Source organism: Mytilus californianus, unplaced genomic scaffold, assembly GCF_021869535.1.
Source record: "Mytilus californianus isolate M0D057914Y unplaced genomic scaffold, xbMytCali1.0.p SCAF_5, whole genome shotgun sequence".
Taxonomy (NCBI): Eukaryota; Metazoa; Mollusca; class Bivalvia; order Mytilida; family Mytilidae; genus Mytilus; species Mytilus californianus.
Genome location: NW_026262701.1, coordinates 46,940,347 through 47,195,248, shown reverse-complemented (window position 1 = coordinate 47,195,248; position 254,902 = coordinate 46,940,347). Strand labels below are relative to the sequence as shown.

Here is a 254,902-nt window from a genome sequence, read left to right as displayed (position 1 = left end):
CAATATTCTTGATTAGACGGTTTGTCTTTTTATGATACAACGAAAAGAGCGGCAAAAGAAACCCAAAGAGAAATTTAAACTCATTAGTCGAAAAAACAATCTGACAATGTCATGACAAGAATAGAAAAAACGATCAAGACAAACAACATTATATACAACACACAGAACCCCAAAGACTGAGCAACACAAAACCCACTAAAAACCAGGGGTGATCTCGGGTGCTCAGATCCTGCTCTACTTGTGGCATCCGTCGTGTTGCTGATGTAAGTACAAACCCGGTGATTAATTCGGCAGGTCACATTCGAGGAAGAGAGGACGTGATTGTGGTTACGACAATTGGAATTTTTGTCGTAATTTGTAAAAAAGATATTCCATAAGGGTCAACTAACTCTTGAGAGCATCTGTAAAATTTTTGAGGGGATGAATTAAACCTCGCCACTTGGAATTCTTGATTTATAGCTTCCTTGTGAGCAACAATTCTCTATCAAGAAAATTATGATGCGAAATGCAAGCTCTGGAATATTGTCACAACTGGGATTGATATTCTCCATACGCAGGCGCTGCTAAAATGTTGCTACATAGAAATGTAAAGTTTACAATTGTGAAGCTGAAATGATCTCTTCTGTCGTAATTTTTTTTCTAGTGAATCGATCCTCATTGTCAATTTCTAGATGTAAGGCAAGATATGAGACCGACTTTACTGTATTTGTTGTATCCTTTATTTCATGTTCAATGGGATAGATGCGTTGAACATATTCACTAATTCTTGAATTATTTAGTGAGAGTACATCATCTATATAGAGAATCTTGAAGTTAAAGGATAATGCTAGCTTCTTTTCATTCTTCCCAAGATATTTCTGAATTAAGTCGTCGGCCTGATATGAATAAAGGAACAAGTCGGCAAGAAGAGGAGCACAATTAGTTCCCTTGGGAATGCCGAAAGTTCAGGGTACATCAATATCAAATCTTTTTGAAATTGCAGAGAAAAACTTGGGAAGATTGTGCACAGCTTTTAGATGATACTTTTACCCTGAAAAAAAAAACGATTTTATTAGGGTAGATAACATCTTACTTAGAATATTTGATATTTAGAAATAGTTGTATTGTGTTCAAATATATGAATAGAACACAAAAGTTTTACACATATAGTATTTTATGTACTTTTATTCCATTTCAGATGTCCTAAATGGGAGCTTCCTGAAGTTTGTCACTGGAACCCAGCACCAGCGGGAAAATGCTGTCTTCGACCAGAATGTCCTGCACCTTATGTTATCACTGGTTACCCAGACCTTTAGATGTTTCAACTGATATATGTGACTGTCAATTTTGGAATAATTTTTATTAAAAAGTATTGTAGTCTATCATATTTTTTTTATATAAACTTTATTTTTGAAGTGTATTAGTAAATTAATCCAATTTTTTTAGTTCATCGTTGTTACAAGGTCGTTTCCGAGGTTATCACCAGTCTAGTAGTCAGCACTTTTATGTTGACTTGAAATATCATCGATATAAAAAAAGTACTGTTTATGAAATTTTTAAATATTTGAACACTAGGGTTTTTCTATCCCCAGGCATAGGTAGCCGTGGCCGTTTTTGATATAATTTTTTCAGAACTTTTGGTTTTCAACGCTGTTCAGCTTTGTACTTAAAAAAAGTGGCCATTCAACTTTTCTGATTCAACTAAATTTTTACATCAAGCAACAGTCCGTGTATGGCTATAAGAGTGCATTGTTTTTATGTGAAGCTTCATATAACTTTGGGATTTGTTTTCAATTTTACCTGCGTCGCCGAAGGCGGAATCATGTCTAGTTACCGACTCCGTCCGTCCGTCTGTCCGAAAGAATTTGTAAAAGTTTTCTTGGCTTCTATTAAAAAGAAGGATTTGATATTTGGTCTGCAGATTTGTATTGTTGAATTGTAGCGATTAAGCAATTTTTACATAGTCCGTGTAGCCACTCCCTGTTTGTCGATAGTTTTAATTTTACAGCACTCATTATACATGTTGTACAAGGAAAATTTTCTTCAGGCTTAAGGGAATTACGAAAAACGTGATAAAACAGTAATTATTGTTGTATTACACATTGCATAAAATTAACCACATTAAGAATGATAACTTTAATGTGAAATTTTCATTGTTCTAGACATAGGAAAAACAATGGTTTTTAAAGAATAAAATCTATCGTTCGGGAAAACACAAAAGGACAAATTTTAGAAAATTCCCATGTTTTTACACCATTTTCCATAAACATATAACATGTATAAGCTATGCTTGAGTAAGTTACCGTATGTGTAAAATATTCAACAATTGTTTTAATATCCCTGGTAAATGCATACCAACTTAAAAGCTGAATTTTAGAGGCAAATTTTAATTCAGTGATATGTATTGATACATTTTCATTGACGTTAAATACTACTTCTGCATCCCAGAAGTCAGCACTTTGACTTGAAATATCATTGATTCGTCCATTTTCTGTTAAAATAGTGTTGGTAAAATGTTCGAAACACTAAGTTTGTTCTGTTCCCAGACAATGATAGCCTAAGTCGTGTTTGGCACAACGTATCGTTATTTTTGGTTTTCACTGCTCTTCAACTTCGTATTTGATTTGACCGTCTAAATGTTTTGATTCAAGTGCCTACGATGAGTCTGATGTAGATAAAACGTGCTTCTGGTTTACCAAATTGTAAGCCTGGTATAATTGAAAAGATTTAACAAGGAAACAGTGAAAAGGAAGCACTTGTGGTCTCTCACTTTCAGATAAATAGACAGAAAAGGAGGGGGAAGAAGGCAAACGAACAAATACAAAACCAGAAGAGTAGAGTTCATGTAGATATGGACTTATGGACAAACAAAGATTTGTAGAACATGGAGACGTATACAGGAAACAAAATCTCTTGCAAAAAAATACTATTTCTATAACACTAAGTACAAAGGGCTGACAATGTGTACAAGTTCAACCTGTAGAACAAGATAAGGACGACATCAATGTTATACATGTACTATCTATTAATAGAGAAATGTATATTAACATGATTAAATGCAAGTAGGCATGCGATCTTTATAGAACAATGCAAATGTATAACATTTACATGAATAATTTCTAGCTCAAAAATAGAGGATACCAAGGGGTAATGAAAAACCAAATGTGGAAAAACGACAATTCCAAAAGAAAAAACACGACAAACAACCGTACTCACAAAACACTACAAAGAACACCGAAAGTTAAACAACTCGAAGCCATCCTAAGCTTAGAACAAACTCGAGGTGTTCCGGAATGGTAGTAGTTCCAGTTTCACTGATAGGACCTTTCGTAAAAATCGCTGATTCATCAGTTACAATCGGGGATGCCATTAGGAAGAGAAGACGGATTGTTTTGAGGAATGTCGACTATGCTGAAAAACAAGTCCACAAAATGTAACATAATATGTTTTTTGATAAAAAAAATCAAGTATTTGTCTCAATCTTAAAAACCTCTTTTTATTACAAATTAGGATTTGTCTCTGCTAAAACGAGTTATTTGGATCTACGTTGGCTATTCAATTTTATGAAACAAAGTTGTGTTCTTTCTTTTAACGTGTCAAAAAGGTTAAAATGAGAAATAGTTGTGTAAAGGATAATAAACGTCATACTGGTGCTCTTCGGTTGTTTGAAATCTTAACAGATCATTGGATTTTTTGGTTACACATCTGATTCACATCGCCCATATTTACTCTGAAACATCTTTGTACTTTTTTAAGTATCCACATCTGATTCACACCACCAGTAGGGTGGGTAGATTGCAGATAAATTTAAGTCACAGTAGTTTCTTGCTTGATGCTCAAAACTCAGAAATCTATTAAGAAGATACAAACAAACACTTAGGGAATAGCCTCTAGATGAGCGATATCGGGTGTGCCGCAACAATGCGCAAGGACAAGTGTCTTCTGCTATGCAGGCTTCACCCGCAACGCGAATCCGCACTCCGTCAAATTGTCAAAACCGTAAAATAAAAGATCAGACGACTCTTCTTGTATTTGAAGGTGCACGACCGTAACTACCGTAAATTATTTGAGTTATTTTAACGCCATACGAAGGGACAGAGGGTATGTAACTGCTGAAAAATGGGTAGTTGACAATCAGAAAGTTGAATTCTTCTCGATTGTCATTCATTCTAGGTTGAAATCGTCCATCTGTAAATATCGAAGTAAAGATAAAGACATGAAGCAGACCTTCTCGATTTTTAGGTATCTTTACTCTGCCTTTCACAGGGGTATATGAGATGTAATCAGTCACTTTATTAAACGTTGGTTATTTAGTGACAGAACATCATCAAAATATCTAAAATTGAAATTAAAGAAAGTTGTAAGATGGCATTTCTTTTTGTATTTAATAACGTTCTGTATGAATTCTAGAAGTACAAAAACAAGTTGGTCAGTCGGTCAGCATTATGACGGCATCATCTTCGGTGTATTTTGATGTTGAACTCAGTGTTTTTTGTTCACAATATTTTTTTCATGACCTTAAACCAGAATTTTTTTTAGAAAAGCTCTTTTTAATGAGACAGTTTATAATAGTTTTTCAATAGAGATTGCGGAATACTAGTTTAAAGTGTAAAACATTTTTTTTTTATATTACTGCGAAATTGTAAAAATTGTAATTGAAATTTTGAAACAGATCTAATGAATTTTAAGAATCTAAATATGATTACACTGTTGGTTGAATATATCGTCGCAACAACTTCTGTTGAAAGAATAGTGGTTAGAACTTTAATAAGGTGTTTAATCGAACATTTTGACAATCGGCTATTTATCGTGCTTGTGATGATTTTTGGAAATTTTAGGTACCCAGTATAAAGACGGAAGATTTCTATTGTCCTTTTATATGTTATTAGAAAAGGGGAGAAGGACAGATTTTAATTTTTCCGTAAATGATGTATGGCTATTTTTGAGATTTCAAGTCTTGCAGTGAATTCCAAGTTCTTCCGTTAGACATTTCAAATAATGATTTTATCATATGGAAACAATATTTTTAAAGCTTTGTTTGCTGGAACAACAACATATTTGTTGTTAAGAGAGGAGAAAGAATCCATAACCTATGGCTTAGTGAATATTGTACATAGTAGATTTTAAATGCGTTTAGGAAAATAGACGTTTATTAATTTAGAAAATGTTTACTTTAGGAAATTTGCAGATTTTACACTTTCACTATTTCTTAGCCGAATTACACCTTTCACGACCGGTCAATCATTTTTTATAGCCAACGTTCTTTTGATCTAAGTTGTTCATTGGTCAACATTCAATTATGACGTTGGATGTATTGCCTTCTGGTGAATTTCGTATTGTGACGTCACGAAAAAAGACGACCATGAAACAAAAGTTCTCTACATGCATATAGTCTAGAAATCATAAGAGAGACAGATACCACAACAAAAGAGCGTGCAATACGGTTTTTCTCCAATCACTATTAAAATCTAAAAGTTTCTAGTGGAAAATATCGTATCACACTTGATGCAGTGATATAATATATATATGACGTTGTTTGTAACGACACTTGTGTAATGAGTTTACCCAGTATAGTGACGCATGATCCAATTCTTCGTCTTTGGTTGAATTTCCAAAGTGAACATAAAGCAGACATTTGATTGCTGTAGCTTTCCGCGTTAGTAAGTATCTTCATCATGAATTATATATTTAGTTTCCAAGATATTTTGGGAAAACACATTCCCTTATTAGCAGTTTATATAATATGATAAACACACATTTGTGAAAATGAAGATACATGCATAATGAATATCAAAAGAACCCTTAAGTTGTTTTCATTTCTGATTTGCATCAAGGTACTCAGTCTTAACCCATTCGGGAAGAGCTTCTGTGTATTAACATATTTTGTTGTGTGTCGTACATATTTCTCAACATAATACATTAGTATTTTAAAGTTGTATTTCAAGTGTTTAGATCAAAGGTTGTCATATTTGGATCCTGCAACACGAAGTTTAAGGAAGGCATATTTCTCAATGTCATCATTTTAAATGCCAACAGGTCCAAAATTTCTGTGATTGGCAATTTCTAACTTAATAGTTGTATGATTGTATTGGTTAACGTCGAGATTTGTAAGAGAGGTATCAAGATATTATTATCTTAAAGAAATAAGTTCCGATAGGGGAAATAAATGAGATTTTTATTCGGATTAGATGTATAACAAGATTTGTATAAATTGGAAAATTGAAGCCTTAGCAAGTGTATGTGATTTACAATTACGATGAACATGGCTGCTTCAATGCCGCAGACGGATATGCAACACACAAACAGACCTGAAGGAGACACATGTGAGCATACCATAACCATCAATGTTGTCATTATATGTGTTGCTAATTCCCGAATACAGTATTTTTAATCTACGGAAAGCAGGTGCGGGCTGTAGATTGTTCTTTTTATCTGCATAGAAAGGATTGTATGATCAAACAGATAAAAAAATAGAGCCAGAAGATACCAAAGGGGCAATACAAAATTATTAGTCAAAGTAAAAGAGACGAATCCAGTGCAAAACAGAAAAATGACGACGAAAGACAAACTTTACACGGAAAACTAAAGCTTGCACAACACAAAACCCACCAAACGAAAGGGTCTTTGCGTTGGAAATAAACACATTTATTCTAAAACCGGTTGTTGGCATGATACGGGTTATGTTCTTCTCGTATATGTTAGGATTGTATGATACTAAACCACTAACGGGAGGGATTGTACCAGATTTTCATATGATGAAGACATAATCTTTCAACCAGTTTAATTGAGGTCTGGAGCTGCCATGTAAATAACTGTCAGTAGTCCTTTGTTAATTTACGCATCATTGTCATTTTGCTTAGTTTCTTCTGTATCCTATTCTAACATCGGACTCGGACTTCTTTTAAACTAAGTTTTACTGTGCGTATTGCTGTGTGTTTATTTATTCTACATTGGCTAGATGTATAGGGAGAGGGTTCAGATCTCAGAAAACATGTTAAACCCCGCCGCATTTTTGCGCCTGTCCCTAGACAGGAGCCTTTGGCCTTTCTTAGTCTTTTATTTTTTTAAATTTTGGTTCATCTATATGTTTCGGAGTTTAGTGTGAAGTCCATTTTGGCTGAACAAGTACACAATTTTGTTAAGGGGCCAGTTGAAGACCAATTGGTGCCCTTGGACTGTTTTCTGCTCTTTGGTTGGGTTGTTATCTCTTTTACACATTCGCCGTTTCCATTCTCAATTTTATCATTGTCATTTTCTAGATGTAAGTCAAGATAAAAAGCAAACTTAACGGTATGTGCTATCTTGTATTTCAAAATTCGATGAATAGATTCGCTGAACATACTAGTACTTTGTTTATACCAAACTTTGAAATATTTAGTGAGATGACATCATCTATATATCGGAATGTGAAGCTAAAGGGTAATGCTAGCTTTTTTTCTTTCTTCCTGGGAAAGTCCTGTATGAAATCAGTACCTTATTGTAAAAGGAACAGGAACAGGTCTACAAGAATAGGAGCACAGTTGGTCCCCAAAGGAATGCTAATTATACCCCACGCAACGAGTTGCGGAGGGTATAATGTTTTTGACCCGTCCGTCTGTCCGTCCGTCTGTCCGTCCGTCTGTCCGTCCGTCCGTCCGTCCGTCTGTCTGTCCGTCCGTCAGTCCGTCAGTCCTGTTTCTTGTCATCGCAACTCCTCTGAAACCACACTACAGAATTTCATGAAACTTTGTAGATAATAAGGACATACTATGTAGATGTGCATATCGACAGGAAATTATGATTCAATTTTTTTTTTCTTACAGTTATTTTATTTCTCCAGTGACAATGTGGGGACGTGGGGTATGTGAGCGCGCTCACTAAGGTTCTTTAATTGTTGCTGAAACACACGTCCTCTAAACGTAACAAGAAATATGTTTATAAAAAATCAAGCATCTTGATAATAGAACGGAAAGGATATTGGGTATCCATCCATTACTTAAAATCAGTTCTTCATCTCAAAATCACACGGAGGCTTTCAACACGGAGCAAAAACCTTCTCACTGCAAGTTTAAGACGGCCCCTAGCACCGGTTTGAGCGGAATTCTTTGCAAACTGACGATCACGACACAACTGTGAATTGAATAAAAAAGCCATGGAAGAATATCAATAAAAGGAATCTAACATTTACTGTCATAATTTAGCCCAACAATCACACTGAAGCGTGCCAAAACAATACAAACATTTAAACAACCACTGATAATGTCAGTTTCACAGAACCTTTTGTTTAGATAAGAGTGTTTTTTACGAAGTACGACTTATCTCTTATTTCAACAAGATATGTGTACCTCGTTGGCCATTTTTCTTTATGAAACAAAGTTGGACTATTTCTGTCATTATTTATTTATGTCTGAAATGAGGAATACATTTGAAAATGGTAGAGAAGTCAACTATTTTATACTATTGCGCGAGGAAAGAGACATAGATTGCACGTACTCTGACAAATGTTTGGACATTTCAGATATCCGCATCATATTCACACCGCCCCTATAGTAGATAGTTCTTTATTAACTCTCAAACCCGCTTTTCATTGGTTGATTGAATAAATGAATAATTTTGAAAAAAAACTGGAAAAATTTTACGGACCCAGCAATACATTCATTTGAAATGAAATTTGTAATTTGGCTATTTTGTACATGGAAGGAATGACCAGTTCTTCATATTTGGTTGAAATTCATTAGTAGCAATGAACATCCCCATTATTGATCCGGTTTAAATTTTAGTGAATATCGTCGGAGTATATGTTATCATGTTAATTATCAATACCAAAATGTTGATAAACAATAACCTTTGAACTTTTTGCTAATGCCTTATTTGTGGCCGCACATTCGATTGTTTAGCCTGTCTTTCGTTTCACCGACATATCCCCTGGCACAGACGGCCTACGCTTTATTTGAGAATATTTTGGAGTTTTGATCCGAGTGCCACTCTATATGTTCTAGTAGTTTCAGATTGAAGTCATGGTCTGGTGAATTAGAAGTAATATGTTTAAGATTCGATAACCGGGGAACTGTGTTTCGGATAATTCGCATGTTTGGTGATGCTTGCATAGCGGGATACGTTTACCTTATCGACGCACTCGGTCTCGCTTCTTTTGGAGTTCATGCGATTCCCTCAGTTTGTGTTTGTTACATTGATTTGTATCTTTGTAATCTTTTTATGAGTTTTTGAGCATCGATAAACTCCTGTTGTCTAAATTTTTAAAATATTTTCAGAAAAAAAGTAAGTCAAAATCCAAAATATTTTGAAGCTGAATCGTACATCGCCGCATGCGAACATTAACATCATTTTCCTTGAATGATGTTCGAAGTGTGAAATAATTGTTAACTTATCATGTACAAAACTCATCAATAATATACTTTTGGCACACCATACGCGCGTATTGTCTATTTAAGACTCATGTAACGGAGAAGACGTTCTAAGTTGAAAAACTTGTGTCTGATGCTAATGTCATTTTTTGGACACTAAACTTTGTTTAAAGTAACATATTCCACTTCATTCAATAAATGTGGATTGACGTTATGTTGACTGGTATGTTTGTTTGCTTGCTACTATTGAATCCTAACAATCAATGGTTGTATCCCTTATTAGAAAACAAATAACTTTATTTACATCAATATACACTCCACCATCATACCTATACATTCTTTGCTACTGCATGTCTATTTTTCGAGATTTCTTTATGTTAATATTTAAATTTGTTAGATATTTGTAAATGAGAAATTTAGTGGAAGAATTCGGTGAGTTTACCTCAAGATACCTGTTTTATATTTGTTGAACGTTGTTTAATTGGTCGTCTTTTTTTCTTTGTACCATAATGATGTCTTTCTCTCTTCAACTAATGGTCTATATAAAGATTGTTTTAATGAGAATGTATAGAAATTGTTTATATACTTTTCTCTAAAATAGGATTTGACATAAAAAATGCATTATATTAATTTTGAATTAATTGCAACAACCAATATTCTCCATTTAAAGCTGATACTGATTTTGAATTTTTGTTTTTGTTACAGATACAGCCTAAATATGTTACACTCCTAGACAATGAAGATGGTTTCAAGGTAGATCGATCATACATGCGGATGCGTAGCATGTAGGTATTTGGTATTTCTAATTGTACTTTAAACTATGTTTATATGTTTTGCAGGTAGCAAAAATCAGTTTTCCCTTGAACAACATCTTAAATTAGATTTGATGACAAATTGGTTTAGAATTTCTTTTATTCAAATTTATACACTTTAATATGAAGATTATCTTAATGAGAACGTATTGAAATTGTTTTAATTTTTTTGTGTCCAAATAAGGATTTGACATAAAAAATGCATCATATTAATTTTGAATTAATTGCAACAACCAATATTATCTATTTAAAGCTGATACTGATTTATAATTTTTGTTTTTGTTACAGATATAGCCTAAATATGTTCCACTCCCATACAATGAAGATGGTTTTATGGTAGATAGCACATTAGAATGATGAACATGTAGGTATTTGGTCATTACAAATGTACTTTAGACTGTTTATATGTGTTGGGTAATACAATCAGTTTTCCTTGGGAAAAAAGCTCAAATAAGATTTTATTTCAAATTAGTCTAAATATTTCTTTTTGTTCAAATTTATAATCTAATGAAGTAACTTTTAACAAGAATGCGTAGTAATTGTAAAATATAATAAATATACTTGTGTCCAATTTAGGATTTAACATAAAATATGAGTGACATTTATTTTATAATTGATTGCAACAGCCAATAGTCTCTATTTGAAGCTGATACTAATTCATGATTTGTTTTTGTTACAGATACAGCCTAAATATTGTAAGGGACCTGGGGTAGGCTTCAATATAATTATATCATTTGGGTAAGTCTCTATAAAGGTTGCAGCAATAACCAATTTTAAACGTGTATATATATATATATGTCTCTGGATGGTCAGCCATTATGGACCAATTGTGCCTGCCTGTAACAGAGAAATATCTGCCCAGCCACAAGACAACTGCCCAAAACGTATAATCTTAATCTTATGAAGTTTAGTGCACCAGCACTAAGATGATTAGTGAACAGAAGGATCCATTTCTAGTCAAGAAAACAGTCTTTGCTCATTTTGGAAGTTGTAAGTTGATTTACCATTTACTTGACATTCATATTTCACTAACTATAATGCATAATCCACAGGACTAAATATTTATTAGCACATAAATATAATAATATGGTAAAATACAGGAATGAAATATATTCTTCTTATATTGTTTCTATAACTATGTCACCCTTGACTAAGCCTGGTGATGAAGCATGTATAATTTAGGGTAAGAAAAATCTATATTTAAGATTGTGATGGCACATCCAAATACCAAACAATTGGCACAATCATATAACTAATTATGTCAGGCCGGAAATAACAGTTTATCTTTAGTGAAATCCTAATTAATGGTCCCTTGTTAATTATCTGTGGTTAAAAAGGTCGATGTGATGGGGAATAACTGCATGATTACTTTGTTAACACTCTGGGGCAACTGGACAAGGTAGGAACTGACAGCCGTTTCTTATCCTTATTTCCCATTTAAATTCTGTACGTTCATGTGCTGAGTAAAAATTGGTATAAAAATTGTATAATAAATATTCATACCTCTACTGTGTTGTTTTGTTCTTGCAAATATTTATACTTCTATATTTTGGTATTTCAAGTTACCCGCCACGGCAGCTATTCGCCATATTATGAAAGCGGCGCTCCTTATATAATAAAATTTATATGTCACGTGACATGTATTGGCCAACCGTAACAATGAAAACAAAAATGGTGGGACAAGTTGAGCCGGGCAATTGCCTGAACTTTCATGAATTTGGAGTTACTTAAGAGTTGACAGCTTGCCCGGGTGTGGCGCTTTATTAGCTATGACTTTAAGGAAAGCGGGACTATAGGTTAGAACGTCGTACATTATGTAAATTTTAATCGGGCAAGCAAAACATGATTTGGGGTAAAGCGCTTTGATACAAAAAATGGCGTAATCACATTGTAAACAGGCTTAGTGCAGAAATAACCCAAGGGCGGCACATTCATATCATTTAGATACATAATTATAATAAGAAATTGTTAATTGAAATTTATGTTTCCACGTTTACTGATCTTGCAAAATACTAATCTCAAAGAAAATAAATAGCAGACGAATTCATAGACGTCTAGACGGTCATGTGACTTTGTTTACATGGTGATCGATTACGATCAGCTGAGAATCAATATTCTGTTTACTTCTTATTTTAAACATGTAATGATTACTTTACAAAAATATAAAGCAGCAGTTAAACGTGGAAGTTCTACGGCCTTTACTTTTATATGATTTAAAGCCCTGTGAAATTTATGAAAAGAAAACAACAAACATGATTAACTTTGAACTTATGAACAAGTTAACAAATAATGAAATACTCCATTGAAACTATTTCCTGGCTCGCAACAAGCAAAATTACCAAATATTTTAATATAACAAAGGTCCTTAGCCAAACATTATCAACAAGAACTTGTAAATTGGCAAAACATGAAAAATAAAAGGAAATGTGGATTTCCAATAATTTAAAAAATATGTCAGGGGGGGGTACACCCTGCACATTACACCCTCCCCACCTTAAAGTGGTGGAATTCTCCCGAATTCAATAAATATTTCACTCATTTCTTGTACAACACAACTCAATGCATATCATAACAAATTTCAATATCAAGTAAAATCCACCCCCCATTGTCACATTGATGATTTCATACACTCAAGTGTTCATAATCTGTAATCTTTTGTATCTGCAGTAACGGACGGTATTTGTTTGTTAAAGTCCAAAATAATTGATATAGTGTTTTCATATAATGTCCAGCAATATTTTATGAATTAAATTTAAGCGTCTAATCTCAAAGGAATGCCAGCCTTATCCAAAGCATGGCAAATATGGTCTGTGGTTTTATCGCGACTAGCGCTTGCTTTCTCCAGCATGTCCAGCATGAAAGTAGTGGAAAGATCCGGCTTAATCCCTTCGGTGGCAATTAATCCTAAATTCTCATACATATAGTATCTGTTCTTCATTATGGTTCTGCTAAGATCTTTAATCTTATTATGCGGTGACGTTCCCGGTAAAGCAAACATATTATATTTGTCTAGGAGTCCGGCTCGACTAGGTATAGTTGTATTATTGGAGACCTGCTCATATTGGAAAGCAATATATTCCCAGTTTAACTTCCTGGTGTCGGGGGTCATGTCCTTCCAGCCCTGAGGAGGCCAGTCCTTGGTGAGAACATCTCCTGGAAGTTTCACCTGGACCTCCCCAGTCCAGTCCCGCCGTGCTGGAGGGAACAATGGCATTCCACCAAGACGTAGCAGCGAGGTTGCCCGCTCAGCAGGTGTCCTTAGCTCTACACTAGGTATATTTTCTGTAGTTATCGTCGCCAGCAACTGTTTTGGTGTCGGTATATATGTCGGTCCGGGTTGAGTGGGTTTTTCAGGTGTGTATGGTATGGTCTTTGTCGAAATCTTTGGCTTCTTTGCTGGGGGAGATACAGGTGGCATAGCTGGTGAGAAGGATCCGGTAGAAATTGGAGATAATGCTAAGGTAACGGCCGGCGTTGTAGGTGGTGTTGATGGTTTAGGTGAAGAGGTCTTTGGAATTGATGGTACAACTGTCACTGGTGCAGAGGATGGTGTGTTGCTGGAAGATGATTTGATGGATGGTTTTTCTGGTTTCTTACTGACTGTTAATGAAATTTTTGAAGTTTTCTTGGCCGAAATAGTTGGTTTCAAAATGCTTTTCTTTTTGAGTATTTCTGGATTTTTAGTGGGAGGAGCAAAAAGTTCTGTTGATGGTAAGGTATAAAAATCACTCTCTAAACGATGAATATTGGTAATGTATTTTTCTGGAAGTCCTAGTAATTTCACGGCCAGCGTTACTCTGTCACTGTATGCTTTCCCAAGCAACTTGTGTTTCCTTCCAGCGGATTGTTTACCTCCCTGCGGTATGGCCAGCATTCTCCTTGTCAATGCAGATACATATTTGACATCTGTCAGCAATGTATCTGCAATGGCAAATCGATATGTTTCCCTTCCAAAAACGGCTTCTACCATGATACTCTGTGGCACCAGTGCCACATAAGTTATGCGCCAGGCATCAGGTTTTGTTATGTCCATATCCATGGAAGAGGATGAGGCCGCCCGTGTCTCATCCCCGGAGTATACTGGTTGGAAAAGTTCCTCACCTGGAGGCCCATCAAATTTTGTTCCTTCCTTCCATCCCTGCTCCCACTCTTCTGGCGTCCTGTAAGTGTCTTTCGACTTCTTCATCCATGCCTGCATGGCTTTCTTTAGGTCTCTTGCTGGTGGTGAATAAAAGGCAGTGGGCCTAACTACCTTCCTGTAACATGCCGGATGCACAGCAAGGTAGTAAGCATTCCCTTCCGAAAGAACGTCCGGTCTCATGTCTTGCATGGATTCTTTGTGGAACCGGTTACAATGGTCCTTCAACTCCTAGACTCTTTTATACTTAGTTGGCCTGTCCAGACAAAAGGGACACACCACTTCCATCTTAGAATGTATGCTGCTTGCTAAATGTGATTTCAGCTGTTTGGTGGTGTCAAACTTTTCCGGACATATCCAGCATTCTTTTTCCATCTGAAAACAGAACATCTCTGTAAGTGTGCGGTCACATTTGATATATATATATATATATATATATATATTGTATAACTTGTATATAGATAATTATTAGAAATATATTTAACATTGTTCTTTTAATTTGTTTTGTAGGTATGAAGATTATTTGAATGGTGCTGTAGCTGAAAGGTCAGGTTACTCCAGTCTTGTATCCTTGAAACACTTTAGAGATGCACAGAAAAACTTGGTACTCTGGACAGGTGACCATAATATATAGTACATGGACAGTTTGCGTATGGACGATATATGCACATTAACTCATTTCATTTAATCAAATGAATGTCTTTGTTGAAGTAAAACATCTTGACTTGGTTTTCTTTGTTGGGTTTTTTTTTTAAATTTTTTTTTTATAGTAAATATATATATTATGTAACATCTATATATTATATTATGATAGTACTCAGCACATGAACACTAATTTATTGAATTATTGGGTAAATAATAGGAATCCCCAGTCTTGACAGGACACTGACCACATCATCTTAGTTCTTAACAAGCTAGTGAATTATTTTATACAGGGTTAAACAGCCTTGACACATTTTATAATTTCCAATACCAAATCCAGTTGGCGTATCAGTACAAGTCCTTTGCCCGCAAAGGACGTGGCTCACCACTGTGAAACCACAGAGCGACTACCAATTTCATGGATGGCCAGTCCAGTCCCTTGTAGCCCTTTCTAGTTGACGGATCCGCCTCTCGACAATGCGTCCATCACCAAGATTGTTAAAATAACACACCTGTTATATATCAAAACATCAATGCGTCCATTGAAGAACCAAAATAAAAACTGAAATACGTCCGCACCTGGTTGGTCTAACTTCCTTTTTACACCTCATCATAGGCATAAAATTTACAAGGCACCAGTTCATGAGTAACAATAAAATAAAATCAACAATTTATTTATCATATCACATAAGTCAAATATTCACAATATACATCTTCATTTCATAAAAATAATTCACTAACTCATTTGATCTGTTGTATTTTCTTCATCCACACATGCAGCTTTTGTCCTTCATATGGCATTAGTCTATTTACATGGTAGGCCTTTGCCATCTGCTTAGCAGTCTTTTTTACAATATAGGTAGTGTCATCCATACATCTAATAATAATGTATGGTCCTTTCCATTTAGCACTTAGTTTAGAACATACACCAATTTTCCGGGTTGGGTCATTCAGCCACACTCGTTGTCCCACTGTAAACATCCTTTTCTTTGATTTTACATCATAATACTTCTTTTGATACTGGACCTTATTTTTCAAATTCTTGCGGGCTAATTCATGAACTGTTTGTAATCTATTTTGCAGGTCTATAACAAAGTCTTCTTTACATGTAGTATAATCTTGGGCTGGGGAAGGCATTGGAATTACAGCTTGTAATGGAAGAGTTACTTCCCTTCCAAAGGTTAGGAAATTTGGTGTAAATCCAGTGGTTGAATGAACTGATGATCTGTAGGCAAGTAAAACTTGAGGCAAATATTCATCCCAAACAGCTTGGTCTTTTGCACAGTACATACTTAACATATTCGTTAAAGTACGGTTAAACCTTTCAACACAGCCATTAGACTGTGGATGAAAAGAAGTTGATCTGGTTTTGTCAATACATAACAATTCACACATTTCCTTGAAAATTTTGGATTCGAAATTTGCTCCTTGGTCTGTATGGATCTGCAAGGGGGTACCAAATTTACAAACAAATTCATTAACAAATATCTTGGCCACTGTTGCTGCTTCTTGGTCTGGAATTCCATAAGCGTCTGTCCATTTAGAAAAACAATCTGTCAAAACCAGACAAAATCTGTTACCTAGTCGTGTCTTTGGCAAGGGTCCCAAGATGTCAATTGCAATTCTTTCCATTGGAGCACCAACATTATAATTCCCTAGTGGAGCTCTAGAACTTTGTTTCAACACTGGTTTTCTTGAGGCACAACTATCACACTTTCTAATATAATCTTGAATGCAGACTTTCATTCTGGGCCAGTAAAAGTGCTGTTTAATCTTCTCCACGGTTTTCTCTACACCTAGGTGTCCAGCAGAGGGTATATCATGGTTATATTTTAAAACAGTATCTTTGTAAGACTCAGGTACTACAAGTCTCAAGTGAGTTTGTTCCAAATTATCAATCCAATTTACATATAATACGCCATTGTAAATTTCAAATCTGTCCCACATGTTCCATAAGGTTTTTAAATCTGTTGATTCCTCAGATAGTGAATTCCATTCCGGTTTTGTCTCTTTGTCTTCAAATTTTATGAATAACTGACCAATAATTTTGTCTTGTAACTGCTGTTGTCTTAAAGTATTGACATCCCACCCTAAAAGTACAAACTGGTTCCTTGTTGGACTGGTATCTGCTTTACTACGTGTTACTGTTCTAACTGATAAATGTTCTTTTCCTTCAGAGTCTTCATCACAACTGTCTTGGGCGTTGTTAACACTCTCTTGTCTGGAACATGAAGCACAAGGATTTCTGGAAAGTGCATCTGCATTCCTATGTTTTAGACCAGGCCGGTGTACAACTGTAAGATCATAAGTTCCAAGTTCTTGCAGCCACCTTGCAACTTGGCCAGTTGGTGCCTTTAAGTTCCTCATCCAGCTGACAGCAGAATTATCAGTCCTTATTAAAATGGGTTGTCCATAGAGATAGGAATGGAAGTGGCGAAGAGCACAAACAACAGCCAATAATTCTTTGCGAGTCACACAGTAGCTCTGCTCAGGTTTGGTCATGGCTTTGCTCATGTAAGCAATAACTCTTTCTTGTCCGTCCTGCTCTTGGGAAAGTACTGCTCCCAATGCCTTATCACTAGCATCAGTATCAAGGATAAATTTAGATCCAATTATAGGATATCCTAGGATTGGGGGTGAGGTTGAAACTTCTTTAAGCCTAGTGAAAGCTTCTTCACAGTTATCTGTCCAGTTGAATGCAGCATATTTTTCACAAAGTTTATGTAAGGGTCTGGCTATTTCAGCAAATTTGGGAACGAATCTTCTGTAGTAGGAACATAGTCCTAGGAAACTGCGCATCTGTTTCTGGTTCTTGGGCCTGGGCCATTTTTGTACAGCTTCTGTTTTCTCTGGATCTGTTTGAATACCATTTTCAGAGACAATGTGACCTAAAAATTTGACCTTTTTCTGAAAAAATATGCATTTTGAGGGTTTCAATTTCAATCCTGAGTCTAACAATCTTTGGAACACATGCTCAAGTCTTTCGATTGATTCTTGTACTGTAGAGGCAGGGACAATAATATCATCTAGATATAATAAACATTCCTCCCACTGTAACCCACGTAATACACTCTCCATTAATCTCTGAAAACTGTTGGGGGCATTGGCTAACCCAAATGGCATTACAATAAATTGGTATAATCCTTGGCTAGTTGCAAAGGCTGTCTTTTCTTTATCAGATTCTTTCATCTCCAGCTGCCAAAGTCCACTATTTAAGTCCATACATCCGTAGAAACTGGCTGTAGAAAGAGCATCAAGGCAGTCATCTATTCTTGGAATTGGGTAGGCTATTTTTTCCGTCATTAGTCCGTTTACGCCACGAAAATCAACACAAAAACGAGTTCCACCTTGGCCTCCTTTCTTGGCAATTAAAACAACAGGTGAAGACCAGCTACTGGTAGAGGGTTCTATTACTCCTAACTTCAACATTCTCTGGATCTCATCTTTTTCAATCTGCCTCTTGCCAAAAGGAAGTCTTCTTGGTGGCTGTCTAATTGGTACTGCATTTCCAGTATTTATTTCATGTTGGATTAAATGGGTCCTTCCTATGTCGTCTGAAGACTTTGAGAATACAATTTTGTATCTTTTAAGTAGATTGGCAAAATCTATACTTTCGTTTTCATTCAAATGAATGCAACTTCTTTCCCATAACTCTTTCAAATATTCTGGTAAATTAGATTCTTCTGGATTTTCATCTAAAGAAACCTCTGTACAACAAACAGCAATACTGTTCTTCTCATAATATGATTCACAATCTCCTAACTTCATTTTTGGATATATCTTGATATCAGTATCATTAAAATTATGCAGACTAACAACTTTGTTTTCAGCAGAAGTTTGTAGTATGGCAGGCAAAATGGCTATATTTTTCTCGTCAAACAGTCGTACAGATGGTTCAATCATACAGCTCTCACTCAATTTTTCACAGAAGGGGATATCCACAGGTATAAACATTCTTGAATTTGCAGGTATGGTAATTTCTTCTTTGACTTCTACACGGCACACCATCTGAGTTTCTCCAGCAACCCAACATTGAATGTCTGTCAAACTGGTCTGTAACACCATACGCTGATAATCAATTTTGTTGACATAATGTAACAGGAAGTCTTGTCCAATAATAGCATCTGGACTGATATCACACACTATGATAGTTTGGGGAAATAGTTTACCATTAAAATTCAGGTTCATTATGCTCTGACCATAAGCTGTAATTGTATTTCCATTTACATCCTTTATATTTAATCTTGAAGGTTCTAAATTGGGCTTGCTTCTTTCTAAAATTTGGTCAAACATTTTGCAAGCTAACAGTGTAGTAGTAGAGCCAGTGTCTACTAGAAATTCAACATGAAGTCCACAAATCTCCCCAACGGCATAAAATCCGTTATCGAATTTCCCACAAGTTTTCCCCAATTGCCCAATTCTTTTATTACAATTATCATTAATTCCATAAATTTCTTTTATAGGCCCATTAGATGAGTCATCCGTCAAATAGGGGCCCTCTACATTGACGGTTTGTAGTTTTCCTGCTGCTTTCCAGTGTTATTGGATCCATAGTATGGTCTTGATTGATTGGTTGCATAACTCATCACTTTCTTCAGCATTGGACAGTCTTTGATTATATGCCTAGGTGATTCACAAATAAAACATTTACGTTCAAACTTCCCTTGGGATGGTACATTTGCTTTATACATGGTCTGGGGGGTAGCTGTCGGGGTATTATAACTTGTCTGTTCAAGCTTTGCTACTCTGGCATTCAGCTGGTCAAAACTGTAGTCTTGGTCATCATCTGTAGAAATTTGTCTTACAGCTGTTTTCTTCTTCTCTGTAACTGGTGGTTCTCCTAAAATAGCCTCATATCTTTCTATTACTTGGACTGCATCAGATATGGCAGCACATTCTTTGTCAATACATCTACATTTCATTTCAAGTGACACTGATTTGTACAGTTGGTTTAGGGCAAGAGCTTCTTGGGCACTGGGGTCAAGGTTGGTATAAGCTTTTTGGGAAAGTTGTCTCAATTCATCTCCTAGCATGGCAATTGATTCACATGGCAAACGTTTTCTGGATTCAAACCTTGAAAGCCATCTACTCTGTTGTCTGGTACATCCAAACCGTTGCTGCAATTTTGATACAAGTATATCATAATTTCTTCTCTCTTCAAAAGTCAGGCTTATGTAAAAAGTACGTGCTGGACCACGTAAACTAGCTGCCAAAGTTAAACATTTGTCTTTGTCAGATAATCCTCCTAACTCCACACAGTCTTCAAAATGAGAAAAGTACTCATCCCAATCACTGCTACCACTATATGAATCTGGTTTGATATAAAAACTCCGATTATTTCCTTTGGGCCTACCAATTGCATCACCGTTTCCAAAATCTCTGCTATATCTTCTTTCTTCTTCATATTCATGGTCATTTTGATCATCTCCTTGGCCAAATTCTGGTGGGGGTGCATGAAACTGGATTTCTGGGTCGGGACTGTCAGCCATATCTTTACAAAAATACGATTTTAAATAAAAACATCACGAAACGAATCAACACTAACATATTTACAAATTTTTAAAAGTTGTGGCGGGCGGTTACCATCACATCGAGCTATGTAACATCTAGGTTCGTATCTCTGGATTGCTTGGGAAAATTAAAGCAACCCCAATTCTGACACCATTGTAAGGGACCTGGGGTAGGCTTCAATATAATTATATCATTTGGGTAAGTCTCTATAAAGGTTGCAGCAATAACCAATTTTAAACGTGTATATATATATATATATGTCTCTGGATGGTCAGCCATTATGGACCAATTGTGCCTGCCTGTAACAGAGAAATATCTGCCCAGCCACAAGACAACTGCCCAAAACGTATAATCTTAATCTTATGAAGTTTAGTGCACCAGCACTAAGATGATTAGTGAACAGAAGGATCCATTTCTAGTCAAGAAAACAGTCTTTGCTCATTTTGGAAGTTGTAAGTTGATTTACCATTTACTTGACATTCATATTTCACTAACTATAATGCATAATCCACAGGACTAAATATTTATTAGCACATAAATATAATAATATGGTAAAATACAGGAATGAAATATATTCTTCTTATATTGTTTCTATAACTATGTCACCCTTGACTAAGCCTGGTGATGAAGCATGTATAATTTAGGGTAAGAAAAATCTATATTTAAGATTGTGATGGCACATCCAAATACCAAACAATTGGCACAATCATATAACTAATTATGTCAGGCCGGAAATAACAGTTTATCTTTAGTGAAATCCTAATTAATGGTCCCTTGTTAATTATCTGTGGTTAAAAAGGTCGATGTGATGGGGAATAACTGCATGATTACATTGTTAACACTCTGGGGCAACTGGACAAGGTAGGAACTGACAGCCGTTTCTTATCCTTATTTCCCATTTAAATTCTGTACGTTCATGTGCTGAGTAAAAATTGGTATAAAAATTGTATAATAAATATTCATACCTCTACTGTGTTGTTTTGTTCTTGCAAATATTTATACTTCTATATTTTGGTATTTCAAGTTACCCGCCACGGCAGCTATTCGCCATATTATGAAAGCGGCGCTCCTTATATAATAAAATTTATATGTCACGTGACATGTATTGGCCAACCGTAACAATGAAAACAAAAATGGTGGGACAAGTTGAGCCGGGCAATTGCCTGAACTTTCATGAATTTGGAGTTACTTAAGAGTTGACAGCTTGCCCGGGTGTGGCGCTTTATTAGCTATGACTTTAAGGAAAGCGGGACTATAGGTTAGAACGTCGTACATTATGTAAATTTTAATCGGGCAAGCAAAACATGATTTGGGGTAAAGCGCTTTGATACAAAAAATGGCGTAATCACATTGTAAACAGGCTTAGTGCAGAAATAACCCAAGGGCGGCACATTCATATCATTTAGATACATAATTATAATAAGAAATTGTTAATTGAAATTTATGTTTCCACGTTTACTGATCTTGCAAAATACTAATCTCAAAGAAAATAAATAGCAGACGAATTCATAGACGTCTAGACGGTCATGTGACTTTGTTTACATGGTGATCGATTACGATCAGCTGAGAATCAATATTCTGTTTACTTCTTATTTTAAACATGTAATGATTACTTTACAAAAATATAAAGCAGCAGTTAAACGTGGAAGTTCTACGGCCTTTACTTTTATATGATTTAAAGCCCTGTGAAATTTATGAAAAGAAAACAACAAACATGATTAACTTTGAACTTATGAACAAGTTAACAAATAATGAAATACTCCATTGAAACTATTTCCTGGCTTGCAATAAGCAAAATTACCAAATATTTTAATATAACAAAGGTCCTTAGCCAAACATTATCAACAAGAACTTGTAAATTGGCAAAACATGAAAAATAAAAGGAAATGTGGATTTCCAATAATTTAAAAAATATGTCAGGGGGGGGGTACACCCTGCACATTACAATATGTTACACTCCTAGATAATGAAGATGGTTTCATGGTACATCGATCACACATGCGGATGCGTAGCATGTAGGTATTTGGTATTTCTAATTGTACTTTAAACTATGTTTATATGTTTTGCAGGTAACAAACATCAGTATTCTCTGGACCAACATCTTAAATTATATAGGATTACAAATTGGTTTAAAATTTCTCTTATTCCAATTTATACTCTTATGAAGATTATTTAAAAGAGAATGTATAAAAATTGTTTATATTCTTGTCTCCAAATTAGGATTTGAAATAAAAAAATGCATCATATCAATTTTGAATTACTTGCAACAACCAATATTCTCTTTTTATAGTTGATACTGATTTATAATTTTTGTTTTTGTTACAGATACAGCCTAAATATGATACACTCGTAGACAATGAAGATGGTTTCCAGGTAGATAGCACATTAGAATGATGAACATGTAGGTATTTGGTCATTACAAATGTACTTTAGACTGTTTATATATGTTGGGTAATAAAAATCAGTTTTCCCTGGGAAAAAAGCTTAAATAAGATTTTATTTCAAATTAGTCTAAATATTTCTTTTTGTTCAAATTTATAATCTAATGAAGTTAATTTTAACAAGAATGCGTAGTAATTGTAAAATATAATAAATATACCTGTGTCCAATTTAGGATTTAACATAAATATGAGTGACATTTATTTTATAATTGATTGCAACAGCCAACAGTCCCTATTTAAAGCTGATACTATTTTTATGATTTGTTTTTGTTACAGATACAGCCTAAATATGTTACACTCCTAGATAATGAAGATGGTTTCATGGTACATCGATCACACATGCGGATGCGTAGCATGTAGGTATTTGGTATTTCTAATTGTACTTTAAACTATGTTTATATGTTTTGAAGGTAACAAACATCAGTATTCTCTGGAACAACATCTTAAATTTCAATTTGATTACAAATTGGTTTAAAATTTCTTTTATTCCAATTTATACTCTTATGAAGATTATTTTAAAGAGAATGTATAAATATTGTTTATATTCTTGTCTCCAAATTAGGATTTGAAATAAAAAATGCATCATAGTAATTTTGAATTACTTGCAACAACCAATATTCTCTATTTATAGTTGATACTGATTTAGAATTTTTGTTTTTGTTACAGATACAGCCTAAATATGTTACACTCGTAGACAATGAAGATGGTTTCATGGTATATACCACACGAAGATGCGTATCGTGTAGGTATTTGGTCATTATAATTATTATTTTAACTCTTTTTATATGTGTTAGGTAACAAAAATCAGTTTTTCCCTTGTACAACAGCTTGAAATTTTAATACTAATTTGTTTAACATTTCTTTTATTCAAATATTTACTGTAATGAGGTATATTTTTAATAAGAGTGTAAATATACTAGTCTGTATATTAGGATTTGACATAAAACATGCATCACATTAATTTCTGAATTGATTGCAAATAGTCTAGATTAAAAGCTGAAATGTAGGTATCTTTTTTTGTTTTTGTTACAGATACAGCCTAAATATGTAACACTCCTATACCATGAAAGATGATCCCATTGTAGATAGCACATTATGATGAATCCTAGTAGGTATTTGGTTATTACAATTGTTCTTAAAACTATGTTTATAATTTTTAGGTAATTAAAATCAGTTTTTCCTGAACAGTTCGACAAAAAGATGCTTTCTGTCAAAATGGGTCTCGTAAAAGCAGACCTCTGCAGAGAGCAAGCTTTAGATTTTGATTTAATATTGATGAATTTAATGGGCGCTAATCTCGTAAAAGCAGATCCCCCAGTAGACCTGGGTACATAGTATGATGAAAACTTGTGTTTATAGTAAAATGTATTTAGTTTTTTGTCTGGCTCTATTTCATTATCAACCAATTTGAAACTTTATTACAAATTGGTCTAAAAAAAATTTCTTCAAGTTATACACTAATGATATATATTCTGATGGGAATGTATAGTAATTATAAATATTCTTGTCCAACATGCTAAACATTAAATTATAAAAAAAATGCAACAGCTAATAGTCTCTATTTTAAGCTGATATTAATTTATAGTTTTTTTTGTTAAAAGATACAGCCTAAATATGTTGCACTCCTAGACAGAGAAGATGGATTCATGGCAGAAAGGAAGAGTCACATGTAGGTACATTGTACATAAAACTATGTTAATATTTGGAAGTCAATAAAAATCTGTTTTCACTGAAACAATAGATTAAAATTTTATTACAAATTGGTTTAAATTTTCTTTTATTCGAATTTCAAATGCGGTTTATTTTAATAAGAATGTATAATAATTGTAAATTAATTGTCCCTAATTTAAGATTTGACATAAAACATACATCACCTCTTTTTTAAATTTTTTCAACAGCCATTAAATATTCTCTAAAGCTGATGCATATTTAATTGTTTTTCAAGCATAAATTCTGCCGAAAACATCCACAGAAAGATGAAAGATTGGACTTTTTAAAGCATTATTTAGCATCTCTACCCCCGGCAACAGTTTGAAAAAATCAAAAACATGGGCAATAATTTCATCGAAAAGTATAAGTCGAGTGCACGTTTTTATGTTCGGGCATGTTTCATCTGTCTTGAAAACGTATAAAGTAAAAACTTCTGATTCATCATCTCGCTTCAGATTCAATTATTTTTTTATATATTTAGACTATAGGTTGATTTGATAACATTAAAAATTCACAGTATCAAAAAATGAAATATATAGGTCAAGTGAAGTACCTTTCTAATGAGTCATAACAACAGGGTAGGTGTGTTCGAATAGCAAATTTTTACTAAAATTACTTGACGACATACTTTACAATTGGATCTTAAAAATGCATTACTTAAAATAAACTTAATGTTTTGTGTGTAATCTAGGGTTGTTAGTCTTCAATCTCTGAAATGTTTTAGTCTGCCCTTCCACGAAATATTTAATTAGATTTTTTTAATGTTTTTGAACTTTCAAAAATTTCACCTGACAACCGATCAGACAACAGTTTTAATAAAATTGAGAATGGAAATGGGGAATGTGTCAAAGAGACAACAACCCGACCATAGAACAGACAACAGCAGAAGGTCACCAACAGGTCTTCAATGCAGCGAGAAATTCCCACACCCGGAGGCGTCCTTCAGCTGGCCCCTAAACAAATATATATACTAGTTCAGTGATAATGAACGCCATACTAAACTCCAAATTGTACACAAGAAACTAAAATTAAAAATAATACAAGACTAACAAAGGCTAGAGGCTCCTGACTTGGGACAGGCGCAAAAATGCGGCGGGGTTAAACATGTTTATGAGATCTCAACCCTCCCCCTATACCTCTAGCCAATGTAGAAAAGTAAACGCATAAGAATACGCACATTAAAATTCAGTTCAAGAGAAGTCCGAGTCTGATGTCAGAAGATGTAACCAAAAAAAAAATAAACAAAATGACAATAATACATAAATAACAACAGACTACTAGCAGTTAACTGACATGCCAGCTCCAGACTTCAATTAAACTGATTGAAAGATTATGTCTTCATCATATGAATATCAGGCACAATCCTTCCCGTTAGGGGTTTAGTATCATACCATCATAACATATATGAGAAGAACATAACCCGTGTCATGCCAACAACTGGTTTTTAAATAAATGTGTTTAGTGCCGATGCAAAGACCCTATAAGTGAATCAATATTAACGCCAAAATATGCAATCTTTAATGACCTGACAACAGTATCGTAACTATATCCCTTCTTGATAAGTCTATTTAAAGGTTTTGTTAGTTTCAGAGGTGAATACTGACATTTTTGTGCTTTATAAAGAATATTTCCATAAAAAATTGGATGTGAAATACCTGAACGTATAAGAAGTCTGCATGTTGAGCTATATTTACGAATGATGTCCTTATACCGATGATAAAATTTAGTAAATGTTTTGACTAGTTTGTGATATCGAAAACCCTGGTGTAATAATTTTTCAGTAATACATAAATTTCTCTCGTTAAAATCTAAAACATTGTTACATACACGAGCGAATCGTACAAGTTGAGATATATAAACACCGTAAGATGGTGACAAGGGAACGTCACCATCTAAAAATGGATAATTAACGATAGGAAATGAAAAATCATCTCTTTTATCATATATTTTAGTATTAAGCTTTCCGTTAATGATATAGATATCAAGATCGAGGAAAGGGCAGTGGTCATTTTTAGTATTAGCTTTATTTAAAGTAAGTTCAACAGGATAAATTTCTTTAGTATACATACTGAAGTCGTCATTATTGAGAGCCAAAATATCATCCAAATATCTAAACGTATTATTAAATTTGTGTATCAGATGTTGTTTCGATGGGTCTTTACTGATTTTTGTCATAAATTGTAACTCATAGCAATACAAAAAAAGGTCCGCAATAAGTGGTGCACAGTTAGTCCCCATTGGAATTCCGATAACCTGACGATATACGGAATCTCCAAAGCGAACAAAAATGTTATCTAGTAAAAATTCAAGGGCATATATAGTATCAAAGCATGTCCAATTGACATAGTTTTTTTGTTTATTGCTACTAAAAAATGACCTAAAAGAGTTTGAACATATATATTCACATTCTGACTTTTTAAATGCCCATTTAATTAGGTGTGTGAATTTTTTCTTAATGAGAATGTGAGGCAATGTGGTATATAGGGTAGAAAAATCAAAACTTTGAACAGATTCAAAATCACCAATATATGCATGCAATTTATCAAGTACTTCCAACGAGTTCTTGACACTCCAAAAGTAATTAAGAAGACACCTGGCATATAAATTGTAATAGTGGTATGTGGACAAATCTATCGGTTTTCAAGAGCTAAATTGGCAGCGCGTCATTCCTACAATAGCTTCCATTTTTACGATTGTATAATTGGTGCTAATAGTATTGCATTTTTGCGTTTTTTGTTTGATTTCTCTTCATTTGAAACACTCTGTACCCGATTTAATGTATATACTTGAAAAGTTTAGTCCAAACTGTCATTTAACATGTATAAGAAGTCATTTAGCACTATTGTTTACAGCTTCTACTCTATTACTTTTCAAGATAAGTTGATAATAGTTTATAAGCCTGGCACCATTGAAAAGTTTTAACAAGGAAACTCTTAATTTATACACCAAGCAACAAGCACTGTATGGTAATAGAATGAATTGTTTTAATTTTTCCCGATTGTGACATACTGTGCCGGTGATGCATAGCAGGAGACGCTTACCATTTTCACGGTCCTGATATCGATCCATTTCGGAGTTCATGCGATTCCCTCAGTTATTGTTTGTTACAGTGACTTGTTACGAGATTTGAACACGTGTAGTCTCATATAACTATGGTATCTGTTTTCATTTTTTGTTCCTTAGTACCCATACTATTGACACCAAGGCGAATAGAGTGCTGACCTTTCTAATGCATTATAGTTTGTTCCTACTATTGACACACTATGATGCACTTGTGTTCTCTTAGTTTCAGAGGAAAAGACATAAGAATAAAGAAAAATACCCAGGGACCATAATTTCACCCATTTGAATAAACAAGAAATTTTTAAAATATAGTTTCCTGATAACATTTTTACCATGTCGAGTATATATTGGTCATAATGTCTCGGAAAGGATCAAAATGAAAGTGACTGTATAGATAGGTGGTACCTTGTTGACATGTATGACACATGAAAAGAACGAATTGGAAATTATTTCTCCCTTTATTGTAAAGGACATAATGAGACTATTGAAATAAATTCTATGCGTTTGTCATACAAGTGAGAGGTATGGCTAGCTATTAAACCAGGGTTTAATCCACCATTTTCTACATACGGAAATCCCTATACCAAGTCAGGAATATGACAGCTGTTTTTCATTCGTTAGATGTCTTTGAGCTTTTGATTTTGCTATTTTATAAAGGACTTTGCGTTTTGAATTTCCCTTGGAGTTCGGTATTTTTGATATTTTACTTGAATGTCAAGTGATGGAAAATGTTCACATTGGCCTATTATTAGGTCAGGTGAAGACAGTTCTCTTTTTACTACAGTTTCCAAATACATAATTATTCAACATTTGTAATACATGTTATTGACTTTGATGAGCCTTCAGAAGAGATACCTAATTTTGTTACTGAGTACAAGCTTTATGCAAGAATCGGTCATTAACAATGTGGAAAATTATTATTTGATTAAGAGATAACTAATTCTGGATAAATTTTGCTCATATTTCTTTTCATTAGTACCAGAACAAAATAAAACAGAATCAGAGGGGATGGGAAGTAGACAAACGAACAAAAACAGAATCAGAGGGGGTGGGAAGTAGACAAACGAGCAAAAACAGAATCAGATGGGGTGGGGAGTAGACAAACGAACAAAAACAGAATCAGAGGGGGTGGGGAGTAGACAAACGAACAAAAACAAAATCAGAAGAGTAAAGTTCTTGTAAATATGGACTTATTGATGAACGAATGTATACAAGAAGCAATATCTTTTGAAAACATATAACTATTTGTATATCACTGATTAGTACACAGGCTAAACAATTTGTATCAGTTCAACCTATAGGATAAGATAAGAACATCAATGTTATACATGTACAATCTCTATAGATAGAGAAATGTATATATAAACTGATTAGATGGAAGTACACATACGATCTACATAGAGCAATACATATGTGTAATGGTTATAGATATAATTTTTAATTCAAAAATGGAAAAAGGTACAAAGGAGTGTGGAAAAACGACAACTATACTAAAACAAAAACAAACAAAAATAATATAACTAAAATCTAAAACAATACGAAGCCTACCTTAAATCAAGATAACATTGGGTGATCCGGAAGGGTATTTATTCATGTTCCACTTATAACATGTGTCGTACAAATCGTTGGTTCATCAACAACATTTGGTATGTCTTGAGAATAAAAAAGACGCATTGTGTAAATAGCAAGTGGAAAATATCTTGTTCATCTGTAACAAATCATGATAGTGCCGGTAAACTTTGGAAAAGACGAATTAACCCTACTATTAAGAACTTCTTGATAGCAACAATCCTCTACCAAAGAAATCGAGATAGGAAACTCTTGTCCTTCAAACCGAAAAGGTGCTGCTTCAATGTTGCTACACAAAAATGGGAAATTCACAATTTGATAATTACCGTATGTCTTAAAGTTCAGTTCCCAATCATCCATCAGTTCCAATTTGCAGGTGCAAAACCCACAACAGACCTAGCTGTATCTGCAGTATTCTAACGTCAATGATACAAATGCGACCACAAGTGAAATTAAAGAACCTTGCAAGATGATTTTTGTATTTGATAAAGTTCTTTCTGAATTCTGCTTCAAAGGGGCACAGCAACACGTTGGCCAGAAGGGGTGCACAAGGAATACCCATCGTACATTTTGAAAGAACTTATGAATGCATGCCCGAACAGTTTTATCAATTCAGATAAAGTGCCCAGGTTTGGTTTACTGCTCCAGTTGATGGGTTGGGGAATTCGATATTTCGGAAGTTTGGCTAAATGAGAGAAGTCAACTATTCTATACTTTTGTACGAGGAAAGAGACATAAATTGTACGTACTCTTACAAATGTTTGGAAATTGTAGATATCCACATCAGATTCACACCGCCCCTGAGTAGATAGTTTCTCAGTAACTCTCAATCCCGGTTTATTGTTGATAAACTAAGTGTATAATTTGGGGAAAAAATTCCTGGAGTATTTGACGGACCCAGAATATATAAGGTTGTTTTGAATGGACACTTTAAATTTTGTAAATTGGCTATTTCGTTTATGAAAGGAAGGATCAGTTCTTCATCATTGGTTGAAATTCAATAGTAGCAATGAACATAGCCATTATTGTTCAGATTTCATTTTTGGTGAGAGGCTTTGGAATATATGCTATCATGTTAACTATCAAAACCAAATTGCTAAAAAAACAATGCCCTTTGGACTTTTGCCCAAGCCTTATTGAGGACCGCACATTCGAATTTTTACCTTTATTTCGTTTCACTGACATATCCCCTGGCATAGATGGCCTACGATTTATTTGGGAATATTTTGGAATTGATAGTTTTAAGTAATTAATTTTCTTTAACTCCGTAATTGAATTCGCCATCGAAGTGTTTTGATTCAAGACCCAACTTGTGTATTTTAAGTAGACAATATGAGCGTTTTGCGTACAAAGACTGGTATCTTTAATGGATTTTAAAATACAAAGCTGCAAAGGTAACACACATTTATCCAAATTTATTATATTGTAGCTGATTTACCTTTCAATCTGAGAATACTAGAACACATATATGTTTTAGTAGTCTCAGTCTGGTGAATTCGAAGTAAAATGTGTAAGTTTTGATAACCAGTGAACTGATTATGTTATCGAACTCTACTAGATACCAGTATAGTCATTCGATCTGTAATTCAGTTTACCGACTCCGTCCTATTCCCGATTGTAACACTTTTACTCAGTGATGATTCACATGGGGGATGGTGCATGCCTAGCAGGAGACGCTTAGGGAGCTACCATTTGATTTTTATGGAATTTTTTTTAGTTGTAATCTCTGTCCTGGAAAAGGCTAGGATGAAATTTGAAAAAAATAGGCAGGACAGGAGTTTTGAGTGAAAAAAAAAGGCAGGATGAGACACTTTGCAAAATAAAAGGCAGGATGACAATTTATGTAAAAAAGAGTCAGGATAAACTAAAAAAAAGGCAGGACCGAATAGGGTGAAAAATAAAAAGGCAGACAGGCTAGCCCCCCCCCCCCCCCCCCATAAAAATCAAATGGCAGCTCCCGAACGCCCTATTATAAATAAACAGTGATGTACAGAGTGATTAAAATCTTAAATATTTTGTTACATATTTTGTTTTGTTTTGTTTTGTTTGGATAATGTTATTAGTGTGACATGATTGATAACTCATCATGTAAAAACTCATAAAAGATTACAGGTTTATATTTTAGACTGGCGTCTCGTCTACATAGGACACATCAGTAACGCTTGGGATGTAATACCACAAAATCACAGTACGTCACATCCGGTTGCATACGAAAAAGGGTCGACAAAAATATTACCTTGAATTTGACAGCTGTATGAAATTAATCCTACATTTCATTGCAGTAAACAATTTCTGAGTCATAAACATATATCTTAGGTGTTTCAAAGCACCAATCTTTTTTTATTTGGTGTTTCTACAAAAATAATTGGAAACTTGAGGTTACTTAGTTACTAAAGCTTGTAAACGGGAAAATAAGGGGTGGAAATTTGATTGGTTAACTTCCAGTGATGGTTATTATCTTATATGCAATGAAATGTCATGTGAAATTTTGTCTGTAGTACTGGACAGGATAAATCTTTACTCCTGCCAAGTATTTCTTTATTTGAAACAAAGATAAATTCTGAACAATTTTTTGAAAAGTGCAAATTTAAAAAAAGACTAATATGGGAAAAACAATGGTGGTTACAGGTATTACACCTTGAAATAAACAGTTGAAAGGTCAAAATCAAATACTACGTGGAAGAGCATTTTAAACCTAAATTCCGATGAATTGTGCCAAATACTGCTAAGACAATCTATGTCTGGCGGTAGAAAAAAAAGTAAAATAACAAAAATACCGAACTCCAACGAAAATTCAAAACGAAGAGTCCCTTATCAAATGGCAAAATCAAAAGCTCAAACACATCAAACGAATAGAAAACAACTGTCCTATTCCTGACTTGGTACAGGCATTATCTTTTGTAGAAAATGATGGATTAAACCTGGTTTTATAGCTAGCTAATTATAACCTCTCACTTGTATGACATTTTTAGAAGTGAATACATTCTGATATTGAGAACCGACTTTTCTCTACAATCATTATTATAAATAAACTGTTTACAAAACTTTGAATTTTTCAAAATACTAAAGATTTTCTACCCAGGAATAGATAGCCTTAGCTGTATTTTGCAAAACCTTTCGGAATGGTTGGTCGTCAATGCTCTTCAACTTCTAACTTTATATTATTATAGCCTTTTTAACTTTTTTGATTCGAACGTCACTGGTGAGTCTTTTGTAGACTAAACGCGCGTCTGGCGTATTAAATGTTATAAGCCTGGTATCTATAATGAGTTGATTTGGAATCATAATGGTGACTATCTGCCTTATTAGAAAAGAATCAACTAGGAAAATGTTTTGAATCTATAATATACACTCCACCGTCATATCTGCAGATTCGATTATACTACATATCTGTTTTCGAGATTGCTTTACGTTGATATAAAAATGTAGATGACAAATGTGGTGATTCGTTTTGCTTAATCTAAAGATATCTGTTTACTGTGTTGTTATCTTTTTTGTTTGTTATTTTTTTTCTTTGGATCAAAATGATTTCATTGTTTCTTGAACTAATTGTTTTTATTGCGCAGGACTGTGGTATCTACGTACCTTTTTAATATGCTTTTGACATATCTAAAAAAAAATGTTATTGAGCACTCAGATATTTGAATTTTTAGATATGGTTTAATGTGATATTCTTCTACAACATCTCTGGAGCATTACTGTTAGAATAAATTAAAATAACTCTAATCATTCTGACGTCATCGATGTATATTGAAGGCATATGATGGTTTCTACACAGTTTCAAGTAAACGGTAGGTAGATATAAGAAGATGTGGTATGAGTGCCAAGGTAACAACTCTCCATCCAAGTCACAATTTGTAAAAGTAAACCATTATAGGTCAAAGTACGGTCTTCAACACGGAGCCTTGGTTCACACCGCACTGCAAGCTATAAAGGGCCCCAAAAATTACTAGTGTAAAACCATTCAAAGGGGAAAACCAACGGTCTAATCTATATAAAAACCGAGAAACGAGAAAGTGTACAGATATTTATCGATTATACTGTGAATTTTGGTAAGGATTGATGGAGTTTCAGAAAATATCTCTGTGAAACAAATTAAGGAGAAATTGATCTTTTGGCTACCTCATTGATTTACTGTTTGCAAATTCTGTATCCGTTTACAATAAAGGCACTCGTAAAATATACATGGACGTTATCTATTTCTGATTACATATATCATTAAATCGGTTCGTATGTGCATGTGCATGTCCAGACTATATTAACAAATGTCGTCAGATGTTGATTTTTGTTATACACATATAATAACCTTACATGGCCTTTTTTTAATTTTTCATCAAAATCCGTAATGTTCTTTTGCTGATCACAATCGTGATACACTCCAATAGTAAATGTTAAAAGCGAATGCGTAGAGACAACAATTTTATCAGATTTCTCAGATTGTCTGTTAGCAATGACTATGATTTCCTGTGGCAATATAAAACAAGAGTGCACACGCTGAAATGTCTCGCCTTCTTTACCAACCTTTGATTTTATGTTGATAGTCCTAAAAACAAAGCTTTACTACAAGTAACACATAAACTTAACATGATCCAAGAAAATGAGGTCAAGGTCAGATAAACCAAACGAGAAATACATGTACACCTTACAATCATTCAATAAACCAAACATAGTTGACCTATTGCTTATTGTTTCTAAGAAACAGTCTTAAACAACAAAACTTAACATTAACCAATGAACAATGAAAATGAGGTCAAGGTCAGATGAAACATGCCAGACAGACATGTACACCTTACAATCAATTTAGGCCTAAAATATAGTTGACCTATTGCTTATAGTATCTAAGAAACAAACTAAACCATGAAAACTTAACATTGACCAATGAACCATGAAAATGAGGTCAAGGTCAGATGATACCTGCCAGACAGACATATACACCTTACAATCCCTTCATACATCAAATATAGTTGATCTATTGCTTATAGTTGAAGAAAAACAGAGCAAAACACAAAAACTTAACACTGAGAAATGAACCGTGAAAATGAGGTCAAGGTCAAATAAAACCTGTGAGACTGACATGTACATCATAAAATATTTCCATACACCATTTATAGTTGACCTATTGCATATAGTATTAGAAAAAAAGACCAAAACTCAAAAACTTAACTTTGACCACTGAACCATGAAAATGAGGTCAAGGTCAGATGACACCTACCAGTTGGACATGTATACCTTACAATCATTCCATATACCAAATATAGTAGACCTACTGCTTATAGTATCTGATATATGGACTTGACCACGAAAACTTAACCTTGTTCACTGATCCATGAAATAAGGTCGAGGTCAAATGAAAATTGTCTGACGGGCATGAGGACCTTGCAAGGTACGCACATACTAAATATAGTTATCCTATTACTCATAATAAGAAAGAAATTAACATTACAAAAAATGTTGACTTTTTTTCAATTAGTCACTGTACCATGAAAATGAGGTCAAGGACAATGGACATATGACAGACGGAAACTTCGTAACATAAGGCATCTATATATAAAGTAAGAAGCATCCAGGTCTTCTAGCTTCTAAAGTATAAAGCTTTTAAGAAGTTAGCTAACGCCGCCGCCGCCGCCGCCGCCGCCGCCGCCGCCGCCGCCGCCGCCGCTGGATCACTATCCCTATGTCGAGCTTTCTGCGACAAAAGTCGCAGGCTCGACAAAAACTACTGGCAGACTTTTAACCGCGAAACATGTAGCTAAACTTTGGACTACTCCCCCGATTAGCGGAAACTGCAAATTGTGTGGACACTTTGTCCAAGATACCCTGAACCATCAAATAAGTCTGTGCAGAGAACTTCAAACACACAGACTCTTGCTATATAATGTATTAACAGAATTGACTGGTGACAATTTCGTATACACACTGGTTTCAAAACCAGACGAGACCATTTCAGGTTTTCTGCTTGGAAGTCCTTAAGGAAGTATTTTTCTTTCTAAAATACTAAATGTAGACTGTAAATACTTTTCCATCCAAAGTATTAAGTAACATTTCTAATTTTATGATTTCAAAACTTTATGATTGTACATATATGCCTGTTGTCTTTTGTCAATCTCTATAGGAGGAAATCAAGTATGATGATGATGATGATGTACAAAATACAACAGCTATATGACTGCATGTGCTATACATGACAAGATTAAAACAGTCCATAGAAAAACAACCGAAAAGCTTGATAATACAACTCTCAATTTCATGGTTATAGCATAAAAATGTAATTATAAGAATTGATAATTCCTTTATATAGTTTTATAGGTGATCGTGCGCACATTTTTAGTGTGAAGCGCTTCGAAGTCCACGCTTCATACAAAATGTGCTTCGGTCAACGTTTTTACACCCAAATAAAATGATAAAAAGGAGCTATCAATTGTTTAGTTATATATTTTTGCTATTTATAGAATTCAGCGTGGCGACGCATTCGGCATAACTTCTGTTTTATGCTGAGCTTTTTTTAATAGACTCAATTTTTTAGTTTCCCATATCTTTTTTAGATACCTATTTGTTGGTTTATAGATAGCTGTTTGAGAACCGCTTTTTATTAGCTCACCTGGCCCAATGGGCCAATTGAGCTTTTCTCATCACTTGGCGTCCGTCGTCCATCGTCCGTTAACTTTTACAATAATCTTCTCCTCTGAAACTACTGGGCCAAATTTAACCAAACTTGGCCACAATCATAGTTAGGGTAACTAGTTTTAAAATGTGTTTGATGACCCCGCCTGCCAACCAACATGGCCGACATGGCTTAAAATAAAACATACGGGTAAAATGCAGTTTTTGGCTTAAATTTCTGACACTAAAGCATTTAGAGCAAATCTGACGGGATTAAAGTGTTCATCAGGTTAAGATCTATCTGCCCTGAATTTTTTAGACGAATCAGATAACCCGTTGTTGGGTTGCTGTCCCTGAATTGGTAATTTTAAGGAAATTTTGCAGTTTTTGGTTATTATCTTAAATATAATTATAGATAGAGTTGTACGACTTTGCCCCCAGCAGAGCTATAGAAAAACAGTACATTAACGGGTGTTACACGGACACTTTTTAGATGATACACGGACACTTTTTAGTTGTTACACGGACACTTTTTATGAATAGAATCACTCGTGCATGATCAGTGAGTTCAAGGGCACTTTAAATTTCAATAAGATTTGAAGTTTTTGTTTCACCGACATATTTCCTGTCTTTTTTTTTATTAAAATATTTACGTTAGCATCAATATTTTTTTTTCAGACAATTCCAGTAAATTACTTTTCATATCAGTACACTAAGGGGTTGACCATTTACTGACTTCAAAAGGGGGGTTATGGTTTTTTCCTAAAAAAAGATATTTTGATCCCCAATTTTATGAGAAAAAATATATTGTGGTCAAGCAGATGACAAAATAGTGTTTTGATTCCTGATTTTCCGAATACCGTATATAATAGTGCTAATTTCGAAAAAAAAATATTTGGGTGATAGCGTTGAAAAACTAAATAATTTTCTTACTCAGAAAAGAACAAACCCCCCTTTTGAAGCTAAATGGTCGGTCCGTAAATGTATTTGTTTTCACTATATGGACATAAATAGTATTCTGGACAATGCTGAAAGTAAAGAAATGATGATACCGACGTTTTTATTTCAATAAAAAAGACAGGAAATATATATAAAAAAATCAAATCTTATCAAAAGATAAAATCCTTATCAACTCACTAATGCACGATTGATCCTATAGTTAAAAAGTGTCCGTGTAATACATGTTCAAATAGGCAGCAAATCTTGAAAAAAATCATTCAACTTATGTCATCAATTTTGGACGGTAAGCTGCGATTGGATCATATAGTAACGCGTGTTTAATCCTGATCAACACTATCAGAGACATATAAAAACCTATAAGCATGACATTTAAAAAAAAAATCCAAAATATATGCCTATATATATCTAATAACAAGACACTATCCATTTTTTCATAACATTTCATTCACTAATGAAATAGGAAATTCATTCTTTTGATACATTTATATTGTTATTGAATTCATATATAAGTTGAATTCGTATGTATTGAATTCATATATTTGGCAGCAAACATACGATTTTTACGATTTTTTTAAAGGGGGGGATGGAATGGGACATCCTGCATTTTTTCAATAAAAAAAGGATCAAGCCTGTTTATTTTAAATTTATTTTACCCCCCCCCCCTTTCCGTTTTCCCCCAATAAAAATCAAATGTTAGCTTGCTCACCTCTGAAATCTTATTTATACTTTACTTACTTGCGAAGTTGCATTTTAAAAAGTCTCAAATATGTACAACATTCATCTTTTACTTGAAATAGTTTTTTTTTATAAAATTATTAGATTCTTGAATTTTTTGAGAAAAAAACTCTCGGCTGAAGGGAAGTGAAAAAAAAAGTGTTTAAACTGTAACTTACATTAACTGGTATATGGCCGTTTAAGTTTCTAAAATGTTAAGTTTTGATACCTCTTCTAAATGCAAAATGTACTGCTTCTTTCTTGAAACGTCGTACAAGTCAGATACAAAACAAAGATAACAAAGAAACAGGCCGGAAACAACCTGCCATATAGTTTTTCTGCACTTGTAGTCAGGTCAAGGTCCTCGGCTATCGCCTCGGACCTTGACCTGACTACTCGTGCAGAAAAACTATCCGGCAACGGTTGTTACCGGCCTGTTTCTTTGTTACCTTTGTTTTGTATCTAATACATAAACTGTAAACAGCAATAATGTTCAGCAAAGTACAATCTACAAATAAGTCTATATGACCAAAATTGGCAATTGACCCCTTAAGGAGTTATTGCACTTTATAGTCAATTTTTAACAATTTTTCTTAAATTTTTGTAATCTTTTACAAAATCTTCTCCACTTAATCTACTGCGCCAAATAGAATTAAACTTAGCCACAATTTGCAATAAGGGTAAAACTATCTTATTTGAAAAATGTATCCGATGACCCTGCCATCCAACCAACTTGGCCGCCATGCCTAAAACTAGAACATAGGGGTTTACTATAGACGTCTATGGGAAAATTGTAAAAAAAATTCAAATGGTCAGAATTTGAAAACTAATTTAAATAATGATAAGGGGTCTTCAGTAATTATTGTAAGACTACAATGAGATGACCTGCTTTTAATTTAACTACTGGGCCAAATTAAACCAAACTTGGTCTCAATCATTATTGGGGTATCTAATACTATTTATTATGAATTTAACCTTATTTTACATGATTTCAAAAACCACAGTAGATACAGGTGAGCGACACAGGCTCTTGAGAGACTCTAGTTTATATTTAGCAATTGTTTGCACATTTATTATGCATATGCAATTTGAAATTGTTAAAATAAAAAACAAGAGGAACTAACCTGTTACGTTCAAATGCCAACATGTAAAAAGTAATTTCTGTTCTAAGAAAACGAAATGTAGATTTGAACGTAAATGTTCGATATTAAGGTATATGTAACAATTAGGATTAGGGGGTCCTTCATTTCTGTTTTCTTTAATATTTTAATCCATCTGTCTCAATCCTTTATATTTTTTGCCCATTATTCTCTATTCTTAATATTTTAACACCCTGTTTTTCTCTATTTTTTTCCATTTTTCTCTATTCTTTATTTTTTTGCCCTTCATTCTGCACTTTTTATTCCCTATTCTGTAAATCCCAACCAGGCCCTCATTAAACTGTCCAATGACAAGATGACAATAAGGTAACGACTAGGAAAGGTCATACATGTTTGTGAATGAATAACTTGATCATTACAAATACTCCAGTGACCATTCCCAAATAGTTTATATCATGCTATATTTGGTAATTCAAGTTCAAAGATCAAAGATAACCAAAACTACTTGAACACTTTTCCGGATATCTTTGAATGTCTTAATTTGTCTTGAACCCTTAACAATTTCAAACGGAACAACATATACATAATCTGAGATAAATGATCGAGATAAGAGAGAAAACAAGATCACTCGATTGGAAAAATTTGTGTTAACGTGAAAACTGACTAAGAACTTGGTCAAATAATCCTTAAACTAGAGGCTCTAAAGAGCCTGTGTCGCTCACCTTGGTCTATTTGCATATTCAAAAAGGACACTCTCCAACATTGTAGACGAGAACAGAATTCATGGCAAAAATCTCTGTTTTGTTGGTCTTGTATTGCTGATCATTTAGTCTGTTTAGTGTCCCTTTTTCTTCTTTAGATTTTGCTCAAAACACAAAAGAGGGTAAAAATAAATTCCCAATTTTAAGTGCAATCACTCCTACAATGAGTGACAGTCTACTAACTATATCAGCAAAATTTGACTTGTAAGTAGAACTTGCTTTGTTGGTCATTTTTGTGATTTAAGTGTCTATTAATCTATTATAATTTTGAACATATAAGGCAAAACGCAAAAAAAAAAATGGTAAAATTCGTCATCAAAGGGCAATAATTCCAATTAAGAGTCGTTGAATGATTTCCTCCATATTGTCTTAATTATAGATCTTGTCTTGTGGATCATTTTTGTTTATTTAAGTTTCTATCTATCTATTATAATTTTCAAGATATAAAGCAAAAACGCAAAAAAATGGTAAACATTGTCATCATAGGGCTATAACTCTAATGAGAAGTCGACTGCCGATTTCCACCATGCAGACTTATTCGTAGAACTTGTCATGCTGTTCATTTTTGTAATTTAAAGTTTCTCTCTATCTATTATAGTTTTCAAGATAATAGGCGAAAATGAACAAAAATGATAAAAATTTGTCATTTAAGGGAAATAACTCCTATAAGAAGTCGTCTGATAGTTTGACGTATATAGACAAATGGTAAATATCATCATTCTGAACATTTTTGCCCTCGTCAGATTTTCTCTATTTATAACGGTTTTCAAAATAATAGACAAAAAGATCTGAAAATACCAGGTGTCCTTTATTAACACAGCTGAAAACCTAAAATGTCAACAACATAAATATATTGTTAAATCACACATGTAAAAATAAGAAGAAGTGTATGATTGAAAATGAGACAATTCTCCACAAGAGACCAAATGACACAGAAATTAACAACTATAATAGGTCACCGTACGGCCTTCAACAATGAGCAAAACCCATACCGCATAGTCAGCTGTAAAAGGCCCCGAAATGACAAATGTAAAACAATTCAAACGAGAAAACTAACGGCCTGATGTATGTGCAAAATAATGAATGAAAACAAATATGATATACAGCAACAAACGACAACCACTGAATTATAGGCTCCTGACTTGGGACAAGCACATACAGAATGTGGCGGGGTTAAACTAGACTGAAGGCGCACAAACCCTGTCCCTAAGCTGGGACAGTGGTGTTACAGTTCAATATAAGAACAATCTATAAAAATCATTTGAAAAGGGCTTAACTCATCAGATCGATACAAAGCAGAAACACATCTAACAAAATCACAGAGTGGACGTGGCAGGGTACTTATACATCTCCACAACAAAATGACACTAAGAACAGATCTGACTGTACTAGCATGTCTGGAATATTCACTAGGGTCAGGAGTATACATGTAACATGTATCTTTCAAAAATTAAATTTCATGTGATGCATGTTTCCATAGAACCCGTAATTGTGATTTGCTGACAACAATCACTAGGCACTCTATTTTCATAACAGCGATGACTGCCCGTCATATCTGTGACGGTGTTAAAATAATGCAAAGAAAGACAGACAAGGAAAAGCTTGATATAACTCTTAATTTCATGGTTGTAGAATTAAAATGTAATCATGATTTTTATCATTTTATTGAAAAAGCGTTGTTCGGGCGCACATTTTTTTGTATGAAGCGCGTTTGCATCTCAATAAGATTGTAAAATGAAGCATTCAATCTTAATATCAAAGGTACTTGGGGACAGGACAATTTTTTTTGCCCTCCCCCTTTTTCAAAAATCCGCTATTTTTTTGTTTTCTATTAATTTCAATTATTTTTCGCGTTTTTCTGTATTATACGAACATAAATATGCTACAAATAACTTGTATTTGCTATTTACTATCAATTCCAAATTTACAATCCACAGCGGTCACCGATATATATCATATAGAGAGATATATCAGGGGGAGGGCAAATAAAAAATTGTCCAGTCCCCAAGTACCTATGTTTAATATAGGAAAGTAGTCTTTCACAGTAATTGAAATGTTTAAGATTTTTTTTAAAATACGGGCAATTCACATAAAACCTGACTGAATGCAAAAGTTGCAGCATAACTATTCAACATGTCTGATGTAGAAGACTGCATGTTGTCCTCTATGTGTTTTTCGGATACTTTTTTGTCTCATGGATGTTAACTAAAGTTCTCCTTTTATTAGTATTCGAATTGTGTTAATAAGGAAATGGTTGAAAGAGAGCCACAAATTTTATACTAAAGTTAGTTTCAAATCCACAGAGTTTTCAGTGATCTTTGGTGACTCATAAACATATACACATATAGAACAAGAAGAAGACAAAATAATTAACCACTTAATTCTGATTTTTCAACACGTACCTTTCAGATGAAATAAAACATGATAATTTATGTCACTTAAATAAGATTTTATTATTGAGTAGAATCGGGCACATAATTTAATTTTAAAAACAGGCGCAGAGCCAGCTATTTTGAAAAGGGGGGGGGGGGGGGGGTTCCAACCCCCAGAACACAATATGAAACGTTCACATATAATAAAAAAAAAATCGAAAAAGGGAGCTTGTTTACACATTGTATAGACACTTGACTTGTTGGACACAGTTTGTATACCTCCAAATGTCTTTTGGTTTTGTGTCGGTTGGTTGTTGTTCCATGGACATATACCCCACAATAATAAAAAGTGCCATTAAAGAATCCAAGTAAAATGAATATTTTCTTCCATAAGCAAATTGTTTATTTGTGGATAAACTGTTCTTAATTATCCCTGACAACATGGGCTATACGGAAATGTATTACGCATTTATGGACAGAGTGAAAATGAAATAAACATTGAACTTTTTTAAAGTCGAATTTGTTGCTGAATGTAGTATTTGCCACTGGGCGATACACAGTGGCAACGAACAATCAGTGATTTTTTTTAAATACCATAGATTGCAAGGCTTGGTCAAGCCAAAGACTATGAAATTGCACTTTCTCTGCTTAGAATACAAAATTGAGGGAGGAGATGAAAACTGGTCGGTTCAGAGTCAGAATGTTTCAGAGTATGGTGACCGTTCAAGCTCCTCCAGACTGTTACCGTGTGGGATTGTGCATAAAAAAGTTACATCATTCATCAATATAGCTTCCGTCTATAACGCGTTCTATACTGATATTTATTTTCATATCTTTACTTATGCAGTGGGGTTTTCCTTTGTCCCATAAAAGCAATGTATGTACAAAATCAAAGTCCATTCTTGTAACTGGCTTCTTTTATGGAAAATGGCATCAAATCTAGGGAAATTTTAGCGCTCACAAACATTTGAAGTGTAGCCAATTTGTGCCTGTCTTAAATCAGGAGCCTGTAATTCGATTGTTGTCCTTGGTTGTGTCACTCGTTTATTGTTTATAAAAAAATAGGCCGTTGTTTTTCTCGTTAGAATTGTTTCACTTTTTTGCATACCGGTGTCTTTTGCAGCTTACTCAGTATACGGTATGGGTTGTGTTTATTGTTAAATGCCGTACGTAACCAACTCTGGGAGATAGTTGTCTCATTGGCAATCAAATCGTATCTTCTTATTTGTATACTTATGAGAATGATTTGTAATTGACTGGTACAAACACTTTCAATACCATAAATAGAAGCATTCGAGATGCATCTATCAATTGCAGTTCAAATTTTCTCAAAATTTGCTCGTGGTATTAAAAGAAATATTTCTGAATGGAATTTTACAACTCATACACGAATTGTGAATGTAGGTAAATTGTTTCTTCGTCAATGAAACGAAGGAATAAGTTAGGACGATATAGAACTGTCTATATGTGAAGAGCCACTCTTATAAACTGTACCCCGACATAATAAACCTTCTCTCTAAACCTTTGGCACTCATACCACATCTTCTTATATCTATCTTCTCTCTAATGTCATTTATCTGCTCTGCTTGGACGTCTTTTTTTCTTAGTTATTCGGAATTCCATTAATACTTGATACAAACACGATTTTTTTCTGACTTAATATCAAGCTGGATTTTTATAAGAAAAAAAACCCATCTAAAGGTAATTAAAGACAATATATACAAAAATAGTTTTGTTGATTCAACCAGAGACCTATAATGTGTTATATGGCTCTGCTCCCACAATCATTTTAAGCAGTAGTAATTTGACTAATTATGTTTACCTGTTACTGAATTATGTAAAAGTTTATTTATTGCCAAAGTCAGAATTATTCCGTTACTTAAGACGAGATTACCAAACTTCTCTCAGGCCTTATAGCTATGCATATGTTTCCGGGTTTATCATTCAACAGATATCTTGGGATGGTCAATCCTATTTATACAATTTTCAACAATTATATTGTATCGTAGGTGTTCATTCATTAAACTTTCTGACCTTCCTGTTCTTATCGCCTATACTTCAACTCCGTATTTAGAACTACTGTCCAATGGGAATATTTACGTAAGCAAGACTATAAAAGTCACTGGTATATTCCGTCCTATCAGTATTTCGTTTTTCGTATAGCAAAGGATGTACAGCGCTAAGGCTCTGATTCTTTGCGCCGTCGCCGTCTATCAGACGGTGACACTTTCGAATGCAGCAGGTCAGTGCTTATGTTTGTTATAGGGTTTTCCCGCTTTTTTCTAATTTCTTTTGGTTCTTTTCTCGGTTTCATTTTTTTTACAAATAAATTTCGGTCCTCAATTAAAGAGAATACTTCAATACATCAAAGACTTTAGAAAACCAAAGACACAATCTTCAATTAGACTATATATATATATATTTTTTTTTTCTAATATAATTCAACTTATGTTATCATTTCTAAAATGAATGAATGCATTATTTTGCTAAGAAAAGTGAGAAAAAGTTAATGTTAATGTTTCATCAGAATAAAAAATATATGCCTTCAGGTTTTTTCATCACTCTCGTTGCTTTATTCGATGTTGAAATGGAATCTGAAGGATAAGAGACAAAAGAAACTACTTTATGTATTCATGTAATTTTTTTGAATTCTTTCATGTTTTATATCTCTGCTAGTGTCGTACAATTATTTATTTATAATTTTTTCTCTTTGTATTGTGTTTAAAGGAAAACGGTACATGTACTTTAAAAGAGCTATAAAGTATACAACCTTGCGTTGAACTTTTCGTCTTTTCGTACCATTCAAAATTCAAGGACCCTCTCCTAAAAAGATACAAATAGATAGCACTTATTGTCACAATACTGGTAACTATTCCGAACGTGTTTACAAGACAAGGTAACAGCTGACCAATTCAGTCTTACCTAACATAAGCACGAAAGAGATGTGATTATCAGTAACCATACGTGACTCTAGCTGTTCTTGCCAAATGATAAGACTTCATGGACTATTCATCTCCTCTTAACTCAGTTTACGATTTAGCAAACATTTTAAGTAATTCAAAATCATTATCATAAAAATTCTACTTTCTGTACATAAACTGTGTTACTTTTTGAATTTTTCATTCAATTTAAACGACTTTATAATTATGCTTTACAAAGGATATATACGATGACATACCATTAAAAAAAACTATAACGCCAATATGATCTGCAAGTCCGAAAGTCTGATGTACATGTCTGACATTCCATGTAGAAATATCATCACACAGTGCATATCTGAGGGACTTAGCGGAAGACCATTTGATATTCTTGGGGGAGGCGATTTTTTCCGGAATGATAATTTATTTTCATCTGTTGCCACGCATGCTAATTTTTATTTGTTTCTGGCATTTCGTGTTGCAGAATATTCATTTTCATCCTGTCTTGTGCAAAATTATTTATTTTCAGTTATAACCAGGCCAAGTTATTCATTTTCATAATTCTCATGCACCCCTCAGAAATTAAAATGGTCGTTCACTAAGTAAATGAATAAGAATGCACAACAACAATCAAGAGGTCAAGAAAACCGCAATATGTGACAGGTGTTTTTGTTTATTGTGTCGTTGTGTTGTTATGTATCGACTTATATACCGCATCTCCTTGTCTTCATTATTATATACCATATGATATCGTTTGAAGACCGAACGTATATAAAGTACTTTACCTGCTGATATAGTAGGGTCGGGGTGGGCGTCTTCTGTATCCTTTATTTTTTCATAAGATTTTTCTCTATTTTTTTCATGATATTTTAACCCCCTCCTTTTCATCTATTCAACTTCATTTTTTGTATTGTTTTATCTGTTAATGGTAATTTTTCTCTATTCTTATATTTTGTTCATTATTCTCTATACTTAATAATTTAACACCCATTATTATCTATTCTTTTTTTTTAAACTATTTTTCTCTATTCTTTTTTATTTATTTTTTTGCCCTTTATTCTGCACTTTCTGCTTTGTTTTCAATATTCTGCAAACCCCTTCCTGACCAAGCTCAATTACCAGTGGACTACCCTCTTCGAAATGTATCTTAACTTTGACGCTACACTGTTTATATGTATCAACCTATCAATTCTTCTGCTTATAACGTTGTTTTGTCGTTAAAATAGAATTCAGAATGGAACGGGGAATGTGTCAAAGATACAAAAATCCAACCAAAGAGCATAAAACAGCACAAGGCCACCAATGGGTCTTCAAAGCAGCTAGAAAATCCCGCACTTGGGGGGGGGGGGGAGGGGGCTTCAGCTGGCCCCTAAACAATAACGTATAATAGTCCAGTGAAATGGACGCCACACTAAACTCCGAAACATGTTAATAATGAACCAAAATAAAAGAAAAACACACACACAAGACTAACAAAGGCTAGACGTTCCTAACGTTGGACAGGCGCAAACATGCAGCGGGGTTAAACATGTTTTGTGAGATATCAACCCTCCGCCTATACCTCTGGCCAATGTGGAATAAAAAAAACACATACAGCAATACACACAGTAAAACTGTATATCGTATACACGGTAGATACCTCTGCTGGTGGACTATCAGTCCCTGATGGTATCATCAGTCCAGTAGTCATTACTTCGGTACTGATATGATTTATAACAAACATTTTTAAAATTGTCCGTTAATAAATTTTGAAATTATTAGAAAGTAAGGTTTCAACTCCCTCAGGCAAAGTTGACCTTAGATGGATTTGGCTATTTTTAAGGTCCTTTTTGGTATTATAGCTATTCAACTGTTTCGGTTCTTGTACATCATTGTCTTTCAAATATTAGGCTTTGAGCGTTCCTGATGAAGGTAAATCCAGAAAAGCGTTTCGGACGCATACAATTTATAACGTATTGTTTACGCATTTATAACGCATGTTTTAGTGAAAGACATTATTGTAAGTTTTTCCTCTCTCTGCGATGTACGTTTAGTGCTGCCAGTCTCAGATCATAGTTTCATCTTTTTTCATACATCGAGAAACAATACTCATTGTTTTAAGGATATGCATACATCGGTATGATAGAGTTATGAAAATTAATTCTGTGTAACGTTAGCTGGCAAATGCTGCCTATATTATAAACAGCAAGGTTTTGTCATAAAGAAAATAAGGAAACTGGGTGTCTTAAACTAAACTAAACGTTTAAGTGGTGGAGGTTGGGTGGTGGCAAACCATTTTAACTCGCACTCATAGTATATTATCTGTACTAACTATCTTTTTACAGGATGTTCAACAAAAGCAGATGTAACATTCGTTTTAGATTCCTCAGATACAGTCGGACAAACAAACTTTGCAAAACAGTTAAACTTTGTTAAAAATACAGTGAACAATTTAGATGTAGGTGGAGACAAAGTGCGCGTTAGTACTGTGACGTTTAGTTCAGGTGTGCATAATCAGTTTTTCTTGAACAATTATGCCACTAAAGCAGACGTTATGAATGCCATTTCTGGCATCAAGTATCTACCAGGAAACACAGATACTGGTGATGCTATCAAATACGTCACACAAACAACATATACTCCACAACACGGCTCCAGGAGCGGAGTACCACATATCATGGTTCTCGTCACCGATGGACCGTCAGTAACTAAGGATATAACAAAGTTAAGAGCGCAAACCGCCAAAGATAACGGCGTTATCGTCTATACTGTTGGTGTTGGAGGTGGATTTGATAGAGATGAATTGAAATCAGTCTCCAGCAATCCAGACTCCCGTTATTTCCTAACGGCCGATAACTTCGATTCCCTTAACAGCTTGTCAGAGCTTCTGGCAACTAAAGTATGCAACGGTAAGTTGGCAATAATGGTCGTAAATGGGAAACAATAACTCGAAAAACTATGAATTTACCATAAGTGTACGTTTGATTATCTTCTTTTCTTATCAAAAGCTAAATTCAGATTTTATATTTTCAAGTCTTTAAGTCTGGGCTTGTACAGTTATTGGCACTGTTGTTCACTATCTATATATCTGCTATAATTGTGTTTATTACTTCTAATAACTAGTATTGAATAATTAAATTAGATTATGTTATGTTGCTTCTAATATATATATTTATTCAGTTCCCATTTTTTATTTTCTCCATCCCTTTCAGTCTTGCTGTTTCTACTTATCATTTGTGTGACTATGTAAACGTTTCTATCCCGTTATTATTTCAACAAAATCGAAATGATAAGTCACATTATCTCTTTCAGAGGTACCAGATCGTAGTATGCTGCCAACATCAACAGGTAAGTTTTAATAAGCTTAGTGTCAACCATAATAAAATGCGTCTCGGTATGCTGTTTTTGTTTTTTTTTTCTCATTGACTTCAATAATTAACTTGGAGAAACGTTTCGAACAGACTGTTAAGTCAGATGTTTGTAATTTTAAATCGTAGTAAATGTACAATCCATGAAGTGAAAACATATTTGTATATACTCAAAGGGGCATTAGCTACAGTGTTTTGTCTCAAACATTAATAAAAGCGGAATATTGAAAAAATAATTTCCGTTAAGCAGCAATTTTGGCTCAATGTTTTTAAAGTAAGCTACAAAACATAGCTCCGTGATATATTGTTGGCTTGCAAGACAATAATTCGATCTCATTTTGGGTCCGTATGCATGCAAACTTTAATTTGACACTAAGGAGGCGACAGTTTTCGCACGTGTTCAGCATGTTCAGTTGTTAAAAAGAATGTTAAATTAAAAATGTGAAACAAGGAAACCAATAGCTAGACCCATTCCTTTATATGCTTTGGCCCACAGTTAAAACATGATTAACATTTTAAATAAAATATGACATGAAATGAAACAGACTTAGAAAAATCGTCATTATACCAAAAAAACGTCCATGTCTGTCTATCTATATTTATATCAAATGACCTTCGGTAGTCTTCAGGATTCATCTCGATGGTTAATTAGAAGGGGTTTTGTCCTAAAATACGGACGAAATGGGATAATTCTATTATGATTTCATGCATTTCTTGTTGTTTCTATAATCTGTTTTTAATTAATATTTAGTTGGTTATGAATTAATGTTGCCTCCATGCCTTTTCTAATCTTTTCATAGTTACAATTGTTATAGCCATGCACATTTGATAAAAGGATTACCTATGTTGTTTCCATATGTACCATAAATTCATTTTTCTCCCAACACATAAGCAAATAACTGAAATTCTTTATACTCACAACATACTCTACTGATTTACATGTAACTGTAAATTAATCTCTACAAGCTAACATGTCACGTTATGTTTTTCAGGTTGCTTACAAAAAGCTGACCTCGTCTTTATGATAGATTCGTCAAATACAGTTGGTGCACTCAATCTAGAGAAAACAGAAAACTTTATTAAAAACTTCGTCACGAAATTAAATGTTAGCAAGGATGGTGTTCATGTAGGCATTGAGCAATATGGCAGCCGTCCTTCGGCTGAGTTCCCTCTGCGCATGTACAACAATAGATACGATGTATTAAAAGCAATCCACGGAATGCAGATAATGGGAGGTGGAACCAACACCGGCGATGCTATTGAATTTGCTAAAACCACGATGTTCTCTCCAGCAGCAGGTGCTAGATCAAACGTTCCAAGAATCGCCATTATGGTAACTGATGGTGGTACTTCAGAAACAGCCGCGGCCATCGCTGAAGCTGACAAAGCAAGGGCTGCTAATATCGGCTTAATTGGAGTCGGTGTCGGTGGTCTTGTCAACATGCAGGAACTAAACGGGGTTGCCAATCAGCCATCAGCAAGTCACGTGATCACAGTCAGCAACTATGACCAGTTAGAAACAATTTCTAATCAGCTCATGACAATGGCATGTGGTGGTAAGGTTAAATAATTGTCAAACACATTCAAAAAGTAGTTTTTTCAGTTTCTTTTCTGATAGCAGTTTTAAATTGTATATTTTTTAATAACATAGGATAAGCAACATTTTGAATTTGATAAAAAAAAAATATACGTCAAGAGGATAGAATTTATACAGTTTGAAAATACTATGTTTTTCTTTTTCAGTTCGAACAAATATTAACTTTTCAACAAGTAAGTAAAATTAGAATTATTATATATCATGTTCCTTGTGTCTTACATTTTATTTAAAACCAAACTTAAAGTAGCTCTAAAGAATTTTTTTTGTTAGAAGAGAACGATGTACTTCACTTCACAGGTTAAAATCTCCCTTAGGCAAAGTTGTCTTTAGACTGATTTATTTATTTTATCGTTTTAGGTCCCTTTTTGGTAATATTTATAAATCCCCTGGCTTTCATTTTTGGGGTTTTAGCGTTCCAGATGACGGTAGATCCATAAAAGCTCTTCAGACGCATCAAATTTCTTAATTATATTTTTCTTTTTCATATTAAAAAGTAAGAAGATACCAATAGGCAAGCAAAATACATAAGTCAAAGAGTCACCACCATCGCCAAAAGACCGTGAACCCCCATCCCCATCCCCACAAAAAAGAAAAAAAAGAACGAGCAATATTCCACATACACTACATACAAAAACAAATAGTGTGCAATATTCCATAAAAATCGACAAAATTAAAACGGCATTGGTATAACAGTTATGGATACCTTTTCTGTTTTCTTGGAATGGATACTGTGACTAGGCTAAGGATAAATTGAAAAACTCATCGGAAGTGATTATACAGTTTACCGTTCATTTTTCCCATGCACGTGCATATGTTTTGCTTCATTCTGAAATGAGCTATACAAATAAACCGCTCAAACCGGTGCTAGGGGCCGTTTTTAACTTGCAGTGAGGTGAGAGTTTTTTTGCTCCGTGTTGAAGGCCTCACTGTAAGTTTGAGATGAAGACGCTGTTCCTTTGCGTTTTGTATTTTTTTTGATGTGCATCTACTGATCTTGTGTCAAGGATGGCTACCCAATATCTTTTCTTATCAAGTTTGTATACAATAACAGTCATGATACGAATGTCATGAGCTCGTTTTCTCCTACTTTATGCGTGAAATGTAATATTCTAAATTGTGGGTTTGTTTGGGGGGGGGGGGGTCAACTTTGCATCTAAGCAATGCCGATTCTTAAAAAAAAAATGTAGACAACTGATGAGATAAGTAGTTTAAATTTCACAATAATAACTTCATATTATAAGTACACTGTGGAAAACATACGATTTAATTTGGGGAATAAATGAAAGAGGAAAGATACCAAATCATGTTCTCTTAAAAAAAATGAATAAAAATATTTTCTTTAAATCGTAAAAATATATCCAATCAAATGTATCTGAGCAAAGTAGCAAAGCATTAACATCAATCTAAATGTTTTCTCCAGACCAAACTGAATGCAGAGATAAAGTAAACAATTGTCACGAGTATGGATCCAACGTGTGCAGTCAGTACAAAGTATGGGCATCAGAAAATTGCCAGGCATATTGTCAGACATGTAAATGTAAGTAATTGTAAATAGCTTATGACTTTAAAAAAAATACGGCTTTATGTTAAGAAAGATGGCGTGATTTTTGTGTAAACAATTTCAGCTGGATTGTCAGATATTTTCATGTTTTCAATTGTTCATTTATTTTTTGTCACCATGCTAAGAATTATTAACGTCTTGAGTTGTTGACATTTATTACAAATTAATTTTAAATCAACTCACTACAGGGAATAATGAGAATTGATTTTTATAGGGTTTGTTTGGATATCATTTTGAATAAATATAAAAAAAAATCGAAAAAAAACCCACTTTTTCATTATAGTATTGCGGATTTAGAAATCTACATACAAATTTTTGTATTGTAATATTGCGGATTTAGAATTATATAATATAATAACATGGTTTGCCTAAAAACATCAGACTTCTGAGATTAAAAAAATTCCAATTCCTTTGTGGTAAAAGTCAGATATATATATATATGCTCTTGAACTTGAACCATTATTTCATACACTTGAAACAAATCAAGGACATTATTAACATATAAGTTCTCTAGTTTATTAAAAACAAAATATGACATATGTTTCACTCATATGAGAAAAGATTGCTTGTCTTTTGTCTCGTAAACAATTCCTGAACAACGAATATTACAATTCAAGGCAAATAATAAATGAAATCAAAGATTTTGTAACTACGGAATTAAAATTAACATCTAAATCTAAATTAAATGGTCCCCCCCCCGCAAGAGGTTATATTAATAATCTTTTTGATGACTACCGTATCCATAAATCATTCTTTATATAAAGTATTGAAATGTTGAAGATTATAGCTATTTAATAATGTATATTGTTCTCTACCTTCAGTCCAATACACTGTAACGGAAACATGCACAGATGCTGTAGGAAATTGCGCCAGCTATGGAAAAAGCGCGTGTACGCAATTCAAACAATGGGCCCAAGACAACTGCAAACAATCTTGTGGATTTTGCAGTAAGTGCATATTAATTGTTTCGAAAAAAAAAAAAAAAAACTTTTTAATAATAGTATTGCGGATTTAAAAATCTACATATATACATATTTTTGTATAATAATATTGAGGATTTAGAATTATATAAATAGTAAAAAAATTTGCCTAAAAACATCAGACTTCTGAGAGTAAGAAATTTCCAATTCCTTTGTGGTAAAAGTTAGATATGTATGCTCTTGAACTTGAACAATTATTTCATACACTTGAGGCAAACGTGCAGTGGAATTTTTGAAGGTTCATACTGGCAAGTTCGTTATTTAAATTATCTATAATATGTACTGCTTTCCAATTTTATTGTAATTATAACTCATCTGAAAAACTTTATTTAGGCTGTAGTTACTGTATAGGATGTCATGAGATGACGTTTCTTCTCCGAACATGAAACACATGGATTATTTAAGTAATGTTGAACGACTGCTATCTAAATTTTTGTTTTTGTTTTCTTTCAGCTGCTTCAGCAGTGACAGGTGGATTCTGTAAGTGTAGAAAATATGACTTTTATCTTGGTGTATGTAAAAATTTATACCAGTGTTTTCACTTGGTCCATCTAGGAGATTATAAAAATCCTTATAAGAAATTGAAACATTGTCCGTAGTTCTGTGAAAATAGATTCTAACATATCAATTACTGTAAATGTTGTTTGAAATTATAGTATGTATAAGTGCTAAGGAGTTTACGTGTCTGTCATATTGGTCTGGGAGAACATGATTTATTTATAATTTGTTGATGGCTTTGACCTATAGCTTTCATTAACTGAAAGTAATCTTACATCGGTACATTGTGTCTTTTGTCCTTTTGTTATATTTTTGTGTGTGCTTCGATCTTGCAAATCTAACGAGTCTAGCCATTTTCAACTGCATGATGTTTACAGTTTGTTCTTATGTTATGCTGTTGTCACATTCTTTATATGCCTTTCTCAAGTCAGGAGCCTTTAATTCAGCCTTTTAATTTTTGCAATATGGTAGTAATTCTGCATGGTGGAGTTTTATAATGAAACATGTCATGAATTTTTTTTGTAATTTGGCGTACCTCCAACCCTGTTTCATACAATCAACGTTTATATATATAGATGAAAGTTCTGTCTTACCGCTTCGGCTTTTAGATTATAAAGGATAATCCTTACATAGTTTGAAAAATTATCCCAAACACGTGATCCCAAATAATTTTTGTATATACCAACAAAGGTCGGATAAAACTAAGAGGGTGGTAAAGGGTTATTTTCGTGCAACGTGTTTTGCCATTTTTATTTCACGTGCAGCCGTGAAAAAGGTTCGTTATTCACGTGTTTCGTGAAATCTGTAAAAAGATCAACATGCAAGACATTTTTAATTGTTCGTTCATCGTGAAATGGCACTTTTATTTCGCGTTCTTCCGTGCAGATACTGATTGGTAGTGCAGATGAACAAATTAACTACAAGAGGGTAATTTTTTTGGAATGTCAAAAATATCAATTGGATGCAATATCGCGGAGGTAATATAACAATGGTAGAAATTATTTGTCAATGGGTTCAGTATAAATACTTATACTGTTAAGTTGTCTGTAAAAACTGTGTACTGATCTTTCTTGACCAATAATATGAATGATCCCATTTGGTTTACGTCTAAAGATGTCATAGATTGTATTTCTGATAGCTGGAAACATACAGCAATTGGTTATGATTTTCCTAGATAAGATATTTTATTGGTATAAAATCCAAAATTATAGGATTGTTACCAAGACATATACATAAAGAGGGTGGTAAAGGGGGGGTGCTTGCACGGAAAAAACGTGAAATAAGACATAATTTCACGTTGAATGTGAAATAATTTCTGTCATGAACGTTGCACGAAAAATAAAGACTGTTGTGAACCTTTTGTGAGGCTGAGTCACTGTCTTCTTGTATATATAAACTCTCTGATTTACTTGTTATTCCCGATTTAGTATACACATTTATGATGTAAATGGTTTACGGCTTTTAAAAAAAGTATTTCTTGACGATCCCTGCCAAGTATTTGAATTTTATTTGAAAATACCGAGCACGCAAAATAAGCATTTGAAAATCACGATGCACGTAAAATTAAATAAGCAGAACACGTTGAAAGAGGCACCTGTCTTGCACGACTGAACGTTAAATAAAAAAGTAAAAACACGTTGAACGTGAAATAAAAAACGGCGATCACGTTGCACGAAAATAACCCTTTACCACCCTCCATGATAAACAACTAAACATATATCTGACCACATTTATAAACATTGTATATATATATTTGTATATCCCCTCCATTGTTAAAAGAAAATATTGTTACATTAATAAATGTATATAATCTCTGTTGAGGAGGTGGTACCACAAAGTTATTTAGTACTCAATAAAGCATTTCTAGAATGCGAAATTATAGAAATTAAAGAACATTTCCTATGAAATATATGAATGGGAAGAGATTATAGCATACAGCACTGAAATCCGACTGGTGGTTGTGTAAACAGGGGGATGTAAACAAAGAAGTATGAAATTTTCATTATAATTCTATATGTCATACTTATATAAGCTGGGTCTTTTGTAAATTTATGCGTAATCATGGTCATTAATTATATAAATGAAAACGAGGCGATAAGGATAAATTGTTTTTTGCTCGGTTTCTTTCCCCTTTCACTGAAGCCTCCATTTACCCAAACATTGGAAACATTTGTGAGTAAAGATTCGTTGGTGTTATCTGGGACTAATACTTAATATATAAGTACCAGGTGTTTTCTAAGAAATTGGATATTTTAAATATACAGTTCCTTGATGTTTTCAAGGAATTTTAAAATCTGTGGTCCTTTAGTAGGCATTACATACATTATTATAAGATCTTATCACATGAAATTCGTGAGAGAACTTAGAAGAGCCCAGAGGGTGGTAAAGTGGGGGTCTGAACACGGAAACACGTGAAATAAAAATCGCAAAATACGTTGCACGGAAAATAAAAATCGGGAAAAACGAAACACGAGAAATAAAATCGTAGGATGGTATTAGGGGGGTCTGAACACGGAAACACATGAAATAAAAATCTCAAAACGTTGCACGGAAAATAAAAATCGTGATAAACGAAGCACGAGAAATTAAAAGTACCAACACGAAACACGGAAAATAAATAAGGGGAATCACAAAGCACGCACATCGAACCAAACATGAGAAAACGAGAAATGAAACGTCAAAACACGAAAACACGTAAAATAAAAAGGCCAAAAACGTTGCACGAAAATAACCCTTTACCACCCTCTTAGAATTATGGAATTTTCATTTGAAAATTAAATGTGAATAAACCACTTTCGAGTATGTCCTTCTTCACAGGAAAACTTTGTCAATTATGCGTGCCTTTGCGTCATTTACCAGATAAAGGGGATCCCCTGGGTGTATCCCTGCACTATTAAAGATCTTCAAGCGTCTTTTCATGATTGTCATTATGGAGGATGAACTAGATATAATATTTGTTTCGTAGGTACTTTTACTCACAATTCCCTAATAACAGCAAAGCTGATTACCAATTATAAGAATTTAATTTGCCGAATAATTGGTGCAATATAGCATCATATTTTTTCAACCGCTCGCTCAACATTGGAAGGAAGTGACGATGCCCCTAAACTCACAAATGATATGTTCACTAAGTTAATGACGAAAATGTAAAAAAGTGGTCTATCCTGATTGACATCACAGATATATTTATGAACCTCAAAATTCTCTAAGTTGTCAAAAAGCAGAGATTTAAACTACCATGGTTTTTGTCTGTTATTTGTCTCTTCAATAAGAAACAAATTGAAGGTTCAAGTGGACCTTTTGACCAAAAATGGTTGTCTCTACACCTCAGAATTAACACTGAGTATATACATATAAACTTGTGCATATGGAATAGTTTTATAAAAAAAGGCATACATGTAGCATGACCTAGATCAATAAAATTCAAATGCATTTTATGTTTTAGAAAATTTAAAACTAACTTTATTTTGCTGTGCACCTCTTCCCCCAACTGTGTTTATTTTGGCATCTTCTGTAGGTTCAAAAAACAGGTGCTATGTCTTGAAACTATTCCAGATTCACAGGTGTATCTCTTCTTAGATTCAATTTTGAGGTATTAACACTTACATTTTGGCCAAAAGGTCCACATGAACCTTAAAGAAAGTTGAGACCTGTTTTTCCCACTTAATTTCCAACTAGCACCATGCCGTATGCTAAAATCAGTCTGTAAAGCTTTTGTACTTGAATATGCAAATTGATGAATAATGACATATATGTACAATGTAAGCTGATATATCTGCATTATACAGGAGCTAATGTCAATAAAAATTATACCTTTTAGTAACAATATTGTAAAGTAAAAGTACAGTGTAAAAATGACTTTTTTACTATATATTTTAACAAACACAAGTACTTCAGACCTGTGCTTTGATCATTATTAAGTGTGGATCCAGGATTTTAAAGAAGGGGTCCCCCTGGCAAGACAATGTTAGAAGTGGGACTTGTAAAAGGTCTATGAATTAACCATATTGTAGCTCCATGTGACGAACCCAGGCCCCTTCCCTCTAAATCTGCCTTTTATTGATACTATAATAGCATTACAAAATGTATATGCAGGAAATGTAGTTGCATATATACAAAATATTTCTTAATTTGCAGAAATTTCCAAAAATTTACATTGTCCATGGTTGATGAAATAATACTAAATGAAATGATTTCTATTGTCATTAAAGATAACAGATGTGCATACAAAGGAAAATCGTACAGTCCCGGACAGAAATGGAATGATGGCTGTGATTATGAATGTGTATGTCAAGATGGAGCCACTGGACGTTACCAATGTTATAATAGGTTCGTAAAATTGTTTTTGAAACAAATTTTACCTGATCACTTACACAATTACTTGCTATTTAAACATATAAAATAAAAATGCAAGATACAATGTATGCTTGAACGTTGGTCTAGGACAAATTTATCATTTTTTTTTGTATTTCTTTCAATTCAATCAACTTCATCATGAAGATAAATAAATTTATGATGGGTTGAAAAAATTTATGGTTGCAGTCAATGCAGTGCAGTATTTTTCCCAAAGTGTTTATGAAAGTACCACAGTTACTTGCTATTTATGGCAACTTGAATTTCAAAAAAAAAATAAATTTAGCAAACATTGCTTACTTTTTTTTACAAATGTTTGCCCCATAATAATGTGATGTAGCCAAACTTTAGGACCTCCTCATCTAAACATTGCAAGGGACCACAAAGTACAAGCCAAGTTCTAATTTGACTAATTTATATGTTATTCCACAGTTATATGCTCCTAAACGCAGAAAAAAAATCTTTGAAGTTGTACTATACAGTTATGATGCGTAATAATGAATAAAATAGACAAATTTAATAATGGTTTTCACCTCAAAATAAAAGGTACAATGCATACTTGAAGGATATATTACGACAAATTTAAGCACAAAAAAAATCTTTTTAAAATTCAACATTTTTGTCATATTTTCACTTAAAAATTGCCATAGCCTAGTCTGTTTTTGTTTGGTTTCTTTCACATTATTAACATATTTACCCCCATTCTCCTTTCATTCATGATTTGCTGAACTCAGTTATTTTTTGAAGATTGTGCATACATGTACATGTACATGGACATATTCTTTTATATTTTAATGGTTATTGCTGCTTTCTGAAGAGATCCAACCACATTCAAGAGTTAATGATTATCATTTTCTAATTGTCCAGTAGCAAATATTTTAAGCATATTCTGAACAACACTGATGACTAATTTTTTTTTATTATACCTTAAAATATTTCTAATTCATTTGAGAAAGTGTAATGCTATTTACATTTTTACAGGTGCCCTGTGTACTACAACCTACCATCATTGTGTACCCTTGTTAGAAAGCCAGGAGAATGTTGTTTACAACCTGTCTGTAATTTTAATCCATCTATTCAGAAATTTGAATCAGCAGGGAAAGGACAAAACCAGCAAGGAATTGGTATGTGTTTTCATTCAAATGCACACTTATATTTTATTAAGGATGTTCACTGCTCTGATTTGAAAATAACAAGCTTTTTAAAAGACTGCTTAAAAATTGATAGTACAAATGTATATAAATTAACGGAACTTAAAAAACAGAAAATAATGAAAGATTGTGTTCTCCTTTTTTGAGATATAGGCCTATGAAAATTTGGCTGGATATGATTCTCTCTAGATTTTCCATATATTTAACATTGACACCCATTTTTTTTCAAAAAATATGAAAAATAATAAAAGAAAATGTATAAGATTTAAAAAAAATGGGTGTTAAATCTATATGTGATAAAATTATGAAAAGAAAAGAAGGGGTTAGCGGGCAAAATTTTTAATGGCACCACATGGACAAAACCAGAGGATTCTGAATATCTGACAAAAAGTCAAAACAAGATTAGCAGACATCTTTTAAAGAAGAAAGGAAAAAGGACAAATAATTCAAGCACTGTATACATTCAGATGAGATATGAAGAAGTGATAACACTGTTGAAATGCAGTAGTCTGGACTTCTTTTGTATGAAATTATGTTTGAAATTTGTATTTGGAAGATCTGTTGCCAGTTGGATTTGAAGAAAGTCTGTATTCTTCTAAATGTTGAAACTTGTTCTACATAAATGTGCGCAAGTTTATTTCTACTCAGCAACACAAAATTATTATATGTTATTTTTTAGACTTGTTATTTAAATTTCATTGATATTTTGCAGATGTCTGTGTATACAAGGGAAAACAATATTACCAAGACCAGAGTTGGACTGATGGATGTGACTACCAGTGCACATGTACTAATTCTAAAACAGGTCTCTACCAGTGTGAACAATTGTAAGTCTTTAAATATTTCAGTATTAAAGATTGCTAGATTTTCCAAAAAAGAGAGTTCATACATTTCTTAAAATAAAAAAATGGATCGAAATTAAATTCTATGGAAGTTTTATAATTTAGCTTTACAATAGTTTACTATGATGGATCACTGAAAGATATTTCTGTTTATGAAATCTTAGAGTTAATTGACTCATCTTTCTTTGGAAGTACCATTAGTTGTAGAGCCAGGTGAGCTATCGCTCTTGGCTTCCATTATCGTGTCTGACATCATCATTGTCTGTCATAGTCAACATTGAAAAAAATCGTCGCCCTTGAAACTGGAGGGCAAGTTGCAATCAAACTTCGACTAAATGATCCTAAAGATATTTAGATTAAAATTTGTTATTTTGATCCTGCAAATCTTCCAACATGGCTGTCATGGCTAAAAGTAGAATATAGAGAAAAATGCAAGTAATAGACAGGCAGAAACTGTACAGTGCAAATATGACTGACCGAAAGTGTCAGACAACTTTTCTAGGGGTCATAGGGTATGTTGTTTAAATCGTCATAGATTGTAAACTAACTTAAAATTGAACTATGTTTTCAGATGTCCATCATATTCTGTTCTCCCCCAGATCTGTCATTTAGAACAGACACCAGGACAATGTTGTAAGAAACCAGTATGTGAATTTACACAACAGGCTGGTACCTTCTCTGGTAACGGAATGATCAGTGGAAATGGAACCAGTAAGTTTAAAAGTTGTAGAACTATTTTCCTGGTAACATAATTTACCAGCTTCCCCATTCCCTAAACATTTGCTAAAATCTTAAAAAATTTAAATATCAAAATGCTGTGGCCTAATTGTCTGTAGGTATGTCCCAAAATTAGTTTCAGTTCTCTTTCTTTAGTTTGCCTCAACTAAATGTTATGAGACTTATACACAATGCTTATTACTACAAAACACACATCAAGTTTGAATTTGGGTTGCGTCACTTTTACCGTTCTTGAGTTATGACCCTTTATACATGAACAAAATTGCTGAATTTCCATTCACTAATTTAGTTTGCCTCAACCAAACATTTTGAAACTAATACTTAATGCTTATTACCACAAAACTCGATCCAGTTTGAATTTGGGTGCTCTAGTTATGTCCCTTTATAACGTTATATGCAAGTGAGGGCATCATCTGTTTCCCATGGACATGATGGACACATTTCGCCATTTATTTTATGTTGAATTCCACGCAAGGATGATTAGCCGGTTGCTTTTATCTTAATATCTATCTACTTACTTGTGAAGAGATACTGCATGGTTCTTCATTCTATGATGAAAACTTTAAACATTTAAACTTTTTTACTGATATGTCATGTATGTATATTTCTAGGAGTTCCCATACCATATTTCACTAGAATTTGTATTGTCTATGTACATTTATTTTATTTGGAAAAATCCTTTATAGGCATGCAGGCACCATTCTCTACTGGACCCTGTGTTGATTTGGTAACTTGCTCTACATATGGAAATAATGTGTGTACACAGTATAAAGATTGGGCCATGAAAAACTGCAGGAAGACATGTAACTTATGTAAGTAATCTGCATTTAAAACAAGACAAGGCCTTGGTATATTTTGAATTTGTCCAAAAAACTTTGTATAAAATGGCCTCTTAGGTCAAATATGTCATGTACATGTACCGGGTATGTCAATTTCATCATGTTTATGCATCCTGCAATTTTCATTAAAATTAAGACAATAATGAAAGGCTTGAAAAATTTACCATTTCATTAATTTTTTTAATTTCAACTTGTGACCAACAAACCCCTTAAGAGATTTATGACATGGTTTTTTTTTATGTGCAAAGGGTATGGTGCTTTCTCAACACGAGGAATCATATGTATTGTCCCCAATCCAACCAGATCTAATTGTGTATTTATACGTCCAGCACAGTTTAAATCAGAGGTCCTTTCACCATTTGTTCTTATATCTGAAGATTCCTTTCTCTTAATTCTTACACGATTTATCCTTTTCCTGGCCTGTTGATTATTTTTATTAAATCAACGTGTGGTTCATTTGATCTCAGTTCTTCATTGGTCAAAATTGCATTATGACGTCCAATTTTCTTGCTTTCCTCTGAATTTCCTATTGTGACGTCATGAAAAGAGGCGACCATGCCTGATGACGTCACATAGAAAGAACACATCTTTTTGCAGATCATTCGAAAGAAAGGATTGAATTTGTCTGCATATCGTTTAAAAATCATTAGAGAAACAGATTCCACCACAAAATCTTGTGCAATACGATATTTATCCACTCGCGACAGTGAAATTTTAGTTGTCTCGAGTGGATAAATATCGTATCACACTTGATACAGTGGTAGAATCTATATTTACACCAGTCAACCTTAGGGTTAAGATTGTGATTAACAAAAGATATTAAAATGTGATAATTGCAAAGATAAAGATGACCTAAATAGATTAGTTGTTGTTGTAGTACTACAATATATGTACTTAAATTAAACTGTAAATTCAGAAATTATTGCAAATAATATTGTGACTGGGTGAGGATCACAGTAATAAGAACTCACATTCTGATACATATATATTTATGCAGATTTTCCTAACATCACAATAATTAATCTCATAAGGAGTTCTTGCTCTTTCGTGATGTCTTTTACCAATATTTTACGTTTTTGCCTATTATCTTGAAAAACTTTAAGTGATAGATGAGATAGACACTTTGAATAGCAAAAATGATCAACAAAATAAGTCAAATGTTGCCAAATCGTTAGGATGGCCTTTAAAGGAGTGATTGCTCTTAAATGGCAATTTGTTTGTGTTTTTGGCAAAAACTAAAGAAGATAGAGAGAAACTGTAAACAGAAAAAATGATCAGCAATACAAGATCAACTAAAAAGAGATTTTTGTCATGAATTCTATTCTAGTCCACAATGTTGGAGAGTGTCCATTGTTGAAGATGCACATAGACCTAGGTGAGCTACACAGGCTCTTAAGAGCTTCTAGTTTTTCCAGATTTTTTATAATATTCATTTGGATATACAAAACGTTTCTGTACCTCTGAAAAATAAATATGATATACAGCAACAAATGACAACCACTGAATTACAGGCTCCAGAGTGACTTGGGACAGGCAGTCAACATTTGATGATCAGTGTTATATAACAATGCATCTGTATCTAAATAAACTTTAATTTTTTTTTTCATGTTTTAGGTCCAAGCACACAAACTTCAGGAACAAACGGTAAGAAATTTTTATTTTGGAGACATATCATATCTGTCAATATTAGCCTTGATAAACTCCATCTTGTTTTCAGAACTATAGATAATCTCTCAATATATATGTATGTTACAAGATTTATTGTAGTAATGATTATTATTGTCATTATCATTATGTTCATTATTATTATATTTATGATGCTGTTATTTTTATACGACGGCAAAAAAATTTTTGTGGTCGTATATTGGTATGACGTTGGCGTCGTCGTCGTCCGGCGTCGTCGTCGTCCGGCGTCGTCGTCCGAAGACGCATTAGTTTTCTCACTCTAACTTTAGTTTAAGTGAATGGATCTCTATGAAATTTTACCATAAGGTTCAATACCACAAAAGGAAGGTGGGGATTGATTTTGGGGGTTATGGTACCAACAGTTAAGGAATTAGGGGCCAAAAAGGGGCCAAAAATAAGCATTTTCTAGTTTCCAGACAATAACTGTGGAACGGTGTATGGATCTCTCTGAAATTATACTACAAGTTTCCATACCACAAAGGGATGGTTAGGATTTGCTTTGGGGGGTTATTGCTCAAACCGTTTAAGAATTTGGGGCAAAAAAGGGGGGAAAACAAGGTTGTCCTCATTAATGGACAAATACTTTAGTACAAAACATAATTTAAAACACAAAGCAGTGTAAGGGAGATAAATCAAATACATCATTGAAATTATCCCCCTTACACTGCTTTTAAATTATGTATAAAGTAATGGTTAATGAACAATTAAGATAATTTAAAACAGTGTAAGGGAGGTAATCCAAATACAACGTTTTGGTTACTTCCCTTACACTGCTTTTAAATTATGTTTAAAGAAATGCATATTTATAAAGGAAGACCAGTATGGCACATTAGATTTGTAAAATCTTTGACCACATTTATTTATTTGTTATGTCAAATCTAACCGTGTATTTAGATTTTTAATTTTGGGTCCAGTTTTCAAATTGGTCTACATTAAGGTCCAAAGGGTCCAAAATTAAACTTTGTTTGATTTTAACAAAAATTGAATATATGGGGTTCTTTGATATGCTGAATCTAAACATGTATTTAGATTTTTGATTTTTGGCCCAGTTTTCAAGTTGGTCCAAATTGGGGTCCAAAATTAAACTTTGTTTGATTTCAACAAAAATTGAGTTATTTGGGTTCTTTGATATGCCAAATCTAACCGTGTAATTAGATTTTTAATTTTGGGTCCCGTTTTTTAGATTGGTCTACATTAAGGTCCAAAATAAAACTTTGTTTGATTTCAACAAAAATTGAATATATGGGGTTCTTTGATATGCTGAATCTTACCATGTATTTAGATTTTTTATTTGTGGGCCTGCTATCAAATTGGTTCATATTGTGGTCAAAAGGGTCCAAAATTAAACTTTGTTTGATTTCATCAAAAATTGAATTATTGGGGTTCTTTGATATGCCAAATCTAACCGTGTTTTTAGATTTTTAATTTTGGGTCCCATTTTTTAAATTGGTCTACATTAAGGTCCAAAGGGTCCAAAATTAAACTTAGTTTGATTTTAACAAAAATTGAATTCTTGGGGTACTTTGATATGCTGAATCTAAACATGTGTTTAGATTTTTGATTATGGGACCAGTTTTTAAGTTTGTCCAAGTTGGGGTCCAAAATTAAACTTTGTTTGATTTCAACAAAAATTGAATATATGGGGTTCTTTGATATGCTGAATCTAACCATGTATTTTGATTTTGGACATTGGACCATAATATGTAAATTAAAAAAATTGAAGTTCTTAGACCACATTCTTTCTGTGTCAGAAACCTATGCTGTGTCAAATATTTAATCACAATCCAAATTCAGAGCTGTATCAAGCTTGAATGTTGTGTCCATACTTGCCCCAACTGTTCAGGGTTCGACCTCTGCGGTCGTATCAAGCTGCGCCCAGCGAAGTATTTTATTGTATTTTGGAAAAGATCAGAAAACAAATTAAAGTGATAACTTCTAAATGAAATAATAAATAGGTAGGTTTGGAACACTTTTATAATTGAAATTTTTAAATTTCAACATTAGAGTAGAATGCATTGAGTGTGTAGATAAAGGTAGAATATTAGGTTGGATATAGGAAGATGTGGTATGAGTGCCAATGAGACAACTCTCCATCCAAGTAACAATTTATAAAAGTAAACAATTATAGGTCAAGGTACAGCTTGCTTGTTAGCTAAACCGTGAAGTCATTATTAGGTTAGGTATACTAGTCCTACAGACATATAGATTGGTTATCTGTCAGACTAGTCTACTCTTAAAGGAGGGTAGTTTACCTCACCTAATAATGACTTCACGGTTCAGCTTGCAAGCAAGTTAACCAAAGATATTACCTTTACCTACACACTCAATGCATTCTGCTGTAAAATAGAGTTCAATGATGCAGCCAGATTCTATCTGCGAGTGTATTCTTCATCATTGCATCATCATCAAAATCTAAAAGAATTTTGATACCTAGCCTGATATGGTAAAATAAGGCAGTGATTGCTTTAAAAAAAATATTTTTAATTACTATAGTCAAAAATGACAGATCACTGGACTCTCATGAAAATATCTATTGAGAAAACCTACCATGTATACATTTTTGCATTTTTTTTTCTAAAGGAAAATAATTCACAACATCAAAAATAACATTTTTTAACGATATTGATAAAAGTTACAAGTTAAGTGGATTTCTCTTTGAAATTTGCAAAATACAGGATAGATGAATGAAAGACACTTGACACTTTTGAAATATAATTGAATTTCCATGCAGTCTGCTTACAAAATTTGATGTATCAGTTATCATGTGTTTCAGATCGTTGTGTATACAAAGGAACATCATATAAACAGGGACAAGTTTGGTCCCCAAAATGTGACGAGAGATGTTCCTGTGAAAATGCCAGATATGGTTATTATAGATGTGTCAACACGTAAGTTTGTAAAACATGATAATTTTCAAAAATTTCAAGTATATGTGTAAATATTGCTGATAAAAAAATTTGGGATTGTGAAATATGAAACCCACACTTATAAAATTACCAAATGCAACTTATCACAATTCCCAAATTTTTACTTGAGAGGAATAACATGACACATGCCACTAGTTGGGCAGGAACTGCTTACCCTTTTGGTGCACCTGCTGAGTTCATTATGTGTTATTGCAGGGGTTTGTGTTGTTGAATCTTAAGTTTTCTCTGTCGTTCTCTGTGGACTGTTGTTTATCTGTTTGTCTTATTTCTTTAGGCCATGTTTACGTTTGTTAAAAAAAACATCTAGAGATCAACTTATTGTATTCAACAGTAGACAGATGTCTATACAATAATGTATATCAGAGGAAGGAATTTATTTTTATATCATATGTTGATAATTTTAAAAATCCTCATGAAGGTCCTGTAGAACTATAAAGAGCCTGTCCATGAGGAAACCATGCAAAACAGTCAGGAAGCCGGATTAGCTAATCTTCATAAAATCTTGTTTATAGTTTAACCTTAGTCCTAATACCACTTCTATTGTAAATACATATGCCTGTTTTTATTCTATTTATATATCTTGGTGGTAGGGAGTGCCACTTCAATTCCTTCAACTTTCATGTGAAAATCAATAGAAAATACAAAAAATAATCATTTCAATAAATTTTACCATTTTTCCATTTCTTTAGGTGTCCCACATACACAAATTTACCATCAGGATGTAATCGTATAACACCAAACGGTGCATGTTGTCAAAAGATACAGTGTACAAATGGAGTGTTTCTGACGTCTGCTACAAACAGCTTTTCTCTTGGAGGTGGAGGTGGAATTCAAATCATCAATCAAAATCCAAATTTGTTCCCCATACCCACAATACCTGGACAGCAACAAGGAGGTTCAGGAACAGGAATTATGCCACCAACAATTGGTAAACTTTACATCAGTGATACAATAATAAAACTACAGTATTACACTTCTGATTCATAGAATAATGGAATATAATGATTGTTTTGAGTTTTGGCGAACATTTCACAGACACTTCCACTTTAGTATCTAATGGCATTGTGCATCTCTTTTTTAACCTGTATGTTTTTTGGGTTTCCCGTAGCAAACATCGATGTTCCTAAGTTGTAAAAGAGAGGCAAAAGATACTAAAGATACTATACTTTGAAAACAAACTGACAACATAATGGCAAAAAACTAAAAACAAACAAGATACAAACAACAGTTTACAAAACACAACATAGAAAACTAAAGACCAAACAATATGAATGAAAAAAGGGTGATCATCTATTATCAGCAACTTCTCTTAAAATAGATAACCTTATTTCATTGAAACTTTCTTGTATCATGCCATTTTGCATCATCTTATCTATATTTATTGATCCAAATAATTATGAGGGTTTTACTTGGCAAATATGGACAATGCCATATCTTTACAATTTTTTTGGATATATTGTACACATTTATTATTTATTTTACAGCAGGATGTCTTTATGATGGACAATGCCATATCTATACAATTTTTATATGACCGCAAAAAAATTTTTGTGGTCGTATATTGGTATGACGTTGGCGTCGTCGTCGTCGTCGTCCGAAGACACATTAGTTTTCGCACTCTAACTTTAGTTTAAGTGAATGGATCTCAATGAAATTTTACCATAAGGTTCAATACCACAAAAGGAAGGTGGGGATTGATTTTGGGGGTTATGGTACCCACAGTTAAGGAATTAATGGCCAAAAAGGGGCCAAAAATAAGCATTTTTGTAACTTACAGACATAACTTGTGTGTAAGTGTATGGATCTCTCTGACATTGTACCACAAGGTTCCATATCACAAAGGGAATGCTGGGATTGATTTTGGGGGTAATTGCCTCCAAATTTTAGGAATTAGGGGCCAAAAAGGGGCAAATAAACAAGCATTTTTCTAGTTTCGTGACAATAACTTGTGTGTAACTGTATGGATCTCTCTGACATTGTATCACAAGGTTCCATATCACAAAGGGAATGCTGGGATTGATTTTGGGGGTAATTGCCTCAAAATTTTAGGAATTAGGGGCCAAAAAGGGGCAAAAAACAAGCATTTTTCTAGTTTAATGACAACAACTTGTGTGTAAGTGTATGGATCTTTATGAAATTGTACTACAAGGTTCCATATCACAAAGGGAAAGCTGGAATTGAGTTTGGGGGTAATTGCCCAAAAAGTGTAGGAATAAGGGGCCAAAAAGGGGCCAAAAATAAGTATTTTAGTTTCCAGACAATAACTTGTGTTCAAATGTATGGATCTCTCTGAAATTGTACTGCAAGGTACCATACCACAAAAGGAAGGCTGGGATTGATTTTGGGGGTAATTCCCTCAAAATTTTAGTAATTAGGGGCCATAAAAGGGCAAAAAAACAAGCATTTTTCTAGTTTCAGGACAATAACTTGTGTGTAAGTGTATGGATCTTTATGAAATTGTACTGCAAGGTTTCATATCACAAAGGGAAAGCTGGGTTTGAGTTTGGGGGTTATTGCCCTAAACGTTTAGGAATTTGGGGCCAAAAAGGGGCCAAAAAACAAGCATTTTTCTAGTTTCCAGACAATAACTTGTGTTCAAGTGTATGGATACTTCTGAAATTGTACTGCAAGGTACCATACCACAAAGGGAAAGCTGGGATTAAGTTTGGGGGTGATGAATCATAAGGGGTTTAAAAAATTGGGGAGATTTTTTTTCCTTTTTTTTCTTTAAAATTTTCCATTTTAAATTGGTTATTTCTGATTTATATATAAAAGCAAATAATAATGATATGGTTTGAATAGGTAAATTAAAAAATTTTAAGTTCTTAGACCACTTTCATTCTGTGTGAGAAACCTATGCTGTGTCAAATATTTAATTACAATCCAAATTCAGTGCTGTATCAAGCTTGAATGTTGTGTCCATACTTGCCCCAACTGTTCAGGGTTCGACCTCTGCGGTCGTATCAAGCTGCGCCCTAGCGGAGCATTTTATTTTGGATATATTGTACACATTTATTATTTATTTTACAGCGGGATGTCTTTATGATGGACAAGTCTATTCACAAAATCAGGCATGGATGGTTGGATGTTCCAAATACTGTGTTTGTGTAGATGCTTCCAAAGGCCAATTGTCATGCAGGGAAAGGCAAGTCTTTTCTGTTAAGAGTAAATGTAAATCATGAAGAAATGGGTATGTGAATTTTTTAAGATATAATATAGATAGCTATTATTTCTTGAAAGATTTAGACCTATTTATAATAGTTTGTTGTTAATCTCAAATTTAGTTTTAAAAAAAAACTATTGAACATCACTTTTGAATTATATTGAATCATGCATCTTTCTATAAACATCCCAACCATACTCTAAAGAGGATGACTACATTTGAAAATGTCTATTTCTTCAGTCAATAATCAAATAATGAGGTCTAGAAATATTTTTTTTACACAAGAATATGCAAAATGTCAGAAAAATTTTGGGATAATTGTTATTAATGGTGATGAAACAAAAAAATATAGTGTTAACAACACAAATGTTAAATTTCAGATGTCCAAAATACACAAACATGTCACCAACCTGTGTAATGAGCACCGACCTAAATGATCCTTGCTGTACTGCTCCAAAATGTACCTACGATGCAAATCTTGGTAAAGTACCTCAACCATTACCAACGTTTGGAAAGTCTTCACTGACATACTCAGTTGTCTCCCCTAAGACTGGAGCAACCCAAAACATGGGATATACTAATGCACATATTCCCTTGATAAACACAGTTCCCACACCTCAACCGCCCACTGTTGATCCTGGAAAATTGTCTGCTGGAGGTTAGTTTAGCACTTTATATAATGTACTGTGGATTCATTTATTGTTGTGAAAACCAATTTTTGTGGATTGGGAATTTTCTTTTATCACAGATATTTAATTAGTGGATATGCCATTTAAGTCTGCATACAAATCTTTTCGCTTATTTGAACTACGTTGAACATTTAAATTTGTGGTTAATTTATACCAACAAAATCCTCAAACATTAGTATCCCACGAATAACATGAATCCACAGTCTTCAAACAAAGTACATATTTTGTATTCTCATATGTCTCATAATTGTTGGTAAGCGGTAAGCCATTTTAATCATATTACAGTTGAACTAAGACTGTGTAATTTACTAAGACTGTGTAATTTCTGCATAATATTTAAGTTTGCTTGAATTTTAGTTGAACCATGAATTCTTGACATATCATTATGTTTTTAATATTTATTTACAAAAATCTCCATCCATTGATGATCAGGTGAGTTTCCCCTGAAACTCATTTTGCATTTATTTCCTATCTTATAAGATCATGTTGAATCAGTTTTTATGTAAAAAAATATAATATTCAACCTCTTTCACAGGAAACACCTGCCGTATATTACATGTTGGAAATCAGATATACAAAATTGCAGGAAATCATATTCCTTTTTATGATGTTTCATGGAAAATTAATACCACAAAAAACACGAAAAACAAGAAAAAACGGAATGAGTTTCTGTGCAAATGAACTTAAATTGAAAGTTTGGATTCATTTTTATATTGATTATTTTTATTATTGGTTTTGTTATTGTTATTGAAGACTTTGTCCTCATATAAGCTGTAATAAATATACATGTATATATAAATATAGAAACTAATTTTTATCTTGAGTTATGTCCCTTTATAATGTTATATGCAAGCAGGGGCATCATTTGTGTCCATTTACTTTAGTCAATTTATATTTACTTACCTGTTCCACTGATTAACCATCTGTAATTACAGGCTTCTATTAAACTTTATACATTTCTTGTACATTTTATTTAATTCAAGAAAGTAAATGTAATTTCTCAACTTTAATTTTGTGATACATTTCAGGATTCTGTGATTATAATGGTAAACGTTACAACGTAGGAGAGACTTGGGAGGTTGGCTGTCAGTATAACTGTATATGTGATGACGGTATAACAGGTCATTACAAATGTGTAGAAAAGTATGTACCCTGACATTTTCAATATTCATATGGAATGTTTTGTTCTTTCTGTTAGAATACACGGTTTTGCTTTTGATTTTAAATTTACATCAAGTTGTCAAATGTTGACATTTATTTATACCCCCTCTTCAAAAATGAAAGTGGTATATTGATTTACGTCTGATCGTCCATTCTTCAATTCTTCTTTTTGAAGGTTGGTACTACCTTTCTCGTAAACTACAAATCAGATCTACCTGAAATTTGATATCAAGCTTTATGTGAGCATTCTATAATGTTTGATGCATTTTCAGATTCAATACTTATCCACTCCGGTTTACCAAATACTTATATGTTCTTACACATAACAACATATGTATAAAATTTGGTCTTATTTTTGGATAAAGATTGCATGAAATGCAATCAAAACCCTATGATCCTGACTTAATATCTAAATCTTCCAAACTTTGTCACTACTTTTGAGATACACAAAATATAGTGCATTGGTCATAATATTCTAAACATCCTATCCATGAACATTTCAAGAAATTTATCAATGAAATATATACTCAGATATTCAAGTTATAAAAGGATGTTATACTTTGTCAAGAAAATTACACAACTTTTCCAAGGTGCAGGAATCTAATATCTGTTCTAAAAATATCAATGATGTTATTGTTTAAGTAATCTTTAAAATTGGAGTTATCTTCCTTTGTCCATAATTGTAGTTGTATCAACTACAACCAATGCTTTATACAATGCAATGCTTAATTTTACTTTCCACTCATAAATTAAAGCAATCTTTACCCTTTAGTGCCCACAGGCACTTAGATTCTCAGGAACTGAAAATAAGAGATACCTTTAATATATATTTGATAACAAGCTTTATGTATAAAGCATGCTTTACTGTGAGATGCTTTTCTAGATGCGTACCTCATTCATTTCTTATTAACTGAATACTTATACATTCTTACACATAATGGACATGTATCAAATATTGGTCACATTTTCTCAAAGAACAACAAATCAAGGCTATCTAAAATATGAAATCAAACTTCATGTAAGCTTGCTTTACTGGGGGTTGAGTTTTAACATCTTTCACTTATCAACTTCCTGTTTGATGAAAACTTATAACAGGGGTATCATTTGTGAGTAATTGCTCACAGTTAAATTTGTTTTTCTTTGTCTTGATGTTATACAGCTACATATTTATCATATGAAAATGAATTTAAGTTATTATTTTATCCTGAAACATATCAGAGACACCATTATTAGGTTGCCTGAGTGGAAAGGGGTATGATATTCCTCATCATGTTGAATCATTTATCTATCACACTTTATAATTTAGTGAGATAAATCGCTGTAAATGTCACATCGCTCTTTTTATTTTTTTTAGGTGTGTCCACTATACAAATTTGCCACCAAAATGCTATCTTCTTCAAGATCCATTAAATCCATGTTGTAAAAAACCTGAATGTCCAGTTGATCCACAATATGAAATTATCACAGGAGTAAGGACAACACCATCATCCAAACAGGGTAAGAATTTTGGGATTAAGATTATATTCATGCAATCAAAAACCATATGTGGCTAGCTTGATAGTTATCTAGTTATCTATATTCCAGACTTTATTACTACGTTTGAGATAAACAAAAACATAGTGCATGGAGCACAACATTCTATACATAAACATTTCAATAAGTTTATTAGACATAGACATAATTTGTATGATGAATCTAATTATCAATGATGTCATATCTAAATTTGGAGTTATCTATCATTTCAAAATAAGGAGATGTTGTATGATTGCCAATGGGACTACTATCAACCAAAGTTCAGATGAAGTGTATGGAAGCAATTATAGGCAACCGTACGGCCTTCAACAATGAGAAAAAACATAAATTGCTAATAACTGTAGTTGAACCAAATACAAGTATGGATAAATAGTATTGGCCTTTCAAAGCTTTTCAATGCAATGTTTAATTTTTAGTTCCAACTGCAAAATGAATACAATTTTTACCCTGCAGTGCCTGCAAGCACTTTGATTACATTAATTGATGTCATCTTATATCCAATTATATCATCTTTTGATTGAGTCTTAGTTTTATGTATTACCCATTCAATTTTGATAGAACTGTAGTGTAAAGTTTGATATGTAATTCATTTATTTTCGTTGATTCCAATTTTTGTGAATTGAACAAAAATTGTATTTTCGTGGATATTTGAATTCCTGGTTTTGTGGAAGTCTGCATACAAGCCTATAGAATATTTGCACTTAGTTGAACCTTCAAATTCGTGGTTTACCTATACCCACAAAATCCTGGAAAACTTTTATCCCATGAATAAGAATGAATTCACAGTACTCCAAAGTATTAAAATACATACGAGGAACAGCATATGTAAAATGGTATCATTCCTTGACCTGCTCTTAGATGTCATCAAGGGATGGTTGATTGATTGATTGTTGGTGTTTGACACATGTTAGGACTATTTGCTATCTTTAGTGGAGGAAGCCGGATTGCCTGGAGAGAACCACTGACCTTCAGAAAAACTAACAATCCTATTCATTTAAGATAAGAATTGAATGCACCTGCCATGTGCGAGGTTGGAAATAACAATTCAGTGTTGACAAGCTAGTGATTGCTGTAGATGAACTACTTAGACCACTTGGCCACAGAGGCCCCTGGCTGGTATTGAAGTCTCAGTGTGATAAATGATAAGGCCTCTATAGAAAAAAAATCTCATAATCTGTAAAAGTGAAAATGTGATATTGACTCGCACCATGTTATTATTTTTACTGCTATATTATTTATGCCTCAGATGTTAATTCTATGTAATTTATTTCTCTATTATTCTCAAAATCTTTACTTTGGATAAAATATACAAGAATTGTATCTGTTGCATAAACTTATGTTGAAAAGTGTGAAACTTGAGTCATGTGTAAAATCTATGAGAATTAGATTACAACCTCATTATAACATTTATTTTTCTGTAGGAGTATGTACTTACAAAGAACAATACTACCAACAAGGACAAACTTGGTATGATGGTTGTAGTTACAGATGTACCTGTGAAGATGCTGAGAACGGCATTTACAGATGTCTAAGTCGGTATGCATCCTAACATTTTGCATTTTCACAAATGATGTAAAAAGATTTTTAGGGCTTGAATGGTGTATTACTCAGGGATCATTATTGAGTAATTTCCAAGGGTTGAGCTTAAAAAATAAATACAGTTTATGAAAAAATATTTATAGAATTTTCACATTTTGCAATATATGTGTCTTCAAAGTGTATGTAACTTATTGTATAACAAAAAAAATAGAAGTTAATTATAATCTAAAAAATTATAGTGATTACGAAATTATTTTCCAAACTTATCTCAAATAATCTAAAAATTGATGGTTAATACTATGAACAAAAAGAGTTGTGCTAAAAATTCAAGGGATATCTGTTACCTATTCTATTTAGATGTATTTACACTTGTATGCAAATTTGTCTGCCATTACTGAAAATCCTGCACATTCCCATAAAATTTGCATCACAATTTAAAAAATTTGACTTCATAAAAATTTTAAAGTGATAATTGCATGAATGTAAGTAAATGTACAATTTGCTTTAAGCGATTGTATAAGTTTATAGTAAAATTGATTTTTTTGTAAAATGAAATGTGTGTAGGGAAATTGTTCTTTTAATCTTTGAAATGAACTTTGGTAAGCTGTTTCCATGTTTTTATATGCAATCAGCTTAAATGAAAACTGTTTCCATGTTCTAATATTCTATATGCATCTAAATATATATCATATAACTATTTAATAGATGTCCAGAGTATCCATTTAGTTCTGATTCGAAATGTAATCTGATCGCCGATCCTCGTGACCCAACATGCTGTCAAATGAGAGTCTGTTTAAATGAGACTTCAGGAACGCAGTCACCAAATCCAACTCCTGCTATAGTACCACCTGCAAAATATCAGGGAATAGAGACTGGTATCAATGGTAAATAATCCTGTTATACTAATTCACTGCTTCAGAACCTATGGACTATGGGTTGATTTCATTGGTTGAACACCAAAATGAAAATGCCATGGTTGATTTCATTGGTTGAACACCAAAATGAAAATGTCATGGTTGATTTCATTGGTTGAACACCAAAATGAAAATGCCATGGTTGATTTCATTGGTTGAACACCAAAATGAAAATGTCACATCATTCAATGGTTGCATGTTTATTGTTTAGAACATTTTTAACCAATCACCTTGTTTTGGTGTTAACTTTTAAAAATATTTCTCATAATGCTTTAGATTCTGAAAGGTGTGCTTTGCCCTAGAATAACATTGGAGAATAATTTTATTACTGAAAAAAAATGTATAAGAAAAGGGTGTTGGGGATTGAAAGGTCCTAGAAATTTAGCATTAAGGTGGTACCAAACACCTTGACTAAAATTAATTTGGCTCGTTTAATTTTCATAAAATTTTGACAAAATATTTACTTTGAATCTTTGACAAAAATATAAAAATTTCAAAATACTTGAACAACACCCTTTATCGGAAAAATTTCATTTGATATACAGCATTTTGACAAACACTAATTTTAATCATTGAGAAGCTTAATATTTCCTTAACAATAGAACGTGATTAAAATGTTCAGTTGATTTTTACAGAGTTATCTCCCTGTAGTGTTATGTACCACCTTAACCGGGTGATTCTATTACAATAAAGGCATACATAAAGTAAGACATGAATGGAAAAAATAAGTTACAAGGAACCTTTTGTGAATTGTTTATACAACAACTAATGTGAGAATCATTTTCTGATATTGCAAAAAAATGTTATGGAAATGACCAATTGTTGTATAAAGCAATGCTTCTGAATTAAATTGCATTTTCACATTAAATAAACATTACAATGATTTAATCGAATCAACAGTACATTCCATCTGAAGAAAAGGGGATATTGGGGATTGTTATGATAATTTTACTTGAAAACAATATTAATATGTTTGTAGGTAAAAGTAATGTATGTATATACAAAGGTCAGGCATACAAACAAGGGGCTATCTGGGAAGATGGTTGTGATTATACATGTACATGTGAAGATGAATTAAAGGGAGTGTACTCTTGTACAGACAGGTAACAATCTCCTTATAGTTATAAAACTCCAAATGTGTCCAACAATCTATGAGAAATCGTATTTTATGAAAATTTCAGCTCTAACATACAGACTAGATCAAACAGTTTTACCATACCTTCTGATTTTCTATGGAGTCATAAAAAATAAGCATTTTGATAGCACAGAACTCTTCTTTGTAGTATGTTTATTTTGATGTCGTTGTGAAAACAAATAGTGTCAGCACCAGAATAGATGACACTACTACAAAAGAGCGTTGTTTCAAAATTTGATTATCTGAAGAAAAAACCCAGCAATTTCTAAAAATAATTGTAGCCATATAATAAATAGTTACTTTTCATAAAAATTTCTATCAAATGGAAACAAAAATACTGTATTAATATATCTTTGATTGTTATTCATTTAAAAATAATTCTCTGTATTTTGTTGGATGATTTTGTCTTCTGTTTCTATCAGAACTCTTGAAAATTTGTATTTTATGAGGTATATTTAAACCAGATATGTCTGAACCATTTATTCTTGGAAGTGGTCCATTCTATTTGGATATTTTATGAAGGGTTACTTAGGTAAAACAAATTGGTCATACAAAACACATTTTAATCTGACCTCACTTCACCTGAAGCCTGCAGTTTCACAATGAGCAGTGATTTTCACATCTAACAATTGTTAAAAAAAGATGTTGATAAAATTTGAATTGAACTGACCATGGACAAAATGGTTAATACATCACTAATTTCTACTGTAAATATGTGGATTCCTATTTCTACAAAGTCTACAAAAATCCACAGTGTATTGAAAAGCTGTTGTGACTTAAGCTTTTTTTACTTGTTTCCTTACCGTTTTGAACTTTGTGAGGGAGAAACAAAGTTTTATTATGCTAATTTATCCTTTATTTATCGTTAGGTGTCCAGTTTACATCAATCTACAACCTGGTTGTGAGATGGTCAGAGACTTCAGTAATCCATGTTGTAAGAAACCCCAGTGTACAGTTACTGGACCCCCACCTACACGTATCTACTATAATGTAACAAATCTTCCACCAACACTGGCACCTCAATTACGTAAGTTGATATTCAAATGAGTTTTTTCAAATCTAGAGCACAAATTCAAAAGATGACAATGATTTTATATTGATCACAAAGTTGTTCTCTATACTCACCATCAATATTAAATAATTGTAGACAAGACATTATATAAATCAAAGTTAACCCTTCCAACTTCTACTGTAAAGTTCATAAAGTTAGAAATATTCGTGAGAGGGTTTAATTTTCTCTCATTTTGCAATCAAGATAAAAATCATGAAAATATCCCATGTGCACAAATTCGATGTATAAGGCAATTGAGAAATATGAACTTGAAAAAATGCAAAAAAAAATATGTCTGTAACAGGTATGGCATTACAAAATGTGGAATTTAAATCCCACAAAAAATTAATACACTTTACATTTTGACTGTGGATTCATTTATTTTCGTGGGTACCAATTTTCATTTTCTTGGAATGAGAAAAAAAAATAAATTTCATGGATATTTGATTTCGTGATTTTGCAAAAGTTAGCATACATGCTATATAGAAAATATATACTTCATTGAATATTTGAACTCGTGGTTCAACTTTACCAACAAATTCAATGAAAATTGGTATCCCTCAAATAATAATTAATCAACAGTATCTCAAACATCTCGTATTTGAATTACTTCTTGCATGTATGAGATTATTTGAGAATTCTCATAAAAAACATTTAACTCTTGCAAGTTTTCTTTATCAATTAAATTCGAATGATTTTTTTATCTTGAACATTGCAATACTCTTGTATTATCTTATTTCTTCTAACCCATCAAATCAAGTTGCAAGAACTATTGTTAAAAACGATAGATGATGAAATCAAAAGTGTTTCAATTGAAAAAAACATAAATACAATTTTAGGATTAGAACTTTTTATGAAGTATATTGTGAAAGATGCTTCAATGAATTTTGTTTTGAATATAGACTTTTGTGACTGGATAAAGTTGAAGATAAAAATTTTTTGTTCATTGATGTAAAAGTTTATTTTATTAATAAATAAATAATTTTTTTTTTCTTACAGAGTTTTGTGTATACAAGGGAGTACGCTACTTACAAGGCCAGGAATGGGACGATGGATGTAGTTTCAAATGTAGATGTGATGACTCAAGCAGAGGAATATACACTTGTAATCAAAGGTGTGTTAGAGAATCATTTAGGAAATGAATGCTTCTTTTTGTAATTTTATTGGGGTGTAAAGTGTTGTCCGAAGCACATTTTGTATGAAGCGCGGAAGCGCTTCATTCTAAAAATGTGTGCAAGATCAACACTTTTACAGCCCACTTAAATTACAAAAAGAATCATTCATTTCTTGTAATTATATTTTTATGCTTATAAGACCATGAAAAAAAAGTTTTATCAAGTTTTTCTTTTATTTACCTGTGCACTTTTTTGTGGAAGCATGTGTCATCATGAATGTAACATTTTGATTTGATAAGGTTAATTTTTGAATGACATGTGATTGTTGTTGGCTAATCAAACTAATGAATTCTCTTGAAAAATACATGTAATGTAATTATTTAAACATGAAAGCAACTGTGAATTAGCCTTAAAATTATTTGTAAGAAGTGCATTAGTGTCTATTTTGTTTGTTACTGTAATCTCATCTGGCTGATGAGAAAGGGAGAAAGAGAATTATGAATTTTTTGTAAAGGAACAACTGCTACAGGTACCGGAAGGAAAGTGTGGTTGCTGCATGATATCACAAAAAAACTAGACTTAAAAAAAATTCCAAAAGTTGGTTTAAGCAAGTTGTTACTAAAATTTAGGAAGATAAGAAGTTTGAAAGCATAATTTTTCTTAACCATACACAGATTCTGTCTGACCAATGCAGTGTCTTTGGAGTCTTTATGACATAAGTTTTGACCTGTATTTTTCAGTTTGTATAAATAAAAGTCCTATTATTTTTTACATCATCTGATTAATTATTTTGTATTGGGATAGAAGAGCCTTATAAATTTTAAATGATATCAATATTTCAGAGAACAGAAATAGCTGTCCTGGTTTATAAATGTATTATTGAATCTGAATTGTCAGTTGTTAGAATTGAAGTATTTTGATGCACTTTTTATTTGATATTGAGGGATGAAGAAAGAGCTTAAAGCAAAGGGAGAAAGGAATTATTGAATACTTTCAACCCCTGAGATATTATTGTATATATGTGATAATGTTTTGTTAGATGTGCTGCAATTGAAGCAAATATTCAACCTGGATGTACCCTGAAAACAGATCCTAGAGATGCTTGTTGTCTGGCCCAGGTCTGTACAGAAGTTACTCCAACACCAGCTCCAGGATCAACCAATGGACCAACACAGGTGCCAACACTGAAGCCAAATCTGTTCACTGGACAGGTCTATATACCAACCCCATCACGTATACCTGGACAACCAATACCAACTCCTGCTAAACTAGGTAATGTTTTTAGTATTAAGAGTTTGATACTAGCTTACATTGACCCCTTTAGCTTGTCTTTTTGTCTGTTATCCATTTGTCATGAATAATTAATTATAAAATCTCATTTGAAATCACTGGTTCAGTTAAGAAGTACAAATTTCAGTTTTTAGTTTTGTTTTTAATGTTTTTAATGTTTTTTTTCTTCATTGAATGTTCTAGTATCTATAAACTTCACACAAAAGCAGGGGCCTCTGTGGCCAAGTGGTCCAAGTAGTTCATTTATAGCGATCACTAACCAGTGAACAAAGAGGTTGTGAGATTAAACCCCTATCTTTGCAGGTGCGTTTGACTCCCATCTTAATTGACAAGGAATTCCAGTTTTGATGCTGAAGGTTGGTGGTTCTCTTCAGGTTCTCCTGTTCCTCCACCAATAAAAACTGGCCACCACGATATTTCAAGCATGCTGAAAGTGGTCTTAAGCACCAACAATCAATCAATCAATCAAACAAAAACAGTTTTTTTCTTGAGCTTTTAGTTAACAGGCTGATTTTGCAAAAGAAAAAGAATGTACATCTTTAGTGAAAATTTATAATTGACGAAAAGGCAGACGGCAAAAATTGTGAAGTAGAATATGATAAAGCTACATGTAGCTTTGTAACTGGCTTTGTAGTAAAAAGTAAAATCACAAAAATACTGAACTCTGAGGGAAATTCAAAAAAGTAAAACACTGCAAATTTACACTCTCCACATGTTGAGATTCATGAATTTATTTGATGTAATTGATATATAGTAAAGACAAAATTCAATTTATATTGATGGCATAATTATATTGAATATTTTGTAGGTGTCTGCATATACAAAGGTCGTCAGTATTCTCAAGGTCAAAAATTTGATGATGGATGTGACTTTGATTGTGTTTGTTTCAATGCAAATGAAGGAAAATACAGATGTTCTCCAAAGTAAGATTGTTAATTATTCATCTAGAAATTAGAGAAATTAAGAAAGTATTCTTTTGGTGAATCATTAATGTTACAATTATATCCTTTTTTCTTTTTTATGGTTTGTTTTATTGCACCATTACACGTGAGGGTCAAGTGTGATTTCCTTTCATAACCATGTCAGAGATGTTCTGATAGGAAGTCCAGTGTAACTGTAGAATATTTTACAAAAATATTTACTTGTTTTATTTCAATTTTCATCAATTTAGAATTCTATAAAGATTTGACTACATTTACCAAAAAAGCTAAGATAAAAGCCTTATGATGAATCTTTAGATTGCACAAATTATTAATTAGAAGTAATGTAAATGTATGAGTGTGTGTGTGCATGTGTTTTCGAGGGAAGTGAAAAGGAGCGAGAAAGATCAATACATTTTTATGATGTCTTGATATTTATTTCTCAGGCCATAATCTTGTCGGCGAAATGACGATTTAAGAATTTTGAAAATCGCTAAATCTCGATGGCCTACTGACTTCATAGCGAAGTCAAATCACTATCAAAATCGGTAAAAGGGAGACAACTTGTGATTGACAAGTCTCACAGGTAAAAAAAATGGTGGCTGACAAGGAAAATCGAGATTTTCGAAATGACCCAGGACTAATACTGTAAACGATCAAATTAAATAAATACAACAGCGACTTTGAACATCCTCGGATATAACTTTAAAACTGTTCAAACGGAAAACTGACCGTCTGTTTAAGTTATCGTTTTACGATGATTTTCATCTGAGGATGTTGCGTAATCACTCAGCTGATTTGTTTTATTTTTATTATCTACACGAGTCGATCAATTTTACTATTTGGTAGGTAAAGGATGGGAATTAACGGTAGATTTATTATATTCATTGAATAAAAATTGAAATATAAAAGGTAGAAAGACAGCTGATGGATAATGTGATTGCAAACGTACGACACTCGACCAGATTGTGATCAGCAGTGGATTTTTTCTCATGACCACTTCGTTGATATGGATGATATTTTTAAAAAATGATAGAAAGTAGCTCTTTATCGGATAATTAACTTGATATTGAAAGATATTTTCATTTATAGACTTACAATCTTTAACGATAATCTCAATTTACTACAACTAACATAAATGTCCTGGTTATTCAATAATGTTTTACAAAACAATGACAAGTGGTGATATAAATTAAATTCTCAGTCATGTGAAATTCGTCATATTTTTCTGGAGTTTTAAAAATAAATTGAGGCAGATGTACATGAATTTAATGCATCATAATCTTGATAATATTACTAGGCTACTCCCTCATGTCCCAATCAACAAATTTTATTTAGAACACATTATGGTATCAATAAATAAATAACAACTATATATTGTCTAAACCTTTTTACTTAGAACTTTCTATATATACATTGTGTACAATAACATATGTAAAAACTGCAAGTACATCTTTTATTGAATATAAAACAATTTCCTTAGTGATAAGCTTGAAAACACGATGCAATCGAAATTGTAATGGAATCTCACTTCTCCAAGAAGTTTACCACTTCTCCCTTCTCTCTCATGGAAGGATAAGTCACTTCTCCCTCTTCAAAATCCTAGATTAGGCCCTGATTTCTTATTATTATATAGGGGGCCTTGGTAAACAAGTGGTCTAAGTAGATCAACAATTGTATTACTAGCCTATCAAAACTGAGATTGTGGGCTTGACTCCAATCTTAATTCACAAGGACTGTCAGTTTTCTTGCCGAAGGTTGTGGTTCTTTCTGACACTCTAGGTTCCTCCACCAATAAAAACTGACTGCCATGAAATAGCCAATTGTGCTAAAAGTGGTGTAAAACACCAATCAATCAATCAGTATTATTATGTAATCTTGATTTCCAATTTGCATCATTGATATCCAATAATACAAAGCCAGTTAAATGTTGCTGCTTTTAATTTGATTTTATAATGGTTTTAACTGTAATTTGTAAGTTTGATTGCATTTCAGATGCCCAGTCTATACAGATATCCCCACAAGCTGCAGATTAGTCAAAAACCCAAGAAAACCATGTTGTCAAATACCTGAATGTTATAGTATAGCAACGCAAACTCCAACTCCTGGTGTTGTCACACTAAGTCCAAAACCATACACTGGCCCAGTAACACCAACCCCAACACCAAGTGGGACACCAACACCACAACCAAAACCAACACAGCCAACAAGTGAGTAGATTTTCTGGATGTTTTTTCTGTTCACTATATACATTGTGTGGCATAAGGAGTTTAAGTCTTGGGATTTTGGGGTTGAAAGCACTTTTTACTATATTTCATCATGCAAAAGTTTTTATTTATATTATTTCCTCTATATGCCTAAGGCTACTTCAAAAACGACCACCACTAATACAGTTTTTGTCCTCTGAACAGAAATTTTTTGAACAGTTTTTAAAATAAGGACAAACAAATTGTATTTCAAACCGTTTAAAAAAATCAATTTTTAATGGACCATTCCAGTCACTGACTGTAAAAAAGTCTGCTTCAAAAGGACATCTCATTGCTATAGTTATTTATATATATATATTTGTAGATGTGTGTGTTTACAAAGGTGTTCCCTATACACAAGGTCAGAAATGGTTTGATGGATGTGATTTCTCTTGTGTATGTGAAGATGGATCAACTGGAGTATATAGATGCAATAATAGGTATAAACTATTTACTATGTATAAAGTATAATCTTGTTTTACTGCATTTAAGTATGTTCAGAAAAATTTTCAAGTTTTTATGCCCCACCTAGGGGCATTATGTTTTTCCATTCGTCCGTCCGTCCATCTATATTTTAGAGCAGAAGGTACATTCTTATTCTAAATTCAAAGAATCATTATTTGAGGTGCAGAATGCCTTTTTCTGGACATCAGGATATGGCCTATATTTTTGCAGGAATTTGGAATTGGGCCTATATTTTCATGGTAATTTTGGATTTACCCTTATAGGGACTCAGGAATTAATGAATAATTTTTAGGCCCCACATAGGGGCATTATGTTTTTCAGTCTGTGCGTCCATTTGTTCGTCTGTCCGTTCATTCGTCCGTCTGTCCCGCTTCAGTTTAAGTTTTTGATCAAGGTAGTTTTTGATGAAGTTGAAGTCCAATCAACTTGAAACTTAGTACACATGTTCCCTATGATATGATCTTTCTAATTTTAATGCCAAATTAGAGTTTTGAACCCAATTTCACTGTCCACTGAACATAGAAAATGATAGTGCGTGTACTATGGACACAACCTTGCTTGGGATCTGGGAAAAAATGCTTTATTTTTTCAGGAATTCAGGATGACACCCCCTCCTACTGTCCCTCTTATTTGAGATTTGGTGTGTGTATGACTGTTTGAAATAGGGAACCTTGTTGGTTATATGAACCAGTTTGATAAAATCTTACATTATATACAATATTTATTTTAGATGTCCCCAATACATGCAGTCTGACTCAAGCTGTTCTATGCAGCCTGATCCAAAGGACCCACTATGTTGTAAAGTACCAGTTTGTACCCCAAGACCAGATCAGACCACACCTCAATACCAGACAATTCCAACCAGGGTAATTGATGGTGGTCTTGGAACTGTGACACCATCACCCAGACCTAATGTGAAACCAAAACCTGATGTAAATGTCACACCTGTAAAGGAATTTACACCTTACCCATTACCTACGCTACAAACTCCATCAACAGAGATGATGACAGATCCAACACCTTCCCAGAAACCATTATATCTACGTAAGTATATGAATGCATTAAGTATCTTATCAATACCATGCATAGATATAACCAATGGTACCAATCCATACTTAAAGGTCTTTATGGGTTTCTTGAATATAGAAAACTGAACCAAAAATTAAAGAATAGAGAAAAATGTGCCAAAAAAAGAATAGAGAATAACGTGGTGCTTAAATACATAGAATAGACAGTAGCGGGGAAAATAAAGATTTTAAAAAAGGCTTAAAAATTAAAGAATACAGAAATGGAAACATCTCATAATCTAAAAAGATTTTTTGAAAATCAGGCCATCATGACCTACATTTATGCTTGGAAAAGTGATATTTTTCAAAAAGGTTTTTATATTAATTAAATTTGTGTTTTGTTAATTTAAGCCAATAAGTGTGTATACAAGGGTAAAGCCTACAGTCCAGGACAGAAATGGCAAGATGGCTGCCAGTATGATTGTGTCTGTCTAGATGATCAAGGAAACTACAGATGCACAGAAAAGTAATTTCATTATAATTGAAACATTGAGGAATTTACAGCTTTCCATGTTCCATTGTTCAAAACTATAATCATGGTGACAGTTAGATGTCTTTTTTTAATGAACATGTGTAGTTGTGATGCTGCCTCATTGATTCTTATACTCAACATCTCTTTTTCTTATTCACATAAAAAATTCTGTAAACAAATGTAGATGTGGGGTATATGTCAATGAGAAATCAACCAAACAACAAAAATAACAAAAGCTAGGACATCAAGATGGCAGCATACATCTTCAACAATAAGCAAGTGACAACAATATGTCATTATGAAATTATTATCTGTTTAATTTAAAAAATTATTACTATTATTGTGTAAAGACTTTCAGGCAAATTGCCTTTCAAGAATCTAAAGAATTCTGGGTAACTTTTTTTCAAATGTGTATACCAAAAGGTTGTGATTGGTTAAAATATCCTTACCAAATGATATTCAACTAATGATGTGATGTTATTTTTATTTTGGGGTACAAACAATAAATTTACCCATAGTCCTATTGATTCTGAAATGGTAAATTCTAACATTGATCACCCCAATGACTTCCTTTCATTCTGTGATAATGCAGAAATTAAGTTTTGATTTTATTTTATTATAAGTATTTTAACAGGATTATTTGAATATACCAAATCAAGATTGATTAACAAAGTTTTTCTAATTAGTGTTCTTTTTTCAAGACATTAAGTTACATGCAAAATTTTAATTGTATTACTTTTTTTCACCATATTTTGTTTACATATTGGAAAAGTCATTCACAATGACATAAAAACAATTTTTATTTTTGTTTTCTTTTGTTTCAGATGCCCAGCCTACACTAATTTGTCACCAGGATGTCGTCTGGTTATGGATGCTTCAAATCCCTGTTGTCAGAAACCATATTGTCCACCTACACCAACTCCAAATCCATTTACCATAACTCCACCAAAACCACAGACTGTTCTACCAACAAGTAAGTATTGACCTTTGGTCTATAAACATCCAATGTTGATCCATTTTGTTACCTACCTCTACTTAAACTAAGGACAGCCCATGAAATATCATTTGCAATCTTTCAATATATAGGCCATATTTTCATATGTTTGCACCTAAATTGATTGTTGGAAACCTTACAAAAATATAAGACACACTTTTTGTAATATCATAAATAAACCACTGATTAATGAAATACCGTAAAATTTGATAAACAACTGACAGTTAGGATTGATTGATTGATTTTTGGTGATTAACGCTACTTTCAGTACTATTGACAATTTTGTGTCAGTCAGTTGTTATTGGTTTAGGAAGTCAGAATTCCAGGAGGGAACCACGACCATTGGCTGGCAATCCTAGTCAATTAAGATTGGAGTCAAGCGCACCTGCCGGGTTCTAACTCACAACCTCATTGTCGACAGTAGTTACTAAGACAACTCCGCCACCAAGACCCCAATAATGACAGTTAGGCATTTGTTTTTTTTTTGTAGAAAAAAAATATCCTTAAATATATATATATATATATCATTGCAGCATACTGTCTTTACAATGGAGTACAGTTTAAACAAGGTCAAACTTGGAATGATGGTTGTGATCTGCGTTGTATCTGTGAAAATTCCAAGACAGGCTTCTACAGATGTGACGACAGGTAATAATTATCCATTTTTAAATTGGTAATATCAGGTAAAAAGTCATATTTACAAAAAAAGTGCTATCTATGGATTTATTATTATTCAGGGAGTACCAATTTTTATGGATTTCATGGGTACAGGTGAACCATAAATTTAAATGTTCAACAAAGTAGATATTTTCTGTAGGCTTGAATGCAGATGTGCGCTAAACTACGAAAACAAATATCCATGAAAACACAAGTTTTCCATAATCCACGAAAATTAGTATGCACAAAAAATTGGTATGCAGAAAAATTTGTATGCAGGAAAATTTGTATGCAGGAAAATAAATGAATCCACAGTATCAATTTTATATTTCATTGGCAAATTTTATTAGTAATGTTTTGTTAAACTTTCAGTTTGAAAGATAAAGTAGAAAAAGTCAAATTTTGAAAACCTGAATTTTTCTAACAAAGCAGAAGTTATGTTTTCTGATACTTTGAATTGCAAGGGGAGATAAACTTAGGTTGACAATTGTGGATCCTTGTTTCTATTGAATGTAAACATCAAACTATGTATACACTAAAATTTTAGATGTCCACAATGGCCCCAGTTACCACAAGGATGCAGTCTTCAAACAGATCCCAATGATGTTTGTTGTAAGAAACCAATTTGTGTGCCAGATGTCATGACACCACCGTCAACATATGTACCAACTGTAGCTCCAACATTATTTCCAAACCAACCAACACCATCACCACAACCTACACAACCACCAACACCATATACATTTACACTACCTCAGCCAGTCAGAACAGGATACTCAGGTATGCTAGAATAAGATATGGAAACAGCAAATTTTACCCCACTTCATCAGTACTTCAAAGGTCCAATTCAATGGAAAAACTTGGAAATGGAAAAACAAGAACAATTACAATAACAAATGGACATTTTCATGACATTTTACAGATAATTTAAAAAAAAAAAATGGTGCTCATCATGTTTTCTTTGTTTCAAAGTAAGCAGCTTTTTAAAAGACTGTTACAAATTGATAGTACTTATATAATGGAATTAAAAAAGCCAAAACAAATTCAAGTTCCATGTCCTTGTTTTTGTATCTCTGTATTTTTCGTAAAATTAGCATTGGCACCTTTTTATGCTTCCGCCATAGGCGATGGGGGGTATCAAGTGTTACCCTTGACCGTCTGTCTTACCGTCCGTCCGTCCGTTCATCCCATTTTCATTTGTTTGAAGCTTGAGTTTGGACATTTGTGTCCTCGGACACATTCTTCTTTTACTTGTTTCAAAAACTATGAAAAATAACAAATATTTTTGAAGATTTTCAAAAATGGCCTTTTAAACTATACATGATAAAATTATGAAAAGGTAAGTCGGGGCAGTGGGCAAATTTTTTTTATGGCACCACATGGATATAACCAGAGGATTCCAAACATCTGACAAATTAATTGTGGCAAACTTTCCTTGACAGTTTATAAAAATTCCAATTCTTTAGATTAAATTTGTGTCAAGCTGAGAATCATCAAATCTTAATGAAACATTTTTTTCACTTGTTTATCGTATTTATTATTTTTTGAATTTGTTAAAATTGTGAATTTTCCTTTCTGTGGAATCATTCCAAGAATATAATTTCAGGTTTTATGTCTTGAACTTACCATTGTTTATTTTATGCTAGATAATTGTATGTACAAGGGAGTCGCTCATACTCAGGGACAGAAATGGGACGATGGATGTTCACTGGCGTGTGAATGTCTGGATCAAAAGACAGGAAGATATCGCTGTCAGAGCAAGTATGTATACCAGGTTTATTGTGAATCAAATATTTTTTATTTGAATTTATTTAAGAATGTTACCTCCTTTCTCAATTTCATATGATAGGTGTATTGTGCAAGGGAACATCAATCCTGTTGTGTTAATTGTTTGAGGTTGTTACCTTTTTTTCCCCCTTGAATTATTTAAATTTGAATTATAATAAGTATTTAAAATAATTTTTAGACAATAAGGAATTAATAACTGATTAGATTAAACCATGTGTCAGATGGGTGGTGGATATTTGAGGGATAATATTGTAAGATAATATTTGACAACTTAGCACTGACAAAGTACTCACTTTAGTCTGAGTTTAGTAATTTTCATGTATGTACCATGGAATATTATCAGAAATTTACCATAGTATTCCTGTAGGTACCTAAGAATAAGAAATTTTCCTGAAAATGATATTAGTTTCTCTAATTTTTTCACTATTTTCACATTTCCCAACCGATTGTGAAAAAATTGTTCTCCTCTCTAGTGAAATATCTGTTCTCGGCAAAAGATTGGTAGAAATTTAATTATGAGGTCAAATTTTCTTGGTTTCTTCTGAATTTCCTAATGTGACGTCATGAAAAAAGGCAACCATGCCTGATGACGTCACATATAAAGAACACAACTTTTTGCAAATCTTTGAAAAAGAAGGATAAAAATCATTAGAGAAACAGATTCCACCACTATAACTCGTGTATTATGCTATTTCTCCACTCTCAACAGTTAAATTTTAATTATTTAAAAAGCTCGGCAATCCTCGCGCTTTAAATATCAAAATTTAACTGTTTTTGAGTGGAGAAATATTGTAACATACTTGTTGCAGTGGTGGAATCTATATATCCATTAGTTATCACTCCTGAAATGAACTGCATATATACTTTGTGTCATTTTAAAGCTTAGTTAACTTGCATGATTAATTTGGACTGGAAATTATTTCTTATTGTTTGGCTATTTGGCATGCCAGAAAATTGGTTCAACTCACCTATTTCATTTGCTAGTCAGAATTTGACATTCAATTATCATCGACAATTCTTCCAATCATATTTTTTTTCAATATCTAGAATTGGCAATTGACCTGCCAAGTATCCTTCCTATGTTTTACTGTAAATTCAGAAATTATTGCGTGCATTTATTATTGCGATTTTGTCATTTTACACTACAATGCGATTTTAATTTTTGCGATATTGAGAAAAATCCTGTTTAATTCATATTAAATATTTCAAAATGCGAGTTTGAATTATTGCGATTATAACCCTATCGCATTTTTCGCAATAATAAAAACATCGCAATAATTTCTGAATTTACAGTACTTTGATACCCTAGATTTGCGGAGTATATTTAGGGATAATATCACACTAGGTTAATTTATTGTAAGGATTTCTTTTATTGCTTTCAGGTGTCAAGATTACTCCAACTTTCCTAGACCGTCTTACTGTAATTTGGTCGCTGATCCACGTAATCCATGTTGTAAAGTAGTACAGTGTAATCCAACAGCTCAGCCAAGCATATCACCAAGACCAGGAACAACATTACCTACAGTATCTCCTGGTGTCAACCCATCACAATCATCAACACCAAACCCACCACTCTTTTCACCTACCCCATCTCCACAGCAAAGTAAGTATTATATTTACATATTGATCTGAAAGAGTTACCTGCCCTTGTTGATTTGCAAGATTTGTCTTTCTTCTGAGAAGTTAGTCTCAATCAAAAAACCAACACCAAACCCACTGATCTCATCACCTTATTCATCACTACAACCAAATAAGTATATTTACAAGTTCATTTGAAAGAGTTACTTGCCCTTGTTCATTCCAAAGAGTTGTCTCTGTGAGCAGAATCCAAATGGTAAAATTTTGAACTTTGTACATGTATAGAAAAAATATTTCTATGCAGTCAATAAAAAAATTATAAGATAATTATTAATAACACAGAAAGATTACTTTTGCAGATCTGCAGAGCATTTTAACACAGTGTTATGTTTTATTTTGTTCTATATGAACCAATTCTTTTTTGTTCTATATGTACCAATTCTGGAATTTTTAGATAAAAATCTATCTGTCTCCTCATCATCAACCCCACACAAGAAACCAGAGGTCAATAAAAAAAAGTTCAGATGTGCTGTTCCATCAGCATTTTCTAAGACAGCGGGTAGTTAATAAAATGTTGCAGACTTGCGTCTATTTTTAAGACCAAAAAAACCCCAAAGACTGACAAATTGAATAATTAATTAAAGAAAATTGTTAATTTATTTGGTTTTGATAATGCAATATTTGAATAGAAAAATTTAAAAGAAAATCTATCTTAACTTTCTAAAAACATGGTACAATATATTAGTTTTGAATTTGCAGATATATGTGTATATAAGGGTGTGCCATACACACAAGGACAACAATGGTACGATGGCTGTGACAAAGTATGTACTTGTGAGAATGGTATGACAGGTTATATACGATGTCGGCAGAGATGTACAACTTACGACAGTATTGCTGCAGGATGTACAATGGTACCAGATCCTAAAGATCCAGTCTGTTGTCAGGTAGGACATACTGCAAAACCTTAGCTCATATTTAAAGGAATAGAAGCGATATGGTGTATTAATTCATGTCGGACATAAATTCTCTACATGCACTTGAAAAGGATGAAAATAATGGAACAGTTCTTTTATTATTGTTCTTCATCATCATCACATTGGAGGCTATTAACTATTTGTGGTGTGGTACATCTTATTTTTTAACACAGCTCTTCATAAAATGAAAATAGAAATGTTTACATTTTACTGGTTCTCTGAAAGGGGATAAAAGTTTACTTCAAAAAGATTTATTTTTACTCATCAGGAGCCTTTAAAAAACATTGATGTTATCCTGGGGGAGGGGGATACTTCAATCCTGTTGTGGTACTGTAGCTGAGATATCCAACACCCCACCCTTTTTATATATTTTGAATAAAAATATATATATAGCTGTCATGATTAAGTTATTTTATGAAAAGATAAATAAATATGACACAATCTGATGCATTTATGACTGAGATTTTAATCACATCTGTAAAATAGATTGACATTTGATTAGTACTCAGGATTCATCAGCAACCTTTTCATATATTTCTGTTTAACTTCTCGACCTTATCATATATCAGGAAGCTTGAAATAGTGACCTATTCAAGCAGCTCATCCCTACCCTTCATTACATACCCTCCCTTTTCCTGAGATGTTATCATATCCTCGCCTTTGGAAACCTAGTATGAATCATATGCGTCACTTTATAGAGGCAGTTTATGAGTAATGAAATGAAATATCATTTATTTAAGGTAGGTGGGGTTCTCTAAATGTTTGACGATAGATTTTTCTTTAACTTCTGCAAAAGGCTTCTGGGTCAATGTACTTTCAAATTTCAATATAAAAACTGAAGGTCACAGACCTTTGTTTTTTGTTAAAATACATTGAAATTAATGAAATCACAGTTATTTTACATGTTTATATGAGTAATTTAGGGGAAACTTAATTTTTCCTTATTGAGGAAACATTAAAAGAAAGAATTGGTTAAAATTCAATGAGAAAAGTACTTTTCATAAATACTTCTGAAATATTAAATAATGGTATTAAAGTGGGTCACAGGCCTTTTTTCTTGAATAATAAAAAAAACCCATAAAACAACACTTAATTTTTAGCTCACGGGACCCCGAAGGGCCCCATGTGAGCTTATGCCATCACTTGGCGTCCGTCGTCTGTCGTCGTCGTGTGTCGTCGTCATCTGTTGTCATCTGTTGTCGTCTGTCGTCGTAAACTATTTCAAAAATCTTCTCCTCTGAAACTACTGGGCCAAATACCTTCAAACTTTAAATAAATGTTCCTTAGGGTATTTAGTTTATAAATTGTATCCGAAGTTTTGATCCATCAACAAACATGGCCGCCATGGCTAAAAATAGAACATAGGGGTCAAATGCAGTTTTTGGCTTATATCTCAAAAACTAAAGCTTTTAGAGCAAATCTGACGTGGGTAAAATTGTTCAATTGGTCAAGATCTATCAGCTCTGAAATTTTCAGACGAATCGAACAACCCATTGTTGGGTTGCTGCCACCGAATTGGTAGTTTTAACAAAATTTTGCAGTTTTTTGTTATTATTTTGAATATTATTATAGATATATATAAACTGTAAGCAGCAATAATGTTCAGCAAAGTAAGATCTACAAAATTTAATATGACCATAATTGTCAATTGACCCCTTAAGGAGTTATTGCCCTTTAAAGACAATTTTACACAATTTGTTCATCAAGTTTGCTAACATTTAAAAATCTTCTCCTCTGAAACTACTGGGCCAATTACCTTCAAACTTTAATTAAATGTTCCTTAGGGTATCTTGTTTATAAATTGTATCCGAAGTTTGTATCCATCGACAAACATGGCTGCCATGGCTAAAAATAGAACATAAGGGTCAAATGCAGTTTTTGGCATATATCTCAAAAACTAAATCTTTTAGAGCAAATGTGACATGGGGGTAAAATTGTTTAATTGGTCAAGATCTATCGGCCCTGAAATTATCAGACGAATCGGTCAACCCATTGTTGGGTTGCTGCCACCGAATTGGTAGTTTTAACAAAATTTTGCAGTTTTTTTTGTTATTACTTTGAATATTATTATAGATATATATAAACTGTAAGCAGCAATAATGTTCAGCAAAGTAAGATCTACAAAAAAGTTAATATGACCAAAATTGTCAATTGACCCCTTAAGGAGTTATTGCCCTTTAAAAATCTTCTCCTCTGAAATACAAGTGAGCGATTCAGGCTCTTGAGAGCCTCTTGTTTGAAAGTTTAATCTTTACATTTCAAGTTTTAGATGTTTTTGTTGTATATTGAATGAAAATTTTAAACGAAATAATATTTTTGCAACATGCTCAGAAATAGTCACCCCATCTACGTATACCTTAAGTTTATTTATTTTTTGCTTTAGATCCCATCCTGCATACCTCAGGTCCAAACAGTTGGACCCTCCGGATCAACAATATTTTTCACTGGACCAACAGGTAAAGTGACAGGCTTTGGTACTGTTACTCCACAACCAACAACAAGGAGACCAACACCAGGAAATGGACCAACTGTATCACCACCATACAATGTTACTCCTACTCCTAAACCAAAACCAAGTAAGTATATTGATTGACCGTTGGTGATTAACATCCCAGCAGTGCAAAAAGAATAATTCAAAGTGGTGAAATTGAAATGGGTGAAATTTTTATGTGCCTGAGTCTAAATTCCTGAGGAGAGACATAGTTATGCTACAATCAATTGGGGAGGGGGGTCCGCTTCAATGTTAAGGTTGGTTAAAGTTTTCGAACCCAAATTGTAAATAATTTGGTCAAACTTCATGCAGTTTTACAAATTTAGACAGAAACTTTCTTATGATAAAAAGACAGTATCAAGCGTAAAATTTAAAAAAATCTTTTTTTTTCTTTTTCTGTATTTTACTGATATTTTTATGCAGTTTACATTAAAATACAGTCTAAGGTTAAAGTTTTTCAGACATCAGTTACCTTTGTCAAATCTTTATGAATTTTATGACAGAAGATTTTTTATGATCAAATGGTAGTAATAAGTATCCAGAACAATATTTTTTACGTACGTATTTTACTGATAAAACCACTAAGTTTTTTTGCTGTTAATGTGTATTTTACTGATATATTTACTTGGGTTTTTTTTTGGTAGTTAACATTAAGATACAGTCTAAGATTAAATTTTTTTGGATTCAAATAAATTTGTCAAACTTTCATAGAATTTTATTTATCTTTGGAAGAAGCTTTTTTTTTAAATTAAGAAATAATAAAAATTATATAGATTTTTTATTTTAGTTTTTTTATGTAGTTAACAATTACATACAGTCTTGTATTACCCTTTGTATTTTAGACATCACTTTCAAGTGACTTTGTTAAACTTTCATGGAATGTTTTGAAACTTGGAAATAAGCATTTTCATTACCAAGAAATAGCATCTGTAGAAAATGTTTTAATACCTTAGTATTTTTTCTGTATTTCTACTGAAAAATAGACTTAGTTTTGGTGAATCAATATTACACTTGTACACTGACAACAGCCATCCCAAGTCAGACACAGTGTTCTCTGGAACCCTTTACAAAATGTATTACAATAGGTATAATAAAGATCCCATGGTTCACTTACACACAAGCAAACTTATCTTTAATGTGTCAAGTACATAAATTAAATGAAACAAATATATTTTAGATTACTGTGTTTACAATGGTGTTCAGTACAAGACTGGACAGAAATGGCAAGATGGCTGTAAATACAACTGTGTGTGTGAAAATGGTATGACTGGATTTTACTCATGCAAAGAAAGGTGTGTACACTAGGTGGAAATTAATTAGGAAATATACATTTGCAACTAACCATCAAAAGCCTCTAGGATAACCTTGTTAACTGTTACGACCAAAACCATACATATGTGAACCTATTTTTCAACTGGTGATACTAATTTGAATTTTATCAAAAGCTACTCAAAGAATGTTCAATTAACTCAAGAAATTCAACTTCTGTCCAAGTATTTACTAAAAAAGGACATCTGATATAGAAATAAGGAAATATAAAAATGGGGAGATGTGGTATGATTGCCAATGAGACAACTGTCCACCAGAGTTAAAATGAAGTGGTAGTAAGCAATTATAGGCTACCAGAGCCAATTACAACTTTTAATAATGATTTTCCCACAATGCAACACCATTTATGACTATTTCAACTGTTTTATGTTTTGAAGCACACTTAGATTTCCACTAGAGCAATTTTGGACATTTGTCCCTTATGTTAAAGTTTTAGTTTAAGGTAGTTCACCATGAAGATGTGGTCACATCAACTTCAAAGTTAGTACAGACATTCATTCTGATTTGAACTTTGAAAAATGTACGCCAAAATAAGGTTTGACCCTGATTTTACTGAACATACCCATGTGATAGTGTGAGATGGTCATTGTGTCCTATCCAACACCTATTCTTGTTTAGTTTTGAAAGAAGAGTACACTTTTCTGTGAAGCATTTAATTAAGTCTCACACACTATTTCGTATTTGAAATTGGTCATGATTTTTGTTTCAGATGTCCATCTTTCCCAGCAGCTTTGCCGCCAACCTGCTCATTGACACAAGATCCTAGCGATTTCTGTTGTAAAACTGTTGTGTGTGGCCAGAAGACAACACCATCTGTTCCCTTCATCCCACCAACCTTAGTACCAACATACAATCCACTAGAACCAAAGACAACACCTCAGCCATATACAACAAAATATCCTGGACAAAAAATAACCTTTACACCTGCACCAACACCACCAGGTAAAAATTAAATGTTAACTGTAAGTCTGTTGGCAAAGATTTAACAATATTTTTTGCATAGATATTATAATAGTTTTTAAGCAATAGTGGACTACTGTCACCGACACATTGTCTGATCAGCCTAATACTGTATCCAGGAAATTACTATGTCCAAACTATTTCTAATAAACACTTTTTTCAATTCTTCTGTATTGACAAGTTGCAGTCATACAATGTGGATTCATTTATTTTCGTGGATATCAAATTTCATGGATTGAGGAAAAATTTGGACTTCGATCGATGAACATTTAGATTTGTGGCTAACCTTCATTCACCAAATCAACAAAAAATGGTATCCCATGAATAACAATGAATTCACAGTAGTGCTCTGCTAATCATAGTGCTTTATTTAGAGAAATCATCCTTTTTAACTCTCACATGAAAAGATGGGAGACATTTTTTGTGTGTCTATAACAAATTTTACTCACAATTTTATTTTCAGCTTTCTGCGTATACTATGGTGTTCCATACAAACAGGGACAGACATGGGACCAGGGATGTGAGAAGAGATGTCGATGTGACGATGCTACAAATAATTATTACACATGTTTTGACAGGTACTTAATATATCAGAGAAGCTTTATCATTTTTTAAAAAAGAAAGATTACATCTTGGGGATACATTATTTGTAAGGGGTATTTGTTTTTTAAAAGTCAACAAATTGGTTTAATAGACTTGTGAAAATAAAGCATCTAATTAACATGGATCAAAATTCTTAAAGCAGACGACATCTCCTTCATATAGTGGGACAATTTTTATAAAATTTTGTAGTTTCATTTGGTTGAATTGGCATGTTTTATTAAATGCAGAGTAGAAACTTAGATAATAAGACTATTGTTTAACGAAAGTGTTGGCTGTATCCCCTTTAAGTGATAATGTTTTTGAAATACAAAATGATATCAAAGAAATGTTTAGAAAACAAATTCGGATTTAGGACCTATAGTTTTTTATGAAACAACTATATGTTTGATAGTAATTTTTTCTATGAATTTTGCCAGCTAGAAATGTGTAATGTCTGTAAACATTTATTGTGATAAGAATAAAATTGTTTAATGAAACTAATGTCTGTTGTTTAAAGAATAAAAATCAAAATTGTTTTTAAGACTTGTGCCTATTATGAATAATAATGCAATACCCTAAATGAACAATTCTTAGAAGTTTGTCTTGGACAAGGACTTGATACTTGAATAGAATGAATAATTCCCCCCTTTGTATACATTATTGAAAATTTTCAGATGTCCAACATTCCCCAACCTTCCTCCAGGCTGTTCTAAAACAACTGATCCAAATGATGTCTGCTGTCAGATTCCAGTTTGCCCAACTGCAGCACCAACACCACAGCCAACTCCTTATACAGGAGTTCCAACTCCTTCTCCAAGCCCAACACCTTACCATGGTCCTCCAACACCAGAACCAACACCTTACCAAGGTCCTGCCACACCAAAACCAACACCATATACAGGAACACCAACTATGTCACCAAACCCAACAACTTCCAGATATCCAGTACCAACATTACCAAACGGTGTCATCCAAGGTGGTCGACCAACTCCAAATCCATACAGCCAATATACTCCAGCACCATCTAGTGAGTATATAAACAACTTGTACATCATCTTGTTTCAAATCAACCATGTGAGCTTTGCTGTTCATTCGACATCCAATTAAGAGATAACTGTATTGTATTTGAAGCTTTGCGGACGTCCATCGGTAGTTTTACTGTAGCAAATTTAGGTAAACTGATATTTGCGACAGTAAAACTACCGAAGGACGTCCGCAAAGCTTCAAATACAATACAGTTATCTCAGAAGAAACAAATCATTCAATTTTAATCATTATTACATCATAAAATTTTCATTAAACGTAAATTCCACGAAATGATGTTATCTTATTTGGCCCCTAAACTAGGTGACGTCATAGGTATGCTTCCCACGTCAAACGTAAACACCGGGCTTTTTCCGGCTTCTTGTCTGCCTCAAAATGTAATAAAATTTGATAAAAAGAAGATTTCTAGTTGCAAATTGTAAGTTTTTTTGCTTATTATTTGAGAAATTACATGTCAATACATTCCAGAATTCAAAATTTACAGACAGAGAGATAGAGAATTTTACGCTTATTGTCATCCAATCGAAACCATTGATACAAAATAATTGCATTAGAATATCTATTTAAAGTGTTTTGATTGGAGGTAGTAAATATTTGCCTGCAAAGTTCTTTTAACGTCCAATTCTGTGATGATTAGTAGATGTTTCGATAAAAGCAATTATACAATGGCGATGAACATTTCCTGATTAATAGCATTATGTATTAATACATATACACTTAAGACAAATGATACTTTAGGGTTTACTGTTATACAGTATTATAAATTATGGGATATTAATTTTTATGGATTTGTTTTCTTTGTTATACAGGTGAACAACAAACTTAAATGTTCAACAAAATACAAATTGTCTAAAGGATTTTTTGTAGAATTTATTGCAAAAAAAAATAAATTTTCAAAAGTACCCAATTTTTCTACAATCCATGAAAATTTGGACTATTGAAAGTAGCCTTTGTTAGTCTTTGTTAGTCTTGTATCATTTTTAATTTTAGTTTCTTGTGTATAATTTGGAGTTTAGTATGACGTCCATTATCACTGAACTAGTATACATATTTGTTTAGGGGCCAGCTGAAGGACGCCTCCGGGTGCGGGAGTTTCTCGCTGCATTGAAGACCCATTGGTGGCCTTTGGCTGTTGTCTGCTCTATGGTCGGGTTGTTGTCTCTTTGACACATTGCCTATTTCCATTCTCAATTTTACAGTTTATACCTTGAATAACAAATCATGGTTTTATGTTTTTGTGGACTAATATATCATGGTTTCATGTTTTTGTGGAGTTATATATCATGGTTTCATGTTTTTGTGGACTAATATATCATGGTTTCATGTTTTTGTGGACTAATATATCATGGTTTTATGTTTTTGTGGACTTACATATTATGGTTTCATGTTTTTGTGTTGAACCTAAGGGATAGTAGTGTATATTTGTATGTGTAAGTTATTTTTTTTTTTGCAGAATACTGTGAATACAAAGGAGTGCGGTATTCCACTGAACAGAGATGGCGGGATGGCTGTGATTACAACTGTGTTTGTGTTGATGGAATGTCTGGTCTTTATCAGTGTACTCAAAGGTAATGTTGATGAATGTCATGTGTAAATTATGGTTTACTTGCAGCAGAATTAATGATGTACTGTAAGTTCAGAAATTATTGGGAGGTTTTTATTAATGTGAATAATGTGACTCCTTGAGTATCGCAATAATAAGAACTCACATTTTGATATCTTGTACATACATCCGAATGTAGCTTTTCCTAAAATCGCAATAATTAAATTTGCATTTTTGTTCATTCTTCAAAAATCGCAATTATAAATGCACGCAATAATTTCTGATTTTACAGTATTTATTGATCAGTTTTCTTAGCAAAGGGTTAATCCTTTCAGATTATAACAAGAGCTCCGAAAAAAAAAGTTAAAGCTGTTGAAATCAGAACTCCTCTCATTGAACCTGTTGCTTACTGTGGATTCATTTATTTTTGTGGGTACCAGTTTTCGGGGATAAAGGAAAACTTGCGTTTTTGTGGATATTTAATTTTGCAGTTTTAACATAAAAACTGCATACAAGCTTATAGGAAATTTGAACTTCGTTGAACATTTAAATTCGTGGTACCCCTATACCCACGAAATCCACAAAAATTGGTATCCCACGAATAATAGTGAATCCACAGCATATGCCGATTTCAACTGTATTAGTTACTGTAAATTCAGAAATTATTGCGTGCATTTATTATTGCGATTGTTGAAGAATGGACAAAAATGCGAGTTTAATTATTGCGATATCAGGAAAATCTGCATATGGATATATGTATCTGATATTATAATGCGAGTTCTTATTATTGCGATACTCACCCAAACGCATTATTCGCATTAATAAAAACCTCACAATAATTTCTGAATTTACAGTATTGCAGCCTAATATTCCACTCATTTTTTCTTAGAATTATGTAGTGAACCAATTGATTTTTTTTTATCATTTGGTTTGTTACTGAAATCAAGACTATCAAAGAAGCTAGTTTGATTGGGTAACCACATTCCATAAGATATTTTTTGTTTTTAAAAAATTATGTTTGTTTGGCAAATGTATTATTATTTAAAAGATAACTAAGTAGATAATGCTATTTTGAACCAATACAATTTGACAGATTAAAAGGAGCAAATTGGAACTTTTTTGATGGTGAAAATTTAGGATAGTTTTATCCTTCAGGCCTGTAGCCAGAATGTCCCTGAGGGTGGGGGGGGGGGGGTCTTTGGGGTAATGATGCTCTGAATTTAATAGTCAAACTTCAATATGAAACTCATCTATAGTAGTCTTTGATAGTACTTTTGTTTTCATAGGGGTTAGGTGGAACCCCACGGGGGGGGGGGGGTCTATTCCTATATGAAGGTATATACATATGTGCCGCTGGAATGGGTGGGTCCTTTTTTTGATACATCAAATATATCAATGGGGTGCAATTTTACCAAGGAAATATATCAATAGGTAGTAATTGACCAATTGTGATATATCAATGGGTCATAATTTTTCAGTTTGTTTGCAACGATCTTCACTGAATGGGTTATGATTTCGCTGTGAAATATATGTATAGGTAGGGATTTCACAAATATTAAATAAATGAATGGGGGTGTTTTTTAAATACCAGCTGCACAACTGTACGCAAAATCCCATGTTGAGACCCCCCTTGTGGAACCCCCAAATGAACCCCTGAATCCTCAGTCCTTTCTGGACACAAGGAAGTATTTAACAAGACCATTTTTTGTTTTCAGATGTCCAAAATTCCCACAACTACCAGCAGGCTGCACCATGGTAACTGACCAGAACGATCCATGTTGTCGGGTACCAGATTGTCCAAAAACACCTGCTCCAACATATGTTCCAATACCTGGTGGTAACTCTAATCCTTCACCAACAGGGGGAGTAACTCCAACACCACAGACTTATCCATTCCTGCCAAATCCTAAAGGTATGATATATCATACATAAATACCAAATATACTAAGTAAAAAAGTTTAGCAACATATTTTAATGACAAAACTTTAAATTCAGATTTTCCAAAGTTGTGGAAGCACCTTTTTAATAATTTTTGGTGGGGTAATCATTACTTTTTATGGTTTATATTCTATGTAACCGTAATCTTTTTATTGATTGTGTTTAGAAGAAGATTTAAAATAGTAAATATTCATTGCTAAACTTTTTTTATTCAGTATATGTTATAAAAGATCATCAAAATCCCTATAAGCACTGGCTAACTATATTTCAACCATGTTTTGTGTGAGTACACACAACATAGAGGTCAGTATTTTTTATAGAAAGTTTATGTATAGTTTTGGTTCCAGTGCAGTAATTAAGACTGCCATCCCTTAAAATGTGTACCCAATTATTCTGTGTTGTGAACATATCCATGATTATGTCAAGATAAGTTATATATTTTGTGTTTTTTAACGCTCACTCTCATTGGGATACTATGGATTCATCATGATTTGTTGGATACCAATTTTCGTTGATTTCCTGGGTATACGGAAACCACAAATTTAAATGCTCAACAAAGTATGCATTTTCTATTGTCTTGTATACAAACTTTGGCAAAACCACAAATTCAAATTTCCATGAAAATACCATTTCCCCTGATTCATGAAAATTGGTACTTGCGAAAATAAATGAATCCACGGTATATACACCACATCCCCCTTTATTTGTATCTTATAGCATATCCATATGTTAAATTTTCCATTTATAACTTTTGTAGAAGTATGTGTATACCAGGGTAAAACATACACACAAGGACAGACATGGTATGATGGCTGTGACATGAAATGTGTTTGTGTCAATCAAAAAACAGGTGTATACAGTTGCTCTCAGAGGTAGGCTTTTTTTCATGAAAACTAATGGCTTGTAAATTGCTTAAGGCCTTGACTAGGAGAAATAATTCTTAAAATTCATAATGAGTCTGTAATAGTCAGTTTATCTTGCTTTTTTAGCATTTGATCCTGGCCCAACCTCCTCTTCCTCTTTGCGTCAGTAAGACTAGGTGTGATAAAATCCACGTGACAATTTTCAAGGGCTGAACCGCACTGATTTACTGTGTATGTGTCACATGGACATTTCTTGCCAGATTTTTATTAAACTTATATCAAAGGTTTAATGGCAATTGATTATTGTTTAAAGAGTTAGAAATATTAATTATATGGAAATTTTCATTGTAAGTACTTTGAAGCCTACATTCCTTTTAAAATATTTACCAAAAAGTTTTAAAGAACTAAAAAAAAAAAAACCCAAAAGTTGACAGATAAATATAATCAAAGCAGGGGACATTGGAAATCTGTTCTTTTAATTTGTTTAAACTAAAAACTTGTCTTTCTTTCAGATGTCCACAGTATGATCAGAATCCTAACTGCATTTTGATTCCTGATCCCTCAGATCCACAGTGTTGCAAAAAACCACAATGTCCATCCCAGAACACAAACCCACCTGTAATTGTTGGAACAAATCCACCTGTATACATAAGTTTTGGCCCAGGTGGTTCATTTACAGGTGGAACCAGACCAACAGCCACACCTCCTCCTAGTAAGTAATGAGCAAATAGTTAGATGCAGTTTCAACTCAAGATATCCTTTAGTTTTACCGTTTTATCAAATACTTACATGCAATTTGAACTCGAGTTATCCTTTAGTTTGATCAAACTCAAGTTATGTTTTAGTTTGATCAACCTCGAGTTATCTTTTAGTTTGATCATTTAACACAACTTCTGAGTTTGTCAGCCATTGCATCGAAGACCAGTAAATTTTTCAGTTCACACAAGATGATTCTGTCAAAATCACTCCTGCACATTCAGGTTTTGAATGAATCACAATCTTGATTTTTTTTTTTTTTTTTTATATTTTTGAAAATTCTATTACAGATTGAATAGTATTGGTTGATTGATAGAGTGATTGATTGTTGTTTGCTTAATGTTCCATTGAAAACGTAGAACTGCTCTTTTTATGCTTTCTGCAAAAGTAGAATTGTCTTTCAATATGGGCATTTTATGTTTAAAAGATACTCCCACAGTGTAATTTTAAATTTACCTCATAGTTAAATGTTATGATATGCTTTGTAGAAGTGTGTATTTACAATGGTAAATCTTACACACAAGGACAAAGATGGCAGGATGGCTGTAAATACACATGTGAATGTGTTAATGCAGATATAGGAATGCATAAATGTATTCAGAGGTAAGTTAGTGCTTAAAAAGAAATAATGTGGAATGATTTATTTAATTTTTGCTTTTGTAAAATCATATTCTATTAATTCAGAAATCGATGCAGAGATTGTATTGGGGAAAATTTTCTACAGAGTATAAATAACATTAAAAAAAAAACAATTGCTTTTCATTTAAACTAAAGATTGGGTGGATCCTGTCTGTGGTAAACGAAAAATATAATTTTCTCTAATTGTCTTGCATTACATTTCAAATTATGTGTATGCATATTAATTGAGTTTAAACAATAAGTATTTTTGTTTTTATTGATATTTATTTCATTTTTGGTACAAGTTTATAAATGTTAGAATTGATTGAAATAAATGTATACAGTATTTTTCATTTTTTTATATTGATGTCTTTATTGGTTTTATCCCTCATTCTCTACATTGAATATTTTTACCAACTTCTACTTAGTCATACTTAGATAAACACAGATCTATTTCATTTTTTAGATGTGCTGATTTGAGCAAGATCCCACCAACGTGTACTCTGAAGTATAATCCTCAGGACCCATGTTGTCCATTACCAAACTGCCCTCAGATATATGTAACACCCATTCCTGGAACCAACAGAACCATCCAACCACCAACATACAATCCTAACATGCCACAGCCTAGTAAGTACCAAATATCTGACAACCAACCTATATATATCTTACATGCCACAACCTAGTAACTATACATTAATCCTAATATGTCACATATAGTAAGTTCCAATAACCTAGCCATCAACAATCATTTAAAACATGCTGATCTAGTTTCTGCAAACAATCAAAAGACTAACCACTAGTCCTATCACACATCCATGTAAATACCAATATATGGTTTGACACAAGTAACAACAAACAAGTAATACCAAACCATCTGCCAATTGTTTATCCTAACAAGCCTGAACTCATTAGTTCAAAAAATCAAACCACTTACCATCACTTCTTGCATGCTATGTACAAATAGTTACTCATCAATTTTTTTATTCTAACTATAGCATGACTCAACATTAAGCACAACCATCAACCTTAAATCACCAAAATAGTCCCAAGAATATGCCATTAGGCATAGGCCTTGAATGTTCCAAAACAGTATATTATAAATTGAAAAGGAACATCTAATTGCCAACTCTTAGACGGTGCAATTCCTCATTAATAGACGAGTATTATCATATCTGCAATAATACTTCCATGAATATGTCATTAAAACTACCAAAATCCTCACTGCAAGAAAATTGGTTCAAGTTGTTTATTAAAATCAGATGAACAAATTTTGACAACTCAAACATGTTTTTCTGCATAAATGATACAAAAATGTATTTCATGGATGTATATGGAAGGAAACAAAAAGTGTTTATTTTTACAATTCTTTACAGAATATTGTGTATATAATGGTATACCATATACACAAGGACAAACATTCAATGTCGGTTGTGAAAAGAAATGTCGCTGTGATGATGCTTCTATGGGTCTGATTAACTGTGATGACAGGTAAGTTACCCTTATTCTAAGCCGATTTATACCTTCCCTGACATTTTGATTATTTTTTATAATCAAGATGAGGTTCTTTTCATCTCAGTTCATCATTGGTCAAAATTCAATTATGGAGTCAAATTTTCCTGCTTTTCTGAAATTTCACATTGAAAGAACACACTGTTTTGTAGAACATTGAAAAAGAAAGATAAAGTTAGTCAACAGATAGTATAAAAATCAATACAGAAACACATTTCACCACCAAATCTTATGCAATACAATATTTTTCCACTTTTGACAGTTAAATGAATATTCAAAATGCTCAGCAAGCCTCATGTTTTAAATTAAAAAAATTAACTGTCTCCTCCAAATTATTCTCCACATACAGATAACTTGCATTACATGCTGTTTTTTTATTTCTGTTGTAGATGCCCTACTTATCCAGCACTACAAGATGGTTGTCAGCTTTTGACTGATCCAAATGACCAGTGTTGCCAGGCTCCATTATGTGTTGGCAAAAACCCCAATAATCCATACCAAGTTATTACAGCTCCTACGGGATCATTTACTGGAGGCAATAAACCACCAGTCGGACCAAATGGTCAAGTTCCACAGACATCAAATGGAAGTAAGGAAGAAGTTTATTTTCTACTTTTTGATATCGGTCTTTCTTTTTGTATCCATCTCCAAACTTGTCCCCCCCCCCCCCCCCCCCCCCCCCCCCAAAAAAAAAAAAGAAGAAAAAACACAGCAACAAAAAAGAAAAACATCAGCTCGTATTATTTTACTATAATTTTATCAAATTAAATAGTATTAAAGCAAACTATGAATGAATAAATGTATAAATGTATAACACCCACACAAAAGCAGTTAATCTTTATTTTGTTTGACATTTAGGACCTTACCTACATGTCTATTCACCATTGCAAAATCTATGGGACTATGATTAATTTTGTTGTGAAAAAAGATGACCTCATTGGTCATATATTTCAGTAATTACAATTTCAATGTTTATTTTAATTCATACCACTGGTTGCAATGAAAAACTGATTTCCCATTAAATAAAAACCGATAATTTCACATGTGAAATAAATCCTATAATTTTACTCATCTGATCATGATATCATGCAAGTTCCTTGCAGTTTTAACTTTATTTCGATCAATGAAAGTCCATGGTCAATGTAAAAGAAGAGTAATGTTTATTTTGATATCTTTGACAATGTTTTTTTACAGAGGCATGTGTCTACAATGGACAGTCATACAGACAAGGACAAAAATGGAAAGACAGCTGTTTATTTGAATGTGAATGTTTTGATGAATCGACTGGACGTTACAGATGTTCTGAAATGTGAGTTTAAATCTTATTCATGGGAGTAATAAATTCTGTTTTTCCTCTTTGAAAATTCTTAAAATGAAAAAAAAAAAAAAAAGGCAAAAAAATGTTCTAACAATGTTACAGAAATCATGGATAACAGAGTACTCAGCCAAAATTAAAGATCAGAATCATGCACTTTTAAAAGGATATTGAGAGTTTGTTTCTTATGCCCAAAAATTGACAAAAGGTAAAAAAGAACAAACAAATACCATTCCAAAAAAAATACATGTAAATCCAAAGATTGAGCAAATCGAACCCAATCTAACACAGGGTGTTAACTACTGAATAAGATATCACAGCTAGAAATATTGTCTTACGTGAGAACCTCATGCAAACATGTCCTTAAAAGTCTTTTATTTTATAAATTTTGAAATTAAGAAAATAAGCGGGTTTTCTTCTTTTCAGATGTCCAAAATTCCCACAAGTTCCTTCTTACTGTACCCTTGTACAAGATCCAAAAAATACTTGCTGCCAGACAGTTTACTGTCCAGTACAACCAACTCCAGGTCCAAGTCAACAACCACCAAGTCCAGGAACATATATTACCCCAAAACCAACACGTAAGTTTTACAAAATAATGAATACTTTCAAATTTTAATGCTGTCGTCGTAGTAAATAGTTAGGATTTCTGTTTCTACTTTTTATGCCAAGCATACAATTGTAGAGGCATATTTCGTTTTCAATTCTGGTTGTGCTTGTGTCCCTCCATCCATCAGGTTTGTATCAGGTTTAAGTTTTGGTTTAAGGTTAAAGTTTACACCCCTGATTTTGTTGTTCACTAAATATGGAAATGAACACATATTGTTGTGTTATTTTGTATTGCATATTCTCATGAATTGCCTAAATGGTGTATATTTCAAATCAGTTTTAGTTTTAAAATATTTTTCTAAAATTAAGGGAGATAAATTCATTTGTGTGAGAAACGAGCGGGAAAAATTCCTACAAAAACAGTAGAACACTAAAGTTTTTGGACTGCAAATACCTTTAACACAACACTTTCCATTGTTTTCCAAACAAGATTTCAATCATATAAATCAATAATTATGAATCTTTGTGTTTGAGCTTTTGATTTTGCCATTTGATAAAGGACTTTCTGTTTTGAATTTTCCTTGGAGCTCGGTATTTTTGTTATATTTACTTTTTTCTGAACAAAATCATTTTATTTTTGCAATAGATAGTTTTTATTGATTTAGCCCCATACAAAAATAAAGAAAAAAATGAAACTGATTATGTTTAAGAAAGGAATGAATAAATGAAAACTGTAATTTCAGAAATTATTGTGTGCATTTATTATTGAGATTTTTGAGGAATGGACAAACATGTGAGATTATTTATTGTGATTTCAGGATAATTGCATATAGATATATGTATCAGTTATCATAATGCAAGTTCTTATTATTGCGATACTCAACCAGTGGCATTATTTGCACGAATAAAAACCTTGCAATAATTTCTAAATTTAGAGAATGTAAAAATTCTTAAACTTATTTTAAATTTCAGCAATCTGTTTGTACAATGGCGTAGCATACAGACAGGGACAACAATGGTATGACGGATGTGATTTGGTCTGCAGATGTGAAGATGCAATGGCAGGATTCTATCGTTGTCAACAAAGGTAAAATACTATTCATTGTTATTACATTTTACATAAAGCAATTTTTTGCAAGGAATAACATTTTGCTGTGGGAAATACAGATGATTGAATGAATCAACACATATATGAATACTGTACACCAACTTATTTTCATGAATACTTTGTTTCGTTTTAATTTCTTTCTAGCCAACCTCACAGTGATTTATTGTCGCTATTTTATTATTTTCTTGATATATTTCTATAAGGGGAGATCCAAGTTTCACATATTCACATTATTTTCTACTCAAAATTCGCAAAAATAAATCGCTCACGAAAATTAGTTTGTTAACAGTAGGTCTCAAAATATTTACTCGCCAAATATTATTCAGGTATCACATTACACAGACTTTGACTTGATATGATAGAACAGATATGTGTTGGATGAGCACCTTGTTAATTTGGCTGTGCAGGGCACACATAAGTTTTTATGAAATTGCTTGGCAGATGAGACCAATAGATGAAAGATTTTCATGTTTTAATCCCAGTTGGCAGCAAATAGAGAACAGTATAACCATACTCAATTCCAAAAAGTTAAATATTTATTGCTAGTGTGTTTATCCATGATGATTTGAAATAATAAGATGTCAATGAATACTTGAGTATTGCTCATTAGTATAGAGTATCGAATACCAAAATAATACTCAATTAATCAGTTTCCTGTGAACATTGCCCCTTTCTCTCTCAAAAAAAGATTTTTCCGGAAAACGCTCCTCGGAGAATAAAATAAAATCACTTAATAAAAAAATGGTTAAAAAACGTTTTGTATGTTTGCTCGAAATAGTACATGTAATAATTGAGCAATTAGTTATGTCTAACATAAATTCCTTGATTTCAGATGTAAGAGTTACAGCAATACACCTTCATATTGTACTTTGGTGCCTGATCCAAAAGACCCTCAATGTTGTACAGTTCCACAATGCCAACTGATACCAGATAATGCCACACCTACTCCTGGAATCTTCACTCCCCCAGTACCAGTCTATGGGTCATTTACTGGCAGTGCTCCAAACCCAACACCGCAACCCACTCCAGCACCAACCATGAGACTACCTAATGGACAGATTGTCACAGTAACTCCTCGACCAGGACTGCCGACACAACCAGCACCAACTCCTCAGCCAGGTAAATAGTTTAAATAAAAAGGGAACAGTTTTTTGTGATACAAATTGTTATGTTTTTAATTTTCACAATCAGGTTAGCAATAGTATTAGCCCAATGTAAGTTGTTACAAGATATAAATACCACACCCACTCCTCAACTGAAATCTTTCAAGTACTGATTAATTTTTTTACATGGATTCAGGCAAAATTATGATTTAAGTGGTTATTTGATTTTGTGGTTTTGCCAAAATATGCAAACATACTCAAGTTCCTAACTGTGACTTTGAAATGAAATACAGCAATAAAAGTACTGTTCCTTTGCTTTTTGTGTTTTTTTACTCTACACATACTGATTTTGTGTCATGGATGGATACCCTATATCCTTTCTTTTCCACTATAGTAAATTTGTACTTCATTAAACATTTAAAATCGTGTTTTACCTATAAACCCGAAATCCACGAAATTTGGAATCCCAGGAATAATAATGAATCCACAGTATTCAGAGTGTTGTTGCAGTCTTTTAAAAACTTGTTGGCATTTTATATCAAAGTTGTTCAAGTGAAACAACCTGCTTCTGATGACTTTACCAACACATGTCTTACCTAAGCAATTCACACAGCTATCACCTTTTGAAAAAGCTGTTGCAACAATATTAAATAGATTGAACAACTTTCTGAAAAATGATCAACCTAAAAATGGCTCCTGTTGTAATGGCAGGACTGTATTCTGATGAGAGGTTATTTAATGTTCATTTGGAACTATTACATGCCTTCGAAGGATGAGAACATGTTAATATCATTTGATTATCAACACTCTTGAGCTTGGTTATAATGATGCTAGTTCACAATCTATAAGTATGCAGGATGACATGTCACCCTTATCAGACACATTACTCTGACTTTAAGCTAGCCAGTATTTGCACGTATTTCAATGTGTTGCATGCATCGTGGAGAAGCAGCTTTTTCTAGTTTTAAAGTCTTAGATTTAACCTGTTAGGGAATCAAACAAATCAACTCTCACGATTGTTGCAAGCTCTCTAAGACGAGTGTGGGAGGTCATGGATTCAATCCCCAGCTGAGTCAAACCAAAGACTTTAAAATTGGTATTTGCTGCTTCTTGGCTAAGCATGCACAATTTAGGAGTAAGAGCAGATGGGTCAGCCCTGAGTTAGAAAATGTGACTGGGTAGGATGACATGTCCCCTGTGGACTGTTACCTTGAGAACTAGCACTTAAAATCCTGCTCAGCATATCAGTCTAGCACAAAGCAGGGTTCATATTCATATCACATCAACATGTTCTTGCCCTGAATATGCATTTGATTTGCCACTAGAGGTTTAACAACCATCCATCCATCTATCTAAGAGGACACTTCCCAGAGAGTAGAATAAATTCTGTATCAGGCTTTTAATGTATATAACTCACTTTTTTCATACCTTTTATATCACCCCTTTGAGATATAAATCTTACTGTAATCAGTATCAAGAAAGATTTTTCATTTAAATGTGTGAAATTTTGTTGTTATATTGAAAAAGAGTGATGTCAACATTGATTGATTGATTTGTGTTAAAGCCACTTTTAGTGCTATTGGCTATTTAGCATGTTTAGTGGAGATCAGTTTTTATTGGTGGAGGAAGCTGGAGAAAACCACAACCTTTTGCAGGAAAATTGATAATCGTAGTCAGTTAAGATTGGAGTTGAATGCACCTGCCACATGCAGGGTTGAAACTCACAATATCATGTTGACAGGCTAGTGATACAGTAGTTGGACTACTAAAACTACTCGGCCACAAAGGCCCCTGATGTAAATATGAAGACGACCATAAAATCTACACTAAAAAGTCATGGGCTGCGATAGTGGTACAATACTGAAGGCATCAAAGGTTTATACATGTATGTTTTATTTCAGGTTGTTTCTACAAAAATAAATCCTACAAACAGGGACATACTTGGGATGATGGCTGCCAATACAGATGTGAATGTGTTAATGAGATGATTGGACAATACAAATGTACTGAAAGGTGAAGGCAATTGTTTCTCCCCCCCCCCTCCCCCCCCCCCCCCCCCCCCAAAAAAAAAAAAGCACTCCAAATAACTCAAAAAACAAAACTTTTCTGACCTCATCTAACAAACAAACTAACAAACTAGGCAATTTTTTAAAGAGAAATTTTGAGATAATTTCATTGTTGGATTTTAGCAATGTCCTTTTTGTTGCTGTCTGATCTTAAATCAATTAAAGTGTTACCACTTTTGTAAGGCTTGTTGATGGAACATTTAGCTGTAATATGTCATTTGGTATCATCTGCCTCTCTTTTTAAATGACTTATCATTATTCAATTAAGAATGAAGTTGTCAGATTTAAGATTTTAAACATAAATGTCTTTTGATACAAGTGTCAAATGCCTCTAACTTAAAGCACCTGAGATCACCCCAAGTTTTTGATGGGGTTTGTGTTGCTTAGTCTTTAGTTTTCTATGTTGTGTCATCTGTGTTATTTATTATTATTATATTATTTATATTATTATTTGTCTGTTTGTCTTTTTATTTTTTGCCATGGCATTGTCAGTTTGTTTTCGATCTATGAGTTTGACTGTCCCTCTGGTATCTTTCGTCCCTCTTTTAAAACCTCAGTTGTGTAATTATTTACCTTTTCTTATTTTATAGATGCCAGACTTATCCTAACCTACCACAATTCTGTACATTGATTCAGAATCCCAAGGACAGCTGTTGTCCAGTGCCTTACTGTGACAAAGTTAACCCAACTCCATCTCTACCAGCAACCTATCAACCATATCTCCCAAGTACAAACAATCCATTGTTTGTGAACCCAGAAACCAATCCTCCAAAGACAGGCCAGAATACTCCATCACCATTTGGAAAGTCTGGTGAGTATAAATGTTGTTGTAAAATGTTATAAAACACTATAACATCATCTTCCTATGTTACCATCTTATATTAGTACCGTTGTGCAAATCTTTTGATTTATATAATTTTTTCCTTATCTGTGCAGTATTGTCTATTCTAGATGATCCATTACATATTAAATCTGCTGGTTGGTCCTTTTTATAGACTTCTATATAGATATATTAATTATCCACCAGAAATTATTGCTTCTTACATAATTCTTTTAAAAGTTTTAATTGAGGAGAGTAATCATTTGGTAATTACATCAACAATATGTATTTTGAAGTGACTCACCTGGGCCAAAGTTGGGAAGTGGGAATCAGGGATCTTCCTGCCCACTATGATTGTTGATAAGGGATAGGGATGGTGATGGGGAGATAACCGGGTTGTATGGACTGATTCCTCACATCAATAAACTAATGGAAAATTATGCTAAGAAAAATGCTGCAAAACTTATAACAATAACCACCATCAACATGTTGTCAACTTTTACAAATAATAGAAGAGAAAAGTTGGAGAAGTTGGTTATGACCAGAAAGTTGTTTTTTAATTTATTTAGGATATTGTGTATACCAAGGAGTATACTACAGGCAAGGACAGACTTGGAATGATGGCTGTGAAAAACGTTGTAGATGTGATGATGTAACCACAGGCCTCTACAGCTGTACACAGAGGTAAGATATTAAAGTATGAAGTACATTCATATGGAAAAATTACTTCATGATAAAATTCCAAGCATTCAAGAAAATGTGGAAGTACAATTATTACAAGTAGTTCTTTAAACACAAGTTCTCTTGTAAATATCAAATTAGTTTGAATTTACAATTGATTTTAAATTCTGTAGTTGTAAGATTGACAAAGCCAAAGCTATGAAGAACAAAGATCAGTAAAAACATCACTAAAAAGATGGGGGGGGGGGGGGGGAGGGGGTTGGAAGGCACTTTATATTAATAATACATGGGTGTCAGAGCAACTTTTCTCACTTTAATGCACTATGATTCTTAATTGCAATTGCCCCTACATATTTTTCTGGAATAGCCCTTGAGGGATCTATAGCCGGAAAAATAATATAGACACCTGTCTTTTGAAGGCACATATTGGCTTCTTGATTCTTTTCCTTTTTTCTGTGTTTATTGGTTACTGTCTCATTGATGTTAACCCTATTTTTCTTATTCAACAAATAAAAGTACTTTTTATGGTGATCCATATTTTTCTACGGAACACATCTACTATATTTTATTTTACAGATGTCCAGTATTCAACAATATACCCTCATCATGCACTTTGGTTGCTGACAAAAGTGATCCATGCTGTACCGTACCTCAATGTAATCTTTTCCCAAGCACTGCAGTATACACCGGAACAGGCACACCACCAACAACTGCCAGACCAAACATCATTGTACCTACTCCAATTCAGGGTGCTATTACTGGTCAAGGAACTATTGCTCCTAACAATCCCCTTGTGCCTAACTACAACCAGTTTGCTGGAAATGGAACAGGTAAATTTATTTATATCTTTGGTTTAATGCATTAAAAACACATTCTTGAAAAAGTTTGCCCAAAGAATCAATAACTGATTATAATTTTTTATTTTTTGAATGTTGACCATATGAATAAAAGGAGGCAATTGTCCAGGTGCCAATAGGTAAAAAAACTATAGTTAAGATCACCTGAAGTAAGCTTTTTCACCTTGTGTAATATCAAATTTAAATACCTTACAGTTGTTTTAAAAGCTTGAAAAAGATTTTTCAAATTGAACTGACCAGATATAGGAAAATAATTTAAACACAGGGTGTTTTTTTTTTGTCATAGGATAATTTAAATCAGATGTAGTACAATTTAACTTGCCATTTCCCATTAAAGGTGAGCTTTGAGACTAAATAGTTAAGGTTTCATACACATTACCTCTTAGTTACAAAAATCAGTAAATAAATTATTTTATGTTTTAGAACAATATTTTGTAAGAAATTATAATGTTTATTTATACTTTAAAAGACCTTATGAATTTTTGGTACAGGCAAAGTATATATGAAATAAACAAATTCATTTTCTTACCAGGTTATTGTGCGTACAAGAGTAAGACCTACACTCAGGGACAGAGATGGGACGATGGATGTAATTATAGATGTCAGTGTATTGATGCCCTTAGAGGTCGTTACAAGTGTGATTACAGGTAAGGCCGTACAAAAGGTGAAAGGTCATGATAGAAGATACCATATGTTCAATTCACCGTTTCAGAATGTAATGCAGTCTGGGTAATATTTTAAAAGCATACACCAAAACTTTGTGATTGGTTTAAAACCTACTAAACAATGGAAATTCAACCAATGACATAACGTTATTTTCATTTTGGTGTACGAACAATGAGATTACCCAGAGTCCTTTAGATTCTGAGTAGGCGAATGGCAGCTGAAGTCTGTATTAATCATATGACTCTCATTGCAAAAACTCTTCTATCTATTGGAACTTGATCAGAAAAATAATGGTTACACAAATATAGATACATGCCAATGGGATGTTCATTAAAATTAAATTTAATATTTTCTATGATGGTTAACCCTTTTTTAGGAGTAAAGATTGCACTTACTGCAGTCAAATCCCTATATTTACTGGCTGGTTAGCTATATTTCTGCCATTTTATACCTGTTTTTTGTGATAAAGCAGAGCATTTTTTTAGATCCTTCCCAGTTCATTTGAAGCAATTTATGAATAATGTATGCCCAGAAATTAAATATTCAAAAAGAATGATTGTTTAATATTACAGATGTCCACAATACTACAATCTGCCTGCTTATTGTACCTACCAACAGGATCCAAATGATGCATGCTGTCGTAAACCCAGATGTGATCCAAGTCAAACTGTAACACCATATCCAACTACAAATGGACCTTCAATTACTCAAGGACCAATAACACCAAAACCATTTAGTAAGATTGTAATAAGATAGAAAATAAGATGTGATGAAATTTTTTATAGTTTAAGCCACATAGAACTAATGTTTAGATTCTCATCCATTTTTCCAACAATAAAAAATTCAGTAAAGTACGGAGTATTTTTACTTTTCATTTTTTGCTGATTTTGATGATACTGACATTAGTTTTTGAAATTGAAAATGATCAAAGATATACAGGTAAAAAAACTGAGGCTCGCCTATCTATTAATTCCAGATGTCAATCATGATTACAATGCTTGAGCAAACATTTATACAAACAAAGCAAGCAAGTCAACCAAACCTTTAAACTACAAGCTTTAGGAACAGAGCTCTAACAGTCAAGTCAGGACAATACAATCGTTTGGAAGCCCTGGTTGGATGAGTGAATATTCTGTAAAAAATGTTGACTTAATGATATAAAAGGGAGATAACCTAAGTCATGCATTAAATTGCCATATATACCATTATTCAAACTAATAAAGACCTCATGGTCCCTTATTCTCTCTGCTTAATGATGGAGTGAGTGTAGAGAGCAGAACGTAATTCCTGGATAGTTCTGAATATAAATCACACTAATTTTGCCAATAATCAAAAGTCAACATTATGCAATAAATGTTTTGTTGGAAAAATAAATTATAATTTAGTCCTGCCTGAAACAATGTTTAGGACAAATGTATTACCCTAATGAAATGTCTTTTTAATAAAAGTTTTTTTATACTAGTGTGCTGAAAAAGCTGTGATTCCATATATGTGCCTGATAGTAAGGTGTTTGATTTCTCCACACTATTTTAATGAAACAGAAAGTTATTCACTGTTGTTGGATGGTAAGAATATTTTGATTACATTGCATTTGCTTTATACTAAAAACAACCAAAAGTCAAATTATCATGAATTATTTTTACAATTTTTTTTTTACAGATATGTGTGTCTACAAGGACAGGACCACACATGCACAAGGATCAAGCTGGGATGATGGTTGTAACCTCCACTGTACATGTGAAAATGCTACCATGAACATCTACCAATGTCAAGCCAAGTAAGATTACTTACTGCTTTTTACCTTTTGTTTTATATCTATACAAAGATATCTACAAATTCTGGTGACATAGATTCTTTATTGTTAGGAAGAACAAATCAATTTGAAAACAATAACAAAAAGATCAACTAAGATTACATTCACCAAAAAAAATATAAATGCACATATATGAGACAACATTCCAATATAATATCTAATACTGTCAATTCAGAAATTTTGTTGATGCTTTTATTAATACAAAAAATGCAACAGTATCATGTTCACAATAATAAAACCTCTGTTCATAATTTCAGTGGTGATTTTCCTTCATAAAATTTTTGCAGTCCCACATTTTTACCAGTAATCAGTGATTCAAATAATAATTGCATCAATTTCTGAATTTACTGTAAATCAAAGAAGAAAATTTTGTATTATTGATCTTGACAACTGCAGGAAGCTTTTTAAAGATGAACTAAAAAGCTGATATCTGACAGTGAGGTCTAGACAGCTCCTATGATTTACTTCTAGTGGTAATCTTTGCTATGAATTTAGTGATAATTTCTACGTACTGTGGATTCATTTAATTTCATTGATACCAATTTTCGAGGGAAAATTGTATTATTGTTGATATTTGATATCCTGGTTTTGCTAAAGTCTGCATACAATTATATAGAAAATTTGTGCTTGGTTGAATATTCAAATTCGTGGTTTACAAATACCAATGAAAACCACAAAAATTTGTATCTCACGAATTATAACGAATTCACAGTAATAATTTTAATGAAGACGTCAACAAAGCATATAAAATGGTGAAGTTGTCTTACAAATTGAATGAAAAATCACCAAATTAACAAAATACACATATGACAATATTTTGATTATATATATACTTTTTAGATGTAAATTGTTCCAGTCGTTACCAGCTCAATGTAGTTTGGTAACAGATCCCAGTGATGGATGTTGTAAGATTCCAAGATGTGTCGCCACGGGAACCAACATTCCATTGAACCCAATCTACAACACATTCAATGGGTCATCTAATGTAAAACCAAAACCAGGCCAACTGAACCTTGTTCCAGTGGGACAATACGGTGTGATATCTGGCACTAACTGGCAAAGACCAAACGGAACTACTTATACTGGAGTTGGAGGAGGAGGTATTTATATAGATTCTACCATTCCATTGAGTGTGATACCATATTTCACCACTCGAGACAGTTAAACTTTCAAATTTAAAACGCGAGGCTTGCCTAGAGTTTTAAATATTTAAAATTTAACTGTCGAAAGCGGAAGTATATCTTAAGATTTGGCGATAGAATCTGTTTCTCTGATAACATTCAGAAGAAATGCAGACAAATTTAATCCTTCTTTTCCAATGATCTGCTAAAAGATGTGTTCTTTCTATGTAACGTCATCAGGCATGGTCACAATAGGAAATTCAGAGAAAAGCAAGAAAATTTTACCACACATTGACTATTAAAATAAGAATAATCAACAGGAAAATTATAAATCAGCTAAGAATTAGAGAAACTATCTTATCAACACATTATGTTTAAGAAAAGGGAGAATCCAAATGTAGGTAGGGTGAGGAAAGACGAAAGGGATGCAGAGTTTTGATAAATGTTTTATACCCTGTCTAATGAAATAGGGGGCTTTATGATTTCTGGTCCGGTCCTCTGTCCATACCATATCAGGTTAAGGTTTGGGGTTTAGGTAGTTTATCATTAAGTTGTGGTAAAATCAACTTGAAAGTTCATTATGATGCGAGATTTTAAATGATAAGCTAAATTACTGTTTTAAACCCTGATTGCATGGTTCAAAGAACATGAAAATTTGCAAGGCATATTGTTCTTTTGACACATACTGTTGTTCCTTTCCTGTTTTTTTCACCCCTTCTAGCTATAGAATTTATAAAAAACAACTCAACACCAAGCATATGAAAATTTTAAACCCTCTTCCAAAAGAGTGTTGTCTTGTCTGTCCATCCATCCCATTAAATTGCTATTGGATTTCTCACACGAACTTCAAATTATACATTTCTGAAATTTGTTATCACACTTTATGTCAGCATGATATACAATGTGTCACGGTTTCAGATTTAAAAAAAAGTTTTTTATCATTTCATTGTCATTTTTATCATCGTCATCAGAGAAGAGAACAGGTCTAATGAGTGCTTGATTCTGTTCGTCCTAAGCACATAAAAGGTAACCCCTTTACCGGACTTGTCAAACAGCTTTTTGTTTTTGCCAATAAAACTAGTACTGTATTGAAATTGTACGATTGTAGAGAAGGATGTTATACATCTGCCAATAAAATAAAACTAACACCGCTGAAATTGTACAACTGACTAGAGAAAAGTGCATAAAACTCATAGTGTCTTATATGTTTGACTTTTTACAGGATTTGGAGCCTGTGTATACAAGAATAAGGTGTATAATCAAGGACAGTCCTGGGATGATGGATGTGATTACGTCTGTACCTGTGAAGATGCAACTAATGGACAGTATAGATGTGTAGCAAAGTAAAGATTTATTCACATTTAAGGATGTTTGCTCCTGTTTCAAAATAACAACCTTTTTGAGAAACTGTTATGAACTGATAGTATGTGAATAACGGAACTTAAAAAGCAGAAAAAAATGAAAGGTCCATGTACTTTTATTTGAGATATATTCAATTAAAGAATTTGAGGGAAATGATTCTCATTAGGCTTTTCCTACATTTAACATTGGTATCTTTTTTTTTCAAAAGCTATGAAAAAAACAAGAATTTCATAAGATTTTAGAAAATGGCATTTTAAACTATATGTTATAAAATTATGAGAAATAAAGTATGGGTTAGCTGGCAAAATTTTCATTGGCATTATGTGGATAAAACTAGAGGAATCTGAATATCTACCAAAAGTTAAAAAAAACCAACAAGAGTAGCAAATAGAATATTTTTTTTAGTATATATATTTACCATGTATATACCATATAGTTATGCAAAAATATTAGTACAGTTAAATCTACTGAAAAAAACTTGATGGCCATATTTGTGTCTGTGGCCCTTTATCTCAGTAAATAGGCCTTTTAAAATATTTGTAATTAATTTAATGTAAGATGTGTTCCTTTCCAAGATATGGCTGAAATATTTGCCCTGAATATTGGGCAAACAACATCAATGTATTTGTTGAGCATATGATTTTGATGTTTTTTAGTACCCGTTTAATTTATTCCATTTCTCCTTTTCAGATGTCCTCAGCTTCCTGATTCACTGCCTAGCTACTGTACCAAAATATCAATCCCGGGTCAATGTTGTGCTAAGCTTAAATGTGATATCCCAGGGGTATCATATAAACCACCAGGTGAAGTCATTGCTACATCAGCCCCCTTCATTAAGGTCACAGGTACACCAAGTGGTATAATTAATGTAGGAACACCTAAACCAACTGATGCTCCAACTTTACCAGGAGGAGGCTTCCCAATCCTCCCTCAACAGTTTTCGGAAATCAGAAGTAAGTCTCTCTTATATACTGTGGATTCATTTTTTTTTTTCGTGGATATCAATTTTCGTGGTTTTAAGAAAAATTGTAGTTTCATGGATATTTGATTAAACAACATCTGCATACAAACCTATAGTAAATTTATACTTCGTTGAACCTTTAAATTAATGAATTTGGTATCAACAGTAGAATACAAATTTACAGCAGTATTGACAAATCTATAAATGTAGAATTTATTATGATATCGTTGAACTATGAACAGAAATGCAAGATTTATTATTTTGATTTCAATAAATGCTGAACACGTATAATGAGATCATAAATTACAATGCAAGTTCATATTGATATGATACTAATCAAGCTGCAAAGTTAGAAAATCATGAAAATGAATCGTCACAAAATGGCTAGAAACGGATAAATAAGAAGATAAGTTGGTTTTCAGTACACATACTATTTATCTTTAGCATTTCTTAAACCAGTGAACATAATTTAAATTTTCTACTTTATTTCCAATAGAAATTCCATGGTTCAATGTAATAAAATAACTAATCCAAGAATTAAGATATCGACAAGTATTCAACTCGTGAACAAACAACACTGGTAATTAACTCATGCCCTACATGCATTCGTGAATTAATGTGTTGTTCGGTCACTCATTGAATATTTTTTTATTATTTGAATTCTTGGATTAGTTATTCTATAAAGATTCGTCTGTAGAATCGAAGAATTCATTGTATAAATGGGCCATTTATTATTACATTTTAATTTCCCCAGGTCAATGTGTATTCCATCGTAAAGCTGCTAATGGTCAACCAGAAAAATATCTGGTGTACAACCAAGGAGAAAAATGGAATGATGGGTGTGATTTCAGCTGTCAGTGTATGGATGGAAAAACCGGATATTATTACTGTGACCCACTGTAAGTATAAATAAATATTACTATTTTAAATACTTTTGTCCGGTTTCCACAACACTATCAAAAATGCAAAATTAGTATCCTGCAAAAAATGTATATATTGTACATTTCATGTAATAATATTGTACTGATGAAAAGTAGATAGCAGTATCATGCTGTGGGTAACATGATGAAAAGTAGATAGCAGTATCATGCTGTGGGTAACAAAAACATTCACTGTGTACAGTATTTACAACTTCACATTTTCCACATTTTATCTTCAATAGTATTGTACAAGCTGATGAAAAAAATACATTTACAAATAACAACTTTTCCATATTTAAAAAATAAAGAACTGCTGAACTAATGCCTCCTAAATTTTGTGCTGGTAGAGTTCCATTAAGTTCCCTTAAGTGTTGAAATTTTCACCAGTATTTTTTTATGATACAATTTATAATTTTGCTTTATAAATCTTAGTTTTCAAGAATTAAATTTTTTTTTGTATTTTGAATTCACTTTATTTCATAACAGATGATTTATAATTACTTTTAGCTGCCAAGGGAAGCTTGGTTATGGACCCACTTATAGTAGACCCAAGTTTTCAGGAATTAGTGACTTAAGCATGAACCTATTTTTTTCTTTTATGTGACAATTTGCTATATTTTGATGGATAGAATTAAATTTTGAAATTGAATAATGATTTCCTGATAGTCAAAATTTTGAACAAAATTATATAACAGTAACCATAGGAAACTAAAACTAATCTGAGATTATGGTAAAATTTCATGGAAATTCAGTAAAGAATGAGGTAAAAATATTGTTTTGAAAATTGATTTGATTTTCATAAACTACTGTGGATTCAGTATTGTTCACAGGATATCAATCCTTGTGGATTTAATGGGTAAAGGTCAACCATGAATTTAAATGATAAAGTACAAATGTTTTATAGGCTAGCATGCAGACTTTGTTTTTAAAACTAAAAAATTCAAGTATCCACTAAAAGACAATTTCTCCTCAATCCATGAAAATGATCAAATTAATGGATTTTGTTAACCTACTATTCATGTGTTGTATTAAAATATATTTCAGATGTCCTGTTTACAACAACTTACCTTCCAACAAATGTTACCTTCTGAAGGTCGCAGGAAAATGTTGCAACGAGCCAAGATGTCAGTTGGAGAATGGTCAAACGGTTAATCCACTAAAAGAACAGACAAAATATACCATCATTGGGAAACTGCCCAATGGTTACACAGGCTTTGGACCAAACTATAATTTCTCTACAACATTAGTTGGTGGAGGAAGTTATCAAAATTCATCAAACACTACTCCGAGAAATGGTAGGTTTAAAGATATTTGCTTAATATTGATGGTATTGATGTTTCAACCGAAACCAAACTTGTGTTAACCAATGTTTTTGCAATTGGTCATCTTTATTTTTATTGCATCGAAATATGTTTTCAGAACTTTATGAAATTCATACTAGAATTGTCCCAGGTGAAATTTGGCTGAATCTATTTTTAAAGTCATCTAAAGCAATGTTTCACCTGAACAATATATATATTCACACCTGAGCAATATACATATTTACACCTGAGCAATATACATATTTACACCTGAACAACATACATTTCACACCTGAGCAATATACATATTTACACCTGAGCAATATACATATCCACACCTGAGCAATATACATTTTTAGCTCTCAAAATATTTTTTAACCAGCTGTGCATAAGATTCCAGTTGACCTGACTAATAACCAGAAAATGGTTCTGCATCAAGATATACACTTATTACAGACCTCCTGTTATATTCTTTTATTTGAACTGATCAATTTGCTATAATCAAATAAAAAATGGAAATAAGTCATCATTGGCACTCATACCAAATCTTCTTATTTCTACCTGAGACTACTATAACACAGAGATTGGTCACTATAGATTTATTGGATTATCTGAGTCTCCGGTAGTTAGCTACGTTATTTTAACCTAGTTTCGTATTCGACCGTAGCAGACGACATATATCACCTATCACTGAGAATACTATAACAGTATCGGATATTATTATTTTTCTTTTAAAAATAATTTAAAAACAAAATTGAATTAATCAAAAAAAAAAAAGAATATAGTTTTTATCTTTCAAATGCAGTTATCTCTATTCATATTTAAATTTTTGTTTTTAATCATTAATAATTTGTTAATAGTTTGTTATTATGCGGCCACTCTTGAAAATGTGAATGTGATTAATCTTATCAATCTTACAGTTACATTGTTTTGCTACACGTCCGTTAATTGTATCTAATATAAAATATTTTGCCTGTAAAGACAGGTAGTCTCTAAAGCATGGGAGATGAATTTTGTTTCACAGCTGGGTGCCCAAGGTACACGAGGCTCCGTTTATTGCAGTAAACTTTTGTTCTATACTTGTAAGGTATTTCACTGCTGAGTGCCCAATATACATGTTTATTGTAGTAAACCTTGTCAAATATCGTCGGTGCACTTGTGGTAGGATTCAGGAGGGTGTGGATGGGGTTTTATAGAATGGAGAAATAGGGGCACATAAGTATAGAATGGAGAAAAATGGACCGACAAATAAAGAAAAGAGAACAGAAAATAATAAGTTATTAAGATTTAAAGAATAGAGAAAAATGGCATAGAAATTATAGGAAATAAAGAACCCCCATCCAGACCCTCATTCAGATTATCCAACGTAAATTTTTTTTTTCAAACAAGTTTCAACCCCCCCCCCCCCCCCACTTTTTTAAAAATTCCGTCTGATAATTAGGTCAAGTTTTTGCAAACAATGTAATAAGCGGTGATCACAGAAAAGAGAAAAAAATTCATTAAAGGTAAATGAGTAATTTCCTTGCGTAACAGATCAGCAAAGAGGTTATAACTGCAATGGATACATAAAGCAAACATAAGCCCTACAAATTATATATATGTTCCCAAAATATCGCCGGCATTTTCATTTTTCAATTCACAATGTCCAGTAACATTGATTTTTTATCTTGGGATGATAGTGATCTCAATCTTGATCTTTTACGTGGTGAATATACTGCATCAGATTTTGAATCTGAGGATGACTATACGTCCCTGCTGCAAAGACTGCAAAAACTACAAAAACTCCAAAAGAAGCATCAACCGCAAGTGCATGTAAATCAGAACGAAGAAGCTTCAAAATTACGTGACTGAATAATCAAATTATCTCCATGTTAACATAAATAGAACCACATTAGTGTAAATTACGATGACATTTTTTCAACACCAGAAATATGTGCCCGCTTTCAAAATCCCAGACAAGAAATTTTGTGCTTCAATACAGAGCCGTAAAGTTCTTGAAAATTTGAATATTGTCTATTGTTAAAGTGTCGTATGTTTTAGTTATATCGCTATGCTTTTTGTAACCCTAATAATTGAGCAACTCAGATGAAAAGAGTTGTGATTTGCTTTAGTTTTTTTAGCCACAGCAAATATAAATGTGCTTGTTCAATGTTTGGTGACAAACCATGTTAATTGTTGTCGGCATGCTGCTTTGTAAATAGGTTCCCTATGACATTTTTTTGTTGGGTAATTGCTGACAGTTTACCATGTGAAAATTCTGAGAAGCCAAAAATAATGCGGAATGTATAAATACGTAGCAATGTCAGATCTAAACAAGAATGTTAAATATGATAGCATATATTGATGTCACCTTTCTGTAAATTCAACTTCGATTCACAACTGCTTGTCAATGGCAACCCATATTTCATGTACAGTCAGCCTGATTAAACCGAAATGAACTATTTTCAAATTATGTTTAAAGTTTGTTTTTATGTTATGTCGTTACACCAATGTCCCATGCTAGTGGTGGTGATGAGCGCCTAAAAATATTTAACATTGTCACATTCTTTATGTGCCCCTCTCAAGTCAGGAGCCTGTAATTCAGTGGTTGCTGTTGGTTCATGTCCGTCATATTTGAATTTTCGTAAATTGCTTTGTTATTGTAGACACTTCATTTTCTCTAGTGAATTGTTATATATTTTCCATGTCGGGGACTTTTGAAGCTGACTGCACGGTATAGGTTTTCTCATTGTTGAAGGTAATTACGGTGCATTCCAATAACTTACATCCACTTCATTGAACTTCATTTGGACTAAAGGAGTTGTCTGATGATCATTAGCAAAAATATATAAAAATCTCCTTAAAGTTTGCTTCAAGTGGCTATTCCTTTAATATATAAAGATGTGTGGTTACTTGTTTTTTTTCTTTCATTGAACTGTTGTCCAAACTGAGCGTGTTAGTGAATTTCTGCATTCCTGTCTTAGTTTTAATGTATATAATAATAAAAATGTATATTCAAAGACTTAAATATTTATTTCTCCATGTAAGACAAGCATGACAAATTCAATGAAATTAAAAAAAATACTAAAAAAAGTCATTTTCTCCAGTAGTACTTCTCCCTTCTTCTAATGCGTGATTTCTTTCTGGGGGTATTCCTACAATAAAGAATATATTATAAATAAAAAGAAGTAATCTTTGTCAAGTTTATAGCATAGGCAATTCATTAATTTTTAAGACAGTAATCTGAGACTTGAGACTCAGCAGTAATTGACCAATCATGTCAATATGGATCAAAATAGTTAAACTGATAAAGGATGCAGACCAAAGATGCATGTACTTTTTACATCATGTTTGGGTCAATTATTTAAAAAAAATACGTCTATTTAGGAACTCATGATGTACTGGTATTTCACATGGTGACACATTTTCATTGCATAATATTATTATACTAGCATGTATAGACTGCATATATATTATCAAGGGAACCAAATATAAATCAAAATTTCTTTCACTAACAATACAAATTCACCTATCAGACCTCATGTTGTGTGTGTGCAACTTGTCTCGTGTGTTTCTCAGTTCTGCAGCGGGAACTTACTGATACAGAAAAATTGGAATTTCATATAATTACAAATTTTACATCATTACATGGGTTAATTACTAAGGCTTGCACATACATTATCCGGAAAACAGATTGTTCATCTGAATGTAAGTTATGGGTGAGTTGCTCATTGACCCTGTCCCACGGACTGGTAATAACTCGAGGTTACTTTCCGGTTTGGTCGGTAAATTCAAGTCTATAACTGCACTTATTTTATCTAAAGTGCTTATAAACCAACATTTATGAACATGTCAAATCTTATATTCACACTTACCGGAACATAACACTCTTTATAAATCCACATTTGTTAATTATTATTTTCTCTTTCGCTGTCAAAAATGGCAGTCGAATCCTTCTTGTCAATCATTGCGAGTCACGTGCTCGAAGACTTACAATTAATTACTATTTGACTGGTCAGTACGGGAAGTGACCAATCTCTGTGTTATAGTAGTCTCAGTTTCTACTTAAGAGCACAATAATTTTTGCATGGATATTTCATTTCCAAATTAGGTAACAAACCAGACAAAACTGTAGTCTTGTATCATATATCTTATTAATTTTGATGGCTCAGTGGTTGGATAGACATGGGTGTGCCTTAGAAATAAAAGAGTATTAACTTTGCTCTGAAATGTACATGAAAGCACAAAAATACATCAAAATTGCAATCTATATAAACTATTTGGTATAAAAATGCTCTGTAACTTTGATGGAAGTTTTAACAGTGCACTGGATTTACTATATTTGCTGCTTTAGGATGATGAGAAATAATGAATAATTGCTATTATAATTCATTTTCATAGTGTGCATATACAAAGGAAAAATTTACAAACAAGGTCAGCAATGGAGTGACGGATGCGACTTTGATTGCAGTTGTGACAATGCACAAAAAGGTGCTTTCAGTTGCACTCCTAGGTAATTATTGAATTATTGGCATAAGTGTAAGATGTAAAATGTCATGGCCAAACAACATTTAAGTAATTAAAAAACTCTCAACTGATAAAAAAATCAAAAATTACAATTCTGCAGATGACTGCACATTTTAACAACTGAAAATTATCATTGGCAGTTAGAATAAAGGTTTATATCAGGTGCTCTAGAAGGATACTGTGGATTCATTTATTTTTGTGGGTACCAATTGTCGTGGATTGCGGAAAACTTGCCTTTTCGTGGATATGTGATTTCGTGGTGTTGCCATATTCTGCATACAGCCTGATAGAAAATTTGTAATTCGTTGAACATTTAAATCTTGGTTCACCTGTATCCTTGAAAACCACGAAAATTGGTATCCAACGAATAATACTGAATCCACAGTAAGCCTAATTAACTTGCTCTGTTTGAGGAACTTTCAACTCTGGATTCTTAGTGATATTGTTTGTAATATTTGCCTTTTTTGAAACAACTGAAGCTAATTATTTTTAGTGAGGACTTGAATTCGTTGCTACCCCTGGTTTGTTTTTTTTATTTTGTGACATAGGGGTGCTGTGTCAATGACATGTACCCCACATTTCCTTTTATTTATTTGATTTCTAAATAAAGGACTTTTACTTTTTTTTTCCTTCAAAATTTATTTAAGCTTAAAACTGTTTACATATTTTACCATTAATTTTTCAATGGTGTAAATTGTTTTGAAGAAATGTAGAAGAATTGTAGAAAAACTGCATTGTAGAGGCTCTCTTTTCAAAGGTAGAAACTTTTGAATATCCTTGTATGATAAAATGTACATTTTCTTTATGACGATAAAATAATCGACTGATTTTGACGAATAAAGTTTTATTTTTTCCAAAAATAACGGTAACTGTTAATTATTTGTGACCTTTCACGAATCACGATAAAATTTTAACCAATTTGACAAAAGTAGCCGAAAATGACAGTTTGACACCTGACGATAAAGGGCATTCCTACCTTCTTGTATACTGTGGATTCATTAAGGATGTTTGCTCCTCTTGTTTTTGAATTTTTGTCACATATTCGGAATCCTTTGGTTTTTCCATGTAGTGCCATTACAAATTTTGGCCGCTAACCCCAACTTTTGTTTTCATAATTTTATTACATATAATTTAAAAAGACATTTTTGAAAATCTTATACAATCCTTGTTATTTTTTCAGTTTTTGAAAGAAAAAATGTGCCAATGTTAAATATATGAAAAATATAGAGAAAATCATTTCCCGCCAATTTTTTAATGGCTTATATCTCAAAAACAAAGACACAGACCCTTCATTTTTATTTGCTTTTTTGGTTCCCTTATTTGTTATAAACTATCAATTTATAACAGTCTTTTCAAAAGCTTGTTATTTTGAAACAGAGTAGCAAACATCCTTAACACTTGTGGGATACCAAGTTTTCCGGGATATTGTGGGTATAGGTCAACCTTGAATTTAAATGTTCAATGAAGTCCAAATTTTCTATGTGTTTTTTAACCAGCCAATTGACAAAGCCAGGAAATAAAATATCCACTAAAATGTCAATTTTTTCCTAACCCCATAAAAGTGGTAACCATGAAAATAAATGAATAGACAGTAGTGGAATAATTATGAGGATGAGAAAAACAGGGAAGTAAATTCCATCAAATATGTTTTAACACATGATTTAAGTGCATTCAGGTAGATCGGGTGTCTTTTTCTGAAAATCCCTTCTATTCATGTTGCAAAAATACTTTTTTGGTTTAAAAATAGTTTACCAAGTATCATTCTTACAAAAGAAACACTAAAACTTGAAAGTTAGATTTAAGTATGAAAAAAATAAATGTTAAGAAGTGTATTTAAATTTCCAGAAAAAAAAAAACTTTTTCAAATCAAGGGCAGATAATAATATTGAATTTGATAGGACAATTTGTTTTTTTTTTTATTTTTCAAGAAAATATGGTCTGTGATCCCCTATTTTTATTTGATATTTTGGATGTATTTATGAAAAGTAATTATCTCATTTAATTTTACCCAATTCTATCTTTTAAATGACACCTTAATAAAGAAAAATTAAGTTTCCCCTGTATAACCCATATGAAATATCTGTGATTGCATTAATTTCACTGTATTTTAATGAAAAAACTAGATATGTGACCACCCAGTTTTTATATTGAAATTTGAAAGAACATTGACCCAGAAGTCTTTCACTGAAGTTTAAAGAAAAATCTATCGTCAAACATATAGACACCCTAGCTACCTTTTTAATAAAACCATTACATCATTTTTATTTTAATCTTTGCATAGGTGCCCAACCTATACATCTCTACCATCATTTTGCAAACTGGTAAAATTAGAAAACGAATGCTGTAGCCGACCTAAATGTAATCAAATGAACGGCACACCTGGACCCATAATTACAACCACCACTTTACCTACACGTCCAACATGTGCATGGTGCAAGGATACACTAGATAATTGTAAAGCTTATGGACAAGCAGCTTGTCAAGCTCCATATATTCCATGGGCCAAACGTAACTGTGCTCACCATTGTAACTTCTGTGGTAAGTCTTTAAATTATTTTTTACAAATATTAATTTTGGAAGTATGAGTTTACTAGCAGGAATTTAATAAAAAGTGGTATTTTGCATCCAGCTTTTAACGTTAGTAATATTTATAAGGCTAACATGTCTAGGAATTGTCCTTCAAATCTCTCTGTTTGGCTTAACAAACCTATTGATGAAGGCTTCAATTTTATTGTTGTTGTTCAACTGGTGCCTTTGATATTTGCGGGGATTAACATTTATATTCCTTATTTATAGTTTTAGGCGACACTAAAAATGTTTTTTTTTTTTTTTTTCTGTAAAGTTTGCTCTTGGCATTAAAGTACAAGATGGTGCATTCCACAGAACTGTTTACTGTAAATCAACTTATTTTCATGGATACTTTGTTTCGTGTTTCGCCCTTTCTAGCGCACTTTGCAGCGATTTAAATTCGTAATTTTTATAAATTGACTTGATGTAGTTAAATATGGAAAGATATAACTTTTACATATATGCAACATTTATATTCACGTTAATTTTCTACTTGCGAAAGTAAAAAATAAAATCTCTTGTGAAAATTAGTTGGTTTACAGTATTATTCTTCATATAAAAGCTTCAAGGAAGTATGTCTTTATAATGTTGGTGGCATTGCCATTACACTACATCTATTGTTAAGAAATTCGATATGAGCGTTGATGATATTTTATAACAAAGCATTTGGCTTGGTTTTTGATTAGAAATCTAAGTATATCAAAGTAAACAACAACAAAAAAAAAAAAAATTATGTAAAGGAATTAAAAATTACCAAAACTGCTAGATTAATTTTTAAATAGAAATTGAAAAAAAAAGAGGAAATATATGTGGAAATTTCAATTTTGATATATTTGTGCCAGAAAATCATGTGAAAAAATTAAATTATGCAGAATAAGCGGCCCATTTAGAAGTGTTTTGCACAACACATTAAAATGTTGAAAAACTGAAAAATAAACCACAGTGACAATATTTGTATTAGTAATGAAATATGAAAACACTAAGATTCTTGATAAACAGTAATGTAAAACGCAATTAAAGGCCTTCTTAACTTTATCTTTCTGTGATTTTTTTCCAGACTGTTCAAGCAGTCCAACATTTACAAGTCCAGTAATCACAACTGTTGCATGTGATGATCCTAAATGTGTTGACAAGTTAGATAACTGTGATGACTTTGGAGATGATGCATGTACTGGTATATTCCACAGTTGGGCACTGGATAATTGTCCCAGACACTGTGGATTATGTAAGTTATTGTTTGTTTTATTTGTTCTTTGAAGTTCACCCTTTTCTAGAATGAAAGGTCTTTTTACCTGCGTCGCCAAAGCTCGAGTAACTCCTTCCATCCTTCCCTCCGTCCAAAAGAGTTAAAGAACAAAACATTCGTCAAACTTTTCTTGGCATCTATAAAAAGGATAATTTTATGTTTGGTCTGCAGCTTCATAATGTTGAGGTGTAGCGGGTAAGCAAATTTTACATCCGCTGTGCAGCCACTTCTTGTTTGCCGATAGTTTGAAATCTTACAACACTCATTGTTCAAGGAAAACTTTCTTCAAGATTTTCTTGGCTTCTATGACTGGGAATGATTTTATATTTGGTCTGCAGCTTCAAATGTTGAGTTGTAGCAGTTGAACTTTACATTTTCCATGCAGCCACTTCCTGTTTTCTGATAGTTTTAAAATTTTACAACACTCACTGTGCAAGGAAAGTTTGTTGTCAAAGTTTTCTTGGCTATAATGAAAGGGAATGATCATTTTTACTGCAGTATACATGTCACCTCAGTCAATTGCATTCAGTGACGCAGGTCCGGACCTGGTATTGGTTTTTTTTTTACTTTGTTGGAAAGAGGAGGAGGTTAACACAAATTCTCCAGTCAGTGTTTCATTAGATATCACTTAGAAACACTACGTGATGTATTGCAGAAATTGTTCTAAAGAGACCGAAATTGCAATTTGCATTTCTAAATACATTCAATTATTTCAACCCCCATTATTTTGTATATGATTTACTTCAGAAGTTTTGTTACCCAGTGATACCAAATTGATATAAATTTTTCAAGATTTAAAAAATCTTAAAGGGGATATTGTGGTCTTTCTTTAAGGATTGTCCTGGTTAATTGTGAATGGGTAATACATTTATTGTAATTAGCTCTTATACAGGTTTGGATTCTGTTGGTTAATGTTGAAAAATTACTCCTCATCTTTTACAAAAGTTGTCTTTCTTAGAGACTAGTACTCTATGTGCAGATTTTCAACCAGTATTAGTCCTAGGGTAAAAATGTTAGTTAAGAGCTAATACAGTGAAAATAATCATTAGATTTTGGGTTTTTGTCTCCCCTTGACAGAGTCAAAATGCGAGACTTACCAGTATGTTTGCTGTTTCTGATGGAAGCGGCAACAATTTGTTAAAGTTTGTGATCAAAGGTCAGTTCAAGCGGAACCACTAATGATAAATCAAAGATAATTTGGTATATTTAGTATACAATATGAGTTTTATTCATTGTGAAAACTGAAATTACCTGTAATTGTTCACATCTTTATTCTATGGTCTTTATGGACAGTTATTTAATTGACACATATCACATCTCCTTATTTTTATATATTCTGAAACAGTGGACAACTTACAAAATTCTTATGATATTGAAAGATCCAATAACCCTTGTACTAAGATATGAAAGTAGAAAAAAAAACAGTGTTACTCTATCTTATAGAAATAAAAATAGAAATAGAAATTCTTTATTTGACCAATTATGGACCCTTGCAGCCGTTGCAGGTTTTAAATTTCATACAATGATTACAATGATTTTTTTTTTAGACAATGTGATAATAGATTAAAACATAATAGAACAATGAATAGCTAGTGCATGCACAATGAAAGAGAAAAGGTAATAGGGGAGACAATCAATTAATAGGTAAGGATTATTTCCCTTTGAACAGTATCTTATAAACTTTCAAGATTATGAATTTGACAGGTTGTGAATTACAAACAACTGTACAAAGTGGATGTAGAGACATACAGCCTCAGATTTGTGGGTCTCAGAGAGATATCATATGTGGAAACGAAGCATACAAATCATGGGCTACAGTCAATTGTGAGAAGACATGTGGACTTGGAGGAACTTGCACAGGTAACACTTTATTTACAATTTTGTTTGTCATAAATTATTAACATTAAATAAACCAAATCTCTTTATTTTTATATCAATTAAAGGGAGGGGGATTGGGGTTGTTATGAAATATAAGCAAAAAACAATTAAAGACATCTAAAGACATGTATATTTATATGTTTGATATATGTATGATATACTTGAAATAGTAACTTTGAAATGACAGCTAATTTAAAATGCATTGCAGTATTTTGTTAAAGGAGAAAAATTGGTTTATCACTTAAAAAAAGCTATAACTTGTATGTTTTTGATTCTGAAGTAACTGACCAGCACTAGATGCAGTAAGAAGTAAAGTAATTCATTTATCTTTGCAGATCAATTTACAACATCAAAACGTAAGTTTTTTTCATTTTTTATGACAATACATTTTATAACACTTTTCAGAAGTTCATAACTAGGAGAAATGAGCAACTCACTATATAGGAGGGATTCTCTGTCCCCATACTAATAACTGTGAATTTAACAAGATTTGATTAAAATTCCTAATATTGTAAAGGCAACAAAGAAAGTCACAAAAGCGAGATATAGCAACTCTTAGATTCTGTAGTTGGCTCTGGTGTTGTCAACATTACGTTTCAGTCTGTGGTTGAAAGTTTTTTAAGACATCAATAACTTTGTCAAACCTTCATGGCATTCTATGAAACTCAGACAGAAGCTTTTATTATAAATTCAATTTCTGTCAAATTTCCCACTACAGCAAAACTGATGAATAAAATTATATAGTTTCCTACCATCTAAATACTGTAGATTCAGAATATATTGTGTGCATTTATAATTGCGTTTGTTGAGAAATGGACTGTTTGAAGAGCTCGTTTGTTTTTGTGATTTCATGAAATGCTAAATACAAATAATAACGAATTTAAAATGCAGGTTTTCATTTTTTGCAAAACCTATATCATCACAATTTTAAGCGCAATAATAAAAAACATTTAAATATTTGCTGAAATTACAGTAATGAAAAATAGATTAGAATTTTGATGGTTTATACTGCATATTTTACAGCAAGATCTTGCTCATTTAATGGTATAACTTATACAAATGGAGAAACATGGAAGGATGGCTGTGACAAGAACTGTACCTGTAATAATGGTATCTACAATTGTGTTAATGTGTAAGTATTTGGGAGACTTTTATGAAAGGGGGTCAACTAAGGTTAAGGGGAGTTAACTCAGATTAAGGGAATCAACTCTGTTTAAGGGGAGTTAACTCTTGATATAATTTTAGATGTTGATCATCCTTTTGTTACCATATTCTATTAAAATGATATTGTAAAAGGCAAATCTGAACAAGAGAATGCAGAATATGTATGCTACTACAGACATATTTAGCCATCTTTATATGAACTAGGTGAAAAATATTCAATTTTCGTAAACTTCAGCTTGACCTAAAATCAGTAATGGTGTTAACTGGCTTGATATTTAATAGAAATACAAAAACTTGTTTTGTAAAATATGCCAATATTTTAATCTGATAAAGGTGTAATTTTGCTTTAACTCTTTGTATCATTATGAACTAATTTTTGTTATAGATGCCCTGTATATGAAAACATTCCATCAAACTGGCAGTTAGTGAAAAAACCAGGAGAGTGCTGTGCTATTGTTAATATAATTTTAGAAAGTAAGTTTTGAAGATAAACATACATGTGACATAAAATAGTTGATATGCCAAGTGATTTTCCATAGAAAAAATTTTCCTTACAGGTCTAGAATGTTGAAGGCAGAAAAAAGTTAGTTTAAGGGACATCAAGGCCTTAAATAATTGACCAAAGTGGCAGAGGTATTACATTTCAGTATTGAACTTTTTAATATACTACTCAAAAAAAGTTGAGCGACACAACTTCTGACTGAAAATAAAGTAAAACAAAATCTTGAAGTTTGTGTTTTCTTAATCTTCAAATGTCAAATGACAAATGTAAAACAATTCAAACAAGAAAACTGATAGCCTGATTTATGTACAAAACAATGAACGAAAAACAATAAGGATATTATTTAAATTTTGTTTATTCCATTCAAAGGTATGAGAATAAAAACTCTAGTTCTACACATAGTCAAAGAGCTCTCCATTACTGTCCATAACATTTTGGTAATCTTAAAAGGTCATAGCTAATTTTGTCAGAGACTTTTTCATTAAGATCATTTCAACGCTGAATTCTCAAAATGCCAAAAAACCTCAAGATATACCAAGAACAACTAGTGTATGTTGATAAATATTGTCTACTTAATATTATATATTTATAGATGTTTGCCATTATGGTGGAAAGGTCTACCATCAAAATGAGACCTGGTCTGATGGCTGTAAATTTAGCTGTACTTGTACCAAAGCCACAGATGGAATCTATCAATGTAAAGAAAAGTAAGTAGTTACAGCATAGATTTATCTCCCCTTTTAGTGAGGAATGTGTTTTAGGTATTCATAAGGGTCCTCTGTGGGCAATTGCTCAAAGTTGTTCTGCCGCAGGTCGGTGCTTCTCTCTGGGCCTCTAACTTCCTCCAATAAAAATTTACCGTCACAAAATAGCCAATAGTGCTGAATGTGGTGTTAAACACCAATCAATTAATCAATCAATCAGGTAAAGGTTACAATATATTGAAATGAATTGGATGTACTATATGCAATTTCAAAAAAGATAATTCTTGGTCAAAGTGCTGAAAACCAAACATTGGAAATCTAAAAGTGTCTTTTGTTGCAGAGCAATCAATTCAAAATAAAAACAAATAGGAAAGCCAGAACAAAATTTTAAAGGATCTCCTGTGCATGCATCAGGACAATACATTTAGAATTGAACATAGTTTATGTTTTCATATAACCTGAGAATTTCTCAAAGTGACAGTATCAAGGAAATATCCCAAAAAAACACAAACACTGACAGCAGGGATAGTGATCCTTGTGTATCTGTCACCTATATATCTGCAGATAAAGAACAAGTGCAGATAGAATTTATTTCTTTTGGATTAGATTTAGAAATTCATTTCTTAAAAAACAATCTATGTAAATATTTTTATATAATTTCTCCTATTTATACCCTAACCCCTATATAAGGAGGGTGGTGTATAGCATTTTTTGTTGTTGTGATTTTTTTTTTTGGTGCTTTTTCCTCAGTCTATAAGTGTGTCCATAATCACCTTGTGTCCACACCACATCTAAGGCAATGACTTCTGTGTATCTTCTATTTCACCTTTAGATCTAAATCAGTGTTTGGGTTTATTTAATAGCAAAACATTGACTTCCAGATCTATTTATTGATTGATTGTTGCTTGTTTAATTTCCAGTGGAAATTCAGATCCAAGATGTATATGTGTTTCTTATCAGAAAGCATGGACCTTGCTTGAAACAAGGGATATCATTTTGTTCAGGTCTTCTCTCAGTTTTTTTTTTTATGAAATTTCTGATTTCGACATCGCAGAAATTATTTTACAATGTCTGTATCACTGATGTGATATAATATATTGTGTTTTGACTACTTCAAAATAGCTTCATCACATAACTTCATTTTATTTCAGGTGTCCTATATGGAAGTTGCCTGATGTCTGTACATGGGATGAACCTAAACCAGGAAAATGTTGTAGACAGCCAAAATGTCCACCACCATATGTCATTAGTGGATATCCAGATGAATAAATAAAATATTTTTTTGCTTCAATAATTAATAAATAATAAAATAATTTAAAATTGAATTCTTTCTTATACATGATTTATCATTGTCTGAATTGATCTCATAGCAGAGGGGAGGCAAAATGATGAGGATATCTGCTTTTTCATTCCCAAAATCCTCTTTAACCAGAGATATTCAGTCAGGAAACCAAAGAATCAGTTGAAATGATTGAAAGCATAATAATGACCTTACTTTCTACAAATCCCTGGGCTAACTGGATCACATGGAAGTTGCAAAGGCGAAAGCTAACCACAGGTGCATATCCAAAATTCTATGTTAGTGGGGGCGCAAACCTAATGTTTTTATGCCATTTTTTTTCTTCAGATTTTAGGGGGAAAGGGTGAATCTACCCCTGAACCAACATAGCCGCCTTAATAAATAGAAAATACTGCCAAAACACTTATTCTGACCACTTTCTTTGCAAGTAAGTGCATGTGGCTTATGAGAACATAAATGGGTGCATTATTCTTTTAATTGTTGTTCTTTCAAAATTGTGTGGACTTGCTCAGTGGCATAGATGCAGGTAATCCCTAACATGCTGCCTTTTAACGAAACAGTACAGCCTTTGTGGTCTTGATCTTGCCTATAGTGTAAGAGGTCATGTGTTTGATTTGCAGCTTCTCTTCCAATCATAATGGAATTTACAAGAAAGACCTAAGACTAATTGGCTCAACAAATATTGTGTCTGGATAGGATAGCTTCCTTTCCTGTTGATTGTAACCTTGTTAGTCAGCAGATTATGAAATCTGTCTTTGGATGTCAGTTTAGTACAATGAATGGTATATTCATATCCCATTGATGTGTTTATCTTCATTACAGCTCTTTTCATAATGCTAGCAAGACAATGGTTTGTTTGGCTTGCTTGCTTTGTTTGTATCAATGTTTGCTCCAGCATTGTAATTAAGATTGACATCTGCAAACAGAATAAGTAGGCGGAGTTAAACCTGTGTAAAGGTAAATCTTATTATTTGATAATGTCCAATCAAATTTAAATATAATGTATACAAGATTAAATCCACCTTTTTATGTTGTTTTCAGATGCCAATCTTAATTACAAAACTTGAGCAAACATTGATACAAACAAAGCAAGCAAGCCAAACAAACATTTGCCTTGCTAGCATTATGAAAAGAGCTGTAATATGCATTAAATATTTGCTGATTGTCTTTTGGCAGCCATCAATCAGTCACTTCAGAGATGTTTAGTGTGGCAGAAAATGAAAGTATGAATATGGTACAAATACCTTTTATCCCTTTTTCAAAAATAGCTGTTGGAGGAAACCTCCATCATACAAAATGAATGCACAAAACAAATCAGTTGGTTGTTCACAATGAAATCTCATTCACACTCTTTTCTCAATAACTTGATCGTGAATACAAGGAGATTTTGGAAATGAATCGTGACACAAACCCAATTAAAAAATCTAGAGGTCAACAAACAGGTTTAAACAAATTCTTTACAATATGTCAAATATTTTTATCAATGAGATGGCAAACCTACATAACAAAATAGTGAAAGACATTTAGAGGTCAATTTATGGTCTTCAACAATAGGCGGATATTAATATAAATATCAAGCTCTAAATAACTTGGATTCTAGAAATATGAATATTCAACAGTGAACACAGTCTATGAAATATCTACCAACAACACAGAAAAACATAGCACAAGTCTGGATTACCATTGATAGGGTTACTGACATTCTAACGGACACATGAGCACCCTCCCAATTTAATCTAACTCAGTGGAATAACTGTACTTTCTTACTTCTTTAACTGCTTATTTGTTGTGATGAGGGCATTGTTTTATTTTTTTTAATTAAATCTAACCAATTACAGGGTATTTTTTTCAATGACATACAGCCAGAAGAATTGTTTTCTTTAAAATCTATGTTCTTATTTTTTTTTTTCATTTCCCTTTTGAAATAGGTTTTTTAAAGAAATTTAGAATCAAACAATTATCTAAAAAAGACATGCTCCCAACAAAAAAAAATGAATAGTTGGTGCTATACAGAAGGATGGACAATAACATCATGTAATCTTTACTTTAATATCAGCAGCTGAACTTGTTCTTGAAATAAGTACTTTCATAATTAATAATTGCAAAAAGTCATATCAAACCAACTGAGTTATGTACTATACGAAGGAGTCCATGGAACATCAAGGTAAGGAAAATTAACAATACGAAATTAATAGTTGTCCTGTTTGTCCAACTTTTGGTATGAAGACTATCATGGAAAAATCTGAAATTGTTAATCGATATAATTTAGCAATGCAATTGTGTCCTCGTTGATTTTAACCTGTTTCCTCTGTTTTCTGTTTTGAACATCCACCAGTATATAAAGTGTCATTCCACTGATCAAAAATCCTAAACACAGTCCTAGTTTGACATTCGTGACTAGATAGCCACTCCAAGCAAAAGCTATAATAAATCCGACTGATTCCCACAATCCCCTGTTAGAAAAGGCAGCTACTTTGTCTTTAAAAAATAGATAACCATAAAACGCTGAAATTCAAAACAATTTTATTTTTAACTTTTGTAGTTAAAACTGCATGCCTTAATTTTCACTAAATTAAATACTAGAAAGAAATATTTCTATTTCAAATGCATATTAAACAATTTTAGACATAATGAAATGTCTCACCTGCTAAAGTAATTTTAACTGAATAATATCAGAGACATATATACACATATATGTATATATGTCTCTGATAATATGTTCAAATGCATCTGATCAAATTCTATGTGGTCAAGAGAACAATATTATGATGAAAACAATCTATCCAGTATTGTTCAAAGCATTTGGGCAAACAAGCTCCAACTATGAATGTGTAATTAGTGATGGACGAAAACTATAGCCGTTTCATTATCAGTGATGCACAAACTTGAAAATTGATACTTTTACAAGGAGTAACACAGCGAATGTCACTAGTGGAGCAAGAACGGCTGACCCGCACGAAGTACCTAATTTCAGCCCAGGATTTTGATAGGGTTCGTGTTGTTCAATCTTTATGTTTATGTTTAGTGTTTGTAGATTTTTGGTTATCTGTTCACCTGGGTTTGTTTTTGGCGAAGTTTTTTCTTTGACTTATTTTTTTTTTATTTCCCCCTTGAAATCTTCTACACATTTTCTTTTATAACTTACCATTAAATTGGGACTGCATTACAGCATCTCCAATAGCCCACAATGCTGCGAATATATAAAACCATATATGATGGTCAGGATGTGGTTTCCAAAAAAGTAATGCAATCTGAGTGGCTCCATGAGTAATGAAAGCTACAACATAGATCATGCGTAAACTTTAAGCATGATTTGATCAGCTCTGCAACGTATGAATTATGTTTTGAAATTTCAGATATTTTGGCCCCAGGCATCAATGAAGAGAGATTAATTGCCGAAATATGCATCTAGTGCAGTTAAATTGGTACCGTTAAGGTTATTGATATAATATATTTACAAAAGTAAAATAACAAAAATACCGAACTCCAAGGAAACTTCAAATCGGAAAGTCCCTTATCAAATGGCAAAATCAAAAGCTCAAACACATCAAACGAATGGAAAACAACTGTCACATTCCTGACTTGGTACAGACATTTCCTTATGTATTGATTGATTGATTGTTGGTTGCTTAACGTCCAGTGGCAAATATTTCATGCATATTCAGGACGAGAACAAGTTCACAATAAATACAATAGGTAGGTTCTGTAATAATTTAAGGGATTAAGGTCGGAGAAATTTAGACTGACACGGGAAATGAGGGTATATTGGATAGGGACAGAAATTTAGCCTTGCAACAGGTCACCTACGGACCCCTCAGAGTTGTTGCAAGGGTTCTTAACGTGCATAGAGCGTGGCAACCTCTTTACACGAGGCTTCGGATTTAACGTCCCCATTCTGACCGGACGTGGCTGCAAATTTGTACATCCCGCACAGCCAAACGGACGCCCCACTTTGACGAGGGTTTTACCGCCGGTCGGAGGAAGACCAATGGTGACCATACTTCTATTCCCCAGTCACCCTTGGGGATTTCCTTATGTTAAATATGTAAATGTACAAATATCTGCAATGAACATTTTTGTAATTAAGTATTTTTTGTAGAAAAATTACACTTTTTTTCGTCGTGCTTGAAGATATTGATTTGATATTTGTTATATAGTTTACACCATGACAAATTATAGATCAAGTTAGCATTTTGTTCAGTACAATGAATTTTTAACCGGCCATGCAATACTTTCAGAATGCTTGTTAGTGTTAACTTTATTATTTATCTAATGTGTTTCTTACCTAGTACAAACAATGGAGTATGTCCTGTGACTCGTACTAAGCGTCCAAATACAAACGAACATACAGCATTTACAGTTCCAAAGCAAATCATTACATTACCTACATTCCATATACCCAATGCACAGCTAACGTATGACTAGGATATAAAAAAATACTGATATAAAAAACAAGTACGAATTTATCAACAACATTTGCGTCATTCTAATTATTGTTTCGTAGTACACTGTACAAATTGTATCAATGATTTTACAATTGAAATTTTATTTGATAATATTTTATATTTGAATATGAAAATCTTTTTTTTTCTCAATGAAATGAAGATCACTCGTGCAATACATGCGTGTATTTCCTAAAACCTGGGACATAATATATTGTTAGTATAATAGTCCCAGCTCAAACTAATGAACTTGAAATGAAACTGTTGTGAAGTTATTTATGGTACTGCAAATTCATGTTTGTCTTATTTCTCAATATTCAAATTAGTATATAAAGTGTGTATGGTTATGGTTGTCTTAAGAGACTTAACTTTAGTTTCAGTCTTAAAACTTCTCTCAGAGTTCAAAATGTGTGCTCGAAACACCAAATCCAATATTTTGATTACTAGTAGTTGATTCTGAGTCTCCGTTCGATAATCGTACTCGAGAAATTTTTATGACTGTACGATTCCTTTTAGCCATGACACATGTTACGTACGTTGCAAATGAAATGGTAGATGAACATTTTTTATACAAGAGTCTTTCTTTTACAGGAAAAAAATACTGGTCTATAGTCCTTAAGACGTTAATTAAGCTCTTATCTCTCTAATAAGATTTTTAATTTCAAAAAGTTCTGTCTTCAAAAGTTAAATGATACGTTGAATATGGTTGTTCAATTTTGAAGTAAGTAAAGCATAACTGACTTTTGAAAATTTGTTTACCGATAAGTACAGAATTAAGGTGGTACCCAACACCTTGACTAATATTAATTTGGCTCGTTTAATTTTCATAAAATTTTGACAAAATGTTTACTTTGACCCTTTGACAAAAATATAAAAATTTCAAAAAATTTGAACCAACCACTTTATCAGAAAAATTTCATTGGTTATATAGCAGTTTGACAAACACTAATTTTGATCATTGAGAAGCTTAATATATCCTTAACAATACAACGTGATTAAAACGTTTAGCTGATTTTTACAGAGTTATCTCCCTGTAGTGTTAGGTACCACCTTAAGGTACAAAAATATACTTATCTTGGTCAGTGGAAAATCGCCCTCTTTTAGCATCCCCGTGATCCAGTGCATTATATTCACATTAGTCATTGGAAGAATTTATTTTACACAAAGGTAAAATGCCAAAATATCAATATTCATGACAATCTATTTAATATACACTTACTTTTGTATAATCCCCAGTTATAAAAGCTACCTCAATGCCACTATAGATAGTCAGTATAGTTAGCATTTTCTGTGGTCTAGAATACCACCAATGTCTAAATGTAGACATCACTACTGAGAGTGATATTTTTCTTTTTGTGTAATTGTTGCGAACGTCTAGATTTATGTTATCCAAAAATGTTGCTATAACAAAAAACGCCAGGAATGCACAACCCAAATAAATACTACAGAGCATATAAACCTGCAGAAAATGAATATGAAAATTAATTCAATGAAAATTTCCTACATCTAGATCAGGTAAAGGTAAAAGAATTTGCGACAACATACAATTAGTTTCATGCACATAAAAGCATCAACGATAGGTATAGAGAAAAAGTCAGTTCAATCAAGCTTGGAGTTTCAAGTTAATTCATATATATTTGTTGTAATTATGTATGTGTTAAACATTGCCTACTTACGCTTTTTCTGTTAGCTTTCACAAATTTTCCAAAATCTTTATTATATTGATCAAGTCACGTAAGGATGCAATTTGATTTTCTATTCATGTGAAACATTATACGAGTGTAATTGTAATTTATGTGTTTTCTAATCATTTTATTAAATTGTTATTTTGTGTTATATATGTGGGGAATACGACAACAAGACAGCAACCCAACGACATATGCAGCTATGTATAGGTTCCACTGTATACACTAGCGTTTTTCACTGATTGATATCTTTTAAAAATTTCCTGTTGTAATATAAAATATTAAATCTTTGCGTGCCACGTTTCTACAGATATATCGCTCCTATAATATCCAATAAATCATATACCTTCCACTTACGAAATGGAACGTTTAGTTAACTTAATATCCTCCTGGCAATGATAAGAGGATGAACGTTTAGTTGCTAGTAACGTCTATGCCATGATCATATCGGAGAGTCGTCAATATTTGTTTTTAATTTACAAAAGTCTCTAATGAGCACAAGAGACTTGAAAAGGAGACACCTTTCATTATTATTTAATAAAGTTTTATTTGTCACTTGTTTTTTTTCCAGGAAGCAGGATGCTACATGCAACATAATTACAGGTCTTCCATCTACACTCAAGGTAAAGAAATGAACAACAAGGAATACATTCCGACCTATCTACCCTATTTCTCTTATGTAGGAAACCATAAAAACACATACAATTTTATTTGGCCTGACATACTTGCAGATATCAAATACAGTTACCTTTGTATCACTAGGTCTGGCCAAATTAGAGCTATTTGTTGGCAATTTCGGATCGAAATTAGCTCCACATAAATGCAAATTAATTTGAGTATCATTACTGGATTTTGTTTTAAAAACAGTTGATGAAATCAAATTTCCCCAAATCTGACCTAGAATTGAGAAATCAACATTATAAAATCACTTCATTATTGATACATCTCGAGAAAATAGAGCTTGAAGATTCTAGTTTTTACATATTATGTGGTAAGAACTGTAAAACAATTTACATTAATTTGGTTGATCTGTCGGCAAGAATCATCACTTTTTGTACATATTGTCGCACGAAGTTGGCAAAAGACCTGCTTTCATCAATTTATATTACAATATGAAGTAGTTGTTATCTTTTGTTTTACATATCATTATGATAAATAACGAATTCAGATTAATTATTTAAAATCTCTTAAATCAAAAACTTTAAAATCTCGTACCCCAAGGATTAACTGAAATGTAGCAATCCCGCTCCAGCAGGAACACTCTTGATAAATTGGAGCGTCCGCTTGATGTATGGGAAGTATGAATTCGCAGCCACGTTCTGTCGGAACGAGAACGTCAAATCCGGTGCCTCGTGAAGGGAGAGTACCATGCTCTCTGCATGCTAAAAAAATCCTTGCAACAACCCTCTAAGGTGGCCTATTAAAAGCCAAAATGTCTGCCTCTATATCCAGCATACCCGCAATTTCCAGTGGCAGTCCAAATTTCGCACTCGGCTTCATCCCGGTCGTCCTCCCATGCAAAAAATTGTTGGTTTGTTCTTGTCCTGAATATGCATGATATAATTGCCACTGGACATTAAGCAAGACACCATCAATCAAGCAATCCAAAATATCATGAAAATTATAAACATCAAGTTTTCGTGTGAAAAAACCCAACTTTATACTGTGCTTCGTATTACACAGTCATGTATTTGTAAATAAAATCATTTAATCAAAAATATCTTTTAAGTACTCACTAGTTTGGAAAAACATATAGAAAAAGCCAAAAAAGGTATTTGTGACTTCATCAGTTGTTCTTTGAGTCAATTCAGCATACCATACCGCTATCTGAGTTAAGTATGTACTCGTAGCCGACCACAATGTTGAAGCACCAATGCCGATTATTATTGATGCTGGTACTAATGTTCCCCATACGGCATGGAAATTAGCTCCCATGTATACTACATAACACACCATAGATAAAGCTATCGTCCACTTACAGCCGAGATTTCCAATCACAAATGAAGGAAGAAATAAACAAGAAAGAACACCGGCGCAATAAATCACTGACAATCCAACCGTTCCTAAGGCTTCCTCTTTATTTAAGGTACTTTGGAGATTAGATAATGAATTAAAAGACGTAAAAAGAAGTAAGAACCCTGTGCTTATTATCGCTAAATTTTTAGATATGGTGAAAGTTGACATATGAGACTTCGAGGAAAGCATATCTTCTTTGTTATCAGGATTGATACTTTGAGTATTCATGTCATTGTGGAAATGCTCTGAAATCCAAAATGTTAAACAAAAGTGCATTAATATAGCTACATGTATGTAAACAATAATCGAAGCAAACATACAATTCTGCATCCGTGTAATTGTAATTGTAATTCTTCATAATGACAACATTATCATAAAGATTTACTGGTGGGACCAAAAGATAAAGATACTTTAGCACTAACCTTAGATTAGTTTTTCATTATCGTTGTCTCACCTAATGTTCTAGTGTAAATGGTTGTATTTCGGAGGCATTTCTCTGTTCAGTCATACAGGTCTATTTCTTTCTGACTTCCCTTAATAATGCTTATTAATTACCCTTGAAGGGGGAAGATTAAAATAAACAACATTGGGTTCATGTATTACCTTCCTTTAAATGTCATATTTCAAACATGCAGCAAAGTAACTGATAAATATATTGTCTGAGAAGTACACAAATGGAGATTCTTGTCCCTGGATTATCGTTTTAAACTATCGCGGCTTCTATGCTTGTTTTTAAAAACAAACAAGCAGTTCTTTTTTTCAAAGGATTAAATTATATTCGGATATTTCATATTGTACATATAATCTTAAAAGTTGTTTTCACTTGTTGAGCAACATTTTTTGATTTATCAGAATACACGTAGTGCAAAATTCCAATGTCCAACACACCTGTTGTGAAATATATAAACATTTTTGTCTTAGAGGTAAGATGATGATGATGGATGGCTGTTTAACGTCCAGCGTCGAATTTAATACATATACAGGGCGAAAGCATGTTAATGCAATATGAATATTAATCCTGTTTTGTATAAGACCGACACGCTGAGCCGAATTTTTAACATGCTAGTCCCCAAGGTAACAATCTGCAGGAAAACATGTCACCCTAACCAGAAGTCATGTCACCCTACCCGGACATATTATTCTGATTCCGAGTCGACAGTCTATGTTCTTACTCCTGAATGACGCGTGCTTAGCTGAGAAGTAGCAAATACCAATTATAACGTCTTCGGTTTTACCCGACCGGGGTTTTTTACCCAAATCCTCCAACAATCGAGGCGAACACGCTACCACAAGATCACCGAGGTTTCATAGATGTAAGACAAAGAAAATTAACAAAATAACAAATAATGTAGCACAACCAACTTACTGCAAACATTCTCGTGTTCTTGCGAAATATCAATATCATCAAAGTACTGTCCACACAGTCCACATTTGTACTGTGTACTAATATCAGTATATTCTTTCTACATATCACGTTATTATACTTACATCATATTACTTTGATGTTTACTAATACCTAGAAACAAAAAGTATTTCCAATGTTAGGATTCTTTTGAAGGTAAAAAAGATGATGAGCCTTTGAAGAATAAAATAGTACAGAGAGTCTAAGACAAAGGCTGGAAGAGAAAAAAAACTGTAAGCGACGACCATTAAACTTTTGGGGTGGTATGTTTCTTTTTGTAATTTTTACCAATTTTTAGTACATTCTTTCTCCATATCACCTTATTATACATTTACCCTTTACCTACAACGTACCATTTTAATGTTTACTAATACCTAAAGCAAACAAAATAATCAAATATTTTTTTTTATTTCTAATGTTAGTATTCCTTGAAAAGTATAAAAGATAATGAGCCTTTGAAGAAAAAAAAGTACAGAGAGTCTAAGACAAATACTGGAAGAAGAAAAAACACGGAACCGAGGCGATCATTTACACAGGGAGGGTTTTTTTTCTAGTGACAAACAAAGTATAAAAAAACAAGCATCCCACAAAAGATAAATGGTCGAAGTTTAAACACATCTGTTACTGCGGAAACCCAATTTAAAAATACATGGCACTGGAAAATATACCTACAAAATTAATGATGCTATAATAGACATAAGAGGGGTAAAGAATTTAAATACGGTCACCTGCATTTCATTTATAATCATTTTATTCAAATTTCCCGCTTTAATTTATCATGGTTGATTAAACAACTTCCCGGGGCCTCGGTGGCCGAGTGGTTTAAGTAGTTACTACTGTAATCACTAGCCAGTCAACACTGAGGTTGTGAGTTCGAACCCCGCTCGTGCGGGTGCACTCGACTCCAATTTTAATTGACTAGGATTGTATATTTTCCTATCGAAGGTCGGAGGTTTTCTCCGGGCACTCCGACTTCCTCCACCAATAAAAACTGGCCGCCACGAAATACCCCAAAAGCGGTGCTTAAAAGTGGCGTTAAAACACCAAAAATCAAAAATCAAGTAAACAACTTCCCGGTCATAAACTTAGTGTTGACAATGTATTTACTTTTGTTCATTGAAAACAGTATGTTGACTTCTGGATTTTTGTTCATAATGAAGCAACATGCTTTATTTTGTTGTTTTATTTCGCGTCTCGTTGATTTGTCTTCCTTGGTCATGTATCAGTTTAAATATCAAAATACAAATTTTAGAGATAAGATGGTATTGTGTTTTTTGTGTAACTATGTGTTTCGTGGTAAACACAATGAATCTAGATATTTTTATTTAAATAGGTTCTATGGTTTGAAAAAAGTTTATATAAAGCAATCTGTTAACAGTACTCACGATAACACTAGCGGTATCGTGTCATTGGAAAGCCACAGGAATGCATTCCATAAATAGCCCAATCTCGAATGTACAGGTAAGTTGTTTGTAAACATCAACGGTTACCTGATACATACATATATGACACAATCTGGTTTTAAAGTTCCGTTTTATTGGCAAATAATACACTTGTGTTGTCTTTTAATCTACTTAAAATCTCAGTGAGCACTAAAAGGTTTTTCAACCGAAAAGCAAAAATGGAAGGTGGAAAAATGCTGCAGAACTGCTCGATTCATTATATACGAAAATTATTGATTGTTGGTTGCTTAAAACGTTCAATGGCAAATATTTCCTGCATGTTCAGGACGAGAACAAATTAACGATTTATACAATAGGTATATGTCCTGTAATAGAGGCCTTCCGGGATGAAGGTCGGAGAAATTTATTACTGACACTGGAAAATGAGGGTATATTGGATAAGGACAGAAAGTGTGCCTTGCAACAGGCTATCTACTGACCACTCATAGAGTTGTTGCAAAGGTTCTTAATGTGCAGAGAGCGTGGCACACTCTTTAAAAGAGGTATCGGATTCGACGTCCCCAAGCTCTCCATTCTGACCGGACGTGGCTGCGTACTTGTACATCCCGCATAGCCAAATGGACGCCCATATTGGCAAGGGTTGTACAGCCGGTCGGAAGAAGACCACAGTTACCATATTTCTATTGCCCAGTCATCTTTGGTGGGTTTCATGCCAAAACTCATCAAAGATACCGGGCTTACAATAGAAAGACAGTTATGATCATTAATATTATACACCTCGGTTATCAAAAACAGCCCAAGCGAGTTCCTCATTAAGACAGAGTGAATAACTTAGTCGAACTTTGTTTTCATAAAAATGACAAGCGCCGCTACAAAGATCTTGTTTTAGAAACAGACAAATTATACTTTGTAAAAAAAAACCTCTGATATAAATGAGAGGTTATAATTGTGAAATACATGATGCTTAATTATTGACAAAATATTTATTTCGTTTGGTAGACGTGGTTTTTCAACGGAGGTCGGCATTTCTGTGTGAACTAACTGTTCCTCTTCTTACCAACATCATCCTTTATTTATACGTGTCAGACTTTTCAGAGCTCATCCAGTTATAATCTATTCATGAACATTAATAAACCCTCAAAAGATAAGGTATACGTAACAAGACATAGCGGATCATAAACTTTTATATCACTGAATCTGTATAAAACATTTTTAAAGAGTGATGAACATGATTATGCCAGTAAGTTTTGTTTTGATCAGGACCCGTCTTCATTTAAATACCACAAATTAAATTTTAACCAACAAAGCAACATTCAAATGTATTGATTTAATGTGCATTTGAAAATAACAGTATTTCATGATAACAACTTTACAAATCTTGATTTTTCATGGCTAAGAATTTTGCCAGCTTTATGCCCATCACCCTACCTTCCCTATCACACACAAAAAAGAGAGAAAAAACACTGCACAAAATTGATTAAAGATTGAAAACATGATTCCAACTATATATAGTAGAAATTTGTGTAAATAGTTATACACGAATTATATAAAAGATGTCTAAGTAGTCACTTGGTTGAGCCGACCGTGCGAGGGCTGTATAGCCAGTCAAGGTCGTTAAAAACTCCCATCATCTTGGCTTGAGCGAAATTTGAAATCACAACTTAGAAAAATGGTACAGTTTACATCCGCCAACAAGGACATATTTATTCCGGCTACATTTCGAATTCACAAAACATGTTAGTAAAATAATCATAACAGTTAGATGAAGATATTTGTTATTCGAGCGTCAATGATGGATTTTTTCTTGTAGACAAAACGCGCGTCTGACTTGTACAACTTTAAGCCCGGTATCTTTGATGATATAAATAAGAAGATGTGGTATGAGTTCCAATGAGACAAATCTCCAACCAAATTTACTCCCTTAGCTTCTTTTATACTATTAATACACATCATACATTTAAAAGGGTGTATATTGTCTATATCTAAGTTCACGAACCACTGAACGAGTGGTATCCACCGATCTTTAACTTTGAACAGGGCTGGACATTTTTTACAATTTTTTTATTTCTTTGATTACTTTGACTTTCATTCAAATCAATCTAAATATTGCCATAATTGTGGTAGAGGATTTTGTCATCAGTACCAGTATGATTTATTTTCTTTTAAATTGTTTACAGTAAGTTGAACTACCGATCAGTTTCATTTTTTGGTTTGCCTGTTTTAAATTTCTTATTGTTATATTGCTGTCGTACGTTAAGAAATAATTTAATAGGTTATCGACATACATCAAATATGTCGATTTTTATCGAAGGAACTTATAGTCAAACATTTGTCTTTGTCCTTTTGTGCGTGCGATTACGCCTGTTCTTGTGTGGTGTGTTAATGATTACGATGGTTTCTTCATTTGAATAATTTGATTGATGTTTGATAAAAAAAAAGTATGACAAAAATACAGAATACCAAGGTAAATTCAAAAAGGGGGAAGTCCATAAAAACTGACAAAATCAAGCGTTTGACTTTATCAACCAACGGAACGAATGGAAAGCAGCTGTCAAATTCCCGACCTGGAACAGGCATTTTCCTAAAAAAAATGGTGGGTTAAACCTGGTTTTATAGCCAGCTAAACCTCCCACTTGTATGACAGTTTTTAAACCCCACTAAATTCCTCACACTAATATTAAGCTGTTCACCTTCACCTTCTATATAGACAATGCAGAGCACTTCTTTTTATCATTAACATTTACAAAATAATTTAAGAAACTGTTTCTCTGCGAAAAAAAATCGATGTATGCTTTCTTCAATTTAATAGTAAAATTATTATAATTTGACTAAACATTCTAAATGTTAAATGTCTGGTAACATCTGGGACAAAGAATAATATGTTTTAATGTTACATGCCATGTGACAAAATTTGCCTAGGTTACTGCTCAAAGAGAGATCGCCAAAGTTTTTGACACAACTTTTGTTGATGAAAATTGTATTATCTCTCTCTCTCTCTCTCTCTCTCTCTCTCTCTCTCTCTCTATATATATATATATATATTCACAATATATATTGTCTGTCTGTTATGTTCATTAATTGATGTACTGTATATAATCATACCCACAATTAGCCCATATAAAATTATATGGTTTACAGCACATGATCTTGAGTGTGTAGGTAAAGGCAGTGTTTTTGGTTAGCTTGTTTGCTAGGTGAACCATGAACTCATCATCAGCTAAGGTACTTTAATTTTGATTGGTTTTCTGCTTGACTGTAATTGACTCTGCCTAAGGAAGGTATTATCTTAGCTAAAACTGATATCATCGTTCAGCCAACCGACAAACAAGCTGACCAATAATACTTCATTTACCTACACACTCAAGTGCATGTGCTGTAATACAGATTGTGTGTTATATTGTTTTCGTTCCGTTGGTTGATAGAGTCTCACGCTTGAATTTGTCAGTTTTAACGGACTTCCCCGTTCTTGAATTTACCTTGGAGTTGGTATGTTTTTTATATAGTTATTATGAATATCTATTTGGCAGTTACATTATTTCGATACATCATGAAAAAGATCATATATTACAGCATATTCTTCTAAATATGTACAAAGGACAATGATGATACATTTGCTTGTTTGCTATATTAGCCATGACATCAAAATTATCTTTGTGTACTACCTATTGGAAGAGTAGCAGTTTATATTAGCTAACTAAAATTTCGAACAGCTAAAAAAGAGGGACTTAACAATCTGAATGAGAAGTTTATTTCTTTATGTACAATAACAAATAATAGAATTCGTGATTAACAAATCAGACACACAAACGTCCACCTATTTTGAATTTCGAAAGACCTCTCCAGTTCAAAAAGGTGATGCATGTATTTTGATGTATATAATCTATATAAAAAAGGAACTGAAAACGTTACTCAATGGTAAAGTAAATATAACACAATCACTATGTTTAGTCAATTAAACAATGTTACAAAATAAGATCAACTTTCACAGTCTTGAACTATATTTTTTGCAAAAGAGGTTTTTTATCCTCATCTTTTTTAAATCGACATTGTTTTTTACGTCGATCCTGGATTTCTACGAATGTATAAAATAACATCCCTAAAGTCAAGAAACCTAGGCAAAGTCCAAGTTTGACTTTCGTTACCAAAATTCCACTCCATGCAAAAGCCAAAATGAACCCGATTGATTCCCACAATCTGTAATTGGCGAATGCTGCTTCTGTGTTGTTAGTAAATAGATATCCATATAGGGCTGAAAAGTTACAATATAATCATTTTGTTTACATTAATATTTTTCAGTTACTATGAAAAACCCATTCATGTATATACTACTGATATCCATCCTGCACCAAAATTATGTAACTGAAGCACAAGTTTGTAGGCAAATGTAACTTTATACAAGTATTAAAGTGTTGGAATGCCAAATTAAAAGTGTGCCTTACCTTGTCCGGATTTATCTATACTTTAGGTCCAATTTGGTTTGATACGCCCTTAAACAATTGTATTAATTTTTGAATATTCAAATATTCTGGCCTCGAGCACCACTGAAGAGAAATTAATTGTCGAAATGCGCATCTGGTGCATTGAAACTAGTACCGTTTATGTTATTACCCCATGCTTGAGTTACAAACAGTTTCATAGTAAACCTAAATCTCTTTTAAATCCCCCGAAGTATACATCATAGTCCTAAATTTTAACCTTTCGCAACAACACGGAATATCGGGTTATATATGTGTGAATAAAAAAAAACAATCAGACTAAGGCTTCTTACAGCTGCAGAGGACAAGTTGTTGTCGCGGAATGAAGAAGGCGAACAACACTGTTCCATAATTTTCTTTCGGGAGACTTGGCTCCTTTTCGGCTCTTTATAAGTTGTTTTTACTTGAATTTTATTTCGTTGTTACAGTTAAAGGAAAAAGTTGTCTTTTTACAACCGACTATTGCTTAATATGTAATGTTTATGAAAATACTGAAAATTTGATCAATTCGAAGGTTTACTCCCTGGTGTATATGTGGTGTATATGTGATCCTTAAATTTGAGTGTCGCTAATGATTCTTATGTAAACGAAAGTCGTGTCTGGTTTTTAAAATTATAAGCCTGTTTTTATGAGATGATTTAGCTTGTTTTTGTGTCAATTTGGTGCTATTATAGGTTTATTCCGTTTCTACATTGCAATATAGTAGGTCCTGACTTGGTTTCGAGCAACACTGACGAAAAACTAACCGTCGAAATGCACATAACGCCCATCAAATTTAATTCGATATGGTGTAGCTTTGTACAAATCTAATTCATTTTGCATTTTATTCAAAATCGATAGTAAAATTTTGGTTGTATCAGCAAACAATTACTAAAAAACCCTTTTCCGTAGAACATATAGACCTTTTACCATTTATCTGTGTTTGTATAATTGCATCACCCATTCCCCACAATGCAGCAAATACGTAAAACAGGATCTGGTTGTCTGGATTTGGTTGCCATAGAAACAAAGCTACTTGTGTGCCTCCATGCAATAAAAAAGCTGACACAAGATATTTCATGCCCTTTAAATAAGAAAGATTACTGAACAATGAATTCTGTTTTTATTTGTCTTTAGCCAGCTCTCTAAGTAATTTGAATGTCAAGAGGGATTAAAAAAAAGGAATATTTTCATCTTCAACGAACAAAACATTAGAATTATTATTACAGTAAATGAGTTATTTTGTATCGTCCAGATGATAAGAATACAATCAAATGTGTTTCACACTCCGATCAATATACTTTGATAAACCATATTTAGTAAATAAAAATTAATTATTTTTATCGTCACATAAATATTATTTTCGAGAGTGGTACGTTTTTTATAAGTAGTACATCTGAGTAATGCTTTAATTCTCTTCTTCTTTTGTAATAAAAAAACGGATAGTACTGATTACCAAATGCACGTTACTTCAATTTTTCCGGTACAGTAGCCTTAGAAATGCCATCTTTTTGGTCGTTTTATGGCATAAACAATGATGAAAATGTGAAGATTCTTATTGAAATTAATGAAATAATGAACATAGAAATCGAAAATTCTGTAAGTTGCTGATCTATTTGAGAAAAATGGAAACAGCATTATTTTTATTTTGTACCAGCTACCACTAGTAGCAAGATTTCAGTCTGAAACGGTCATTTTGGTCTGATCAAGTCTGAATCAACTGAATTTACCGCTAGGGAAAAACGTTAAGACTTTTTAAGACTTTCAGACGCTGTTCAGATATGTCGTGTTCAGTCCGTTCATTCATGTCAAGATAAACAAGACAGAAGGCTCTAGCTGTTAAACAAGATATGTTAAGACGGTTTTAGACGAATTCAGACCAAATATAAAAAGTAATGTTCAAAATTTTCAGATCGGGTTAAGATCCGTTTAGTGTGTCAGAATGATATTAGGAGTTACGCCCCTTCATGTGGATGATACATTTTAATTATAAAAAAATTACAATATAAGTTTTCTCGTTTGAATTGTTTCTCACACTTTTCACGTCGGGCCTTTTGACAGTATCGGGTTTTGTCATTGTTGAAGGCCTTAATTACGGTTGTCTATAATTGCTTACATCCACTTCATATCTGAACTCCGGTGGATAGTTGCCTCATTAGCAATCATACATTTCTTCGTTTTTATTTATTTACCTGACTTTTAAACTCGTGTTTTGAACCGAGTCCTGAACATGCATGACATATTTGTCACTGGGCGTTAATAATTAGCAACAATCAATCAACCAATTAAACTTGTGTTAAATAAGAAGAAAATCCATTTGATATTCATTCATTTAGTGGGGTGGGCTGGTAATTAAGAGCTGAAAAATATGCATAATAAGCGACAGATTAAAAATGTTAATAATGCCCTCTATAAATTTAAACTGACCACCACGGAATAGCCCAACTTAGTGTTGAAAGTAGCGTTAAACACCAATCAATCAAAATCCCTTCCCTAGAATATCAAATAGTCGTCCCTTAACTTTTATTGTCCGTGTAGTTCTTATATTTATCCAGCTTATCGTCATACAGGGATGTCCTATTAAGACTGTCATACCATAAAAACGTTAATAACACAGCTCACATTCCAATATATCTGCATTCATAAATTTATTAATGTCACTTAGACTAAACGACGCCATGTTTGTTATGTGCCTCTGCCGTCTAAACTACCTATCAAAAACGAAGAGGTGGAAGAGGGTCAGAAGATCTTCCCTATGCAAAAAAACAGAAATGGACCTCTTCTGGCTCTCTACCGAAGAACAAAAAAACACGCCCCTGTTTCTTGTTGAAGACTGATTTACCCGGTACGTCTAAACACCACCTAGGCCGCCTTGGTGCACTAAGCTCTGAAAACTGCACTAAGCCCATGATGGAACAGTCATATAAGTACCAAGGTCATTCAGTATGATAATGTTGTAAATAAAGAGCATATATTTAAATTTTGGTGTAAATGTATTTAGAAATGAAAGAGTTATTAACATTTTACATGGCACGCGCCGACTTTTGTATAATGTGTCCAGTTATCATAGTGTTGATTGAATCCACCGAAGCTTGACGAGTTCATATAAACCAATACCAATATCTTTATTCCCATAACCATTGCAGATACATAGGTACAGAGAGAGTGCAAAATATGTACATGAATATGCATCTATTTACAAAACATATATACAATACAGTGGTTTCCAAATAATATACATTTTAGCTAGGAAGACCCACATGTTTATTTATACACTTTATAAACTTACATAATCTTTTTAGCTCTATATTTTTGTTTAATTTGCTCATCAATTTTCTAAACTTTAGTGTATTAACATAAGCCAAATAGTACTTATCAAGGTATAATTTTCTACTGTCGTTAAAAAATGGACATTCTAGCAGATAATGAAATTCGTCTCCAATGCTACCAATATTACAAAGATGACATTTTCTCTCATTTCTATTAACATTATTCCACCTCCCTGTCTCTATTGAGAGTCTGTAGTTTGTGGTTCTATATCTACATAAAATAATACTTTCGTGCATATCCAACATATCAAAATATTTTTTTTCAAAATTTAATTCTAACTTAAAAATTCTATAATTTACTGATTATGTAGACTCTTGAAATTGTGTATTCCACAACTGTTTGTATTGGTCTTGTAATCGCAACTTTAGTGCATTTTTTAATCATATATCATTACCAAAACATTGAGAAATCCAAATATTTGAAAAACCACATTCATCCAATATATTTTTATCTTCACTCACAAAAAATGTACATACATTATTAACAGTAAATAGTGTTTTTAATAGTGTATATGCGATAGAAGATAACTTAGTCTCTTTAGCAGATACTAATTTACACCAATAAGATACTATTTTTAATTTAAAGGATATCTACCAAGTTCTCCGTATACCATATAGCTAGGTGTGGAATTTTCAGTTTCAAAAGAAGTTTACAGAATTTCTGATGGATTCTTTCTATAATTTCAACATCATAATGCCCCCAAATTTCACATCATAACAAAAGTATGGGTTTCACAACTTTATAGAAAAGATCTAAGTGACACTGAGTGGAAAGATTATGTATGCGGCCTGATTTCAACACCTTAAACATAGCTTGTGTGGCTTTTTCTGCTAGGTGTTTCTGTGCTATTTTAGTATTACCAGTTCTAGATAATAATATGCCCAAATAGTTAAATTCTTTTAATATTTTCAATGTCAGTGCCGTCTATAGCTATATAAAAATGTAAATTTGACGGCATTCTGCCTCTACAAAAAATCATCACTTTAGTTAACTTTAAGCTTCCAAATATTACAGTATTCACTGAAAGAATCCAGCTGTTTCTGTAAATCATCAGCACTTTCTGCCAATAGTACCATGTCGTCTGAACTAAGGATATGAATGGAAAGGTTAAATATGCACCAAGATTGTAAATTAAGATTGATTATTATAATGTAAAAAAATATGTTCAAAGTTGGTTCGAAAATCTTAAGAGATTTAAAAGTTATCATAAAAAAGAAGATGTGGTATGATTGCCAATGAGACAACTCTCCACAAGAGACCAAATGACACAGAAATTAACAACTATAGGTCACCGTACGGCCTTCAACAATGAGCAAAGTCCATACTGCACAGTCAGCTATAAAAGGCCCGGAAATGACAATGTAAAACAATTCAAACGAGAAAACTAACGGCCTAATTTATGTACAAAAAATGAACAAAAAACAAATATGTAACACATAAACAAACGACAACCACTGAATTACAGGTTCCTGACTTGGGACAGGCACATACATACAGAATGTGGAGTTAAACATGTTAGCGGGATCCCAACCCTCCCCCTAACCTGGGACAGTGGTGTAACTACAACATAAGAACGAACTATAAAAATCAGTTAAAAGAGGCTTAACTCATCAGATGGATAAAAATACAATTACTACAAATACAAGTTAATATTTTTACGGGGCACGCGCTCTTCTTGTGTAATGTCTGATCACCTTGAAAATTGATCCAACCAATCTTTAACTGGTAAATTATGTTTCCTTGTTGCTAAGTAGTAATGATAAAAGGGCTGTTGATCTTTTCTTTGATGCTTTGTTAGAAAAAATATATTTGGAAAAAGTGATTGTTTAATTGCGCTATTTGAAATAAAAACAGTGAAACAATAGAAATTGGCTTTTACTCAAAGACATATCTGATTTACCTATGGCGTTTTTGTCGTTTGGTTGCTGTCAAATTGAAGTTTATTCCACATCTCCTATAGTTTGAGTTCTGTTTGATTACTTTTTATTACCGTCTCCTCGGAGACGGTATTAAGAGTTGAACGATGGACAGTCTGCGGGCTGAAGGCTTTCTTACTACCTAATTGGAAGATATTACTGACGCTGTCATAATTAAATTTCGTTCATTGGTTGGGACAATTCAAACCTAGTAAATGTCTTTTAATCCCGTAGAGTGTCGGATCTGAACTCTTTATTTTAGTAAATAGATTTGCCTGGTTACCAATCATGCATATCGGTACACAGGTAACACTTATCTATCAATAGCCAAATCTCCTGAAGATTTGTAAACACACACGTGATTATTTCATGTTACGTACATTTTATACGTGAAAACATAAGAAAACTTTTAGGAAAATGCCTTTTTCTTAGGTTATATTTATTTATACTCAGTAAGATTTGATTTTTGGTGTTTTAACGCCACTTTTAAGCACCGCTTTTGGGCTATTTCGTGTCGGCCAGTTTTTATTGGTGGAGGAAGCCGGAGCGCCCGGAGAAAACCACCGACCTTCGATAGGAAAACTGACAATCCTAGTCAATTAAGATTGGAGTCGAGTGCACCTGCACGAGCGGGGTTCGAACTCACAACCTCAGTGTTGACTGGCTAGTTATTACAGTAGTAACTACTTAGACCACTCGGCCACCGAGGCCCCCTACTCAGTAAGATAATCTAAAGGCAACACAAACATTTTAAAACGGAGATATCAAATAATTTCTGTTCGATTAATATTAATTTACACAAGAATTTTTATCTCAGGGGGCGGGGGCGGCGGCGGCGGCACTTCGACCTTTCTATGGCAGAGGTGAGCAGCTGAGACATCCAATACCCCACCCTTTATATATATATATATATTTAGACCCCTCTACAAAGAAATTTGTTTTGCATGCACACGTATAAAACCGCAATTTTTATACGTGTGCATGCAAAACAAATTTCTTTGTAGAGGGGTCTAAATACAGCACAAACAACATTTTCCAAAAGACCAAATGAGTGAAAAAGTATATTTTAACAAAACGCATTTGACTAGCAGGTCGTACAACTGATATGCTTAAACCCTGCTGACTGCCATTGGCGATTGACAAATAAACGGATCACAAGATGTAACAATTAGATCTTATCATTAATTTATTACCAAACAGAAAACAATAAACTTGCGGAAAAGATGGTATACCGCAAACATGAGGTGCAAACATTTGTACACCATATCCGGATTTCGACAATTAATGTCTCTTCAGTGATGTTAGGAATCGAAACGGTATTTGGAAGGCCATATAATTTACCTCAATTTAGGATAGACTCTTGAATTTTGAAAGAGTCAAAATAGGATGAACGGATCATATAAGTCCGAAGGCAAATATAATACAAGCCCAAACGAAAAAATATAAACAAGTCTAAATTGAAAACAACGTTCAAACCTATGATTGCGTTGGATAAAAACCGCAATTTTTATACGTGTGCATGCAAAACAAATTCCTTGGTAGAGGGGTCTAAATACAGCACAAACAACATTTTTCCAAAAGACCAAATGAGTGAAAAAGTATATTTTAACAAAACGCATTTGACTATATATATTGAATGATAAAAGAACATACATGCAGTTACCCTAGCTATCATATATTTTTTACAATAAGTATATATACCTGCACATAGCTATCATTGTTACGCTATTTCATGGGGAGATACTAGTAAATAGATTTGACAAATATCTTAAACATTTACGAAAGTGATTTTAGAGACATATATACACAATCTCTGGTGATTTTAATTGCATCTGTAAAAAAATATCGACATCTGATTAGTTTCAGATTCAATCATCAACCTTGTCTTATATTTCACCTAAATTTCTCGACCTCATGCAATTTCATGAAGCTTCAAATAGTGACCTATCCCAGCGACTCATCCTTTCCACTCATTACATAATAAGTGCCCCCACACACACCCCAAGATCGTTTGGCTGAGTTGGATGTTGTCTAGATCTACCTAGCTAGCTCTTCCTAGCAAGATATAGCAGAGGTTGAAGAACAGAAGACTAAAAATATATCTAAAAGGGAATATAAGAAGAGCAAAAAACTACTCTCAGACGATGTATGCTAACATATTTTAAGCAATGTTTAATTTCTATGAATGATTTTAAAGGAGATGTGAAGTATACATAATTAATTTAGACAGCAACCCAATTAAGCAACAAACAAAACGTGACAATTTACTTCTAAAGTTCAATCTACGGTCTTCTTCAATGGACATGTCATTACAACATTTTAAAGTTTTTTATCCTCCCAAGTCTAACTATAATATATAGAATAGTTGTGAATATGTGAGCCAAAATTAGTTCCTGTGAAAAAAGTTCCAGTGGAACAAATATCACAGGAAATATATTCTGGGAGAACTTTTTTCACAGATAATTTCTATATGATTTGTTCCATCTCTATAAAATAAGTTCCACAATTTACCTGGTGAAATAAGTTCTGGGTTTGTGAAATTTGTTCCTTACCTAGTGAAATAAGTTCCAGGTTTGTGAGATTTGTTCCTTACCTGGTGAAATAAGTTCCTTGTCTGTGAAATATGTTCCACTGGTTATACAAGTTATCTTTTATACTGAGCATTGTTATCAGTGAGCTTAAAGTTATAATTCAAGTACATTATAAAAACATGTATTATATTGATAATGTTAAAAAGGTGTAAACATCCAATATGGATTCTGTGGAGTAGAGCAAAATGTTTAATTACATTATCCATACAAAAATATCCAAATGACAATAATTTAATGAGGCAGATAAGCGAAGAATAAGAAAAATCCGTCAGAAATTTTTTATAGATCAATCATTTATTTATGAATATTGCAATTCAACATATGTTACTTCATATCAGAATTTGTAGATAAACTGTTATCACAGAAATATGTCTCATCCTTTTGTAATTTTGATTATGCAAATGTTGAAATTAAAATAGCAATACTTTAACATGTTTCATAAGTTATGCAAATATTCAAAGTCAATGAACCATGACTGAGGTACATGGCTAAACAATTTCCATGTAAATGAGATGTGCCAAAGCTAATACAACTGCATACCAAATACCATTTAATTATTATAAGTCGTTCCCTTTAAACAAACCTAAACACAAACATTAACTTATAAACTATGTAAAAGTTTCAAAGTCAATACCATGAAGAGGGGGTGAGGCTATATAATATCCATGGAAACGATATTTGCAAATGCCAATAAATTTGCATACCAAATATCGTTTACTTAACATTAGCAGTTCATCTTAAACTGATCTAATCACAAACTAATACATGTAAACTAAGCAAAAGTTTCTAAGTCGATAGACAATGACTGAGGGAGCGGGGCCAAATATTCTCCATGGTAATGAGATGTGCTAATGCTTATACAACTGAATACCAATTAACATTTGCCTACCCTAAATGGTTCCCCTTGAACTGACCTAATCACAAACTAATACATGTTAACTTAGCAAAATTCTCAAAGTCAATAGACCATGACTAAGGGAGCCAAATAATCTCCATGGAAATAAGATATGCCAATGCTTATACAACTGCATACCAAATATCATTGACCTACCACTAGTGGTTCCCCATAAACTGACCTAATCACAAACTAATACATGTAAAATAAGCAAAAGTTTCAAAGTCAATAGACCATGACTGAGGGGGCAGGGCCAAATAATCTCCATGGAAATGAGATGTGCCAATGCTAATACAACTGCATACCAAATATGATTGACCTACCACTTGTGGTTCGCCATAAACTAGACCTAATCACAAACTAATACATTGTTGACGCCGCCGCCGCCGCCGACGCCGGAAACAGCATACCTTTGTCTCGCTTTTTGACTCCGTCAAGTCGAGACAAAAAATTAAATATTGTGTTTTAAATATTTATCGCAGTTGTTAATCATAGTTGTGCATTTGTTTTTTAATCATATTATCTACGTACAATATATATGCTGACTTAATTTGAATTTCTCAAAGATTTACCTTATTTTGAACGTTGTCGTGCTGTTTAAAGACTTCAATGTTGAATATAAAACTTGTCAGGTACAACTATAGAATGTTTTGCTTGATATAAAGTTAATGCATCATGTAAATCTATAACACCCGGAACTTATTTAACATTTAGTAAAAAAATTAGTTCCGGAACAAATTTTACAGTGCTGGAACATATTTTCTTAAAATATATATTCCGGGTAAAAATTTTCTGTGATATAAATTCCGGTGGAACATATTTCCTATGAAATAAGTTCCAGCGGAACAAATGTCACGCCGGAACATTTTTTTTGTTACAAAAAAAAATCTTAATAGCAAAAAATAATTCAGATATTACTTGGAACTATGAGCAGGGTCAGGAACAAACTTCTTATGTTTGTTTTGAGGTTTATTGACTATTTATACTAGACATGCTAAATGAGAGAAAGAGAAATAAAAGAAAATTATAAATTTAAAAGACGAAAATACTGTTGGCACTTTAAAAGATTATTCTTAATTGTATGTTTTCTACAAGAATTGTAAAAACAAGTATAAACATACATATACTATGATCATAAAACAAAAAGACATTTATATGTCAACATACGAACGGTCTCCCACAAAAGATTATGTCAATCCAGTATGTCAAGCTTTTAAGGGTAAGTATGATAAGGGCCTTATTCGTCATCCAACATTAAATGGTATCATAGTAAATAAATATGAAGATATGTACAAGTAAAACAATAACAAAAGATACAGTATCAAGCTGTATGCTTGATTAAGTTTTGGTCAAATTTGTTGATTCTCTTATGTTGATGGCCTCATAGTGAACTTAAAGTAGCTTTGCAGAACTTATCACCTTCTTTATAACCAACGACGTCTATTATGATTTGAAAAAAAAATGGCGGCGAAACTACTTTGTTTTCAGGCGCTTACAATAGGTCTTATATAACAAATTACCCGTCTCACGACTCTTGAGTATTTTTCATCAAAAAATAAAATCAAGAAGTCCAATAAAACCAAATAATCTGAAAAAAGAAACATTTAATTGTTAAGGATACTCATTATTCAAATATAGAAAAAGAGGCGTGGGGCATTCCACATTGCAGTCCAACTACAATGAATACAATCTAATTAAAATTAAATCTCCGCACTTGCTCCTCGTTGTTTATATGTCGCGCACGCGCGACATATAAACAACGAGGAGCAAGTGCGGAGATTTAATTTTAATTAGATTGCAATGAATAGACAAAATCTTCATCGACAACAAAAATAACCATACATATATGTGAAGCTTTACATTTTAAGGATCATTTTTGAAAAGATGTGAGATACCGTTGGAAATATATTAATTGTGTTCTTATATGTTTAAATTTTACTACGTTTCACTCTCTAGTCTCTACACTTTTCGATGCCTATTATGAACGAAAAACTTTCAGGTGGAAGCGGCCATACTTTTCTAACACAAAAAACAACCAAACAACCAAAGAAAAAGCCAACGATCAACTCCGATATCTGTTTGAAAAAAAATAATCGATAAAACGACATTACCCCCAATTTCCAGTTTTAATACTCCCCCCCCCCCCCCCAAATAAAAAATTGGTAAATCTAAAAAAAGGTATAAGCCTTTTATAATTTTTGTTATCTACTACAATTTACATACAATTTTGAACGAATTGAACTACAAAACATTTTCCACTTTCATCAGCTATGAGACGGCTAGCTTTTTAGAAAAGCTATTACTTGTTCAGTTTATAAGAATTCATAATTGAAAGGGTTATTTGCATGAGTATAGATCAATTGCTTTTCTTTCACCCAAGCCATGCATATACTCAGAGGACAAAAAGGATAAAAAACTTGAACACAAGTACAGTATAAGTAAACTTTTTGAAAATAAAATAGTTCCCTACTTTACCATCTTACTATTTTATGACGTATTAGGACCTAAATTAAATAAAAAATTTTGCAAAGTTTTAAAATATCCAGTTACCTTTAAAGAATAATGATAAGATCCGAAATAAGGTAACTTTAAACTGTGAAGGAAAACATGTATATATGATGAATCGTTCTAAACCCCAACCCTTTTACATAAGTCTTATAAAATAACCTTCTCATTATAAATTCTGATGTACGTATAGCACCTTTAACTAACAATTATAAGAAAGTTTAATTTAAGACCACTTAAATTCTAAATTCTTATTTGTAAATATATCCAGTTCTTACTTAACTTATTCTTACACTTCAGCACATTATGAATATTATTTTTAAAATTTTATGATGACAATCCTATGAATTAGTTATAATATTAATTATTTAGTAATTATTATTGCCTAAATTCAGTCATCTGTACATAATTAAATGTTTCCTTATGTTCTAAGGTGTATATAGTTGCTACAATTATACCCTATGGGTAGTGCTCCACAATTAATGGAGGAATATACAAGAAACTGAACTGAACTGAACTGATTAATCGTAGAGAGATGTACCTAAATTTATGGTACATAGTTAACAGAAAAAAGTTTCATTCTCAGTCTTATTTCAACTGTATTAATTTTAAAGACATGTCACATCCAAACGAAGTCTTCGTATATGTACATGTATACGTCTTGTCTTGTCTATAGTCGGGAAATTTTCAATTCAATTCATTTCATTTGAAAACGTTAAAAATAATATAGATCTTATTCATTGCAAAACGTGACGTCCTTTTTGGATAAAACCCCTGTTTCATCTACGAGGAAAGTCCTATAATATAAGAATGCATATATAGGTGTGGTTGAACATTGATAGTAAAAAAAGGAAAATCTGGCATCAATAGAGCGCATAATAAATTAAAAAATAATTCCCGAAATAAATGTATATAAAATATGTGTGTGACTATTGAAAGTGTATCCACATATTTACAAGACACTGTCGCTTTTTTCACTCGTTCTTGTCCAGTAACACCGTGTATCATCGGTACAGCGGATATAGGTACTAACCTGATCGATTTTTCTTCTGACACGGTAAGAAAGTCTTTGTTTTGTTTACATAATATCAATGTGTACTCAATCTAAACATAATTGTTGTTTTAAGAAATGATTTGGTCGTAGGTTGATGATTAGAGAAGTCTCATTATTTTCCTAAAACAAGAATGCTTACTAAAACATGTGCAAATACTTGTCAAAGAAGTTGGCGCTCGTCTCATCCGATATGATTCTATATTCAATATTGCAACTCTTTTTCTGATAGAAGGCCATGCACTGTGTGTACGTAATAAGTATAGCTGTTTCAATAATTGGCATTGAAATCTTTCATACATATGTTATTTTTCGATATTTTATTCCGAAAAGAAGCGTTGTGTACAGTGTATAGCTGACCACATAAATCCTTCCGTACGGTTCATAGTTAAATGAATGTACGGTATATAGCTTTTCACCCTTCGAAGTACCTATTAAGCTATATCCGCTGTACCGATGAGTGAGTAATAAATTCCTCAAACGAGTTTGAATAGGGAAATAAAATCTGAAGAAGGAATTTGTCATCAACATTTTAATAAGGCAATATTTGGTTTTGAATGAAGCCCGTTCTTATCTGTATTTGTTGCCGTACTTATCAAAATACGATTTTCAAATAATCAAACTCAAACAGTAAAGTTTTGTTTCTCCTTAAAATCGTTCTTCTCCAGTATTACCATGATTACAAGCCTGAACGAATTTCAATGAGAAAATAAATTCTGAATAATGAATTTGACTCCATTTTTCTGTCAGTTTTCTGTCCCAATCAAGACCGACCCCACTTTCACAAACGGGCTAAAATAATGCGTACATTGAACTCCCGTCATTTATCATATTTGGTTTTTTTTCTTAACATTTTCAGGTAGTAAGATTTGGTTTTAAATCGAGCTCATGAGAAATTATGAACTTTTTGGTCTTACAGAAAACATGTTATTTCATATCAATTTAATGTTGTTTTTGCAAGACTCATAATCAAGAACAGCGAGAAAAACTATTTTGCAGACTGTTGAAAGATACTCAGTCCGTTCTTACAACGAATAAGTCCTTATGCACAGATGTTAAATAAAGATAAAACAAAAACTTGCCCATAAGCCAAACCAAAGAAAGAAACCAATAAAAGCACGTACTCTACCCAGATATTAGACTTATCAAAACAAAACAAAAAACACTTTGTATGTTTATATTAAATAAAATATGATATTCGTTTATTTAATTGATGTTGGAAAGGAGAAAAAATTCACGAAGAAAAACAAAAAAACGAACTGATAATAGACAAACTATAAAACAATATCAATTGTTATTTCTTTTACTTTAGAACTGCAGAACGTATAATAACAAAATTAATTTAGCTGACTCATTACACATAAACTGTATAAAAATACATTAAATGGGACTTTTGAGGTTTTTTTCTCCATTATCGTTAAAGTCAATACACAAAGTATTTAATTACATAAATCAATTTCGAAAAAACTTTAAAATTTCGCATTATTAAATTTTAATAAAAAACACTGTTTTAATAACATAATATTCATAAGATAGATTAATAAAATATTGAATCTGAATATTCATAAGCCATTAGGATAATCCAATCAATTTTGTTGATTGGATTATTAACGGCTGAGTAGTTGTGAATCAGTGACACGTGCCCTCATTATTTTATGAAAATATTGAATATCTATTTAAGTTCGTTTTCAAAATATTCCAAAAGTTTCCACTAAAATAGACAACGTGAAAAGAATGTAAACATTTTTCCTGTGTGCATATACGATGACTTTACAAGAGTCCTGGGTGCACTTTGTATGTCCTGAGTGCACTCAGGAGGTCCTGGGCAGTGTTTAGACGTACCCGTTGATTTGCAACTGTATTTTTTATGTTTTGGCACATACTTATATATGAACCTCATTAAATTCGATCTCAAAATAGCGAATATAAAGGAACAGATATTTTAAAGTCTTAATAAATTCCATTGAGCACAAAACTAATCCAAATTCGATTTCAATTATTTCGTGATTCTAAAATACGTTTTTTTTTGTGGCAGAAATTGCAATTATTTTTTTTTATCTGATATGACTTTGAAACACTGATTTAAGATTTATATTGTCCACAAAATATCATAAAATATAAGGGATAAAAAAGACGCTTTTCTATTATTTTTTTTACAAGGTTGTTAATTGTTTAATTATGTCGTAATTTGCTTGGTCAGTGGCGGATTCAGGAGCCGACATATCGCTTCCCCTTTGATTGGATAATATATCATTTTTAGCATAATTAAAATCATCATTTTTTTTATCCTGGCTACACGTGGCGTTATTTCTCCGTCTGTATAACACAGCTAGTGAATTAGTCTAAATATCCATCCAATGCATAGTAATATTTCTTTTTCATCACTTTTTTTATTCTTAAATATAAGCGTTGTCTATTTCTATCTGACAAGCACACACATGGACTTTTTCATTAGTATAGAAAGTCCCTGGCCAACAATAGCAACAACGTCCTTTTTGATGATCAATTCATTATAAAAAAAACAACTAAACTCTCTAAACTAAACTATGTGGACAGTGGGTCATCGCACACAGGTTTGTTTAACAAGACAGCTGATTGGATAAATGTGATAGATTGTCACTCCTACATTAAACTGTTGTCCAATCAAATGCCAGCAGAAACCTGTCAATAAAAAGGTTATTGCAAGCGTGGATAAGTTAGAGATTTGATTGTGTATTCGATATTTGAACAAAAAGTTAGATAATCACTATTCGTTTAGAATTAAATTGCGAAGAAAGTGTTCGTGTAACAACCCTCCCCTTTTCCCGTTTTCGCCTTCTTATTTTTACACTTTCTTTTTTAACAGAAAAGTATTAAATATGAGCGTACTGCAAGTTTCTGAATTTTACAAGCATTCTATATAGCGACTTGTGATTTCCGGGAACGTCATATTTTCAAGATTTCACAGACCTAGAACATACAAGTTTCTTCTACCATTTGCAGAAAAAACAATACCAAATTATATTTGTAAATTGGAAGAGATTAAGAATTATAGTTTAATATCCGTACTAAAAATCGTCTTAAATATAACAAAACATATTTCTCTCTGCCTGAATGCAATCGAAAGCAAATTTTCATTTTATTCTTCATCTATTTGCAAAAGACGAAGAATTCTCCTTAAAACTGTAAATTACTAAACAGGCATACTAACTTTAAAGGATAAAATACAAGTTTGTACTACCATCCAAGGAAATAAGTGTTCCATAAAGTAACTAATCCTTAATTCACAACCGTCAAAACTCAGGACTCATTTTTGATATTTACCTGAGAGATCATAAAGGACATACATCTACCAAGAACTTATTATAACCAAAATGGCAAAAATGAAACAATATCTATTTTTTTTTTTTGGTAGACGAGTAGCAAATTGAATAAGGAAATGTTATTGAAAGAGAATTAAGATATATGATAATTTTTCCAAGCAAAGTGGCAAAAACATGCATATATAGAGTTACGTAGGTGCAAAACAAAACTATATATTAATAGTCAATTTCGACTATTTAATAAAGGATTATAGGTCGAACACGACACACGATTCTTGATTTCCAATGTACATGATTTAAAACCGTGTTTTTTCTTCTACAGATTGCATTTTGAAGAACACATGCTTAGCCATGATCGTTGAATGTTCAGCGTACAATATTACATAATATTCAGGATGATTTCAACGAAAAGCAAACGAAAAAGATTTTTTTTTTTAAATCCGAGCATTCCTTAAATTCAACATTTAAAACCGTTTTGTTTTACGCAAAACATATAAAATTGAGAATGACTGATGTACTTTTTATTCTCTCTAACACTTAGGATTGGTAGTCCCGACAGCTTTCTCTCCATTAGTAAGGGAGGTCCTGGGTAAGAGAGGTCCTATTCTTAACAGTAAGCGAACACTGAAAAGTCACAGGACAAAAAGTCACAGGACAGGAAGTGACAATTGTTTAAGTATGTAAGAGAAATATCTTGAAAAATTACTTTGTATTACATATATTCTTTTTACAGTTTATGAAATTGTTCATTAGCCTTGGTAAATGAAGATTTATTAAATTTTAATCATGCAAATGATATAATATTTCTTAGCACCATGAAGCTGTTTAGGTACCAATCCACTTTGATAGTCTGTTTACTAAACAATTATTTGTTCATTTAATACATTTGTTTACAGAGTTGGTTTATATATACAATAGTTCAAGATACATACAAAATATATTTTTTTAAATAAGTATTTTCTCTTTTTCAAAGAAAATAGTCTCAGAAACTGAATTGTGACCTTTCGTCTGTGACCTTTTGTCCACAAGCACGCATTATTTATGAGTAAAGTTGGAACAAAGGTCAATTTGGCTCTGATTCACAACAATTGTTCTCTTGTTAACATGACCTTTTTTGTCGACACGCGCTCGCCGTATCAGGCTAGCACAAACCAATGCATATCAATGTCACATGTGTCTTTTCCTCGACTGAATGTTATTAGCAATATTAATATTGGATACAATTGTAACGTAATGAATTGCATTTGATCCTAGTCCTAAGTTTAATTTTTGGTTGAATCAGTTGAACATCTAAGTGATCATCGATGTGTAATATTTGACACTGGACATTATTTTAGGAGCGATGCAATACAAATAATGTATTTCTATCAATCATTTACTTCAGTTAAAGACTTTTGAATGTAACAATATGGTACAAATCGATTTGATTTACTGAATTGCATATTTCTTTTTATCGAAATGAAAATATTATAAACTGCTCCCGGTTAATATAAATAAGAAGATGTGGTATGTGTGCCAAATAATCATCTCCATCCAAGTTACAAAGTATAAAACAATTATAGATTAAAAATACGGCCTCAACACGGAGCTTTGGCTCACACCGAACAGCAAGCTATAAGGGTCCCCAAAATGACTAGTGTAAAACAATTCAAAATGGAAAAACAAAGGTATAATCTTTAAGTATGTAGTCATTTCGCTACGTTATTCTATAGCTTTTTGGTCAATTTCGAAAAAGCAAGTAAGCATCTCACTGTTTTTTAAATGAGAAGTAACGCTGGTGTTATAAAAAAAATCTGATACGAAACAGAAATATAAACCGTACACAAGATTTTATCAATCGTTGTTTGATATTTTTCTATATGATTTATTCTTGTATTAGTTCTTGCTAAAAAAAACTTGATGATAAAAAAAAAAATCAAGAGAGGTATCGAAATCGGTCTTTATAGGTACCTAATGGTAAATATAAACTGTCAACTAAATTCTTAAAATATTCTTTATTCTTGTTGCATTTTTTTTGAAAAAATAATGTTTTATTTGTCAATGTAATAATTTTACCCGGTAAATCCTTATATAAGATAAAACATGGAACTTTATTCATTTTACGTCCATAGATAAAACATCATAAGCGTTGCATGGGTAATTATTTAGATAGTTTATGACAACCCGTTTCGGTTGACTGCTTAGATAATCCGTTTATTGAAATGTAAATAACTTTCACCAAGCAACTGTCATCTGTATAATATTTAAAAATTTAAAGTAAATTAGATACTAAGAATATATTTTTCTTGACAAATTTTATATGGATCAGAACTATTATTTTACATTAGAAACAAAAAATGTATAAGAAAATTTCAGAACATCTTTGGGATATATTACTTATCATTATATCTTTACGGGCGGAATGAATAAATACAGGACTACTTTATGTCAGAAAGCACGTGACGACTGCAAAGTTTTAATGACTAACACATTTCCCGGTTAAGACAATTAATCTTTTCTTATATAACCAATTAAATGTTAAAAATTCTATCGGGAAAAAAATGAATTGTACGTTTGCATACGTTATTTAATGAAATAGATATACAGTATTACATTAAAAGACCACAAAAGAATATCCTCCTAGCTATGCCGATTTTATTCATAAGGGGGAGTAACCCCTGATAAACACAGATAAAGTGTCGCTCGTTTTATTTAAAATATTTAAAATCTTAACACGACTGAACACGATCTTACAGCAACTAAACAGATTTTTTACCTTTGGTCTTATTTTATCTGAACGTGATAGAATCAAGTCTTATTTGAACCCTAGAAGAATCTGTCTTGTTTATCTTGACCCGACTGATCTGACTGAACACGATATATCGGAACAGAGTCTGAAAGTCTAAACCGGTCTTAACGTTTTTCCCTAGCAGTAAATCAAGGCGATTAAGACTTGATCAGACCAAAATGACCGTTTCGGACTTAAATCTTGCTACTGGTGTACGTTCAAAAAATATTCATCCTGAGTTTTCCTTTCCTCGTACATGGCTAACTATTGTATCATAAAGCATCTGAATAAAAGTTAACCACGATACGATAAATATTAAAACAGACAAATTTGTTAATGATAAAAAAAATAATGAAACATTCATGTTCATACGTTCATTTAGAAGTTTGCAATGGCTAGGGAAAACCATTTCGTCTATACAAACCAGTTACACTTTTGGAAAACACAATACCTATGAGGAAGAACGGAGCATGTCCAACAATCTGAACCAATCTTCCAAAAGCAAAGGAACAAACAGCATCCACAACACCATAGCATATCATCACGTAGCCAACGTTCCATATTCCTATTACACAACTAATGTAGGACTGCAAAGATTAAAACAAATAGAGAAAACAAAATAATAAAAATCAGAATATATTCAATACCTATTGTAACGCAGTTGTTTTTCATCACTTCAGGTTTTCCTTATCTTCAATTGCATTTAGCTTATTTTTAGTACTCTTTGAGTTTGATGTGACGAACTGTTTGTGTTTGATTGCTAAATAGATATAATAATTTTAACTATATAAAACTTGTAAAACAACTAATTGATAAAACCTTTGAAACTGACAAGCTTTATATTAAGATTACCTTTGTAAAGTCCCCTGTTATGAAAGCTTGCTCAATACCACTGTATATTGTTAAGAATGTTAGTAGTTTCTGTGGTGTGGACTGCCACCAATGTTTCAATGTCGATAGGAACAATTTTACTGATATTTTGGCATCACCAGCCTGCTTTTTGTCGAGTGTAATATTGTCCAAAAGTAAGGCAATAGTAAAAACGCCATTACAGCACAACCGACGTAAATACCGCATAATGTGTACACCTGTGAATTGATAAAATAAAAATAATAATCATAACCATGATAATCATAATAAATGTCGTAGTAGTGCAACCAAAATGTCTATTGCACTTACTTTGAAAGTATTATCTTGTCCAAATGTTTCATTTCAACCTTTTCAAATGTTTCTATCTTTTTATTCACTCGTTAGCACTTTTAGTGTTTGTTCTCACAAATGTTTTACATTTTTTTCTTACCCATTTTTTAAGCCTAAAGCTTCCAGTAACATGTGTCTTGCGTAAGGCAATCGATATCAAAAGTTTTTATAAGCATTTTTATGTGCAAAAGTAACACAATGTTCTTCTGGTGTATAATCATATTCTAAGGCCAAATCTAAATTTGCCTTTAACTGACTACTGGTAATAAGTCCCCTGTTGATTTAACAAGCGAAGAAAAGTCATGTTTCTACATTGTTTTATAAGCTTTTTAATTATGGCACTGAGCCGAATCAACGGTACAATTCCAGATTATATCAATATTATAGAAATGCTAATTCGGACTAAGTTTAGCCTTACCTTGTCGACGTTATGTAATAGTTATTGTATCTACCGACTTTATTTTGTTTACGTGTTACAAATTTATTTAATCGATATACATTCAAACTATTTTGAGCCATAATTTATCAAAATGTGGTAATATTTATTGAACTACTAACTTTGTTTATATGCAACTCTAAACGATATATTTTGTCTACGTATTTCAAGTCTCGAGAACCTGACAAAATAACTGCCAAACCATAACGGTTAGTTTTGCACAGTCATTTATACGGTCCCCTATAAAAATTTTGACATTTTTTGAAGATGCGCGTTTTGTCTACATAAGACATAAAATGAAAACAAAACTCTATAAATTTCGTACATGAGACTCACCATTCGAATCAAAACAGATGGAAAACCAAAGTAATTGCCAACATATCCATCAGCATTACATCGACCGATTGGATGAATGAACTCATCATGATCACATATACCGTGCTCATACTTTAGTTCACCAGACGCGCGTTTCGACTAGAGACTTAACATCCAATACTCGATTCAAAGCAGTTTGAAAACGAAATCAATTCCAAAGATTGAAAGCATTGAAGAACTAAAATTCCAAATTGTTGTGTTAAATTTGGTCATATCTATTCCTGAGCAAAAAAATTATTGTTTCAAACTTTTTTAATACATTACTAAGCTATTAAACATATTTCCTTCAAATACAATAACTACTTTTTAGACGATACTAATAAACGACTTACCTTTTCGTCTTCTGGTCGATCTAAATTTGAATTATTTGCTACTGGTGCAGTTGGATCAAAATTTGCCCCACACGAATCCAGATCTTCTGTAGTATTCCCTGGTGTCACGGCAAATACAGTAGAAGAAATCAAATTCCCCCAAATCTGACCTGAATATAATTGAATCGAAATGAGAGTTTCATTTATTTATATAACAAATGCTGTAATATACAATTTGTTTCTTTTATTTATCGGGATATTCTGACATGATTTAGATTGGCATGATGTTGATGTGTATAGTATATATATTGAAATTCACCGCGGGAGATGCTTGCCCTGTCGACGCATCCAGTCTCGCTACGTTTTTAGTTCAAACAATTCCTTCATTGTTTGTCTTGATTTGTATATTAAAATGGATTTACGGTTTTGTACATCAACAAACAACATCGAAATTCGAATGAGTTACCTTGATTTATTTATCATTTATTTTAGTTTGATTTTTGAACGTTTTGCAATAAACTGATTTTGTGAACAACCCATTGATTAATAAAGTTTCATATTTCAATAGTGTTTTTCTAGTTAAATTGACATTCTTCACTATGTAAGTATTGAATCTCGAAATTAATTTTGTTCATATCAACTGGTTTTCTGATCATTAACGTTGTAACGTTATATAACTTTAGGATATTATTATCAACATTACATGTATGTTTGGGCTTTTTTGTGCATAAATTGCTATGTAATAAAATTTAGTTTTTAGCGAAGTAGGTGCACAAATATAATATCTTTCTTTTGATCAGAAGACATGAGATACATTATCCTTGAATTACATTAATTTGCACCACATTGTTGTTAATTGGCAACTACCATACTTTATACGTTTTACACGTATTAAAATTGCGTCCTTTTGTTCATATGGAAATGTAATAATATTTGCAATTGAATTGCAAACTAAAACAATTCTTTACTTTTTATTTCAAAATTTGTAATGATGCAACATCAATTTGTGTATGTCTGCTTTTACACGTATTAAAATTGCGTCCTTTTGTTCATATGGAAATGTAATAATATTTGCAATTGAATTGCAAACTGAAACAATTCTTTACTTTTTATTTCAAAATTTGTAATGATGCAACATCAATTTGTGTATATCTGATAATTATTGCCTCTTTTTCAGCTAACGCAAGGTAACTTACTTGTTTGAAATATCATGAAGAAGAAACCGAAAAATCTATTTATGACGTCATCTTCCGTTGCACATGTCAATCTAGCATACCACACTGCAAGTTGTGTAAGATACGAACACTTAGCCGACCATAAAGTGGCTGCACCTAATCCAACAATTATTGAAGCTGGTATAATTGTCTCCCATATGGCATAAAAATTTAATGCCATATAGACAATATAACACCACATTGATAGTGCCACCGTCCATTTGCATCCAAGGTGTGCGATAACAAAAGATGGGAAAAACATACATGAAACTACAAGGGCGCCATATACGATAGACAATCCACCTGTTCCAAGTCCTTCGTCTTTGTTTAATGTACTTTGGAGATTTGATAGAGACTGGAATGAAGTAAATAGAAACATAAACCCAATACTGACAACAAGAACATTTTTAAGAATCTTCGTCTTCCCGATTGGTGCAGTGGCGGTATTTTTAGGCTCATCTGTTTTAAACGGTGGTTGTGGATATTTAGGCGATTCCACACTTCCATAGTCCACGGAAAGTGATGAGGTTTTATTATTTTCCAGTCCAAGTATCTTTTCTTCCATATTCGACTTTAAGATAAAGACGCACCAATTCAACATCCAAGTATTCAAAACGACTAAATCGTCTTCATAGTAATAAGTTGTGACATAAAAAACAGAATTCTACAGGTATCCACCGCTATGCAATCGTTCAGATAAAATCTGCGTAATGTATATGATATGCCAGAAAATGATCTGATATTTACTAACGATCCACGGCAATATACTTACAAAAATTATTTCTAGAATGTAGTTAGATAAGAATGGACATATATGTTACAAATAGAACAACCATCTTATAAAAAAGTATCAGTCCTTATTCAACTTCGACAACCGCTGCCACAAGTATCTTCACAATATTGTCTGTGAAATCTGTAAAATAAAGTCAAACAATATCGCCAAGTTTTATTACTAGATACACGCACTCCAAAAACGTTTTCGCGGACATGGAAATTGAAGTATTGTTTTTTTCAATAAATAAAATATAAGCAGTAAAAAGACTGATTCTATAATAGTTATGAAGATTACAATATTTACTACCTTTGTGTATTTAAATGAAAGGGAACATTCTCTTTTCCATTTTGCAAGGTTTGTTGCATTGTTTGGATATCCGTGTAAATTCTTTGAGAGGGTAATGGTAACCATAAAACAACCCGTGTTTTACTTTCATATGAAATGAAAGTTACATCAATTACATCCATACTACATCAAATATTACCGGGATGTCCCGTTTTAGATGATCATTTTTGCCACACATATCGTAACGTTATTCAGCAAGTATTACAAAATGGAGAGAACCAGAAAGTGCATAAATCGTTTCGTCTTGTCACATTCATAAATTTTGCTGAAATTGGCCAATATTATTTGCTGTAAATTTTATTGAGAATCTTATTTTCATTATCAGACCGTAGGATACATTCGAGACATTTGTATTCTATCGGTATATTCAAGTTTATCTTGTAAAATAAGTGGTAATTTGTCATTCGGTTATATTTGCATATAATTTATGGAAAGAATTTTTAGGGGGGGGGGGGGAAATTCGAAATACTGCAATTCGCTTTAGATTAACCAACGCCTCTACTTTTGTTACAGTTATATAATAAAGTCATGACAGTTTACATGCCTAGATCAAAATTAAGTTTATTGTTTCAACGACCAAAACAAATTTGTGTGTATACTAAACTTGAAATTGCACTACATTGAAACTATAATTTACATATTGCTTTATTTCTGATATTTGTAATTCGGCAATAGTCCAGAAATTAGAATATGCCGCTTGCACATTTTTATGTGAGGCAAAGAGACTGATGCAAAACGCTCGAATTCAAGCTTAAATATGAAAAATCTATCAATTATGCTATAAAACGTCGCTTTTCAGATGGCTTTTGTCTAAAATAGAAATGACCGCACTTGTGTGCAGTCTTAGTACTTAAATAGTTGTTGTAATGATAATACATAACATATGTAAAGGTTGAGACTGAACACGAATGCGCCCACTTATCTTTTAGACAAAAACCATCTGAAAAGCGATGTTTCATGGCATATTTGATAGATATTTCACATTAAGCTTAAATTCGAGCGTTTTTAATGACCAAACCAGTTTAAACCTTTTACGTCAACTAATTGAATTGATTGAAGTAGACACTTAAGTGTTTGTAAATTGTCAAAAATCTGTCATCAGATGAATTCCACATTTTAGACCAAAATCAACCCCTACCGAACTTTCTCGTTTCACCCAAAATGAAATATGCACATCTAAATATTATGCACAACAACTGTGCAAAACTGCATTGGACTCCTACCCTCCCGTTTGAGTTTTTGCGATTAGAAAAGATATTTCTCAAAAATTTGTTTTTTTAAAAGAAAACGAAAGATTTTTCCTAATATAATGAGCCAAAATTCACCAAAATATAATATGCACATCTGGTAGGATACAGTGTATACTGTTGGTGTATCTTGTCTCAGGACTTCATATTTACGTTACTTTACAAATTATTAAAGATGTATTGATAGAGAATGTCGAAACAGACTCAAAGAGTGTATCTAATTCCATGTATTAAATGATAGTTTCATATATGTCCTCTTACACACGTATGTTAAGCATTCTTAGTAGCTCTAACATTTTCTGGGTAAAAATAGACACTAGAAAAGGGACGAAAGATACCAGAGGGACAGTCAAACTCACAGATTTACTAATGGTTAGTAAATTTAATTCAAAATATATATCATTAGAAAACATTTATACATTTTAACTGGGTTTGTAAACATATTTCATCGAAATAGATATATAATTGATGATGAACCTACCTTTAAATGATTCAAAGTCTAAAAATAAATTTGTCCATGGCTCATTGAGATATAGAAAAGTGTCATCACGTGATACAGTTAAAAGATAAAATACCTAACTATTAATAAAATTAGATATGGACATACGTTAATAAGACAATCTAACAAAAACAAAAATAAAACACAAACAAAACAAAAACGATATTGGGCTTATTGTGTTGGTTGTTGTCATAAGATTTCACTTGACTATGATTCATTTAAAAATGCATACAGTATCAAATGCATATAAACGAAAGCATTTAATGTCATTTGCAGCGTTTTCCGAATGCTTTTGTGTCGAGCCAATACGTGAGATTCCGCTGTGAGACATAGCGATTCTACATTTCGTCGTCGTCGGCAGTTTCAATTTTCAGGTTCCGTCTGTGGTTACAGTGGGTTTTTTTTTATATCAATAACTTTGTCAAACCTTCATGGAATTAAATGAAACTCGTTTTTTTATATTAATACAAGCCATTATCAACAGCAAAAGTTTTAAAACCATTGTGTTTTTGTCCTTTTCCCATATTTTGCTGATAGATAGACATAGTTTGTTGGCAGTTAAAATTAAGATACAGTCTGAAGTTTTAGTTTTTCAAACATTAATAACTTTGTCAAACTCGGAGATTTTTTAACTTTGGACATATTTATGATCAAAAGACAGTATCCACAGCAAAATTGAATTATGTTTTCATTTTTCTGCATTTCAATGATAAAAAAGTAAGTTTTGTTGCAGTTAAAATTTACATAGATTGTGGTATTACACATTTAGACACTAATAACTTTGTTTAACATTCATATAATGTTTCGAAACTTAGAAATACTCGTCTTGAAGAACAAGTTAGGTTGTCGTTGGTTTCATGTCTGTCATATTTGTTTTTCGTAAATTGTTTTGTTATAAATTAGGCCGTTAGTTTTTTCAATTGAATTGTTTCATATTTTTCATGTCAGGGCCTTTTCTATCCGACTATACGGTATGTGTTTTTCTCATTGTTGAAGGCCGTACGGTTGCCTACAATTGCTTACATCCACTTTATTTGAACTTTGGTGGATAGTTGTCTAATTGGCAATCATACCTCATCTTATTTTAAAAAGAAAAAGCATCTGAAAAAAAATTGGATTTTCCCCCGTATTTTACTGTAAATGGAAAAAAAGTTATTTTTTATTGGCAATCGGCACTACACTTTTACACTGACAGCAGCAATAGAAGGTGAGAGAGACTCAGGATTCCAATGAAACCTTCATAGGTTTTCTTTTCTATTGTTCATTTAATGAAGATTACCAAATGTTTCTATACGGCGTTCGGTTGCATTTACTGCAACTATATGATCACAAGTTATAGTCCATAATGGCATTGCTCTACAGTAATCAAACGAGATTTAAATAATGTACAAATGTACTTATATTATCGCACACTTTTGTTGGAAATATATAGGTAGCACCCTGTCTGTCCATCCGTCTGTATTTTTGTGTGCTATTATGCCTTGAGAGCGCAATTCCTTCTTAAATGCTGGATGGATATTGATGAAATGTCAACAATTGTAGAATTACTACTGACGATGCGCATTAAGTAATATGCATATGGTCTTGCTTCTATATGTTGAATGGAAGATAATAGAACTTACCTACTTACTTCAATATAGCAATATATAGTAAAAGTATTTTGGAGCGGCGTATTGATTTGTGAGTTCACTCACCGTTCTAGTTTAATTGTGTTTATATTTTATAAATTCATAATTATCTATCATAAGTTTGTCTTAGCAACAAGTGTTTACAAAATTGTATTGGACATTAGGAGAGGCCAAAGTAAACCCCTATTTTAACAGTTATATATTAAATACGGTGCGATCGTTAATTATCATGTAAAGGTCATCTCGCAAAACGTTATGCTAATTGATTATTAAGTATATGTTTCTCGCGATACGACACAAAGCATGTTAAGTAACTGCAACACTTTCCAGTTGAAATATGTGTAAATTGATAGTATTTAAAAGTTTTTAAATCACATGTATGCATCTAAAATAGAGAAATAGTTATAATGCATATGATAGCGAAAAAGTTGTCTAATTGTTGATGAACCTACCTTGTGTGAATCAGAATCTGAAACAAAATCTAGCGATAGCTCAAATAAATATAGAGAAAGCATCATCATGTGATATAGATAAGAGATAAAATACTTACATATTGATAAACGAGCATTTGGACACACGAAAACATTCCAACAAAAATTATTACCAAAACTTATTTAGAAGTCAACATTCAATTCTACAATAGGCAAGCGTTCATATCATATATCAAAATAAAACACACTTGTACAGATAATTCCGTTTTCGATATTACAGAGTTTTGTGTTACCATTCGCAAAAGCTCAAGCATTACGCGTAGTCAATGACGTCATAGTTGTCTAATTAAAAATAAGTGTTACAAAGTCGAGGAAATAGGCTTATAAAACTATTGACCAGGGAAATAGTCTTAGAAACTATTGACTTGCAAATAGTCTGTAGAATGGAATAGCGCAAAAACTATTTCACAATTTTTGATATAGAAAAAGCATTCTGAGATAAAATATTTGGATGTATTGTCACAATGTTTTAAAGGGTTAATACATGTACATGGACATGTATCAATGAGAGAGCAATTTAACAATACCATAAAACAAAACCAAAAATCTAAAAGTCAATATAAAATTTCTACCGAAACTAGATGATCTAGGTCATGTTTGGATCTTTTTTTATGAAATTAAGGAACTATGGCAAACATGACGGCTTTATTAATTTCTTTCCCTAGTTATGAAATATCAATTAAGATATCAGATATGATTACATACCCTCTGTCAATTGTATGCAATTTGTATACCCATGTTGAAATTGACCGCTTGTGCCGTATTCAGTGTCTTTAACTTTTGACGGAGTCTGCATGTTCTTGCATTGCGATATTGTAAGATATTGTATTATCTGATGTATAAAAGAAATGAATGTGTGTCATCAAACATGCAAATGCGGAAGCAGCTTTTTATTTTACGCGAGCATTCAATATGATTTACAATTTTATCATTTTGTAAAATCCTCTCTCTATACGACACAAAACTGGCTAGATATCTGAACACATTATAGGATAACAAAGTTGATAATGTATGGTAATGTAAAATACGAAGCGTTAAAACACATCCATGAGCTTTAATTGGCCACCGGAAAGCCAATATAAAACAACGAATGTGTTTACTGCTGATTAATCTTCCTTGTAATGAATCAGGATCTAAAATAATCCGTCGAAACCTCACAGAGATATAGTAAAAGTTATTCCGATAAGAGATAAAATGCATTTTGATAACATAATGGAGATATTAACATATTTTGATGAGACTGTAACTGAACGAAACAATAAAACAAAACAAAAAATCTAGAAGTCAACAAAAACAGTAAGTCAGAGTAAATTAATATTGTTCCTTTGACTGTAAATTCGTGAATTCGTCCTTGAGGGTACCATAAATCCAGTACTCTGCTTGATGTTCTAAAATCTACTCTGTATAAAATGTTGAATATTTCGGAACACAAAGGTTCTTCTACCCCCACACCTTCTGCAGGCATATATTGCTTAACCATGATTTGTCAATCTATGTAGGAATTTTGTTTTTCACTGCTCTTCTTCTTCCTATTTGATTTGACCTTTAAAATGTTATGATTCGAGCGCCACTGACGAGTCTTATAAGGATGAAACGCACGCCTGGTGTACTAAATTTCAAGCCTTTTCTTATATTCAAAATGTTAAACTGTTCTAAATACATTGATTACAAGTATGCTTTTCATAAAATTACGTTAATGATTACAATTAAGTAGTGTGTGTACTCATGCAAAGCTCAGATTCCTTGCCCGACTTTGGCTCTACTTTTTCTACTTTTTGGTTTTCTGTAAATTCAGAAATTATTGGGAGGTTTTTATTAATGCGAATAATGCGACTAGGTGAGTATCGCAATAATAAGAACTCGCATTTTGATAACAAAAACATAGATCTATATGTAGATTTTTCAGAAATCGCAATAATTAAACTCGCATTCTTGTCCATTTTTGAAAAATCGCAATAATAACTGCACGCAATAATTTCTGAATTTACAGTATCAAGTTTTGGATTTTCAAAATGTTTGCCCGATCATCACTGGAGAGTCATTTATTGTCGAAATGCCCATCTGGTGCTGAAAAATTGGTACCGTTAATGTTACTACACAAATTACCCCCGAGTATAGATTACTAATGCCAGATTGGTCAATACATTTTGAAATTTTGCTATTTTGTGATTGATTAGGCTTTTTAACTGTTTTGATTTGAGCACGACTGATGAGTCTTATGTGAACAAAATGCGCACTTGGTGTATCTAATCATAAGTCCTGTTTCTTTGAAGAGATTAATATATATACAAAATGGTAAACTGTTCCAAATAAATTGATAACAACTATGCATTTTTATAAAATAACCTTATTCAATTATAACAATTAATTAGAATGTTTTACATAGATTACATTTTGCATGAAAAATCGAAAATTGATCAAAATTGAATGAGAACAAAATATGTTTTACATGGAAATGATTAAAAAATAAATAGCACAACAACCATTATGTACCGACCCTAAAAAGAACAGACATCATTGATCTATTTCAACGTTTACTTTTTGGAATTCACCTTTCTTGTTACGTCGGTCCTGAATTTCTACGATTGTAAAAAGGAACATTCCAACAGTTAAGAAGCCAAGACAAAGTCCAAGTTTTACTTTTGTAACTAAATATCCACTCCACGCAAAGGCAATTATATACCCAAACGATTCCCAAAGTTTGTAATTTGAGAATGCTGCTTCAATATTAGTTGTGAAGAGATATCCGTATAAAGCTGAAACAAAAGTAAGACAGCTTATTGTGGGTTTAAAATTGTGGTAAATGAGAGTAGCCTGTTTTTTGAAATTCAAAGCTAATTGTACCTGAAAAAAAAACATGAAAACAAGGGGAATTTAAAAGTTATCAGAAACGTAAACATTACAAGTAGTACAAACCTTGACGTAAGACGGGGTTTGTCGTGTTTGTTTAGCAATTTCATTTGATGTGTGGTACTCTTAATGTTTCAAGACGCCAGTCGGTTATTTTTGTCGTTGGGTTGCTATCTCTCATCTCTTTATATACATGTTTGGCTTTTCAATTGTTTTGTCTCGATTATATCTTATGGAGATTTTTACAAAGAGTCATGTAAAAGGAAATATTTATGAAACGTTTTTAACAGTCTCGCAAACTGAAATGGGACATCGTTTTCCAAAATCCTAATATTTTTACTCAACAGTTCATTACGATAGACAAAATTATAAAAAAAAGGTTGACATTATTTACAACATTAGTTTTTTATTAATTTTTGGTGTGAATTTTGGTGTGAAGCTTGATATCTTTTATTCAATGTGTTGTTGTTTTCTTTGAATAATTGAAGTTTGTTTACAAACGCTTCTAGCTGTAAACATGTCTTTAGTAATCACATGTGCACGTGCGATTTCGAAATATTTTCCTTTTCTTTTAGCTCTTATCCAAGTTGGTAATGTCAGAAGTTATATGTGCCCTTGATGAAATGCTATTTATGACAATGTTTTAACACCAAAAGTACACGCAAGTAACGTTATTATTGTAATGAGGGTTACATAAATAGAGCTCATAGATTTGAGTATCAAGAATGAACATGCTTTTAGATTACATTGCTTGCTTGCTCAACAATGATATCAATATTTCCTATCGATGGGAGGAGCAGAGTGCAAGTGAATCACCTGCTGATTGTTTTCATGTATGTTTCTTGAAAAGCTGTGGCTACCGAGTAATTTATTTTTTCAATATCTAACAATACTTCTGACATTTCATTTCAAACAATTTAAAAAAGTATTACTATCTTTTTGATTACGAAAAAAATATAATCAAAATGACTTTTTTTATTTTTGTTTTGATGAGGTAAGTTTATGCTTCCTTCACATATTACAAAATATTTACAATTCCGTCTTTCCACCTGCCTTTCGCTCTGTTATATATGTATAGCATTGAGTGTACTCAATATCTCCTTTAGTTGACAAAAAATGTTTGCAAAAATAACTCCATACCATGCATTGGAATATAGTTTCTGAACTAACAATGACTTCATGAATCAGAAAGCAAGCAATGCAACCTAAACCAACACCATGTTAGTTCTAAATTATTTTCTTTGTTGTATTGTGTACTCATTTGTAACTGTTGCATAAAGTGACTTTTGTCGGCAAAGTTATCACACTATTAACAAACAATCTTTGCTGGTTGTTTCATATAATGTAGTAATAACTGTCACATCTGTATCTTAATAATCGTATGTAGCTATTATTTATGATCATCAAAGAGTACTTTTAAGTGTGCGCTACTTTTAACTTTGCTGTTCGTTTTGATCTTGTTTGTAAGGCGTGAAGAATATTAATGCTGTTCATCGCTGTCGTCCTCTAAACTAAGGCGACAGTTTACCGATGTTTACAGCTCGTAAATCGATTAAGAGCCTGAGGTGTCAAATTAAGATAAGCAAGAAATCAACAAGATTTTCCATGAGCTTTCGTAGTCAGTAAAACAGGAAATAATAAGCGATTAGGTAAAACACATCAAATGGTGAAAAGGGGTCTCGGTGGCCGAGTGCTCTAAGTAGTTCTACTACTGTCATCACTAGCCAGTCAACACTGAGGTTGTGAGTTCGAACCCCGCTCGTGTGGGTGCACTCGACTACAATCTTAATTGACTAGGATTGTCAGTTTTCCTATCGAAGGTCGGTGGTTTTCTCCGGGCACTCCAGCTTCCTCCACCAATAAAAACTGGCCGCCACGAAATAGCCCAAATGTGGCGCTTATCAGTGGCGTTAAAACACCAACAATCAATCAATCAATCAATCAAATTGTGAAGTACTCTCAAGTGAAGCTTGATACCAAATATCTCTACAGAACTTTCTCTAACTCCCGCTATAATAACAGCTCGTACGAGGAGCAAATTGTTGCGCATCTGATTCTCCGTTGTATTACAAGGTTAAAGCTGTTTTCTAACTGTTTACCCTTCCGGATCACCTGAGATCATTCCCGGTTTTTCGGTGGATTTGTGTTACTCAGTCTTAAGTTTTCTATGTCTACCTTTTGTCTTTCTATCGTTTTTTTGTTTTTCTACGACGTTATCAGTTTCCCATCGAATTATTAGTATGATATTCCTTGGGTATCTTCTGCCTTCCTTTTTAATCTACTTATATGCAATATTTTAAGACTCCATTCATATAAATGTCCTGTGTATTTTCGAGTCGTTAGGTCACTTTCAAATTGACTATTAGGGACCTCTAATCTCCTTTATCAATATGATATGATTTAATCTAATAATTAGAATATTTTACCATTTATTTGTGTTTGCATAACTGCATCCCCTATTCCCCACAATCCTGCAAATACGTAAATCAGGAGCTGGTTGTCTCGATTTGGTTGCCACAGTAACAACGCTATTTGTGTTCCTCCATGTGATAGAAATGCTGAAACATAATATTTATATTTAAGAATTGTAAATTGATCCATGAAAAAAACTTATTATATATTCTGATTGTATACAATGGCTTTCAAAATTCAGATTACCGAAGAATATATATTATAAACCTCTTTCTTTGCATGTCTTTTACATGTGGAGAAGAATCTGCTTACCCAAACGGAGCACATGAGATAACCCCGCTTTTGGCGGGGTTCGTGTTGCTTAGTCTCTAGTTTTCAATGTTGTATCTTGTATAACGCTGTTTGTATTTTGATCGCTTTGTTTTTGTCATGCCGTTGTCAGTTCGTCATCGACTTATGAGTTTGAATATCCCGTTGGTATCTTTCGCCTCTTTTGTACATTAACAAATGAAGGTAAAATCGTTATTGTGGTGTATTTTATCTCTTCTTAAATTATCAGATTTCCTCTACCTTTTTATACAACATATTTATACTTTCAAAAGATAACAAGCACCCAAAAACTAATTTCAATGTAACAAAAAATAATTAATCTAATATAATATATCTAACCTATTAAGAAGAAAGGAACATGACCAACAAACTGAACCAGTCGGCCAAAACCCCATGAACAAATTGCACACACCGTACCAAAACAGATCATTACATAACCAACGTTCCATATCCCGATTGCGCAGCTAACGTAGGACTGAAAGTATTTCAAAATAATTTAGGTAGACCAATAGTTGGGTAATTATGGTGAGTTAGTATAGGGATTTCAAAAAACTGGTAATCACTTCTTAAACTTTTCTGTGGCTTTATAAATGATGAAAGGGTAAACAATTAACTATTTATAGATTTGACACTTTTCGGTTATCTCATTACTAATCTAGTGGAAGTTTTAAACTGTAATCATATTTTCAATGTCACAATTGCTCTATAAAAATGTTTTACATAGTACTATCTTGAAGGAATTGCCTCGTTCTCATGCTTAAACGTTAAATTCGTATCCATGAGAATCAATCGTTCAAAAAGTTGTCTATGCTTGAGAGGTAGCCGTACAACATTAAACATTATGGTGATATTAGAAAAATATGTAATTCAAATCTAACATAGATATATGCATATATTTTTATATATTTTACGATATTTGTACGTTTTATCTGAAGGTTGCCGAGAAAATTGAAAATGATGAACTTGCATCTTGGTTGATGAGCAGATAAGATGACCAATTATGTAGGATTCGGTAACGGGGTAGACCTGGGTCTAGGGAAATAACCCTTGAAATCAATTCTACGTGTATAATCGTCACTTTCATCCTTGCTTTTTGATGAGAAACAGAATTAATAAAATTTTTGATGAAAATGGTCGACAGAAACTTAACTTTAAATTGTTAGAAGAAATGTCACTTAAAATGAAATTAACACTTTATAAGTTTGGTGCTTCCGAAGCGATTTTCAAGATTTACAATCATCAGTAACGAATAAGCACAAAAATGTGTTAGCCAAGGATGTATAAATAGATTATAACACGAGGAGCTATATGATCAAAAGGGACATCAAAGAATAGTCAAATACTCATATGGTAAATTTTGTCTGTTAAATCAATCTAGGACTTATTTCCAGAAATACTACATTTTGATGCGTTTACAACAGAGAGTTAATACCTTAGTATAGTCGCCTGTTATGAATGCTTGTTCAATACCACTATAGATGGTTAAGATTGTTAGGAGCTTCTGTGGCGTTGAGCCCCACCAATGTTTGAATGTTGACAGGAACAATTTAAAGGATATTTTCGAATCTCCCCCTTGTGGAGTTTTATCCAGTGTTATGTTGTCAAGAAATATTGCAGTAATAATAAACGCTATTACAGCACAGCCAACATAAATACCACATAGTGTATATACCTGTAATAAATAATAAGTAACGCTTAAAACACAAAAAACGTAACAGCTCACGGTGTGTATTCCGGTCTCCGATTTCAAACAACATCACAATTTTGATATACATATCTTACATGTCTTGGGAATTTGCTTTTCCAAAATTCAAACATACTTTACCGATGTTCAAGTATCACAATCGATTAAGAGATACAAATTAAGGTAACAAACACAAAACGAGAGAATCGCATAAAGCAAACAAGAAGACCGAGTACTTCGAAAAGGTAAGCATCTTCTGCAATGCATGCATCACTCTTAATGCAAATCTCAACCTAGCTCTGGAGGGGTGATCATGGAACAGCTATTTAATTAGAACTTATCCGAAATCGCAAGAGACACACTGGGAACAACTGTTGAGTGTTTTGCACCGGAGGCACATGCATCATAAATTTGGCTAGGTCTTACTATTTTTTCTATATTAAGCTTATTCCTTTTGTTTTGTTTTTTTTTTGCAGTTAGCGGATTTCATTTTGTTATTATATCTAAAGTGGAGTTTGCTAGAGTTATTTTTACATTATGTCAACTAACTAATACTTTTGGGAGATATAATTTGACTGCCCGACGAAAGCAATAAATGTGGCACTTTTGTGATAACATCAACGTCATTTAAATAGCAGTCCGGCTATATGCATGTACAGCATATAAAATTTGATAAATTTCCATGACAAACCAGTCCAGAAATTAAATTTCCATCATCGTAAATTACTGTACGAGGTTTTGTCTTCTTAAAAAAAAAAATAGACCGACCAGATTGACAGAAATTGAAATGTTCCCATAAAATAAAGCTTTCCTGTTGAAGAACGGTAACTAATAAAATTAAAGAATTCCAATTTGTCTGCTTTGGTAGTACGGCATTTACCATACCCTGTGAAAATTCTAGACAGAAGTGGAAACACAAAAAAGTTTAAAAAGAAATAGCAAAATGTTCTAAATGGGATCAAGAAAACCCCGTAGTTTATAAATACATATTATGTACCTATATCTAAATTGATGCTTATGAGCAACATATTCGAAAATATAATGAAAGAAAAGCCTTTACTGACCTTTGTATCATCCGGTCTATCCAAATTAGAATTATTTCCTGTTGGTGCAGTTGGATCAAAATTGGCTCCGCATGAATCAATATCATTTGTTGTATTCCCTGGCGTTACCGCAAACACGGTTGATGAAATTATATTTCCCCAAATGTCGCCTAAATACATGTATATTAATATATCCATCATCATGATCAATTAAGATGTCTTCAAGCATATTTTGGACACAGTTCCTGCCTTCAAAAATATTTGCAGCGTTTATTTGAGTCTAAAAAGAACTTACTTAAATTTTTAACAAATATGTGTCGTGTCAAGATATAAAGTATTTAAAGTACTTAAGGTATATTTGTCCTTAATGATAAATTTGTTGAAACTCGAATTAAACATAAAAACATAATCTTTAGGGACAAATGGTTCATACAACCGGTCCTTAAATGTAAAAAAATAAATTATATTTGTCTCTTCTTACATTTATGTTTTATTTTTGATATAGAGATAGAGCAAGTTCTTATATATATAAACTGTATAAACTTTATAAACTACCATTTTGCAAGCTGACACTGACTTCCCATCATTTATCCCATCAACAATTAAACTTTGGAATAATTTGAACATATCAGTTCGAAATGTAGACTCATTATCAAAATTCAAAGTAGAATTTAAAAACCACGACATTCGAAATGAGAATCAATCTAAACATTATTTATATGGTTCAAGAAAATTGAATATAATATTAACCCAATTTAGATGTTCGGCATCCTTCTTGAATTGTGACTTGTTTAGAGCTAACATTATATCTGATCCAACATGTAAATGTGGTTTGGATATTGAGGACATGCACCATTTTTTCTTTGATTGTCCTTTCTATCTAAATGAAAGGGCTATTCTTTTTAATGGTCTCAGCTGGCTTCCCGAAGGCTGCGAGTTGGACTTAAAACTATTGGTTTTTGGAAAAGAAACTTTTTCCTATGATCAAAATGTGCAAATTGTTAAACAAGTAATCAATTTTATAAAGAGATCAAAACGATTCCTCGTAGTATAGTATCAGTATAGGTAAAACACACATCATCATCATTATCATCATCATCATCCTAATCTCTGTCGTTCTTTTCTCATTCCCTCTCCTTTTTTCAGTATAGTTTAGTAATATTTGTGTTGTTTATATTATATGATGCATGCTCATGTTCAATTTGTATTGTTATATATATTGTATTGTGGAGAAGACTTTATAAGTATGTTTTACTTGTGTCTGATCCTTTTTTGCTTTGAGCAAATAAAATATGTTTAAACTAAACTGTGAAATATCTATCTTGTTAATCTTTATTTTTTTATAAAAAAAAATCAATTATCATCGAGTTGATATTAAGACCTTTTCAAAATACAATTTTCTACTCTGTGATTCTGGAAATTTTTATTCTGTAATTGTTCATGAAATATATCATCAACTCTGAATTCATAATAATGCACGAATTGAACATAAAATTTATTTGTTTTAATTTATGAAATCGATTTTATTTACTTAAACAAATTGGAACTTTCCGAAAAAAGTAAAAAAGAACAAATTTCAAATGCTTAAGAGTTTAAAATGTTATATTGCAAATTTTCTTTGTAAAACTAAAACTTTCAGAGAATTTTGATTTTCAAAGTCATAGGAAACAAATTTAAAAAAAGTTGAATATGTTTTAAATACTTGAATAGCTAAGTTTTACTATAAAACAAGTGTACTTCAACTTTCCTGTAAAACATGTAAAAGAAAGTCCTTTATATTATCAAAGTCTTCATAAATGTATTGCTATTGAAATCTTGTCTTCATGATAATTTCCCGTATGCAGTGACCTCTTGTTAGAACTTCGGCCACCCCACAGCGCAAGTGCGAGAATGTAAACATACGTGCACTGGAAGGTAAACAGTAATAACTGATTCTTAGAGAACAAATTAAATACAACAAATCATTTAATAACTGTTAAGTTTAAAGTTTAATAAACAACTTGGAACGCACGGAAAATATTAAAAACAGTATTAAAGCTCTTTCTATTCACTTACTGTTTACCAGTTCCACGTACTCTGTGCTGATTGTTTATCAATATCACGATCCGGTAAACTTCGGCAACAAACTCGGAAATTAATATGCTTGCGATCAACAATCACTGAATGAAATATTATTTATCGATAACACGTTATAGATTCGAAATAAATATATTTATTCATTTTTATTTTTGGTGTTTTAACGCCACTTTTATGCACCGCTTTTGGGCTATTTCGTCGCAGCCAGTTTTTATTGGTGGAGGAAGCCGGAGTGCCCGGAGAAAACCACCGAACTTCGATAGAAATACTGACAATCCTAATCAATTAAGATTGGAGTCGAGTGCACCCGCACGAGCGGGGTTCGAACTCACAGCCTCAGTGTTGACTGGCTAGTGATTACAGTAGTAACTACTTAGACCACTCGGCCACCGAGCCCCTCGAAATAAATATAAAAAACGTGCATGCATTGGTTCAATAATTTCGATAACTTTAAAATTACAAGAAACTCCTTTCATATGACTTTAAAAAATAATACAACAATTATCAATGGTGAAATATTGGGTTATGATCATCACTTCAGCACAACAAAAATATAGTGTACAACATTATTATTGAAACAAAATGGATTACCAAATTAAAAGTTTTAAAACTGACAATATACGATATGTAATGTAATATGACATTTTCAGTGGTCTTGTGATGTTTGTGAATTTAATTTTATATATGTATTTTATTTTTTGAAATAAAAGTTACTTAAAAAAATATAAATAATCTATTGTGAAACCATTGCTATAAAAATAATAAAAGTCAGAAAATAAATAATAAAAAGATAGCAGTTAAATCTTTTAATAAATTGTTTGATTGATTGATTAATTGTTGGTTGCTTAACGTCCAGTGGCAACTATTTCATGCATATTCAGGACGAGAACAAATTAACAATAAACACAATAGGTAGGTTCTGTAATAGGGGCGTCCGGGATCAAGGTCGGAGAAATTTAGACTGCCACGGGAAATGATGGTATATTGGATAGGGACAGAAATTAAGCCTTGCAATAGGTCACCTACGGACCCCTCAAAGAGTTGTTGCAAGGGTTCTTAACGTGCAAAGAGCGTGGCACTCTCTTTACACGAGGCATCGGATTTAACGTCCCCATTCTGACCGTACGTGGCTGCAAATTTGTACATCCCGCACAGCCAAACGGACGCCCCACTTTAGCAAGGGTTTTACTGCCGGTCGGTGACCATACTTCTATTCTCCAGTCACCCTTGGGAATTACTTAATTGAAGTGTTAGTGTTTATTGTATAGAAACTGGTCTCTTTATATAATGTGAATTATCTTTACATTATTATGCAAATTTAGTCCGGGTAGATTTCCCGCTAGTCGTGCACGCTTGATTATAGTTTTCGTTTTACGGGTAGATAGTTATCTAGTTAGTTCGCTGCTGAAAGTTGAAGGGGTTGGATGTTCTTTTGTATTGAAGATTTGTCCAAAGTCATGTGGTTGTTATAGTTGGAAATATCAGGTATGTGTAGGATAATTTCTATTGTCGAGTTTCTGTATTTTTCGGTTTGATATAGTTCATATAGCGCGCATTTGTCAAATTAGTTCTAGTAATGCGGGATTCGCTATTCTTGTTAAACTAACACTTTATTGCATGCATGTTCCTTATTTTTACAGTGAATGCACATCCTTGACGCACAAGTATGAGTTGTCAGTGAGCCTAAAATCCATAATTTTGGTATGTGTATATGAATGTTTTATAAAAACATAATACTTTAGAGTGAGCGCATTTTTTCCATATTTCCGGTGAAATGTGTATGTTAATGTAGAAAATATTTTCTATGTTCTATTTTTATTTTATTGCATTGAAAAGTATTAACAAATTAAGAAGGATTGTCTTTTTGACCGTTTTACGATTAACAAAATACATTCAGTTTAACATGAGCGTGAAGAAATAATTCATTGTAAACATACAGTGATTGCCGACACCTTTTTGTCGAGAAGACTGAGATAATAATATTTTACTTAGTTTGATACAAGTGTGCAAATTATAAGTGCACGACGAGGTATATTTTTGTAGAGTTACATATAATAGTTTTCATGTATATTGCGTGATAACAGTAATATCGATCGTATGTATTTATTGATCATATTCAGGGGAGAATTCGACTGAGTATATTATCAATGATACTTGAAAGTTCCGAGAACATTTTCGTAAAGTTAAAAAGTTATTTTCTTTTGATAATTCATACAGATAAAGAAAAGATGAGAAATACAAATATTATGTTTTATTGTGCATTGTGTTATGTAAATGCGTTTATATATGTTGAATGTTATATTTAGAATTTTAATACAGATATTGGCATATAATTATAAATGAATTTATTATGTTTTGTAGGGCGTTTATTTCATTATATTGAATACGTCTAGTGCCAATAATAAATTTATCATCTTTTAATGGATTGGTTTTGTTAGCCACACGAACCCCCGTTACAGTAGTACACTGCACGACCCACATCTACATCTTGATTATATCTATGTTTTGATCAATTTTGATTTCAAATTTGTTTTCTTCGGTCAATAATGCAACTTGACTTACTTGTTTGGCATGTCATAAAAAAGAATCCAAAGAATCTATTCATGACGTCATCTTTCTTTGCACCTGTCAACTTAGCATACCACACAGAAATTTGTGTAAGATATGCACACTTAGCCGCCCATAATGTTCCTCCTCCTAATCCCACGATTATTGAAGCAGGTATAATAGTTCCCCATATGGCATGAAAATTTAATGCCATATAGGCAATATAGCACAACATTGATAGTGTCACAGTCCATTTACATCCAAGGTGCGCGATAACAAAAGATGGGAACAACATGCATGATACTACAAGAGCACCATATACAACGGACAATCCACCTGTTCCAAGTCCTTCGTCTTTGTTTAAAGTACTTTGTAGATTCGACAGGGACTGGAATGACGTAAAAAGAAACATAAATCCAACGCTGACAACAAAGACATTTTTCAGAATCCTCATTCTACCCATTGGCGGTGGTCCAGTGTTTCCAGGAGTTGGCTCAGCGCTGTATGTGGTAGAAGGGTCTATCTGATTACCACCGTTCAGTTGTTCCATCTGCATGTTTTCCTCCTTAGATTGTTCTTCCATATTCAAATCTAAAATGACAAAACTCATCAAAGATACCTGGCTTATATCAAAATCCGAACATACTTTTACCTATAATGGTTTACTTTATAAATTGTAAATTGGATGGAGAGTTGTCTAATTGGCATTCATGCCACATCTTCTTATATCTATTAAAAAGTTTTTCTAGCAAAATAAAGAAAGGTTAAACTTTCCGACAAATGCAAAATCTACCATATTAGATGACAGTATTGATGTCATTATCATGATTATCATGTGAAGAAAATCATTTATATTTTTATGATCTTATAGGTGCTGTAAACGACATTGGTATTTTCTGTGGACAAACATCCTTTTTCATAGATGTATATCCAAACCATATGCATTGACGTTACAATATAATGTTGGGCAGTTGGCATGCTTGGTGTGTCAATGTTGTGTTAGAGGGAAATAGACATTAAAAAAGGTTAGAAACAGGAAATATGGCTATAAACTAGGGTTATTATCATACTTGTAAAGTTATCATGATTAATAAATATTATATCTATATCTGTATCTTTTCGCGATAGAAATGTGTTTTTCGATATGATTGTATACTATAAATTTCACTGTTTGGGAACATAACCTTTTTGCATATATATAAATTCTTACCTTTTGTGTGCTTGATGGTGCAAAATATTTCCAGAAATATCAAAAAGTATAAATGATATAATAATTTACAATACCATCCGAGATATCGATGACCTATTTCTTTTTTTAAAAATACTTTCCCATACTTCCCAAGATCCTTCACTTTCAGAGAAAGGAATATAAAATAAATTATCAAACCGAAAGTTGTAAAATTTATATTATCCGGAACTTTTGGTCCGTCAAATTTTACGAAGTTCGGTTTGAAAATTTATTTGATACTCTCCGAAAGAGAAGGATTCTTGGAAATCACCAACAAGCACACAAAAGGTAAGACTTTGTATATATGCAAATATTTCTACCTGTCAGTGAAGATTTCATGGCAAAATTGGGTCTCAAAGTTGAGAGAAATATTCTCTTTAAAAGTATTACGAAACCTTGGCTTCGGCAATATGACGTCGCAGGAAGGTGTCGCAGCAAAAACAAAATTAAATAGCATATTATGACGTCATAGCTATTTGGACTACCATTTCAACAGAACTTCAAGAAGTATCTCCGTATTTATATAATACATCTCTCACTAGGGTATTTCAAAATGAGATTTCTCTGAAATAAAATTGAGAATGGAAACGCGGAATATGTAAAAGAGACAACAACCGGCCAAAGAGCAGAAAACAGCCGAAGGCCACCAATGGGTCTTAAACACAGCGAGAAAATCCCACACCCGATGGCGGACTTCAGCTGGCCCCTAAACAAAAATGTGTTCTAGTTCAATGAAAATGGACGTCACACTAAACTCCAAAACATATAAATGACCTAACAGGCCAGAGGCTCCTGACTTGGGACTTGGGACTTGGGACAGGCGCAAAAATGTGGCGGGGTTAAACATGTTTTGTGAGATCTCAACCCTCCTCTAATATCTCTAGCCAATGTAGAATAAACAAACACACAGCAATACGCACAGTAAAACTCAAAAGAAGTCCGAGTCTGATGTCAGAATTAGGTAACAAAAGAAACTAAGCAAAATGACAATGATACATAAATTAACAAAGGACTACTAACAGTTACTGACATGCCAGCTCCAGACCTTAATTAAACTAATTGAAAGATTATGTCTTCATCATATGAAAATCAAGCACAATCCCTCCCATTAGGGGTTTAGTATCATATCATCATAAAATATATGAGAAGAACATAACCCGTATCATGCCAACATCTGGTTTTAGAATAAATGTGTTTATTTCCGATGCAAAGACCCTATGAGTGAATCAATATTAATACCAAAATATGATATCTTTAATGACCTGACAACAGTATCGTAACTATATCCCTTCTGAATAAGTCTGAGCTGAATGTCGACATTTTTGTGCTTTGTATAGAATATTACCATAACAGATTGGATATGAAATACCTGAACGTATAAGATGTCTGCATGTTGATTAATATTTACGAATGATGTCCTTGTACCGATGATAAAATTTAGTAAATGTTTTGACTAGTTTGTGATATCGAAAACCGTGGTGTAATAACTTTTCAGTAATACAGAGGTTTCTTTCTTTAAAATCAAATACGTTGTTACATACACGAGCGAATCGAACAAGTTGAGATATATAAACACCATAAGATGGCGACAAGGGAATGTCACCATCTAAAAATGGATAATTAACAATAGGAAATGAACAATCATCTCTCTTATCATAAATTGTGGTATTAAGCTTTCCGTTAAAGATATAGATATCAAGATCCAGGAAAGGACAGTGTTCATTGGTGCTTCGCATCACAGTGCGGAGCTATTAGTTTCAGTCGATATACACGCCATGTTGAAATAATTACTAATCACATATAGATTCTGATTGGTTGCTTTATGATGCGGCTGAGATACAGCAACAGCTATTGGTTTAAATGAGATAAAGAATTACAGACTTTTCTGGTCTCAGGTTAAGACATCAAATGCCGGAAAATTAACTATGTGTATTTCAGTTCCGATCAACTGTCATTAATTCATGTTCGTTTTATTATGCATATATTGCATACTGTAAATATCAATTATTAATACGTGTTTATTTACTTTGTTAATCTGCAATATGCACGATTTTTTTTGCTAAACAATGTTCCTATACAATGTTTACAAAAATGCATTATCTGTATTTTATAACTTCTGCCAATCTAGGCACACCTCCAGAGAGGAACACCTTCAGAATACTAATTTAACAACCACATGTACACATATTACCTTAAATAAGAATAGAGCGAAGCAGTCCACAGATTTTTAGAAAGCTCAAACTTATTAGTATTAGCTTTATCCAAAATATATTAGCTACTATTTACATATATCGTTCACTACTCTGCTAAACTTGAATGAATTTATGTGCAAAGTCTTTAATCTAGCATATTGATTCCAACACGTTAAAAGAGAATTGAGAATTCGTGAACCGGCACATATTTCAGTGATTGTTTTATGTGGGGCGTGTAAAATCTTTCAATGATTGTAGTTTCACACAAGAAGTAAATTAATAGATAGGTTACTTACTAGATAGTTGAATATGAAAAACTTGAAAATTTGAGAGTGTCAATAAATGTTTAACTTAACTCTAACGCTCAGGAACAGCAATCAATTCTTTTATAAATACACAAACAATATCTCTTGAGACAATAATCCAAACTTCAGGTCAGCCCAATAACCGCTCTATCCTAATGACTCAAGGGATGCTATAACGTACCAAATAACATTCATCTGTCTAATTAGATAAGTAAACGGATCTTTATGCAAAAATGCAAAATAAAACATCTATTAGTTTATTTGTGAGAATACAATCGCGAGATTACAATTATCATTATTCCATTAAACGGACATAATTATGTACATAAGAAGTGACGTAAAGATATTGTTTATACGTAATGCAAATCTAGTTGTCTTTCTTTTCACAGATAATGGATTAAATTAAAACTGTTATGTATAGAAAACGTATAACAAAACGAATGAAAGAATACAAGATTTCTCATAACTTGTTATTTCTTTTAAAATACACGAGAATGCAAAACATAAGGAATAGATTACGAAAAGGATATTTATAACACAGTATTCACTCTTCCTACAGTCCTCTCTTAAAATCCCACGAGCCTTAAGCACGTTCTTTGAATTTGATTGTAAATGTACGATAACCCTGTAGTACAACATCCGATGGTCACGATTCATTTGCAGTGTGAAAATTATATCACTTCTGGCGGCTATATTATCAGCTTCGCACAATCTTCGTAAATATCATGAATATTTTGTTTTCATTTAACATTTCAGCCCCCTTTCAAATCGTTTTGCAATTTCAGCACGGTTATAAGGACGACTGAAATCGACACTGCACAAGTTTCACGGTTACTATTACGAAGTGGTGGACCGATACGATGCGTCTGTGTCAAATCTCACAAGAGAGTCATATCTGATAGTGTTTTATCTTTAACTTCCAATAGTCCAGTCAATTTAAAGGTAAAAATACTTAAACCTCAAAGAAATAGCCACATATTTAATTTATGTGCTTTTAGCATTGTGTATGTATACTTTGTGCTTATAAAAAGTCTTCTTTTGTATGGGTAAAAATGGTGAAATGTATGACCCCTGTCTTCATTTTCGGCTAATTTCAAAAATAAGATTGTTTTAAGTTTAGACAATTGTAATAAAGATTAAAAAGCATACAGTCTTACAAAGTTCAAGTTATAGTTTATAACATATGCAAAACAATTCTAAAAAACGTGTAATAGGATAACAAAAAATGATAAACTGTGAGAAAAAGATACAAAAATCTTACTTTATCCTATAAAATATATTGTCACAACATTTGTTTTTCAAGTATTTAACGTTTTATCAATTCATTTTATTAATCTAAAAACATGAAAAAGGATTCCATTTCTATTCATCAAATAATGAAACAAATAGGTTTGGGAGCTTTAAAATAAATTTTTGTAGCAAAATATAAAGAAGAACAAATGGGTGATTTATCATATGCAAATTTTTCAATGAATGTATGTTTGTGTTGTTACCATAGTATATGGTTATGGTAAGCATTTTTTTCTTTTAAAAAGGAAACATAGAGGAAAATTCTGTAATTTGATTAATTTCTTTTAAGTCAGAACAATTTCAATTCACAGTTATAGTTCATAAGATATCAAATTTCAAATTCTCGTTTGATCTGTTGAAGCTAAATCTCATCATTTAGATCCGCATCTGTTACAGAAGGTGAGTTTGAACAGTTTACTCGTCGACATTCTCCACAACTAATTGAACAGTCCATGTTTTGAGACATGTGCGACGTTTTGAGTCACAATTTTGCTTACAATTACATCTAATGTTATTTAGAAGTACTTCTGGTGCTGATGGTACAACTGATTTTGTTGGAAGAAGTTTATAATTACTTATAAACCATCTATATTCCTGAGCATTTAAATCTTAACTTTTGTTAAGCCATGTCTGGCTTTGCATATTAACCCCTAAGCTGTGAAATATTGCTGCATCTGATGTTGGAGGTAGTGTTTGCCCCTGTAAACATGCTGTTCCTGTTGAAACTTTGTTCAAACACTTTCTAAATCGAAGGATATCTAGTCCTTTGTATGGCAGTCCTCCAAATGAACAAACAAGAGCTTCCTCGCCAGCTTTTATGACTTCCTCACTGCTTTTATTCTCGCTCATGAAAACTACTGCTTACTCCTTGAAATGATCATTGTTCATGATCATCACATTCAGCATATTCCCTTACCGATTCCACATCCTAAAATTGCATGTATAAATAGTAGAAAATTACATGTCTCTTCGCCTAAGGCTTTTTTTGTCATTTTAACATCACATTCTAAATTTCTTTGCTGTCTTCTTTTGGATATCAGACTTGAAATAAATATTTCGGGCTCTCATATCTGCATGGTTTCAAAGGAGAACAAAAAGATCTGTATCTTCCCCAACCAAAACAACATCTTGGCCACCATTAGCTGCACATGCAATAGCAGGTTGGATTATTAGTGAATCGGCATCACTAGAAGCATGAAATGTATTGCATCTTTTTTTTCACTAAGCTTGCTACTTAGAAGAATGATGAACTGTTGTTTGTTTTCTATGTTTGATAGAAATATTTCCTGCTTTGTTTTGCATAGCATAAGCTCTGTAAAGTTTACTTTTTGGAAGACTGCACCTTTCGTACGTCGTAAATGGGTAATATCTTTTGCTGAGGGACCATCTAAATACCCCTCAAATACAACGACAGGGTTCTTGAAAGTAAAATCTATGATATTCTTAATAGATTCTATTATCGTCATGCCGATTTCTTTTGCCTCGTCCACATTAACATTTGATTCAGCATTGACACTAGTTTCAATATTTCGTAGAGACTCGTAAAGGACAGATTCATTAGGGTGTCCTTTTTTCTTGAATAAATAAAGGCAACAGTAGTATACCGCTGTTCAATAGTCATAATTCGATAAAGCAAAAACAAATCCGGGTAACAAACTAAAACCGAGGGAAACACATCAACTATATAAGAGGAAAAAACCGGAACAACAGAAACACTGAACTGCAAGAAAAGCAAACGCCAACATATATAGAAACGGACTGTAGATAACAACTGCCATATTCCTGACTTGGTACAGGACATTTCAAGAATAAATGGTGGGTTGAACCTGGTTTTATGGCTAGCCAAACCTCCCACTTATATGGCAATGTTAAAAATAAGACATTTCTTTGTTGATCACTGGTATAAAAACCAAAACCAGAAAGGTTCTGCATTACAGTGTAGACATCTGCACATGACGGCATAAAAGGAAGCCATTGTGCTCTTTGAGTTTCTGACATACCAAGGCCCCTAATTAATCCACCAGATATCTTTACACTTCTCATTTACACGTGTTCTATGACATTTCAGTTTTATAACGGTCACTTCTCCTGGGGACCTGCTATCCTTCCAAAAAGATTCTATACATATCTTGATAGTCTTGTTAAAGAGTTTGCATTATAGAAATGTAAACATAAGTGTAGCATACACATTATGACTAGCTGCATCAAAATATGGTAACATGTCTTGTAGAGTCTGTAAATGTTCCCAATTTCCAGTCCTCTCAGCTTTCATAAATCTTTAGAGAATATTCACCGTATTTCGGAAAACCTCATCCATAGTGAAGCCGAGCGAGATACTTCTAGTGCCTTTCTTTTACTTGCAATGCTTGCATCAAGGACGCAACTCTGACACATTTTGTCAACAGAAATATATACATTTATCAACTGATTGAACAGATTAAGAGCCCCAGATAAGATATCTCGAGATGAATTTGAAACAGGTTCATGTTTTTCTGTTGATGCTTCTGCTATTTGACTTGATTCGAAACTTTGATTCCTATCTTGAAGATGTTCTTCATTTGTCAAATACTGTCCATCATCCGGTAGAGGAATATCAAATGTCATTGAAACGAATAAAGCATTCAATTCAGTGTCTACCAGCAGATGTCCCCTTACTGCACTAGCTAACGCTTTTCCTGTCATCTAACAGCATTTGCTAAAACTTCATTTAGACCAGATTCACTCATCAACTGACCAATATTACCATGAAAATTCATTTCATAATCAAATTCACCTAGTCGAAGAAAAATAGATTGGAATTCACTTGTTGTTGATTCGTTGGTAATTATTGTTAATGCTTTCCAGTAAAGAGGTTGATCAAATTTTACTATTGCCTTTACTCCGTAACTTTTTGCTTGATTGCAAATGAATTTAAGAGTTCAATAATACACGAAAGATCACTTGGATTCATGTCCATCATTGGAAGAAATGTACATGCTGACTGTCCTAGATATTCTTTTTTCTGTACCATTTGCATGAAACCTGACCAACCATGAATATGTGACATCATTACAGGCCACACTACCTTAAATAAAAGATCAAGTTTCCATGTTTATTCCAACTTTTAAAGATTATTCAGCTCTGCAAATGTCATTGTTGACATCTTATTTGTTAGTGGTGGTTTATAGTTATCAATGCTGATTGTACATAAAGGCTTCAGATAATAAAGGCTTCGCTAGTTGCAGTAATTCTTGGTATTGAAATACTTTGTTTTCTATTCCATGAATGTGTTGTACCAATCAAGAGTTCTTATATTATGATCAACATTATCTGCTATAAATTGAACAGAATTTCGCTCGCTATAACCATTGATGTCAATACCTTGGGCTGCTGCTGCACTTAAATCACTGTACCTCTGAATATGACGAGCAAAAGCCAAGCAGTTCAAAACAACAATTAAGAAATTAGAGACAATAAAATGCTCCGCAGGGCGCAGCTTGATACGACCGCAGAGGTCGAACCCTGAACAGTTGGGGCAAGTATGGACACAACATTCAAGCTTGATACAGCTTTGCATTTGGATTGTGATTAAATATTTGACACAGCATAGGTTTCTGACACAGAATGAATGTGGTCTAAGAACTTAAAAATTTTAAATTGGACATTCACCTATTATGGTCAAATATCCAAAATCTAAATACATGGTTAGATTCAGCATATCAAAGAACCCCAAGAATTCAATTTTTGATGAAATCAAACAAAAGTAAAATTTTGGACCCTTTTGACCTCAATGTGGACAAAGTTGATAACGGGGCCCATAAATCAAAAATCTAAATACATGGTTAGATTCAGCATATCAAAGAACCCCATATATTCAATTTTTGTTGAAATCAAACAAAGTTTAATTTTGGACCCCGATTTGGACCAACTTGAAAACTGGGCTCATAATCAAAAATCTAAATGTTTAGATTCAGCATATCAAAGAACCCTAAGAATTCAATTTTTGTTAAAATCAAACTAAGTTTAGTTTTGGACCCTTTGGACCTTAATGTAGACCAATTTGAAAACGGAACCAAAAATTAAGAATCTAAATACACGGTTAGATTCGGCATATCAAAGAACCCCAAAATTCAATTTTTGATGAAATCAAACAAAGTTTAATTTTTGACCCTTTGGACCTCAATGTGGACCAATTTAAAAACGGGGCCCAAAATCCAAAAACTAAATACACGGTTAGATTCAGCATATTAAAGAACCCTAAGAATTCAAGAATAAAACCCCATTGAAATTGGTCAAGAAATAAGCAATTTATACGAAGTATCTTCTTTTGCACAATACTGTGCAATTAAATATTTCTTGCTATTGCGTAATACTGTACAATTGACAATTTCTTGCTATTGCGCAATATTGTGCTATTGGATATTTCTTACTATTGCGCAATACTGTGCAATTGAAGATTTCTTGCTATTGCGCAATACTGTGCAATTGAAGATTTCTTGCTATTGTGCAATACTGTGCAATTGAAAATTTCTTGCTATTGCACAATACTTATTATATAATAATTTACACATCCTGTTTGGTGTGTATCTCCTACCATATCATTATTATTTGCTTTTAAATATAAATCAGAAATAACCTACTAAAAATGGAAAATTTTAAAAGAAAAAAAAAAGGAAAAAAAGAAAAAAAAAGGAAAAAAAAAAATCCCCCCCCCAATTTTTTGAACCCCCTTACGATTCATCACCCCCAAACTCAATCCCAGCCTTCCCTTTAAGGTATGGTACCTTGCAGTACAATTTCAGAGAGATCCATACACTTGAACACAAGTTATTGTCTAGAAACTAGAAAAATGTGTTTTTTGGACCCTTTTTGGCCCCAAATTCCTAAAATATTGAGGCAATTACCCCCATCATCAATCCCAGCCTTCCCTTTGTGGTATGGTACCTTGCAGTACAATTTCAGAGAGATCCATACACTTACACACAAGTTATTGTCCTGAAACTAGAAAAATGCTTGTTTTTTGCCCCTTTTTGGCCCCTAATTCCTAAAATATTGAGGCAATTACCCCCATCATCAATTCCAGCCTTCCCTTTGTGGTATGGTACCTTGCAGTACAATTTCAGAGAGATCCATACACTTGAACACAAGTTATTGTCTGGAAACTAGAAAAATGCTTATTTTTGGCCCCTTTTTGGCCCCCAATTCCTAAACGTTTCGGCAGTTACCCCCAAACTCAATTCCAGCTTTCCCTTTGTGATATGGAACCTTGTAGTACAATTTCAGAAAGATCCATACACTTACACACAAGTTATTGTCATTAAACTAGAAAAATGCTTGTTTTTTGCCCCTTTTTTGCCCCCTAATTCCTAAAATTTGAGGCAATTACCCCCAAAATCAATCCCAGCATTCCTTTTGTGATATGGAACCTTGTGGTACAATGTCAGAGAGATCCATACACTAACACACAAGTTATGTCTGGAAGTTGCTTATTTTTGGCCCCTAATTCCTTTACTCTTGGTACCATAACCCCCAAAATCAATCCCAACCTTCCTTTTGTGGTATTGAACCTTGTGGTAAAATTTCATAGAGATCCATTCACTTAAACTAAAGTTAGAGTGCGAAAACCAATGTGTCTTCGGACGACGTCGGACGACGACGACGACGACGACGACGACGACGACGCCAACGTCATACCAATATACGACCACAAAAATTTTTTTGCGGTCGTATAAAATTATGGTGCATTTGTATTCCAGGACTAATCTGCACTGGACACATATTAACGCGAGGCCTTGCTGCTTAAAAAGTGCTTGACCAACTGCAGATATCTTAAAATTTACATCTTTCTCGCTCAATGTTGCTTTGAGAAAAAGTCTCAAACTTTCTGGAATGTACGACAAGTTACACTCTGCTAAATAAACATCAGATGAAGATGCATAAAACAGTTCAGAAGATTCTATTGACTGGATATCACTCTTAATAAGTCTGGCTGCAGTTGAGATGATGGTTTTTTTTTCAGCTTCTGTGTCTTGTTCAGTTGGAGTTGCAGAATTTTTTTTAGCTGTGCTTCCAAATGTGACAACATTAGTTTTTTCCATTTAACTCAGTATCACAATAGTCAACCAAAATTTTCCTTTAATTTATTTGTCATGTGGACACTACTACATGTTCCATTGCCACATATATCAGACATTTTAGAAACAAGATCAGAAACAATAATTTGCTCATTATCATTTTCTTGTTAATATTTTGCAACTTCAAGAAAATATTCATCAAATGCATTAGGTCGTCCGCGAATGGCATATTTCCGTTTTTTGCTGGCGGTGAAATTGCCTGTGGGACATGTGTGTTTGTCCTGAAATTGACATTGCATGTCTGGTGGTAAATGACATCAGCAGCATGCAAATCACGAGCAAGTTCACACCTTCCATTAATCTGTGTAGCCCATTTATCACCCTATCCATTACACATGGTCTCAACGGTTGTTTGAAAGTCTTCTGTTCTGACTTAAACATAATTAGACCTTTTTTCTCCTAAAAAATCTTAGCTTCTTGTCCACAGAAAAGACAGTGGTCTGCAAATCTGAATAATGCTTGAATTCGTTAATTTTGTGGACCTGTGCTGTTTTCTATGTCTGTCTTCTTTTTACCACTGTCAATGGCTTTTAAATTGCAGTACACTCTCCTGCATTCCTGATAAAATATTGTCTTGGTTGTACCAAAATGGTTACACCATGTTCTCTGCTTGCTTTATTTATTCTACTGCTGCCTTTATCCCGAAGTAAGACGGTCGGTTTGTCATTGTCTAAGTTATCATTGCATATTATGCATCTGCCCATCACTGGAAATTACGATCTGAAAAATTGTATCTAACATTATTTGAGCAAACAATCATTATCATGCAAAAACGCTAAACTAGAATTCTAGCATATGCAGGTTAATATAGGTTCCAAAAATAGGATGCTAGGACTTTCAGGTAAATATAAGTAAAATATTAGCATGCTATCATCTACAAGTATATATACTGTAGGTATACTTAACGTTTTAACTATATTAATAAGGTATTTGTATAACTAATCTTAAAATATTGGATATGTTTCTTTTAAAATGTTTAAAAATATAACATAAAATTAACTTAGCTGAATATGAGTTTCTTGTTAATCCATCTTTACTGTCGTTGTCATGCGTCAGGTAAGGAGGAAATTCATGCTTCCATGCCGCCAATTTTGCCGACGTAAAAATGTTACGATGAAAAAAAAAACATTATTAAATATATGTAATGAATATTATATTTTGGTATTCTCCTTTTTTTTTAAAGATTTTATATGTATTTGTATGTATTTACAGTTATAGCAATAGTGTTATCATTTACTTTGCCCTTTTAACGTGGGGTTAACAAGTTTCATCATTCATATATAAGTTTGTCAGTTATAATTAGTCAGCCCACTGTTTTTAAAGGTTGTTCTTTGTTTCATAAATGTAATTTAACTATCAATGACAGACATTTCCTGTTTTGTTGACCTAGTTTGCAGAGCCCTACCAGGTGCCCTACCAGCCCTACCACTGGAGCTGTAGTGCCCTACCAGGTGCCCTACTAGCCCTACCAGTTTATGTGTCACTTTTTCATTGGTTAAGGGAGTTAAGTGTTTTATGATTATTCAGGTTAATTGGGGGAGTATAAATAGGGGGGTTAGGCATTATTTTAGTCAGTAAGAAGTCAAGAGTTTTGTAGTCTGTAGGGTGAATTTATTGTAATACCGTCCGTTTACTATGCATTGTTAAATTGCGTATATTCCACATGTCTTTTTAATACAAGTTGAACTTATCAGTGACTTCGAGTATCTTTTAGTTATACACTACTCAAGGATCCACTTATAATTTATGTGACCAGGAACATTCGCAGTATAACGCTACCTGATTCATGAAACTTAACAATACTTGGAAGATCAACCTGAGAGAAAGCGGAGTACCACAGGAGTATTAGGAAATTGCCATCACTTTCATTCGTCGTCGTCAGGTTCAGGCATTTCTAGTTCCCCCAGTTACTCGACCGTCCTCTCTTTTTCGTCACATTGGTGGCAGCGGTGGGATTTTTATTGAGTGACTTTGATAACTTTAATGACATTCAGTTGTGATATTTTTCTCTTGGATTTATTGTTATGGAAACTCCAAGGATTATACGTAGGTCATCTACTCGGGCTCCAAGGTCCGTTGAGGTAAGACAAGATAACTGTAGATCTAGATTATTTTCACCTGCAGACTCGGGAGTTGAGGTTTCACCATTCCCCATGACTCCTCTGGATGCACACTCTGGGAAGAAGGCAGGCGACCCGATTATTCGGAAGTTTATGCATTCATCACCCAGGAGCTACCAGAGTACGGAAGTTGTTGGTGCGGTCAATGGTTTGGAGACCAAATGTAGTTGGGGTTGGTTTTGGTCCGTATGGATTTGCCTTCTTGTTGTATGCAGTGGCTGTGTAGTTTTTGTGTGGGTGTATTTTCCGGAGAATAAGGTTGTCCGACGGTCCCAGGAATATGTAATGACTGGTCTTTTTATGATTATTGGGCTCCTTGTTTCGACGGTAGGCATCAAGATTTTTTGGCGCTCTTGTAAAAACGGTGAACGCCATATGTCCGACTTGATGTATGCTGAGGATGGTATTTTCCCTGATTTAAATGGGGATCAATGCGTTAGTGAAAACCGTGATCAACCATGCGACAGAGAAGATTGTACTATTGGTGCCTCGATTCCTTTATTTAGGCAGTCGAAGCCCTCACAATGTGCAGATGGAGCTGAAATGGTGGTGAATGCGAACGATGTGGCAGAGCGTGAGCGGTGTGTTCCTTCGCTGGTGTCACACCGGGATGTTTCGGCTCCATCTTATATGGCAGCTAGTATCCCACGTTCCGGATCATCATATCAACCAGAATACCCTGTTCGTAGAACATTCTCTGGAGTCAACGAAGACGTCTGGAATGAATTTCTGCAGTATTTCGAGAACATCGCCGAGCTCAATTCTTGGGATCCTGAAAAATCAGGACGGGTACTTCTCAGCACTCTTAGAGGACAAGCCGAAACTATTGCATACGGGTTGCCATTGGTACTTCAGCGAGATTATACGAGGTTGAGGCAAAAGATGGAGGAAAGGTTTGGCCATACAGCCATGAAGGAGAAGTATATAGCCGAAGCTAAGATGAGGAGAAGGCGGAATAAAGAGTCCTTGCGAGATTTTGGACAGGCGCTTGAAGATCTATGCAGGAGAGCTTACCCGGGGAATCCTGATATAGTTGAAGAAAATGCTGTGAAAGCTTTTCTGGACAAGTTTGGTCAGTCTGAGGACTTTCGCCTGGCCGTTAAAAGGACAAGGCCTAAAAATTTGCAAGAAGCAGTTATAAATGCAATGCAAGAGGAATGTCTAAGAGTAGGAGAAAAGGATTTAGTTAAAGATAAGCCTGTTAATAGGCCTATATATGAAGTGAGACATAGAGATAATATGATGATAGATGCCAGTGAACCTCCAAGGGCGGGTTCTACTGAGCAAACAAATGATTATGAATATAATAGAGGTGTCAGCCGAGGAAGATATCATTGGAATAATACTGGTAGGGGGTCCCGAGGGAAACCCTTTAATCGAGGCTTTATGAGAGGTAGGGGAGGTGCCCCACAGTTTGGTAGAAGCCAAACAGACAATGGAGGCGGAAAACAAGAGCCGGCACCATTGTCCGTTGGAGCCGAGCCGAGTCCGTTAAACTAGATGTGACAGATACTGAGGGCCAAATATCGGTAACCCAAAGGAGGCCTAATAAAGAAGTTGATGTAAAAGTAAAGAAAAGATGGAGGAAGAGGAGAAAGGTGAAGTTTAAAGAAGATTCGGAGGTTATTGTAAAAGAAACGAGTAGCAGTGACGGTCATGCAGTTGAGACGTCGAGGGAAACTGGAACTCCTATTGATAGTCCTACCCCAAAAGTTAAAGTAAGAGGAATTGCTAATATGGTTGTGAAAGGACAGATCGAGGGCACGACAGTCGAATGGAAAATAGATACTGGTGCCATGAGTACTTTCATTACCAATGAAACGTTTGACTTAATATTGGACAAACCCATGTTAAGCCCAGTTGATAGTCATTTTGTAGCTGCTAATGGACAACTACTGAGGTGTCTTGGTAAAGCGGAGATGATGATAACGTTTGGGGAGAATGTTTTCGAACATGAGGTTATTGTTGGAGGAGTGAGAAACAACTTAATAGGAGAGGATTTCATCTCGACTCATCGTTGTACCTGGGATCATGACGAGTCCAATTTTGTTATTAAAGGTAAGAGAATACCTTTGGAAGGGTCGAAAGAGGCAAGGTCTAGGAGAGTTATAGCATTGGAGACTGTTATGGTACCGCCGAGACATGAAGCTGTAATCAAGTCGGGATTAACGAACAAGGCTGCTAAATATCGTAGTGCATCCAGTTCCTTGGGTATCTTGACGCCCGATCGCCCTTTTCTGGAGCGGCTTGGTCTGGCGTTGGCAAAAACTTTAGTTGATTCAGCGGATGGAGTGGTTTATACCCGAGTGTATAACCCTGGTTCTTCAGATGTTATTGTATATAGGCATACACACCTGGCATTTTTTACGCCCGTGTGTCGAGTCGGGCCGGTTATAGATATGAATGAAATGTCGAACATTTGTGAGGTTGAAGTGGATGCTTCAAGGAGCACAGGCAATATACCTGAGCACCTGCGTCCAATGTTTGAGATTGGTTGTAGGAATTTAGATGAAAAACAAGTGGAATTGTTTAAGAATTTTCTAGGTGCCAATCAGGAATGTTTTGCCCAACCGGGTGAGGTTGGTCGGACCAATATGGGCACTTACAAAATAAAACTTAGAGACGATAAGCCCATTAGAGAACCACCTAGGAGGATCCCCATGTACAAGAGGCAGGCATTGGAGGATGAAGTAAAGACGTTAGAACAGAAAGGTCTTATTGAAAAATCCGAAAGCCCGTGGTCATCACAAGTTGTGATGGTACAGAAGAAAGATGGGTGTTGGCGGATGTGCGTAGATTACCGAAAACTGAATGAAAAGACCATAAAGGACGCCTATCCCCTAACACGGATAGACGAAAATTTAGATACTCTAGGAGGGGCTGAGTGGTTTTCCTCGCTGGATCTAGACATGGCCTACCATCAAGTGCCAATGGTAGAGGAAGATAAACAGAAGACTACCTTTGCTACCCCTAGAGGAGGGCTGTACCAGTTTACGACTATGCCGTTTGGTCTCTGTAATGCGGCTAGTACTTTTGAAAGAATTATAGAAAATACCTTGTATAAGTTACAATGGCGAGTTGCCGTATTATATCTCGATGATATAGTAGTATTTGGCCAATCGTTCCAAGAACACCTTTCCAATCATCAGAAAGTTTTTGGTCGACTAACAGAAGCAGGTCTGAAGTTAAAGCCGACGAAGTGTCACATGTTGCAAAAAGAAATATCCTTTTTGGGGCATATTGTATCCACTGAAGGGGTTAAGACAGACCCAGCTAAAGTAGTTGCAGTTAAGAATATGAAACGACCTGCGACAGTGACACAAGTTCGTAGTTTCCTTTGTTTAGCTTCCTACTATAGGAAATATGTGAAGGACTTTTCGAAAATTGCGAAGCCTCTGTTTGACCTTACAAAGAAAAACCAGAAATTTGCTTGGAACAAAGATGCAGAAGCTGCTTTCCTAGCACTGAAAAGTAGGTTAATTTCGGCACCTATATTGGGATTTCCGCAGGCTGACGGGTCCGATTTTATACTGGATACTGACGCCAGCGCCTATGCCATTGGAGCCGTTTTATCCCAAATTCAGGACGGGAAAGAGAGAGTAATTGCGTACGGTAGTAGGTGCTTGGATAAGTCGGAACGCAACTATTGCGTGACAAGGAGGGAAATGCTCGCTGTTGTTTATTTTACCAAGTATTTTAAACATTATCTTTTAGGACGTCCGTTCCGTATAAGAACCGATTATGGGTCCCTGACGTGGCTTCAGAATTTTCGGGAGCCCGATCGGCAGATACATCGGTGGATTCAGCAACTGAGCCAGTTTCACATGAAAATTGAGCACAGGCCAGGAGTGCGCCATGGGAACGCAGATGCGATGTCGCGGCTAGTAACTGATAATGGAGAATTTTGTAAACAATGTGAGATGCCTTGGGGTTATGGCTACGAGGGTCCGATCGAAACAGAAATTAAATATATGAAAGAGGGCGATAAGAAAAGCATAGACGTAGTTTCTGAAAACTCAGATAGTCATGACGATCACACGAGACCAAGCTTTGACCGTGTAGGAAATAACAATACAGATGTAGTAGTCGATCCTGATTCAGGAGAATCTCCTTTAGTTAGGAGGGGACGAAAGAGCAACAGACCAAAAATCGCCGAGCAAAAGCCGATGCCAAATATAGATCTGAGTTTAGAGGCAGTAAGAGCCCGATAAGAAGCTGATGTTATTTTAGGGAAAATTTTGAACTTTAAGTTAGATAAAATCGAGAAGCCCACCTGGGAAGAAATTTGCGGTTATGGTTTGAATTTAAAATTTTGGTTAGCCAAATGGGAGCTTTTGGAAATTAGAAATAATGTATTGTGTTTGAAATGGGTTGAAATGGCCAAACAGGCCCGATGGAAGATTTGCGTGCCCGAGTCGTTAGTAGATCCTATTCTCTGGTATTTACACGATGCTCGAACGGGTGCACTTTTAGGAATAAAGAAAACTTACGAAAAGGCGAAGCTATCTCCCTTCTAAGGGCGAGATATGCAGGGATCCATTAAGTTATATATACAGCAGAGCTGAATTATGCGGAGATCGCAATAGCCCGATGGCCAAGAAACGTCATCAGATGAAGTCGTACGTAGTTGGTGCCCCATTCGAACGGATAGCGAGTGACATTGCTGGCCCTTTTCCTACATCGATTAATAAGAATAAGTACATTTTGGTAATAGGGGATTATTTTTCGAAATTAACAGAAATTTATGCCATGCCTGATATGCGAGCAGAAACCGTTGCGGATATTTTATTTAGGGCATGGGTAAAGAGATACGGTTGCCCGGTTGAAATTCACTCTGACCAAGGTCGACAATATGAGAGTGCTGTTTTCAGAGAGTTATGTCAGTTATTAGAAATAAATAAAACTAGAACGACACCCCTTCACCCAAGATCCGATTGAAAGAATGAATAAACCGTCAATGATATACTTTCGAAGTATATTAAGAAACACCAAAAAGATTGGGATGAACATTTAGACTATATTGTTATGGCTTATAACGCAACACCCCACGAAAGCACTGGTATTACACCTCACCGCATGATCTACGGTCGGGAGATGTCGTTTCCATTAAATTTAATGACTGAGACTGTCTCGGATGACAATGAAGAAGGAAACTTTATTTCTGAGTATGTTAATAAACTTGAACATAAATTAAGGGAAGCACATGAGTTAGCCCGTAATAATTTAAAGTCTGCTGCTGAGAGGCAGAAAAATATTTTTGATGCTAAGGTTCGACCAGTCGTCTATAACGTCGGAGACTACGTGTGGAGAAACCAAAAGAAAAATGTTCCAGGAATTAAGCTCAAAATTGCTCGTCATTGGACTGGACCTTGGATAATAACTGAAAGCTTAGTGACATTACGTTTAAAGTGAACTGTTCATGGTGATATTTTAAAACCGTATTTGGGATCTAAAAAAATGGTTTGGTTTAATCAACAAAACGCCCGTCCTGATATGCCCGATGTTCCCGAGCAACACCCTGTTGGATTCCCGGATTTAGCCAAATTTACAGCTGATGTCGATGATGAAAATAGTTCTGTGAGTGAAAATCTACCAAGAATTATTGGAGGAGAAAAAATATGTCCGCCTGAAATAATACCGGTTTCGACAAGCGATGGCGAAAACTGTTCAGATACATGCCCGACTAATTTGGGAATCCCGGAATCAGGTACCCGACCAGCCCGACCAAGCGCGCGAATTAGAAACCACATGACCATTTCCGCATCAACAAACAACACGAGAACCAGAACGATTACCAGACCTAAAAGATGTTTGGATATTGATACTTTAGACGAAATGCCAGAAGTTATTTGTAGCTTTTGTGACACAAAGTATGCTAGTCGGAGGAACTTAAAAAGGCATATAAATGCCGTACATAACAGTTATGTGAGATATGTTGGGTGCAACGAACCAAATTGCGATCGTATATTTTTTCGAAGGGAATATCTACTTATTCACCTCCAGAGTACTCATTAAAAAACAATGGACGAAGCTAGGGATCTGTCCAGAGAAGCTTACCTGGGTTATACCTCTAGGGAGAACATTGAAACTTGAGGGCCACAGGAAAAGAAGTTAAAGAGAGCTGAAGAGGATAATGTGCCTGGGCCCAGCAGTCCAGAAGTCCCTGAGGTCCCCGAGTCTGTGGATGAGGTGGTTCTGCAGGAGGATGCCTCTGAGTTTGATATGGAGTCGGCACAGGAGGGTGTCGGTCACGGTGCTTCAGGAAGCAATACCCTAGAGCCGGATGACGTTTATAACTCTGATTCAGATACATGTACCACAACCAGTGATCCAGATGAAATAGGAGATTCACACATTGACAGTGTAGAAATTGTGAATTTATCCCTTATAACAATCCGATCAAGCAGGGATGGAGTCTCGTCTGTAAACATAATTTTGCCACATCCACACATTACGACCCAAGAAGTTTTGATTGGCTTGGCTTCATACGCCATATGGAAGAAGAACTATGTGAACATGCGGAAGCATTACGCAGAACGGAAGTGGTGGTTAAACCTGTAGAGTAGCTAAAGACTTATTTTGTTTGTTATATATGCATGGATGTTTTTTTTATGACAGTTTTTTTTAATTTTATATGGAACTTTTTATATCTTACTTGTACCTTGTTTTGTACCTGTACATGAAAGTATACATGTAAAAAAAAGGGTTTATCATGTTTTTCTAGATCTATTTTTGTTTTTGTTGAAGTTTTGGTACATTGAATGCCCTTTTTGGTGCGTCAATGATGCTTAACACATATTTTGATTCTCATGGTGCCTAGGTCCCTATGGTTGGTGTCCTAAGTCTATATATGTGCCATATATAACTTTATTTCTAGTCGTATAAGGAGATTTATACCGTCCCGTGTTTTTTTTTATATAGCTTTACTGTTTTATTTACACGTATACAAATAGTATAACGTGAGTACACATTCCATTTATTTTGTTGTGTTTAGAGGAACAGAATTATGTATTTTATATGAGTGTGTTAAGTATTACATTTTTTTAAATTACCATTCCGGTGCTAACTTATTCACCTTTATCTTATAACGGTACCATATTTTACATATTTCATTAATTTCATTTTCATTTTTTGAGAGAGAGAGAGAAACATAATGCCAAAAAGTGTTCCGTACTAAATGTATAAATAATTTTTATTTGGAAGTTAACAAGAGATAAATATTTTTGTTATAATTATCATGATTATATAATGTTAAACGTGCCAAAATCATATGTTAATACTCGATCCTATAGCTATCTCACATATCTTTTTTTTAATTATTATTATCAGGTATCATATTCATTTTTATTGTGTCAATTTTCTTGCTGAACAGTGGAAGTTCAGGGCTAAGAGGGGGGCTGTGTAATGAATATTGTATTTTGGTATTCTCCTTTTATTTAAAGATTTTATATGTATTTGTATGTATTTACAGTTATAGCAATAGTGTTATCATTTACTTTGCTCTTTTTAAGGTGGGGTTAACAAGTTTCATCATTCATATATAAGTTTGTCAGTTATAATTAGTTAGCCCACTGTTTTTAAAGGTTGTTCTTTGTTTCATAAATGTAATTTAACTATCAATGATAGACATTTCCTGTTTTGTTGACCTAGTTTGCAGAGCCCTACCAAGTGCCCTACCAGCCCTACCACTGGAGCTGTAGTGCCCTACCAGGTGCTCTACTAGCCCTACCAGTTTATGTGTCACTTTTTCATTGGTTAAGGGAGTTAAGTGTTTTATGGTTATTCAGGTTAATTGGGGGAGTATAAATAGGGGGGGTTAGGCATTATTTTAGTCAGTAAGAAGTGTTAGGCATTATTTTAGTCAGTAAGAAGTCAAGAGTTTTGTAGTCTGTAGGGTGAATTTATTGTAATACCGTCCGTTTACTATGCATTGTTAAATTGCGTATATTCCACATGTCTTTTTAATACAAGTTGAACTTATCATTGACTTCGAGTATCTTTTAGTTATACACTACTCAAGGATCCACTTATAATTTATGTGACCAGGAACATTCTCAGTATAACGCTACCTGATTCATGAAACTTAACAATACTTGGAGGATCAATCTGAGAGAAAGCGGAGTACCACAGGAGTATTAGGAAATTGCCATCACTTTCATTCGTCGTCGTCAGGTTCAGGCATTTCTAGTTCCCCCAGTTACTCGACCGTCCTCTCTTTTTCGTCACATATATCTATTTATCAATATTTGTTTTCAAACATAAGACTTCTACATCCAATCCTTAATGATCATTGTGATCATGTGTTCCCTCAGACGAAATAAGTATACTCTTAAAATAAAACATTGTATAATTCAATTCATATGTATAGCCCTAATGGCTTTCCATAGATAAAACTACCGACAACATACACGGTAGAAATAAAATGTTCTTCTTCAATTTATATCATATGTTTGTTTCTTTTAATGGATGGTTTTAATTATAAATTTCGGGATAATAAATATTTGGGGTAAGATTTAACAATTAAATGATTAAAGAATTTAAAATAAAGGAACAAATTATAGCAACAATGGTAATTAGGTCACACTGCACATTCCTTTGATAAAGATAAATAATGACTTATAAATAGTTTGCTAATCACTTTGCAGTATTGAATAAAAATAAAAATGAAGGAGAAAGAGTTTTTACCCACCGTTTGTACTAAATTATGTCTACTAGCTGATGAAAACTAATGAGCAACGAATGTAGTTACTTCCCTTTGCACTGTATGGATGCCTTTGTTGACATACATTTCAATTATATTTAATGTAAATTACAATTTTCCAGTCATCACATTTTAGAAAATTTTTAATATCTTACTTCTACATTTTTCTTTCTAAAGCATCAAAAATAGTTTCTGTTGCAAATTTCTTTCAGGTCAAATCTTATATTCACTGGACTACAAATTGAATACAGACGTTTGATTTGTAAATTTAACGATTGTGTCCTATTACCTAATTTGACGTTAACTTTGACTAAGTGTGGATCTGCGATACGGGTGATGCATGCATTATCATTATGTAATATCATTTTTCTTTATATTTGTTAAATCTAATAACATGTACCACAGTTAAAAGCTAAAATAAACTACTAAAGGTTTAAGGGTTTTCTCGTTTATTTCTGCGCCTTTAGCATTTTAGGATACTTGTTCAATGTTCCTTGTAATGACTTTTAACGAAACTTGTAAACTCGTTTATACCAACTGTAATTTATACGATTATTCGGTAAAATCACGTCCACACTACCAAGTCTTTTTATGAAAATATCCTTTGATTAAATGTATCATGATCACTCTTTGTTTGGATAGTTTGACCATTAGTTTTTGTAGTTTTCAACAAGAAGAAAAAAAAGTATAACAAAAATACCGAACACCAAGGCAAATTAAAAAACAGGAAGTCTTTAAAAACCGACATAACCAAAAGCTATCAATCCACGGAACAAGCGAAAAACAACTACCATATTCCTGACTTGTTATCCAAGTTATCGAAAAATATTTGTTTATATGTAGTATGTAATGTGTTCATTGTGAAAAAGTTCTTACGCTCTTGACTTTTATTTGTTTTTTTATTGTTAGATATGTGTGTCTTTATAGCCTCTAGCGGTTCTAGTTTAGAACATACCCTTATACACAATTACGTCATAGTGCACTAAAACTGTGCAATTTGAAGTTAGAGCGTCATAATGGTTTTCCATCTCAATATTACAATTTCATTGTATGTTTATTATAGTGCTTTCTTTATACCTTTGTCAATGGCTTTTAGCAGTTTATAGAATAAAAGCATATGGAAAAATCATAGATACTTTATTCATATGATTTGCACCACGTGACTTTGGCCCTTTTGATTAAATTACTTCCCTTAGTTGTAGATTGAAAAAATAAAATATATTAAATTTGCGGAAATCTGGTCTTTCTCCGTCTTGGATCTAAAACTAACGTGTGTTTGAAAACTTCCTTTGGCGGATATTTACAAATATGTTGTGTAACTCTAAGGAAAAATGCTTAGAATTTGACTATTTACGAAATGATAAGGATAAAATCATCATATTTTTAAAAGAATTTGGTCAAAACTTAAGAAAGCAGGTACCATAAAAGTTTTATAAGGGAGCAACCATTTAACTTCAAGGGGGAGTAGGGGGGGGTGTTGGGGGGGGGGGGGGGGTGTTTGTCTGAGTCAGAATTTTTTTTTGCGCAAAGCACGAACAATTTTGTTAGTTTTTGGACGCTATCAATCAAATTATTTTTTTCAAATTTTAACACTATAAGGTATGGGGAAAATCTGGATTCAGAATATTTTTTGTTGTCATCTGCTTGACCACAATATTATTTTCCATCAAATTGAGGATTATAATATTTTTTAGGAAAAAACCATAACCCCCCTTGGAGTTAAATGGTCGTTCCCTAACCTGAAAATTTAACCTGCAAGGTGTTTCTCTATATGCGGACAAATCATGAACAATATCATCTTGTATTTTTATTTCTGTTCTGAATCTTGCTTTTTTACGATTTTTCGTTATTTTATGCAGCAATTATACTACGGTTACGCTTCCGATTTTTAAACTGAAAAGGCCGAAAGTTGTCAAAGTAGACTATACACACATTTTTATTTAGAGGCCAGCTGAGGCCCACCTCAGGGTGCGGGATTTCTCGCTGCGTTGAAGATCCATTGGTGGCCTTCGGCTGTTATATGCTCTTTGGTCGGGTTGTTGTCTCTTTGACATATTCCCCATTTCCATTCTCAATTTTATTTTCATTTGTACATGAACAGGAGGCACATTATTTTTACAATTCACCTATATGCTTACAAATTGTTGATTCAACTTAGGAATTGGCATATATGAATTTTTATTTTAGGGGCATGTATAATCCTATTGTAATGGCTGCCGTCATGATAAGACAATATGGCCGTTAGGCAAATAAGCAAAGCACCCCCAAATTTTGCCATTTGGTAGGATACAAAAAACAAACAGTATTTATAATAACACGAAAAAGATATTTTATAAAATTTGTAATTCTTTGATTTCTACGGCTGTATGGCTGTAATCAAATAAAAAGTTATATACTAACAAATTGTAAAAATATTTCCCAATAACCCTATAGTATTATTATAGTTTACAGTAGCTTATTGATATACGGAAAAGCACTGTTATATTTCCGGGAAATTGTAAATTGTAATTTATACATACATGTATGTTTATTCAATAGGTAACCTTCAACCTATTATTTATAGTATTTTGGGCTTCTAATGAGAAAGCTGTATCCTTTAAAGATTTGTACACAGCTTTAATGAAATATGAAAAAAAGAATAATATTGAAAACAAAAAAGAAGTTGACAAAATTATCAATCTGTTTAACTTTGTATAGACTAATGCTCGTCGGTAACCTCAAAGAAGATCTTAAATATATTCATGTTGTATGCATTTAATGTGGAAACTAATCAAAAATACATAAAGGAAATAAGAAATGAAGAAATCATAAATGAAACAGAAGAATCATCTCCACATACACAAAAGAGACATTTAGGTTCCATTTGTAAAAGGTCTACATGTCGAAATTGTAAGAAATCAAACGGCAGTCACAATATGAAACTTGTGATTTGGTGTGTGAGCGCAACGTTAGATTGTTATAATACTAATATATGGTATGATTACCAATAAGATAGCTCTTCATACCCAGAACAAGGCTACAGGCTCCTAGCGTAGGGACCGATAAAAACAAAGTGGCAGGGTTGAACATGTTTTGATATGGGTCTTTCTCCTCTTAATTTGGGCAATTGATGTAAAAGTACAACATTAGAGCCAGCCGAAAAATCAATTGAAAAGGGTCTGATTCACCTGATCGATGTTAAACACACAACACTGGACACTTTTAATTTGCAAAACACTCATTTGCAAATCCGCCGCCGCCTCTCCTTAGACCTACAATGTCGTGTATATAACCAAAATGTGCGGAATTACATGGGATTCAATAATTTCATTGCTTTTCTACTGTTATTATTATATATATTTTGTAATTTGATTTAGAAAAACATGGGATTTTCAATATCCCATGGGATAGGGCAAATCCCATGGGATTGACCATTATCCCATAGGATTTTTTTTTGGTCCCATGGGATAATTGTAGTCCCATGGGATATTTGTTGTCCCATGGGACAAAAAAAATCCCATGGGACTATAATTATCCCATGGGATTTTTAATATCCCATGGGACAAAATAAAATCCTATGGAATTCAAATTATAAATATACAGTAATGTGTATGTTACAATGAATTCTGTTTGGTAGTAAAAAGTTTATAATAAATATATGACATGTATGAGTGTATTTTGGTTTTTTTCATTTTGTCACAAACATGTTTTTAATTTGTTTATATGTCAATAAAGATTATTATTATTATTTTGGAAAGTATAAGACTATTTAAAGTCAAAAAATAAAATCCTTTAACTGAAATAAAATGATGACATGTCTTAATAAAAGAAAAAAATATTGATTTGAAATCTTTGTCTTGTTTGTTTTATTATGAAAAATAGAACTGAAAAAAATATTTCATATTCTGACTGAATAAATTGACAAAGCACAGTTAATAGTTTACTTTTTTCATGAGTTAAAGTTTTCTTTGTTATAGTTCCATTGCAATACATGAAAATGCAAACGATTTGAATCTTATACCTTTGTGGTGTTCATAATATTACGTTATATTTGCAAATTTATAAAATAAACACTTTTCCTGTTAAGTTTTAGTTTTTCTTGTTTCAGCTTGCTATGTACAATTATTCAGTCCACTATATAAGAGTCAAGTAAATAAATTATTTCATCCACTAGAATATTCCTACAATTCTAAGACAAAACCTCTTTTGCAATCTGTTCTTCAAAAATCTTCCTCCGTACATCTTTATTGGATGGAGCGATTTAAATGAGTGGACAAAGCAAGTTCATTTGGACAACGAAATACTAATATATTTTTTCAATCCTCCCTTCTTTCAATTGATAATTACGTTGTTGCATTTACATGATTAAGTTCTTGTGCATCTATGATCATGATGTTATGACGCCTTTTTGTTTATAGTCATTATGATGAAATTTCCTCTTTCTTATGTAGGAAAAAAACACATTCCATTTCAAATTAATAAAAAAGTCACACTATGTAGAAAAATATCAACTTTAAGTTTTCTGTTCAGTATTGACTTGTTGAATGATGATCATGAAAACCAAGATGTCTGACCTACAAATACACAAAACTCAAAAATTATAAATGAAGAGAAATACAGCAATAAAATGGCTATTTTATCATGTTTACGTACATTTTGATAAAACTTTCATTTGAATATTTAAAATTGTAAGAACTCTTATTTCAGTGCTTTGTGTCTATGGTTTTCATATTAGTTGTTTTTTGTGCCTTGTTGCAGTCTTTTGAGTTAAGCCAATTGCAACAAATGTTTACAGTTTGTTCAAATGTTGTGCAGTTATTAAAACCACTGTCCCAGGTTAGGGGTGGGTTGGGTGCTCACAAAATGTTTATTTTATTAGTTGATATTTGCTTTGAATTAGCTGTCAGTAACTGTGAGTACTGATAGATCTGTATGTTGAGTCTTTTTTGTTAAAGGGAAAGAATAAATTTCCAGCCACATCCGGTCTGTGTTTTTGGTAGCTGTTTTTCTGCTTTGTTGCATTCTAATGAGTTAATAAAATTGAAAATGAAAACGGGAATGTATCAAAATAACCTGACCAAAGAGCAGAAAATAGCCCTTTTCAACTGATTTTATAGTTTTTATATTTAAATGAACTGACACTTACACCACTGTCCTTAATTAGAGGAGGATTTGGCGCCAGCAAACATGTTAAACCATGTCACATTGTGTAAGTGGCTGTCCCAAGTCAGGGGCCTGTTATTCAGTGGTTGTCAATTGTTGCTATATATCATATTTGTTTTTTGTTTTGTGCAAAAATCAGGCACTTAGCTTTCGCCTTTGTGGTGTTTCCCTCAAGCATGTTTAGCATGGATAGACACCATGCCCTTTTTAAATTGTTTTACATTTGTTATTTCATGGCCTTTTATAGATTACTATGAAGCAAGGATCCGGAAATTTTCCCAAGTCATTTCGGTCATTTTTTTTTGTGATGTAATAATATCGTGATGCCAATAATGCATTTTTCTGAGGGTGACAAGTCTTGCACATGGACAAGTAAAGTCCTTTTTTGTGAAGTATTGGGTCAAACAAGTGTAACTGTACCCTGATCTAACAGTAACAGTGATGTCTCTGAGTTAGAAACTACACGAGGAGACGTTTTGTTGTTGTGTATTGCATCACTGAGGTCGTATGCATAACCCTTTAAATTTGCATAAATTAAAAGAGGAATAATTACGGCATGTTTCATCATTTTGAAATAAAGTTATGTAAACCAATTAATAAACTGTGTTGAGTTTCTTATTGCATGTACAAGATATCGTTTGTATTGTTCAAATTGCTGCTGTTTGGATGAGTGTAAGTGATTACCTAATACACAACAAGATAATGTGTATTCACCTGGTTTACGATAAGAGAATCAAAAAGGGGAAACTATGATTCAACTTTTCTTTGAATAAATAACTCAAGTCTGGTATAGTGATAACAATTGAATTTAATAATAAAATTCATGATTTTAAATAAATAAATTATTTATCTGAACAGAAGTTTGTACACAATTACAACAGTTCAATGAAAAACAATTGCATTGTAATACAGTCCAGAGAGAATGTATGGCTTCACTTGGGTAAAAATCGGAAGTTTAGCCAGCAAAACAAAAGAAAGGATAACGCCCATTACATTCTGTGAGTAAGATGGTTTCAAAAAATCGGAAGTGCAAAAAAAACAAAAAGAAATCGAGATTGTTCATTCGCTGAGTATATTTCTTAAATAGGCTGTATGGCTTCAAATCTAAATTACGTTATTTAGTTTTAATTCCTTTTTTAAACATTTTTTTTTAATTCTGCATTCCTATAAATTATACGCTTTACCACTTTTGTAAATCTATTAATATCTTTATCTTCCCAGAGACATATAATACAATATAGGTCTCTGATCTGCCATTTCCTACCGAAAAGTTAACAGTAAAATCGATCTTTCAAATAAGATCATCAATTAACCCATGTTGATCCCCATTTTCCATGCGCAAACTCAGTAAACATAAATCTATATTTAACAAACGTTGACCAAATCAGCTGATCGATTATAAATGGATTATATGTTTTATTTGGATAAAAATGGACAGATTCTCGAGTCAACAGTGTTATTTGACTTCTTTAATGAATAAAATAATATCTTTTTGGGAAAATCTAGGTCAGAATGGTTAAAACGTTAAATTTGATGCACAGCAAATCGCCATATTGTTTTTATTGCTTAACAGGTGTTTACAGGTGAGATTTGTGTACATGGCCTTTATGGCTTTAATCAAGACAATAACGACACCCAAGCCGAATTCAAACTTCCTGGACATTGATTACTATCCTCAAGTGGTGATAATTACTATGTAAACAAACCTAGTGGCTTGAACCCAGACTTACCCCACGCTGTGACTCGACAGAGTCCAGTACATTGTTTTCACTTACATTATAGAATAAACAACAGACTAATGATAAATATTATTAAATCACTAACACAAATCAATAAAATTTTTATTTTGTCTCAAACAAATCTATTTTTCTTAATGACCTGAAAACAAAAATAAGTTCAAAATGGCGACCGATAAAACCCTGATCTCAATGAAATGACCGAAATTATTTCTGTAAAAAAAAAAAAAAAGACCTAAATCCCAATAAATCATTTCGGTCTTTTCAGTTTCCAAATCGGTCATGTCTGGCATATATGACCGTTTCCGGACCCTTGCTATGAAGTATAGGGTTTGCTCATTGCCGAAGGCTGTACAGTGAACTAATTTTGTTAAATTTAATGTCATTTAATCTGTATTGGAGAAAAGTCTCACTGGCTATCATACCGCTTCTTATCTTTATATCAACCCTGCCATATTTTGCCTGTCCAAAATCAGGAGCCTGTACATAGTTCAGTGGTTGATGTTGGTTCACGTTCGTCATATTTGTTTTTTCATAACTTGTTTTTTTTTTTATAAATTAGTCTGGTATATTTGAAGTTTGAATTGATGTTTTGTTCCAAATTTCGTTTGTGGTGTCTTTTATAGATGACTATATCATGTATAGGGTATGGGTTTTCTCATTATTTACAGGTCATCATTGGCCTCTAATAAGTAATTGCATTGCTTACATCCACTTAATTGAACTCTGGTGGATAGTTTTCTTATTTATCATACCACATCTTATTTTCATAATAATCATTATTCAAGGGCAATAACTTTTATAGAAGTGGACTTACCATTTAGGCTTTGTTGACGTCTATAAATCTATTTTTGTTGATAATTTCTTTTGTTTATAGTTTCCCTTTATCTTTAATGTCCTTGCCCTACACATAAAAGGGTAAACATTATCATTTAATGACAATAACTACTATCACATAATTAGTACTAGTAGGCAACTGACAATTTTGGATCATTTGTATATCTTGTCTTGCTCATCATTTTTGCTGTTTAATATTATCAATATTCTATGAAAATGAGGTCACAGTAATATTAACCTTGGCAGACAGACATCTTCTTATTTTTATATGACACCTTGCAGTCATTCCATACACCAACAAGTAGACATATGCTTATAATATCTGATAAAATGAAACAAGAGGCTCTCAAGAGCCTGAATCGCTCACCTGTATTACAGAGGAGAGGAGAAGATTTTTAAATGTAAGCAAACTTGATGAACAAATTGTGTAAAATTGTCTTTAAAGGGCAATAACTCCTTAAGGGGTCAATTGACAATTTTGGTCATATTAACTTTTTTGTAGATCTTACTTTACAATTTTACCCTATGTCACATTTGCTCTAAAGATTTAGTTTTTGAGATATAAGCCAAAAACTACATTTGACCCTTATGTTCTATTTTTAGCCATAGCGGCCATGTTTGTTGATGGATACAAACTTCGGATACAATTTATAAACAAGATACCCTAAGGAACATTTAGCATGTTTAGTTAAAGTTTGAAGGTAATTGGCCCAGTAGTTTCAGAGAAGAAGATTTTTAAATGTTAGCAAACTTGATGAACAAATTGTGTAAAATTGTCTTTAAAGAGAAATAACTCCTTAAGGGGTCAATTGACAATTTTGGTCATATTAACTTTTTTGTAGATCTTACTTTGCTGAACATTATTTCTGCTTACAGTTTACATATATCTATAGTAATATTCAAAATAATAACAAAAAACTGCAAAATTTTGTTAAAATTACCAATTCGGTGGCAGCAACCCAACAATGGGTTGTTCGATTCGTCTGATAATTTCAGGGCCGATAGATCTTGACCAATTAAACAATTTTACCCCATGTCACATTTGCTCTAAAAGATTTAGTTTTTGAGATATAAGCCAAAAACTGCATTTGACCCTTATGTTCTATTTTTAGCCATGGCGGCCATGTTTGTCGCTGGATACAAACTTCAGATACAATTTATAAACAAGATACCCTAAGGAACATTTAGTTAAAGTTTGAAGGTAATTGGCCCAGTAGTTTCAGAGGAGAAGATTTTTAAATGTTAGCAAACTTGATGAACAAATTGTGTAAAATTGTCTTTAAAGGGCAATAACTCCTAAAGGGGTCAATTTACAATTATGATCATATAAACTTTTTTGTAGATCTTACTTTGCTGAACATTATTGCTGCTTACAGTTTATATATATCTATAATAATATTCAAAATAATAACAAAAAACTGCCAAATTTTGTTAAAACTACCAATTCGGTGGCAGCAACCCAACAATGGGTTGTTCGATTCGTCTGAAAATTTCAGAGCTGATAGATCTTGACCAATTGAACAAATTTTACCCCATGTCAGATTTCCTCTAAAAGCTTTAGTTTTTGAGATATAAGCCAAAAACTGCATTTGACCCCTATGTTCTATTTTTAGCCATGGCGACCATGTTTGTCGATGGATCAAAACTTCGGATACAATTTATAAACTAGATACCCTAAGGAACATTTAGTTAAAGTTTGAAGGTATTTAGCCCAGTAGTTTCAGAGGAGAAGATTTTTGAAATAGTTTACGACGACGACAACAGACGAAGACGACGGACACCAAGTGATGGCATAAGCTCACAGGGGGACCTTCGGGCCCCGGTGAGCTAAAAACCAAGAAAACTTAGCATTGACCAAAGAACCATAAAATGCGGTCATGGTTATATGAATCTGCCAGACAGACATGCACACCTTACAATCGTTACATCCACCAAATATAATTTACCTGTTGCTTAAAGCATATGATAAACTGACAAAACAATGCAAACTTTTCATTGACCAATGAACCATGAAAATGAGGTCAAGGTCATATAAAACATGCCAGACAGACATGTGCATCTTACAATCATTCCATTCACCAAATGTAGGGGCCTTATTGCTAACAGTATCCGAAAAATAGATCAAACCACAAAAACTAAACATTGTCCAATGTACTATGAAAATAAAGTCAAGGTAAGATGAAACTTCTCAGTAAGACATATGCACCTTACATTGTACAATCATTCCATACACCAAATACAGTAGAACTTGACCTATTGCTAATTTGAAAATAAGGAAATAGAAAAAGTGACCAAAAAACAAAAAAAATAACATTGAGCAATGAACCATAAAAATGAGGTCAAGGTCGAATAAAACATGCCAGACAAACATATATCCTTAAAATTTTCATACACCAAATATACTTGACATGATGCATACAGTATTAGAAAAACTGGACATTTTTACCTCAGAATAGTATGTCATGGACTAGGAAAATTAGTCTGGGGACATAAATTACTGACATCGGACTAAATATACTAGTAAATTCTGTATCCATGGACTTTTAATACTAGTTATATTTGTCTGACCAGACAATTTTCATTATTTTTACCAGGACTAATTTATCTCTTACACTAGTAATCTCAGAGAGACATGTCACCTTACCTTGACACATTATTCTGACTCTGAACAAACCAGTATTTGCTCTTACACCTTAATAATACTGCGTGCTTAAGGGAGAAGCAGCAAATACCAACTTTAAAGTCTTTGGTTTTACCCGGTTGGGTTCAAAATAAACAACCTTCTGCACTTGAGGTGAACACACTACCACCAGACCAGGCAGTATAATATAAGGAGTTTACCCAAGATTTAAAATGGACAGTAGATTTTTTTTTCAACATTCTGGACATTTCTACCCTTGTCAGATATTGTCTATCTATTTTGGCCTTTTGTAGCTTATTACGCAGTTTGGCTTTTTAGCCCATTGTTGAAATCTGTACGTGACCTATATAGTTGAGGGGTCTGATGGGTTATTTTCGTTCTTCGTGATCGGCGCATTTTCGCTATCGTGATCCGGTTTTCTACAGATTTTTTTTTTCTTTATATTTTCGTGATCCATGATCATGGAAATTTATTTTCTGTGAATCGTGATTGACAAAAAAATCAACTTGTGAATCGTGATGAGACCCCCCCCCCCCCCCCTATCAGGCCCCTCATAGTTGTTAAAACTTCTACATCTTTAGTTTCTGTTGAAGAGCCGTCACATTGGCAATGATACCATATTTGTATATATATTTTTGTCATGTAGGTGTAAGGAGACAACCTTTTGATATTCTGGTGGAATAAAAAGGGGAGACAGATTTTTTATCACCTGGCCTGGTTAGTTTTTCAGGATTCGTAAGGATAGAAAACCCGGCAAATTGTAACAAACCCCTGTGGTACGACCATATTTGCCAAAAGATTAGTCCAAATAATTATGACGTCTTGCAAGGCTATTTTAACTTTTTTCTGGGCACGTAATAGTCAAAGTTGTGACTGAGTGCGGAAATATGAAGATGGATAGATAGAAAAAAAAATTAAAATAGCCTTGCAAGACGTCATAATTATTTGGACTACCAAAGATGAAACCTAATTCTTACTTGTTTGGGGAAGAGGGGATTAACCGAACCACTATTCAATCTAAATCAGTGAACTGAATTATTGTCTTTTGCAGTAGTCCGAGTCGACATCTGTAACTAATCGTGCAAACTGATAGTCAACAGTATACCTTTTTTCAGAATGTCAGCTTACAACAAAGAATCACTGGTGATAGGGGAGTGTAACCGATAAATTGATCCTGAATCAGATAAGATTTTCCCAGTAACGGAGAACCCCTTTCTTTGAGTGAATATAAATAGTGACGGGGGTCTCACAAATAAATATAAATCTGCGGCTCTTTTCACAAAAAAATCTTTAGAGTAAAAATACTCGTAAGTCATACACATTTCAGTATATCTTACGATCAATTTTAGTCGTAAGATTTTTTGTGAAAAGATTCACTGAATTACAGGAACATCGATTAGCAAAGTAAACTTACATATTAATCTCGGAGTTATTTACGGTAAAGACAGACTGTGCTCCTGAATTAAGGTACATTTGTGTATTTTACTCGGGGGGGGGGGGGGGCACTTCCTATATACAAGATGATAAAACGTGCCGCTGGAATATGTCACTTTTTCCTGCTTGAAAATATGGGAATAGGTGCATGGGAAAACTATCAGAAATATATGATAAGGTCGATAAAGCTCCAATTACTTGTATATGAAAAGCCCTGTCATTTTTTCACAGCCGAAAGTCTCGCCGTAAGTAAATATTACACACAGAATCTTAGCCTTAAATATTCCACTTTTCCAACACACCCCATGAAACCCAATCAATATGGGAAAAGGTTACAATTTTACCTACGCAATATATGAAAAGGTATACATTTTTAAGATCTAAATTATATGAAAAGGGTGGGGTAACAGAGCCCCAGCGACACCCCCTATCAATTAAGTATTGAAGTGCCCTCCCCTATAAAACTGCGTAGGTTCATATCGTTTGATTCAACGTTTTTTCGGATATTTTTTAACATAGTCAAATCCGACCTGCCACTTTGCAACCTGACCTGCAAAAATATAATTCGACTAAAAACAATGCCAGTCAAAATTGCTTTTTGAGACTAGGCGACTGAAAAAGTTTTAAAATGTGACCTTGTGACCTTATTTGGAATTCTCCATTCGTCGGTGTGGCTAAAAAGGGGGCATTGTTTTTTTTCTTGGGACAAAAAAATTGTTTCTATCTTTATTAAAAAAAAAAATCAAGACCAATCATTAACTTTTTTTTCAAAACTCAGGGTCGTATTTTATTGTTTTCCCAACAATTTTTAATAAAAGCTTAAAATATTTGTTTCACTTCCCTCTGACTTCCCTCCTGATTTTTTTTCTCCTCAAGAAATTATAGAATCAGTAAATGGATATATATATATATATGTGGTCACCGTCATGCATTTACATAAGACATTCCAGCATGCATCATCAAATAATTCATGTGTATTTGTGACATCAACATAACTGAAACATTATATTATTTCCCAGTAATTAGGTAAATCATTTTGATTTACAATTATATATGTCTGGGACTTATGCATGTATATGTCTCACAGGCACTTGTCTCAGAAAAAAAAATCCTATATACTTTAATAAAGGTATATAGGAAATAAAATTCTGAGACAAGTGCCTGTGATATATATCTGTCAGTCCCAGAATAATAAATATAATTGTATCTTAATCTTTGGAAAAATCCGATTATTAAAATTGTTAAATTCTTTTACTTCATAATTATGTCAAAGTATACTTTTTTAAAGTTTTAAATTTTAAGTTAAAATGAATATTCCGTTTTGATCTGAGGAAAAACTTTTTAAACTGTAATGACATGGTCAGTCAACTGATTTGTTACATGGCTGATTACAGGTAATTAAAGCATGCAGTAATTTTCCATTACGACAGTGCGTGTACCCTGGGGTGTGTATAACGTATTAGAAATACCATAGTTTTCTAGAGAACATCATGTCTATGTGTAATACAGATTGATGACATTACACAAAATTTCTTTCGTTAAATGTAGTTAAGTATCTGTGTCCATTCCCTATTGCAACACTACAAATTTTTCGTAGAAAAAAATGTTAAAATTAAAAAAAAAAATCATTTATATAAAATAAAGAAGAAAAAAGTAGCAAATAAACTTATGTAACTACGCATTGGGTAAACATAATTTCACTTTACATGTACAAACCCTTGAGAAAACGTGTATATAGTTGTGTTTAAAAAGGCCAATTCCCAGTGGATTTATTTCACACTAGGACCACAGGCACTTGTCTCAGAATTTTGTTTCCTATATACCTTAATATAACATTCAAAGTATATAGGAAATTTTTTTTCTGAGACAAGTGCCTGTGACTAGGACCTAAGATAATTAGAACTAAGTTCATTGGAAAGTCTTTTTGTCTGATACATGTATACCTATAGATAATGTACATAATTAAGAACAGCTTCAAATATATGCCTATAAATTAACGGTACGTCTGAAAACCGCTCAGGATCTCCTGAGTGCAGACAGGACATAAAAAGTCACTCAGGACATGTATATATGTTTTACGTCTAGTAATGGACTTCTGGTTTTAGTGAGCGTTGAGGGTATACATTCGATAGATAATTTAATTTTTGATCTTATAATTTTGGTTTTGATAAAATAAAACCAACATTAAAGAAGTTATTTGGGATACGTCATGCATGACCGATGATCATATTCAATACCAATCATCATTTTGATTAGATCTTTAATAATTAGGACTGATTGGTGATGGTTATTAACACGTACAAGTAAACTTTGCAAACAAACAAAAAAAAGCGTTTCCTTGGAATAATTATAATAATACATGAATATTGTTTTTACAAAAAAAAGTTATTTTTTTCGTTTTGTATGTAATAATTGAAGCCATTTAGAAATATAAGAAATCTTCACATAGTCGGGAAATTTTCAATTAAAGTTATTTCATTTGAAAACGTTAAAAAATATAGATCTTATTCGATGTAAAATGTGGCGTCCTTGGAGATCAAAACCCCGTTTAAATAGGGTTTGTCTACTTTCGTCTATTGCCGAACATTCTATAATCAAGGATTTGTACAAATCCTTGCTATGATATATTGAATCGCGTCTCCAATATCACCACCATTACATAAAGTACAAATACAATCTTCTCCTAAATATTTGGCATCTAACAATTTCAATAGGAAATTTTGAGTCACGATTTAGTTTTGGGATATTTTTTTTCGTTGAATAAACTTAATTTTAAAAACGTTTCAGTATTTTTCTGAAACATTTTTAAAAGGAAACGGACTTGTAAACAAAATTTATTTTTGAATATTAATATTGAACAATGATTGTTAAGAAAACAATCTGCCAAAGTGGTTTGGTAATTAACTGGCTTCATGCTGTCAAAAATGTCTCCTTTTTATAAGTTATTGATAAAAAAAAAAAACTATTTGAGAGCGAATTAATCATTTCCTCAACTAAATACCATCTATAAATAAAGTCAATTCGTCAAGAACTTTCTCTCATATATTTAAACAATTGTAAAATAATTAATTTAAACTTTTGTACTGCGACTTTCTGTCCGTTTACCAATACTTATTCCTTGTTAAGTTTTTTCATATCCATTTACGAACACTTATAATGTGATAATTTTTCCGGATGCTTTTTATCCTATTTTCATATCAAACAACCATGTTACCCGTAGAACGGAGTTAAGTACAAATTTAAGAATTTAGTACTTAAAATTTTCAACAAAATTTTTTTACACTTTCGTTTACCTGGATTTTTTTCTACGCTTCGAAGCCACCACCCTGTATCAAACATAGCCAACACCTCGCATGGCGTATTCACAATGTTGAGGGATTGACAATATACAATCAAAGTTAGCAATATACAGCAAGTAAGTAATTGGGTGTTGAATACCAGTAGATCTGAATTTGTAAATTTGTAAATTGAATTTAACCTGTTTAGAACGTGTATTGTTGAATTGTTTAATAAAATTACACACATAATCTGGGCTGATATGCATAAAACCACTTTAAGTTCAAGGTATCAACGAAACTGGGTCTGCATGAAAAAATGACTTATCACATAGTACCAGAACCTATGTTTACTGTTAGATGATAAGAAAATATAGCTGTAGGCCTAGTTGAAAATCTTTACAAATTATTTATTCTTTAAATTTCTATTTGACTGTCTGGGTGCTTCTTATGTGTTTTAAATGTTTGCGTTTTGTATGCTATAGTTAAGTTTTATAGACTGTTGTACGTCATTTGGTCGTTTTTAAGTTTTTGCCATGGCGTTGTCAGTATGTCTTCGACTTAAAAGTTTTATATAATCTGCATCTCGTGTGCTGTATTTTAAAATGTATCTACACAATTGCTGCATCTTTACACATTCATCAATACACCTAAAAATATGAATAAAGCTTTCGTATATATAAAAAATAAGGAGATGTGGTATGATTGGTAATGAAACAACTATCCGCCAGTTCAATTCAAAAACCTGATATAAGCAAATGTGACTTACTTACTTACTTTAGTCAGAGAGATCTTGAATCTGAATTCAAGGATACGAAGTGGGAAGGGGGTAGAGGTGGATTAAGGTGAGGGCATGGGGGCCCGTCCCTTTTTTGGAAAAAATTGGTTGATTATTTAGAGAATCACTGAAGCGGGCCCCCTCTTTATGCATGACAGTTAGTGCCTCCTTGTGACATTTTTTGGATCCGCAACTGGCGAGGACTTCATAAAAAAATATTTAGTAAGTTTTTGTTTTGTGATAAATAAAGTATTTACATTCACATAGACAGAAATAAGATAAAATAAACTACCGAAAGCTTAAGTCCACATAAGAGGGTATGGATGGGGGTTAACAGAATAGAGAATAACGGACAAACAATAAAGATTAAAGAATAATGAAATGCTAAAATATGAGGAAAGAGAGTAATGAGCAAAAAGTGTAAGTTTGTAGAAATATTGATAAAAAAAATAAAGAACACAGAAAAAGAAGACCCCCCCCCCCAAGATCCTGACTTCAACTTTAACGCTGCCGGGATATTTTGAAACAAAGTGCACGTATTAGTAGTCAGCCGGGATATTTTGAAACAAAGTGCACGTATTAGTAGTCAGCCGAAACCACTACTGAAGCGTTTTGCACTATGATCCATACGTTTTTTTTCGGGATACTGACTGAATAGTAAATTATCAATGTACTAGTTAATGTTCTCGAGAGATGACCCTATTACAGAGACATATATACACATATGTGTATATATGTCTCTGCCCTATTTAATAATTACGTGTCAGTAACCTCCTCGACACGGTTCATTTTACGGCGGCTCATTTTTGTCTTAAGAATAAACATAATTGATAAGTTTCTCTCCCCTGCATTCCTCGATCGCACTTGTAAATAGCACATTGGTCTCAATTTATTTCTATTCCGTTATATTTGGAATTTCCCTATTCTATTTCTATCTTTAGACTTGTGGTACAAGTTTGGCTAGTATGTAAATCAGAAGTGGTCTGATGTTACTGTTGTTTTCTGCACGAACATTTCGAGGGCGGTAGTACGGGTGGGGTTTTATAGGCATATATAAGTCCTGATTACGTTTGATTATTATCGATGTGCTCCAGTAACTTTGATAGACGAAGTTAACGTTTAGCTCTGCATAATATGTCCGAGGAAGGCTCCGACCATGATGAACGCCGTGCTACTACTCAACATGCTGAAAATAGTAACGAAACAGAGTTAAGTACGGACGGGGCTATTTCGCTTTTCACTTCAGCTTTAAACAATGCTTTAGAGAAGCAAAAACATTCCTTGATTAATCATTTTGAAGCTCGTTTAGGAAAAAGTGTTAAAGCAACCGGTGTCGACCAAACAGAATTTGTATTCCAAAGTGAGGGAATTAAAGTGCAACATTCGTTTAATACCGAGCGTCTGGAGAGGCTTGCTGCCGTTGAAAGTTGTATAAAGCTTGGAAACGCTTCCGAAGTTAGTGAAATTATTACCCAAGAAAAGGAAATCATCCGTAAGCGTAACAAAATTCTAAAGATAGCCGACAAGCATGGATGGGACACGGTTAAAGAGTACTTGGATAGTCCGTTGGCCGACAATAAAGAAGATGCTAGTGATTTGCGTGCTGCTATTTCCAGGGCTTCTCGTAAAAGAAGTTCCAAGCCGTACAGTAAACCAGATTCTTCCAATAGTGGTTCCGGAAAAGGAGAATTCAATTCCAGGAGTTTTTTTTTTTTTTTTTTTTCGTGGCCTTGGCCAAGTCAGTGATACCGAGTTCTCCAAAGCAGGCAAGTCAGAAAGTTACAAGTGTTTCTATTGTAACCAACCCGGGCACTTTGCAAGGAACTGCCCCGAAAAAAGGATTCCTACAGCGACAGTTGGTGCACCAAAGTTCCAGGAATAGAACACAGGAAAGACCCAGTAACAAAACAGATACAGACATAGATGAAGTTGAGTATTTTTTTCAATTTGTTAACAAGTATGAGAAAAAATCTTGTCAAAATCTTATAAATGTGAAAGGAAATTTAAGAAAACATGCATTGTTTTGGAAAAATGTACTTAACGCTAATGATATTATAATGAATGTTATTAATTTTGGTTATAGAATTTCTTTTCTGAGTGAACCACCGACTATTTTTCTAAGTAATAATAGATCCGCGTTAAAACACTCAGAATTTGTGGAAAATTCTATTGAAGAACTTTTAACTAAAGAATGTATAAAAGAAGTAAATCGACCATTTGTCGTTAATCCACTTACTGTATCGGTAATTATATATATAGTACGGGTAAAGAAAGATTAGTCTTAGATTTGAGACATGTTAAAAAACCTATGAACTTTTTTACAAAAGGTTCACAAGAAAAGAGTATATTTGCACAGAGACCTTTTAACAGTAATGTGTATGTTTTGTTGTTGGATTTCTCGAAGTATTGAGATTTATGCATTGAATGTTTATACAGACTGTAGTTGAATTAGTTTTCTGCGATGGTTATTTGCCGCAGTTATCAGATATGAGACTATATTCGTAAGAATGTTAAATTTAATATTGTGATGTTTTAACTGCAACAATTAGATATGTCATTGTTAACATTGTTGATTAATTGTTTATGAATACAGTGAGGGTTAATGCCACTGTATATATATAAGTATATGACTTTTTTAGATACTGTGAGGTTGAATGCCACAGTAAGTGTGCGAGGAAAATGCCGCATTCATTTGTTTGCGAGGAAAATGCCGCACTCATTTGTTTGCGAGGGAAATGCCGCATTCATTTGTTTGCGAGGGAAATGCCGCTTTCATTTGTTTGCGAGGGAAATGCCGCACTGGGTTGTTTGCGAGGGAAATGCCGCATTCATTTATAGTAGTAATGTTAATTATATTTACTTTGTTTATAGTTATTACTTGGTATTCATTATTATATTTATTTTACAGATCAATGGAAACAATTTGAGTGTTATGCCAATGATTCGAGATTTGCCAGTATCATACGAGATTTACCCTCTTTTGTCGAATCGTCTAGATCAAATTCTACAATTAAGAAATAAAAGTGCTATTTTAAAAAGTTTGAAAAATGGTGTGTTTCATGTTCACTTGAGTGTTTACCAGCGACAACTACTACGATTTCTATGTATATAGGTGGACTCATTCAACAGGGATCCAGTGTTGCGATTTTAGATGCAAGTTTTTATTCAATAAAATGGTTTCATGACTTTAATTTCAAACATAATCCTTGTTCAGACAATTTCCTTGGTCTTATTTATGAAGGAGGAAGGAGATTGCTAAGTAAACCTATAAAAAAAAAAAAAAAAAGAACCTATTGCGCCAGATATATTAAGGAAAATTGTTTTGAAGTTCGGAGATCATAATAATCTCATAAAATTGCGTGTAGTAGTATTATTTCTGTTAGGATTTTCTGGATTTTTGAGGTATAGTGAATTGGCTAACATTAAGATGAATAATATTGAGTTTCAAGTCAGTCATGTTAAAATTCGCATTGATAAAAGCAAAACTGATTTATACAGAAGGGGTAATTCTGTTGTTATAGCTGCAACAGGTACAGATTTATGTCCAGTTTTTTGGTTAAATAAGTATATCAATTTAGCTGAATTGAGCTATAATTCTGATAGCTATAATTTCAGAGCACTGTCTTTTATGAAATCGAAAGATGTTTATAAATTATGTAATATAAATAGTCCATTGTCCTATACCAGAGCGAGAGAAATTTTGTTAGAGAGTTTATCAGATATTGGTTTAGATAAGCTTAAGTTTGGGCTTCATAGTTTGAGAAGTGGTGGCGCTTCTACGGGGCTAATAGAGGAGTCTCTGATAGGTTACTTAAAGTCCACGGTAGATGGGCTTCTGATAAAGCCAAAGATGGGTATATTAAAGACAATTTAAAATCTCAAATGGCTGTTTCCTTGAATCTTGGCATATAGTTCTCAAATTATTTATTCCTTTGTTTTATCGAAGTTACTGCGAGCAAACAAACCTAAATTATGACTTGTCTCTTATTTAGCCATGTATTTAGAATAGAAATGTTTTAAATTCGGACGAATTCATGAGGGAGAATTTAAATTTATTTCTATTCCGTTATATTTGGAATTTCCCTATTCTATTTCTATCTTTAGACTTGTGGTACAAGTTTGGCTAGTATGTAAATCAGAAGTGGTCTGATGTTACTGTTGTTTTCTGCACGAACATTTCGAGGGCGGTAGTACGGGTGGGGTTTTATAGGCATATATAAGTCCTGATTACGTTTGATTATTATCGATGTGCGCCAGTAACTTTGATAGACGAAGTTAACGTTAAGCTCTGCATAATATATTACAGTTATGTTTGTATTGATATGTATTTAGAGGACATTGTGAATGTATATAGATGGAATTGTGGTATATTTTTGTAATTTGTAAAATGTTTACAAGATATTAAATGTTGTTTCGCTGAGAAAATAAGAAAGTTACTGCGAGCAAACAAACCTAAATTATGACTTGTCTCTTATTTAGCCATGTATTTAGAATAGAAATGTTTTAAATTCGGACGAATTCATGAGGGAGAATTTAAAGACATTGGTACACTACGTTACAACACTTGCCGTCAGTACTCAAAATTGGAAAAATATTAAATAAGAAGGTATAGAAAATTCATGCACACACACTATTATCAACCACAGACATGGTGTTTTTCTCAATTTGCCTAAATCGTTATTCCGCAATACAACGAGGGTGATGAAAACCCACCACTTTGAACACGGGCACCGGCATGCTGTGAATTTGAAAGTTTCCCAAATGAGTAACTATCCCTTACTTTTCTAGTGTAAAGTTTTATTTAATACACATTTGATTTGAAATGGCATATCAGAGAGATATATAAACATATATCATAGGCTGATCCAGGGGGGGAGGTTAGGGGCCTGGGCCCCCCTTTCTTTGGAAAAATTTGGTTGATTATTTAGGGAATCACTAAAGCATGACTGGAGCCGGCCCTCCCTTATGAAAAGTTCTGGATCCGCTAAATGAGAAAAACTCAAGAAATTGTTTTCAATTAAGATAAATACATGCAGTTTATAATTGTTTTCAGTTGTTTTTTTAAAGCAGAGGCGGATTTAGTGGGGGGGGGGGGGGGGGGACAGGAGTTCGGGGCCCCCTTTTCTTGAAAAAATTTGGTTGATTATATAGGGAATCACTGAAGCATGACAGGACGGCGGCCCCCTCTTAGGCAATCACTTATGAAAATTTCTGGATCCGCCACTGTAAAATCGTCTTCAGTTGTATTATATTAAAAATTTTATACCTGTATTCTATAGTACAAATCAAAGGAAAATAATGTAAATTATCTGGTTGTAGCAATACAATATAAATATTGAGCAAAATTTCTACAAACTTTACCATACTCTATTCAAAAATAAACATTATACATCAAGATAACAAAATAAAATTTAAAATCGGGGCGAATGGGCGCAGGGCAAACAGATTCAGGCTAACAAGTAATTAAGGTTGAATGTGAATCAGGGTGAATGGACCTAGATCCAAACTCCAGTAGAGTAACTCCTATTGGTCAAAAGTTCATGTTTATAAATTTCGTCAGGTCACCAGTACCTCACTAATATAAAAATGAAACAACATGTTACAGACAATTTACATCTTTAATTTCAGCATAATTTTGGTTTTGGTTATGAATATCTTTCATCTACATTTTTGGATAAAACAAGGAATTTAATGGTTTTGGGCAACTGTTTTGAATTTAAAAAAAAACCTTTAACAATGTTAATTTTTGTGTGCATTTATTTTTGCTAATTTTGAATAATGGACAAAAATGTGAGATTGATTATTGTGATTTAAGAAAAATCTGCAAACATAAAATTGAAAATGGAAATGGGGAATATGTCAAAGAGACAACAACCCAACCAAAGAGCAGACAACAGCCGAAGGCCACTAACAGGTCTTCAACGTGGCGAGAAAATCACGCACCCGGAGGTAGTCTTTAGCTCATAAATATGTATTAGATATAAGAATGCAATACAGCTCTCAGTCGCATTAATAAAAACCTCACAATAAGTTCTGAAAATCAGAATAAAAAATATTGTAAGATTCTTAAAGTGTACACATGGAGTTATGAAACTTAAATTAATCATGCTAATTAAACATGTTAAAGATTGGCATACAACTTGCATTGGAGTAGCCTTATGGCATTGTATAGTGTAATGAGTTCAGGGGATAATGGCACTACCTCTTTGATTTTAAAGTCCTCAGAATCAATCTTTAATATTAATATGCATACTCTTGTACAAAGGAATATAAGTATGCAATAGACATATGCCAGGTCTTCAAAAATAAGAGGTATCCATGCTATACATTTATGACAAGATCTTAATCAAGTATTAATTTTGGTTTGTTTAAATATTTCGGAGGTTAGTATGGCGTCCTTTTTAATGATGATGTTTTTTTTTAAAGTTGGAAAAAATTGTTTGTACCAACAAAAATAAATACACGAAGTTTATCCAGAATTATGTGTTTATCATTTTTTTTATGTTTAGGTTGCCAGCAAGATGAAAAGAACAATGTAGTTCAAAAGTCAAAATGTGGATAAGCTGATATACAAGGTCCTACTTTTGCAGATTTTCATATTTTGCATGAATGAATTTGAAGTTTATATCATGGAGGGCAGAGAAAGAAAAGAAACACTTCAATTTTCCTGCTCCTGAAGAATAAATGTAAAACATCTTGTTAGGTAAGTTTTATGCTCTGTTTTGATAGTGTTTGTGCATTCATCTGTCTTTCTCTAAATTGTATTCACTTAAAGTTTTTGGTTACAGTTCACCATGAACTTCAGTTAGTAACTTGTGGTTTTACATGTATATACTCAAAATTTAGTACTTTAAAATGTTCATGTATTTTTGTCGAGCCTGTCGCAGAAAGCTCGACATAGGGATAGTGATCCGGCGGTGGCATTAGCTAACTTCCTAAAAGCTTTATATTTTAGAAGGTGGAAGACCTGGATGCTTCATACTTTGTATATAGATGCCTCATGATATGAATTCTGTCTGTCACATGTCCATTGTCCTTGACCTCATTTTCATGATTCAGTGACTACTGTGGATTCATTTATTTTCGTGGATTTAGGAAAACTTACATGTTCGTGGAAATTTAATTTCGTGGTTTTGCCGAAATCTGCATACAAGCCTATAGAAATTTTGTTATTCGTTGAACATTTAATTTTGTGGTTCACCTGTATTCACGAATTCCACGAAAATTGGTATCCAACGAATAATAATGAATCCACAGTACTTGAAAAAAAAGGTTCAGATTTTTTGTAATGTTAATTTCTCTCTTATTATGAGTAATAGGATAACTATATTTGGTATGTGCGTACCTTGCAAGGTCCTCATGCTCGTCAGAGAGTTTTCACTTGACCTAGACCTCATTTCATGGATCAGTGAACAAGAACTTAGTCTTAGATGCATGTTTTTTTTTATTAGTTGTTAGTTGCTTTGAACTAGCTGTCAGTAACTGCGAGTACTCTCAGATCTGTACTTAGTGTCTTTTTGTTGTTTGGATGTACAAGTACCCGGCCACGTCCACTTGTATTTGTAGTATTTGTATTTTTATCTATCTGATGAGTTAAGCCTCTTTCAACTGATTTTTATTCGACCGCAAACATTTTTTTGGGGTTCGTATAATGCTATGATGTTGTCGTTGTCGTCGTCCGAAGACACATTTGGTTTCCGGACAATAACTTTAGTTTAAGTGAATGGATCTCTATGAAATTTTACAAGAAGGTTCAATACCACAAAAGGAAAGTTGTGATTAGTTTTGGGGGTTATGGTACCAACAGTTTAGGAATTAGGGGCCAAAAACAAGCATTTTTGTAGTTTCCGGACAATTACTTGTGTGTAAGTGTATGGATCTCACTGAAATTGTACCATAAGGTTCCATATCACAAAGGGAAGGCTGGGATTGAGTTTGGGGGTAATTGCCCCAAACATGCAGGAATAAGGGGAAAAAAAGGGGTCAAAAACAAGCAATTTTCTAGTTTCTAGACAATAACTTGTGTTTAAGTGTATGGATCTCTCTAAAATTGTACTACAAGGTTCCATACCTCAAAGGAAAGGCTTGGATTGAGTTTGGGGGTAATTACTCCAAGGGGGGGGGGGATTTTTTTCACAATTTTTTTTCTTCAATATTTTTGAAATTTCAAATTTTTTGAAAAGTTTCAAGAAGAAATCTTCAATTGAAAGTATTGCGCAATAGATTTTTAAGATCTTTGACCACATTTATTTTGTGTCAAAAATTTGATCACAATCCAAATTCAGACAGTATCAAGCTTGAATATTGTGTCCAAACTTGCCCCAACTGTTCAGGGATCGACCTCTGCGGTCGTATCAGGCTGCGCTCAGCGAAGCATTTTATTATAGTTCATTCTTATGTTGTACTGTTACACCACTGTCCCAGGTTAGGGGGAGGGTTGGGATCCCGCTAACGTGTTTAACCCCGCCACATTCTGTATGTATGTGCCTGTCCCAAGTCAGGAGCCTGTAATTCAGTGGTTGTTGTTTGTTTATGTGTTACATATTTGTTTTTCGTTCATTTTTTGTACATAAATTAGGCCGTTAGTTTTCTCGTTTGAATTGTTTTACATTGTCATTTCGGGGCCTTTTATAGCTGACTGTGCGGTATGGGCTTTGCTCATTGTTGAAGGCCGTACAGTGACCTATAGTTGTTAATTTCTGTGTCATTTGGTCTCTTGTGGAGAGTTGTCTCATTGGCAATCATACCACATCTTCTTTTTTATATTTAAGGTTAAGTTTTGGTGGTCAAGTCCATATCTCAGATACTATAAGCAATAGGTCTAGTATATTCGGTGTATGGAAGGACTGTAAGGTGCACATGACCAACTGGCAGTTGTCATCTGACCTTGACCTCATTTTCATGGTTCAGTGGTTATAGTTAATTTTTTTGTGTTTTGGTCTGTTTTTCTTATACTGTATGCAGTAGGTCTACTATATTTGGTGTATGGAATGATTGTAAGTTGTACATGTCTAGCTGGCAGGTGTCAGCTGACCTTGACCTCATTTTAATGGTTCAGTAGTCAAAGTTAATTTTTTGAGTTTAGGTCTTTTTTTCTAATACTAAATGCAATAGGTCAACTATATTTGGTGTATGGAAACATTTTATGATGTACATGTCAGTCTCGCAGGTTTTATTTGACATTTTCACGGTTTATTGCTCAGTGTTAAGTTTTTGTGTTTTGGTCTGTTTTTCTTAATCTATAAGCAATAGGTCAACTATATGTGTTGTATGGAAGGATTGTAAGCTGTACATGTCTGCCTGGCATGGTTCATCAGATTTTCACCTCATTTCCATGGTTCATTGGTCAATGTTTAGTCTTCTTGGTTAAGTCTGCTTCTTAGAAACTATAAGCAATAGGTCAACTGTATTTAGTATATTGAATGATAGTAAGGTGAACATGTATTTCTTGTCGGGTTTATATGACCTTGAATTCATTTTCTTGGATCATGTTGAGTTTATGTGATAGTTGTAGTAAAGCTTTATATTTAGGACTCTATCAACATGATATCAATGATTAGTAAACTTAAAAGAAGGCGCAACATTTCAGCGTGTGCACTCTTGTTTATACATTATACACCACATTTACTGTTTTTACCATGATTTTATGGATCACTGAACATAGAAATGTCATAATGTGAAATTATAGTACATTCTTAGGTTAAAGTTTTAGGTTAAGGTACATAGCTTACCATGAAGTTGAATTTCATACACATGTTCATTATGTGGTGAACTTTTAAATTCAGTGCTAAACTAAGATTTTGAGCCTGATGACATGATTGACTAGACATTGACACATGCTAGTGTTTGCCAGGCATGGTGTCCTGTACTAGGAATTTGTCCTGTACTAAGAACTTTAATAGTACTCACTGAGTATGGAGTTTTTGTGAAAGTTTAATATTAGTGAGATTTTTGCATGACATCCTGTCAACTGCTTGTTGATGTTGTTTATTAATGTCTTAAAATTAATATCTGACACATTGGTGTTTTGTGAACTTGGAAATAAGTTATTTGATAGAATAATAATGTTTTGAGATTATCAAAATAAAAAATATCCCATTTTTACTATTAATAATTAAGTATTAACAAAAAGAAGATTTAGGATATATGAACAACCATATATAAAAATGAGACAGCAACCGAACAACACAAAAATAAGAAGAAACAAAACAATATAATTTTTTGTATCAATGTTATAATTTCCAACATGTCAAAAGAATTCAAGGTATTTTCTCATTGAAATAAAACACAAGTGGAACTCTTTCAGAACTTCAGAAGCTTAAAGAAGTGCTGTTTCTATTGTTGGCGTTTTGTATAATATATTGCAAATTCTTGTGAAAAATGGAATGTTATTGTAATTGCCTAAAGTTTTAACATTGATCTATATATATATATATATATAACTGGGGAAAATACCCAAATGTTATAAAGAAGAATACATAAATTGATTGTTATATAATATTAGAATAGGAAGATGTGGTATATTGCTAATTTGACAACTCTCCATCAGAGACCAAAGGATGTAGGAGGTAAGCAACTGATGACACTGGACAACCTTCAACAATTAGTAAAATCCATACCGCATAGCTATTTTTATTGAAAATCATATGTTATTGCTACATGTATGCAAACAATTTTTTATAATGCATAACTTCGGATTTTATTGGTTCTTTTTCAGAAGGATTGATTTTCATCACTTAGAATAAAAGGAGAAAACACAGAAACAAGACCAGAATAAATTCAAAGACAAAAGTCAGATCAGTTATTATTTTCATCACTCAGTCAATGAATCGAAGTTCTATTAAATATCGAAAGATATTAAAACCACAATAATGACAATGTTCTGTGCTGAATGGCCAAAAAGTTGACTATACAGTATGATCACACAATGCTGGATGATAAGAAACTATTAATTTTTTGGATGGAGGGATATCCTGAAAAAAAATTAGATTTATGTAAAAAGCTACTAGTATATTAAGCCTAATAATGGAGTTTTCATTGATTCCAAATGGGAAAAAATTGTGTTTCAAAAAAATATTCTAGAATTCATAAATAAACATATATTGATACTTACATTATCTGCTTTGTTGTTTAAAAGTTTAGTTTTGAACAGTTATAGAACAATATAATTGCATTAACATTTCCAAGGAAAAAAAGATATTCAACTTAAAAGATTCATCTTAAAACAATTTACTACGAAACAGAATTCATTGTAACATACACATTACTGTATATTTATAATTTGAATCCCATAGGATTAATTGGATTTTATTTTGTCCCATGGGATATTAAAAATCCCATGGGATAATTATAGTCCCATGGGATTTTTTTTGTCCCATGGGACAACAAATATCCCATGGGACTACAATTATCCCATGGGACCCAAAAAAATCCTATGGGATTTAACCAAAATCCCATGGGATAATGGTCAATCCCATGGGATTTGCCTTATCCCATGGGATATTGAAAATCCCATGTTTTTCTAAATCAAATAAAAAAATATATATAATAAAAACAGCAGAAAAGCAATGAATTTATTGAATCCCATGTAATTTCGCACATTTTGGTTATATACACGACACTGTAGCTCTAAGGAGAGGCGGCGGCGGATTTGCAAATGAGTGTTTTGCAAATTAAAAGTGTCCAGTGTTACACGTCCACATTCTGAGGGTATTGCTTATACAATGCAAATCTTCTACCGGAAGAAACCATTGATGTGTACAATTATTTGGGAAAAATATTCGATTCAAAAGATGGTTTAATATGTTTTCAATTTATATTTGCAGGTCGGGAAAGAGTTGATACGGAAGGGAAATTACATCTGATCATTAGTCGAGTAAGAATAGTAATTTCAAGATACGGATATTTTTAACAAATGCCATCCCTATCCAACTTCTGAATAAGTAAGGTTTTGTTGTCAACGGAAAACTGATATTCTGAAGCAATGTGAAAGGAAAAGCTTCCTACAAAAATTGCTCAAAACTTGAATCTTTTTACTTTTACTTTTAATGATATGAATATATACCAAACAGCTAATAAAATCAAGCGAAGTAGGCATTACACAAGTGCGAAAAACTTATATTTGTAAGTAACTTTCTACGTCAAAGGGTCAAAACGTCAGCAAAAATATCTCAAACGGAACGAAAATTTATAATCAATAGGAATGAGCATTACAGAATTTTTTTTTCTCGGCTAAAATAAATCGTTAACGGACATAACTTGCCCGGTATCACTCAGATGATGATATTCCACATGCACTTGTATTTTTGATCTTTTGGTACATAGTTATTAAATTATAGCCACGGATGTTGATTAAGCTACTACATTGTATGTAACACTATTTCCACCACATTAACTTCAGACAGTGGATTCCGAGTACACTAACCTATGGTAGTTGTATTTTTTTGAGAAAAATGTCTAACATCTTTATGAAGAAATTGTCATTCCCCTGCTCTTGATTAATAAGAATGTCGTGTGTGTTTTGAATTAATCTAAATTCATCGGCCAATACAGTGATTATAGGCTTTTTAAGAAATCTCGAAAAATTCTTTTCTTCATAACATGGACAAGGAAACACTTTTGTTTCAAAATCATTAGGAATTGAAAAAAATGCTAGAGTTTATTGGTTGCTTTTCTTGGTTGTAATTTCAGGTAATTTTGTTTTTATGTCGACTGAATGAGCATGACGAGTTATTGTTTTATCTGGTGGCATCTTTTATTTTTTTTATATATAATGTTTTTTATTCCAGTCATTGTGTGAATAATAATTGTGCTTGTCCCGTGTGGGTCATCTTGAGGATGAACAACACGCGTCCAAATATGGGTATCTGATGAACTGAATAGTTAAAAGCACAACCAAATATGGTATCCGATGAACTGAATAGTTAAAAGCACAACCAAATATGGGTATCCGATGAATTGAATAGTTAAAAGCACAACCAAATATGAGTATCCGATGAAATGAATAGTTAAAAGCACAACCAAATATGGGTATCCGATGAACTGAATAGTTGAAAGCATAACCAAATATGGGTATCCGATGAACTGAATAGTTAAAAGCACAACCAAATATGGGTATCCGATGAACTGAATAGTTAAAAGCACAACCAAATTTGAGTGGTTTGATTAGACTACGTCCGGGGTGAATCATAACTTTACGGATCTCTTTATATGGCGAGTGACGTCAGTCTGGGGTTGAATGATGTAAATAGACGTCATATGGTCACGCCTCTCCGCATTATTGGTGATGGTTTTGACGCTACACAATATGTCTATTACTGTATTACTGACAATATTGATTAGTATTTTAAAAACGTACCGTTACAGGATATGTATTTATTTGACCTGGGTTTGTATAATGCTTATCATGAGGAAATTTTGATGAAACAGTGTAAATAAATCTGAAGCTACATTTCAGTCTAGTGGGTGATCGCAGTGATAAATCTTTTTTGTGCAGAGGTGGCGTAAGACAATCACAATCAATCAGCCTAGTGGTTATCACTCTTGTGTTAACCTTTGATATCATTGAAACGGCCATTTCCCATCAATTCACTGTTAATGGAATGTTGAAATTATTTTTTCCCAAGGCATAGATATCCGTACCGTATCCAGATCTGTCATCCCCTTTTTGGATCTTTGTATTTTCATTGCTCCTCAACTTCGTAATTGAGTTGACCTTCTTACTGTTATGATTCGAGCTCATCTGATGAGTCGTAAGTAGACGAAACATCTGGCGTCCTAAATTATTAACTTGGTATAGGTGATGAGATTTCGAAATGGTATAGAAAAAGTGTCATTCTGTGTAGGCGAAGAACTTCCTAAATATCATTAAAAGGCGATTAAGACATTCGTCAATGATACTGCACCCCTACAAAACAATAAAGCAAAAACCGTATAGAGGTCAATTCTCAATCGTCTATCAAACCTAGAATTATATGGTAAATCTATTGTTTTAAAATAATCGGGGCAGGCATATGTATACGGAAGATAATAAAACATTTAAAATAACTCTAAAGTACGTACCTTTACCAGAATATACATGTCAGTTTCCATTTATTCTTGATTGAGTATACATGACTTAATAATTTTCAATGCTATCAGAGTGTAAAATGAAATCCTGAAACTTCACACTCTCAGTGTGTGTTCACATGCGCTTTTGATTTTTCTTTTTCTGTAGAATCGTTATATATTTCTAATATCTTAGGCCTTTAGATTTTTATGCCATAGAACAGTCTTTCGAGTACGATGTAACATTAAAAACCCATTTTCGCCGATTCGAATAATGAAGAAAGCAAGACTCAATTTTTCAATACAAACTTTACCTTTTCTTGTTTACCATGGTGATGTATTTAAGGTCATAAATCAACGTTTATTGGAATTTCTTTTCAAATAATACTATATCTATAACTTTAAAAGATCAAAACTCTCTTTAACATTGTTATCGTCCTTAAAAAATCAATCAATGAATTCAAATTAAATGCATATATATGTTATTCATTCACATTAAATGATTACAAATATATTTACATAAAATTACATAATATATACACACTATAATCATTGTGATATAAAATGCAAGTTGAATGACTATCAATCTGTTTTAAATAAATAAAATCAAAATAAATAGCACCACATCAGTTATGTACAGATCAACAATATTACAAACAATATACCAACTAAACAATGGAACTTTTACAAAGGTGTCTTCTGGGTTGCATTTAGTTGGAAATCACCTTTCTTTTTCCGACGGTCCTGAATTTCTGCCAATACATAACAGGACATTCCAAGTGTAAGGAATCCAAAACAAAGGATAAGTTTTACTTTTGTAACCAAAAAACCACTCCACGCAAAAGCAATAATAAACCCTAACGATTCCCACAATCTGTAGTTCGAGAATGCTGCTTCTGTATTATTTGTGAAGAGATATCCGTACAACGCTGAAACAAAAGTTAGCTTATTTTAATTCTTGAATAGGTGGAGATTAGTGAAGGCATTGTATAATGTTGTTTTTACATAGATCAAACAGTAATTGGACATGTAAAAGTAAAGTCAGCATGAAAACAACTGAAACTGTACGGTAATCAAAAATTTAAAGCTATCGAAAGTTCGCGGGGTTCTCAGATGAAAAGTTTAGACCGTAAAGTTTAGGCCTTTTTGTGATTGTATGATTCTCAAATGATTAAAGATGTCTTCTTGTCATTTGTGTCGTTGGTTTGTTATATCATTGACATATATACATCATCTCCTTTTGAATCATATTGTTGGCTCTTTAAGCATTTAATAACAAGCGTATCTGATTACATTTACAGTGTCATGCGCCACAAAATAAGAAACATCGGGATATCGCCATCTTACTTTTACGGTAATTGAATTGTCGAAACTATGTCAAATCTGCATAAATGAAAAATTTTCACTACCCTTTGCCATGGGATGTGCTGCTTTTTAAACAATATTTTATTTCTCTCGCTTGTAGTGTAAATTGTTTTGTTATTTTTTCGTCCTTTTTCTTCAAGCAGGTTAGATAATTATACTTTCTCATCCGTTATATATCTTACTAAAGTTTTCAGTATGATGAGCAACACATTGTGCGTTTTTGTCCCATTGTTGGATGAATCTTATTTCCGCCGATGATCTACTTAATATATTCAAACTAGAAAAAAAAATTGTATAGATGTCCTTTGATTTTTGTGTGTGTGTGTTTGTTTTGTTTTTTTTTTTGGTTGCTGTCTTATTGACGTTTAGTTGACATATACTTTTATTCATATTTAGTTTTCCGTTTTGAAAACATGAATATTATACCATTAATTTGTGTTTGAATAACTGCATCACCCATTCCCCACAATGCTGCAAATACGTAAAACAGAATTTGGTTGTCTGGATTTGGTTGCCACAGAAACAAAGCTATTTGTGTTCCTCCATGCAATAAAAATGCTGAAAAAAATATTTCATATTATCAATTGTAAAAATATAGGAAAATATTATAAACACTGAGTGCGTTTGGTTGTGCTTTAATTTAGAATATCAAGAAAATCACGATTTTTTATCTTCTTTAAATCTTTAAAGATTAGCAAATGAAGACAATATCGTTATCTTAAGATATTTATTATCTCATGCATTTTGAAAAGGTCTAGTATATCATATGCCTTCTTTAGACCACATATTTAATCTTTTCTCATAAGCACAATAATTAATTGCATTTCAGATATCTTACCAAGAAGGAAAAAAGGTGCATGACCAACAAACTGTACCAGTCTTCCAAAAGCGAACGAACAAATAGCATCCACTACACCATAACAGATCATAACATAACCCACGTTCCATATCCCAATTGCACAGCTAATGTAGGACTGAAAGTGTTTTAAAATCAATTAGCATGACGTTCGTATTTAAGACAAAGGATAAAAAATAGGAAACACAAAATGGATTGATAAGCTTTATCATTTCAAAGAAAGATATTTCTTATTTGTCAAAAAATATTTTTTTCAACCACATTTCTAGATTTTGTACTTTATTTTAGAGGCTTAAATGTTATAGAACATAACGGATTTCCATCATGCGTAATAACAAATTAAACTGCTGTTTTACAATCATAATAATCTTAATGATTCCTGCGATTACTATTTTTTCTAAATTAATACGTTACAGTCATGCATGCTCAGTCTATATAATAAAAGATGTTAACGATGTGTCTGTGTCTCATTTCACTAGCGACATACACATATTGTGGTCTGCCAATCGTGACATCTTGACTGAATATGGATTCCCATGGCGGGTAATGCGTGCATAACAGGCGATTCTTACTCTGTCAACGCATCCGGTATCATTCCTTTTATGAGTTTCTCTTGAAAGATGCATCATTTATAAGGTAAATCGTTAAAGGGGTAGGTTCGATAAGACCCAAATCTGTTACTTATAGTAACCACATATATATTTATATTACTTAATTTAAGCATTATTGTCTATGGTCCAACAAATTGTATAAATTTATATATTTTTAAAGCATGCAAATTTCCACTTAAGTTTGGAACAGAAGCATACAGCGAATGTTTCGACAAAAGAACTTTCAACATTATGACTTGACGATTTACTTTGTCGAAATATGCGTTCTAGTGTTTCAACAATATAAATGTGGTTCATATCCAAGCGACTGTGTCAACTTTGACCAAAATGTCTACTTTAACTTATTTTGTGTGTTAATTTCAATGCTTAATAATAAGGACAGATGACAAAAATCATCTATTTTTCTTTCACAAATGTTCATGCATCACTCGAACACTTCTTATTTTGATATAATTAACATAATGTTTATTACACTTACCCCTTGACTCGAAAGAATTCTTAAAACAAACTTTTGTTTTTGTCTTTAACGATCGTACAACATTTAAAAATGAGGTGAGATTAAAGAATATCTACACTGAAGTATGCATATATTAAACGCATGCGTAATCCTAACTTGTAATCTTATACACTTTGTTACAGATAAACTATATGACTTGAAGGTCTACTTTGTCAAACTCTGCGTTTTGTATTTCCTAAAAATTAATGTGGTTGATAGCCAGACAATTTTGTATACTTTCAGCAACATATCTATGTTGACTTATTTTGTGTGTAAATTTCAATGCTTTATAAGAAAGGGCAGACAAAAAATGATCTTCATTCCTTTCCCAAACATTCATGCATCAACTTGAACACTTGTTATTTTCATATAATTAACATATTTCCAGATAGGGTCATTATCGCACCTACCCTTTATATCTAAACGAACCGTGAGTACATACAGTTGTTTATGTAATGTATCGTGCCAAATTTGAATTGAGGTAAAATAAGGGAATATATATAAGGTTAGATATTTCTGTCATATTCATATATTAAATGCATGATTTATCAACAATTTTTAAAAACAATTCGAAGTTTACCGAAATTTTATTACAAATGTGTTTGCCTCCTGGTTGCTGTTGACATCAAGTTAATTTTATGGTACGATTTCCTTTAATTGTCATCTTTAGATACGTTCTCTACAGACGTTTAATACCTTAGTGTAATCGCCTGTTATAAATGCTTGCTCAATACCACTATAGATGGTTAAGAATGTTAGAAGCTTCTGTGGCGTTGAACCCCACCAATGCTTGAATGTTGACAGGAACAATGTAGGTGATATTTTACCATCCCCTCCTTGTTGCTTTTTATCCAGAGTAATCTTGTCAAGAAGTGTTGCAATGATAATAAACGCCATAACAGCACAGCCAACATAAATACCACACAGTGTGTATACCTGTAATTGATCATTATAAAGAATGTCAAGTCAAAGCATTAAATACATTGCAAATAGTTGGTAGTTTATATATCTAACCGGTGTCTGATCTTAAACGCCATTACCGAGAGTTTATATATCTAGCCGGTGTCTGATCTTAAACGCCGTTACAGAGGGTTTATATATCGAGCCGGTGTCTGATCTTAAACGCCGTTACAGAGGGTTTATATATCGAGCCGGTGTCTGATCTAAGACGCCATTACAGACAACTTAAATAGCAGATGGGTTGTTGTATACATTTCTTAAAGAATCAATTGCTTCCAGAAGTTCAAGACTCGCCAAACAATCTGTATCAAATGAATTAAACATTATTAATGATCCATTTAAACGATTATTGACACTTTACAATCATTCAATACAACAAATGCAGTTGATCTATTACTTATAGCTTCTTGAAAACAGACCAAACCACATATCTTAATATTACATCATAAATCATAAAAATAAGGTCAAGGTCAAATGAAACCTGCCAGTCGGTCATGTACTCCCTACCATTATCCCATACACCAAATATAGTTGACCTTTTCATTCTTGTATCCGTGAAAGACTTAAAAAGTTAACATTGATAAATGATTCAAGGAAAGTAAGTCAAGGTCAGGGGAACTCTTCCAACAGACAGTAACACCTAGCAATCGTTCAACATACCAATAATAGTTGGCATATTGTTTATAGTATCTGGGAAATGGACTTAACCATTAAAATTGTACATTTTCCGATGAACAATGAAAATGAGAGAAAGGTCGATGAACTCTGCAAGACTGACTCGTTCACCTTACAATCATTCTAAACCCCAAATATATATGACCTTAATGTCTGAAAAACAGGTCAAACCACAAAAACTCAACATTGACCAATAAACTATGAAAATGAGGTCAATGTCAAATAAAAGACAAGACCGACATGTACATCTTACAATCATTCCATACAAATAAAGTTGACTCAATGAACTTAACCACAAAAATGTTAACTGATCACAGACCCATGAAACAAGTTAGAAATTAAAGTAGCAAAAACTAAACAGTTTTTAAGCTGTCACTGAAACAGGAAAATTCGTCAAGTACAGTCAATAGAAATACTAGTATGACAAACGGAACATCTTTACATAAATATACAATAAAATTAAAACATTATAGATTTCGTGTGTCCTAAACTATGAAGCATCCAGCTAGGTCTTTAACATTCTGAAACATAAATCTTTTTACAAAAAATAAGCGCCGTCACCGTCGCCACTGAATTAGCATTTCTATGTCTCGTATTCTTCAACTTTCGTCATGACGAGATAATTCATTGAAATGAAATCGATTTACCTTAGCTGTACCAATGTTCACCGAAGGTGCCAACTAAAGTATACGAGCCAAAAATTTGTAAAGAAAATTCTATTTATAGCACATTTAGCTAAGATAGAACCATATAAATTCTTTTCATTGTACACTTAGCCATGGTCGAGCCAAGATTCAGCTGGGCATAAACGGAACTCCTTGTTCAGATCAACGCAAATGTGAGCCAGGAGGATCGGACTGTTGTCAAAGTATCCTCAGGTTTCAATAACGTTTAGGGATAAATAATCTTTAACACTTTTGTTATATAAGCGTCCTTCCAATTTCCCCGAAATCTTTTGTAAATTAGAATATTTATATGTAATTTATTGAATCAACCTTAAATGTATCTGCCATCTGTAATACTTGAATAGTGCTACCTTGGACTTTCCGATTTTCAATCATTGGATCACCCAGGACTAGTGATGACTAATAGGTAATTATAAGAACTAATAAATATTTCAAAGACAAGGAAGTACAAATATAATCTATAATGTATAGATTAGTTTCGGTTGTTGTAATCGTTCTTTTCTTGATCAACTTCAAATTATCAAAATATATTGGACTTATGTTGTATCGTTCAAAAACTTGTTTCGAGTTTGATTTTAAAGGTTGACACCAAAATTAACAGATAATACACTTTCATATGCGGTATTGAAGTCATAATGATGATCTAGACGCTGTTGTGATTCTATAGTCAAAAAAAAAAATTGCAGACAAAAATTGTAAACCAACATATAAAAATAAATATATTGATCAACACGAAACCTTTAAAAAAATTGGGAATAAAAGCAGATGCTCTTTGAACAGGGATCTAACGTACATCAAATTTTAAGAGAAATACTTATGCATTCAGAAGCGCATTTAAAAGCTAATACATACTATGAGAAAACTGGTTTTTACTCTTTGAAGAAGCAGGAGGTTGTGGTTGATTTATCTATCCTTACGATAAACATTTTGATGTTCCAGCCGACAAAGCCTCATACGATATTGGTTTTATAATGTAGCATTATTTGTATTGCTTTACAAACTTGGAATTTACAGCAATTTTGAGATTCTTACATACACACCTACATAATTCACAAAAGAGAAGATGATAGAAAAACCATAAGTCACATACACACCTACATAATTCACCAAAGAGAAGATGATAGAAAACCACAAGTCTGTCCATCCCTACTTTAATACTAACGTAACAATGGATAAACATTTCCATTATTTATATTGGGTACCAAAAACTTCATTAAACATATAAAGATGTCATACTCTTTTTGAATCCAAAATACAAATTTATGGTTGTAAGTTACGAAAAATCATATCCCAGTGATGTTGAAGTTAACGACAGTAAAGAAACTACCAGAACTGCTTCATTATCTAAACATCTTTCTAGAAATGATACAGATAGACGACTTCACACTAAGATTTATGATAGACGTCTGAATAGCAGTTTTACCGCTGTAACCTTCTCATTTCTGAGCATTAAAATACCCTTTGTTTCATTGCATGGCGATTGTAGATCTCAGTTGAGCCTTACGCATTGTTACATTTAACATGGAAGTGCTCCTTACACATAAACTCTTCCATTAAGGTTCCAAGGAAAAACGACTAAGAGGAGACTGCACAATTTTTGTGGTCACCATGACGAATTGGTTAAACGATACGAGATGTCTTAACTCATTACAAACGTTTTTGCAATGTCTTAAAGCTTAAAATACTGGAATAATCGACTGAACTGGAAATTTGTCGATTGCATCTATCATAACATTCTGACGGAGTTTTGATTCGCGTGATGCATGCAAACTGGAGACTTTGACCCTGTCGGTGTACTCTGTCTACCATTATTTAAAATGCATGTGCGTCCCTAATCTTTTGTTTATCTTGGTCTGAAATTAAAATGGGTTTACAAGTTTTGAACATCAGTTTATTGTTTATTTATCTCTTGTTTGAAAACAAAGTATGGTTGTGTTACATTGGAGACATGGACGAAAACGTATGCTTATATTCAACTGGTAAAATTGAGAATAGAAACGGGGAATGTGTAAAAGAGACAACAACCCGACCAAAGAACAGAAAACAGCCCAAGGTCACCAATGGGTCTTCTACACAGCGAGAAAATCCAGCACCCGGAGGCGGGCTTCAGCTGGCTCCTAAACAAAAATGTGTACTAGACTCCGAAACATATAAATGAACCAAAATTAAAAAAAACCATACAAGATTAATAAAGGCCAGAGGCTCCTGACTTAGGACAGGCGCAAAAAATGCGGCGGGGTTTAGAGAAATATCCATGTGATTATTATTAATTGATTGATTTATTGTTTCAGATCTCCATCATTTCTGATGTCAACTCAAGTTATGAGAAAACAGTGTTATAATCATTTATGATTGAGATGTCTCAACACTTTTGAGAATTATTGACGTAACATTACAACATGCCTGCAGTGAAGTGCCCAGTACCGGATGGTCAATATGACACAGATGATCTCGACGCTGTTGTGGTTGCAGCATTACTTACAACTCACGCAACAGTTCTTTTGGCACCCGCTGGTGTGTCATTGTCTCAGCATCAGTCATAGTTATATTTCAAATAGACACACCAATGACTTGTGGAGGGATAGAGGAATATCCATATGATAATTATTAATTGACTGATTTATTGTTTCAGATCTCCATCATTTCTGATGTCAATTAACAATACGAGAAAACAGTGTTAGTATACTCATGTAGGGTTAAATATGTTTTGTGAGATCTCAACCCTCCCCCTATACCTCTAGCCAATGTAGAATAATCGAACGCACATCAATACACACAGTAAAACTCATTTCAAAAGAAAACCGAGTCCGAAATCAGAATAGGTAACAGAAGGAACTAAGCAAAATGACAATGATACATAAATTAACAAAGGACTACTAGCTGTTACTGCCATGCCAGCTCCAGACCTCAATTAAACTGATTGAAAAATTATGTCTTCATCATATCAACATCAAGCACAATTCCTCCCGTTGGGGGTTTAGTATCATAACATCATAAAATATACGAGAAGAACAAAACCCATATCATGCCAACAACTGGTTTTTGGATAAATGTGTTTATTTCCGATGCAAAGACCTTATGAGTGAATCAATGTTAATTCCAAAACATGCCATCTTTAATGGCCTGACAACAGTATCGTAACTATATCTCTTCTGAACGAGTCTGTTTAAAGGTTTTATTAGCTTTTGAGGTGAAAAATGACGACATTTTTGTGCTTTGTATAGAATATTACCATTACAGATTAGATGTGAAATACCCGAACGTATGAGATGTCTGCAAGCTGATTTATATTTACGAATGATGTCCTTGTACCGATGATAAAATTTAGTAAATGTTTGTGATATCGAAAACCTTGGTGTAATAATTTTTCAGTGATACAGAGATTTCTTTCGGTTAAATCAAATACGTTGTTACATACACGAGCGAATCGAACAAGTTGGGATATATAAACACCATAAGATGGTGACAAGGGAACTTCACCATCTAAAAATTGATAATTAACAGTAGGAAATGAAAAATCAACTCTTTTATCGTTAATTTTGGGATTAAGCTTCCCGTTTAAGATAAAGATATCAAGACCCAGGAAATGGCAGTGTTCATTGTTCATATTATGGATTTGTATATGTTAAGCTTATTCCCCCTCTTTTGTGATCTTTTGTGAATTTTTGGCCCTCGATGTTCTTCAACTTCGTACTTTATTAGGTCGTTTGACTTTTTTGGTGCGAGCGTCACTGGTGAGTCTTTTGTAGACGAAATGCGCACAAAATTATAAGCCCGGTATATTTGAAAAGTTTTGCGAAAGTATTCTAACCTAATTGTATTATTAATCCACATTCCATTATCTATAAATGATTCCATTTTATTTAAGCTAATTGCAAATTTTGGAATCATAAAATGATTGTTGTACTATCATAATACCTTAATCGTCATTGACATAAAAGACCACCTTTATAAAACGTACAAATTCATGTTTCCGCTGCATAACAAATTCAGAAATCCACCTAAATCACTTTGTGAAGAGTCAGCGTCCACATGTACAGTAATAAAGTGTGGACAAAGAAGAATAATTTAAGACTGTAATATTCCAATAATACAGCAGCATTTTTTAATTCATTTGCGAAAGATATTTCAAAATAAAATCGAAAATACTTATTGCGTTTAACTTAATTTAGATTTATATTATCACCAACAAATATGACGACGGTGAAGTTTTCACAAACCTTTGTATCATCCGGTCTATCCAAGTTAGAATTATTTCCTGTTGGTGCAGTAGGATCAAAATTTGACCCACATGACTCTAGATCTTCTGTGGTATTCCCTGGCGTTACCGCAAACACTGTTGAAGAGATTAAATTCCCCCAAATCTGACCTAAATATATTAAAGTCACCATTAGAAAAGACATTCTACAAACACATTTAAGATCAGGTTTCTGCAAGTTTAATATTATTTATTCAGTTTATTTGTGCTAGTTGGATATTGAAAGCCATAATTTAATTGTTAAATTTTATTAAAAGTACACAAATGTATCTTAATGATGTCATACGAGTCTTCTAATGTCTGTTATTAATCTAGAACAACGTATGTTGGGAAACACGTTCCAAGATTTGAAGGACGGCATCACGAGTTATTACGTAATGTGTGAATAATATCCACACATTTGCCTTCCGGAAACAGCGTAGCGATACTAAATAGTCGAATGAAGGGTGCCGCTTGGTGTTACTCCACTGCGTGAGCTTATCATTTACGCTAGCTGTTACGATGAATAAAATTCAGTATAATTATCTGCCCTTGATTTTAAATGGATTTTATCTGAAAAGTTTAGATATACTTTACGACACTTAAATTATTGATAATTTATTTTTTCAATTTCAAGTTCTATGTTTTTTGTTGTATATTGAATGATACTTGGTACAATATTTTTAAAACAAAGAAGTATTTTTGCCACATGAACAGAAGGGATGTCAACGGTTCAGAAAAAGACACCCAATCTACCTTACATACATTACTTAGTATTATTTCCCAGTCGTTGGAATAATGTCGCACATACACTTTATTAGGTGTGTTTTCTCTTGAAGATCGAATCTTATATAGAAAACGGAAATCTTCAAGTAAATGTATTAAAAACAACCTGACCTTGAATTCTTTAAAAAAAAATCATTATGGTTGTGAACGTTTTACTTGACGACGCAAAAGTGCAATTACTTGTCATATAACATTTACATATTCATCTAAACTTCGATATTTATGACCGAATGTAACATGTTACGTAATCAATGATTTGATATTTTCACCTTTAAAGACTAGACATTTCGATGTTTAAAAACCTGAAAATTTGCATTCTGGGACAATTTTTTGCAATATATACAAACATCAAACATATGAAAATTGAAAACTGCGTTATGCTCCTCAACCATGTCTAATATTTTAACAGTGTCTTCAAACCGGTTTAAGTCAGTCAATAATGAAACTTGACTTACTTGTTTGAAATATCATGAAGAAGAAACCGAAAAATCTATTTATGACGTCATCTTCTGTTGCACCTGTCAATTTAGCATACCACACAGCAATTTGAGTAAGATATGCACACTTAGCCGACCATAATGTGGCTGCGCCTAATCCAACAATAATGGAAGCTGGTATAATGGTTTCCCATACGGCATAAAAGTTAAATGCCATATAGGCAATATAACACAACATCGATAATGCCACAGTCCATTTACATCCAAGGTGTGCGATAACAAAAGATGGAAACAGCATACATGAAACTACAAGGGCGCCATAAACGATAGACAATCCACCTGTTCCAAGTCCTTCCTCTTTGTTTAATGTACTTTGGAGATTTGATAGAGACTGGAATGAAGTAAATAGAAACATAAATCCAATACTGACAACAAGAACATTTTTGAGAATTGTCCTCGTTCCCATTGGGGGTGTTTTAGTGTTTCCAGTAGACGTGTCCATACTGTATGGGGGCGGAGGGTTTATTGGATTACCACCGTTCTGCTTTTCCATTCTTTCCTCCTTAGATTTTTCCTCCGTGTTCAAATCTGAAATGACAAAATCCAAATAAGCAAAATACTTATTTAGCAATAGTAATAATAATAATTTGTTGAAAAAGAATAGATAGTTAATGAAGATTTGAACTCAAGCTCTGAAAGTGTTAAGTCCTACTCTGAAAATATAAAGTCCAGCTCTGAAAATGTAAAGTTCAGACCTGAAAATGTAAATTCAAGTGCTGGAGATATAAAATCCAACGCTAGAGATGTAAACTCCAACGCTGAAGATTCAAACCCCATTTCTGATGATTTAAACTCTAGATGCAAAGATGTAAAACGAATGAATTGCAGGCAGTGTTTCTACTAGTACATAGTAAATGACAAATCCTTGTGGTCTCAAATAGTCCTTAGGGAGCTACCATTTGATTTTTATGGGGGGGGGGGGGGGGGGGGCTAGGATGAAATTTGAAAAAAATAGGCAAGACAGGAGTTTTGAGTAAAAAAAGGCAGGATGAGATTATTTGCAAAAAAAAAAGTCAGGATAAACTAAAAAAAAAAAAGGCAGGACCGAATAGAGTGAAAAATAAAAAGGCAGGACCAAAAAGAGGGAAAAATAAATAGGCAGGACAACATTTTTCATCCTAGCCCCCCATAAAAATCAAATGGTAGCTCCCTTATGGGATTTGAATTCTAAAAAAAAATAACGTTTTTCGCAATTAAAATATATTTATAGGTTTCATATCCGACCATCGAGTGTTTTTCTTAGGGGTTTGCAGTGTTTGACCATACATACTAATTGACATACATATTTTCCCCCGACAGTCCCTATGAATCAATAATTCTTATATGATTTGCATATTACCGAACTTCTTTTTGTAACCAATGTAAACAAGATGGCGACGATAATTACACAATTAATCCGGCTCGACGTTTAAAATATTTATTTTCACTTCGCGTTAATCATTAAATTAAATGATAAACACAAAACATTCATTTGAATGATATTATGATTTTTTGTAGTTTATTTCTTATCAGATAGCAAATTTCATGGAGTGCATACTTTTGCTTTAACAAATAAATATACTCATGCGCCAGGCTAATTCAATGACATAATTATACAATTTACGTGTGAAAGAGGTTATGAGTGTGGAAAAATAAATTCCTTGTCTCCAATTTAAAGAATTAAAGAATTATAAGGATTAAACGCCTTTTTAAAGGAATTTATTGGTGTATAAACTGGACCTTCGGACTTTTATTTGTTTGTGAGTGAATTGGTCGAGTTTATACACCAATAAATTCCTTTAAAAAGGCGTTTAATCCTATAATAATGGTCAGTTGCGAATTAGGTATATTGGATAAGCTTCCCTTCAGACCACTGAATGGTGTTATTTTTGCGGGGTCAGAGTTGAGGATAACGGAGATTTATTTTATACAGATCATTTGTTCAAGGGAACTTCCCCTTTTGGTTCCTGAAAGCCCCTTTTGACCCGTACTGTCCAAATCGAATACATGTTGCACGACTTTACATCATTAGTGCTAAAATTCATAATCACTTTCAACCTGAAGTTTACATCTCTAGAGCTGGACTGTATCTCTTCAGCAAAGTAACGGATGTGATTTTTGACGGTTTTTTTTAATACATCTTGACGGACATTTTTCAAGATGATTCGTTCATATATGTAAAAATGGAAAATATTTCATTTTCGAAATTAATATCATTATTGACTTGTATAAGATCTGGTAAATTCGAATGATTGTGATATGTATTTTTCGCAAAAAAATAACTTATATGTAGTGTTCGTCGTCATTATACTGGCGAGCTTAGAAGTTTTCTTGGAAGTTCAGAAATTTATTTATTCTTCTTGGATGTGATTGTATTGGTAATTATGAAACTCTTTCTTGAACTGTATTTTTCTTGTGGAGCAAATAAAACATTAATTTATGCGAAGATGAAGGAATTTTATTGGAAAATGATAAAATGAAGAGATTATTGTCGCAAAAGATAACTGCCGTCCCTTAAAACAATCCAGACGCACCTTCCTTTTTGGCATTATGGCAGAAAAAAAGCTACATGAATATATTTGATTCAAACATTTTCTACCATTTACACATAGCAATTGATATTCATCATAACTCTGACTG

General features: G+C 33.1%; 5 protein-coding genes, 3 long non-coding RNA genes and 1 pseudogene across 17 annotated transcripts; 2 read left to right on the top strand and 7 right to left on the bottom strand.

Annotated features, from left to right (window-relative positions):
* Positions 1 to 12,887: 12,887 nt before the first annotated feature.
* Positions 12,888 to 14,496, bottom strand: LOC127702008 (uncharacterized). Its single transcript, XM_052205986.1, has one exon. The coding sequence runs from the start codon at positions 14,463 to 14,465 to the stop codon at positions 12,888 to 12,890; it is 1,578 nt and encodes a 525-aa protein (XP_052061946.1). The 5' UTR covers positions 14,466 to 14,496.
* A 29,389-nt stretch (positions 14,497 to 43,885) lies between these two features.
* Positions 43,886 to 134,079, top strand: LOC127702007 (uncharacterized). The gene is made up of 75 exons (XM_052205985.1): positions 43,886 to 43,958; positions 46,959 to 47,522; positions 47,926 to 47,961; positions 48,974 to 49,537; positions 49,725 to 49,751; positions 50,999 to 51,115; positions 51,961 to 52,086; positions 52,573 to 52,599; positions 56,829 to 56,946; positions 57,952 to 58,094; positions 58,834 to 58,948; positions 59,535 to 59,674; positions 60,388 to 60,513; positions 62,155 to 62,184; positions 65,000 to 65,114; positions 65,843 to 66,081; positions 68,184 to 68,298; positions 68,697 to 68,974; positions 70,034 to 70,148; positions 71,521 to 71,663; positions 73,121 to 73,235; positions 73,944 to 74,122; positions 75,132 to 75,255; positions 76,157 to 76,314; positions 77,338 to 77,452; positions 78,493 to 78,725; positions 79,552 to 79,666; positions 81,659 to 81,873; positions 82,235 to 82,349; positions 83,105 to 83,418; positions 83,793 to 83,907; positions 84,738 to 84,886; positions 85,441 to 85,555; positions 86,112 to 86,344; positions 87,211 to 87,325; positions 88,735 to 88,955; positions 89,690 to 89,877; positions 92,291 to 92,483; positions 93,576 to 93,690; positions 94,437 to 94,669; positions 95,151 to 95,265; positions 95,944 to 96,296; positions 97,767 to 97,881; positions 99,572 to 99,768; positions 100,552 to 100,666; positions 101,170 to 101,369; positions 101,902 to 102,016; positions 102,498 to 102,661; positions 103,408 to 103,522; positions 103,933 to 104,132; positions 104,738 to 104,852; positions 105,285 to 105,439; positions 106,380 to 106,494; positions 107,348 to 107,634; positions 109,520 to 109,631; positions 110,275 to 110,495; positions 111,074 to 111,188; positions 111,762 to 112,015; positions 112,575 to 112,689; positions 113,281 to 113,444; positions 114,368 to 114,485; positions 115,362 to 115,621; positions 116,865 to 116,985; positions 117,695 to 117,957; positions 118,720 to 118,864; positions 119,930 to 120,180; positions 124,567 to 124,678; positions 126,974 to 127,230; positions 128,318 to 128,485; positions 130,211 to 130,366; positions 130,720 to 130,740; positions 131,408 to 131,516; positions 131,934 to 132,022; positions 132,643 to 132,757; positions 133,906 to 134,079. Exons 1-75 carry the CDS (start codon positions 43,886 to 43,888, stop codon positions 134,021 to 134,023), a joined length of 12,216 nt encoding a protein of 4,071 aa, XP_052061945.1. The 3' UTR covers positions 134,024 to 134,079.
* LOC127702375 (uncharacterized) lies at positions 123,180 to 124,221 on the bottom strand. The gene is made up of 2 exons (XR_007982392.1): positions 124,041 to 124,221; positions 123,180 to 123,320 (listed from the first exon to the last, which is right to left on the bottom strand). It is a non-coding gene; the product is annotated as an uncharacterized LOC127702375 (long non-coding RNA).
* Positions 134,080 to 135,284: 1,205 nt separating the features above from the next.
* On the bottom strand, positions 135,285 to 157,422 carry LOC127702354 (protein unc-93 homolog A-like). 6 transcript variants are annotated; one of them, XM_052206498.1, is made up of 8 exons: positions 157,296 to 157,422; positions 143,564 to 143,713; positions 141,918 to 142,442; positions 140,930 to 141,078; positions 139,716 to 139,955; positions 138,340 to 138,475; positions 137,200 to 137,331; positions 135,285 to 136,559 (listed from the first exon to the last, which is right to left on the bottom strand). In XM_052206498.1, exons 3-8 carry the CDS (start codon positions 142,423 to 142,425, stop codon positions 136,306 to 136,308), a joined length of 1,419 nt encoding a protein of 472 aa, XP_052062458.1. In that variant the 5' UTR covers positions 142,426 to 142,442; positions 143,564 to 143,713; positions 157,296 to 157,422; the 3' UTR covers positions 135,285 to 136,305. The 6 variants fall into 6 exon arrangements, with proteins under 6 accessions (XP_052062458.1, XP_052062456.1, XP_052062457.1 ...); XM_052206496.1 differs by lacking the exon at positions 157,296 to 157,422 and adding an exon at positions 144,985 to 145,093; XM_052206497.1 differs by lacking the exon at positions 157,296 to 157,422 and adding an exon at positions 144,985 to 145,093 and having other exon boundaries at positions 143,686 to 143,713.
* On the bottom strand, positions 148,728 to 173,230 carry LOC127702353 (protein unc-93 homolog A-like; annotated as a pseudogene).
* A 3,678-nt stretch (positions 173,231 to 176,908) lies between these two features.
* Positions 176,909 to 211,282, bottom strand: LOC127702355 (protein unc-93 homolog A-like). Of its 5 annotated transcripts, none has more exons than XM_052206504.1 (8): positions 211,214 to 211,282; positions 189,292 to 189,867; positions 184,675 to 184,823; positions 183,359 to 183,598; positions 182,266 to 182,401; positions 181,611 to 181,742; positions 178,887 to 179,090; positions 176,909 to 177,166 (listed from the first exon to the last, which is right to left on the bottom strand). In XM_052206504.1, the coding sequence occupies exons 2-8, from the start codon at positions 189,857 to 189,859 to the stop codon at positions 177,108 to 177,110; spliced, it is 1,488 nt and encodes a 495-aa protein (XP_052062464.1). In that variant the 5' UTR covers positions 189,860 to 189,867; positions 211,214 to 211,282; the 3' UTR covers positions 176,909 to 177,107. The 5 variants fall into 5 exon arrangements, with proteins under 5 accessions (XP_052062464.1, XP_052062463.1, XP_052062462.1 ...); XM_052206503.1 differs by lacking the exon at positions 211,214 to 211,282 and adding an exon at positions 192,993 to 193,151; XM_052206502.1 differs by lacking the exon at positions 211,214 to 211,282 and adding an exon at positions 192,303 to 192,512.
* Positions 211,283 to 215,022: 3,740 nt separating this feature from the next.
* LOC127702359 (uncharacterized) lies at positions 215,023 to 222,841 on the bottom strand. The gene is made up of 3 exons (XR_007982383.1): positions 222,687 to 222,841; positions 218,921 to 219,007; positions 215,023 to 215,778 (listed from the first exon to the last, which is right to left on the bottom strand). It is a non-coding gene; the product is annotated as an uncharacterized LOC127702359 (long non-coding RNA).
* A 6,024-nt stretch (positions 222,842 to 228,865) lies between these two features.
* On the top strand, positions 228,866 to 230,357 carry LOC127702360 (uncharacterized). Its single transcript, XR_007982384.1, has 2 exons — positions 228,866 to 228,996; positions 229,977 to 230,357. It is a non-coding gene; the product is annotated as an uncharacterized LOC127702360 (long non-coding RNA).
* Positions 230,358 to 241,404: 11,047 nt separating this feature from the next.
* On the bottom strand, positions 241,405 to 252,804 carry LOC127702357 (protein unc-93 homolog A-like). Its single transcript, XM_052206505.1, has 6 exons — positions 252,242 to 252,804; positions 250,984 to 251,132; positions 245,139 to 245,378; positions 243,318 to 243,453; positions 242,906 to 243,037; positions 241,405 to 242,043 (listed from the first exon to the last, which is right to left on the bottom strand). The coding sequence occupies exons 1-6, from the start codon at positions 252,774 to 252,776 to the stop codon at positions 241,799 to 241,801; spliced, it is 1,437 nt and encodes a 478-aa protein (XP_052062465.1). The 5' UTR covers positions 252,777 to 252,804; the 3' UTR covers positions 241,405 to 241,798.
* Positions 252,805 to 254,902: the final 2,098 nt, after the last annotated feature.

Excerpts from the sequence above, each read along its gene's own strand:
- LOC127702008 (XM_052205986.1), bottom strand. The coding sequence starts at position 14,465 with ATGCAAGACATGAGACCGGACGTTCTTTCGGAAGGGAATGCTTACTAC.
- LOC127702007 (XM_052205985.1), top strand. The coding sequence starts at position 43,886 with ATGTACAGCGCTAAGGCTCTGATTCTTTGCGCCGTCGCCGTCTATCAG. Across the intron at positions 79,667-81,658 it reads AAATACAGATGTTCTCCAAA|ATGCCCAGTCTATACAGATA; the intron begins GTAAGATTGTTA and ends ATTGCATTTCAG. Across the intron at positions 95,266-95,943 it reads TATTACACATGTTTTGACAG|ATGTCCAACATTCCCCAACC; the intron begins GTACTTAATATA and ends GAAAATTTTCAG.
- LOC127702354 (XM_052206493.1), bottom strand. The coding sequence starts at position 142,527 with ATGCAGAATTGTATGTTTGCTTCGATTATTGTTTACATACATGTAGCT. Across the intron at positions 139,956-140,929 it reads CCAGACCTAGTGATACAAAG|GTTTATATGCTCTGTAGTAT; the intron begins GTAACTGTATTT and ends CATTTTCTGCAG. Across the intron at positions 137,332-138,339 it reads TACTCCATTGTTTGTACTAG|CTTTCATTACTCATGGAGCC; the intron begins GTAAGAAACACA and ends TCTATGTTGTAG.
- LOC127702355 (XM_052206500.1), bottom strand. The coding sequence starts at position 189,886 with ATGAGTTTTGTCATTTTAGATTTGAATATGGAAGAACAATCTAAGGAG. Across the intron at positions 183,599-184,674 it reads ATAGACCGGATGATACAAAG|GTATATACACTATGTGGTAT; the intron begins GTCAGTAAAGGC and ends TATTTATTACAG. Across the intron at positions 177,167-178,886 it reads GGACCGACGTAACAAGAAAG|ATAATACAATATCTTACAAT; the intron begins GTGAATTCCAAA and ends TTTATACATCAG.
- LOC127702357 (XM_052206505.1), bottom strand. The coding sequence starts at position 252,776 with ATGGAAAAGCAGAACGGTGGTAATCCAATAAACCCTCCGCCCCCATAC. Across the intron at positions 251,133-252,241 it reads CTTCATGATATTTCAAACAA|GTCAGATTTGGGGGAATTTA; the intron begins GTAAGTCAAGTT and ends TAATATATTTAG. Across the intron at positions 243,038-243,317 it reads TGCACCTTTTTTCCTTCTTG|CATTTTTATTGCATGGAGGA; the intron begins GTAAGATATCTG and ends TATTTTTTTCAG.